This window comes from Rhinolophus ferrumequinum, chromosome 19, assembly GCF_004115265.2.
Source record: "Rhinolophus ferrumequinum isolate MPI-CBG mRhiFer1 chromosome 19, mRhiFer1_v1.p, whole genome shotgun sequence".
In the NCBI taxonomy this organism is placed as follows: domain Eukaryota; kingdom Metazoa; phylum Chordata; class Mammalia; order Chiroptera; family Rhinolophidae; genus Rhinolophus; species Rhinolophus ferrumequinum.
Genome location: NC_046302.1, coordinates 49,054,977 through 49,343,334, shown reverse-complemented (window position 1 = coordinate 49,343,334; position 288,358 = coordinate 49,054,977). Strand labels below are relative to the sequence as shown.

Below are 288,358 nucleotides of genomic sequence, written 5' to 3'. Positions count from 1 at the left end.
AATATGACTTCACTTACATGTGGAATCTAAAAAACAAAATAAACAAACAAAGAAAACAGAAACAAACTCATACATACATAGAGTACTTTGAGGATTGCCAGATGGGATGGGTGGAAAAGGAGAAGGGATAAAGAAGCACAAATTGGTAGTTACAAAATAGTCGTGGGGACATAAAGTGCAGCATTAATGAATATAGTCAATAATGTTAAAATTATGTATGGTATTCAGATGGGTACTGGATTTATCAGGGTGGTCACTTTGTAAGTTATATAAATACCCAATCACTGTGTTGTACACCTGAAACTAATATTGTATGCCAAGTATAATTGAAAAATAAAAAAATAATTAAGAAAAAAGTTAATCTAGAGTTGCTATTAAATGAAAAGATAGGATCTATTGAGTACAAGGCATGTTCATGTCTTTTTCCAACCTTACTGCCTTCATTAAGTGCGGTGGTCTTGAGCACGGTTAGAAATAGGACACGTACCCTGAGAGTTATGGGCAAAAACTCCACCCTGGAATGGAAACAGGAAAACCTGCTTTTCAATCCAAATGGATAAAACTACCACCTGGTATGTTAATTGCTTCATTACCCCAGAGTGAGTTTGTGAAAATTTGTGCCAGATACCAGTTAAGCTTTTGTAGAGCATTCTATGCTCATCTTAACAGTATTTATCCTTCTACCTTTACAGTGGTGAGCATGTTCCCATACACACAGTGGATATTCAATACATGTTTGATTTTAGAAGTGACACACACACAAAAACTCATTTCCAACTGTCATTATTTACATACAGAATTTTAAACCATAGCTATGAAATATTGCCAACATGGGAGAACCTTCATTTCCCTGGCCACGTGCTTCCATGGAGAGGGATGTCATCCTTTCTCTTTGTCATGTGGAATAGCTGTCTGATGGGTGACTTTAGGGAAAACTGAGTGTGTTTGGTCCAGCCCTTCCTGAGGTTTTCTCTTTCAGCTCTCCTTCACTTCTGAGAGGCCCATCAATTTCTTGATCTGTGCAGGGTATTAATCTGTAAGAGTTGATGATTCCAGGATTTCTCGAGAGGCTGGCAGGAGTACCTGAACCAGTGGTCAATTCTCTCTTGGAATCTTCAACTATAACTGTGGATGTGTCTATTTCTTCTGGCAGTTCTATCGGTTTTGTTGCGTATATTTTGAAACTCTGTTATTAGGTGCATAAATATTTAGGATTGCTTTATCCTCTTGAGAAATTTAGCCCTGGACTGTCGTGAAAAGACCTTCCTTATCCCTGGGCTTTAGGCAGTGAGGGAATCAATGTTTTTCCTTTGCCAGAGAAAATACATGCTAGGATTGCACTTCCTGATCCTGGTGTATTCAGTGCAACCAGTTCTGACCCTTAAAGCTACAAACAAAAGTGACATGCATCCCTTCCAGCCTGGAGCATTTAATTGCTGATGTGAGAAACTCCAAAGCTCCCTTTCCTTCTATCTGCTAAAGTTCTTCCACCAGCCTGGGTCCTGAGTAAGGAGACATGAGCTCTTAGCTGACTTGTGGTGGACATGTAGTGTAAGCTAAGAAGAAACATCCAGTGGTTTAAGCCTATCCTTTATTCACTGATATGGAGACACATACATAATCCTGAGGACATGCAGGCTAGAAGTCATAAGGATTGCTTACTTCTTCCTTTGTAAAAAGTCTTAATTCATGTGCTTCTATGTGACTTCTTAGTGGCAATAGAGTTTTGTTTTGTTTTGTTTTTAAAAACACTCCAGTTTTTGGTAATAGGGCATGTGTTTCATTTATTAACACTAAACAAAATTTATTAGGTAGTATTTTGATTTTTCTTTTAAGAAAAAATCTCTACCTCCTTTGAAACCTTTATTAGGTTATGTTTTTCTGTTCAAGGAACACATTGACTCTTCTACTTGCTCATAACAGAGGAAACCCTTTATGATAAGAGGGATGGGGGAAATCTAGATTCCTAATGAAAGCCAGCTTTCAAAGGATCCTGGTGTGTGCCTTTCAAGGGAAGGGCAAGGTTACCGAGGTTCTCTCAACAGTTTCCACTTCTTGCAGAAAACCCTTCCTCTAAGGATCAGATTATGTTTTAAATTTAATTTAAGGAAAAAAAAAGTGAGGTGCTGACATTGATCAGTTGTGAGGACCATATCAATTTAGGCAAATCTGCTATCATTGTAAGAAAGTCCTAAAGGAGAATGAGAAGAAGTGGGACAGAGGAATGAGTTGGCTTTTTTTTTTGGGGGGGGGGTAATGACAATGATGGTTTTATAATGTTTGAAGTCATACAAACATAGTTTTTATTAAATGGTGCTAAAAATGTATAAGAAAATGCATAAGAGTATTGGTATACTCTTGGCCCCCTACCCACACTCATCCTTTCTCCTGAGGCAACAACTTCCAATTCATATTCATATTATAAATAATATGCTTTTTAATAAATAGCATACTATATTCTATTGAGATCAACTTTACGTATTATGTACATTTCATTAATTATTTACAATATCATTAATTAAGGATATTGTTTCTTATGCATTTCAACTTATTTTCCCTCTTCTCTCTTTTCACTATAATGTTATATAAAACATTTTAGATAAAATCAATAGGAAGAATTTACGTTACTATCGAACTACATAGACATTTTTACTGTTAGATGTTATATAGTTATATTTCCTTTCTCATATAACTTTTTGTTTTTCTTGGAGTTATCACTTGCTTTGGTTTTTATTTGCCCAGTTTTCTACCTGCATATTGCCCTGTGTTTTCCACATGCTCCAACAGATATCACACATCTATTGAAAATTTTTCCAAATATTCAAGTGCAACTTCAAATATTACATAAATCCATGTCTACCCACTCTTCCCACACCCCGTAAAACTCTTTTGAATCTCGCCACCTTCTTATTCCAATCTGGACTGCTTGCTCCTTAGGCTGTGCATGTTTGTTTTCCTGGCACTGATTTTTTGCCCTTTTGTCCTGGGTCCTGTCTTCCTCTTTCTTGATTTATTTCATTCTCCTGGTGGAGCACATCTTCCAAGTAAGAGTGTACGGATAGTAAGTGTCTTTCTTTTACCCTTGCACACGACCAGTAATCAACTAGCAGGGCCAGCTTATTAGGTGTACACACTGAGCAGGCACATAGGGCCTCCCACTTAGAAGAGCATTGCACGTAGTTCAATGCTCTGTTATTGCCATCTTGAAATTCTTAATTTTTGAACAAGGATTCCCCACATTTTTTATTTTTCACTGGGCCTCTCAAGTTATGTAGCTGGTCCTGTTGGCTATATATATGTAAACCCAAGTTGAAATAATTTCCCCCTGATAATGTTGCTGTCATTGCACCACTGTCTTCTAGTATTTAGTGTTACCACTGAGAAGTCTGACGCCATTCTGGTTCCCGTTCTACTGTATTTGGCTCAATCTTTTTCTCTGTGGAAGCTCTTACAAGCCTCTCTTTATCTTAATGAACTGAAATTTCATGGTTGATTGGATTTTTGTGTTTTTTTTTTTGCTTGGTATACCTGATGTGGGCTCTTCCAATTTTGAGCTTTCGATCTCAAATATAAAGGAAATTTCCTATATGATTTTTTTTTATAGTTTTCTTCTTTCTCTTGTTTATGCTTCTCTGTATGAAACTCTTATTATTTAGATATTGGACTTTTTGGACTAATCTAATTTTATTATCTTTCTTGCTTATTGTTTATTGACTTGTTTTTGTTCTACTTTCTGGGATTTTTTTTTTTTAGCTTCATTTTCCAATGCTGCTATTAAATTTATTATTTCAGCCATCATATTTTAATAAACAATAGTCTCTCACTATTCTTTTTTTGTAGTTTTCTGTTCTTTATTATAGATGTACTGTTTTCTCTTATCTTTCATATAAATGATAGATTTTTCTTTGAAGCTTTCTCTGTTTCCTCTATGTTTCTTTGATATTCTTTGTTTCTTCCTATTGGTTTTTGCCTTTCTTATTACAGACTTTCTTCAAATTTCTGCTGATCTTTGGCATTCAGTTCATATTGAGGAGTAGTAATAAAAAAAGCTTTATTGGAGGGGGTGTGTGTGTGTCTGTGTGTATGTTCATTTTTGTTATTGGCAAGTAGACTATACATAAAATGATTTGACAGAGACTTGATTTTTTTCTTTGTGGAAACCCCAAATGACAGCATCCATAAGCCTTTTCTCTCTGGTACCTTGATTTCTCCAGAGAGCAAATCCTAAAGCATCCCTAGCTACAGGCATTGTGAGAGCAGGCAGAGAAAGAGAGAAATGGTATTTCACTATTTATTATCTAGACATTCATTGAATGTCCCTATTTTCAAAATCATGCCTCATATGTTGTCTCCATTGTGCTCAGTATTCCCCACTTCCGAGGTGATACTCTGATTCATTTTTTTCAGAGAATAACTCTGTAATCTCCTGTGGTGAGGGAAGGGGATGGACTGGGGGTACCCAAATGTGTCTTCTCACTAACCGGTGGGTCTTTAGCTCCAAGCAACTCCTCAGGCTTCCATGATGCCCTATACATTCAAGCCCTGAGTCTTTCCTGAGTTTTGCAGAGCACACTGACTTGTTTCTCATCATTGCCTCCTATCAGGGCAGGTGGATTTATGCTTTCTCTGTTTGGCTAAATGAGTTTCACACCTCTATCCATTTTTAATCTTCCCCAAATTGGTGACATCTACTATTGGCTTTCATCCCTGCTCCTGCTCTTTTTGTCCTTCTGACTTTATATCTTTCTTTTTATTCCTTTTCTTATATATTGATGGTATTTCAGGAGGAGACAGAGACACATTTTTTTTTTGGCCAGTCTACCACATTTAAATAGAATTCTTAACTAACCTTCTAGAGTCTTTCTAATACTCTAATTTTATGTCAAAATTGATGTTGGCAATGAAGTGGTATGGAGAGTATCCAAAAGTAGGGTAAAAAAAAAAATAAAGAGAGAAACAGCATGCTATTGTTTGACAAGGAATGTTCTTAGATATATAAATAGATTTTAATAGCAAGGACAGATGGGGGACTCTTTTATCTTTTGAAGGTTATTCAGCTTTACAGTTTTTGAAAAATCTAAGTATTCAAGTGTCGATGTAGGGGGAAAACTCATTCATTTGGGTGAGAGAAAAAGAGGAGAAAATATGTAGTGGAAAACACCTACTGAAAAATAGAGAACCTGAATTTGTCTGAACAGAACTTTCTACATTTGGAATTCTGTGTAAATTCATTTTAAAAATTATTCATAGAGGGGGGAAAAACTCTTTGTCAGTGATAACGGACAAAAACTTGACAGGGAAGAACAAAAGAAGAGTTAAAAATGAGAATTATGGACTAATGTCTTCAGTTTACTTTGAAATATATTTAAAATAAGAAGATTGCATAGAGGAATGGCTAGATGGATAGATATGTGATAAAGCAAGTAGAGTAAAATAGTACTAATATTATCTAGGTGATAAGTATATAAGTATGCACTAAAATTCTTTCAATTTTACTGTGTGTTTGAAATTTTTTGTAGTACAATGTTGGGGGGAAAATGAGGTTTGTGGTGATAAAGACAGAGACGAAGGAAATAATACTTCTAGACCTAGACCAGCAAAGCAAACCCAGAGAAGACACTGTCACTCAAATTTTCTTGAAGAAACATCTAGGTGTGAACTTTTAAAAAATTTTACCTCTAAAGACTGAAGTTGATGCTTCATTCTTATAGCTATAGGTATGCATAGTCTTACCCTTTTCTGGTACTTTCCCTTCAAACCTAAAATTAAGACAGGAGCTAAATTCAGCCCAAAAGTACAGGTTCCCAAACCATGGAGGAAATGATATTGAGTCTAAATGCCATAGTAGAAAGTCGATTTCCTGATGTGCTGATCAAGGAAAATGTGTTTTAAATCGTTCACTTTATCATCACATAAAGGCTAACTTTCTAGTTTCAGTTGGCAAGCTCTGATGACCAGAGCGTGGCACTAATGAAATGTAAGGTGTGTGGGCCAAATGGCCTTTAGCCTAAAGTAGTATAATTCTGACTTGATATCAGAATTATGGATCCAATCATCTCACAGGTCTGTTGCTTCATATAAAACCATTACCCAATCCACCCTGATCCTAGAGTTATCATTTGCAGCTGTGCCCTTTGTGACACAGGAGAACTGAGAGCAAGTCTATCTCAAACATACTTATCACCACTTTTGGGAAAAACAATTGACTTATCACCATGGGGAGATGTTTGATCGGATTAACCTTCTAGGTGTATGTGAGCTCATCCGGTAGCAAACCGTTTTCCTTTTAGAAGGAAAGTATTTTAATAAAATGCTTTAAAAGTTGACAGTATTATTGAAAGAGTTCAGAAATATTGCCACAGGATAAATTCTATACAAATAGAAATATTGAACGGACACGTTCCTGCACTGTATATATTCATCTATTCTCATGTTGAAAGCTGCTGCCGCTATTATTTGGGATGTTGTGTGTAAAGTGGCTTGACAATCAGCATTATCGTGTGCTGTACTCACAGGGCTGCAAGAGACCCTGTAACTGCCGGGCTGATGTTTTCACTAAGATGAGGCTCCTCATTAGAGAATAACTTCCCAAGGATCATCTGAACATGCTGATATCTGCCATCTCACATGGACAACTCTTTCATCTTTCCTGAATTTGTTTTCTTTCAGACTTCAGGAGCCCCAGTGAATTAAAAAAAAAGGAAAAAAAAGTTTGAGCATTCAAACATGGTGTTTTTTGAAGCATCTTGGTGGCTATTTTAACGGTTTATCAGAAGGAAATACCTCTGTGTTGGAATTTGAAGGAAGCTGGGTTACTTTAGTGCAATCCTTTTATTTTATAAATGAAGAAATGGAGCTCCAAGGGTGTATGTGACTTGTTTAGGATTGTGGAGTTTAAGAGCACAGGTACTGTATACCAGCTCTCTGGTCTCTGCTTGGCAGTCTCTCGTCACGGTGCTGCCTGGATTGGAAACTGGCTCTGCTGACTTGTTTGTCAATCATTTGGCAGAGCTTTCTAAGCCCAAATTTAAATTAGTTTTGTTCATACTTATTAGGAAAATAAAAAGCTTTCAGAAAGTAATGTCTACAATAATAAGACAAGCAACCTGATTAAAATTGGGCCAAAGTTTTAAACAGATGCTTCATAAAATAAAATATATGAGTAGTCAGTAAGTTCATGAGAAGATATTCATCATCATTAGTTAGCAGGGGAATGCAAATAAAAACCACATTGAGATACCACTACACAGCCACTGAAATGGCTTAAATTTAAAAAGACTGACATGACAAACACCAGGTTTTGGTGGGGATGTGGAACAAGTAGAATTTTCATACCTGCTGATGGGAAGATAAATGAGTACAATCATGAAACTTCTTGGCAGTTTTATATGAAGTTAGATATGCACTTGGGTAAAGCACATTCACCCAGGAGGTATGAAAGTACATGTACACGTAAAGGCTTGTACACAAATGATCATAAGTTTTATTTGTAATAGTCAAAAACTGAAAAGGATCCAAATGTCTACCGCTGATGAATAGATAATTAGCTTGCGGTATATCTATGCAAAGCTATGTCCACCTCCTAACCCCTGGTTCCTGTGAACATGACTGTGAGATAATGGGAAAAAATACATACTATTGGTCTCTTCCCCTGGTTCCTGGCGCAGAGCTCCTAAAACCTTTGTAATTTCCTAAGTGATAAGAGCGCTAGGAGCTTCTTTTGTTCTAATATTTGGTCTTTGATCCTGGTTCCTGACACTGAGCTCCTGAATCCCTTGGGATTTCCTGGGTGACAGGCGCGTCTTCTTGTTCTAAGGAGATGACTCCCGGTGGGCTCCTCGATCGGGGCTGGTCACCAGAAAGACCAAGGCATGATTAGTAGCCTGGGATTCTCAGCCTCCCCGCCTCCCCCATTCTCCAGAGAAGGGAGAGGGGCTGGAAATGGATTTAACGACCCATCATGCCTACGTGATGAAACCTCCATAAAAATCCCAAAAGTATGGGGTTCAGAGAGCTTCCGCGTTGGTGAGCAGTGGAGGTGAGGGGAGAGCCCTGCGCTCGGAGAGCATGGAAGCTCCGCCCCTTCCCTCACACCTGGCCTGCACAGCTCTTCTATATGGATGCTCATCCCTATCCTTTATCGTATCTGTGGGGACAGAGCCAGGAGTGCAGTTTCCAGGCTCTCGCCCTCACATGGAAAGGTGCTGGCTCAGGTAGTAAATGGCCATCAACTGTGATTGGATGGCCATTAGCTGTGGCTAGTTGGCCATTGGCTGTAACCAGTGAGCCACTGGCCACTAATATAACTGCCGTGGCTACGCTAGCAGAAAATGGGGGCTAGAAAGAAGATGGTGGCTGAGCTAGCAAGTGCAGATTGCAGTGAGCAAGTGGGGTTGGTTGGCAGAGAAGCAGATGGCTGGTTGCGGATCATGTGGCTCCTGCTTCCTGTGTCTCCAACCCAGCCGCCAGCAGAATATAGCGGTATGACTCCCCTATCTATGGCTCTGTGGGTGTTCCTTTTTGGCCTCAGCATCTCCTGTGTTCTTACGCGGGGAGTGGAACTAGAGACCTCGCCTGACACCCTTGCATGACAGTATCCTTTTATAATAAACTGGTAAGCAGTAAGTAACGGTGAGTTCTGTGAGCTGCTCTAGGAAATGAATCAAACCCAAGAAAGAGGGAAGCTTTGATTTATAGCTGATTGGTCAGAAGCACAGCTGACAACCTAAACTTGCAATGGATGTCAGCGCATGGGGAGGGAACAGTCTTGTAGGGCTGAACCCTTAACCTGTGTATCTGACACTATCTCCAGGTAGATAGTATGAAAATTGAGTTAAATTATACGACACCCAGCTGGTATGGCAGAAAATTACTTGGTGGGGGGGAATCCCACACATCTGCTGTCAGTGGGTTGTGAGTGTGGTAGTAATGTGAGAGTAAAGGACAAACGGGGAGAACTAGGTGTCCCCTACTCAGCGACCTTATTTGAAAATAGGGTCTTTGCAGATGTAATTAAGTTAAAGAACTCAAGATGATTTCACCTTGGACTTAGGGTGGGTCCTAAATCAAATGACTCATGTCCTTATAAGGAAAAGGACATAGACACAGGTACACAGGGAGGAAGGCATGTGAAGATGGAAGCAGAGATGGGAATGATGCTGTCATAAGCCAAGACACACCTGGACCCACCAGAAGCTGAAAGAGGCCATGAAGGATTCTCCCCTAGAGGCTTTGAAATGAGAGAGGTCCTTGATTTCAGACTTCTGATCTCCAGAAGTGTAAGAGAATAAACTTCTGTTATTTTAAGCCATTGTGGTAGTTTGTTACTGCAGGCTTAAGAAACCAATACACTCTATGATTCCATTTATACAAAGAAAACGCAAACTAACCTATAGTGACAGAAAGCAGATCAGTGATTGCCTGGGCCTAGGGTTGGAGGGAGGGATGCACTGCCAAGGGACCAAGGAATCTTTTGGGGATGATAGAATTGTTTGTATGTACATTGTGGTAGTGGTTTCACAGGTATATTTTAAAAGATTGCGTTTTATTGTACATAAATTATATCTCACCGAAGTTTATTTTTAAAAAGCAGCAGTTCCTGAGTCCAGATGATCTTTGGCAGTAGAGAAGACAGCTGTGGGAAGACCTTGTAGATACAAATTTTCCTCCATCGAACTTCTCTCTAGAGAAACCTCATGGTGTTACTGCCAGTTTGAGAATCGGACTGAACTTGTGTAGTAGTTACCTGGGCTTTGCATTCTCTGAGAATGGTAACTGGTCGTAAGGAAAGTGGTTTCCTTACATAATTCAGCTTTACATTTTCCATTTACTTTACCAAATTCAAAGCCAAGGTTGGAATATTTTTTAAACAAAGGAAAAAGAGCTATGAAGTTGTTCATATCAATTCCATCTGGTTCCCCCAAACAGATCAACACTGCCATTGTCTTACTTTGTGTATCTGTGTGTATTTGTGTGAGAATTTGCAACATTCCACTGAGGAAGAACATTTAGACTCCATTGGATAAGGTGGCCCTGCCTGTCATTCGGTACTTATAAATTTCTCAACAGGACCCTTCCTGCTACTCCAATACCCTCTGCCACTCACCGTGAACTATTTGCATTCTCCAAACCTACCAAAGTCTGTAACTCTGAAGTTTCCTGGTTCTAAGGTGGCAAGTTCACGGACTATACCTTGAGAAACAATGTCCTGGGGAGATATAAATGAGCACCCCCTATCTTTATTCTTAGGTTTTAGGAATTTCACCAGGAACTCTGTCTTGTTCCCATTAATCCCATCTGGAACTCAATGAGTCCTTTCAATCGGCTGACTCAAGTCTTTCTTCAGACACGAAGTTTTTTCTCTACTATTTGTTGAATTAATAACTCTCCTCTCTCTGTTTCTTCTTTTAGCTTCTACATCTCCTCTTCTTCACATGAAATGTCTCCTGGATCTGCCTTCATGTTTCTCTATTTTATCCTATGATTTCTCTCTTGTATTTTATCTGTGTGACAATGTATTTCTTCCAGGCCTCTGAGTTGGTTCTCGATTGTGACCATTCCCTTCTATAAATTGTCTATTAAATGACTAAATTAAAATTTTTAGTTCTTAAATGTAAATTAATATCACATGTTGTTTCGTTTCACAAAGTCTTTTTATGTCCTAATTAGATCTCTTTGAGGCCTCCTGTTTCTGTTCTATTGAAGTTCTCAGCTGATTCTTCCATCAGAGCTCTTTCAGTTGGAGCTGCCAGTTACAGCTGGTCACTTTTGTCCTTCTAAATCAGGGGTGTCAAAACTGCGGCCCGCGGGCCAACTGTGGTCCGCAATCCATTGTTAATTGGCCCGCAGCAAACTCCCAAAATATATTTAGTTTACTTAAGTAAACCAGGTGAGGCAATACGTACTTCACCTCGAGTGAGTGGCCCGGCTGTGTGTGTATTTTACCACATATGGCCCTTGGTGAAAAACGTTGAAAAAAGTTTGGACACCCCTGGTCTAAATACTCTCATCTTCCTTGGCCTGCTCAGGGCTCCTCTATCCTTGGAAATTGGGCCAGCTGTTAGGGTCTCACAGTGTGAACCCCACCCCCCCCACCTCTCTGGACTTCTGTTTAGAAGCTCTGATGTGGATTAAGGACACAATTACATGATAGTTGAGGTGTGGAGCAACTGGGGAAAGGACCAGAAGTTTACGGCTCTTGCTTCATTGTGGAGTGTCATCTTTTGGGTATCAGACTCTTTGAAATATATATGTCCCTTATTTTTCTTAATTCTATATCATATATATATATACTCAACACAATATATTGTACCTCTATCTCTATCTTTGTCCCCTTCTTTTCCTTAGTTCTGTGCTGGGCCTGGGACTCCCTCTACTTGGCAGCAGCCCTCTGTCCTAAAATTCCTCGTGGGCATGTCCAGGAAAAGGAGGCGTGCAGGATGAAGACATGCTTCAGCCTTCATCTGATCTAAGCACGAGGGCCTTTTGCTCACGCATAGTCCCAACCAGCTCATCAGGTCAGCGCCAGCTGAGGATTTGTGGCCAAAACCTTGTGTATGGATTGTTTGCATGTCACCTCTGCTCACATATCCTTCAAGAACTCATCGCTGCAGCTGGGCAGGATTCACAGCACGTGTAACCAATCCAAGCACAGACAACTCATCCGTTCAAAAGAACTCATCCTCTCCAACTTGCCTTTAGTCTTTTACTCAGCAAGCAATTCAAAGTACCTCTTTGGAAAGGGAAGCTCTCCAGTACCCAGCTCCTCGTTCTATAGCTCAGGTTCTCACCACAGAGGTCAGCAGTAGAATGAATAAAGAGGGGGTAAAATACTCTAGAGCTGTGCATCGTAAGAGGGCAGAGTGAGTCTGATTAAGTCCAGGTAAGAGTCAGCTCTCACTCAATCTCATTACATAGTTGAATGCAGCCTTGGTGAAGTGCCTCGTGCATGGCTGCAGTTGCTAATTGCTGACCTGATTTTTGCATGAGCCACAGTTCTGTTTCCACAATCTGACCCACCTGATCTATGCAGAAGCATGGAGGCTGAATCAGCAAGTACACAAGGAAAGCAGCAGGATCCTCTTCTGAGGTACGTGAAAGTTTTCACACCACAGTAAGATTTTTCGCAGTTTAATTACAGGAAATGTGTGCCAGCTCCTCAGTTCATCACCAGCTTACAGAAGGGACCTCTGAGTGTTAGCATCCTAAGGAGATGTCCTTTCTGCAGCCATACTTTCCTGGCTCAGCAGCTGCTTGGTTTACCTGGATCCCTGAGCTGTTGGGAACTGGCAGGTCCTGGAGAGATGAGTCATAACTATGCTGACTCAGATGGTGCCACAGACTCACCAATGAGAAGAGGAGAAGACAGTCTATCACTAATTAAAGTAAGTCTTTTTCTTGTTTACAGGAAGCCTTTCAAGATGCTTACACATGAAGGTTTTCTGTGAGCCGCACACTAGCCCCGTGAGGTGAGTAGGAAAGTAATAGTCTCGTTTCATAGATGAGAAAACTGAGGCACAGGGGTTCGCCTAAGCTCATGTAGTTTCTCAGAAGCAGCCCTGGGCATGTAATCCAAGTCTCTTGGTTCCTAGTGTCTTCCTCTTGGAGATCTGGCCAGTTGCTTAGGTCTGCTCGTGGATCCCTTCCTAATTTTCCCCTCTCTTTTAGATATGGAGGATTATTAATGAGTAGCACCAATGTGGAATGCTACAAAATTTCCTTCCCTAAAGGCACCGGGGGAATACAATTCCTTTTGTCTGTGACCACAAAGGCATAAGGGCTTGAAACCACTGTGAAGTAAGCCTGTGGGCCTGTTCTGCTTTGGGCCTCGTCACCTTCCTTTCCGAGGAGCATTCTGAGGTCAACCAAGCGTCTGACATGCTAGGATTCTCAAAGTCCAGGCTGGGCTTATATGGAAGGCATACAACCCTCCGCAAAACCTCTCTAGACCATTAATGCCTGTTCTAGCGATTACCTTCTAGATATTAGCATCCCTGGCATCAATCTCTGCAGTTCATCTTCTCCGGGTAGATGTTGGCTAATTGTTAGAATTTAGTTCTTGGCTTAACTCTAACAATGGGTTTTGTATAGATTGAAAAGTAGACTGAAACTCAGATTTCTCTTCTGACCTTTTTTAAGTCAAAGGGTGAAGTCCACAACATGTCGTCAGTGCTTCTGAATCTCTTCGGTCTTTTCTGTGGAACTATGACCATCCATGAAAAAAAAGCTTTTGCTTCTCCAGCTGCTGGCATCCAAGAGGCTGTCACTCCAGGCCTCCCAAGCAGCCTGATTTATATCTCTCCTTAAAAGGCAAACAAGCTGAGCGTGAATTCCTAGAGGGCTGAGATCGAGTTTTAATCAACACCGAATCTTCCTCGCTAGAGGTTGCCCACCTTGCCTAACTTGTGCACAGGTGAGCAGTGTGTCTTGTGGGCGTCACCCAACAGAGAGGGGAAGAGGCTCACAGGAACCTAGGGAACCACACTGAAGCCAGTGCACAGAACGGAGCCCATTCTCAAGCAGAGAAAAATGTATAGGTCAAATTATGGGGTTCTGGATGAAGGGGTGGAGTGGGGCCAACTTCACCTGGCACACTAGATGATGTTAAGTCACGTGGGGAGCCTTTAGTCACATGTGTAGATAACATGTAAGTCCTATAAGCAGTAAAGACTGACTAGAAGCCATATTTGTCAGAAGTTGGAACTTAATTGGTGTAACATGCTTCCAGTGACTCAGAGGTAACTTTGCAATGACAGTCTTCCATTTTCTCTACACCAGCCTGAGCCTTGTAAAGGTGATGCCTGACAACTCATGGCTTTAAGACAGGAGGTCTGTGCATGGACAGGAGTCTAAGCTCTAGACTTATCTCCATCGATATCTAGAGCGAGTCACTTCAATTTCTTGATTTTTCTCTTTCTTTTCCTGTAAAATACAAATATCTCTTAGAGCTCTAATCGTTTCCATTTCTGCTATTCCCCAAAGGATGAAATATGCTACTGCCTTACTCCAAGGTGTGACCTGTAGCTTTATATTTCAACTGGCAGTTTCTGGAGTGGATTGCACTGAAATTGTCAACTGTGTAGGGCCAAAAGGAGCTCTAAAAAAAAAAAAAATTGTCCTATGAATTTCTTCCTTGCCTTATATTTGAAAAAAAAAAAAAATGCTAGGGCAGAGATGACACTAAAAAAGAAATGCTCAGGAAAATTCACTGAACTTTTCCCCTTGGCTCTGTGCTTATTTTCATGTCTTACTGAGTTTCAATGTACAACCACGTTGTTAATGTTTTCTGTTTAGTAAACAGAACATCTGCAACCTCTGCTCCTGATGTTCTCAGTCAGCTTGGCTATTAGTTAACAGGGAACTAGTGTGAACTGCAGAACTCAAGGTCACTTTCACCGTTCTTTCATTAGCATTTCCATATAATTCAGTGTTAATGTTCTCTCTGAAACCACAGCTGCTTTAAATATATCATTGCTTTCTCCCTGGGGCTCAGGATAAATAATACAGCCCACACCATATTGAATCCTACGTTGGATTAGCACAATGGTTCATATTCGGTGAGCTGTGCTCTGGCACTCAAAGAGTGACGTTCCTTTATACCTTCAAAAATAATCCTCCAAGCACCGATAAATTAGTCACCAGTCACTGCTGGCTGCTGAATGGCCTACTTTGGCATCTTGACTTGAGAGCTGGCTGCAGGAGTCTTTTGTAACCGGGGCTTTCTTCTGAGCTTCAGTATGGCCTAGGCTGAACAGGGCAGTGCTGGTTCTGAATTCTACCCAAGAGGGACCTCTCCAGAGGAAAGAGGGAGCTGCTTGGGGCCCCGCCTATCAGTGGGGCTCTTGCTGCTCCCAGAGAGGATATTTTACAGTTATCCCCGTTTAGTTAATAACACTTGAAGAATGATGCACAAGAGATCGTGACCTCTGTAGCAGTTTGTTCTCCCCTTTCCAAACTTCCCCCCACCTCGATTCTCAGTTAGAAGTAGTTGTCACTTTTTTATTCACTATATATTTTTCCTCTGAAGTGTTTTTGTTAGATAATTTATTTTTATATTTTTCTTTTACATGAACCTGTTTGCAGTTTCAATCTATTGGTTAAAAACTCCAAAGAATTAGTAATAAGGGTTGAGTCCCTTTTCTAAGTCTTCCTTCATGTGATTTTTCCAGAGTCTTCAGGTTTCCATACCGGTCTACCAGGAGCAATTTATAAACAGTAGTACTTTCACTTTCTTTCCTTTCATGTAAGCAGGCACATTGTTGATTATTTTCCTTAAATAGAAAATATAGTATTACAGACAAAATTTTCAAGATCTACAAGGAAGAAATATGCTGGTGAGTTCAACTAATCCTTTGGGTAGAACGTGCAAATGGACATGACACAGGTTGTTAAAGAATATAAACAAAGCAAAATTCACAGCTCACCGGCTGCTGTGGATGGAGAGATTTGGGGGAAAGGGAGTAATGATGTGGCAACACAAGGAGTAAACAGAGGCGAAAGGTCTTGGACTGAGCAGGAAAGAATTACATATTAATGTAGCCTAGAACTTAAATTAGCTTTACCTAACCTTGGTTTCTTCCCTACTGCCAATGCAAAATTGCAAACAGCCAGTGAGAGTTTTTGGAGACTTTGATCCCTGATATGCAATCTAAAGATTGAAAGATTATAATTTCTCTCTAATTAAATCTCCTCTAACCTTGTATTGAGTACCTGCAAAGTGAGTAGGCAGGATTCAACCTGCTGTGTGTAGATTCCCAGGAAGGCAGGGAGAGACCTGTATGATCATGATTTGCAGCAAGAGTTACTGAACCAAGAGCTACATGTTTGTATAGTGGGAGAGACAGTGTCACACATATCATGTGCATTTTTTCCTGAGTTGCTGATGTTTACCTGAATACCCCTAAGAACGATTGCGATCTACCAAATTATGGGGAGCATCTGCATTGAAATGGACAGGTTGTTGTCAGAACCTACGTACTACAGCAATACTGCAAAGTAGGCAGCTGCAGGCACAAAATCATACTATGATTAAGGCCCCAGGTAGTGCATGGGTTCTCAGCATTTTCCCTTGCGGAGGAGGGACACAGTGTTCTTCATGTTCTCCCGTTTGTCTTCCCTTTGGTCTTCAGGACATTGTTTGCTAAATATTTTCTGATGTTAGGGAACTTAAAGCTCTTTTGTTCAACCTGCTCACTTTGAGGAAATGGAAGCTTCACAGGGTTAAATCACCTCCTCAAGGTCACACAGCTCATTAGTAGCAGAGAAACACTCTGCTACTCTTCTGCCAGCTAGAGTGCTTTATGTACTGGGTGAGTAATCCTCACTGACTGTGTTGCTTTCCTTGTATTCTTGCTGCAGTCCATGTGCTGCAAAGTGGAGATGAGGAAGAACTATTATTCTCCTCTGTGAAATATTTCTTTCCTGTGCAGAAAGAGGGAGTGAGCCTGGAGGAGTAGATGAAGCCGTCCTTCCCACAAGGGGGGTGATTTGAGCAGCACCAAAAATCACCACCTGCATTCATTTCTTAGAGTTGCCAGCACAAGTTCCTGCAAACTGGGTAGCCTAAAACAACAGAGAGTTATTCTCTCACAGTTCAGGAGGCTAGAAGTCGGAAATCAAAATGTCTGAAGGCTCTAGGGAGGAATCCTTCCTGGCCTCTTCCAGCTTCTGGTGGTTGCCTGCACTCCTTGGCGTTCCTTGGCTTGCAGCTCCATCACTCTAGTTTCTGCCTCCGTTGTCACATGGCCTCCTCCCTGTGTGTCTCTGTGTGTACTTTTCTGTCTCTTAGAGAGACAATCGCACTGGAGTTAGAGCCCACTTGAATCCAGTATGATATAATTTCAATCCTCACTTTGAGTACACCTGCAAAGACCCTATTTCCAAGTGAGGTTACATCTTGAGGTTTTGGGTGGACATGAATTTTTCAACTCACTACATCATTCAACCCACTGCACCCACTACATCATTTGTTCAGAAATAACAGCGAATAACTGGACACTCAATCTAAAGTATTATATGAAAACGAGGAAATAATGTTTTTCTATTTATGAAACCTTGTGATGGTCTATTGCAAATCTGAAATTCTGAAGTTAAAACACCCTAGCAAAAGGCTAGAAGGTAATATTAAGCACTCAATAAAGTTTTAGGGGAATAATATATTTTTAGAGTGTTTTTCTGTGCCAGCCATTGCATTCAGTGATTTATTTGGACTATTTTATTGAATCCTTTCAAAGTCCCCGTGAGGCCTGTACCATCATGGTCCCCACTTCACAAGTGAGGAAACTGAGGCCCAGCAGGACTGAGCATGCTGACCAGGATTACATTGCTGAGTGCTTAGTCTCTGTACTTCCTGCAGGACTCCACACCTCTGTGTGTCTCCCTGTAACCTACAAAGAAGAGGAGCTAGGACCACTGGATGCTGAAAATATCCGTAGTGGGGATTCCAGATCTGATGCAGCTGACGACTCAGGATGAAGATATTGAGGTAAGAACTGATCTTGGGAGGCAGACTGCTTGAGTTCAATGCCCCCCTCCTCATCAATCACTTAATAGCTGCGTGGATTTGTTTCTTCTTACTGCTATTACAAATCACCAGAAACTTAGTGGCTTGACACAACACAAATGTATTATCTTAGAGTTCTGGAGTTCTAAAATGAAGTGTCAGCAAAGCTACATTTCTTCTGGAAGCTCTAAAAGAGAATCTGTTCCTTGCCTTTTCCAGCTCCTGGGGTCCACCTGCATTCCCTGGCTTGCGGCCCCTTCCTCCCATCACTCCACACTCTGCTTCCATTGGCACCCTGGTCCTCCTGCCTCCCCCTCATGAGAACCCTTCTGATTCCATCAGACCCACCTGAATAAGCCAGGATCATCTTATCTCAAGAGCCTTAAGTGAACCACATTGGCAAACTCTCTTTACCGTGAAGGTAACACTTCACAGATTCTGGAGATTAGAACATGGACATCTTTGGGGGAGCATTATTCTGTCCACCATACTATGTTATCAGGGGTTCATTTCTTAACCTCCTTAACTCTCACTTTCCTGCTCTAGAAAATGGGCAAATAATTCTACCTCATATATTGAGCCATTGTGAGAATCAAAGGAGACTGTGATGACTGTGTTTCCTGGAAAAGCAAAGGTAGCTGCTCTTCTTATCTGTATTGGTTAAGACATGAGCCAGGAGCTGTTGTCATGGACTAAGGTGACAGAATGGCCTTGGAATCTGGAGGAGATGAGTGTGGGGTTGATGGTCTCCACCCAGGACTGAAGTGCATTACAGGGGCCCCCATTGTGCAAGTAAGCAAAGCAATAGCAAGTGAGGTGCAACCACCTGGACCTGGAGAATTGGGACTTGGGAAAACATAGGGCTTTCCAACTCTACTCTACAATAAGACCGTTTCCTCTCATGCCTAAAAGCTGTCTGGAGAGTCTATGAAAAGTTGAATGGAGCATCCATGCTGAGAGACTCCTTTGTGGAGTTCCCCCAAGAGGTTGGGAATAGCCACATGCAGGCCTAGAGGACAGTGTGGGGCCTGCCAGCCTCCTAGTAATGCTCCAGGTTGTGGTTTTCCCTTTGGGGCTGTTAGAAGCCTGATAACCCTGAGTCTGATTTCTCTCACAAGTCTCTGACTCCTGTGGTTGAAGCAGAAATAAGCTCTGGGTACATGGTCTCCACTGAACCAAAGGGCCTGCAGTAGAACAGGACCCACCAGCTAATTTACTTCAGTATAGAAATAGACTCAGCACTAACAGGATGTGCCCACCCTCACATCCCCTCCCATCGTCACCATCATCCTTGTGCAGTTCCCTTTACCTGTAAGTGACATGGGTAGGGTGATTTATGGAGGGGAAACTTCAGTCTCAAATTCTTACCTATCTCTCCATTTCCCCACCATGGGCTCCTGTGGGTTAAGACTTCCGGTCTCTGGGAGAGCCTCACTAAAATGCAAATACCCTTGGCAGAATAACACTATTAGGCTCTGTGGGAAACTTTAAAGATCATTTCTTTCAATATCACTGGTTCACAGATGAGGAAGTGTGAGGAGCTGGGACCAACTATGAGGTTAGAGGAGACATTCTCCATACAAGACCACCCTGCACTTCTGACACCAACTGCAAGGTCGGGGGGTTCCTAAACTGCCCTCAGATTCAATAATTTGCTAGAAAGACTCACAGAACTCATTTAAAGCTATTATACTGATGGTTGTGGTTTATTACAGGGAAGGAAAGGATACAGATCAGTGACAAAGGTCAAAGGAAGAGACACATAGGACAGAGCCCAGGAGGGTTTCAAATCTAAAGCTTCTGTTTTTCTCTTCCTATGGAGTCAGGACACATCATAGTGTGTTGCTAACCAGGGAAGCTTACCCAAATCTTGAGGTTCAGAGTTTTTATTGGGGCTCCATTACATGGGCATGACTGACTGATAGCCCCTGTGCTGGGTCTCAGCGTCCAGTCTCCAGCCGCTCTGGGTGTGACCTAAAGCCTCCAGCCTAAATCATGTCATTGGTCTTTCTGGCATGGCCAGCTCCCGCTCTAAACAAAATCACTCCTGTAGGGATTACCTCCTAGAAGCCAAGGGCAAAGTCCAGACTTCTTTTGGGCAATGTTACAGTCTATGCTTGTTAAATTCTAAATTGTTCTGAGGAGTTGAATGACCGTACCAAGGTCACGTGGCTCAGCAAAAATGTTTGAATTATTAAAACTCAGTGATTCTTCATAGTCTTTAATGATCGGTACTGAATATGAAGCAATATAGCATAATGGTTAAGAGTCTGGATTCTGGAATCAGACCACAGGGTCAGGCTACAGCTCTGCCATTTAGTACAGTGTGACCTTGGGTAAGTTCCCACACTCTTTGTGACTTAGTTTCCTTATTTATAAAAATGGGGCTAATAATAAAACTCTAACTCACAGAGTCAATATTTGTAAAACACTTAAAACAGTATCTAGCACGTTATGTCTTCAATAATCTTAGTTTTTAATATCATTACACAGAAAAAACAATGTAAATAAATCAGAAAGCAAAATTCATCCATAGTCCTTTCCCCTTTCTCTTCCCATCTAATTGATCGCTGAGATGTTTCCAAACCTATTCTATTCATAAACAACCACAAGCAAATGGTATTGCACATTGTCTAATTTCATTTTTACCTAAGATTTTCATCAACAATTTATTATTTTTAAATGAATAAGAACTTTTGAAATCATGTAAATGTTGAATGAATGTGGAAAAGCTAAGCAACAAAATGGCTACATTGTTTTGGTTACACAAGCATTAATCAATCATGTGAGTAGCTGAAAGCCACCTGGGTTAGAGAGACTGAAAAACTCCCTTTGATTTGTGTAAAATCACAATAACAAATGTTTGTCCTGCTCCAGCTCTATGATTCTTTCATCACGTAAGAGAATAGTATTTTGTCAGGAAACACTGCTTTCCTAGTGTCAAAGAAGAAAAATAACCTTGTGGAAATCTCTGCTCACTTCAGTGTCAAATTTCCAGTTTTCTGATTGTGAAGCAACAGAATATTGTTTTTAGCTATTATGCCTAGAACTGATAAGAGTTGTGTTTAAAAAAAAAATGTGTTCAATTAAGGGAAAATTTGATCAAGTTCCTACCATGTGCCAAGCATTGGGTGATCAAACTGAGGGAAACAAAGTCAAGGAAGACATCATATTGGGTGTCTGAAGTCCCCCAGCCTAGCAGGACTCAGAAATGTGCGGGGCATGGATGTTCACCTCCGGGATACAGAGCTGCCTCAGAAGAACCATCTAGTTTTGACTGGGCTACGTACAAGTGGGGATACTTGAGTTTGCCTCTAATGATTTCTGGGGGCACGCTGGTGAGGGAGGGCACCTATTCTGTGTAAGATAAAACCATGGGACCACGTGGGTATCAGAGTTTGGTTATAGCAAGAAAGGATCACTGAGTCAAGGATGGCATGACATGTGATCACCAACCAAGGAAAGGGACCCTGTCGTAAGAGTTTTCCTTCTCACTTAAGTGAGAGCAATGAGTGTATGCCTCTTTGGATAGGGGTGGGAGCAGGGAGTGGAAGTGTCCTGGAACATTATACTCTGACAAAAACGATTCTTTCCTATCCCTCCATTTTGAGTAGAGAGCTAATTGCATAAGCTAATATCCGGCATTTATAAAAGTACTTCTTCCCTTTCAAGAGAGTTTTAGGATCATCAGTAACATTTGAACTCAAAGCAACCTTATGGGAAAGGGGGGGAAGGGTGACATTAAACCCAGTTTGGACAGTGGGGCCCAGAGTGGCGGTGTGAGCTGATAAGGCCACGCTGGGGACGAATCCTGATTTCCCTCTTTTCTACCTTCGTACTCTTACTTTCATCTCAGCTTTCTGGATTTTTTTCTTTTTAACAGGCAAGAGTCTTTAAGTTGCAAGTCACGCTAGTACCATTTACATTTTAAGAGGCTTAAAGTTTTAATTTTCTTTTCCATTTCATTGGAATATTTAGAAAGTTGACCTGCTTTTATTACACCACATTCTGAACATATCCTACCACTTTGATCCTAACCCCTGCAGAGCCTGGGCAGGGCTGGACTTCCAGGGGCTTGGTAAAGATAGTGAGAGGTCCAGGCAGTTAAGAATGTTCCATCAAACAGAAGTGGGCCAAAGCCCTCACCTTGAGAGACCCCAGATGAATGAATTTGGATTACTGGATTCCAACAGTCCAAGGGCTCAAGGTTTACCTAACGTGCCCTCTGCAGCTTAAGACGTTTTCTAGCTTCTGTCCCCCAAAGCATTATCAGAGGGCAATGACCTCCCCTGACCTCAGACTGCTGAGCTGCATTAGGCTGTATGTCACCACATGCCATGGCTGACACGAGGGTGTCTGCCAAATTTCCATCTGACTGCCGTCCTCATTAGAGTTCGGAGGAACAGTTAGAGGCTCCATTCAAATTTCCTAACTTATTTTGGTTTTACCCTTAAGCAACTGCTTCATTGGCTTATTTCCCTTAAGACCAAACATTTTCCTGTGGTGGGAGCAAAGGAAATGAATAGCTTCTGGAACATAGAACAACTGGGCAGGGATTTTTGGAAGGAAGTCTCCCTTTTCTAAGGTTCTTCTTGGAAGGGAATCTTCGCTATTATCACCTCAGTGGGCCTGATTCCTGCATCCTAAACACTGTCTGAACTTAACCTCTGCTGCCTTCCAAGTCTGTCCATTAAAGGGGTGAAAAGCAAATCAGCAACAAACTGACATTTAAAAGAAGTGAAATCTCGGCAGGTAGGTTAGCGCTCACAAGTTCAGGTAAAAATAGTGCACTGTCCCTGAGAAAGCTCAAAAACACCCACGTCCAGAGCATGTGGCTGTTTCTCAGTGGCAATTTCTTTGTCCTCTCCATCAAATTCTTTCCTCTTGAGTTTATAAGCATTAGGAATGTGCACAAAAGGAATTTTTATCTGTGAATTGTGATGACATTCCTTCATTGAAGTGTTCTCTTGAGAAGTGTTCTCTTTAACCAGTTAAAGAGAGTCTATAGAATTTCTGTTTCAAGTAAAAATACTTGGTTTTTGGGGTGGCCAGTTAGCTCAGTTGGTTAGAGCGTGGTACTGGTAGCACCAAGGTTGCTGGTTTGATCCCCGCAAGGGCCACTGTGAGCTGTGCCATCTTTAAAAAAAAAACAAACAAAAAAAAACAGTTGTTTTTCAATTTTCCTGCATCCCTTGACAACTGGTTACATATTGTCTCCTCTCTTAGAAAAATCGTTATCTTGGTGGTGAATTCTAGGAACTTTTCATCCCTGCCTCTTCCTTTCTCCCTTTCATGTCAACCATGCTCATTAATTTATTCAAATATTCAACACATATTGTTGACTCCCTTCACATCTTATATATTCTGCCACGTGCTGGGTACGTAGTGGTAACCCCAGGACATTGTTCCTACCTCCATAGAATTTATAGTCTCGAAGCAGAGACAAGTACTTGAAAATGTTTATATAGACAGAAACACATGTGTATGTTGTATGGATACACATACATGCATATAGATGCACATATACATATATGCTCACAAACTACAAATTGGGATCAATTATATGAAGGAAAGGAAATAAGAGACCTCCTTGAAATTGGGGTGGCTGAGAATGGCCTTCCTAAAGAAGTGACTTGGGGGCTAAGACCTGAGGATGGGTAGGGCCTGGAAAGTAGGAAAAAAGAATTCCAGGGGAGGGAAGTGGCTATGTGAAGGCCCTCAGAGGGAGTGGCCTGTTTGAGAAACTGAAGGAAGTCCAGGGTGACTGACAGGAGTGAGCAGGAGCCACATGGTCCTGCAAGGACTCGGGAGTTGTACTAATTGAAGAGTTAAAGCAGGGCAGTGAGAGGAGCTGGGGGTTCAAAGGACCATTCTGCCTGTGCAGTGGAGAATTGATTTGAGGGAACCAAGAGAGGAGAAGGGTTTGCTATAAAAATGGAGCAATGGAGGGAGGAGGGTTCTAGAAGCATTCGAGTTCTAGTTTGTTGGGGAAATTGACAGGACCTGTTGATACACTGGATATGGGAAACACAGAGAAGGAGGTATAAAAAAATGACTCTTTCCCCTCTTACTTATGCCCCGACTGCTTAGTGAATTTCACTTCAGATGACCTTTCTCCTATGACTGTGCAACTTGTCTCATTTCCAGGCAGAAATAAGCTGAGCTAGTTTTTCCACTCTGCTCTGGGACCTTGACTGGGAGAGGCAAATCAACTCCACAGGAGGTTTCTCTGGCAGAATAAATACCTGGAGGGGGTTTTTAAACTCCAGATTTTATACAACCAGGGAAATAGTTTGGAAGTGACTAAAGCTACACTCTGTAATAGTGATTCTTTATAGGTTTTACATTATATGTGATGGATGATTAGAAATATAAAAGGAGTTCTGGTATAAATATCAATTCCTCTTCATTAAGCAATTGGCATAAACTCTTAATTAATGTCAGCAAGAGAACAGTTCTGGACTGGAAATTGTTTTCTCCTCCAGGTCTAGGGATATTTTTGTCTGTTTGATTGGTTGCACCATATTGACCTGCCCCAGGATATCTGGGTAGGAATGTTCATTTCTTGGTTTTAGACCTCGTAGGAGTGACTCCTTTCTCTTTGCTTCTGCAAGTATGTCAAGTGCACTGTGAATAATGTGTCTTTGCCGGCTCACTTCCACGGGAGGCTTTCTTTCTCTTCAAAATGATTTTAAAATTTCATGGTATGTTTTGTTAGTAAATCATCATAATTAACAACAAATATAATAGCTTTACATATTGAATGCCAAGAACCTACGCTTAGGGCGTTTTAGACATACTCTCATGAAGTGGGTGTCACTGTCTGTCCTTCATCCAAAGTCATGGTCGGGCGAGTGGTGGAGGTGGGATCTGAATCCAGGTGGGACTGGATTCAACGCAGGAGCCCTTGGCCACCCGCCTCAGATGGCTAAGGGAGGCTCCCGGCAACTTGGTAACCTGAGTCCTCTGGGCTGTGGCTCTCCGTGGTGACCACTCTGTGGCATGATCGCTGATCGCTGATCACCACGTGCTTTGACAAGGGGAGGGACATTCCTACCACCGGCGGAGGAAAAAGCAACTTCCTCCCAGGCACCTCAGCTGGATTGAATCACTTCCAGTTCTAACATTCTGTGGGTGACTACACGTCCTCCTTGATTTCCTTTTCCTTTTCAGTTTTCCTCAGTGACATTAAAATAGGAATCCTGTTCTCCCACTTTGTCATTCCCTCTCCAAGGACGATTGAGTCATTATGGCTGATAAAAGGGGCAGTGATTATATATTAAAAGTTTTATATATTAAACTTTTTTTAGACAGTTTTATATATTAAAAGAAAAAAATCTGTTCTGGACTTGGTTCTGCCATGTGATCATTGTTTTTTAATTTGTAATTATGGATATTATCTTAGATGAACCATCAACTGCTTCTTCAGTGGCTGGTACAAAGATAAGTAATCCGTTAGTCGGTGTTGAATCCTAACTAAGGGAGGGGGTAAGCATTCATTCACTCACCAAATATGTATTGAGGGCCCTGTGTCCCCAGCCCTGTGCCAGGAGCTGATATGCAAAGATGACGCTGAGGTTAGAACATCCCAACTCAGCCAACTTGAATTCGAATCTTCTCTACACCACTACATTCATTGTGAAGCTTGGAAATTTTCTCAACAATTAGGGCAAATCAAAGACCTATGTCATAGGATTGCTAGGAGGCTTGAACGGGAACGCATACGAGGCCCGTAGCACAGAGCCTGACACAGTGTAAGCGCTCAGTAAGTGTGTCCTTTATTACTATGGGAAGGAAAACAAGGGGAGATGCACTACACCCCCAATATAATTTATTTCAACAAGCACACGTGTATATGCGCACACACATTTGTACATGGGAGATAGGGATTTTTAATGCTAGGGAGAAGAAGGGTGAATATTTGGTCTAAAATTACTTTTATGAAACGAAACAGTACATCTTCTATATAACACAAACTGCGGGAAGTAAAACTTAGCAATGTTTTTGATGTTGGGGATATGCAGAAGCGAGCCGGCGTCCTCAGAGGGGAAGCAGGAGAGGGGAGCAGGTGGCAGAAGAATTTCTGGAGACTAAAATTTTAGTTTGTCAGAAGGGATGACTGGGTAACGAATAAGCGAACTTGAGCCAAAGGCTCTGTTTCCCTGGTATGGGAATCTAAGAAGAAAGGTAGATGCAGTTTCAATGTAAATTTAAAAAAAAAAATTTTAATTGGGGAATATTGGGGAACAATGTGTTTCTCCAGGGCCCATCAGCTCCAAGTCGTTGTCCTTCAATCTAGCTGTGGGGGGTGCAGTTCAGCTCTAAGTCCAGTTGCCATTTTCAATCTTTAGTTGTTTGCAATCTTTAGTTGCAGGGGGCGCAGCCCACCATCCCTTCTGGGAATTGAACTGACAACCTTGTTGTTGAGAGCTTGCGCTCTAACCAACTGAGCCATCCGGCCGCCCACTCTGGCAGGTCAACAGCAGCTCGTTGTCTTCAATCTAGTTGCAGAGGGCACAGTTCACGGGCCCATGTGGGAATTGAACCCACAACCCTGTTGTTCAGAGCTCATGCTCTAACCAACTGAGCCACCCAGCCGCCTCTCGATGTAAATTTAGACAATGTGGCAGCCAGGCATTAACTAGAGTTTCAGAGTGCAGACAGATATGGCCCAGTGATTTGTGGACAGAGAAGCGGGCTGGACAGGGTCAGGCCTGGGACCTGCTGCCGTGGCAGTGATACTGCTTGGTGCCAGCCCAGCGGCTGGTGTCAGGCTGAGGTTTGCCATGGAGTCCAGGACAGAGAGGCTGAAGGATACAAGTGTGGGCCAGAGTCCTGGTAGCACTTAGCATGGGGTGAGTGGGTGGGCCTGCCCCCAGAGGTCAGGTCGTTCCAACAGGCAGGCAGAGCATGACAGCAGAAAATGTGGAGGTACTCAAAGTCCAGCCAGACTGGCATCAGCAGGGAGCAGGGTCCTGATCTCTGGGCTTGGGCTCAGAGAAGGGGACTGACCAGAGCGAGACGGGTCTTGTTTACGGACCTTGAATTCCAGCTCCTCTGAAACTCAGGTCTATGTGGCAGGTTTCAGGGCGCAGAACCTATCACAGACACCTCAAAGCACCCCAACACCTCTGTTTAACTGCTTCCTAGACTGAAGGGAGGACTGAGCTGCAAGCAAGGGCCAGATGTTACTTGCTCTGAGGAATGGAGAGAGAGGAGCAGACGCTGAGAAACCCAGAATTCCTTCCAGAATCGGCACAAACCACTGCTACTCTCTTCTCATCTTCCTGTTTTCTAGTTATATTTAGTTACTACTAGTACATCATATTGCTTTACCTAGTAAAATCCAAAAAAATCTAATAGATGCTATTAAAACTATATCCTGCACCTACTAACCATATGCTCTGAAATGTCCAGGGCAGCCCCAAGCTGCAATTGACTTTATTGTTTTCAATACATGGAAGTCCTAAAACCAACTTTATTTTTAAAAGTAATTTTTAATATGTTCTTTCCTGTGAATCGGCAAATTAAAGACAATCCTTTGCGCTTCACATTTTCTACTTTTTGGTTTGGAAAGCAGTTTCTGTATTGGAGAGTCTTCCAAAAGAGTACTGTTGTTGGGTTGGGAAAGTGGTCACATGGGGGACATGTTTTCCTAATGAAAAATGCATTCCAACTTTGAAAACAGCCACACAGGAAGTTCCTTCCAGGCAAGATCTCTTTGGAATACACCATAGTGCTATGCACAGAAGCTTCTATAAAATGGTGCTCAATAGATAAATGTGACTGAGAAGCTGGAAGACTTTTAGAGCAATGCTTCCCCAAAACCGAAGACACTGAGTTCAGGCTACATTATCTCTGAAATCAAAACAGGACCAACCCTGCCAAGGCGGAGCGACTAGCCATAGATGTTTGGCCTTGCATGCTTATCCAGTTTCAGTCTCTCCCTTTCTTTGAACAGCATCCCGTTTTGAGAGTGTGGGGGAGGAACAAACTTTCCTCCACCCTCAAGGTTCTTCTGGCTGGGCTAACAATCAAACAGACATGACACAGATCAGCAAGAGAAAATAACCAAATTTAGTACATACACAGGTATAGGAACTCCACGTACAGGAGAGAGTCAGAGACCCCGCATGCACGAGAGGTTGAGAGCTAGAAAGAGAACGTGGGTATACAAGACAGTCTGAGCTAAGGATGAGGTCAGGTACCTTGGAGGCTTCAAAGGGTCATTGCAGGATGATACGAAGCGTAGAGGGTTAGTAAATAGAAGTTTGCTTTGCTCTAAAGATAGTTCAAAAGAGGTTATCTCTGATAATCTCTTACGGGCAATGACCCTAATTCAAGTTCTTCTGGGTAGTTAAAGGAGGAACAGAAGTTTCTCTTGAGCCAGCAGCTAAACTTGCCTTTAGCTCAAAAACAATCTACATACCACAGAGGTACATCTTGGGGTGACTCATTCTGAACCCCTATAAGAGGGCAGTTTCCCCTTAATATCTTCAAATACTGGGGTTGCCAAAAAATGTATACAAATTTGGTCAATGGTGCTCGAGCAGTCGTTTGCCGTAATCAGAAGTGTCTGGACCCTGATGGGAACCACTCTGAGTACCTCTTGTCATTGCAGAAGTCAAATGTGACTTGTATTCATCTTTTGTTTTTGGTATATGTTGAGTACTATAATTTTAATGTTTTTTTTCTTTCCTTAACATGTGTGTACACGTTTTTGGCACCCTGTGTATTTTCCCAGCCACACCTCCATGAGGGGGAAGTGTCAGCTACTGAAATGTGACCAAGTCAATTTATCATCCTCACTTGTCTCTCAGCCCCCAGAATCTCCTCTCTCCCCATATTCTCCATATAGTGAATGTCCCAACCATCGCCCCGGGTGTCCAAGTCAGACATCATAAGTCATCCTGCTGCAAGGAAAAATGTGCGCTTCTGTGGAAAACTATGCATTGTCTAGAGGACTCCATGATGAGTACTCTGATTTCATGGGGACTGTCGTACAGCTCTGTAAGATATATGTAACTGGTAAAATGCAAAACAATGCTTAGCTACAGGTGTGCAAATTCCATTCTGTCTTTTTAGAGGTTCAGTTGAATTCTCTCCCCCACTATGGAAGAAGCTAGCTGTGCTTCCTTTTGCACATTCATTGCAATAGGCCTCATCTATAAATGTGTCTTTTTTCAATTTTCCCTCGAACCAGTTATAACATCTGCCTGATTCCTCCTTTACAAGTAAAATAAAATCTTCAATATGTGTTCGTTTTATATCTTTATGAATCCTGATGGCACCTTTTTCCTTTTTTGGAAATTCTTTCAACACTGCCTTTTTTTTTCATTCGTAGCTTCTCCTCCTTCATTTTGTTCACTCGGTTCTCTCTCTTTAAATGTCCTCCTAATTAGTCTCTTTCCCTGCAACCCCACTGAGGCTCTCCCAGTTCAGTCACTGTCATTTTTCACATACGGGTCGATAACTGCAACAGGCTTCTAACCGATACCCCATCTCCAACACAGAGCCTGCACCCCTCCCCACCTTCTGCTCTACACACTGTCGCTCCTAAAACTGCAAGGCCCATGCTATCCCTTTCCTGCTTAGAACTCCTCAAAGGCTTTGCATCACCTTAGACCGGGGTGTCCAAACTTTTTTCAACGTTTTTCACCAAGGACCATATGCGGTAAAATACACAGACAGCTGGGCCACTCACTCGAGGTGAAGTACGTATTGCCTCACCTGGTTTATTTAAATAAACTAAATATATTTTTGGAATTTGCTGCGGGCCAATTAACAATGGATCATGGGCCGCAGTTGGCCCGCGGGGCCGCAGTGTGGACACTGCTGCCTTAGACCATTGGCCATGTTAAGAAGTTGGGCCTTTAAGATACATTGTGAGCTGGGCCTTCTCATAGCTCTCTCACTCTCTTTCCTGAAGGCTGATCACAGTTTCTTTTAATACCTTTTAATGCCTTACTGACTTCTGGGCCTTCTCTTGTGCTTTTTCCTGTCTGCCTGTCTTCCGCATCCACCTTCACTGGGCTAGTTCCTGGCTACCTATTATGTCTCAGCTTAGATGTGTAAGGGAGGAAAAAAATCTTTTCCCCCTCTACCCTCCTCGGTTCAATGTCTAGGGCCTGCAAATCAAACTGGGAAAAAAAAAAAAAAAAGAGAGAGAGAGAGAGATTAACAAGAGAAAAACAATTTTAATTACATATACTTTGCCTGGGAGTTTTACAAAGAACATGGGGCTCAAGGAAACAGCCAGATGATTGAGGCTTATATACCATCTTAGACTAAACAAAGGAAAAGAGGTTTTGGGCTGCTGGCTGGGAAGGCAAGTTAGGCAGAGAGGAGGGGAGGACATGTATGGCAAATAAGGACTGTCTCGTGATGCACATAAGAGTTTCTCCAATGACGGACTGTCTCCAGAGAGCTCTCTCCTGGTACATAGACGTCTTTACGAATGGAAATTTTCTTTATACATGTAAATTTCCCTTTACAAAAGGGGAAATAAATAGTACTTTATTTTTAGCAGTTGGGGGAGGTAAAGAGCTTTTTCTACATCTACTGGTTCTCAATTACCTTTAGTTCAAAATAAGCCATATGCTTCCCGGAGTCATATTCTGGTACGGAGTATTCAGATGTCACTTTCAATGGAAGCTTTGTGCATTGTCTCCCCTGTTCTTTCTCTGTGATAGAGTATCTGACACTGTGGGGCTACACTCTTTATCCCCTAGAAGCCTGTAATCTCCTTGGTGACATGGATGATCTTCTTAACTCTCGCAGCTGCTAGGCCCAGTGCAATAAATACCCCAATAAGCATTCACTAGAGGCATATGACTTGGGGCCTGGGGTTTGAGTGTGGCCCAGGAATGTGGTAGTAAGACTTTTTCTACTGGGATTTTGCAATCATCATTAAATTGTAGAGCTGGACAGCATCCAGAGGTCATCCTCCAATCTTACCTTTTAAACAGAGAGTTTAATCTAAGTCCTTGGAGCACACAGCGGGTATTGCAGCTTGACGCTGAAGGTAGAACTAAAGTGGCCTGAGTTCTAGAGTCTTGCTACTCTAAGTGTGGTCTGTGGGACCAGCAGCATTGATATTCCCTGGGAGCTAGTTAGAAATGCAGAATCCCAGGCCCCACTTCAGACTTCCTGAGTCAGAATCTGCATTTCAATAAGATGCCCGGTAATTTGAATGCACAGTAGGGTTTGAGAAGCACTGTCTGAGGGTTCCACATTTACCAGTGATGTTAGCCGAATTACTTAACCACGCAGACACATCTACAGCTATAAAGTGAGGTTCTTACTTTATACACCTAAGAGGACTGTTGTGGAGATTAAAAGAGTTAATATACACAAAGCTTAGAATAATGGCATTTAGTAAGACCTTGACAAATATTAGCTCTTAGTAATATGACACAGACCCAAGAGTAAGACAAGTCGTTGGGTGTTAGACACATGTCTGAAGAACCAGTGTGCAGATAGGTGCATTCTTGTGAGCCAAAGCTTGAAAATTCACTTTGGAGATTTATTTTGAGGAGTTCATTTTACTAACCTGTGATCTCTTACTTAGTAAAGATTTGTCTATTTGTGTCATCTTCAAACAAAGATTGATGACTACAGCAGGTCATCTGGCCTTTTTGTGACTTGTTCTATATGTAAGTCTATAATCTTGTGCATTTCTTTCTGATTGCTCTCAGTTGATGCCTCCTGGTTTTGCTTGCCTTGGCTTTGTCTCTCTTCCCTCTCTGTTTCCTCTCTCTTGCTTCTCTGTCCCCAATATTGCCCCCTCCGTGCCCCCACCCATCTCACCAGATAGTCATGTGTCCCACTGGGCCTTCCATTTCTGGTCTTTTCCTTGTGAACTGAGATGAAAGCCTTCAGACTAGTACAGGCTACCTCAGTAGTGAGGAGAAGCCAGACCAGACTTGAGTGGGAGTTTTCTGCCCCCTTATGCTTTTGCTTTCACCAGACTGTTCTGCAGCGTGGCTCTGAGTGTAGACACAAGCTGAACTTGAATCACAATGAAGTCACATTGACCTCTGCAGCTGAATGGAAGTGTGAAGCCCTAGACTCTTCTACAAGCGTTTACCAAACCTCCTCATAATGTCCGTCGCTGAGCTAGATCTGGGAATACAGCGATGAATGTCCCAGATCATGCCTTTGCAGCGCTTGCTCCGATATCTGTGGGCTTATGTGATGATCCAAGAAGCCTAGAACAGGTCATTGGATGGAAAGTTCTCTGCTATAAAATAACGTGGAGAAACTGGTGACCCCACCACTTAATCTCTTGATATGTATCATTCCTTTTGACTAACTTCATGTATGATAAGTCTATCACCTACTTATCTATTTGCCATTATTGGGAAGAGAAAACTTTTTCTCTGCTGTTCTAGGTTTTCTGGCTGGTCTAATAATCAAATTAGCATAAGCCAGATTAACAGGAGAAAAAAAAACAATTTAATTGTGCATATTATGGGGGCTGCACAGAGACAGTGAGACCCCAGGACAATTCGGGCAGTGAAGATTTATATGCTATTTTGAGCTAAAGAATGGAATAGAGGCCTGGAGCGTCAAAGGGGCGGAGGGTAATTCACAGGATATGTTCTGAGAAATGTGTTGTTCAGTGATTTCATCATTGTGCAAACATCATAGAGCGTGCTTATCTAAGCCTAGATGCTATGGCCTGCTGTACGCCTAGGCTATGTGCTATAGCCTATTGCTCTCAGGTTACAAGCCTGTACAGCATGTCACTGTACTATACTGAATAGGTGATTGTAACTCAGTGGTATTTGTGTATCTAAACATGGAAAAGGAATAGTAAAAATATGGTATAAAATATTTTTAAAATGATACACCTGTATACAGCACGACCGGGAATGGAGCTTGCAGGACTGGAAGTTGCTCTGGGTGAGTCAGTGAGTGAATGGTGAGTGAACAGGAAGGCCCAGGACACTTGTGTGCTCTACTGTAGACTTTATAAGCACTGTCCCCAAAGCCCTGCCCCTGCTTCCTTCCGATAGGGTCAGAAATAGAACATGGAAGCTGTCAAGACTGCTCCCTGAACAGAGATGTAGGCTGGATTGATTGGAAATATGGAGGAGAAACTGGCTGGGTAAGGCAGGAATCACCACGCCTCCTGAATGTCAGCAGGGAGTGAAAGGTGGCCTGAGGTCCAGCAGGAATACGAGTAAGAAATCAAGGTGATGAGATAAAGGAGCATAGGGGATTGTCATGGCAATGTGGTTTGGGCTGTCGCATGTTGGAGCAGTGGTCAGATTAAGGAACTTGGTGGTATTCATATAAAAAGAGGATATTTAGCATGGAGAGGGTGTAGAACTGAAGACTCAATATTTTGACTTTGGTTATTTGTTTTTGGTTTTATTGACTCTATCTGGCACAAAGGGCTTTCTCATTGAACTAATGGGAGAAAAAACTTATCTATGCTTTACATCCTTACAACCTGGAAATATTTCCAAAGTACAGGGACAGGCTGGCTCCACAGCACCACAGAGAGCTCTCACTAAAGGGCAGTGGCACTTCATACTTGTTACTGTAGCTCCTGGGGACCTGTGTGCTTGTACAGGATCTTAGGTCCGTAACAAAGAATTTATGGCAATGTACTGTGAAGACCATCGAGCTAGACCTGGGAGGGCTGTGGCGCCCTCTGAGTATGAAGGGCTGGGTGTGTATGGGGGGCTTCTCAGTGCTGAAACATCAGTGCCTGACTGGCTGGCTTGTAATCTGTGCACTCAAATGGAAGTGCTGTGAGTGAGAGGAAATCTATTGCCAAGCCCCGCAGATATTGCTCTCGTTAGAGAAAAAAATTCCTCCTAAACACATACCCTTCCATTTCTTACAAGAAATTCAGCTCCATTATAATCTGCCATACAGATAGGTCTTTTGGGTAAGAAGTTATTTCTCTTTCTGGGCCAGGCCCCGTCTCTAAATTATTTGGGTACTTAAGGGAGTACCCAAGAGAAGGGAGTACCCTTTTCTTGATTCTGCTGAGTCTTAATTGCCTTCAGGTCAAAATAATCTGCATGCAAAAGTGGCACGTTTTGGAGAGGCTCGTTCTAAACCCCTTCACCTATCTATCTTCATAATTTTTTTTTTACATCAATGAAATTATTATCATGTATATCTTATCCCGCAATTTGATTTTTTCATTTAACAATATATCGCAGGCATTCTTCAAGTCAGTATTTATGATGACACTCCATTCTTCTTATGGGTCACTGAATATTGGTTGAATGGACGTACCATAATGGATTTGATGACCCTCCTTGTACGTGTATGAGTGTGTGCTTATGTATACAAGCATTACCTTAGCACAAGTTTCCAGATGTGGGCTTATTAGGTCACTAGGTGCATAGGTTAAAGTTTAAAAGACATTGCAAAAATGCCTCCCAAAAAACTTCTGTACCAATTTATATGCCTATTAACAGTATATAAAAGGCCCAGTTTTCCCCACACACTTAAACTCTTTTTTTAAATCAGTATGAGAAGAAAAACGTTATATTTTAGATGTTTATTTCTTTAATAGGTTGACTATTTTCCCACATATTATTTTGCCATTTATATTTCTTCTATGAATTCTCTGTACCTACACCCCCAACTTTTTTCCCCTGTTTTTTGTTTGTTTTTTTTTTGTTTTTTTACTATTTGGGTATCTCTTAGGTTTTTACAAAGCCTTTGAATAGTAAGGCCACTGACCTAAAGTCTGGTACATGATACAATATCTTTTCCCAGTCTATCTTTTGTATTTTGATTTGATTTTGTTTGCCTTGTACTTGTTGCTTTTTGTTGTTGAAGCTTTTCAAACATTATTATATATTCTACACATTTTCCTTTATGGCTTCTGAATTTCAGGTCTTGTTTGTGAAGTCTCCCTCCCCACCCCAAGATTATCAAGCCTAATACAGAACCTTAAATTTCATGTATATAAGGATGGTTTAGTTTGGTTCAGTAGTAATATTTTATTTAAGAAATACAGCCACCAAGTGACTTGAATTAATAGGCAATCCATACTTTTTAAAATATTGAAAGACATCCTCTAAAAAGAGGTTTATTTATCAAAACATGTACATTAGATTGAGTTCTCCAGATTTGCAATAGGTCTGAAGTATTCTCATTCATGTCATTTGATCTTTTTCAAGAGAGAGAACTTAAAAAAAAATAATCTTTTAAAATCTTAATTTGCAAAGGGTATATAGATGGAGTCTTCTTGATTTTCTTGGTGTGAAGTAGCTATGGAGCTTCTTTATGTGGGCTTCTGTGTCTGTCACATCCCCACAGCACATCTAGTGTAGGGTTTGTCTAGTGAGTGTGCTCAAACGTGTGGCCTGGAAAGCCAGGTGCTGTGTGTTCAGGGACTCTCAGGGAAGGTACGGTGAGATGCAATGAGATGGCACAGTTTAGGGAAGTAAAAATTAATGATGGATGGAACTGGCTCATTTTAGAAACCACATCCTGGACAGAATCAAACTCCTCAGTGCCTGCTTCTGCTGCTCCAGCCCTGCCCCTGGCAGAAGCTGCCTTCTGCCAGCCTGCCTAAACTTTCCCCTCAATGTCGTCCAGCTTTGGCAACAAAAGTGCCTTTTTAAAGCAAAGACCTTTTGAATATTTCATGGCTTTCTTTCTTGAATATTCTAAAGGGTTTGAAGGAACCCAATGAGAGAATAGAGTTTCAGAAGACCTAACATGGCCTGCTGCATCCATCCACCATCCATCCATCCATCCATCCATCCATCCATCCATCCATCCATCCATTATCATCCATCCATTCATCTATCCATCTATGCATCCATATACCCATACATACCACACAATAATACCATTTTGCTAGAACACGTACAAACAAAAAGATACACATTAAACAGATTAGAATGACTATGCAGGGAAATGAATGACATTTGGAGATAAAGAGAATAAATAAAGCAACGGTGGGCCATCAAGAGGACAAAGATGAAAATGTGCCATGAAATGAGGAACATAACTAACTGAAACCTTTACACATAAGTCCAAGACAGTTAAAATGAAAGGGAAGGCAGAGAAAACCCATTTTTAAGCCGTGACTCGTTTCTGGCCCTGCCCTGTCCTCCCCTACAACGCCTGCTGCCATTTGGAAGACTAGTTTGTCTTCCTTTCCCCTTAGGATTCCTCCCCACTGCACCCTCCCTTTGCCCCCAACAAAGAAGTCCACGTTGGGGGGGATGTGGAGGTGGGTAAGTCTGGTGGCCAAAAGAAGAGATGACAGGAATGAAGCAGCCTTGTAGCTTTTCTCTCCTTCCCACCATCAGCCAGCTCTATGGCCTTGGGCCTCAGCTTCCTCTTCAGGAAAGCACAGGAATTCATCTTTTCCATGGTCACCTTCTCTGAAATTCAACCTCCATTTGATCAACTCTCCCCAGGCCGGCCAGACGCCCAGGCCCCCGAGCACTGCTGCCCAGTTAGTGAGCTGCTGATGGGAACCACTCTCATTTGCAGGTGGAAAGAGTGGACAGGTTGTCCTTTAAAAGGTGACGTCAATTGGTCTAAAACCCAGGCAAGAAACCAAGGGAGGTTAATTTTTCTCAGGAAGCTGCCACTTAGACAGCTTCTACCTTCTCTTTGGCATTTCAGCATGTCCAATGCCAGCTGAGACCAGTTGGCAAAGAAAGAGGGAATTTATCAAAGGAAGTTGTCAACTTTTAAAACTCCAAACAAAACTCAGAGAAGGTTGAGCTGAAGTTTGCAGGCTGGGAAGAGCAGAGTGAAAGGCCTGTTTGTTTTCACTCAATTCAAATACTTGGCTTCTTTTAAGCAAATACGACTAATGGCACTCGCCAGAAATCTGCTTTAACAGCACATGCATGTGAGACTCAGCCGAAGGGCTGTACTGGTACGCTGACAACTCTTCTAAGAGCAATTTCCCTCATCAGGATGTGTGAGAGAAGTCTGTTCTCCATCATTTATATTACAGCGGGTACGCTTACCATACTGTTTCACTTAGGAAATAAGGAGCTGGCAGTCCTTTAATTAAACAACTTGGATTGTTCGTGGGGGGTGACTATTGCACGTGGAACTCACAGAGGAGCCTCTCCCCGGCGCAGGGGGCTCAGCAGTGTGGCCTGTAGAGTTTACCAGTTTGAACCTGCAAAGCCCCTCAACTCCAGAGTGACCTCAGTGAAAGGCCACGTGCTCTGCAGAAAAGGAATTCAGAGATTAGAGACACAGTTTCTCATGGAAATCTCCAGGTGACAAATGCCCCTTGGGAGGGCACCCCTTTTTCTTTCTTCATCAGCACTCAGATTCTGAATAACAAACAAGCAATGTTAGCATGAAGGGAAAATAAATCAATTAAGAAACTCAAACTCCATTTCCCAATTTACTTCAGTAAATATATCAGCACTTGTTGGTTTTTCTGCCATTTCCTAAATGGCAGAAAAACAAACAAAACAAAACAAAAAGCAGGAAAAAAGTGAAAAAAATGTATCATTTGGGGGAAATAAACCTATTACATATGTGTTGGTTTTAACTAACCTCATTTAACAGTCATCAATGCTACCGGAAAACATAAAAGATTCATATATAGTAGCACATTTAAGCGAGAATATAACAAAAATTACCATTTGTTTACAGTGACCTGACATGAATCCTACATATGCTGATACATGAGGGGTTGACCTAAGAACTGTGTTGGCTGGAATATTCACCAATTGAGATCCACAATTTTTTCCCCCTTCTTCCACCTCCTCCCCCCACCCTCTGGTGCAAGCCGTTGTTTCTCAGTCTAGTTGTGTAGGACACAGTTCCCTGGCCTATGCTGGTGTTATGAGCCTTGCGCTCCCCCCAGCTGAGGCAGTCGGTCACCTGTCGTTGTTAAGTCAGCCGCTCACAGCAGCTCACAGCAGCTCTTGTCAGCTGCCGGCCGCTCACACTGGCTGCCGGCCACTCACACTGGCTGCCAGCCACTCATGGCAGCACATGATAGCCCGTGGCAGCTCACAGCAGCCCACGGCAGCTCACGCCAACCTCCGGCTGTTCACAGCAGCCCAGCTCCAGGGAGAGCTGTCGTTCACAATCTTATCTATAGAGGGCGCAGCTCACTGGCCCATATCAGAATCAAACCAGAGACCTTGGCATCAGGAGCATGGCACTCCAACAACCTGAACCACCGGGCCGGCCCAAGACCCAACAATTTTTAGGAAGTGTAAGAAGTCCTGCAGACACAGCAGCCTTTAGAGAGACTTTAAACAGCATTCCACAAGCCAGCAGAATGGCTGTGCAACCTGGGTTGAGGTGCAAAGAACCAAGTATGGCAGACTGCCAGAAGTGTGTACACACACACACACACACACACACACACACATCCTGCACACTTGGCATAGCTAAGCAGTAGTGTGTTCACCTCAGTGAAACTCTCTCAGTATTACGAATGATTTCTCCATGAAAACTGTGTAGGGGAGAAAAAAATTTTCCCTTCTACCTTTCTAGGTTCTTTGGCTTGTCTAATAATTAACACAACACAGATTAACGTGAGAAAAATAAATTACATGCATACAGAGACCCCACAAAGATAATGAGACCCTAGGGTAAGTCCAGCAGTTGAGGCTTCTATACCATCCTGAGATAAGGAAAGGGATAAGGGCCCAGGGCTTCAAAGGGGAGAAGGGTAATTCACAGGATGATAAGAAAAGCCAATGTTTAATAATTAGATGTTTGTCCCGCCGTATAGATAGGTCATTCACATAAAGTTATTTTATCTCTGGACATAGATCTTTTTCTAGACCAAGTTACCTATCTAAATTCTTGTAGGCAGGCAAGGGAGAGAGAAAGTTTTTCTTGAGTCTTTCTTGATTGTCTTCAACTTAAAATTATCCACATGCTAAAGTGACACATTTTAGGGAGGCTCGTTCTGAACCCCTTCAATAGTGCTGGGTATCACTAGGAGAGGGCCCAAAACTGCTTAAGTGGGATCAAACAAATGGTCCGGGGTCATATGCTCTTCTGAACACAGGTCCCAGAGGCTGTTATAGTAACTCCCTGAAGAAAAGGGAGGAAAGTCTATGGTTTTGTTTGGGAGGGGGATGCATCATTTGTGTCCCTCTAGGAAATGCATGGTGTTCATTAGCATATTCCCATGTTGGAAGTCCTGGAGCAAAAAAAAAAAAAAAAAAAAAAAAAAAAAAAAACTGATGTAACTGAGATGCTCTATAAGATGGTCTTCCAGGAAATAGCAGTTTGCAAAATGCTCTTGGGGGGTTCGGACATGGGAGGGTTTCCTGGGTTTGAGAAAGTGACCACTCTGTTAAGAATGGCCAGGTAAGCACCCCAAAAGAACCTGGCCCTCCCACTCCTTCCCATCTAGCTGAGGAAGCTGAACAGGAGAAAGCTCTCATGCAGTGTGGAGTCCTAGGAGACAGAATCACTTGCAGAATGATTCCTTAGTAATGGTCTTGAGACAATAGGCACCTGGAGGAGTTGCAACTTCCACTCTTTGTTCAGCCCTGACCAGGGTTCTTCCCACAAGTTTAAGGCAGGAAATTTTGTCTGAAGACAAGGAAAGGGCATGTTTGAGGTCCTTGCAGGGTGGCCAGCTCTCCTAGGTTTGTCCAGGGCTCTCCCAGTTTTAGCACTGAAGATCTCCTGTCTCAAGACTCCCCTCGGTCCTGGGCAAACCTGGACATTTGGTCACCTTAACTCTCTTGGGAAAAGCAAAGCAGGCACCTAATCTAGTTTTAAAAAGAAAATAACTAGAGGTTCGCTACAGGGGTTGTAAAAGATTGCCTTTATCTTTGTAATTCCCTGCTCTGCTTATTTTTGTTACCTCTTATCTGTTTCCTGGTAGTAAATCTCTTATAAAGAAAATGGACTGTAGTTTGCTCCGGGCTGGGCAGGGTGTGGTAGCTGGGACACCCGCCCACACTCTGCAGCTGCTCCGATAGAGGAAACCTCTAAGGCTAGAGTGACAGATGGCAGCTTTATGCAAGAAAGGAATGTGGGCTACATCCTGGGACCAGTGGAAAGGAAGCACAAGGTGATGAAGGAGCAGGGCTGTAAGTGGCCTGAGGGTGGAGAGCCTTCCCAGGGCTGCCCAGCCAGCCCTCTCAGGTGGGGCTCCAGCATCAATGGCCCTTCGCTCCTCCCTCCACATCAGACCTTCTTCTCCCATTAATCCCTTGCTTTGCCTCATGATGAGAAAGGAGCAAGGACCTGGGCCAAAACTTTAAAATTTGTCATGAGCTCTGCACTTATTTTTCTTCCTTCCTCCTCCCTTCTTCTCTCCTCCCCTCCTTCTTTCCCTCCCCGCATCTTTCCTTCCCTGCTCCTTTCCCTCCCCCCTCCCTCCCATGCCCTCTCCTCCTCTCCCCTCCCTTTCCTTTCTTTGCTTTCCATCATTTTTCTTTTCTTTTTAGGGATGAATTTTGAGCCCCATCACCTTAAAGCCCAAGTGCTACTACTGCCCCCTTGTGTTTCATAGATGGAAGAACTCAGTGCCAGGCTGTTCACACACTTGGGAAGAACTAAAGACCTTTGGAAGCTTTGTATGGAGCTGACAGGCTGTTGATTAAACATGTTGGGAAAGGACACACATGCCAAGTGGAATGACGTTTCAGAAGGCGTGGCGTGACTGGCATCTGAGAAGCCATACCACTCTGGCTAACGGAGGAATGCCCTAAGAGAGAACACCTCGATCTTGTCTAGACACAATGGGCGCGTGCAGGTCTTTGTCTCAGCTCTCGGCTCAACACACACAGAGCAGGACTGTGTCTGTTTTCTACATAGTGAACTTTTAGTGCTGAGCGTTACCTGGCCCGTATTTATTGGGATATATCTGGGAGTCAGAGTCATATCATAATTACATGCGTATAATAATTATATATGCCCATACAATAGTTATTACATTTTACTATATGCTAGGAACTATTCTAAGCACTTTATTATTTTATGTATTTAACACAAACACCTTATAAATTATTACCCCTGTTTTACAAACGGGAAAACAAAGGCACAGGATAGGCAACTCGCCCAAAGTACGTGGCAGAGCCAGGACTTGAATGCAGGCTGGTTCCAGAATGCTTTTATGGAACCTGACATTCCATGCCTCCCTTCTAGACACATCTATATTTCATCAGAGCACAAGAATATCTGCTGTTAGCACAATAAAATGCGCGTTTTAAACTAGAAACATGATACATTATGGTATCATTTTTTTTGAGTATTTGAGTACTCAAAAGGATTCCAGGATTCCTTAATATTCTTAACTACTAAATTCCCTCATCAAACAGAGTGGACATATATGGCAAAGGGAAAAGTTTGGAAAAGTATTCATGTGCATTTCCCTTTTGTCTTTCTGAGTACCAAGCTTTGGCCTGCTGGGCCCTAAGCTGTCATTTGCCTTGGGACAAGGGAGGGAAGTGTACGGGCCTGCAAGATTCACCATATTGCAGTGTGAGTTCAGGGAGAGAGGAGAGAGCACTGGGGAGATAGCATTTTTCCAGTTTGTCCCACTTTCCACTCCCCTCTCCTTTTCAACATGGTAAGGCCAATCCTGGACAACCCAGCCCATGTAGTTCTCCTGCCGGGGAAGGTAGACATGATATGAAAGCAAGATTGATTGCCAGATGCTGGAAGGGGGGAAGCCTGATTTGTTCAGCCCCAGGGAATTGTGAAGAGGTCTGTAGAGGGAGGCAGGCACCCAAGAGTATGTTTGTATGCCTAGATTCTTGCCTCATTTGGCATTGGCTCAAGTAAGGAGAGAGAAAAGCCAAGGGCAAAGGAAGGATGCTGTCAAACCAATATGCTCATTAGGATCCTGAAAATCTCTCTGGATCATTTCTCAGACCTGCCCAGCTCAACCGAGGACACAGCTGTGCCCATTACAGCAGAGAGGAAGGCCTGGGGATGAACTCTCCCTGGCTGCCTGGGATGCCACATGGCAGGATGTTCAGCTGAGAGCCTTGGGCCTTCTTCACGCCTGGTAAGGTAAAGGGACATTCAAGCTGAGGCTGGAATTGGTGGAGGTGTGTAAGCACAGAGGATCCCCAGAATAGCAGCTATCTGAAGGAAGTGCCAGACGCTCAGGGTCTATAGCAATGCATGAGGGTTTAGTGAGTTTGGGTGTGTGTATGTGGGGGGAGAGGGGTGTGAGCCAGAACATACTATCAGAGCGGTACCTAAACCAGGAAAGACCAGATTGGAATTTACACTAGTTGCAGAATTCACTGGAGAATATTAGCAGAGCCAGAAGTCATACATGTCTTCCCGCAAATGTCTTGGCATTGTCTATGGGGGAGAAGCTGGGGCAAGTTGCAGCTAACTGAGAGCTGAGCATCTTTATCCCAGACTTATTGGACACTTCCTAAAGCACTGTTTGCATGATCAGATTGGATTTAGTTTTAAACCGGTTTGGACCTTTAGTGAAACTTTTTTAAATCATAAAAATCACGGGAGGGATGCCAGATTACTTTGGAAAAAAAATAAAGAACTTTCCCTTTATATGTGGGTTAAAGTTTACAACCCTAATACAAGGTATACACCCAGACAAATATATCAGGAGTCATGCCTGTATTAATTCTTTTGTTGTTCACTCTGAGTTGTGGCTTTGCTGTCTCAATTATTTGCTTTGCTGCTGTCCACTGCTTCATGAAGGCAGTCGCTGTCTGTACTAACGAGAGAAGCTGCGTTAAGGGGCCACTGGATCAACAGAAGAATAAGTCAACTAATGTCAATACCATTTGGCATAAAGATTATTTTGAGCTAAAGACAATTGAGAACCAGGTAAAGAAAAAGTTCTTTACCATCTTCTTCTGCCTAAAAAGAAAGTATAAATTTCTCCTTTTGTAAAGGAAATTTATAATTTAAAGGTGCTTCCAGCAAGAGACCTACTCTTAGAGACAACTCTTATCATCTGAGAGACTCTTATCAGCATACCAAAATATCCCTTATTTGTCATATATTTTCTTCCTTTCCCGCCCCTTCCATAACTTCCCCTTCTAGAAGCCGAAACCGCCTTTCCTAAGATGGTATATAAGCCTCAATCATCTGGCTGCCTCCTAGAGTCCGATTTTTTTGGGACTCTAATTAATTTTTTTGGACTCTAATTAGTTTTTTTCTCTTGTCAGTCCATCTTTTGTCAATGATTTGTGGGCCCAGCCCATGAAAAAGGTTTTTCCTCACCTGTGCCCCATCTCTCAGGCCCTGGCAACCGCTAATCTACTTTCTGTCTGTACAGATTTGCCTATTCTGGTCTTTTGACCTAAATGGAATCATATGATGTGTGGCCTTTTCTGTTTGGCTTCTTTTACTTAGCATAGTGTTTTCCAGGTTCATCCATGTTGTAGCTTCGTTCCTTTTTTGGCTGAATAGTATTCCATTGTATGGATAGACCACATTTATTTATCCATCCCTCCATCAATGAACATTTGGGCTGTTTTCACTTTGGCCAATTATGAATAATGCTGCTATGAACATTTGGTGTACAAGTTTTTGTGTGGAAATATGCTTTTACTTCTCTCGAGTATGTACCTAGATGTGGAAATGCTAGATCATTTGGATACTCTGTTTTATTTTTTAGGAACCACCAAACCCTTTTCCCAGTGACTGTTCCGTTTTACATTCTCACTAGTAGTATATGAAGCTCTCTCATGTTCTCAAATCCTTGTCAGTACTCATTACCATCCTGCTTTTTGACAATAGCCACCCTAGTGGATATGAGCAGTATCCGTTGTGTCAAATATCTTTTAAAGGTTTGTCATAACTAACCTTTTGGGTAGTTTGCAGACATTTCTGTGAGGCTCTTATATTTTTAGCATTGTTTCGTCCTCCTTTTCTTTCTTTTAGCTTTGTAGTTTACTGCTATTATACCTTTCATGGCTCTAAAATAAACACTGGTATTTAGACGTTTTTTAAGAAAGTGACTAATCACACGACTCTATACATGGGGTAATTTTCATGGCTTCATATATGGAGTTAGTTATCTTTGAAAGCGAAAAACTAAAGTTCTCTCTCTAGGGGCAGGGGGTGATTTTTGTGAACTGTCACACTCCATATGCAGATGTGTGTCCAAACCTTACTGTGTTATTAACTTTATTTTTTAATTGAACTTTTACCCTTCACATGCCGAGGGGCAGGTTATATAGCTGGTTCTGAGTTAATTACAACTGCCATTACTTTTTATTTGCAGTGCCTAGGAAAACTCTAAAACAGCACGTTAAGTCCCATTTGCAGTGGGGCCATGACTCAATTAATGTTTTTGAATAATAGGCAATAGTAATTAAGGTCATGGCAATCGCAGCAGCAGCATTTTGTGGTTGTCTGGCTTCAGCAAAGGCTATTTCGCAACACATCTCCAGGGAGGGGGTTGAAAGGAGACAGAATATAACAGGTGGAGGTTCTTTCTTTCACATCTCTTGCAAACCGGGAATGGACATTCTTGAGCATATCTTAATAATTCTTCAGCATCAGTTTATCAACCTCCATTTCAGAAGCTCAAAATTCAGTGCAAAGCTCATAGGTCCTACAAGGTAATGTTTTCAGTCCAGTTAACAATGGCTATGAAAAGCCAGGCTCCTGAGACTGAAAGCCATATGCAAGCATTAATGTGTACCGGGCATACAGGGGGAAATTAATAGCCCTTTCAAATTGGCTTTGCAAAGCCAAGCCTATAAAATTCCTTCCAGTTCAAGAGTGAATGTGCCCTTCTTAAGCATAAGAAGATTAAGCCACAGTGTGGTCTTGTGACTCAGGTGTGATTCCTCCAAGAGGGGTCCTGGTGAGACATCTCGTTCTCATTTTAGATTTTAGCTGCTCATATCACCATCTTTCCAGAATTGCCAGTACTTCGACGGTATGGGCCCATCATATTTTATAGTGGTGTTAGAAAATCTCTTTAGGGAATAAAGAAAAATATAATCTAAAGGAAGAGACCTGGTGAGTGTTAGGCTCAAGACGGGCTACAAGAAAGGCCTGGATCAGTGCTGAGTGCTGTTAAAATGGACATCAAACCATCCTTGAAAGTGAGGTTACTGGAGGGAGAGGCTAGGTTTGAAGAGCGACTGGCTGAGTCTGAGGGTCATCTTCTTTCTCCCGTACCTCTACCCGCTCACAGTTCTTGTCAGCCAGAAGCCCAGACCTTGACTGACCTTGGGGCAATACAGTGGTTGAGCTAAGCCTGCTTCTCGCGCCATCTGTGGCTACGTTCTCTCTAGTTTGCAAAGATTCTGTTTGGAATCACAAGGCCAGTGAAAAGCCTTTGTGTCTCCTCAAAATTCATAGGTTGAAATCCTGACCCCCAAAGATGAGGTGGGGGTTTTTGGGGGGTGTTTAAGTCATGAGGGTAGAGCCTTCATGAATGGGATTAGTGCCCTTAGAAAAGAGGATCCATAGAGCTCGCTAGCCTCTTCCACCCTGTGAGGACACGTGCGGAAGGCCCTGGCTCTGACCCAGGAAGGAGGCCTGTAGCAGAGCATGACATGCTGGCACCTTGATCTGGGACTTCCCAGCCAAGATGGCATTTGATGCCATCTCCAACTATCTTGCCCGAGTGCCCATACTTCAAACCCCACTTCATCAAGCCTTCCTGACCTCCTTCTTAATCCCTATAGCACTCCTGGGGATTAAGCATTGGGTAGTCTTTGTCCATTGAGGCTGCTATAATAAAATATCACAGACAATGGTGGCTTCAACAACAGAAGTTTACTGCCTCCCAGTTCTGGAGACTAGAAGTCTCAGCTCAAGGTGCCCGCAGGGTGGTTTCTGGCGAGACCTCTCTTTCTGGCTTGCAGATGGCCACCTCCTCACTGTGTGTTCACATGGCCTTTCCTCTGTGCTTGTGTGTGGGTAGAGGGAGGGGGAGAAGAGAGATAGCTGGCATTTCTCCTTCTTATAGAGATTAGGGCCCCAACTTTATGACCTCATTTAACCCTAATTACCTCTCTAAAGTTCCTTTCTCCAAATACAGTCACATTGGGGGTTAGGGCTTCAATGTATGGATTTTGAGGGTAATAATTCAGTTCATAACCACAAATAACCCAATCTAAAGGGTCAACCAGCTTTGATTGCTTCAGAAACAGCCTTTGCTTTCTAAAATTTTTCTAATTGTTTCCAGTTGGCCCTAACCATTATTTTATAGGCCCTAAATCATTGAAGGAGGGCAGAGGTGGGTCTTACCTTGGTGGTCCTCTGTATTTTATGGAAACACAATATGGTGGGAGAATTCCTCTACCATCTCTGCTTTTATTGAGCACAGGGCTTAAAGTTTAACATCATCACTGAAGAAAAGGCCTCTGAATTACTTTGATTGGTCATCCTTATCATAAGTTTTTTGAGCATGTACCCCTGACATTTATTCATTCATTTATAAATTACACACATATACTATAGTTCTGCTATATTAATTGTAAAATATGCATAAAATATGCAAAAATAAATAAAATAAAAATTTAAGGTAAAGATAAAAATAACTGGAAGCAAATTTATGTAATTACTTCCTATACTTTACTCTGGAGACCACTGTCCTAGGGTCAGGATGTGCTAGGGACAAAAAACAATGAATTTGAAACCACTAACTTTAGATCCTGATTCTCCACTTATCCATTGTATTATCTCCTCTGAGTTGCTGAGTTTCAGCAAAATAAAAGACCCAGGAATCCCCAGGTAGCTCTAATAGGTTGATTCCTGGCAGAGCTTTGGCTGTTTGGGGAGCAAATAGTTTTGATGAATATACAAAGAATATTGTGCTTTCCAATGGAGGGAGGCAGGAAGCGGAAAAAGAAGAGCTGGGAGTTACACACTATAAGAAGAGGGCACGGGTTTTGATTTTTATCTTTAAAACGCCTTAGTTAGCATTCAAAGCCAAAACTTGCCCTTTAGTTATGAAAATTTCACAGTAGCTCCTTGTTGTCACTGACATAGGACTGTTAGAAAGGGAAAGTTAAATTTTATTTACTTGCAAATGAATCCAGTCTCCAGTGAATTGAGGATGCAAACCCAGTTTGTGGTCTAGTCATTTAGAGGTGAATTAAAACACCATCCCTAGGGTAATAGGGTTTCACCTCTGAAGAGCCCTCTATGAAGAAAGGAAAAAAGCCTGGGCTTCCAGAGAGAAACATCTATTATTATGCTAATATGCCCTGTGCTGGCGAGAGCATTTAGTTCTCAGCTATGGTTTCCCTTTTGTCACATTATAGATGCTTGTGGCTGTATCACAGGGAAGAACCCAGGCAGGTTCTTACTCGGAACTCTTTAAGAATAATTAAAAACAAAAAGAAGAGTAAAATCACAAATCTTATACAGATATAAAAATGAACAAATGCTAAAGACTTCATTTAACTCCAACTGTTGAGGTGTTACAACCAGTTCAATGGCAAAGTAAAAAAAAAAAAAACAAAACAAGGCAGCAACCTATGGAGTACAGGAATGTTGAAATGAATGTGCAAAATCACCCCAACCTAGCTTTTACATTAAGAGAGGGAAGTCAATAGAACGTCTAGGACTAGGACAGAATTTACTTGTCTATAGCTAAAAATTATTTTTTCATTGATATCAGTTATATATAATTCATATGGTTGTCAAATAGCTTCCATGCAATCGTGTAACTCAGAGAGAAGTCCTCTAAAGTTGAGACAATGCATGGTTTTCCACAGAAGCACAAATGTGTCCCTATTGCTTAACTCTGGGGGTCGATGTGAATGGTGCCAACTGGGGTTGTGCCGCACAGGAGCTTCTGGGCCCATTTCATATTTCCAGTCCCTGTTTTCCCCTCCTGTCCTACCCTTGGTGTCAATTGCAGCTCCCAAGCAGAACACCCACACAAAAAGACATTGTCAAAAAAGTCTAGAGGCTTTGGCTAGGAAGAAATGAAAAAGAGTTATTCAAGGGCCTTAAAGTTTGCATACTGGAAACAGGCAAAAACACAGAAGTGTTCCAAAGACGAAAGAAAAGTTTAGAGTTCTTTCAGTAAAAATACTGTGTTCTTGAGAATTATCAGTCCTGCATTTTTAGCCCTAGAAGTGAGTGGTCCAGGATATTTACAGTCAGATGTCAGGTGGTCTGGGTGATGGTACCAGCTGATGGGTACGAGGAGGTCTGGACATGTCTAGTGGTCAGGATAATGGATGTCAGGTGAATATCAGGTGGTCTGGATATGTGAATCCTGCAGGGGGTAATCAGAGGTTATCTGGAGGTCCAGATATATATCCAGACTTTGATGAAGTACTGGAAAGTTCAAAAAGTTTAAGTTCCCAGACTAGTTAGAACAAGAATACAATTGTTTCCTTATGCCTCAACCTACTTGATTTTAGTAAATTAGAAGCCTGACTATACTGACTTTCTTTTATTTCTTCACTCTATTCTTCAGCATGTATAATATTTTTACTTCTCTTAGTTCCCACTACCTCTGTGATACCTGGAGAGAGACTGGAGAAGGAGAACGATGTATGTCATGCTTTCTCTGTTTCTATTGATGACCTCATCTTCTTTCAGAGTGCTGTAATGAGGCTGAGCAAGGAAGAGGAAAGTATTGTGCAGGTTTCAAATTGGGTATCCATCTGTGATGTGCCTACAGAATTCCAGGGGCCTTGGATGGAAACCATCTCCAAATCTTGTGCTTTTGCACTACCCTGTCCAGCTGAAGTGGAGAGGTGGGGTAAAGAGAGTGTCTTGTGGAGAGAGCAGAAGGAAAGGTCCAGGAGTAAAATGAAGGGCTTTTAGGGTGGTGTTCCTCCCCAGAGAATGCTGAGTATCTTTGAAGTCATGCCAACCAAGATACTATATAAACTTGGGAAAAACAATAGACCAGAAAAATCATGTTCTCTGGACCCATCCATGCCTTCATAATTTTATTCAGGTAGTCTGCTTTTCCCATGCAAGTTAAATTTCAAAACCAAAAGAACAAAGAGAAAAACTTCTACCTTAGCAGAAGAAAGATGGATGGGAGGTGGGTCTATTGCGATCTTGGTCAAACGATCAGGCCTGGAATTGAGACAGAGCTGTTGAGACTTCTAGCTGAGATCCAAGAGATGCATATAGTAGCCTCCAACTAATAGAATTAAAATTCAGAGCCTCATTGAAAGGATTAAATCTTCCAGTGATCAGCTTGGGAGGTATTTTATTTACCTTATCTTAAGTAGGAACTGTTTTCTTGGTAGTATTTCATTCAGTTCAGTCTTCGTTAATTGAACTCCTGCTGTGTCATTGTGGACTTGACATAGTGCAATGGACTAGGATTGGAGTATGGAGGAAATAACCCACAAACATCAATAAAATATGACTCTTGCACTTTAGCAGCTTATCAGTAAATGAGTTTGGTTGTTTTTTTGTTTTTTTAATGTGGAGGCTCCAAGGGGTCTCTTGGAGGCCTAGACTCCAGAATTCACACAGTATCAGCTTTCTCACATTTAGTTGATCCAAAAATAATCACAAGACCTGTACAGTTGATGGGAGGAGTAGCAATGCTGTTATGGATACAAGGACCAGAAAGAACCCAAGCGGCACTCAGAGAGTTAGGAGAGTCAGCTTTATTACGCCGGCGGACTCAGCCGGATCCTTCCCAAAAGGCTGAGCCCCTAGCAAGGTTTTGAGCAGATTTTTATGGGTTGGGGACTTCCTTGAGTTGGGAAAGGGGTAGGTGTCGTCTGGTGATTGGCTCGGGGTGTGGCTTGGAGGGGGCTACGTGGAAGTGGGCTGGGGCTCAGGCTGGGGACTTGTCTCTCCACTCCGGCCACCATTTTAGGTCAGTTCCACGTGGCAAAAAACCATCTTAGGTCAGTTTCTCCATCAATGCCACATTGCAAACTGGACTTGCATACTGGGCTGGAAGAAATTTGTGGCCACTAAAGAATTTACCACACATTCATACCTTAGATCTAGTATACCGATATGAGATGTGATAAAACAATACAGTGAATGTTTAAATTAAAAAAAATTGATTACACTAAAAGACATATTGCCATTAATCCCCCTCTAAATATTCTCCCTCGCTTCAAACACACTTATCCCATTATTCTTGCCACTTTCTGAAGCAGTTCTGGAAGTCCTCTTTTGTGAGTGTCTTTGGCTGTGCTGTCGTGGCTGCTCGTTATCCTGAATCATTTTGACTTTGGGAAGAGCCAGAAGTTGCACGGTGCCAGATTCAGTGAATAAGGTGCATGGGGACACACTGTAATGTTTTTATTTGATAGCAATTGCCATACCAGAAGCAATGTGTGACATGGAGCATTGTCATGATGGAGGATGAAACCATTTGCCCATTTATGTTAATGTGTTGTTCATGATCCATGATTTACCCCACTTTAAAACACACCTTCTCTCAACCATAGCTCACACCCAACTGACTGCACCAAACAAGTTGAAACTTGTCACACACTGTTACTAAGGTTCGATGCGCCACTTCTTGTATTGAAGATCCCTGCCTTTCTGTTGGATGGCACTCGGCAGCATTCACCGTATCTTTTGATTGCTCTTCATGTTGTATAGCCTATGAGCAGAGGATTTTCTGTTGTAATAGGGTTGTGTCTCAGAGTTGTCATCATTTCAATCATCATCAATATCATCATCAGGCAATTTAAAAAAATCTCTGAAAACATAGTAGAAGTTACCCTTTTGTCAGGGAAATATACCTTTATAAAGTAAATCTCCATTTTTAGGGGTTATCTTCCTCTTCTGTATCAGTAAGAGAAGGATGGCTCTAAATCACAAGAGAATCTTATCAATGAAGGTGGCTTTGATAAAAATCTAAATAACAAACCTCACCCTTGTTTACCATGCTATTCCTGGCAACCTGTCCATACTGGCTTCCCCATGACCACACCTTTCTTATTTTGTCTTTAGCTGAAGATAGTATTTAAACTGGAATTCTAAGCCACCTCTCTGAGTTACTCATTTTATCTGGGTATCTCCTATGTATACATGAGTTATACATGTTATTAAACTTCTATTTGTTTTTCTCTTGTTAATCTGTCTTTTGTTATAGTGGCCCCAGCTGAGAATGAAGAAAAATAGAAGGGAAATTATTTTCCTCCCCTACATGTCAACAGCTTTGCTAGGATTTATGTAGCCTCCAAGCTAGTCCAAACTCAGACTAGATAATTTTCTCATATGACAATGCTTTAGGCTGACCAATTGTCTGAGTTGGGCAAAGGACTTAAGGTGCTGCGTGTTCTGGTCCCAGCTCTCTTGATATGGATAGAAAATTCTATCTCACACGGCTGATTCAAATTCAAACACTAGATCTCCTTAGGGTTCATTAAAATCGGTTGTTTTTGAGCATTATCTATTCAGCATTTTGTCTGTTCAAAACTTCAGCTTAAGAGGAACTCTCTCAATCACACAAATCTTGATTCTTTCAACAGATTAATCTCACTGTTTTTGTATTTTGCTAAGAAGGCAGCTAGATTCCCTTGCTTTTGTGCAATAAAGCATAAGATTTTTCCTATCAGTCTTAGAGCAAATCAAAAGAAAAATTATAGTGAGAACAAATATCTGAGAACTCATCTAATAATTTTGGGGATAGAAATTGCTCAGAGAAAAGGGATTCCAATCAACAAAACTGATTTTCTAGGGAAAATTGTTAGTATTTTCGCCCTTCTTGATTTCAGCTTGGTGTTTTCAGGATAGATTGAATGCATGCCACAGGGAGCATGATTCTATCTAATGCCAAGTCTTGTTGGGAACAGAAAATAAAATCAGGTACTAAAACGGTGTCAGTACCTTAATGGCTAAGAAATGAATAAGTTCTTCTGGTACCATGTCTTCTTCATCTTTATGCCCATTGAAGTGACAAACCAAGTCACGTACATATGGTAGATGATTGATAAAGGGTTTCCTGAGCTGAGTTATTGAAGACAGGTGAGTCTTGGGATTAATCTTTTTGGATGACTGTCAAGGACATCCATGATTCTTTTTTTGGGAATGTGTGTTCATTCTTATTTTTAACGGTATTCCTGAAGTTTTGTACATGGTTATTTATTCAACATCCAAGGACATGGCTCATTTGCCTTCTGCTTTATTTAAATTAGACTTAAGGAAAGCTTGCTCAGCTTACTCCATTATTAATAAATAATATACATATTCAGAAGATACAGACATACTGGGGAGGGAGAAGGCTAGTTCAAACCAGGCAGGTGTCTAATATCTTTGTGTGTACCAAGTACTGCAAACACTTTGCATTAGCAAGTTGTGCAGTGAACTTTATCGCCCTGTCTTGAAGTAATGGAATGGCCAGACTAGTGACTGGCTGTTTCTATGTCTCATATCAAGTTTTTTTCCCCATTAAAGTTATGGCTAGTAAACAACTGTGCTTCCTACAAACCTGGAAACAGCACTTGCAATGGTCATGCTTGAGTGAAGTTTGTAGCCACATAAAGTGGGTAATGCAGACTGAAACGTGGTGGTCACTTCTCCACTCGAGATTTATTTTCATTGTTTTTAAGTGAGAAAACAGATGTAAAGATTTCTCAGACAAATATGGTTTCTTGGAAATACAAGTAATTGCTGCCATTGGTGTGCTCTGGGAGGGCAACGATAGTTGCTGGAATAGATCATGAGCTGGCATTACATTTCTAGGCTGGAGTGCTGGCCTTTATCGGAAACTCCAAGGAAAAGGTGACAGAAGTTGACTAAGGCTGCAAAAGAACTAACTGCTAAGACTTTCACCTTCACATATAAATTTTAGGGCCTTTAATAATGTGAAATGATCTGTGTGCATTAAAATTTCACATTACACGTTGGCTGGCTGTTAAACACCCAGGCAACTAAAGATAAAGGGATGAAAAACACAATTTATTTCTTTGTACTTTATAAGTTAATTTGAGCCATAGAAAATGCTGCAATTTACTTGGAAGATCATTTTTTGTGACTCTATTCCATGCCTTGATTTTATATGCATTAAATGAGTGTACAGTTATCAAAAATGAATCCCAAGTTTGTAGCTCTTGTTTGTTTTCCTTTTTCCAAGACTCCTTCCATTCAGAGGAAAATGGGCAAGACACAGAGAACCCTACTGTGGAGGTGGGAAAATCAGGGCTCCTGTGAAAGAGAGTGCGTGGAGAGAGGGAAGATCCTGAAATTATCAGTGCCAGCAGAAAGTGGGGGTGGAATACAAAAGGATGAGAAAGCTTGATCAGGTGTGAGGCCAGGCTACTTGGGTTTTTGTCCCAATTTTTCTTGATCCTGGATGTAGCAAGGGAAGGACATTTTTTCTTAAGCTTTCCCTCAAGGATTATGGGACAAATTTCCAAAATCTCCATCACATTTATCTCTGCACTTGAAATCCGTCCTTTGGATTTGCCTGTGGACAGGGAGGGTAACTTGGAAGAGTCTGTAATAATCCATGGCCAACGTGAATTTAAGTATTTCTGACAGGGAAACAGATGTATTTAATTTGCTCTTAGATAGATGGGAGAAGATGGAAAGAAAATCCCATATAGTGCAGGATGCATATATAAAAAATTGTATTTGAAGCAGGAGGCAATTCCCAAGAGAAGCAAAACCCAGTTAGACTTTTGTGCATCTGTTTGATTTTCTAACATTTATGAAGATTCTTTTAGAAAGGAGTAGGTAATTATTTAACTAATTCAGCATCATCAGAGAAAATATAATAACAACAACAACTAACATTTAACCGGTGCTAATATGGGCCTAAGATGTTAACTCTTGAGTCCTCTACACAAACTTATAAATCCAGAAGGTGTGAATAGAAACCAAAATATCAGGAAGCTGAGCAGCTGTTTTCTTCAATTTGTTTTATCTGGAAATTTGGGAGAATCCTTTTCCAAAATTCTAAAAACTTATAGCTTTTTAAAAAGAGGTCCTAGCAAAGTCCAAATGGCGCTCCTCCTTATAAACACCATAAAACACGGCACTTAATACATTATCCGATGTAGTGAACCTGGCAAAGTTTTACTAATGTGCCAGAACACTTACCCGTCAGCCCTTAATTACTAATCACATCCCCTCTGGGTTCATATCATCCTGAAGGCAACTTACTCTGCCTCTTTCTTGTCCTTACCTGCTCTCCTTATTCTCCACCAATTTTTTCACCTCTTGCATACAAAGAGATGAAGGGCAAATGGGGTGGGACCAGAAAGAGGCAAGAAGAAGGAGAAGGAGAAGACTCCACCAGGGCAAAAGTGAGAACATCAGACGTGTTTGGCATTTATCAGAAATCTGCATGGTCAAGCAATCACCTGTAAGGAGAGCCTGAGCTGCATGCAGGATGACTTTGGGGACCTCCAAGTATGAGGTTGATTTGTGTATCAGTTTCTTATTGCTACTGTAAAAAGCCACCACAAACTTAGAGGCTTAAAACAACACAAATTTATTGTTTTACAGTTCTTGAGGTCAGAAGTGTGCAACAAATCTTATAGAACTAAAATCAAGACGTTGGTTGGTTACTTCTAGAGGCTCCAGGACAGAATTTGTTCCTTGCCTCTTTCTTCTAGATGCTACAATCACTCCAAATCTGCTGCCATCCTCATTACTTTCTTCTTCTTCTGTGGTGAAATTATCCTCTGCCTCCCCTCTTATAAGGACACATTGCATTCAGTGCTCATATGGATAATCCAAATAATGTCCCCATCTCAAGATCCTTTACTTAATCTTTTGCCATAAAAGGTAGCATTCACAGGTTCCAGGGCTTAGGATCTAGATATCTTTGGGGGTCTTGATTCAGCCTAGCATTGTTTCATTAACAAAGATACCTGATGAGCCATCATGTACAGTTGCTTTAAGAGAGGAGGGTCTAGAGGTCCCTCTTGGAGAAGAGTGGTAGTAATATGCCCTTTTTTCCTAGGGAAAACCTGATCAACTCTGAGGATCAGCTCCTGAGCTTTTCACTAAATCGATTTAATTCTGCCTCTGGAGTTACCTGAGCCAAGAGTAACCGTCTTTCATTATGGTCTGAAGTGCGAATATGTTTCCAAAGTACTGTTGGGGAGGAAAGACTTTTCCTCTACCCTCTTAGGTTTAGTGCTTGAGGGCCTGCAAATTAATCTGACAAAAGAAATTAGCAGGAGGAAAAAAAATAGATTTAATTACATATATGTACATGGGTATTTCCAGAGAAATGTGACTGAAGGAGGTGTTAGAATTTGGGGTTTATCTGCCATATTAACAGGGGATGGGGAAAGGCAGAGGGGCACATTTGGGAGAACAAATGACTTCTTGGGGGTTGGCTGGGATAAAGGGAACTTATGGAAAAATAAATGACTTTTTGGAAGGATAAATGAGTCCTTAGAAGAATGTATGGAAGATAGGATACTTTTGTGGCAATGTCTTTTTGGGTGTGGTGCCAACTTCTCCTCTCCAAGAAGAGGAGATTAGAGTTACTCTGGGGAGGGGATTTATGACAGTTGACTTCTTTTGAAAGGCTCTGCTTTTAGGCAGATAAAGATTTCAGGAATTCAAATGCCTTCAGCTCAAAATAATTTTTATGCCCCAGTGGCTCCTTCCTGACCCCTTCAGTACCTGGAGGTCTGCGGGATTTGATCCAGCTTAAAGCTCTTCCCTTTTGAGTCTTCTGCATATACCATATATATGTTCCTTATTAGTATATATTTATGTTATGTGGACAGAATAAGCACATATTTTTGGGACAGCGTATCAGTAGGACTGTTCTTTTAGAATGAGAAAGATGTATAGCAAATCAGGTCAAAGAGGAGGAAAACCAGGGCAGAGGACAGACTGTCCTGGGACTGAGTCTGTACTGTAATCCACCCTCTACTGTTAGAGGAAGGGCCTCTGTGGAGAAAAGCGTGTCCCGAGCCTGTGGGCCCTGGCTCTGTCTTCCTCGCCTGGATTCCGTTGCTGTCTTTAAGTCCTCAGGCACTGGTGAGCTCGCCAGTGTGTCCTACTTTAGTCTCCCTGCTCTGTGTCCTGGGTCACCTCCAAAATGTCCTTACTTGGGCTTGTACATCTGATCAGCTCCCCTTGTATGCACTAGTGGAATTTTGGGCTAAATTGCTCTACTGTTTAAAAGTGCATACCCTTAGTTACATAGTTCTCACGTGCAAACTTTCATAATGTAATTTAATCATCTTAGGAAAATCTTGCCACCTTGTTTGGGAAGTGAGCAGGGAGTCCCCAGAGAGCCTTCCAGGAAAAGGGAGGTGGCTTGGTCCCCAGGCTCATCATTCACTGAAACATCCTTTCTGTCTCCCCTGCAGATGGGCCAGGGTGTCCTTCAGACTGGAAATAGGATGTCAGTGGGTGGCCCCCAAGAAGGCACAGACTTTGAAGCAGGAAAGAGACAGAGCAATGTAGGAGGAATCTAGCTAGGGGCGCTTCTGGGGTCACGGCCGCAGTAGCACCGGAAGTGAAGACTAATTTCTTCATGCCGCCAGTCCTAGCCCAGTACTTTCACCAGCCACATTCTAAATGGCAGGATATTCTTGCTGCCTCTTTTACTTTCAGCTCTTGACAGATAACTTTCATCACCACCAACGTTTATTGAAACGTATCCACTCATCAGCTCTTAAAAAGCACCATCTTCTCAGTCCCTGCCACCTTAAAAGCATCTAATGCCACTTTTTCCTTCTTTGAGATTGCTAATTCTTACGGGTTGAATTGTGTCCCCCCAAAAGATATGTGAAGTCCTAACCCTCAGTACCTGTGAATGTGACCTTATTTAAAAATAGGGTCATTGCCGATGTAATCCAACTAAGATGAGATCATTAGGTTGGGTCCTAATCCAATATGACTAGTGTCCTTATACAACAAAGAGACAGAGACACACAGGGAGAAGAAGGTCATGTGACAGTGGAGGCAGAGATTGGAGTGATGTCCCTGCAAGGCAAGGATTGCTGGTAAGCACCGGATAAGAAAGGATTCTCCTATGGGTTTTAGAAGGAGCATGGCCTTGCTGACACCGTGATTTTGGACTTCTAGCCCCAGAACTGTGAAACAATAAATTTCTTGTTTCAAGTCATCCAGTTTATGGCATTTTGTTATGGCAGCCCTAGGAAATTAATACACGAATCTTAAATGTATTATAATTCCGCAGGGCCCTGGTTCTCTATCCCCCTCTCTGACAATTTCTAATTCCTTTTCGGGCTCCTCTTCCTCCCCATGGTCCCTAATGCTAAGCGTTGAGCAGGATTTTGTACTTTACTTGCGGTTCTCTATTTACCCATTTGGTCCTCTCACTCATTTCTAAGCTTCAGCCTTTACTTCAACACAAATGGAATGAATTTCAAAATTGAACTCCTGAGCATGTCTAACAGCTTTATTTTCTGTAGAATATGTTCAGCCTGGATGTTGTACCACCATCTTGAACTAACTGTGTCTAAAACTAAACTAATTTCTGATGACCTCCACCCCACTCCCAGCCTCCTTCTCATTCATCTGGCTTCCTCATCTGCCCAGAGCTCAGTGACCCTGTTGGTTTAGTCATCCACGTCTGAAATCTCGTATAGTCTTGTTTTGAGTCTGTTTTCTCCTCATCTTTAACTGGTGGCCAGGTCCTACTGAGTCTACTTTTTGTCTCACATCCCTTCTAATTTCTGTCACCAGTCTGACCACACATCTGGACCACAGCCCATATTTTCTGCCCTGTCTTATCACTCACTACTGTTTCTTTGTACACCTCTTGAACTGGGCTTCAGCAAGCACTGTAACCTTGTTTTAATAGAACCAAGCGGGCAGGGGAATTTCCAGCCTCTTGGTCAGGGAGCTACTTGATTCCAGAGACCAGGGGCAAGACAGAGCCTGCAGCCTGCATCAAAGAATATGAGGGTACAAGGGGAAAAAATGAAAGCAAAAGATGGGAGAGCACAGCTGGTTCTGGTCACTGACCATTTCCAACAGGTCTGTGCCCTTGGATTTGGTCTAATCCATGACTCTGACCCTTATTTCATCCTTTGCTTCCCTGGTATCCCTACTACCCCTATCTTGACCTCCACTTCCCATCCTGAGCACTGGGGTTGGGGTGGGGAATCCTGCCAGCAAAAAGACTCCTTTATACCAATAGAGAAGCTACAGAGAGAACAAGATTTATTTTTGAGTATGCATATCAGATTATATGCATACCGGCAATCTGTGAGAAATGACTACCTGCACAGAATTTCATGCAAATTTATATAGTAAAGTAGAAGAAAGAACAACTAAAACGTCTCTTATCTCCTCCAGAGACAAAAGAAGGGACCTTGTGTTAGTCTCTTCTACTCCTCTGGAGAGACTCCTGAGTTAATTTCAGAAGAATGTGTTTGCAATTCCAAGGGTCAGAAGGTTTGCAACCTTACATTGTAAAATCAAAAGATCAAACCTATTATTGGAGCTATTGTGTTTTCAGGAGACACCTCAAGGAGAGGGCTGGGGAGGCAGACACCTACCTCCACTTTATTAAACAAAGAAAATGTCACCACTTACCCTTGCAGCAATGAATTCTTGCCTATTCAGTACACTCTGTTCAACAGAACTGCATCATCTTCTAACAGCACACCTGCAGCCCGAATCAGCCCACGTGAGAGAGAGTGCTTCAGGCTCAGTGAGGGCACCCATCCTTGTCCTACGGGTAACCTAGACGCCATAGAATTGTCCTAGAGCTGGCTGTATATTAGAATCACCTAGGGAGTTTTAAAATTGGAATGCCTGAGCCCCTCTCCCAAATATTCAGATTAGTTCATCTTGGGTGGGTTGAAGTCATTTTTTAAAAGCTCCCCAGAGGGTCCTATTGCGCATCCAGGTTGAAACCTGGGCTCTATCGAAAAGGATTAGTGCCAGAACCTGAGAAGTGCTTCCTGGTCTCCCTGTTAAATAAATTCTTTCCTTGGCTCAAATCAAAATTCTTCCTCTAGGAAAGTCCATCAGAAGCGTCTGTTAAAGTTCAGAACTTTGGCTGATTGGTGTGTCACCCTGTGGACTCTAAGCTGGTTGTCAGTCTTTGGTCAATTCCTAAAGCCTCTTCAGGACTGTTAACAGGCAGTTACTATGATGAATTTAGAGTTTTGATGCCCTGAATCTGTTCTGGGGGAATTTCCTCCTTAAATACAATAATAAGTCTGGGGTTGCAGAACCACCACAGCTCAGAAATTCATTTTATTTCCTTTGGTTTCATAGGGGAGGGATTTTTTTTTTTCCTTCTACCTGTTGAAATAGGCCCAAGATGGAGCCACTCCTGCCAGGAATGTCACGTCAGCAAACCAAGACTTAGATAACCTTCGTGTCCTTATAAATGTTCTTCTGGACCAGAAAAGCAGTATATTCAGTTAGCCAATCCCCAAACGCCAAGTCTGTTCATGCCATTTTTTGGACTCCCTGTTCGCCTGACTCAGCTACCCTGATCCAAATAAGAAGACCACTAGGCAACCAATCAGCTGAAAAAAAGCTAAATAACTTCCGCACTTACCCCATAACAACCTTTCAGTCTGCTAGCAACTTGGAAATCATTGCTCCTGTAATCTTGAGGTTCCTGGCTTGCAGGTTGAAATCTTTGCAATAAATTCATCTTTCTTCTTTGACTTGCTCAGTGTGCAGGGTTCAGTTTCTGACATACCCTTCTAGGTTCTCAACTGGGGCTTTATAACAAAAGGCAAATTAACACAAGTAGAAGTTTATTAACATGTGTTTTATGCAAGTAACACATGGGAGTACCAGATATGAGTAACCCAAAGGGGTGGTTAGAACTTGGGTTTGTCAGTGGAAGAATGTCCAAACTTGTAGAGAAATTTTATGAGTTTATTTGAGCCAAACAGAGGACACACCTGGAAGCAAAATTGCCTCCCAGAATGACAGTTTAGAGTTTCTTTCATGCATTTGGAATTAAGCAGGGAACATAAGGGTATATTATGCAAGTAGGAGAAAGGTGATTAGATTACAGGATAGTTAATAAGATTTATGTGCTCCTTTGAGGATGGTTACGCCTGTGAGGGGTCTGAAAAAAGAGGATTACTCTGGCTTTTCAAAGCTGTGTTAACCTAGATGCACAGAAACAATGGACAGGGCGGGCTTAAGGCAAAGATAAACCTTTTACTAAAAGGTTATATGCCTGGATGTGACTCCCCACCATGACCTGCCCAGTTAGGAATATAGGATCAGATCACCCTGAGAGGTTGCTTTCCCTCATTGGACTTGTCAGTTTTATTACAGAACCCCCTTTTCATTCACAGGTTAAAGTACCAACAAAGGAAAAGGGGTTTGGGGGCTTCTGGGTTGGGAGGTAAATTATGGAAAATGGCCAGGAAAGAATGATGAAAAGATCAGTGTTGTTCTACAGGTTTAAGTCAGTTCCTTCTCCATTGATGAGTCTTTGTGATTACGAGTCATCCTTCTTTTCCTGATATAAAGGGGGAGACACTCTTATAAATGGAGGCTATATATATATATATATATATATATATATATATATACACACACACATGTAAATTTTCCTTCCAAAAGGGAATTATGTCTTCAGGGATTCTCTTGTATCTACTGAGTCTTAAATAATCAACTCAAAATAATCCTTGTGCCAGGGGTGGCTGGTTAGCTCAGTTGGTTAGAGTGTGGTACTAGTAGCACCAGGGTTGCCAGTTCGATCCCCACATGGGCCACTGTGGGCTGCACCCTCCTTAACAAAAACAAATAATAATCCTGGTGCCAAAGACACATATTTTGCAGTGACATATCCTATAGTTAGTACTCTTTTTGTATCTGCACATACTGACTGCTTCCACCAGAACCACTTTTAGTTTTTGAACTGGTATCTTCTGCCACTTCAAAATTTTTTTGAACTTTTATAATCGCTATATGTGGGGAAGTTAGAAACTTTCCTTTACTCTCAAGATTCTCTTGGGTGGTCTAATAATCAAACAGACATGAGACAGATTAACAAGAATAAATAATTAAATTTAATTGCATACATACATAGGGGAACTCCACATACGTGACAGAGTCAGAGACCCCCACATGCAGGAGAGGTTGAAAGATAGAAAGGGAACGTGGGTATATAAAACATTCTGAGCTAGGGATGAGGTAAAATGCTTTGGGGGCTTCAAAGTGTCATTGCACAATGATGAGAAAAGCAGATGTTTAATACTTAGAAGTTTGCCCTACATATAGGTCAAAAAAGATTATCTGTGATAATCTCTTACTATGGGCAAAGCCCCTAATTCAAGTTCTTGTAGGTAGTTGTGTAGTTGTGTGTGTGTGTGTGTGTGTGTGTGTGTGTGTGTGTGTGTGTGTGTTGGGGGAGCACAGGTGTTTCTCTTAAGCCTGCAGTCATTTTTGCATTGCCTTAGCTCAAAACAATCAGCATACCACTGAGGTATATCTTGGGGTAACTCATTCTGCATCCCTACAGATACATACTTTTTTATTTTGTGGAAACTAGTTGCTTAATCTTCAGTCATTCAGGCTTTAAAACATTTTTTTTTTTTATCCTTCAAATATTTGTTTTCAGGCAAAAGTAAGTTGAAGGATACCAGAATATGACACCTCAAAACACCTCTTTTGGCATATACACTATGTTGAGTTAGAGGCCATTAAGAATCAGTAGTTGCAGGGAAAGTTCTAAAAACAAAGCACAAGTTGTCCTTTATAAATGAAGTTTACATTTATAAACAAATTTTCATTTGTAAAGGTTTCCTCCTGCCCATACAAGGAAAATTGTAACTCTCATCAATGGAGAAGGCACCTACTTAAATCTGCATAACAAACTTTACAAAACTCCTTTCCCATACTTTTACTTGTCACCCTCCCATAGCTTGCCCCACCCACCCCCTTCCAGAAGCTGCAAAGCCCCTCTTCTTTGTTTAGCCTAAGAGGGTATGTAAACTGCAATTATCTGGCCACTTCCTTGAGTCTTATTTCTTTGTGAAAATCCCATGCATACACGCTTAATTAAATCTGTCCTTTTTTTCTCTTGTTAATCTGTCTTTTATCATTTGATTAGAAGGCCTCAGCCAAAGAACTGAAGATGGATAGAGAGAAAAAGAGTTTTTTCTCCCCTACAAAGCCTCCAAAGCCACTTGGTTCTTTCATCTCTTCATCTCTCCCCGTTCTGTCTTGCACACCAGACTGCCAGCCAGTGAACCAGGAGCTGAAGAGCAGCTGGGATTCTCTAGTTAAAAAGTTGCTCAGCGTGAGAAGGGGATATGAAGAGGCAGGGAATCACGCCCATCAGGAGACAGGAGCTCTCTCACCCAGACTTCCTGGGAAATGAAGGAGAGATAACAGGCAGCTCACATTTGCAGCCGACCAGCCTGGGTAGTACCCGTCCTGGGGCCGGAGGCTAGAGGATTTGGGTGGCCTGTCTGCTCTTTGAGGGCAACCTTGGGAAGCTAAAGAAATCAAGTCAAGGCCTTAGGCCCTTTGCAGAGTTGCTTCTTCGTGACTCTGGTAATACACATTCAGTTGCTGATTTAAAAATCTGATTATGTGACACTAAAAATGTCACAATTATCTTCCTTTGATAGTGGCTTCATGTGGGGTGACTCATGTCAGCCTGTGACAGAGATGACAGGAAGGCTCTTTGTCATTGCTTTTGAAATAAAAATGGATAAATCTAAACGCACCACCTATTTATTTCTTCAAGGAATGTAATGGATTATTTTATTTTATTTTTTTAATGTAAACTGGATGTGTTGGTATTAAGAACCATTCAGCTATGTTCTTTGCTAAGGCAAATAAATGCATGTTGCCATTGCTTTTGTTTTTGTCAGAATATTTTAGATTTAGATTTCTCACCCCAGAGGAAGAGGGACGTGTGTACAGGTACATTTGGCAAAATTGTTTTGCAAATTTAGATGGAGCACTTCTGAACATGGCAAAGTTTTCTTTTTGTTATGGATTGGGAAGACTCTTTTCAAGCTTGGGCATAACCCCTACTTGCCAAATGAAAATACGAACAGGCAAATAAATAAACCCATTTTTTTTTTTTTGAAAGTTAAAAACAATAGGAAGGCCAGAAGCAATCTAATTTCAGTAATATTTTCAATAAATTGATGGGCTGTGTTTGTGGCAGCAGACACTTGGAAAAGACTGAGCTGACAGATGGGCACAAATAAAGCCACAGGAAAACTGGGAAGGATGATAAATATTATCTGCAGGCCATTTTTATCTCCCTTGTTAATTAACCACCTTGCTCTTCATACGACAGCTAAGCTTATTTTTCTTTTTACTCTGAAATTCTTGCATGTCATGTTGTTTCCTTCCAAACTTTCTTATATATTCTTCCTGGTTTTTTTTTCTTTCTTTCCCAAATTGGCTTCAATTTTCAATTCTGTGTTCTCTTCCACTTTTCCTACAGTGAGGTTTTTGCAGGGGAGAAAGCAAGGACATTTCCTTTTACCTCTTGTCAGCTTCCTAACAATTTTCTTGCTATTAATGTCTAACAACTTTCCAGCCCCAGGGAATACAAATTCCCTTCCTTTTCTATAAATTGTTGTGTCTGTTCTTGCTGCCCATCACTAAAAATACAACACGGCATTATTGATCTCTCTCTCCGTCTCTGTTTTTGCCCCTTAGAAAAATTTTACAAATGAATTGGTTCTGCCCTGTATCTTGTAATGGGTTATATTTTCTGATGTCCAGTTTGGCAGGCTGGTAGTGTCATTTAGTTGAAAGAACATGGGCTTTGGAAACAAACTGTCCTTGGTTCATATTCTGTTTTTGTCTTTTACAAACTCGATGACCTTGAGTAAATTTTCGAATCCCTCTGAGCCAGTGCCTTTATTCCAAGAATGAGTCCTCGCACCCTAGTGTGTTGATGAGTCTCAGAGAAATGTGGTCTCTATATCACCCAGCACCTCCTTTCCTTCTCTGATAGCAGAATGCCAGATGGAGATGGCCAGTCAAAGCAGCTTTGGACCAGTCATGAATTTACCTTCGGCAGAATTTAATGCCTTCTTTTTCTGCCACAGAGAAAGCACAGTTGTGGAATCAAATGAAACTTTTCTGTCTTTCAACAAGCTTTAATTGAACCCGATTCTCCAAATGGGCTCTTGTCTGGCCAGAAGAGACTGGGTTTGCGGTCACATTGTACAACAGGCATCTGGTATACCTCCCCTGGCATTCTTGCTCTCCTCTTTATTTACAGCTCTCAGGGGACTGTGGGGAAGGCAAGAGGGAAAAGGAGATGATGCTGGGATTCCCCTTTCTATGCAGCAGCCCAGGAGTAGTGGAAGGTGAAAGAGCTATAATGAAACTCACTGAGGATTTGTCTAATTTGAATAATTCATAGCTCAGCTATTTATCGTCTTCTTGGAGAAGAGTTCCCTGACCCTAGGATCAAAAGTGATCCCCCCAGTCACTCTCTAATCATTGAAAAGGTTCAGAACAAGCATCCCCATATGTGCCGCTTTTGTAAGCAGACTATTTCAGCCTTAAGGCAAACAGCAAACTCAAAAAAGCTTTTATCCCTCCCTTAATTATATAAAGAAGTTAGATAGGGGGCCTGGCCCAGAAAAAGAGATAATTTTTTATCTGAATGACCTATCTGTATGGCAGGACAAACATTTAACTACTAAACATTTGCTCTTCCTATTGTCCTGTGAATTACCCGCTTCCTCTTTGAAGCCCCAGGTCCCTATCCTACTCCTTAGCTCAGAATAGCCTATAAGCCTCAACTTACCCTTTGGTCTCATTGTCTTTATGGAACCACCCGTACATACATATTTAAATTGGTTTTCTCCTGTTAATCTGTTTCATGTTAACATAATTATTAGATCAGCTAGAAGAACCTAGAAGAGTAGAGGAAAATTTTTTCCTCCCCAGCATCATTATTCTGCGATAGCATCATAACACTATCTGAAATTACTTGCTAATTTATATGATCAATTGTTTACGTTTTTTGTTTGTTTCTACCACTGAAATATAAACTCTGTGACAGCTAGAAACTTATTCTCTGTTATAGCCTCATTGCTTAGAGCAGTGTATGACAAAACTAGGTCCTCAATAAGTGCTTGTTACATAAATAATTAAGCTACAGATCTTGCTAATGTTGGAAATTACCCTGGCATCTATCAATGAAAGAATGTAGCAAAAGATCTGGTTTAGGTTGGGTTCAACTAATCGTAACTGGCTCATTTATGTGTCTGCAGGTAAAGTGGGTATGGTAGGACAGGTTGTTTTATTAGATTCTAACTTAGTTTAGAATAGTAAACTCGTCCTAGTTTAGCACAGTAATATACCCAACAGTGACATGGTTCTTCCTTAGGAAGAACCAGGCAGCAGTTAAAAATGGTTTTATTTAGTTCATGGAGCAGTAATTGACACAAATGATCATTTCTCCCTTTTAAAACACGTCTTTAGCTTGTCTTCTAGAATACTATTCTCTCTTGACCCTAAACCAACTTCACCAGCACTCCATTTCAATACCTACTGTTGGTTCTTTATTTCCCCAACCTGAATCTCTTCCAGTCAGTCTCTATCAACATTTATTTTCTAAATGATTCATCTAATACATGACCTCAGTTACCTTTCTATGTTGATAACCCTTAAATCTACATCTTCAGCCCAGATCTTTGAATTCCATACATGCATTTCCAATGGCCCATGTGATATCTCCATTTGGACACTGAGGTTGACTGATTAATAGCCACACCCTAGGTCACGTGACTTTACATTTTCTCTCACTGAAGACGCAAGGTCTACTCTTCCTCTTACCTTGCTGAATCTGGGCTTAGCTATGTCACCTGCTTTATCAATAGGATGTGGCAGAATTCATGGTGTGCGAGTTCCTCGCCTACTCCTGAAGAGTGTGTGTGCATTACCATTTACTGCCTCGTGTGCTTCTGCCACTGCCATGAGAAGTGCAAGGCCAGGCTAACCCTCTGGTCTCAAGAAGAAGACGAGAGACTTAGACCAGAGCTTCCCTGCTAAGGGGTCTCAGGAAAGCCAGACTAGAGCAGATTACCTGTAAACTAGAACAGTTTGCCTGTAAACAGGTAACTTGCAGACAGGTAATGAGTGTACCCAGCCGAGCTTAGTTGAGTGCAGCCTAAAGCAGTGGACTCTCATTAGTCCCCAGCACCATAATACATATTTATGGCTTTAAGCCATTGAGGTTCTTTTAAAAACATTAATTTAGATTCAGTATGAGTATAAATTGCATACATTAAAGGGTATACTTCAGTGAGTTTTGATTGTGTATATACTGGTGATCTAAAACACTTGGCATTGTCGATCTTTTTAATTTTAGCCATTCTAATAGGTAGATATGGTTATCTCGTAGTTTTAATTTCATTTTCCTTATGACTAATAATGTTGAAAATCTTTTCATGTGCTTAGCAGCCATTTATTTTCTTTTGTGAATGTCAATTCAAATTGTTTGCCCTTTTCAAAATTGTGTGATATGTCTTCATATCTTTGACTTATAAGTGTTCCTTATATATTTTAGATACAAGCTCTTTATTAGATGTATGTTTTGTGAATATAAAAAATAAAGGCACAAATAAAAGGAAGGAAAAAAGTACATTATAATTTTAGAAAGTTTATTTCTTAGTAATGGAATAAAGAATTCTTTGCATTTTTCTCAGTGTTCTTTGGAATTTTTTTACATTTTCTATAAGTTTATTTTAAAATAATCTAGTACATTTTCAGTTCTAGTGGTACCTCCATTTTTGCTCTTCCGTTTAAGAAAGAATATGTTTTATCAAACCACACAAGTCTCCTTGGACCTAGATTGGCGTGCTTCCCTCTGTTGAGACTGGCTGCAATGAGTTCATTTGCTACTTATAACCACTCACAGGGAGGAGCATGGCGGACGTTAGCACCATCTCTCACAAAGCTTGGGCTCAGAGCGAGGGACTTAATCCCCCTCGGTTGGGCAGCAGTAACCAATCCAGGACTAATGCAGGGACCAATTTCTCCACCTAAAATACATACCCCTTTTCAGAGTGTGGGAGGAGGAAGGTGCTGAGGGTAAATATAGATTTTGAGTAATTTTTATCTTCTGGAGAAGTTGAACCCTGTAATTCCTGCCTTGTAGACATGATGTGAGCTGAAATCCTCCTTCCTAGCTGATGGTGGGTCTCTTCCATCTTCTGTACCTGTCTGTCCATTGACCACCATGGGCTTTAATGAAACACTCCATTCCCAGTTTACCTCCTGGGGAAGCCCTATGGAGCATGTAAATGTGAAAATATCAATGTAAACATTCCAATAAAATCTTAATTCAAAGATTAAAATGTCAATCCTGCCACACTAAAATACAATTGTCAAGAATCTTGCAATTTCAAAATGATAGGCAGAATGAATGTTGCAAACCTTGTTTATCCTTTTATAATATGACTTGCCACTTAAACTAGTAAACAGAAATACCAACCTAGCTTTGCACAATCCTCTAAGCCATATTGTTGTTTATATGCAGGGAACTGCTGCAAGTAATTTTTTTTTTACTTTTACACTATTATTTCAACATTCACTGTTGTTATTATGTAAAATATTTTTACAACCCAATAACAGTGTCATTCAAGTACAATAGTTCTCCCTTATCAGTGGTTTTGCTTTTCCGAAGTTTCACTGACTCATGGTTAACCATGGTCTGAAAATATGAAATGGAAAATTCCAGAAAAAAACAACTCATGTGTTTTAAATGGTGTGTCATTCTGAGTAATGTGATGAAATCTCTCACTGTCCTGCTCTGTCCTGCCCAGTACATGAACCGTCCCTTTGACCAGCCTCTCCATGTTGTAGACGCTTCCCTCTGTCTGTTAGTCAGTCACTTGGGAGCCATCTGGGTTATCAGATTGACTATTGGAGGACCACAATGCTTGTGTTCAAGTCACCCTTATTTTACTTAATAATGGCCCCAAAGCACAAGAATAGTGATGCTGGCAATTTGGATATGGCAAAGAGAAGCCATAAAATATTTCTTTTAAGTGAAAAGGCACGTATGTATGTACAGGAAAAAACACAGTACATATAGGGTTTGGTACCACCTTCAGTTTCAAGCATTCACTGGGGGTCTTAGAATGTAACCCCCTGCAGATAAGGGGAATTACCGTATTCATTAAATAGCAGTGCACGTGCTCACGCTGAGAAATGCACTCCCAAATCAACAGCTTTTGGAAAGAAGTTGTATGTGATAAGATGCCGAGAAGAAGGGCAAATAGCCACGATGAAACACGGACTAGTTAATATGTGAAATATTAGCTATAACGCTGGAAACAGGAAAAGTAGCTTTAAAGCAAAACTATAGTGCAACTTGTAAATGTGGTCTGAGAATACATGTCTTATTTTATATTTATTCCCTCGAGATAATAATCATTCTTGAATTATGCAAGTTCAATTTACACAAGATAATGTAAGATATATCCTGTGTATAAAATAAGACCTCCCTACGTTTTTATAACCAGAAATAATCCAACTTAAAAAAAAAAAATTCAGTGCTGCTTGGCACTTAACTAAACAAGTTCCAGGTTGTCTTTTTAATAGAAAAACTGCATTTTTAGATCATATAATCCATCAGCTTGAATTGCTTAGAAAGTGCTTAGCAAAGCCCCATGTGCAAATAGGTGTAAAGAAAATGTTTTTTGGTGATAAGAATCAGGTAGTTAATGTTTCCCAAGCAATTTGCTCAGACAGGTGAAGGCTAAATTTCCTTGAAATGTTCAGGAGAATGCACAGTTATTAATCTAATTCAGCTTCTTATTAGTGCAAAACTCACTGCAATGTTGCAGTGTAATGGTCAGCTGTCAAGATGATTTATGCCATTTATTATTTTCAAAAGGAGGGATGTTTTGCATTTCTTTTTCCTTCCATGTGATAACCTCAGCAGAATGAAATCCCATTTCTAGTTTCCACACTGCAATAAAAACAGGTTTGGCTTTTCAAGTTCAGCCATGCGATTTGTGTGTGTAGTTTCAATTTGTGATGTGTCAGCTGATGAACAGCTGATGTAATAACAGTTAAGAACCTGTGCTACGCAGGAATGGCTGAAATGATAGTTCCGTAGATCAATAGAATCACCTGCTTTTACCAAGGATATAAATTATTTTGCCACATGGTTGCGAAAAGGTGAGGGTGTTTTAGATCAATGACGCAAACCTACGTTGTCTTTGGAGAGACGGACTACGCCACCTTAGTCCATCAATCAAATCAGCTTTAATTAAATCTAATTTAATGGACTATTGTCTAATAAAAAGAACATGTAAATCATAGTTGAAGTACACAGGGCTTTTCTTTTTCCCACTGATGGCTAATCCACTAAAAAGAAAGCAGTGTCTCAGTGGCCTGCAGACCCTCCCAGCTGTTGAATTTCTGAGAGTGGCTTCCTTTCTGATCTTGTTCCAGTCTTCCCCTTTTAGTGTAAGAAAAGGAAGCTGCAGGCCATAGCCAAGAACCAAATTGATTTTTGATTAGATTTTTCAATGTTTAAAAGTAGAGGTCATCAAGAAACTCCTTCCCTTTCCCTGTTCCCTTTCACACAACCATAGCTTCTTTTAAAATTCTGGTAAAATATAAAAATAGCATAAAACTTGCCATTTTAGACATTTTTAAAGTGTACCGCTTAATAGCATTAATTACAACCACAGTGTCTGTTGTACAACCATGAGCACGAGCGATTTTCAAAACATTTTCATCCTCCCAAATAGAAACTCTGTGCCCCTCCAACAACACCTCTCCATCGTCTCTGCCTCTAGCCCTGATAATCTCAAATCTACTTTCTGTCTCTATGAATTTGCCTATTCAAAAGATTTCATAGAAGTGAAATCACACTATGTTTATCCTCTTGTGTCTGGCTTATTTCACTGCGCATGATCGTTTCAAGGTTCATCCCTGTTGTAGCAGGTGTCAGAATGTCCTTCCTTTTTAGGCTGAATCACATTCCATTATATGTGTATACCACATTTTGTGTATCCTTTCATCTGTTGATGGACACTTGAGCTCTGCAGCTTTTGGCGAGTCACCCAACCGTATCTTGACAGATACTAACCTTTCGTCTGAAATGCACGTCCTTTCCCTTTCATCTGTTAGTCGTTGGCTTGAATGGTGCCTCCTAGAAGGAGCCTTGCAGTACTCTGGGCCAAGTTAGATCCCGCTTCACCTGTCTTTGTGGATCTTTCTAAACCTCTGTTGTGGTGTGTTTTACACTGCCTTGTAATTGTGCTTAAAAGTTCATCTTTCCCATTGGAGGAAGAATTCATCAAAGCACTGGCATGTCTATCTCTCTTTTGTGATTTTACCACCAGCCCTACAGAGAGTGGATGTGAATTCAGGGTGTGTGGGATAAGTCGAGCCAACCTGGAGCTGCGTGTTCCTCCTGAGAGAAGCCTCCTGCCCCCACATGAATGACAAATGTAGACCAAGTGACCTGTTCTGCTCTTTTTCCTCATTATTCCCAGGACTGGCCATACCATGAGGCCTTTTGGGGTCTCACTGTGACAAATTCCTGGGGTTTTCGGAATTCAGGAGTAGAATTTACAAGGTGAATTTGCAATAAGGGAAGGAAGAAGAAGAAGGGAAGACATTAATAACACCCCCAAGTATGGTGGTGGGACAGTGAATCCTGAACACTCAAGGATCCTAAAGAGGCTGATGTCAGAACAGGCCATGCTCACCAGCCTGGACAGGCTTCACAGGTGGAGTGGAAAGGTGGTGGAATAGGACAGGCTAAGCTGCTGGTGACAGTCTGATCAGGCATAAAGGAAATGTGGCAGGGCAGCCAGCTGTCCAGTAAAGTCACATTCCCTTCCATAGCAGAGTCGCTGAGAGGTGTCTGCCCAGCCAGAGTCTGCATTGCCAAGCAATCCCTGTATCCAAATGGGACCACAGGACTACTTCTCACCAATGGAATGCAAGTGGAAGTGATGATGTCACCTCTACACAGAGATGAGTGTCTTCTACATCCACTCTCTTTCCCTGTTCTACTTGCTTTGAAGAACATCAAGGTCTAGAGAATGATGGGTGTGTAAGATAGAAAGAGCCTGAGTCTCTGAATCAATGTATGTGGAAATATGGGCTCCAAGCGGCCAGTCTGCTTTTGGTGTCAGGGAATATAAGGGGCTTGGTCAAGCGGAAGTATCGGTGCGTGGGGGAGACTGGTGGGAGGACTGATGCGCTGGCTCAGACTGGGGAGGCTTGTGAGAGCTTGCTGAGGACCTCAGACTTGACCCTGCACCTGGGGCTAATGACGAGTTTACCCAAGTACGAGGTCTGACAATTCAGTCCGCGAACTTGTTGCACCGATGTTGCTAACCTTTTTTTTTGATATCAGAGGGAATATTCATTATGAATTTGTACCAACTGGACAAACAGTTAACCAAGTTTACTATTTGGAAGTGCTGAAAAGGCTGCGTAAACAAGTTAGACGACGTGAGCTTTTCGCCAACAATTCATGACAATGCACCAGCTCACACGCACTGTCTGTGAGGGAGTTTTTAGCCAGTAAACAAGTAACTGTATTGGAACACCCTCCCTACTCACCCGATCTGGCCCCCAATGACTTCTTTATTTACCTGAAGATAAAGGAAATATTGAAAGGAAGATATTTTGATGACTCTCAGGACATCAAGGGTAATATGATGACAGCTCTGATGGCCATTCCAGAAAAAGAGTTCCAAAACTGCTTTGAAGGGTGGACGAGGCACTGGCATTGGTGCAAAGCTTCTCAGGGGGAGTTCTTCGAAGGTGACCGTAGTGATATTCAGCAATGCGGTGTGTAGCACTTTTTCTAGGATGAGTTCACAAACTTAATTGTCTGATCTAGTATTTTAATTTTTCAGGGCTGCTGCAACAAAGCACAGACTGGGTACCTTAAACAACAGAAATTTATTTCCTTACAATTCTGAAGGCTAGAAATCTGAGATCCAGGTGTCAGCAGGGTTGGTTCCTCTGAGGCCTCTCTCCTAGGCTTGCAGACGGCCGTCTTCTCCCTATGTCCTCACATGGTCTGCCCTCTGCGTGTGGCTGTGTCCTAATGTCGTCTTATAAGGGCACTGGCCACATTGGATTAGGGCCCATCTGAATGACCTGATTTTTACTTAATCACCACTTTAAAGACTATCTCCAAACATAGTCACCTTCTGAGGTACTGGCGGTTAGACCTTCGACGTATGAATGTTGGGGATACGTGATTCAGCCCACAACACCAGGATGTAGAGTGATTGTTGCCATCATGAAAATGCAAATCATGTTTCCCTTCCACGAGTTTGTTATCTATTTCAGAATAATTTCCATCCTCAACTCACATGTATCCTCACCTCATGCCAAAGGCACAACACGGGCTGAGCAGAGCGTCCAGTTCAGAGGGCTCTGTCAGGATGTAGGCATGAGGGGCTGGCCTGGGAAGCAAGTGATGCTGGGAAAAGACCAATTACGCAATCCTCCGTTTTCGTAGGCTTTGGTATACGCCATCAACCCAGTGTGTAGTAGAGCTCTGGGGATGTCCTCCACTTGCCTTCTCTTTGTGTACATACTCATTATAGTCTTCTCCTATGTTGGCTGGTAGAAACGCCCATTGGAGCCCCAAGACACTAATAGAACATGTTATTTTGGAAAATGTATACTTTGGAAAACATCCAGAGATGTATATAATTTCGTAAAGTTATAGGTTCAAAGGAAATCCAGCCAAAAAGCCTAAACATTTTATTATGATAATAAAAACAAATTGCATACAAAAGTACAGCAAATGCCCAGGTCTCAGTGTTTGCTCTCACTGTGTCCCTGGAAACTATGTTGTAAAGCAGATTATTGTGGAAGGCAGGGTCAACCTTAAATGATTTGAAGGTTACATGCTTGTGTCACAGGATTTAAGGACCAGAGTAAGAATATACAATTTATGTAAAAAACCACAATATCTATAAGTCTTTATAATCATATGAATAGTAAAATTGTGTTCAAGGTCATAAAACAGACATAAACGTACTGGGTATGTTGATGGTAAAATAGACACTGTAATATATTATAGACTATAACTACATTAAAGATATAACTTTACTATATCATAAATTTGACTCATTTCTAATATGCTAGCTGTATGAAACATACAATTAACATTAAATTTGTTTGACTTATAATTTTGAGTTGCCTTTGAAATGTGCTTTGGATAACCTATGTCTCAAAATTTCTCAACAACACTCTGAAGGGCAGGTTGAACAGCCATTTTTGGTTTTTCTGCAGAGGTATCTCTTGCAGTTAACCAAGGAGGTATTACTCCTCAGGGTTACTCTCAAAGCTGGAATCATTCTTTTTATTGCAGCATCTCCACATATTTAAAGACAGGCCGTATGAATTGTGTGGACTTTGAGGTTAGCGGTCTGTTGAGTCTGTTCCTCTTGTTCATCTCTGTTGCCTCTCTGTCTGACTTCCAACATCAGCTGTCATTCAAGTGTCAGTTTTTGATTGCCCCAAACCGCACCCCATTCCCAAAGGCTCCTCCCCACACTGCATTTTGTGGGGTGGGGGTGGGGGGCACAGTGGGTGAGAGGCAGGGTCCTCCTCCTGCCACAGAGCCTCAAGTTGGGAGAGCTCCCTCCCTGCCCCTTGGCAGCCAGCGTGAGGGAAAGGCCTCAGCTCTGCTAGGCTGACCCTCTAAGTCCAGGGCTGAATCTCCAGGGAGTGACGCGAAGACACAGGGTCTGCTGATAAACAAGTCCTCTGGTGTTCGGAATCCGTGTCCCCTTGGCCTTGAGTGTCAGTAGAGGCCCTGTCCTAGGGTCATTCTTGCCGCTGCCCAGCCTCCCTGGGTTCCTGACCATTGTCCAAGTCCAGTTGTTCAGCCATCCCGCTGAGCCTGTGTGCCACCTGGCATCCTTCCGATGACTGTCCTTGTGCTTAGGTGAGCGCAGCTGGCTTCTGTGCCTTGCAGCTCTCTGTTGTACCAGGAGCGTTGGAAGGTGCAGCCTGTTATGGGCAGTGGCTTACATTCGCATGGGCAGTGGAGCCGGTGAATGACGCTGAGATGCTAACCTGTGATTCTCGGGTGTTTCCTTTTCACACGTGGCTGCCATTCTTGGTGCAGTAACTTTGGGTATTTTTAATGAAAGCATCCTCATATTCTAATTTGTCAGCAGACCTGAGGTCAAAGGTCCTTCGTATGAGTTCTTCCAGGCCAATAGCTTGCTTCTCTCCCCCCTCCCTCTCTCTCTTTCTCTCTCCCTCTCTCCCTCTCCCCCTCTCTTCTTCTCCCCCTCTCCTTCACCCCCACCCCTACCACTCACCTATTGGTTACTACTAATTTATTACTATGTGGCTAAATCAGCTGGTTCAACATTGCTATTGGCACCAGTAGACATTCGAACATTTAGGCCTGGGTATTTGGATTCAGGCCACCTATCTAGAACTCTCTTCTCTTTTTTTGCTGAGCTTCTCATCCTGAACTGCCTTTTTACTGCTGGCATCTGGCCTCAGCTGGAGAACTCTGAATGTAGTACACCAGTTCGAATTTTAACAAGAAAGGGTAGAGGTCTCTATTTCCTTCCTCCCAAGAGGCCCTGTGCTCCTTGGGCAAACCTGCCACCCTCACCCTACCTGAGGAGGTGCGGTACCGGTACCGGATTGACATTTAAGTTGCTAAAGGGCCACTCTGGGGACTTGTGTAGAACAAAGAGGTCAGCTCCGAAGCTGTAGAATGCAAGGTCTTCCAGTGACACCAGGAGCGGTTCCTTTGACACAACGACACAAATGTAACTGAGAATCTTGAACGTGAGCCTTAACTCACCTGGAGGTTTTGGTCCCTGCCTGCGTCACTGCTGGTCATGGGGGGCCCCATGTGGAAAGAGGCAGGTCCTATTTGTCCTTAGAAATCCTGTACTCAGCACACAGCACCTGCTTACCCACATCTTTTGGGAATGGATTCTTCCTTTCATTGTCTACAACCAGGAAGTGAATTCCCTTAGTTATCATCAAATCAAAAAAATCTACCTAAGGTGTTCACAGGTTTGGGTCTTTGGCTCTATCATTCTTGCAAAGTTCATCAGGGTTGAAATTATATAAAACAGAATATGTTTATTAATTTATAATGTGTCATTCCCTAGTGTACCTGTCTGAAAATGGCACTCTCTTCCTGGGTATTTCCCAGGAAACTAAATTCAGATGAGAACACCACTGGGTGAATGTATAATTAGACTCCAAAGGGAGTTGTATGTTCCTAACGAGTATTTCTAACAAGCTATGGAAGCTTAACAGAAATACCTTTTTTCTCTCTAGGGAGAAAGAGTATTTCTGTTCTGTGATTGTCTGAGAGAAAATAGCACAGCAGCTGAAGCTTGATTTGGGGGCTTCCAGCCTTTATGTTGCATGTGTTTACTTTTTTTTTCAATGCCCTGTCCTCCCCTGAATTCAGAAAGCCTTTACAGCTCACAGCAGTGTCAGATAATGGCTATTTTTACCTTGGTATAAATTCAAATCTACGTATTCCCTTTCCAAGGCATTTAAAAATTTGACGCTCACCTCAAAATGTGAATCCCAAACGAAATGCTGTTTCCTACAGAAGGAAAGCTGAGGATGAGGAATTGTGGGGGGAAGTGTTTCTTAGTCAGAAGGCAATTCGTAAGTGTCACTGACACCATCCCATATGAGTAGACTCCTACCCTGTCTCTGAGTAAGATTCTGTTTCTGCTTTAAAGATCCACAACTGTCTGTATGGAGTTACGTAACTGCTGGGTGTGTTTTCTAGCAGAGACACAGACATTGTTCTATAGCTATGTTTTTCTAAATGCCATGAGGACATCATTCACTCATCTTTGCCTCTTGATTCTTCAATTTCCTAAGTACATTTCCTGCCAGTACATTATACATTTACGTATTTAGTGTTTCTCTCTCTCTCTCTCTCTCTCTCTCTCTCTCTCTCTCTCTCTCTCTCTCTCTCTCTCTCTCTCGCATGTTAACTTCTCCAGGGCAGGGGCTTTTTGTTCATCTCTGACTCTTAGATCAGTCCTGACCATACTAGGTGTTTAGTAAATAGTTGTTAAAAAGTGAATGAATTGATGACTGTGTTAATCCCAGGATCAGAGGTTGTTTCTCCTGGATTCTTTTTGTTAGCTGAGCCTATTCTTTCCTTTGTTTTCCTCTTCCTCCTTTTCTTTCTTATGTTTTTTCCTAAAATGAACACTTATTGAGGATTTCAAACCCTGGAATGGAAAAGGTTCATTCTGGAATGTTTTTTTATGGTCCCATAGTGTTATCCATGAATGAGAATCTTCTTTCCCAGATGCTGGTCTTTTTTGCTGGTGGGTTCTTCGTGTCTTAGAATCTACAACTCTTAGTTCATTGATTATACCGTTGCTCTTTCCATCCAGCTTGAAGGATGACAATAGTGAAAAGACTTAGTTCGTGAAGATAGCAGTTGTCTGGGTCTGATTCTCTTTTGCAGCCCCAGTGTCTGGCACACCAAAGGCATTTGGTAAATATTTGTCGAATGAGTGGATGTGAATGAATGTCTAGGAAAGGCACGTTAGGGTTGGAATGCATGGAAAAGCCAAATGCCTACCAAACTCATTTTTTAAATGTTATAGATAAATTTTATTTCTTCTCCCTAATTCAAGATCCTTTTCTACTGTCCTTACTTAGACAGAAGGGAAATGAGAACAAATGTACCAAATTATTGTTTTATAGCTGATCATTAATTATCATTTATCCAAAATATAAGAACTGTAACTTCGCATCAAAATTACTATCATTATAGCAAATCAGGAAATGTGCTTATAATGATAACTTTGCTTTCCCCCTAAGTTTATTAATTTTAAAATAACCGATATACATTCATATGTTAATTCTTCTAATAAAAGATATATCCAAGGAAAAGTCCTGTGTTTCAAGGTCTAGATATAACCACAATTCCAGGTTTCTTGTGTAGTGTCCTAGTTCATTTCTACATAACAGATATTTAGTTGTTCTTTTTAAAATATATGAATCGTAACATACAATACTCATTGTTCTTCATCTTGCTCTTTTTATTTAACGTACAATTTAGAGATTATTTCATTTTACTGCGCAGTGAGCTGTCTTATTTCTTTAACACCTGGGAATTATTTTATTGTCTATATCTATGATATGTGTCTATTGATACATATTTAATTTGTTTCTAATTATTGCGGTTACAAATAACATCATTTTATACATGCACACGTATTACTGTAGCATAAAGTTCTAGAAGGGAATGGCTGGGTCAAAGGGTATATGCATTTGTAATTTTGACAGATAATGCCAAATTGCTTTTCTTGAAAGTTGTACCATTTCTACCCTTACCTGTAATGTCTTCAGTAATAATTCTCATTATTGGTATGAATGTTGCTGTTTTCTTATTCTTCTCCAAAAGTGTCTTATTAAACTTTTTGATAACTTGCCAACCTTTTGAGTGGAAAAACAATCTCATTGTCATTTTAACTTTTGTTTCTCTCTCTATGAGGGAGGTTGAACATTTCTTCAGAGGTTTAAGATTCATTTGTATTTCCTTTGCTGGAAACTGTTCTTATCCTTCCCCCATTTCCATTAGGTTCTTTTTCTAGTATTGTTCATTTTTTAGACTTTTTATATGTTCAAAAAAATTGGTGAAAGTTACTGTTGCTGACAGAGCTCGACTAGGGTTAAGGCTGCTGGAAAATATTGTATCAAATTATTCTTTAAGTACTTAAAATTCACATGTCATTTTACTGTTTCTAAAAATGAAGATGCATTTAGAAACATACCTATAATAATAGATTGTTTAAACAGTATTTCACAAATACAGTTAATGCCAGTGCCTAAACATGCAATTCACACATATTGAGAGCTTGAGGAGATCTTAGATTATCTACTCTCTCAGTTTATAGGTAATAAACTAAGGGCAAGAAAACTTGGTCCTTTGGCAACAACTAACAATTAGCCAGGTTCGAACTGGTTTGCACCTTAAAAAATGTATTGGCTCACTTAAAAGGAAACCCAGAGTCAGTACAGGCTTCAGGGCTGGCTGATCCAACCAGTTCAACAGCATCATCAGAGACCCGGGTTATTTCCCACCAAAGGGCAGTTGCCAGTAGTAATCCAGGGCTACCGCTTCCTTATTCTCCACCAACAGCAGAGAGAAAATGCTGCTTCTATAAAGTCTCTCAGAAGCCTGAAGCAAACCTACTGGAAGTCCACAACAAACCTCTTCTCATATCTCATTGGCCCAGAGTAAGTCATATGACCCTCCCTGAGCCAATCATTGGCAAAGAGATGGCTCACCCTCAGACCAATCAGGACTACCCCTGAAGCTGGGGGTCAGGTCAGCGTCCAGTGAGGAGGGTGGGCTACTGGGAAGGTCTCGGTAAGCAAACCTGGGTAAGCAAAATCAGAAGTCCGTGCTATGTGTAATACGTAAAATAGCATTAAGGAGGGTTTCTTCATGTTTTAACTTAGGTAGCATAAAAAATAAAATAGATTCAGTTGAAATCTGTATCAGTCAGGGTTCTCCAGAGAAACAGAACAAAAACACACATACAAAGAGAATTATTTTAAGAAAGTGTCTTTATTGTAGGGCCTGGGAGGTCTCAAATCTGTGGGGCAGACCAACGTGCTGGAAACACAGGTAGGAGTTGATGATGCAGTCTTGAGATAGGATTCCTTCTCCAGTAAACTAAGTGTTTGTTCGTAAGGCCTTCAACTGATTGGATGAGGCCCACCCACATCGTCAAGGGTAATAATCCCTTTTACTCAAAGGCAACTGATTATAAACCTTAATCACAGCTACAAAATGCCTTCATGGCAGCATCTGGACGGGGCTTTCTCTGAACCAGTCTCTGGCTGATAAACCACTCATATGATGATGATGATGGTGGTGGTGGTGGTGGTGATGATGGTGATAATCCACTCATTTGACGGCGCCTAGGAACATATACAGTACATTTTAGGCATGTGCCTTGACAAGTATTCTGTAACAAATTATGGGATGTTAGGTCAAGCATCTCTTGGATAATTTGATATCTATTTTGGATGTTATATGTAGTTATCAGAGTGCTTGAAACATCTTTTCCATAATCTGAGCTTCTTCTTCCTTTATGAGAAGTGGACAACTTTAGTATGTTGGTAATTTTGGTTTCTACGTGCTGTGATAGTCCCTGTTCATCTTAAAGTTTAGGAAAGTTTAGGCTGTTTCTACCCCAAAAGCCACTCCAATCTAGTGGCTAACCCCAAATTGTGGACTTAGTTATTCTTAGGAGGCAAAAACAAACAAACAAACAAGACAGTCTCCGTTAATTCTGAGAGGGAGTTTTAAGTAAAAGGCTACTGATTGGCTGTCAGCGTTTCATCCTGCCTTATCGTAAAATCTTTCTGATTCATTGGAGACAATAGTGCAGGGTGGTGGTGGATGGGAATGTTTACACGAGGGTGTGGAAAGAACAAAGGGACTGGGGAGCAGCCAAATTAGTGCAATTTAGGAATTCTTGCCTGGTGCAGAGCCAGCACGAAGAATTTCCTTCCTTCAGGTATTTTAACAATTAATTGTTAAAGCAAACATAAATGAAAGGTGACCGATTTCCTTCTCTGGTTGTGTCTCAGATCTGGAAGCCCTTTTGTCTCCTTTATTGGGCCTCCATCACACTGGATGTCCCTGGGAAGGGACAGTGTCCTGCTATGTCAGTTGGTTACCACCCTATTTTAAACCTGGGATGGGGAAACCCCTCTGCTAGGGCTGGAGATACTGTTTCCACCTCCTGATGAATCTGTCTCTCTGATAGACAGTCTTCCAATAGCTCCCTGGGCATCTTGTAGAGATTATTGTCCTCATAGCGTACCTGCTTGATGGGAGAGTAATTGTTTTTGAATATCTCTCCTGGCTCAATTAAAAAAAAAAAGATAAAATGTTGAAAGTTGGACATGCCTATGACCCTGTCTTCCAGGTCCCCCAGCTGTTCGGGCAGTGCTTCCAGGCTGCAGGTATTGGAGACACAACCCACCTCAGACACTCGCCGCTGGGAGGCTGGGCTGAGCTGGCTGCAACGAGACCGGCGGAGGAGAAGAAGCGCCCTCCTGTGGCCGAAAGTAAGACTGCCCGCAGAGAGAGGGGCGCGGAGGAAATGTTTTCACTGCAAGTATCCTCGCTCTCAGGTATAAACAAAGCAAACCCGACCTTCAGCCTCTGCTGCTCTATCATCTTGACTTTGCCTTTCTCAAAGGGGAGAATGATGGACGCTGGGGAAGGAAAAGAAGAGCTAAGGATTTTTCTTGTTTCAGCTTTTAAGCACTGCCACCCATCACTTGCCTCCCCCCCAGCTCCCTGGCTGACCCAAACCTTTTCTGGACCACCCCCTACCCCACGCCACACCACCCACCCTATTTGGCCTCCTTGCTTATTGTGAGCCTGATTTCATTTTACCTTCCAGTGAAATAAGTGGTTCATTTGTCTGCCTTCTCCGCCAGATTGTATTTCCTAGAGGACGCGGGTCACTTCCTGGTTATTCTCTGCATCCTGCCTCGCATATTCCATACAGTATGTGCTGAAAATAGGCTCATAGTACATTGAACAGCAGAAAGGAACGTCTTGGTCATCCGGGAAGCGTCCTGTATAATTGTCTGCTTGCCGTTTAGGATGATCGTTGGGAGCCAAGAGCAGCAGGCCATTGTAAATGTTGGTTCTATCAACTCCCTCAATTGACTGAGATTTCACAACATGGCCTAGCTCACGTGGTTTCACTTGAAGCATTCCTTTGTCTTCGGGATAACTCAATGAATTAGACGGGGTAGGTGTTACCGTTTTCATTTTTGTAAATCCGGAAAGTGTTTAGAAAGTGCAGGGGACTTGCCCAAGGTGCCTGGACGGGGAGTGACGGCTTGCACTCTGTTCCTCTTGTCTCTTTGCCCAGCGCCCTGACGTCTCTCCGTCCAACCTGAGTACCTAAATGACCCACCTACTTGCCCAGGGTCTTCAGGGAGCTGAGGTAGCTATTTTCTTCGATGAAGTTTGGTCCCATCCCCAGCTGGCTGGTGACTCACTGAGCAAATGACATCAGGCAAGTCATTAACCTGTACCTACATCTCAGTTCCTTCATCCTGAAAATAAAGATGACAGTAGGTGCCAGCTGCCTCGAATGGTGTTGTGAAGATTAATGAGACGATGCAAGGAAGTGCCCTGAGCTCCTGGGGATGAAAGACTTAGCAGAAGCACAAAGTCTAATTGTAATTTCTTAACAGTTTCAAAAGAGCCTCTGGGAAGGCTAGTTCTTGCTTCTAAATTTGGAGAGGAAACCTGCGTGGGACAGGCGCGTTTCTCTCTCCTGGCAGTCCCAGCGGCTCCCGTCTCCTTCTGACGCCGGTCTTAATGGCTCTGCTCTGATGCAGCAGCCCTCGGTCTGCTCTCAGGTCTCATCCACAATGGAGGGAGAGCCCGCCAAAGGGCTCAGGGCACTGGTCCCCTCCTTCACACTCAGAGGGAAGAGCAGGGGTGGCCCATTTTGGACAGGCATCCGATGGGGATCTACCCATTTTAGGGAACTTGGGAGCAGTCCCTGATCTAAAGGCAGGAATGTGGTTTAGGTCAACAGGAATGGAAGAAGTCTGCTGGGACCTTTCAGGAAAGGCTTTTCCTCCCTGGTAAGAGGAAGGTCCAGAAGAAAGCCTGTCGTAGTCCTGTCCTCAGCATCCTGCCTCTGCGTGCCGTATTTGATCTGCTCCTGGGAGCTACTGTTGCCATCTTGCAACCTGAAAATTGCAGCAACGTTGGCTCTGACACCGCCGAGTCACCGAGGCACCACAGGAGTCATTGTTTGTGAGAAAACGAAATCTTTGCTTAGGCCACTGTTAGTACATGCTCTGTGACTCAGAAACAGAGACTCGTTACTGACATACGGCCATGTACGTCACGGTGTGGCTGTAGCTATGCAATCTCTAACCTGAGATATTATTACTGTCGAGGTTTTGGAACACTGGATTTTATGCACAAAATCTTTGGCTTTGCTCATTGTCGCTCCTGCTTTGATTTCCTCCTGGCCACTCTCTCCCCTCATCAAACAATCTGTCCTGTACACAGGAATAGAATCAGTGCTAGCGCTGGCTCCCAACAGTAAGGAGACGAGTTTGGTCTTTGCTGTTGCCCATTGCTCAGCTTCCTCATGCAGATATCCAGAGCTCTCAGGGTCCCTGCCTCTCTACCCTGTTTCTCACCCCGGTCAGTGCTGCCAGGGCCAGACACCCTTCTTTCATGTAAAACCCTCTCCTTCATGTCCTGCTTCTTCAGAGCCCTCACTGGTGATTGCTTAATGTATTATCTTCGCGGATGGCTCTGGCATTTTCACATAGTGGGGAATTGTGCACAATTCTGGGCACTGTTGTGAAGGAGCCAGCTAAGTTACTGTCCCACTGCCCTTTTCTCTTCTGTCCTCTACTCATACAATGTTTCAAGTAACTCGTACCTTCTCGTTGTTCAGCTGGGTACCATTCTTAATTCTAAGGGACTCAGCTGTCTCCTTTCTGAAATGAGGATAACAGTGTTTAGTCTGATCAGAGACGGAGGATTCTATGCTCCACTCTCTGATTCCTCTCTGGCTCTGTATACTATGCTACCCAGGCACCGTCAGAGTCCTTTCTTCCTGTTTTACAAAAATTGTCCTCACTTTGGTACCCTGATCGATGCTGCAGTGGATAAAAGTGTCTCGATGAAGAGGATTTATCTCCTTTGGGTTATCTGAATTTTCAGAGAGCATCTATGGGAGAAGTGCTGAGAAGTTTGAGACCCTTTCTGGAACCCAGTGTGGACAGTCAGCTACTCTACCTGGGTGACCAGTCCACTCCTAAAATGAGCACCATCTAGCTTTCAGTTGATTTTCTCTCGTTTCAGATTTGCTGTGATTAGGGTGCTCAGAATTAGCCTAGGCCTTCCACATTGAATGATTAGTGGTGGAAAGGAAATAAGAAGATGAACTGCTTGTCTCAGAAAGCCACAGAACTTGAAAAGCAAGTGGAGATTTCCTTGTTTCCCTATTCTGGCTGACTCGCTGTGTTTGCTTCCATGTGTTAGGTAGATCCCCTAGGGTTCTTGGTTTTTGCTGGGTAATCTTTTGTAGTATGTGTCCTTTATATTTGACTTGCACCACTTCCCTATTCTTCTGTGTGTGTGCTCCAAAGGTGACCCTTCTGTTGTGTCTATTGTCCTGTTAGAGTTGAACTTTAATTGCTTTTGGCTTGTCAGTAGGTGGGATTGACTCCTAGGCTGACGAGTTGTGAGACTTGACTCTGCCCACAGTGGATGATCTGCTGCGTGAGGGTTGACCGCTCAAATGAGGCTTCGCCCCTATGGGCTCTTGTGCCTGTAGGCAAGTGGAAATTTCCTACCCACCTCTCGGGAAGGGGTCTGTCTTCCTGAGACCTGTAGGAAGTCAGCAGATACCTTGAAATGTTTAATGGAATGATAAAGCAGCTGAGCTAATTAAAACATCCCCCAAATACCACAAATTGGGAAGAATCATCGTGAAAAAGATGCTTCCAGGATGATTGTTTGCCTGTAAGGATGAGATTTTAAATGACAAAGTTGACTGGAGAACCTCCCAGGTATTAAGTCGTTTAGGAGAAGACATTAAGAGGGTTTTCTCTGTGTGTGAGACTGAAATCTGTGTGGTGGTTAGCATTTCAATACAGTGAAACTTAGTTGTCCCGGGGACTGAAATGTGCTGGTTCTCAGGTAATTAGAACTCCTTCCCAAGCCCAAATGAGAAATTGGCTTTGCCTTAGGCTTGGAAAGAGAGTCAAGTATATATGGAAGCCAATAGACGTCATACTCGTGAGCCAACTCATTAAGATGAATAACACATGAATAAACAGCATTTCTGTGGAGGGATGTTGTATGTATACACAGTCATTGATGGCATGGCTGTATGCACAGGAGTCTCCCTTTTCCAGATGAACATTTACTTTTGACTCTGAAGACTTAGGTTTCTTGTCGTACCCGCAGTGATTAATGATGTCCGGGTCCTTCAAACACGCCAAGACTGGCTCTGGTGACGGCTGTTCCTTTGCTTGCCCTGAGGTAATCATGGACGGGAATGGCATTAATAGACCATGGAAGAGCTGGCACCCCTATATGGATGGACTAATTTAGAGTGGCTACAAAGGAACCCAGTTTCTTGTTTGGTAAATGGCCATGAAGTGAGCCGATACTAAAACACACTTAGTGATCCACTTGTCCTAAACCACTGTTTTGTATGTGATGACAGGTGCAGAAAGAATGGGAGGAATATCCAACGTTTGTTCTATGATATTCTTAACAAATATTTTGGAGGCCCTGCTGTGGGCCAGGTAGTGTGCTCAGCTCTGAGAAGGTTTGGGCAGAGGTGAGATTAAAAGATGAACAAGACCTTGCTTCTGATTTTGATGGAGTTTATTTGGAGAAAGAAGAGCTTAGGTCCCATACCCTATTTTACTCACTTCAGGAGGAGACCTAGAAATCATTAAGTTTTAAAATGCAGGGATGTTCAGGACCATCATGTAAAGACTCATTGTAAAAATGCCAAACTGGCTGAGGTGTGGTAGAAAATGCAGGTAAAAGTCACTGTATTTGTTTCCTAGTGCTGCTGTAACAAAGTGCCCACAACTGAGTGGCAAAAAAAAAACCAACAACAAAAAAGAAAAACATAAAAAACAACACAGAAATTTATTCTCCTAGTTCTGGAGACCAGAAGTCCAAAGTCAAAGTATCAGTGGGGTTGATTCCTTCTTGGGGGCTCAGAGAGAACATCTATTCATGCTTATCTTCTAGCTTCTGGGGGTTGCCGGCTTCGTTGGTGTTCCTTGGCTTGCAGTTGCATAACTCCAATCTGCATCCATCGTCATGTGGCCTTATTCCTGTGTGCCTCTCCATTCGTGCCACTTTATGTCTGTAATCTCAGAAGTGTGTGCCATTTAATTTTGAGGAGAAATGGAAGAAGGTGAATTGGTCTCGTTATGTAAAAAACAAAACTGGGAAAAGCGTACTTTTTAAATTAGTTTTAGGTGCACAAAACAATGTAATAGTTAGACATTTATCATTTATATCCCTCACACTGTGTCAACCCCCGCCCCCCACCCACTACCCCTCTGACATCGCGCACAGCCGTTACATTTCCACTGTCTACAGTCATAATGCTGTATTCCACTTCTTGTAACTATATACATAGTATATAAACTTGTAGTTGACATTCATTATTGTTCAGCTTCAGCTTCAGGTGTACAGTGCAGTGATCAGGCATCTACATCTTCCCTGAGGTGGTCTCCCTAACAAGACAGGTGTCCATCGGATACCTTACAAAATCTTTACAACGTTATTGATTACATTCCCAAAATTGACTTTTGTATCCCCATGGCAATCTTGTGGTTACTGACTGTGCTTTCTAACCCCCTCACCATCCCCCTTATTCCCACCTGCCCTCCTATCTAGCAACCCTCAGTTTTTCCTCTATGTCTCTGAAACTATTTCTGATTAGTTCATTCATTTATTCTTTGCTTTAGATTCCACATATAAGTGAGATCATATGGTATTTGTCTTTCTCTGTCTGACTTATGAAAAGCGTATTTTTGATGAAGCATCAGTAGTCATCATTCTATTCATCCCAGTTGGTTAGTTTCTCTCCTTAAGGGAAGTTCGTTTTTGTTGTATTAGTCAGGGTAGGCTAAATTATACTGCAGTAATAAGTAACCCCAGCATCTCAGGGGCTTAACACTACAAAGTTGATGTCTGTTGCGTGTCAGCTCTCATTTCTATCCCAGGTTACGAGCCAGCAGGAGGACCCTACTCACTGTAGACACTCAGAGACCTAAGCAGACAGAGGTGCCATCTTGGTACAGACTTTAAAGATCACTGCAGCAGGGGCGGGGACTTGGCCAGTCCTGCATTGGCTGTTAAGGCTCCTGCTGCGGTCTAATTAGCTCCATGCAGTCACAGAGGCAGGTCTAACTATAACAAGCTGGAGAAGAGCAGTCCTACTATGCACACGAGAGGAAGAGAACCGGCACATTTGTGAACGGCTGCAATGTCTCCCATATGGAGACGAGGATTTCTTCAGCTCCAGAGTTACTACACGTGGACCTCACAATTCTTTTCAGTTTGAGAGGGAGAATTCTGCCATGCAGCATGGAACTTTGGCCAAACAACTGAATACAATGCTGAACAAACTCTTAGAACATGGTTATGTGTGATAATGCTATTTATAAGCAAAGACTTAGAGAAGGACAAAGGATATATGGTCATCCTTTGAATAGTCTTATGATTGGTATTTACTAATTTAGGTTCCCCAGTGTGCTAGTTAATATAGAGAGTATAAACATAATCTATCTACTTAAGCTTGCTGTTTATCTAGTTTATTCAGTTAGGCCTTATTGGAAAACTTGGCCAAGGAGAGTTTAGTACAATGGATGTGACTGTCATTTAGATGGTCACATTCCTGCCGTGTTGGCATTTTTTAATCTAGTCTATCTTTGGCTAGAAGGAGCCTTTAGAGTCTTCTTCTATTTTGTGAGTTCCTATTTCTGCAACCTCAAGTGTCTTTGTGTTTTTCTCTGTGAGATAAAATGGGAGGGTCCCATTATTTTCTTTTCCTTCATAGGCAAGTATTTCGCCAGGAGGGAAACAAACCAATTAAGGTGATGCTAAAGGATGATCCCTAATCAAGTTCTATTTTCAGGGAACCTCAGTACTTACTAATGCACTCTAACCGTGAGAGTGGCACTGAGAGGAGAAGAGGAGAAATAAGCACTAGCCTCCATTTTAGTAAGCCTAAAACTTTGTTTTGTTTTTTCATCAAAATAAAGGGATTGCACTCGAGCAATTTCTACTTGTGCTATTATACATCTGCAACAAAAGAACAACTTTGAATAACGAATAGTCTACCTTCACAGTAGGAAATGTTGCTATGGCGAGGCTCTCCATAATGGTGTACTTAATAATTAGAAATATGAGCAGGAATTGACCTTCCAAGTTGGATATATGATTTTTCACTTTACCTGCTCGCTGTCACAGTGGGTGCTGTCACAGAGACTGTGCCCAAAAGCCCCGATAAAGACTTCTCTGCCAAGTCCCATAAATCGGTTTTCTGAGTGTCCCTGCAGTGTACATGGCATATGCTTAGATTTATGTGGGCGTCTGGATGTGGTAAGTGGCCTCGAGTTTACAGAGAATTTCTACCCAGTTTGGAGGTAAGGGGCACATTGTAAATATGGCAGCATGCCAGTGTCTTCCGGAAATAGCCTCCTGATCCTTTGAGAGGAGATTAACGTGGGTTATGTAAGGTCTCTGATAATGAAATTCTAGCCAGTGACACCTAGTTTCACAAGATCCTTGCACATATAGTGAAATTAGGGTTTTCGGACAGAAGACTGGCACTTTGAAAACACGATTACTCAGTATGTCTTGGATGGCTCATGTCAGCTGTCCTCACTAGGTTTTACTACCCACTGTGAAGGCCAGCTTTGAACCTCCAGGGCTTAAGGTGTGGAAGGGATGTCAACACTGAATGAATGGTTCAGAATGTGTACAGAGCTCTGTGTATGTTATGATTTCCAGAGGAGCCAGTGGCCCTAACATCTGAGGTGAGCATTTCGCATACAGCTCTGTCTTTTGCTGGTTTTAGGTCTGTGCTTTGCATGTTTCAACGTGTGTGAAATGGTTGGCATGAAGGTGCCTAGCGGTGTCTGCCCATGGTAGGTGGTGCATAGTTGGCAGTTTCCTCCTCCTTTCCCTTTCCTACAGCCTGTAGCTCAGCAGCAGCGGCGTCAGCCTGGAGTGTGCGGTCAGGCCCTGTGTTCCCTCTTAGGTGTAATTAACATTCATCCTCAGCTAACACCCCTCATTTGAGAATCTCATCCCGCACCATCATGCAGTCCAACAGTCAAGTCCCAAAAAGTCATTGGCAAATTTAAAAATGTAGAAAATGTAGGTTGATGAGGCTAATCCTGGTAGTAAGTACCAGGTCAGACAGTTAGTGCCTCTCAGTAGGCCAGGGAAGAATAGCAATTAGAATAAGGGAATTTCACTGCACAGGGGCCTGGCAGGGAGACACAGAGACTGTGTCAAGTTCCTGGGGCAGCCAGGGAACGTCAAGTACAAGAGACAAAAGGTCTCTTGTTCTTTGAAGGTTAATTCACCTACGGAAAGGGGGACTTCACTGGCATGGTACCTCCACTCCATGTGGCAGCAGAGTGTCAGGCACCTCTCTGAATATGGTCCTTTTGCTGTGGTGCCTTAGGACCAATGACTTAGTGTTGTTTTCAGCAAGCACACACCTTTCTCCATTCTCGGTACCCTCCCTGCACCGCCCACAGCAATGGGGTCATATGAATGGAAGTGTCTCTTCTCAGCCATCTGGTGATTCATTCTTCCCTACCCCCTGCCTGGAGCTGTGAGAGCTGCTCACAGCCTGCCAAGTCAGCTGGAGAGGACTGTTGCTGCCTGCCACCTGCCAGACAACAGGGCATCTTCCGAGGCCCTCTCCATACACTCAAAACATGTGAAATGGCTGAGTCAAAATAAAATAAAGAATCCCCCAAAAATGAATACATTAATTAGTTAGTAAATTAATTAATCAATTAATTAGTAAATGGGTGTGTGTATTGTAGATCCAGCCAAACTGACAGCCATATAAAGGATTCATAGGTTTTTTTTTTTAATGTTAAAATAGATCTTTAAAACTGGACTGTGTAAGGTTTGTATTGGTTTCCTAGGATTGCCATAGCAAATTACCACAAAGTGGGTGGTTTAAAGCAACAGAAATTTATTTTCTCACAATGCTGGAGACTAGAAGTCTGAAATCAAGATGCGGGCAGAGTTCTTTCTAGAGGCTTTGAGGGAGGATTTGTTTCAGGCCTCTTTCCCAGCTTCCGGTGGTTGCCAGCCATCCTTGATGCTCCTTGGCTTATAAATGCATCACTTTAATCTCTGCCTCATTGCCACATGGCGTTCTCCCTGTGTGTCTCTGTTTTTGTGTCCAGATTTCTCTCTTCTTATAAGGACACCGATCATTGGATTAGGATCCACGCTAATCCACTATGATCTCGTCTCAATTTGATTACATTTAAAAAGACCCTATTTCCACCTAAGGTTACATTCACAGATACTACGGTTAGGACCTGAATATATCTTTTTGGAAGACACAATTCAACTCACAACAAGGCTCAAAGGTGAAAAAAAGGATCACCTTTTCCAATGAATGGTACTAGAACATTGGCTATCCATATGCCAAAGAAAAAGAAAAAGAAAGGAAAAGGAGCCTCAATTCATAACTAATAATTTGCAAAAATGAATGAATAAATAAATAATAACAATAATAACAATAATAATAACAAAAGCCTTAAAATGTATTATAGATCTAAATGTAAAATTTAAAATCATAAAGGTTTTAGAAGAAAACGTGGAAGAAAATCTTTGTGACCTTGAATTGGCAAAAATTTCTTAGAAATGATACCAAAAGGAGAATCTCTGAGAGAACAAATTGATGAATTGGATTTCATCAAAATAAAAAACTCCTACCTTCAAAATACACTGTTAAGAGAATGAAAAGACAAATCAGAGGCTGGGAGAAAATTTTTGCAAAGCACATACCCGATGAAGGACTTATATCTAGAAAATGAAAATAAAACTCAAAATTCAAAAATAAGAATACAAGAAACTCAATTAAAAATGGGCAAATACATCTGGATAGTCCACTAAAGAAGATATATTGATAGAAAATATGCACATGAAAAGATGCTCAACATTAGTCATCATTAGGGTATTACAAAGTACAAGCACATTGAAACACTGTAACACTCATATTGTAATGACTAAAATGAAAAAAAAAAAACCACAACAAAACTGACCATACCAAGGATCAGTGAGATATGAAGGGAATGGAACTCTCATGTAGTGCTGGTGGGAATGTAAAATGGTGAAAATTCTTTGGAAAACAGTTTGGCAGTTGACAAGACAACACGCATTTCTACCATGTGATTACAGCCATTTCACTCATAAGTATTTACCCAAGAGGAAACAAAATATATGTCCACACAAAGACTCATACATAAATGTTCATAGCAGCTTAACTTATCATAGCCCAAAGCTGCAAACAACCCAAATGTTCAACAACATATGAATTGCCATGGACTGAATTGTATCTCCCTCAAATTCTTATGTTGAAGACCTAACCCTCAAAATGACTGTATTTGGAGTAAGAAAGTAATTAAGGTTACATGAAGTCATATGTGTGGGGCCCTAACATGATAGGATTTGTGTCTTTATAAGAAGAGGTACTAGAAAGCTCACTTGCTCTCTTCCCCTGTGAGAACACACCAAGAAGGCAGCTATCTACAAACCAGGAAGAGGGTCCTCATCAGAACCTTGACCGTGCTGGCACCCTGATCTTGGACCCCCAGCCTCCAGAACTGTGAGAAAATCTCTGTTGTTTAGGCCACCCAGTATATGGTATTTTGTTACCGCAGCCCAAGCAGACAAACAGATGAATGAATATACAAATTGTAGCATATCTATACGATGGAATACTACTGAGCAACAAAAGTCATGAACTATTGATACACACAATGACATGGATGAATCTCAAGATAATGCTGAGTGAAAGAAGCCAGATATCCATCACCTGTACAAAAAATATGCACTGTATGATTTCATTTATATAAAACCCTAGAAAATGCAAATTAATCTGTAGGAAGCACATCCGTGGTTGCTTGGAGTTGGGGGGTGGGCAAGCAGGGATAGGAGGGAGGTGTTACAAAGGGGTACAAGAAAACTTTTGGGGGTGACAGATACAGTCACTATTTTGATTGTGGTGATGAATTCATGGCTCTGTACATATGTCAAAACATTCAATTGTATACTTTAAATATGTGTGGTTAATTGTTAATTATACTTCAATAAAAATATATGCCTTTTTTATGTCAGATATTTTACTAGATATTTTCATGAAATATTCATTTACTTCTCAAAGTACTGGGTGATAGGGATAAAACTGAATTTCAGGGAATAATAATAGACCTATAAAACGAGAACGTATTCTGTAGAGAGGAGGCGTAGCAGAGAGAAAGGAAATGGTGAATGGACCAAAAGTGTTTCCTGGAATAAAGGCAGGAGGCAGGGCAGAAAAAAGGGACAGATGGTGACGCTGATTGTATTTTCCAACAATGGGCACATTATTTCTTACAATGTAGCTCTGACACTCTTCCCATCGAGAAGTGGAGTAATATTAAAAGTAAGTTTGTCATATTAAAGACAAGTTTCCTTATCTTTAATATGGTGAGGCTTGTGACCACTGTGGAAGTAAGGTTATAAGGTTATATGACTTGTGAAGTTATAAAAGGTGATTCAGCTTCTTCCTGGTTTTCTTGTGAGGTTTATTCCTGGAACCCAGCTCCCATGATGTGAGGAAGCCCGAGCAGCCATGAGGAGGTCTTGTTGACAGTTCCATCTGAGGCCTTCATGATAGCCAGCGTCAGCCACCAGACCTATGAGTGAGCAAGGCTTTGGATGAGTCAGCTAAGGTTCTGACTTCAGGGCGCAGAGAGGTGTCACTGAGGTATCCTTCCTGCATTTTCAACCCACAGAATCTGTGAGCACAATAAAATGGTTGTCCTTTTACACCACTAAGTTTGAAGTGACTTTTTATGTAGCAATGGTAACAAAACAGGTAATAGGGAGAAAGAGGAAGAAATAGAAATAATAAAAGAAAAGCAAGGATCCAGGCTCTTGAAAAATTAAAGCTTTATAGGTAGTTTTACTGGCTTTTGGGAGTGAATATTCTTGGTGAAGTGGTCTAAGGTTTTCTGGGATGAGACGTAGCTCTTGTCATCATGGGTACCAGGAAGGTGACTACAGTAACTAAAGTACTAAAATGGAAGTAGAAACCCACTCATCATCAGTCACCTGACAGTCCTTATAAAACCAAGAGTGTGGTCCAGATTTGCCAGCTTCCTGTCCCAGGAAGAAAGACTTAAGAAACATTGTGTTTTGGGTTAATGTTGTGGTTAACTGCACATACTATAAATTAATACTCCTGGTTTTTGCACAAGATGAATCACAAGCGACAGACACGCGTATGTCTTTTTAGTAGATCACTTTCAAAAAAGGATTCCTTGATCTAATTTTGTCCACTCCCTTTATCAGAATCTTGATCCTTAGAATCAAGCAGATGTTTCCCAAATCCAAGTTTTTATCCATACAAATATCTTGAAAATTCCTTAACTATTATGGAACTGACAAATAAATTTGAGAATGAGTCCATCTGCAAAAAGAACTACTTGTAAAGTACATCCTATTATTTATATAATCCCAGCACTGTAAAGAACGTACTGTGAATTCTGACATCAAGGTCTAGTTCTGGGTCATGAATGAACTAGTAACTACCCTTAATCAATGTGCCTGCACTGATTTTGGCTTGTCTGAATTTTGTTTTCAGGATTTATAGATTCTTTGTGTGAACCATTCCGATTTGCCTTTGTTATCTGCCATGTTGGGATAGTCTGCTTTTCTGATTCAGAAAATTCATTGCTAATTTTTATCTTTGCTTGGTTCTTGTTCAGAATACAGTTTCAGACAGAGTCTTAATCGATTTCTGCAGATGCTCCTGTTTCCCTCCAACACGTAGATTATAGACTAGCTGCTTTACCTGTTAACAAAGAAATGGCTGAATGATTTTACAGCTCTCTTGCCTAACCTGATCATGCTCTCTTCATTCTGTCTGGTGGGGATGGTGTTTTCAGAGGGTCTGGCATTTGTGGTAAACTGTGGCAATGCAAAAGGAATTTAAAACTCATTTGGAGGGAAGTGTCTCCTTCAGCTCAGAATATGAGCTAAAATGGATCTCCTATTCTGTGTTTCTCTCACACTTCCTGTATCACACCATTAGATATCCTCCCAGGGACCAGAAGCTCCAGGTGGTTCTGTTTAATCACTTCATGCCCAGCATCCTGGGTACTACACTTGCAGGATGTGGGGCGTGATAACCCCTGTGGTTAGGATAACAGCTGTTTCTAGTTTTTAACACATGCAACACAAGAGAAATAGTCACAAAATTATCCTCAGACCTAGTGACAGAATGTAATAGGGGTTAATCTGCCCATATTCAAATAACTTATTTTTTTAGAGCCTAATTTGGACTCACGTGCATGCTTTTTCTTTGCTAAGTTTATTTATTTTTACATCACACCTTACCCTTAAAGAGGATGTGTCAGAGCTGCTAAACGCTGAAGATGAGAATTTGCCTGGCTGTCAGTGTAAAAGGCATGAAGCACGTCCTCCTGGCTCCCAGACGCTCATCACCCTTCTCACATATTTCTGCCAAATTGTTTGTATTGGAAAAGAGATTCATAACACCACTCTATGGATGTGGTGGGTCCCAGTGCAAGTGGGCTGATAATCTAAACTTTGTATGTTTGAGAGAGAGAGAGAGAGAGAGAGAGAGAGAGAGAGAGAGAGAGAGAGAGAGAGAGAGAGAGAGAGAGAGAGAGAGACAGAGACAGAGACAGAGAGAGAGACACTCTACACCAGGAGTTCTCAAAGTGTGGTCCCTACACCAGCAGCATGAGTATCACCCAGAAACTTGTTAGAAATGCAAATGGCCCCAGATCAACTGAATTAAAAACTCGGTGGGGAAGGCCCAACAAGCTATTGTTTAACAAGTGTTCCAGGTGATTCTGACACACATTAACATTTGAGAATCACTGCTATAACCAAGACACGCAGAAAACTGTTTCGTTCACAATTTGTCCCCCACAAGTTGTAAGGACAATTGTGTAAAATATCTTTCAGAATAGGATGCCAAGAAAGAGATCCCTTTCATCATGTACCCATTATGCACTTATTAAGCACCTACCATATGCAAAGGGCTATGTTAGCTACTGTGGGGAAAGGAAAGATGAGTAAAATATGGTCCCAGCCTTCTGTGAACTCATCCAGTGTTGATGAGCTGTACATGTTTGGTATGTATTTATACATAGTTGTTTGTACATACTCTTTGATTTACCCATGGAACAGAGATGAAAGTAGCACAGTGGCCTTCCTCCTTGGTGGCTATGTGTAAAAACTTCTCACAAAGTGAAAAACATGGGCAAAATTCACCACTATATCAGTGATGTTCTCAAACCATCTTTTGGTCTTTTCAGAGATGGGGGAATAAAGAACGTTCCTGAAAAGCTTAACAGTTTGAACCATAGCGTTCATCTGCTCAGTGACTGAAAGGGAATGCACAGCCTCATCCTTCTTTGCTGTTGGCTTTGCCTTATGAATCAGCCCTAGTCCCAAGAACCTGAGGCTGGGTTAGGATCACCAAACCATCTTTTAGCTGCTCAGCAATTAAACAAATTAGCAACAGACATTCCCTTCTATTTCACTTTTATTAAAAGAAGTGCTAAGGTACTGAGATGCAGTACATCATATTTATTACCAAAATTATTAACAAATATACAAAACTTATACATGTAATTTTCTTACATCCATTTATTCTCTATAATACTGATTTTTTTTTTCAAGTAGGTTATCTACAGTATGTAAACATCCCTTGGATTGACCTCACACAGATTAGGAAAGCCCTCTAACCCATGCTTGTATCAGATACTTCTTTTTATTTGGCTTTCATTTGTAGCATCTAATCTTCACATTTGGCACATGGAAGAGACATCTACAGTGCAAAAGAGGCAGATTTTCTGGTTTTGTTCTGAACGATTTTGCTGGGGCACAGTGAAAGAGCTGAGAGAACAAGAGCACTCTGACTCGATGCAGTTGGATTTGTAATGCCAACAACTCTTGGTTCAGCCATTAAACTTGAGCGCAAAGTCAGTGCCTCTTCCTTCTCCCACCCCACCCACCCCATGCAAGGCCCATTTGCCTTAACCTTGTCTCAAGAGGGTTAAAAGAAATTCCATCCATCCTGGGACAGCAATTCACCGTGTAACATTTTTTTTCAGTGTTCTTTTAGTGTGGGTTGGTTTGTGTGGTTTGACGAGTCAGCAAAACTCTTAATTGGAGAATAACATAAAATAAAAGGGATGTGAGAGTAGAACTTTCTGTCTGCTTTCATTAGCCACCTTTGTATTTCAGATCAGAGCCTCTTTGTGGTGGAAAAGTGACAGAGGCCTTGGTGAAAGGCAAAGCAAAGGGACGCTTCCCATACTTAACCTTGGACTCCCAGCCTTTGAATACAGTGTCACAAAAATTAAACAGAAAAAAAAGTAAAAGAGATGATTGACGACTCTGCCCCCTTCTTGTGTTTCCTTTTATTTACTTAATCGAACCAAGTAGTAAAGCTGATCCAGAGAGAGAGCTCTCTTTCTTTGCCTGCTCACCCCACTCTCACTCTCCAGCCCAGTATTGCTCGGATGGTTGGTGGCACCTCATCCGCGAAGCATCCGCCTGGAACGTCTGGGTTTGGACGCGCACCTGCCTCCCGGCTTCCGTCACCACAGGGGCGCTGGCCCCTCCGCCGCCCCGTAGAGCTCGGCCAGCTTCCGGAAGCGGGGCCCCCAGTCCGTCAGAAAGTCGAAGCTCTGCTCCGAGTCTGACGTGGCGGACTGCAGGGAGCTCAGCGAGCCGGCTACCGAGCCGTCCCCCTCGAACATGTAGGTCTGGAGGGAGTCGAAGGGCGGGGCCCACAGGTCCATGTCGGCCTCGTAGAGCTTGGCCAGCACGTAGCTGTGGACCGTGCTGCTCACGGCGCATGTCTGAGGCACGTAGCGCGAGAGGCTCTCAATTTCCGGCAGCATGTCCTGCCGCGACTTGGGCGCGCCTGCCACCTGCGCCTCCCGCGGGTTCCACATGGCCGCGATGTCAAAGGCCTCGGTGTCCTCCTCGCCGCCGCCCTCGTCGTCGTAGCGGACGATGTTCTCGTGGATGTTCTCCTCGTCGTCGATGATGTACGGCTGTTTCCGGTGTCGCCTCATGGACAAAATGAGCAGCACCAGCACTGCCAGAGAAAGAGGACGGGACATTTACCGAGGAGATCCGATGTGGGCGCCACGACGCGACACGTTCTTACTAACCACAGGTATGGCGCGAGTTTCTGAGTGGTGAGCTCAGAGACAGCATCAGTGTATTTTAAACCCCGGGGTCTACCTGCCGCGTCCTCACTCATTCCGCCCTCTTGGAGTGAGTGTTTGTAGGCAAAGGAAGCCCTATATTGTCTCCAGTGGGTTCACTTAGAGGAAGGTGCATATAAGGTCTCTGTGCATCGACTAGATGCTTTGAAATCGAGTGGGTGCCAACACCCAACCACCCAATGTCAAATCCCGTTAACAAAGCACTGGGGCCTGCAGTGGAGTCTATGCTAAGGAGAAGATGATGGCTTCTGGCCATTGAAGGATGAGCATACATTCTCTTATTAGACTGTGGCAATCTCATTATGTAAGGGGTGTCCTGCTTTCTTACATTAAAAAAATGTAAGATTTTTTACATGTAAAAACATAGTGTTCTACTCTGTAAATACATATTAATGCATATGCATATAGACTCATACGTTAAGTATCAGCCAACGGCTTAGTCTTTCAATACCTCCTCCAGAAGATAAGAGAGCGTACGCGACCACTGTTGTCGAATAAACTCAATTCATCAGAAAAGCCTTTCTTTAGTTAGAGGGATGGTTGTGACTTTCTGGGTCCAATGATGTTCATGGAAAGGAGGGAATGAGCAGTGACATTTTATGTAATTCCTTGTTATCAAAGAAACGCCACGTTGTTAGATGTGCCCTTGCAGGTTTGGATCAAATTTTATCCCAACAAACGTATTTTTTTTTTTTCTAGAATGTGTTCACTGAGGCTTAAAGGAGAGGTAGAGATAATCCCATTGAACTATTTATCTGTGCCTGAAAATGTTTTCCAGGAAGTGTGTTGGGGTTTTAGCTGTAGAATTGCTATCGATTATTTTTCTGGTGTGCGTTGTTTCAGCTGGTGAACAGTGATAACTTGACAATGCTGCAAAATAAGACCCCAGTTTATCCATGGGGGAAAAAAAAGAGTATAGTCATATGCCCAGTAAGATAGTGGACAGACTTAAAAAACTCATCATAGTGACTTTTAAAATTTGAATGTAGTGTGTGCTTTTTGTAAATTGCAATTAATGATGGTGATACCTAATATTTTCCCAAATAGCCTTGGTGACAAAACGCACACACAGGAAACAATGATATACTCTTGTCTATTTCCTCTATGTTTAAAAATATGGCTCATGGATTGCAGGACTGGGATTTCAGGGCAGTGGACTAACAGGCTTCTAAGGAAGTGGAGGCTTGAGCTGGGTGTCAGAGGCTGGGGTGTGATTGGATGGACGCAGGTTGGCGAAAAGGGGTTGTAAGTGAACATGCTATGTTTGTGGGGTTCAGTAAACAGTTGCTAAACTCAGATATTTTTTAGGCACTGTGCTAATCCGTGGGGAAACATTGAATATGATTTCTGCTCTTAGAAGCTTGCAGTCCAGGGAGATTATAGACACTGATGATCAGTACAAGTCAGGCAGTGAAAAGACTGTCCATCGTAGGGTTACAAGTGTTTTGAAGAGAATGCAGGGGCAGGGCTAGTTAATCTTCCTAGGGGCTTGGAAAAACCTTCACACAGGTGACCCGGGAGTGGTATTTTAGAAAATGCCAGGAAGCAAAATGGAAAAGTCTTTGGGTATCTGCTGGGAGGAATTCTGATGGTGATGAATTAGGCAGTTCCTGGTCCATCTCTTGAACAATAAAGATTGCTACATATCTTATTTTTTTAGGTAATCTGATTTAAATAACAAGTATTGCAAAATCAAATTTGGGGGAAAAATGGTTGTAGTCTTGTCTTTCAACTATTTAGCTGGAAGGCTTGCCTAAGAGAAGAGAATCGGTTTTAGGGCTGTTTATTCATTAGGTACTATAGGCACAGCGTATAGGGCCTGTGAGATTCTCTAGGAACTAGATACATACTAGAGATGTGAAAAAAATATCCTGCAAAATCAAAATGAATCTGTTTATTTAGTTGTCCACAAAATGTATTTTGATAAATCACCTGCAATTTAATCTTACTTAGTTTTATGAATCATCTTTAATGCGGGATATGCATTCTTAGAAGTAAAAGTTCCTCAAACTAGGAGGATTTTATGACCACTCTGTTCTGTTTAGCTTCTGAAAACTATTTATTCTGTATGATTCAAAAGACAAGACATAACGGGTTTGGGAGGCACGAGATAAATTGTCCCTTGCACACCGTTTCTACCTTGAGAGCCTCTCTGTGCCAGTCTCTTTAAGTCAGTCTTTCTTTAATGATGGCACCTCTACTTTTAGTGGCTGGGGGAACATTTTCCAAAGATAGAACTAAGGACATCCTGGAAATTTCTGCTCAGAGCAAGTTTCATCAAAGGTCTCCTGCAGGTTACCCTGTTGTGTACTCAAGGACTCCCAATGCCACCTTATGGACACTCAGGGAATTACAGGAAGGTTTTATTTGTCAGTACTGCCAAGGACCAGGAACAGCGATTCCCTGGGATCCTGGGATCCAAGGACTCAGAAAGGTTACTTATTTATATTCTCTCTCCCTGTAGCACAGAACTAAAACAAAATTAAACCACATATTGTATTTAAAATTGTCCTTTTTGAGAAGCATATTTATAGACCCACCTACAATTCAATTCAATTCAATCAAACACTTTGCAGTCAGGACCTTTTCTCTCTTTGGTCTGACTAAGTCTCTTGGTGTTGAGGTAAACCTGGAATCAAGGGGGTATGTGACTATCTGCATGTCTTCTAATTTAAATCCCTTGTGCTTTACTCTTTTCTCATAGAATGCCAGGACATCTTTCATATTAAATAATTACTCTCTACTAAGTCCGCTTTTCTCTAAGCAAAATGTGTATGCTGTGCATGAATTCAATCAGAAGAGTTGGGGTATATGTGCAAATATTTTCTTGGTTTCAAGAGATGGTTTAGGTGTTTTATTTCTTGTTTTTGAGTGTAGAGTTCAAAAAGAATGACACGATTGGCCTTATGTACAAGGGAGCGGGTGACTTGAGATGAGGGAGAAAGGATCCCATACTCCACTAGTGCTCTCCCACTGGCCTGTCAACAGATTTTTAAATTTCACCACCAGAGGGAAAGGCCACCTGCTCTTTGTTAGATGGCCACAGTGCCGAGGAAGGGAGCTGATGCCCCAAACAGCTTATTTTCTAGATAACCATGTGGTTTCACTTCGTCACTTCTTTCAGATCTCTGCTCAAAAGTCTTATCAGTGAGGGCTTTCTTGACCACCCTGTTTAAAATGGCACCTGCCCGTCTCTTGTGTCCTCAGGAGACGCTGTCCCTCTCCCTTCTCTGTAACACCACCTCCAGAATCTGGGATGAGCATGTCAGAGATGGGCCGTGACGCTCAGGTACCGGGATGCAGTGTAGGGCCTGCCTGCATTCAGTCCTGGCTCTGTCTGTGACATTTGGCCGTGGGCCTGTCACTGCCTCTTTGTGATTTAGCTGGTATTTATCTGAAATGAAGGGGTTAGACGAGGTGAAGATCATCATATCCTGACAATGTCCCAAATTGTCATTTTGGTTCTGTGATGTCAATGTGAACTGCTTTGTTCTGAAGTCAGCGCTGTGAAGGCCGGGGCATGTCTGTTTTGTTAATCCCAGCACCTAGAATGGTGCCCTGGGTCATATTAGACGCTTGATAAATAAATCCCTTGCCCCTAGGAAAGGACTGTCTCCAATATCTTTGCTTTTTTCTCAGCCTTATTCTACCACCTTTTTAATCAGCACAGTGTGGAAAAACAGTGCTGAACAGCTGTGTTAGGGTAATAATGGACTGAGAGCGAAGTCAGACCCCCGGAGAGGAAGGGAGCCGCTCACTCACCCAGGAGGACAAAGGTGCAGGCCAGGATGGCGATGAGGGCGCCCCTGCTCAGACTGACCGGGAGCATGTAGGCCTCGGGACTGCAGGACAGGACGTGGCCGCTGTCGTCACAGCTGCACACCTGGATTGTCAGCGTGCCCGTGCTGCTCAGCGCCGGCTGCCCGTTGTCCGATATCAGGATGGGCAGGTAGAAGACACTCTGCTCCTGCTGCCGGAAGCCAGACCTCCTTGTTAGGACCCGGGCAGTGTTATCTGAAGAAGACAGGGATTCCAGGATTGAAGCAGGGAAGAGGACACACGAAAGGGAAGGAGAAAATGGAAGAACCAGCAACTGAATTAGTCTGCTGGATTGAGGAGAGCAAGGGGGTGGGCCAGGCTGTGGGAAGGAGAGAGAAGGAGAGTCGAACGTTCCGGCAGCTTTCAGCCACAGCCACTGTCAGGTTTGCCTGGATCAGCATTTGGATGCAGAAGCCAAGATTTTTGCTTGCTTCTAGGCAAAACCCTGAGGCCTAGGAGAGAAACCCTTTTTGAGATTATTTCTTACCCTTTGTGACATAAAATGCCCAGGGCGAACTGTCAGACTTCAGATCTAACTGAAATGTCCCTGGGAAAGCTTGACAGAAATGAACAATCGCCAGGGACTTGTGGTCCCTGTTTGTTCCAGCTCAGCAGCTTTGCAAGGCTTGGTGCTGCTTTGTGCCTCCAGGAAAAGAAAGCTCCTCAGCAGGAGCCCGCCAGGCTGTGGCACATTACTTATTTTTGCCACTTTGGCTGGAATTCACCTCTTGTGCTCTTTTCTTTTATGCCTCTGAAATGCAGTCACCAGTTCCTCCTGTGACTTTCTGAAGAACCTGCTCATTTAGCAGAAGCTTATTTGAAATCCCCTGATCATGTGACATACCCTGTTATTTCCCCTCCTTGGTGGTCTAAGTTGAAGCAGTTAATATGAATTTTGGGAACATTCATTCCTGATCAGCAGTACCTATGAGTTTGTTTTTCTTTTTCTTCCAGTTTTAAATGGGATTAGGGAAATTATTTGATGCGTTTCTACAAAGGTGGTGTGTAGTGTGTATGTGTGTTTATACTATATTTGCCTAATGTAATGTTTTGGGATCTTTTAATTTTTTAATCTTACGTTCTCAAGTTTCCTTGAGGTGGTTTGAATGATAAATCATGTATATTGTTTTGCAAAGCTCAGATCATTTTCAGCAGAGGAAAACTTTGAGACCTGTGGTAGGACATACAAGCAGTGACTGGCAAAGCTAATATCAACATGGATGTGTGTCACAGGGAAGAGTCTAGAACTTAACAAAAAACTCTGAGAGCCTAGCCAGAGTAAACATTATTAATATCAACATCAGTATTTCTGATTCTCCTTCTCTGCTTGGACATAAGAAAGGATTATATTTTTTTACTCGTTTGAATTTGGGCGTGTCTATATGATTTGCTTTAGATGATGAAAAATGAGCAAAAGTCATCCATGTCACTTCCAGGCAAAAACACGTAATAGCTGGTATGTGCTTCTGCGTGCTCTTGCCTTGGTGTGGTGTTATGAAAGAATGTTTGAGATGGAGATCCAGGCAGCCTGGGATATTAAGCTACACATGGACATGGACCCAGGTTGGCTTTATGTGCGAAGAAAATTAATTTTGGTTACGTTAAGCCACTGAGATTTTGGTGTCATTTGTTCCTGCAGCATAACCTGGCCTGTTCTGACTAGTATATTACCTCTTAATTGGGGTTTCTACCTTCTCTCCCTGCTTTTTCGTGGTAGCAGTTGTTCATTGAATACTTATGTGCCAGGTAATTCGACTTTACATGCGGTATCTCATTTAACCTTCACAACAATTTGGAGAGAGAGTGATGACCTCACCCTTTTACAGTAAGAGTTAAGGCCGAGAGAGATGATATAATTTGTTCCAAGTCACTAATTTAGTAGCAGAGCTGGGATTTGAACTCTGGTCTCTCTGACTGCAAATTTACACTCCTTCCATTGTGCTCTGTAGCTGCTGATTTAGTTTAGTAACATTAACTGTGGAAAATTATTCAGTTAATTTCAATGTCTTCCTGCTTTGGTACAGGCCTTTCCTCTTATTTCCTTCTCAGTGGAGAAAGATAGCAATTGGTTGGCAACTTGAGGATTATATTCATATTTCCGTCTACCATACCATACAACCTACACACTTTTCTGTTTTCCAGATTTAAAAGCTAAGTACTGTTAACTCTACTTCACAGTGTTCATTTGGTCTTTTCAGAAACCAAGTTTTTTCGAAACAGAAATCTTTTTTATTTTTCAGTTTAATTGAGGCTAGATCATAAGACTTTTAGAAAGCTTGACCGGAGCTGAATTCTATAAGCGTGTTACATGATGCCTACTACACATCATATGTTTCTTGATCTCAGAATTACTTAAGATTAAAGAAAAATATCAGAGTATCACATTTCTGAGTCAGTCTTGGAAGGGGTCTGGCATATAGTAACCCCTTGTAGAATTTTTGTTGAATATCATAACTCGGGCTTTAGCAACCCATTTAGGAAAAGTATTTGTTTCTAATGTGACACAAAAGTGTTTGTGTGTGTGTGTGTGTGTGTGTGTGTGTGTCTAAAACATGACCCAACACCCAACTTTAGTCCCAATGTTAATGTTTATTCACTCTCTGATTTTGGGCCATTTGCTTTTTCCCCCTTATCTACCAAATGAGATAATGAGAATCAGAGGGGTTAATAACTTCCTTAAAGCCTTATAGTACTATAATAAACATCAAATAGAGCAAGCGTTTGAAACTGTGAAGTGCCATATACACATACAATAATTTTCATAATGCTTTGGGGATTAAAAAAAAAAGGTAAGGAACGCTTAATTTGAAATCGTGCTCTGTTGTGTTCATAAAAGGATGTCATGTTGTGGTCATGGCAATTGGGGGCTTGACAGTAGATCTGCCGTATCAGATAGTAGTCATTTTTTTAATGAGCCTCAAGTAAAGGATACTCAATGGGATAAATTGTGAAAAAATTAAGAGTTTATTTTTTTTTTATTGAAGATGTGCTGATTCCCATTTTGGAAAACCTTTTGAGAGATGAATCATTCCTTTTTATAGTCATCATGTTCCAGTGGCCCATCTTTTTAAGGTATTGGCTCCAGGAATTGGTACCCAAAATCATCTTTAAGAAATGACAGCATTTTGCTGCATATTCTTGCTGTATTGATTCTGCCAAATACCAGTGTGAAGGAATAGAGTGACACAGCAGAAAATTTGAAAACAGCATAATGTGTTATTTCTTTCCCCAGGTTTTCCATTGTAAAACCAATCCTGAGGGGGCTGAAACCACTTTTTGCAGGAAGTTTCCCTGTAAGGCAGATAAATGAACAGTTCAAAATTTGACCCAATGAAAAAATCTGAATATTTAATTGTAGTAGTTCTATTATAATTTGTACTACCCTCCTTTCTGGAATTATCATAGTGATTTTATGATAACATGCAGAAAGTTAAAGGGTTGACTTGGAAGAATGCTTTCCTTTTAGGAGAACACAGGTTTGATATTCTCAACTTTTAATCGGAGATTGTCACGTGGGGTGGAATTAATAGTTTAAGTCTCAAATAGTGGATGTTTGAGACTAAGACCGGGCATGCCTAATCATGACTTTTTGTTATCCTATGTTTAGATTGTTGTAAATGCCAATTACTGTTTTAGAACTAGAAAAAAAATGAGCCTCCTCCAGCCCAGAGACGTGATGACCTCCCTCATCAAGGTCAGACAGCTAGTTGGCAGCAGAGTTAGAGACAGGTTCACTTGACGGATTTAAATTATTTTTTCACTTGTTCTGATCTTTCTTTGAGAATTATCTGGCTAGAGCTCAGAAGTTTCTGTTTTTCCCATCTGTGCGCAATGGAGAGTGTACTAGATCTATAAAATCCTTAGCTGATCTGGTGCTTATTGGAGAAGAGTGTCTAGAATTCCATTTCTGCAGAACTGTAGTGGGGACCACTTTCTGGAATAGGGAAGCCCCGGCTGTGTCTTTCTAAACCATTCTAAAGTAATAACGTTTCAGTGCCCAAACTACTCTTTGCGATCCCGTATTTGCCCTTTGCCTGTGCCTCTGTTTCATTCTGGGAGCCTTTTCGCTGTTTCCCGCTTTGATCCTTGCTTAGATATGTTCCCTCAGGTCTATATCTGGTTCAGTTTCTGTGATCCTTCTCAGATTCTTCCCATCGTCGCAGAACATGCTAACATGGCTGCTGTCCGTGGGGATGAAGGAGCCTTTTGTCCTGTGTGCCTCACAGTGTCCGGGGCAGAGTCAGCACTCAGACGTTGTGAACGGACTGAGTGAAAGTTTCAGAATCAGCAGAGGACATTCGTAGTCTTTGATGTTCTGAAACCAGACTCAGCACTAATGTCTTACCTGCTGTTAAAGAGCAGGCGGCCTTTGACAGGGTGGCGTGCTGTAACCCCGAGTAGCCAGCCCAAGCCGTGGAAAAGCATCGGTAGCCAGCTATCCCCCTGATTACCTTGGTTGTCCCTTACGGTGAAGTTGGGGTTGTTGGCTGCCTCAGGAGCCAAGCTGTAGTAGACGTGCTGACCGTGGTGTGGGTCGTCCTCGTCCACTGCGCTCACGGTCTGGATCAGCTGAGGGAGGGACAGCAAATCAGGTGAGTTGAGCCAACAGAAGCAGCTTCAGGGCCCAAAGCCCGACATCCAATAGCAGGTTATTTTATCTGAGGAGAAGGATATCCTGAAACTTAAGCTTCACGCCATCACACAAGTCAGGGTTTAGCTTTGGTTTCTTGGTACCTAAACACCTCAGATGTTAGACCTCGACATAACATTCTCACACCAGGCCGGCCATTTTCCGACAGTCTAAATAGAAAACTTGGAGTAAATGAACTGGGGGATGCTACAGGGTCCTGCTTGTCTCCCCATTTGTCATCCTTCCACTGCATCTCAGTAACCCCACTTTGGGGTTACTAGTTCACGGTCAAATTGTTACCTTTGAGAGGTCCTACGTAAGAATGACCAGTACCTAGAAGGGAAATAAACAGACACATAAACATTGGCTGTGTCAGGTTAATGGAAAATAGACGTGAGGAAACGGGTCACTATTTGTTGGCAGGAAGGGAGAGCTAGACAAGAAGACCCCCAGGATGGGATGTATAGAGCAGATTAGAGTCAGAAGCAAAGCTTGGGGCCGAGGAGAGGGAGAAGTGGCCTGGCGTCCTCTGTAGCTCTTTGGCCAAAACTGCCCTTTCCACAGTGCTTTTCAAAGTAGTAAGTTGCCTCATGGTTACGAAGCCCATGATGAAAACGCTACCAAAAAAGCAGTGTGAAATACACAGATGAACCATCTGCAGGCTGACTGGGGAGGGCCGGGGGTAATATAGGAAAAGCATTGAGTGGGGTCTGCTTCCTGTGTGTTTGCTTCTCCATCAACCAATAGCTCAGCCTCCTCCCACCCTGTGTGGGCCTGGCCCTGTAGACACAGCATTCCCGCTGTTTAAAAGCAACTGTGTGTCTGCCAGGGTAGAAACTGGGACATCAGAGGTCAGCTGGGGCGTCCAGGTGGGCTTGCTTAGTCCTTATTTCTTCATCTGTAAGTCGAGGGAGGTAATACGACCCTCGCAGTATCCTGGAGATGAAATGACCAAGTGGGAAGCTCCAGCAGGGGGCCTTCTGGTCGACTCTCTGCTGCTCAGCTCCCCCTTCAGTGAAGGACTGGATGCCCCAGCCTTCACCTGTCGGTCTCTTCAGGAGTTGCCTCAGTGGCCGAGAGCCACCCACCTACAGTCACCACAGCCTTCCAGGGAAACCCACATCCAGTGACTGATGCAATAATGGTACCCAGGCGTGGCCATCCCATCTCAGCTCTGGAGAAGTCTAGTTCTAGCGCAGTGAGAAGTCCCCCAAGGCTGTCCTTGGGTCTGCACTGCAGTGGGACTTCTCCTTTTGCCCAGCACTGCAAACGTCCTTCCGTTCCACAGGCATTGGCCCCAAGGGCACCCCAATGAGCACCTTAGACTACAGCTCCATCTCAGAACATGCCCCCTGGAGAACCCACCTGGCCTCTGTTGAGTCAAAAAGTTGGGGGAATGCTGCTGTAATCAAGGAGAGGGGTCAGGAAGCCACGGAGGGTGACCTTCCCCATAGTCTAGCCTGGCGTCAGTGCTGCTCATACCTGAGGGTCACCCTACTGCCCCATCCCTGCCAAGACAAATCCTGAACCTTCCATTTTGCCTGTGGTGCCAAAGGTATAAGGATGTCTTTCTTGAAGCACGTTATACAAGTAAACAGGTGATTACGTTCAACTTGGCAAACACAGTTGGAAGATCATTTCTGAGCATCCGACCTCTGAAATCGTATATGTGTTGGTGAGGTGGGGCCTGAGGTCGGCCTGAGGAGTAGGACTGAGGGGTGCAGGGCTTTACAGACGAGTGAGCAAAGACCCTGTCTGGCTGAATGAGGCGGGAGCATCGCGGCCCGCTCGCCTGTCAGGTCAGATTTCATCCTCGGCCTCACTTGCCACAGCCGTTTTCTGTTTAGCAGTTTTCATTCTGCCCTCAGCCTTCACCAAGTATGTCGTCTGATTTTTTTATGGGCTTCCTTCATGGCTGTTCACGAGTGTCCAACAAGTCTAACCCGTGGAAGCCTGATTGTTTATAAACCAGACGTTCCTACTGAGCTGCGTGCTTCTGAAAATCTTTAAAACATGTCCCAGAGCCAAAATCAAAGGGTAGGATTTTTAGTGTCTTGGGCTAATGATGACACATATGACAGACTTGTGGCTCATGACTTAAATTTTAAGTCGCAGATAAACTGTGCTTCAAAGGACTGTATAATGGACCATTAAAAGATGTATTTAGAGAGACAGAAATGGGAGATGTATTTGTGTGCTCCAGAAACAGGAACAGTGGTTAAAGTACCATTGAGCTATCAGAATGCAAGTTCTATTCTGAAGCCCTTTAAGAAAGGAAATGTTTAATTTTGGGGGAGAGAGAGAGTTTGGTTTATATTATAGATAAAAATTAGCCTCTTTCATATTGTCATAGAAAGTATATATTTGTCATATTATAACACAGTCTTACATAATACAAAACAAAATTTTATGTATTACATATAATATAAATTGTCATAATATAAAATAAAAATTATTAAAATAAAGGCCCAATGCCTTCACTCAAAACTCAGATACCTTGGTATAGTAACTATTGCTATATTTGCAACCTATCTGCTAGTCTGTGTCACACACAGACATATTTTACATAACTGCAAGCATGTACATGTAGTTTTATAGCTCCTTTCTTTACTTAACAATAACACGGATCATTTCTTATGCAATAAAGTCTTCATTGTAACTTTTATTAGCTGTGCAATATTCCAGGTATTACTGGACTAGAAATTCAATAGATGTGGAAGTAGAATTATCCTAGACTTGTTGAAAAGATTTTTTAGGGGTGTACAATTCTTGGTACCGAGTGTCAAGAATCAGTGGATGAGATAATTTAGATCAAAATCACTACAGGACACATTTTTTTTCCTCCTGGGGGTTGGGAATCACTTTTTGACCTGACCTACTGTAACGGTACAGATGTGTTGAGTCAATCTTGGGTGAGTTCAGGAAGGTAATACAAGTTGAGATTGTACAGACTCAGTCTCTCTGAGCAGCAGGATGCTGGAGGTGATGTTGCAGGTGAGTGAGAAGTGAAAGCAAAAGCTGCATCGCAGGTGGGAGGCCTGAATTGCCGAAGCACGAGTCTTTGCCATGTAGATATGCATGTCACAAACTCGTACCTTTCACATTAAAAACGATTCTGACCCATTTGCACTGCCTTCCTCCCCCGCAACCAGCATCCATAGGACCACAGAATGTACTCTGGGGAATAACTTAGGGCTGTTAGGGAATCTTTTGGGTTATAGGTAGAGGAGGAAAGCGTCTTACAAAAGCAGGAGCCAAAGGGGGGAGTAACCTATAACCAGGTATGGGAGGGTGGGTGCAGGGTGGGTGACTGCCCGAAATGTGCATTAATATATGGCCACTCCAAGTGGGGTTCTGGATGGTTCTCAGTTACAGCACTTAGAGTTTCATCAACTAAATATTCATTTAGGTTTAAAAACAGACTTTACAAAATATGCAAATATATTCCTGAAGATTATGGAACTAAAGTTATTTCAAATAAGTAGAAATTTGTTCTTTCAGATTCCTTTCCTCTCCAAACTTCCCTGACATTAGCAGCACTAAGAAAATGGGTGTTTTGATTGAGGGAGGAGAGGGGACAGGTAATTCTAGGTAACGAAGTGTCCTGAGAAGCAGGCAGGAAGTCCTTCAACAAGGTACCTGTTGCCAGAAGTTAAGAAAGGGAAGTGGGAAGATATGAAAAATATACTGTCCCTACTGTAAATATTTTCATGGAGTAGTGCTGAAATGAGGAAAAGTGAAGATACTTCTTTCTTCTGATCGCCATGGTCTCTTCCAGGGCCCAGAGCACATGTTACGATGATTGGTTCTATGCAGTTCAGTCACAAGGTGAGTACATACCTGACTAAAGGCTGGCCCGTGAATCAGACCATCAGCAAAACATTCTTTAGATCACAAAATGTAATAGCAAATGTAATAGCAAAATGTAGTGGCAGATTTGATTATTGGTAATAGTCATTTTCCACATGTTTGGGGTTAACCAAGGTGTGTGCCTCGTAGGCCGCCTTACCTGTCCTGATTTGGCATTCTCACAGACAAAAGCTTCATAGAATCTGGGGAACTCTGGAGCATTGTCATTCACATCTAAGACTTTGATTGTGACAGAAACACTTCCAACCTGGGAAGGATTGTCTAAAGAGCACAAAGAAAACCAAAGGTGAGGGTTCAGTAGTGCAAGAAAGCCGGTCTTTGCTGGTCCGGTGTTTACCTCGTCAGTCAGGTTTTTAAAGGAGTAGATAAAGTACTTGGAAATGACAACACGAGTGTAGGATGCATACGTTGCCTAGTAACAGTGTGGCAGAACACGGAAGCCTGGACAGAAGGACGTGGATGTCTGAGAGTGTGTGTGGTAGCAGGAGGATGAGGGGAAGGGCCAGACTCCAGGGGGTGCACGTATCACTAACTGAATCTTTAAAAAGCGGTTTCTAACCTCTCATTGGCTCATACTTAAGGTTCTAGAATTAAAGGAGGTCAGTTCTGTATTCTGGGCATGGAAATAGCCTATTTGTAACCGGAGGCAGACTGTGTGTCATTGCTTGGCTTTTTTACTGTGAAATAATCAGTTCTTTGAATTATATTTCAGAAGGTTTCAAGTTATTCACAAGAATGCAGATAATACTGCACATTTATTTCTGCTTAGGGACTAAGGGGATATTACAGGATCAAACACACACCGAATCCATATCTTTGGCTAGGGCAGGACAAGTTACTCATAGTCACCCATCAGGAAATGTCTTTTCAGTCCGTCATTTGCTTGGCATTGCCACACAAAGACAATTTCACAGCCCCATTGGTTCCCCTCCTGTCTTTTTCTGTTTTGGTCACCACCCCAAGAAGACAAAGTAGAAATTATAAGACAGAAGTTATTCTTAGTGAATAATTTTTTTTTATAACTTTACTGTTTAAACTAGGATCCTTTTTTTTCCCCCTTAGTGAATAATTTTATTAAATCTCAAAATGCCTTGTTCTTCTGATTCATTTTTTTCTTTCTCAAAAGTATTTATGCTCTACTGTGTTTTCCCCTTAAATATTTCTATTGCTTGGTTACCAAAAATTTTTAAGAATTGTAACAGTGGTACTTGTTTATAGAAGGAATAATGAAAATTCCAGAAAACATGAGGATAAGTATGATCCACAGTCCAAGTAGACATATCCGTTATGTGACACATGCAGTGTTACATATGTGTCCAAAAATGTGGAGATACACACACACTGCAGTACGCAAAATTAAAAAAATGGGATTCTAAACTTAATAGTTTATGGCAGGAATATCTTGTGTCAATTAAATATGCTTTGAAAGCATGGGTATTAATATCTATATATGATAGCCTCATTTTACTGTATGGTTGTACTATAATTTATTTAGTCAAACTCCTATTATTAGACATTTAGGTAATTCCCGTTTTCCCACTATTAAAATAACACTGCAGTAGACATTTTGGTATATAAATATTTGGTATATAAATATTCATAAATAAAATAGATATATAAATATCTATGACTATTTCTTTAAGATAATTATTAAAAGTGGAATTCTTGAGAAAAAGTATGAATGTTTTAGAGAATCTTAATGTAAAAGATTAATTGCCAAATAGCCCTCCTGAGTAGCTGTACATACATCTGCTAATATATTAGGGTCTGCCACGTCACTGAATCTTTACTATCAGTAGGTATTATGAAACATTGAATGCAGTAGTAAATAATCTGATTTTTGTTAAGTTCATAATAAACATGCTAATCTTAATTTTATTACTTTTCCATTCCATTTTTGAGTTTTTGTTAATAAATCTGTATTTTACTTTAAGATGTCTCAAACTCTTGTGTGTATGTATGTGTGTAAAAAGGGTCGTATGTTATAAATGCTTCCTTTCATCCAGTAATAATATTTTATACTATTCGTGCATTCCCAAGCTTGTTAAAGATTGAAACCCTCTTAGATTTCTTAGGAACTGTCCATTTTCCTCATATAGAAGACTAGCTCCTTGGTTTAAGGATGCTTTTTTTTTTTTTTTTTTTTTTTTTTTTACTGCTTTTGCATGTTGGTTTGTTTTTTATCTAGCACAGGACTAGCTGTATAGGAAATGCTCAACAAGTATTTGAACTAAATGTATTCACTCACTTGTATGAACTATGATTTCTGTTTCTTCCTGTAAAAAATACAATTCTAGTTTTAACAAGCTCTAGAAACTTCTATTTTCTACAGTGCTTGTATTTTGTCACTATACAGACCAGTTGCATTACTTACTCATTTCCATAGCAAGGACAGTGATGTTATGCCACGAAAACTCTTCCCGGTCAAGGGGTCTTGCAGTCATTAGGGCACCTGTTGTAATGTCAACATAGAAGAATCTTCCAGGGTCACTGCTTCTGTCAATGGAATATCTGCAGAAAACAGATGAAATGCATTGTTTCATTTGGAGAAACATGCTACAGCACATTACATGGGAGAACTGAGGGTATATCAGGAGAAACATCTCTACTAGTTTTGAGTTATGGACACCGGGAAGACTGAGTTTGCTGTTTTATCATGTCTAACACCACCCCCCCCAAAAGGAGAAGAAAAAAAAACCTCTAAAAACCAACAACAAACTATTATTGCTTTAATTTCCTGATTAATAAAATAAAACAGGGTGCTAAAAGCCTTAGGGCAGTTTTAAGCTATTTAAAGATCAGTTTCAGCTATTTAAAGCTTAAAACTGTCCAAAGCTTTTGGGACACTCTCAGTATCAACCCCTCCACATCTTTATTCAAAATGAAATTTATTCACATAAGTTCTGAAATGCTAAATTGGTATTGGAAAATGTATAGTTCGGTGATTCTAGTCCCGTAACCAGGATCAACTATTGAGAAGAAAAGATGTGCATCAGGTCCTTTGTAAATGTGCTAATGACCCACCTTTTGGCAAACACAATAATGTATTTACTAGCTGGAGAATCCCTGTCTGTGGAATGTTTTCAGCAGGATGGACCAGATCTGTCTAAGTGGCTTGTTGTAAATAAGACTGGAATTTATGAATTAACGGGACACAGCTTGCTGGAAAATGTCATGTGAGCTGTGTAATTGACTATGAAAAGCTGTGTCATAACTGAAACAGCTTCTTCTGTTCAGGCAGTGCAATGAACAGCAACATCCATTGCTTACTTTCATGGTGCATGTGGACCAACATGCATCCTCCCATAGGCTTAGAAGGATATTCACAAGTACCTGTGTATGCGGGGTTCAGACCTCTCCAAGGAGAGCTTGACTTATATTTTGCTGTTGTTTGCATCCTTTGTGTCGTCGTTTACCTTGGTACTGGGTGAGATCTAAGATTCTGTTGAATCTGATTTGGCCATCGACCCTTTTTTTATCTCACCTGTATTATCTCACCTGGTCCCTATCTTGGGAGATTCAGTAAGTGTGGAGGGAGGCTCAGGCATCTGTATGTTTAAAACCCCTCATAAGGGATTTTGACACATAGCCGTGATTGAGAGCTGTCCTTGAGAACCTGATGGAGTCCTTGGGAATGGCCGGTAAATATAATTGCTGCCATTTATTGAATATTAGGCACTTTATAGCTTTTTAAATTCTTACAGTGTCTCTAGGAGGTAGGTCTTATCTCAGTTACCAGAAGAGGAAACTAAGATTTAGAGAAGCTAGTAATTTGCAGAGGTAAGATTTGAAAAAATACACACACACACACTGATGTATTGGGTTCAAAATTCTATTTAAAGTTGCCAGCAATTACAGTCTATATATTAAAGTTGTTGGAACTGGGAAACTGCCATTTTGATGAGAGTAAGCAGTTTCTTTAGTGCATTGGTTTTCAAACTTCAGGTTAGTGAAATCAATATGGTGGGTTATGACTAGTATTGACAGAAAATGAATAGAATAGAATGTATGCATGCCAGACTATTCCCTGCAGTAAGGGTAAATAAATATTGATGGTAAAACTTTTGTTTCAAATATATGTAAATATATATATATGTATATAGTATATACATATGTATTACTTGGTAAAATGTTTTTTTTCGGATATGTATTTTTCCTGCCATGATTCAGGATGTCTGTTCAGAGAGTTAGGAATTAAAAGGAAAGGTGGCCACTAAGGGTTAGAGAAGTTGGAATCATTTCAGTTATAACTCTCCAAGAGTTGGGAAATTTAAGGAAGCAAATTAATGTCTCTGTGCTGTGACCCTATTTAATGAACACTCACTGTAGTTAGGCACTGCTCTTCACCTTACTTATACTGACTCACTTAATCCTCACAATAATCCTCTGAGGAAGGTACTATTATCACCCCATTTTACAGGTGAGAAAACAGTGATGGGGAGGTAAGTCTCTTGCCTGAGATCTCACAGCTGGAATCAAGTGTAGGCAGTTGGGTTTCAGGCTCCTGCTCCTAACCACCAGGCCATGCTGCCTTACTGCACATGGAATGCATGAGATTGTTTAAGGAAACAAAACCTTATCTCTTCATGAAGATAGATTAAGCCATGATAGCAAACAGTTGACATTTTAATAAAGAACAAGCATATGCCTGCAAAGTTCATTGAAAATTAACTGGGTCATTTTTTTTCTAGGTTTAATTAGTAATTTAGTTTTAAAGTTTACTGGCAATTTTAAGACTTGATTTGTCTTGGGGAAAAGATACTGGTTGGCTCATGACAGTCTTTTCTTTCAGCTCTCCACACGTGAGTAACGCCAGCCATTTGGCCTGCAGAGCCCTCGCCCTGATGGCAGCTCTCCATGCGGGAGGCATAACGCCGAGGGAGAGGCAGCCTGTGATGAACCAGCTTTGTGCACTCAAACTTACAGTGCCATAGCAAATGTCACAGATGGTATGGGTGATGGAGTGATAGAAATAACTAACTGAAAGGGCCCATGACAGCACTGCCTGGTGACAGGCCGAGAGGAAGCACTGAGAGCCTGCCTCAGGGAAGCCTCCCTCATCAAGTGCAGTCCCTTTCCGATTTCCCACTAATCGCATTCATAACTCGGAATGGGACACTGGGCCAATTTTCAGGAGGCAGGAGAACAAATTAAAGGTGTAGCTACAGATGGAAAATGAGGGAATTGGGACACACTAGTGAATTATGTAGGTGGTTTTCCTTTCTCTAACCATAATATTCTCACCTACTATGGACAGAGGAGGCATAACATAAACATACAAAACTCCCTTCAGCAAACAGTAGCTGTTCTTTGGGCTCCCTGCTTATTTGCCTGGCTCAGGACATTCTCTGAATTTGGGAGCAATTTAGAGGTAGGGCCTTATGGGCAGACACGCTAAATCTGCACACACACACACACACACACACATACACACACACTAGGACGGCACAGGAGGGCAGGCTGTTTTCACACAGCAGAAGCGTATTTCAGCTGCCAAATGGTTCAGTTTCGTGCTTGCCAGAAATTCCTTGAGCATTTATTAAAAATTTAGGAGATTCAAACACTGTTTTTCATATATATATACACATATATGTATATATGTATGAACACTTTTTATATATATATAAAAACTGAGTCTGGAGACTTGGTTTTGGGATTTACTGGTAAATGATGACCAGTTTACACGTATATGCCTGAACACATCATAAACTTCCTAGAAAGGAGATTATAAAAGTCCTAATAATCTTTTAAAAAGTTAAGTGACTGTTTATAACATTTTAACTTTAGGTGATATGTTGGTTTTGGGGTGACTTAATATGTATTTTCTTTTTAGGAATATAAATCTCATTTATTTGTAATAAAAATGCAGAAGATGAATTAGATAACCAAGTAGCATATAGCGTATAAAGGAAATAGCTTCTGTAGGAAAAATAAGGATAAAGTGAGCAATTTGGGGAAAGATAACATAGGAAAGTAATTTCCCAAATGGGTTTATTATGATAGCCAGAGATTTGACTTTTATGTGCTTTTTCCCTCTACTTGGGTCCAGGGACCATTCTTTGTTCCTGGGGAACGATACAGAGTCAGGGACCATATATCTAGCACTATGAATTCTGCTCCTTTGCAACTGAAATGCAGAGGGAGAATTTTCCCAGTCCTGATATGTGGAATTCTGCTGTCACTGTGCCTGAACCCTTGTCTGTTACCTCCAGGCCTATGGCTGTTGCTTTGTTCTTGCCAGTTTCAGTCTCAGGACCTACAGTCTTGGGCCCGAATAAGCCCGGCAGACCCTGCTCTGTGCCTCTGGCCTGTTCACTCTTGGATTCCCCCATTGGGATCCATCAGAACAGGCAGGCATTCCATACACATCTCTCTGACCGTACCGGCCAGCGGGTGGTTTCAGCGGCCCATCTCTGAAGCGCCATTCTCTGTTAGCCAAACAGGATTCCTTCCTTGGATCTAGGCCTCCTGGTGTTTCTCTTTCCTTCTAGCTATGTCTTGAGATAACAACTTTAGTCCTGAATATTGCACATTCACTCTGGGTGTGTGTGTGTGTGTGTGTGTGTGTGTGTGTGTTCGTTCTGACTGCATTCAGTCTCTTTTGCTTGTCATTTAGTAATGTGACTCCTAACAAAACCATGTTTCCAGTGCTTCCCACGTAGGAGTCCAGAGTCAGAATTTGGAAAGAAGATGTGGAAATAGCCACTGAGTGTTCTAATTGACTCTTTAGAAATGACACCTGATTTTCTCAAGCTTAGGAAGCAGATTTCCCCCAGTATAGTTATTCTCAGGAGAGAACCATCTTCGTTAAACTGCAAAAGCCCATTTTCATTACATACAAAATAGCACCAGGTGTGGGAAGTAGCTGACAGAAAAGGCATTCCATAAACTGGGGTGTATTTACAATGTGTTGCCTGCACTAAAGCCCCAGATTTATTTGTGTGGCTTTCAACAATTAATGTGACAGATGGCCTCAAACAGCCTTGGAATCCTGACCTTTTGTGACAAGCTTCAGTGGCTTGGCAATTGCTCTGGAAGGTTGGTGTGTCAGCCTGTCCACCACCTGTTTGCAGTTTGGGTCCAGGGTTGATGGGAAATGGCCATGACTGTAAGAGCAGCTCTCGTCCCCTGTCTTGAGGGGGAAGCATCTTGGTTGGAATCTTTAAGTTCAAGACACACTTTGGAGAGACGGATACGTGGGCTGGCCGTACAAAGCCCTGTCGGGCCGGTCTCCATGGCATCGAAGCCATTGACAACAAGAGTAGTTTCTATGTTCTTTCTATGGTATATGATAGAAATAGCTATTGTATATGTTATTTTCCCCCCTTTTTCAAGGTAAAAAAGTTCATCAAATTGAAAGAATGTGCAGTGATCACCTTTGTATTCGCCACTAAGAGTCTACAATTTTTAATGTTTTCACATCTGTGTATCTGTCTATGCTTTATCTGAATTGCTGGTGTTCAATGGGGGGGGGTAATTTTGTACCCCACCCCTCTCTCAGGGACATTGGCAATATATGGGGACATTTTAGATTGTTACAACTTGGGGTGCCCCTGGAATTTAGTGATTTGAGGCCAGAGATGGCTGATAAACAGTGTACAAAGCACAGGACAGCCCCTACAATAAAGAATTATCCACCCCAAAGTGTCAGTAGAGCCCGAGTTGAGAACAAAGGGGTGTGAGTGTCGCTGAACCAATTGACAGTGAGCTGTAGACCTAATGATACTTCACTTCTAAATAACATGAAAAGGCCATTTTATGTAAATAGAAAATATTGAAGAAGTAGGAGGGTCTCCAGAGATGGAAGAAGCAAAGGGAAAAAGTGCTAGAAAATTAGATATAAGGGAAGGGACGATTCCAGGACATAAGGCAAAAGCGAAATCCATGGGAAAACCTGATTGAGTTGTTGGTCACGTCTGGGTCCTTGGCAGAAATCATCTGTATGGTTGTTCCGATGGCCACGTCTTCAGGCACCTCCACGAAGTAAAAGCCAGGTTCAAACACAGGAGGCTCATCCACGTCCCCCACGCTGATGTGTACCGTGGTTGTGTCCTGGAACGGGCCCAGATTCAGAAAGCGCATCTCCAGGTGAGGATTGGCTCCCTCGACTTTCAAGGTGTAGCTTTTCTTGCTTTCAAAACTCAGGGGCTGAAAAGTAATGGCAGGAAAACTGATTAGCCAGGAGTATACCGTGTTTTCCTGAAAATAAGACAGGGTCTTATATTAAGTTTTTACTCCAAAAGACGCATTAGGGCTTATGTTCAGGGGATATCATGCTAGGGCTTATTTTCCGGTAAAGGCTTATTTTTTGGGAAACACGGTACATGTCAAGGTTCTAATGGAGGGTCGGCATTGATGGTTGGTGGGTAGATTCCCCGACTCATTAAAATCGTAGAAAATAAGCAACGGGGAAAATAAGGGGAATGAATTTTCCTTTTGTTCTGTGGTTCTTGGTCTTAATGTCAGTTTCAACAACTTGGGTAAAGGAGATAAGGAAGGTGCTAGATGCTTCAGAGATAATGAGGGAAACCAGTTTGCTGATTAACAAAGCCACTGTACGGTGGATGTGGCTGATTTTAACGTGTGTACTCTTTAATCAGCATGGTTAATCAACATGGGCTTTACAGATGTTTGTTCATTTGAAAAGATGTCATAATAATTAAGAGAGAGTTCAAGTTCTGTTTCAGAATATCCATATGACTGAGGCCTAGGCATTTTTGTTTTCTTCCTTTAAAAAAATTCTTGAGTATGAAGCCAATAGTGATTTTTTTCCCACCTCACATGGGTTCTTAGGGCACTGTGCCAGATTAATGTTTGAGTATTTAGTTTATCATATACGAACTCTTAAAAAAATCTGTTTTAGAAATGTGATCCAATGCCTCATTTAAGTTGAAGAAACAAACCCAGAGAGTTCAAAGACTGGACTAAGCTAACATGGTTACATAGTGTCAGAGTAGAAATGCTGGTTGGATTTTTTAAATTCCTTATTCAGACCTCATCCACAAAATAAAATTCTGTGTCATAAAATCTGATTTTTTTTTTTTTTTTTTTTTGTGTGTGTGTTTTTTTTTTAATCCCTATCTTTAGAATGTTTTGTGTCAAAATGAACACAGCACTTCAGGGCAGAAAGTGAACTCGAATTCTATCTCTTAAAATTATTTTTTTACTGACAAAAATGTTTAAATATTTTAAAACAATTACCTCAGAACATCATCAATAATAATAAAAATATGGAAGGTCAGTCCTATACAATAATTATAAAGGACAGCAAAGTAGTTACTGAAGCTTAAAAGTGACCTCTGAACTTGGTGATGACCAGTTTTTGTGCTAAATACTCAAGGTTTTTTTCATAAAATATGCTGAACTAAGCACATTTTATGTTAGAAAGAGGCCTGTGTCCATTTAAGCAACTTCTTTACTTTTGAGAAACAGTGGTAGTTGGTTTAAGTAAGTTTATTTTCAAATTTTAACACAAAGTTTTTTGTTTTGTTGCTGTTGTTAGGTTCCTACGTGTTCTGTATTTACTTAGCACCATATATTCTATTTCTTGTTTCATGCAGTCCACTGCTCTCATTGGAACCAAGCAGCCATTTCCTTCAGCCTGTCTGCCTCTCTAGTTCTTAGTCAAAAGGCAAAGTTTTCATAATAGGGACATCTGCCACTCAGATTATGATATATTTAAAGGAATAGTTTTATCCATTTATTTCATTTATACTTGCTCCGTGAATCTAGATATTTATCTTTCCTAGTAAATTATATTCTCTTAAAATTTTTTCCTTAAAATATGGGAAACCCAAAGTGGGCACTGTTGTTAATGTTAGGTTTGAGGTAGGTAAAGTTTGTTTTTCTCTTAATTCTAAGTAATTTTTCTAATTTGGTGTGAATTTTGTATTTGTTCTTAAGATTTAATTTACGTACATTAAAATTCATCTTTTTTGGGTGAAGTTTTGCAGATTGTGACAAATGTAAACAGTCATGTTCCCACCATGATAAGGTGTATGAGTAAAACAGTTCCGATACCCCTGCCTCATGCTCCTTTGTGGTAAAACCCGCCCTGCTGGCAACCACTGATCTGTGCTCTGTTCCTGTTGCAAGAATGTCTTATAAGTGGAATCATTCAGTATATACTCCTGTGAGTCTGGTTTCTTTCACTTAGCATGATTCATCCATGTTGTTGTGTGAATGAGTTGTTTGTTCCTGTATATTGCCAAGAGGTATTCCATTGTATGGATGTACCACAGTTGGTTTATCCATTCTCCACTAGAGGTACATTTGGGTTGTTTCCAATATCGGACAGTTTTGAATAAATCCCCATATGAACATTGGCCTACAGGTTTTCGTGTGATCATAGATTTTCATTTTACCCGGGTAAATATTAATACTGGGAGTGGGATTGCAAGATTGTATGGTTAAGTGTACTTTTACTGTATAAGAAACTTCTGAAACAGTTTTCGCAGTGACTGTACCTTTTTACTCTCCCGCCGGGAGCATGTGAGAGTTCCAGTTGCCCCACGTCTTTGTCAGCATTTGGTCAGTGTTTTTGATTTTAGTATCTTTAGTGTATGCAAAGTGATACCTTGTGTTTTCTGATTTGCATTTCCTTAATGGCTAATGATGTTGAGCATTTTTATAGATCTTTTGGAAGAGTTCTTTATATATTCTGTAGTTAAGTCTTTTATCAGACATGTGATTTGCAAATATTTTCTCACAATCTGTTATTTGCCTTTTTATCCTTTTAATAATGTCTTTTGAAGAGAAGAAACTCTTAATTTTGATGAAGTCTTATTTATAATTTTTTCTTTGTAGATTGGGATTTAGCTATCATACCTAAGAAATCTTTGCCTAATTAGGTTCACAAAGATTTTCTCCTGTGTTTCTTTTTAGAAATTTTATAGTTTTAGATTTTTACATTTAGGAATGTGATCCATTTTGAGTTTATTTTTGTAAGGGATGAATTAAAGTTTTTTTAAATACGGATATACAGTCGTTTCAGTACCATCTGTTGAAGAGATTAAAGTGAGTTTTAAATTGTTGTTAAAATTTCTTTTAAAATAAGTTACCTAGTGATCATTACGTCATTTAAGGTTGTTGTCTCGCTCATTTCAATAATTTTATTATTTAAAATTGAAAGAAAACATTGTCCTACTACCCTATGCTTTAAATTGCCCACAAAAAATGTGAATTTGATTTTTCTCTTTCCAAAAGTTTTTGTACTTAACATCAAAAAATTGTTTATTTTCATATTTACAATACTAAATCAAAGAGTAGCAATGTCTGAGAACTCAAGTTCCAAATTCAAGAAATTTCCTAGAGTTGGAGCACACATAAATGAAATGCCATTATAATCTTGATAATTGAGTCATGAAAAAATTATGGCACAAAATAGTAATTCAGCTAGTTCCCCTCAGCAGAATTAATTAGTCCCTCCTCTGTTCCCATAGCACTCTGTCATAATTCAATTATGGCTCTTCTCATTTTGTATTACAAATACGTGTTTCTATGTTGGTCTCTCAAAGGCAAAGATTATGACTTAGTCAGATTTTTATTCCCCGGTGCGTAGCGAGGGCCTAAAACACAAAAGGCAGCAGAAAATGTTGTTACATTGAATAGTGAAAAACAGTTTTTCAGTTTATTAACAAGTATTGGTCTAAGATGTACATTTTTTCATATTTTGATATTTTGGAAATAGGATTGCTTCTCCAATTGATGGAGCCTTCAGGCTCAATGGGAGACAGAATGCAATTGTCTCTGTGTAAGTCAGACCTGGTGAAAGCTATTCACATTGTACTTTAGTTGAGTTCTGTACATTGTTGGTACCACGTGTTGAACTTTTTTGCCTCCTAAAATGTCTCACAAACGATATTATGATTTAATACTGAAACAAAAGTTGTGCAGGCAGAATGGCATGGAAACAACAGCAGGGAGTAATTGTGATGTTAGTGAAGCAATATGGCTGTGTTTCCAAGAACTGTCTCAAAAAGTAAGCTAAGGAATAAGCAAGCATTGTATCATTTAAATGGCAAGAGTTCTTTTTTTTTTTTTTTTAAGTGGGTATATAAAACAACGATGGGTTTTCCATTTCATGGGCATCTTAGATTTGATGAAATACAGACGTTTTGTTCTTTGTGGCCTGCCTAAGCGGAGAAGAGACTTCAGAACAATTGCTGACTGTATGATGGAAGACATGTTCAAAACTGGAGAATGGCATAATGGCATGCTCATAGAATAAAGAACATTCTGAAAAATACATATTTCAAGTTACCTTTCAAGCATTTAAGAGACTGAAAATCAATTGATTGATTACTTAAAAGCCAAAAAGACGCAAGGTACTGGGTAGTAATCAGTATGGTTTTATGAAGTCCCAATTCTATCAATTCAACTTAATTTCTCTTTTTGAAAAAGTATGTGCTTTTTAGATGAATAATAGGCCTTAGGGAAATAAATCAAAAGCAGAACTTTTGTGTCCATTTTATATGACATTAGTAATGACAAAGTAGGAAAATGGGTGTGGATCAGGCATCTGAATAAATGTTATTCCCAAGGTATAGACTGAGCAGCAGTCAATAGCCTCTAAAGTATTTATTACATTCGATTTGTCCATCTACCCAACTTATGGACCTCTTTCTTAATTCCATTTTCTGTCACCTCATAAGTTCAGAAGAGAAATCCAAATGACCTTGGCAAAATTGATGTCTGTTTTGATTACACATGGATATCGTTTTTGTAATGACAATGAAAGACAATGTTCTGTCTTGTGAGGATTAATCTTTTCTCCAGGAAAGGAAGCTGGAGAAATGACATTTTGAGGTTCCTTTCATATACAAAATTGTACTTGTTAATATTTTTTTAAATGAATGGCTTATAATAAGGCCTAAGCTATATTCTAATAATTTGACAGAAACTAATATTATTTAGAATTATCTTATATGTTAAGATATAAAATAAAATTTCAAATATATTGAGAATCCCAAAAGCTCTTTTTCTGATTGCTTAATTTTTTAAAGAGAATTTTTGCATTAAAGAATCAGCAGTTATCTAAAACTCTGACTATTTAACTTGTATGCAGTTATCTGTCAGGATAAGCAACGTATTAAGTGCTAATTTGAGGCATACCATGTAATAAGGGAATGTTCTTTACTCCTATGTCATACACCAAATTGGTATTATATCTAGTCCCCTTTTATAATTCTAGCATGTGTTATTCTCAAAGAATGAGAATAAAATAAACTGCAAATTACATCCAGATTTATTTGATGATTCAGAAGTTATTCTCAGCATTTTGCACTGTTTTGAGGTCATTGTGTGGTGTTATAAAGATGGTGGAATGCTGGATATATATGTTCTTTAGCTGTATTTGATGCACCTTAAATAAATACAGGACAAACACGACTCTTCTCCTCTACAGGAGCGTTAATTCAACTCTATGGGACAGCATAGGATAAAGTTATTAAACACATTAACTTGTGCCACATTCTAAGTTATGAGTTTATTGCTTTTGTCAAGGTCCTCCGTGTTCCTAAAGTCTGTGGTTCATTTTCAGCGTTCTTACATGACCTCCAGCAGTGTTTGTTGCAGGTGATCATTCCCTTCTCTGGGAAAGTTTCTTCATGCCTTCCATGACACCACTCCTTTGATTTTCCTCCTTCCTCCCTGGTCTCTCTTTCTCAGTCTCCTCACTTGTCCCTGCCCTCTCCTTGACCCCGGTACTGCAGGGCTCTTTTCACTGTCTTCTCCATCTATGCTCAGTCCCTTGGAATATCATCCTGTTTTATTTGCTTTAAGTACCATCTATATGCTTATGACTCTCAAATTTATATTTCCAGCCCAGAACTCTTCTCCATACTTCTGTAACCAACAGCTACTACACATTTCCACTTGGGAGTCTAATAGACGTTGCTAATGTACTATGTCCAGAACTTAATTCTAATATTTGCCACCCTCTACCAGATTCTCTAGTTGTAGACTTTCCCATTTCAGTTAATGGCAACTCTGTTCTTGTTGCCAAGTTGACTCCTCTATTTCTTTCTTATCCTCATCTAATCTGTTAAGAAATCCTGTTGGCTCTACCTTCAAAATATATCCAGATTCTGACAGCTTCTCACCACCGCCATTCTTACTATGCTAGTCCAAGCTGTTGTATTCTCCTACCTGTATTGTTTCAGTAGCCTTTTAGCTGGTTTCTCTGTTCCCATCCTCGCCCCCTTATGGTCTTTTCTCAACGGAACCTAGAGTAATTATTTTATAATGAAAGTCCAGTCACGTCACACATTTGTTTCTGACTTTATTCCGTGTAAAGCCCAAAGCCCTTACTTCAGTCTGTAAAGTCTTATACAGTCTGGCCCCCTTGTTACTTTTCTGAGTGTTTTCATCTCCTATTAGTCTTCCCCTCCACTCAGTCTTACCAACCCCCTTGTTGTTCTTGAAACAAACCAGACAGAGGCCCATCTCAGAGCCTTTTGCTGGTTTTTCCTTTGCTTGGAACACTTCCCTTAATATCTTCATGGCCCTTCCCTCGTCTCCAGGGCTGCCACACATAGTTCTCACTGAAAGTCATTTATTGGTCACCTCCTAGGTTGTTCATTGTCAAGCTCCCAACTCACTGCTGTAGCTCTGTCCCTTTATATAAGTCTTTGTATAAATGTGACTTCTCTGGGAGGCCAATCCCAACCACCCAATTTCAATTTGAAGTCATGTAGTCTCTTCTGATACCACTTTTGTTCTGTTTTACCCTTTCCCCCATACATAGCACTTAACACTTTCTAATATATTACTTTATTCACTTGCCATTTTTTATTGTCTTCTTCTCCTTACTAGAATGTAAGCTCCTTAAGGGCAGAGATTTTTGGCTACTTTATTTACTCTCTTCATTAAATGCCTAGAATAACATAGGTAGATACTCAACAAATATTTGTTGAATAAAGAATTTAAGATATCTTGGGTTTTTAAATGTATTTAAAATAGAAAAGAAGGAAGATTAAATTGATGAGGTTTTGAATTAATGTTATTTACTCAGATATATATTTACTAGGATGTTAAAACTTTAATTTTCAAAAAAGTTTAATTTCCATGTCCATTCACATGTGCTTTATGCCACAAAAAGACTCGATAGCTTACATTCAGAAAACTTGGTAATTTATCATGAAGCAAAGGAGTCTCAAGTGATACCGTCACTCAGCAGTTACATTTGATAAAGCCTTCCACACCTAATTAGCATCTGTGGATCTTCAAGTAGCAATTAAAAAAAATCCCTGCCTGTTATTTATTGTTTCCTAAGTAATATGATAGGTCGCTTTATTGTTATTTATGGTATATGAAGGTAAAAAATGAATATTATTCAAGTGCAAATAGTAAGTCATTAACTAGGGAATTCATTAAGATATAATAGTTTTTCAAGTAGCTAAGTAATAAGCTAGGAGAAATGACATATTTGCAGTATATGTTTGTCATGACCTTTTACCCTCTCAGTAAAGTGCTGACACAGCCCATATTTACATGTAAGCAACACGAGTAAGAGTCGTTTGTTTTTTAAACAGTAGGAAAGAGCATTGTGAGAAGGTTTGAAGCGATAACTGTCACTAGTACAACAGCCCTCAGGGCGTCTCCTGTTCGTGCGGAGCCTCACGAGAGCGGTTCGGAAGGGGAGTCGGGTACCTTCCGCACGGTGATAATGCCCACTTGGAAGCTGGGGTCCGTGTTGATGTCGAAGGCGTCCGCGCCGTCCCCGTCCACGATGCTGTACTGCATCTCCGCGTTGACGCCCTCGTCCAGGTCCTTGGCGAACACTCTGCCCACGGTGGAGCTCACCGGAGCCGACTCCAGCACGCTCATCTGGTAGTGTTCTGGGAAGAAAGGTCAGAACATGCGCCCTGCTCATCTGCCACGGTGCAAAAGGCCCGGTCAGCATGCTGTGCAAAACATCCTTCTCCGGGTTCAACAATTACAACCGGGGCTTTACAGAGGAAAACTGAGATCTGAGAGGCTGAGCCAGGGGCGTTAGGTCATAGCCTGTACGGGACGTTTGGTAAGGAGGGACCCAAACAGCTTGACCGGCATCCTAAGAGTGGGACAGGGCGAAAGCAGAAATATTCCTTATCTCAATGAATCTACCTTCAAAGTGGCAGGAAGTACCTTGGTTTCCAATCTTTCAGTCCTTCCTAATGAGCTATTTCCCCAAATGTTAACTTCGTTTGAGAAAGATGGAAAAAAAAACCATTGTGGTCACAAAATACCTATTTATTCTGTTCACATTTCAAATGCCCCCCTTTCCTTTGTGGCCTGGCCAGTATTCTGAGTGTCCATCTCTGCGACCACCTGCTCACATTTGATGGTGACCAGTGACTTAGAAAGGAGGAACCGCCATGGAGAGCAGCCCACCGGCTCCGTGTGCTGGTCTGTCAGCGTGTCCTTGCTCCTGGGACGGCCCACTGATGGCCTCTTCATGGACGGATGTCTGATGTCCTCTTGTTCCAGAATGGAATACCCCCAAAATTCTCACATATGAAGACCTTGTAATGTTCTCCTTCTCAATATCCTGAATTCACAATGAAATTTGGTTCATTTTCATCACCAGAGAATTATATCTTCACTTACTTACCTTCTCTGGGGATCAACTTTTTGACATTCTTCATTATCTTGTCAATCGTAATGTGACTGACTAAATAACAAAGAAAATCACACAATCACATTTTGAATATGTATGCGGTCTCTTTTATTCTAATGTGCACTGGAAGCTCCAAGGTAGCCTGGGATGTGAGGGCTTGATTTCACAAAGATTTGGGGAGGCGGACAGCACCCAGCCAGCTCTCAGCACCCTCGCTTGCACAGAAGAAGAAATGATGCCAGTATGAGCCAGGAAATTGCTGACGTCTGTACTAAGCTGCAGGCGTTTGGATTTCATGATCTCTTTCTGTTGCCTTCCAAAGTTGATGGATTAGACTTTGCTATTGCAGAACTTTTGGGAAAAACAAACCAGTATCTGCCTACAGTTTTCTCCACAGCAGGAAAGCTGTGTGTTCTGTGTTTAAACAAACATACATTCAATTTCTACATGTAATGCATTATATTAGAAATAAATAGCCCGAGGTTTTAATATTCTATTATATTTGGTTCAGTTAAAGGTGACTGAGCTTGTTCAACATAAAATAGTAGGTATGTCATTTTTGTCAAAATCCCATAATCAGTTATGGTAATATTTGTGAAAAAAGGAGGAAAATGGAATTCTTAGAATGAAGAATCAGAAGATTAATAATGTAGAAAAATTTATCTAAGGTAGGTTTATGGACTAGTAAGATCATTTAAACTTAGTTTTAGCAAATAGGTGGGGAAATACTTGATGGTGGGATAAAGAAGATATTTTTAACAGTCCAAAAATAATGACTGTTTTATAGGAAGCAAAAATAACGTGTGAAAAATGCTTGGAGATTACTTTTATACGTTTCCGGTTTGTCTTCCGTGCAAACATATTCCACGATTCCACTCTTTCCTCGATTCTGCATTACTTAGAAGAGGTGACAATTCAGATGTGTGGTTTAGAATGGTGTTAGATGTTGGCTTGTGGGGCAGGACTAACACCCCGTTATCATTGCATTGTGTTCTGCTATTGTGAAGCTGCCATGTTTGGGGTGATAGGACTTTCTGACAGTATGTTGAAATATACATACCTATGAGCAGTGTAATAATTTTGTTCTTCTGCTCTTTCCGCCTTCACCAGAGATAACTGTCTAGTGTCACATTACAAAAGCCAAATAGGGTACTCAAGGGTGTTTAAGAATCTGCAGCCTACAGTGGGCACGATGTGAGCTATTCGTGAAGTAATAAAGGTAGAGCCCACAGGGTCAGCAAAGCGGTTTGGAAACCAGTAGGATTTTACAAACCGTTCTTGACGCACTACCATTCTGTACTGTGGAACCAATGAAGTTAGTAACCTACTTGCTTGCACCACTTGTGAAATGCGTGTCTGGTATCCTGCCTGTTTCATGAAATCTCATGGAGACTTTGCGTAGACCAGTTGTATGTAAGTATTTGAGCTCTCTTGCTATATTTACATGGATAAAATAGGTAGTTACTTGGTCTGGCTGACTTGAAATGTAGCTGTTCAGCTGATAGCCAGGTTTGATTCCCTGTTTTTAGTTTAGTTGGTTTTCTTTTTTTAAGCCTTATTTCCCTGGTTAAGCCTTTCACCTGGAATTGTGTCTGCCTTCTCTCACTTCTCCAACTGCTCCCTTTAGGCATCTGCTTCGTAAATTCATGTCTCCATTCCTGGGCTCCATTCCACAGTCATAGCTCTGTATTTCCACCTTTCTTCAGGACATTTCACCTGATTGTCCTGCGGTAACTTCATATTCAAATCTGAATTTGTCTTCCTCATTGCCTGGCACTAGTTCCATTATGCCTCCGCTATTTCTGTCAGTAGTGCGTCTTCTCCCTGCCACCCAGACTGGAAACGTCGGTGGCACCCCCTGCCTGGGTTCCCTTAGCCAAAACTTCAAGAGGCATAAATCCATGTTTTCTTATTTGTCTCACTCCACTCGTCCTGCCATTTTCTTAAGTACTTTTTAGTTCAAATCTGGACTACTCTCAAAGAAAGCCTCCTAAGGGACTCCTGGCTTCTTGTCTCCAGCCCTACGTGGCTATTGGCTTAGGCTTTCTGTCTAGCTTTTGCTCAAAAGCTTTTTGTGACTTCCATTAGGCATACACATTTGAAACACTAAATATCGGGTCTTCATTTTAGGGGTCTTTAAACATAAAATTACATTTGCAACTTTATTTCCATATATATATTTCTTACATTCGGGTTTCTACTCGAATGAGCTCTAGGGGAGCAGGGATGTCATTTGTTTTGTGCACTGCTCTATATCACATACCTAGAGTGGTGCCTGAAATAAATAATTTTTGAATGAATGAATGGCTTCCCCTTGCTGGACTGTTCTCCTTTCTGTCTACTTAAATCCTTTATATTCGTCAGCCTCCTGTTGAAGTCTCATACTGTTATGAAGCCCTCATTCATCTTAGTTTATCGTGAAGGTTTCATTCTGCGCTAACCAAGTGGCACAGTGCATGCCGCTCCTTGGTTAACTTTTGAGGAGTATAGAAGATGTACTCCCCAAGTGGATTTTAAGCTTCACAGGGGCCGGGACTGGGTTTCAAGCATCCTGCGTCCCTCCGTCATGCCCAGTGCCCTTACAGAGCAGGTGCATTAATTGGTTAAGGTGGCCATATAGGTCACTGCTTTGATTTCGTTTCCATGCATGCATTCTCAACGGGCAATATCGCCCCCTAGGGGGCAAAAGTTGGTTCTTGTTGGGGGAGAGGTGAAAAACATCTTAGCTGTTATAAAATGGTTTGTGGCTCTAAAGTTGAACATTTCCCAACAACATCTTATTCCTTAATATTTAATTCTGTGAAGGGGGGTAGAGCATGGCGATTAGGAAAGAAAGTCTAAAAGGGCTCCATAGCGAGGCGATGATGAAAACCGTGAGAAACACTGGTGTGGTGCTGCTAGCTGGGACCGGGAGGGGACATGGTAATATGAGAGCTGCGTGATGAATGCAGGAAAGGACTCATGAATGACTGAACTTAGAGAGGAACTCCGAGCTTTCTCGGTGTCTCCCGCTGGCCTGAGACCTGTCCCCTCCCCGGTGAGATACTCACTCTGGGGAAAGCGCGGTGGGTTGTCGTTGACGTCGGAGAGAGTGATGTTGACCGTCGTGGTCCCCGCCAAACCCCCCAGCTGCCCGCCCATGTCTTTGGCTTGGATGATGACCTCGTAGTACTCTTTGGCTTCTCGGTCCATGTTCATGAGTGCTGTCCTGATGACACCTAGAGGGTAGAGACGACTTGGTTTTTCAAAATAGAAACACAAGTCCGGTTCTTAAGATTGGGTTCTAGGTTTCCCCTGGCGCACTGTCACTGTACAGAGTCGAGATGCAGGCCATCTCTATTTGATTAAACTTGAGGTCAGAATCCCAGCTTCAGAACTGAGCTGTATTTCAACAAATGGTGAATAAATACAGTTCCAGTGGGAAGAGCTCCAAGGGCTGATTTCCTCTGGCAGCATAACTGAGAGCGAACAGGAGGTGGCAGCAGTGGTTCTCTAACGGAGTTGCGGAGAGCAGTCGTCAGCTGCTCTACCTCACTCTGGGTGGTGCGCACACAATGCAATATACAGATGATGTAGTAGAGAATTGTACGCTTGAAAACTGTATAATTTTGTTAACCAATGTCACCCAATACATTTAATGACAAATTAATTTTAAAAAAGAAGAAAACGGGCTTAGGGCCAGAAAACAAAGCTTCATCTGTCTGCAAATCTGGGATGTTAGACCAGTTCTCTGTCAGCTCTTTGTTTCTTCAGCCCCTGGAGCCCTTGTAGCACAAATGACTCTTCTTTAGGCAACTCACTCCTACTCTGCTTTTTCCTGCTTCCCCCATACCTGTAGGCAGGGTTGGAATTCTGATTTGATTTCCTTTTTGATATATATTCATTTGGTTTTGTTAGGCTCTGCTTATCTCTGTGCCTCACTGAATCCCATGAGCTATAGGACATGAGAGACGCTCTGTAAGTTGTTTATTTTGAACATGCATAAGGGATGAACTTCCGCAGACAGTACGTGGCTCATCGCAGTGTGGTGATGCCGGTTCACTCGGGTCTAATGCAAAATCCGGTGAAATGCGTTTGATCCTACCAAGGATATGCGGTAATGTTTTATCTCCCTTTTAACCCTTCCACTTAGAAAAACTGACTTCTATACGCTCTAGGCAAAGATTAAAGACTTACTTACTGCAAGTTTACAACATGACCTTTGGCTAAATAGACGTTTTGCCTGCAAAAGGAAGGCATTGGGAACCACAAACCTGTCCCCAGTTTACTCCTCTAATGTATGTACTGCATTACAATAACAACATTCTGAAGTGAACTGTGCAGCATCTTCTTTTTTTGAATGCCCTATGGGCACAGCAATAACTATCTTTTCATTTTTTTGACCTTAACATTAAAGACACCCCCTGGGAGCTGTCAAAATAATGTACGCCTCTGAGGATATATAAAGGACACATCACCCTCTTCATGTCTGTATTTTTCCTCCCTGCGGCACCCTCTTCTCCTCCCCCCATTTGTAGAATTGTTAAAGTTACTGTTTTATAGAAGTTCCTAACTGAAATCTTTTTTCTTTCCTCCCAGTAATTTACACTCCCTCACTTTTTGCTTTTATGATATAATTTTCTGAATGCCTGGTTCCCCTTAGGACTTCTGGGAAAAAAATTATCAGGTTGCTAATAGAAACGCATTTTTTCTCTTTCAGATAGATAGGTGACTTTGAGCACTCACCACTGACTTTCTCTCTGTGGCTGGAAGTTTCTAGTTAACAAGGAACTCAAGTTCCTTGTTAATTACCCTTAGGTCCTCAGTTTTCCTGTACATAAAATGGGAATAACAATACTTGCATATATTTCACGAGTTCACAAGAATGTTCCGAGGTTCAAATATGGTAATGTGTATGAGAAAGTGTTTTGAAAGGGAGAAAGCCTGGCACAAGCACAAGACAATATTAATATAATCATCACTCTGCCTAGCACAGAAGTATTAAAGGGAACTCTTCAGAGGTTAAACCTAAATTCTGGTGAAAGCTCTTAGGTAAAACTGAAAACAAAACAAAATACGAAAAACAAAACCAGGCCCCGCTGATGTGCCCTTTTCTGCCACATTGCTCTTTCCCCATCCAGTTCTCTGTGCTGCCCTTTTGTTAGAGCTTCCCACTCAGCACCTGCCTTTTGTGGGGGCGGGGGGCACACTCCAGGCTCTGTGCTCTTTCCCCCTCCTCAAAGCCTGTCTGCCCCAGCATCCATTCATTCTGGCCTTTTCCTCTGCTTAGTGCAAGCTGGTTCAGTGGGAAGAACATCAGAGCACAGGTGGGGGGCATATCTACAGGTTACACTTTGTTAGGTCTCAGTTCCCAATGTCCTTGGCTGTTAAGCGAATGGTGATGGACTAGGTGATTCCCCTAAGGCTCTTTCTAGTTTCAAAATCAATGCTCCTAGTTGTATAGTGAGTCCAGGTTCCAGTGTCAGTCCTCTCATGCCTTCTTGGAGTTATAAAAGACTCAGTCCCTGGGAATTAATACAACCATAGGATTTTTTGAAGGCTAATGAGAAGTTACGTGGTGTAGGCAGGCCTTTTGGCCTCTCCATCCAGACCGTGTTCACTGTCTACGCAGCACTGCTTTTTTTCCACCAGAGCAGTGCTAGTTTGCTCCCTTAATCCCAGGCTGTATAACAATCTGGTTAAGACACTCCCTGGAGAGTCCTTGAAAAGGAGTTGGGTCTGCAATCATAGTTACAAATTATTAGGGAATAAAGCAAACACCCCTGACTTGACTGTTGTATCAAATACCTGTTTTGGAGTCCACAGAAAAATATGGCTGGCCCTGGAGAATGCTGTATACTACCCGGGCACTGTTGCCGTAGGTTGGGTCATCGGCATCTGTGGCTGTCACCTGGATAACAGAGGTCCCTGAGAAAGAGAGATGGTGGACACTTGTTCACCTTGAATTGCTAAAGGCTGGATGCAGTCCTAAATGGGCAATCTTAAAGCATTTGCAAATGTTAGGTTTGCTTCCTTGGGACGGCTCCTTTCTAGGTCAAGCTTCCATAACTCCTGTCTTGTACCTCTTTAGTGGGGATGGGAGTTATTTATATTTTGAATTCTTAATAACTAGTAAGGACAGCACAGCCCTTTGACTCTTCATTGCTCTTTTGGTTATACCCAAATGCTTCTTCCTAGGATACATACGTCCTCCCTCCCTCCCTCCCTCCCTCCTTTCCTCTCTCCCTCCCTCCCTCCCTCCCTCCTTCCCCCCCCTCTCGTTTTTAAAGAACTAGAACTGAATAACAACAGTAGGCTCATTATTAATATTATTTTTACTATGGTTGATTTCAGTGTTTAAGTCCTCTCCTGCCTAAGGATTTGGCTGTCACTTTTGGTTCAGTTTTATAAAGGAGATGCGTGTTTAGACAGGAGGATCTTCTATAGAAGAATCACTCTTTGTATGAATCAGTGAATCTGCCCCTTACCCACTGGTGACATTTCTGGCACGGTGGCAACATAAGGTCCGTCCAGGAACTTGGGTTCATTGTCGTTGATGTCTTGGATCTTAATGATGAACTCTGACTCCGGCTCCATCGGCCTGCCTGTCCTCCTGTCCAGGGCCTGCGCCCTCAGAGTGTACTGGGCCCTTTCTTCTCGGTCGAGCCTCTGAATGGCGTGGATGTCTCCGGTGGTGTCGTCGATCGTAAACACGATGCCGGCACCTTCTCCTGAGAGGATGTATTTGATGGACCCGTCCCCCCTGTCCATGTCTGAATGGAGCTAAGGGAATAAAGCAGCGAAATCTCATTATGGATGTGAACAGATGTGAGAAAAAAACTGATTCTCAGTTTGGTCCTAACTTATGACCGCCTTTCAAACAGGAATAATTTTTTTTTTCATGCAAACGTTTAAAATGCTTGTCTAAAAAGAACTAATATTCATTGACCATGACTGTAAAAAAGCCAATATAGGTTGATGAATAAGTAAAGTTTTTCCACATCACATTTCGTATCCTGAACGTACTACCTTTATTTATTTATTTTTAAAGTTCCTCTTCGTCAGAAGTATAGAAATCAGGAATTCTGGAAAGTGTAGATCCCCAACCTGAGAATAGGAGCAAGTCTCATAAGAAGGAACCCAGCCTTTCCATTGAATTTTTAAAAAATATACAAGCCTAGATATTTTAAAGTAATAAAATGTTGATGTAAATTAAGTTTTGGAGTTTCAAAAACTTTTTCGCAATTTTAAGTTGGCTGAAAAGTTGATGAAATAATTAACAAATAGGCTATGGCTACTGTACTGGAAATGCTAACTGACTTCTGGGGCTCTGGCAACGCTCTGATTCTGTGGTCCCAGTAGGATTATGCTTCTTTATGTTTCAAGTGTCAAAATGGAGTTTAACTACTGGTTATTTTTCTTTGCCTCAGTGTCTCTCTCCTTTCGGAGGGATCAGTTCCTGGACTCGTAGCTGTCTCACTCAAGCCTACATGTGGATGGTTCCATTAGGGACATGCTTTTAGCTGCTCATCCCAACTATATTTCTTTCCAAATTACTTTGTAATGACTCTTGAAAGGAGTTCAGAGTCACTATTTTCATATTAAACGCCGAGAAATAAATGTCTGCATTGCTAACTATAGACAATGTATATAGGTGGCAAGAACCCTGGAATTTTGTGCTATGTATAGATAAGTCTCTCTAAAGGGGGAACAACAAATGAGTTACATTTGTTAGTCAGGTCCATTTACTTCGTTGTTGCTGGGATCATCAGTACTTTGCATAGTTCAGCTATGAAGTTCATGAGATTTAGTTTATATAAAACAGATAGCCAGTGTTAGGCTCAGGCCAGAGAGGCAGATATATCTGGCCCGAACACTATGTCAGTTTGAAATTGAGTGCCCTTGACAAATTAACGTTTATAACTCTCAAATTTCTCATAAATGTAGAGAACAATATTAATACTTATTTGAAGGGTTGTTGGGATCATTAGAGATTAATGTATGTAAAGCATCTAGCACAGTTTCCCATAATAGGAATGTTATAAATGGCACCGATTAAAATGATGAGATACACACATAGAGAAAAGGATATTAACATGCCCGCTCTTCTCTGCTCCCTTCAAACCTTCAGGAGTGTCGCAGAGAAGGCAGAGACGTCCTCTTGGCTTTTACTTAGGTACAGCCCAGAAGTAAAGCCTCAAAAGGTTGCCTGAAACATTGCTGGGACAGTGCTATTCTGAGGATTACATGGCACAGTCACCAAGAAGACACCTGAAAATGTATCCACAACAGCCTCAGACGAGGGTGGATTTGGAGGTTGTGGCTGGTTTTGAGCTCATCTCAAATCGACTCACGGCCAGACCACGCAGGGCCCGGCTTTGCCGCCTAGAAGAATTCAGCTGTGTCTTATCTCGGGAAGGGAAATGACAAAATTGACCGAAAAAATAGCTGTGGATTTTTTTTTTCTACTTAAAGAATTCTATTTAGAATATGAAGTGCTCACATTTCCTCATTCCATATACAGTAGTAGTATTATTTTTTTGCAATCCAGATCTTTTATTTATGCAGTTTAAAAAACAGAGATGCCCACCTCTTACTGTGTAGAATAAAGTAGCCATTTTAGTCAGAACTGGCCACAAAGAAATGAAAATCCATTCCATGTGGAACTGTGTTCCCAGACAGTGGAATTAGGAGGAGCACGACAGGGATCTCAGGAAATTTTAATTAAAAAGTAGATATCTACATATGTGTGCATATGTTTATATATATGCATATATAAATATGCATATAAATATAGACACATGTAACTTTAAGGCATGTGTCATAGAACTTTCATTTAGAATGAAATAGGTTAATTTAGGGCATGGCAGATTAGGGGAAAAAGAAAGAACAGAAGCTGACATCAAGAAGGAACCTAGGACTGTTTTGAGATGTTCTATTTGTCACCTAAAAAGTTTTGTCCTATGAACTGTAACAGCGCTTAGCCTACTTACGGTCATTATAGTCTGAGTTTACATGCCTGCTCATGGAGAGAGCTGAATAATTGACTGGAGTTAGGTAAACACCTTTGGTCCCGTGGAGAAGGTTCTGGTGCCTTCGGAGTCATCGGCTGGCTGATGTCGGTAGAGTGGGCGAACCTCAGATCTGTTGCCTTTGTTTTCCTCTAATACAGATGAATTGGAAGAATTGGAAGGACTGTCTACACCGAGTGTCTGGAAGTCAGGAACCATGTTGCTTTCATCCTCATGGGGGTCCTCACATGCAATAAAGGCTCTAAAGTGTTTTTTGAAAGAATGGTGGAGGGTGTGGGATTAGGGTTGAAGCTTTTTGTGAAATCATTTTACCTTTGTTTGAAAAGAGCTAGCAAGCATCTTTTAAGTAGCTTCTGAGTGTGTGTTTGCAAGTACATCTGTACAAGAAAGAGGGAGGGGAAGGAGAGGAGTGAGGGAGGGAGCGAGCGGACATGCACAGAGAAGCCGAGCGCCTCTCCTGAGCGGGCCGAGTACCGGCTACGAGAGGGCCCAGGAGCTGCTCACAGAGAGCTGGTTTCTGTGCGATAGAATAGCATCAGCTCAGGATCCAGTCAGGGAACCCAGCCTACACCAGTCATTTTAGCAGAGCAAAGGGAACCCCACAGAAGGGGAGGGAGGGGAACTCCAGGACACAGCTGTGCCCCTCTGGCTGAGGTTGGGGCTCTTGGAACCTACATGTTTGGAGGAGGCTGGGCCTGGAACCTCGGAGGAGGAAGTGCTGCCCCCTGGGGCGAGGGGTCAGGAGCTTAGCACCCCTCTCCCCCAGAACTGAGAGTTCTGAGAAGGGGTGCCATCCAGTGGTGCTGGTACTTCTGAGGGAGTGTGACGAGCCTGGTGCTGGGAGTGTGGAAAGAACCCAGAAACTGGAATCAACTGCTGGCCTGGAAAATGGCACAAGTCTCTTCCTCCTCCTCCTGCCTCTGGTGGCTCTCCCTCTAGAACATTTTATGGTCAAACCCACTGGGGAGCTGGTTGGAAAAGGAGAAACTGCGGCTCGCTGAGTCCCAGCCCCGGCAGCACAGAGCAGAGCACAGGAAGGTGAATACAGAGCTGAGAGACACTGCTTCGTAACCAGCACACTGATGCCTGGTTAGCAGGAGCGTTCACCAGTCACTCAGCAAATTGGCACTGTAATAAAAGTGTTTTATATTTATCCATATTTAATTCAGCGAACACTGAGCATGAGGTCTTTGGAGGAAGCTGAGGGGCTTCTAGAGTGGAGTTGGCAGCACATAGTTATGTACACCTGGGGGAAACATTCCCCCCCAATCTCCTAGGCAGAGTAAGACAGGTGGATATCCTACTTATCCTAATAATTCTTTAGTCTACAAGGTATTCAGCCAAAGGAGTACTGCATGATGGGAAGTACATGCAGATAATGAAAAATCTCAGTTGATTTGGGATTTTAAAAGCAAGGGTGAGTTTCAGTTGTTTGTCATCTGTCATCTCATATAGTTCCAGGAATGCGGTCTGTGGCTAGGCAGCTTCCTGTCGTGTTGACCTCAGATCGCGCACAGCCCAGGCCCGCTGCATCCTGGCTTTGCGTATGTCAGTATAATCTAGCTTTCACTGACACTGCCTGTCCCTGGAAAGCCCAGTGTGGATTTTGTAAGGCCATACCAATTACAGCTGATAATTGTTGCCTTACTCCTTTCTGAAATAAGCAAATACGCAGGCAGGCTCTGTAAACAGACATCTTCCACAGCTCCAGGTGACAAGCTGAATGCCCGCGGGGTAAGGAGAATAAAAGGTGGATGAATTCTGTTTCAAAAGAAAGTAAAGGGGTAAAGTACCTGAGTACGTGAATGTGTAGTTGTCTATTCATGCGGAGGTAGCACACCTAATGCAGTTTAAAACCTTCCACTGGTTGCTGGTGTGTGGGCTGCAGATCCCTGTAGGGACGCACGGGGTGTCGGGGTGACTAGGAAAGGCAGAGCGCTACTCGTGAGTCCTAGAAGGTGCTGCACAGCTGAGAACCGCCCACAGCAGGACGCAGTCAGGCTGGGTCAGGTTCCCGGTCCCACCCCATCACCACTGATGCTTCCGTGGACCTCTCAGGGCTAAGTCCAAAGTCGTGGCCACGTGCATGCAGCGCAGCGTGAAGGAACGCCGATCGCTTCAGGGGTGGCTTTCACTGCATATTTTGATGTGACCTTTTCCTGTTACGTTTTATGTAACTTTGGGCCATGAACATAACATAACCTCTCAGCCTGAAGGTGGTGAATTACGCTTGTCTGCATTGTTATGTGAATGCAGCTGACCTAGCACTGTGGTAGCCCAGTGAGATCTGAGGCGCCCTTGTCTTTCTGCATTTTCATGTGTCCAGCTCTGTGCAGGGGTCTCAGGGTTGCGGAGGTGCAGGGAAGGCTAGGAGTGGCGTCTCAGTTTTTCCCCTTGGGAGAAGGGAAGGGAGCTCTAAGTTGTACATGCATACAAAGCAATCACTGAATACCAATGTATTTTCTGAAACTTATTTTAGCAGTAGCCATGTACATCTAGTTGGAAAACAAGTTTTACAAAATGGCAAGTAGCTAGAAGTCTTCGGAATTCTGAATAGACAGAAGATGTGTTCATGATGGAATGGCTTTAAGCTGGGGCCCTGAAGATTCTGAATGTGATTGAACAGAGAGGTGGTGACTGCATGTCTCGTGCAGGGCAGTAGCGTGGACATATGTCTGGGGTCAGGACAAACGTGGTATGTGTGTCACGGCCAGTAAGGAGACCCAGCTTAGCTGGAATCAGGACTCGAGTTGAGAAATTGTAGAGGAGGACTCGGTAAGGGAGGAAAAGTTGTTTTCTTAAAGTTCTTGAATTATATGCTAAGAGGTCTGATAAGCACTGAAGAGCTACGGTACTTTCTTAATCAGAGGAGGAACACGATGGAAAGGGTGCTTCCCCGAGATAAATGTCCTGAGTCCTGGGGGCAGAGATGGGATGAGTATGTACAGGGAGGGAGGCAGCCCCTGCTTAGTTAATCTAACCACGAAGAACAAAGGGACCAGAGAAATGACAGAGCCTGGAGAAGATGAGGTGAATCTGAGAGAAAGTGGCAAGGGGATATTGACAGGCTATCGTGGCTGATTGTGGATGAAGAAAGGAGAGACGGGGAGGGAGATGTCAAGGAAAGTTGCTACTGCTACTATTACTGCTGCTATTACTACTATTACTACAGGGTAACGATTATTAAGGTCTTTCTGTGGACCTGGTACTGTGCTGAGTGCTTTACATGTGTTAGCTTGTTTAATTCTTACTACACCATGAGGTATTCATTCATTTATTCATTCATTTTTTGGAGCATCTTCTGTGTGATAGGTGCTATGTGAGGCCTTGGGGATAAAATGGAAGCAATGTCCTTGCCCTCATTGAGCTTGTAGTCTAGTCTGGGGCTTCAGACAACACACATGTAAATAAACCAATAAATTATATGTTGTAGGTTGTGATTAGAACTGTGAAAAAAAAAATAACGGTAATGAGAGAGGATAACAAAGGCCTACCTTAGAGAACAGTCAAGAAAGACCTAGATCCAAATGAGGATGCAGCCATGAGAGAAGCCAGGGGAAGGGCATTTCATTATGAGAGAACAATAAGGCAAAGCTTGGCAAGTTGTGGGAACTGACACAAGGCTGTGTCCCTGAAGCAGGAGAGAGAGGAAACAAAGCAGCATGGGAGGTGGTGGGAGGCCCGGATGCGGCCTTGTCAGGAGAACGGCCTTGTGAGCTGCTGCGGTGGGGGAGTCTGGAAGCTTCCAAGTACACTGGGAAGACGTCGAAGGATGTAAGCAGACTGACGTGGTCTGACTCACATTTTAATAGATCATGTGTGGAGAACAGTTTGGAAGGAAGTATGGGTAGAAGTGAGGGAATTTGGAATCTGGGTATTTGCACAGGTGAGAGATAATGGTAGGAGTGGAGATGAGAGAAGTGAAGCATTTGGGACTGATTTTGGCATAGGACTAACAGAATCTGCAGGTGGCGAGAACGTCGGGGGCAAGAGAAAGTGAAGGATGGTCCCAGGTCTCTCTGGTTTTAGGATGTGGGTGATGGCAGTGCTGATACAGAGAAGATGGGGGCAGTGTTGGTTTGGGAGGAACAAGAATTCCTTACTGGATGCACTCCATGTGGGGGGCAGTTGGGTCATAAATGGGGACCTGTCACAGAGGCAGTAGGGTTATGAGTCTGAAGCCCAGATGAGTGGTTTCAGCCAGAGATGGAGGTTTTGGATTCATTGGATTAGAGGTGGAGTTTAAAACCATAGGGTGGTGAATCCACCAGGGAATGAGTGTGCGTAGAGAAGAAGCCCAGGGCAGAGCTTACAAGACCAACTGTGATTGGGGTCCGGTGGAGGGAGAGGACCAGCAAAGAGGCTGAGAGGAAAGAGGAAAGAGGATTGTGAAGGTCATGAAGCTGAGAGAGGGCGCAGTTGGGAGGGAGGGACTGGCCGCAATGTCCAAGGCCACCTTTGGGTGGTTCCGTGAAACGAAACCATTGGTTTTGGTAGTGGGGAACCCTTAGGAGCACTGGAAAAACACAGCTTTAGAGCAATGGTAGGGACAGAAATTATAACGGGGTTAAGAAGGAGGTGGGAGTTGAAAGAGTTTATGTAGACAACTCTTGAGAAGTTGTAGTGGTCTTATTATACCCACTTGACATTTGAGGAAACAGAGGCTATTGGGACTTGGTGATCGATCGAAGTCGCTCCAGAAGCAATTGGCAGAGGGTTTGGAACCCACAAGTGTTCAACTCTGAAACCCATACTTTTAGTCTCTGTGCTAAGCAAGTGTCTAAGTTATCATTTGAATGAATTATTTATTTTCTAAGTAGTTCCTTGTTTCCCATTTTTTCTCCCTTGGTTGCTTTCATAAAGTGGTGCTCTGATTAACAACCAAATAAAGTAAACATAGAAAGCCTGGATTAAAAATGAAATGATAGATAAATCAAGGGGATTCGAGTATAGAGTTTATAAATGTATTCATTGATTGTCTCCAGCTATCCTAAAGTGCATGCTAGGATCTTCTGAAATGAAGAATGTTTTATTCTTTTTTTTGTTTTTCTCCATTAAATTTGGGCCTCAGGCAATACCTGTAGAAATGCTTTGGGGGGAAAAAAAGCAAAAAGCCCCTTGCTTCCCCCTTTGTATTCCCATTTCTTTCTTTCTCATCCTGTCGTTTCCAAGGCTGCTGCTACCTCTTCTGGGACTTCAGTGGCTCTGGTGGGGCCCAGGTTTTCCCTCCAAAATCCAATTCCTTGTTTTCCCCTGCTCAGAACAGAAGCATGAACAAGGAGAGAAATCATTCCTTTCTGACTGGTTTTCTGACAGCAAAAATTAGACTCACCTCGCTGTCAAGTAGCATACCACTAGTTACAGTTGTTCTCTAGGTGAGCCCTCCTATCCAATTCATTGTCATAGTCAATTTCAGTATTCAGTGTCCTGATAATTTATCTTTCTCTTTGGCATTTCTTACCTTGCCGACATACAAAGGATCCGTTCCAGTGTACTCTTCCAGAACAAAAAACTGGTTCCAAACCCAGCTCCTCTTTGTCCGCGAGTGTGACAGTGGCTTGTCTGACAGGAGCGCTTCTAATCTGCCTGGTGGTGTAGGTGTGCCCGAGAGAACGGTTGTCACAAGGTCCATCAGTCCCCAGAAGTACAAGGACATGGCAAGTCCAAGCCAGCTCTTTGCATTGCTCATTCTACCAGAAGTCCACGTGGGATTGCCAGGTTTTCAGAAAGTGAAGTATAGGGTGAAGCCACTGAATCTTGAGTATTTTACAAATAATAATAATAAAAAAAAGTGATGCAGTTTATTGGATACTTATGCTTCCCAAATGAGGTCCTGATTCCAGTCAATCTGCTTGAAGTTGACTTCCTGTCAAGTTAAGGAAAACACAGAGTAATGATGTCAAAGTTTTTCCTGTGGGCTTTTAGCAAGTTTTCAAGAAATGTCAGTAAATATTCAGTTTTCTACTCAACAAATGAAAGAGTCTGATATGTTACTGCTTTAGAACTGTTTGAGTAATAAATAATATTTTGATAAAAAGAGGACAGTTTTTCTTTCTATAATCAATTCCAAACCTTTGGATATGGATTTGAGTGGGAATAAAACTAATGAATAAATTTCTCCTCATTGGAAATGTAGCTGGAGGGTTATGCTGTATTATTGATTGGCTGGAACTAATAGTGTGCTCTTTGAAATATTTATGGTCAGACAGCCTCCTAAACTCTTAAAAATGGCATTCATTTCCAAAATTTACAGCTAATAACTAATATTTTCATTAACCCAACTGCTTTTCTTGGCTCGTTAAAAAACCAAAAGCAGAATCTAACTATCTTTGTTTGCTACTCACAATTATCTTGTGTCTGTCCCATTATTAATAATGTTAGGAATCTTGGACTTCATTTGTAAGCAGCCATGGATCACTTCTGACTGTAATCATTCTCGGAGCTCACGGTGGAATCGAGCTCCACACGCGTGGCTCTGAGGAATTGATGGGGGCTGCGAATGTGACCTTTCTAGGATTTGAATGGTCAGTTAATCATTCGATCGTTCACAGGAGACTGTAGAGTGCTGTTCGTCACGTGCCGCTGTGGGCATGCTAAGAGAGTCTAGTCAACACGTTTTTTTTCCTGATCTGAAAGACTCATTTAGGCAAAGGGGTGTTGACTTCTACCCCAGGGACCCCTGTTCATCGGTCAAACAACTTTTGTTCTATGAAGTCAGGTTAGTGGGTGACCTCACTCCTGTGCTGTGACCTCATCAACCTTTTCTCCGGCTGGGTTTAATGAGGTGGCATAGCACTTAAGCCACTCTGTCAAAAACAACCAAAATACCTTCTGTGGGCTTAATATTTTCAGTGCTAATGTGGAGAACTGCTGTCATCTTCTTAGAACATGTGTGTATTTGGGGCTTTCAGGGCCATGCAACTAAATGGTGCTCCGTTTCTACAGGTGGTTTCACATGCAGCATTGATGCCAGCTCATTACCACCTTCCACCTGTCACCATCAGCACGAAAAAGCCGAGGGAGACTCTAGAATTTCTGTACCAGAATGGGAGGCTGTGCCTCTGAGTTCTAGCTCTAAAGGCAGGTTGATTGTTAAGTAAAAGTAAGCCAAGTGCACCTTCCTTCGGGTGACGTGTTTGTTAATACAGAACACTGGCATACGAGAAGGTAGGTTACCAGGTGTTAGCGGTCCTCTCTCTCTTTGCACCAGTAGACAGAAACGCAGCTCGTGCCTTTCTGATCTCTATCTAAGGGGAGACGGTCTGGAAGAAGGAACCTTAACCCAGAGATGAGTTAATGAAAACGATTGGTGAGAAATGGCTATGCTGTTGTAGGGATCTAGAAGATGGACCAGAGGGCTTTACCAAAAATAAAGCTATTGCCAGAATACTGTGATTGGTAACCGCCAAGGGAATATTCCGTATGTGGTGAGACACAAACCTATCTGTCATTTCCCCAGAGCACCAGACTAAGAATCAGTCACACTGGCTCCTGGTTCTGTCCTCATTACCTCTGACTTGTTCACGTCGATGAACTTTTGTTCCACTTCTGTTAAGTAGGGAACAATAGTTCTTCTCCCATCTACCCGACAGGACAGCCGTGAGGATGCTTGGGGATGAGACAGGCGGAAGTGCTCTGTAAATGAGTACGGTGCCAGCTGATATTTGAACAGCCACATAAGGAGACCTGGGTCGTGTGTAAAACGTAGGAAGCTGAGCCTGAGCATATTTTCTGGGCATTTTTGGACGACAATTCTGAAAGGGCTTCGTGTGTGTGTGTGTGTGTGTGTGTGTGTATAATTTCACAGATCTCTACATCTGTGACAAGTACTGTTGGGCAATAGAGTCTGGCCCAGCCTTATTCTGTAATAAGCAAACATTGTTTCTCCATATGAGGAAATTGAACAAAGGACCAGCTATTAGAAAACTTTATAGAACATAGAAAATTCTTTTTTGGGGTTTCATTTATTAAAGATAGAACTCAATATATGTACTCTAATATATTTCCTTGAATGTCTGTGTTTCATATTGTACATTTTGCCCAAGAATTATTTTCTCTGGCTAATTTTAGCATCTTGCTTTGGATTTGAAGTATGCAGATGCATGTGTGTGGGTGGGGTGTGCAGATGTCCCTATCTTGCTTCTAGTGGCTAAATTTTATGAACAGAATGAGAGTTGAGAGAATTTTGAGGGATTTCAAATACTGTCCCTTATAGTCTTCCATCTCTTACAAACTGGACACTCATTCTTGCCAGCTGAAACCCCCATATTTACTTCTAAGTGTGATCTGAAGAGCTCAAGAAAAAAAGGCAGTTTGGGAATCTTTGTGATGAGTATTTTGTAGGCAGATTGGTTGCTTTCATCTCTCTCTCAGGCCCACTTTGACCGCATGAACTCTAGTGCAAAGCCCTCACGTTCTTCCCTTTCATTGAACACATACAGAAGTGGCTTCTGGATGTTTAGGAGTGTGGAGTCCTTGGCGATCCTGTGAAAGCTCTGGTGACCCATGTGCCCCTCTTACAGACCTGAAGACCTGCATCCCGTAGTGCCTGTCAACTTTCTGTGTTAAATGACTTCGTAGTGACAGTTGATGAAAAACACTTTATGCCTGCTTTCTTGTGGCACAGTGCATGAAAAATACTTCCTGCCCAACTTTTTAGAAAGTAAAATCTTGGGTATACAATGTTATATTGTTCTTTTCACAATCAGAGCTGTTTTTATACAAGTGAAGGGAAAATCAGTTCTCTCAGAAATATTAACCAGTTTGCAATTATCATAAATACGGTTCTCATATTCATGTTTTTCCCTGTGGGATAAGAATAGCAATGATGTGTTTGAAGGTGGGCTAATTTCTGTTGTTCTTAGAAAGGAAGAGGCTCATGTATGTGTATTTGTATATACAGATCTATTTTGAAGACCACATACCCCACACAAAGACCACATTAGTGGAAATTGACTTCTGTGTTAAATGAGTCTTTTCCCCCATCCTGCCTAAAGAAAGCAAATAGCTTGGTAATGAACACAGTAGGAAGAAATTAAAGTTGTACATAAACTGTGCTCTCAGTGAATTGTTTATTTTGTTACTTGAATTCGTTGTGATATTTAAAATGTAGGTGGAAGGATGGTTACTTCGTTCTTTGTAAAATGAACTGGGCTTTTATGGTCTCCCTCTGATTTCTTTCTTCGTGATTTCCATTTTCCTGAGCTTTTCATGGTTAATGGCAGTACAACTCAGTGAGCTCAAACGACATCTGTGTAGGAGCAGAAGGTTGGTTGCCTCTGCCAGTGACTCCCTATGAAGGAGGGGCTATTAATTTTCTCGCGCGGCCTCCTGCCGTGACAGAGGTAAACGTAGACACTGGTGTCGTGGTTTCAGGCAGCTAAACTCCGTAAGCTGTCACCTTTATTTACAGAAAGAGCCTCCCAAGTGCACTTAAGAAGAAAGAGGAAACTTTGTGAAGATCCTGGCTGTTACCGTGAAACATGACAGTGGACTGTGAGATGCATCAACAGTGAATTGGAACACGACTCAGCGTCGATGTTATCCCACCTCTCCAGCAAGAGTCTCTCTCGAGAAATACAAACACATTTCCTTAGGAGCCAGAATTCTTCAGTACAGAGTACAGAACCCATAGAGAACAACACAGGTGGTGTGGGTATAAATTGGAGTGAACAATTCATAGCATGACGATACCTTTGAATATGTACCGTTCACACACAGCAAGATTCCCATTGTGGAATTCCATAGGAAAATATCTCCAGTGTTTTTGTAAAACTTGCAACATCCCTGAATCTGGATGTGTTTGTTTGGGCTACTGATCAAAGCCTACCACAAGGGATCTGTTTTGGAAAGGGTGTATAGTATGGCTTTCTATGCTGAAAGATGAGACAGTTCTCTGTTTTCATTTACTACAGACTTTCCGTATCATGACTAGAAGCTCCATCTCTGTTCTGTGGCCATCAGCTCACCAGCCTACTCAAAGCCATCTGTCTATGGAGGTGACCAGTGCTCAGCAGAGCCAGAAGAGGTTATCCAGGTACCAGATTTCCTACATTTGGGTTATGCTGTCACTTTTCCTCCCCTGCCCCACACCTCACCTGCCTGGTGACAATTGCCTTCCACCCCCAAAATTCACATCTCTGAAAGGGATATATCTTAAAATCAGTGTGCACATTTAACGTGGTCAGATTTCCTTCCCCCACCCCTCAAAGAAGCTGTAAAATAAATGTGTGACTGGAATTGAGGAATTAGGGTATTATCTTCTTGTTTTAATTGAACAGAAGAAAAACAAAGAATACTTAATTTCAATGGAGATTTCTTAGACAAGGTGGTTGTCACTTTTGCTTATTCTAATTTTGCTTATTTATATTCCTGTGAATTCCAAGCTCCTCAGAAACTGTGGAAATCCTGAGCCTGAAGGTTCACCTCTTAACAGTGCTCCTTAAGCTATTATTAAACTCTGAAATCTTCCCTTTCTTAGCACTCCTTTTTGTTCTCCTTTTCCTTCCCACAACCAAACTGGCTTATGAGAGGGGGTGCTGTTTTTGAGATTCAAAAATGGAACTGTGGGTTTGAGTGGTTGGAGGGAGGTAAGAGGGTGGTTTAATTGAAGAGTTTGGGAACAATATCTGGTATTATATAAGCGTAGAGGGGGGTGTGTGTGTCCACGTGTGGGTGAGAGGAGTAGAACAAAACATTGGAAGAAAGCTTGAATTATGTAATTAAGAGCTGGCTTAGAAAAACCTGATTGGTCCCACAATAAAACCTGCTGTGTGTGTCCTGTATATACGCTGACCCTCTAGCTATAAATTCCCTAGCTTGTGTCACAAATAAAGGAATTTCCACTTCAGAAATCCTTTCTCTAGAGTTCACGCCCAATTCCTCTCTGCTTTTCATTCTCATTATAATCAATTTTTCCAGTTGAGGGTACCCAGTCTTTCTTTCCATATCCTCCAAGAATGGGAAATAGATTCTTGCTGATCCTTTCACACACAGTATCTAGTAAATGTTTTAATCCTAAAGGAGTCAGGAAGTTTTTGACCTACTTTATCCTTCTTCCTGTTTTCTCTTTTAATCAAGCAAATGAGACTGCAGTTCAGTCCATGGACAGTTTCTATGTACAGGTAGTTAGATAAGAATGATGAATTTTGATTTTTCGGAGTTGCCTTACATGCTCACTAATTTCTAATCTTATGTGATATTTATATGACATTTTAATTGCATTAAATTTGTGCTTCATTTCAAAAAAGCATGTCCTTTAAATGTAATTTTTTGGCTAAAGTTTTTAATGAGAACTTGCAAATAATTGCTACTCAGTGTTTTCTCTTACCACGTTGCCTTTGTACAGAAATGTAGGAAGGCGGGACAATTCTGTAGTATTTGGACCATGAAGATTAACCCATAGGAAGAAGAGCTTTTGGCAAACATTTGCTATCTAAAATCAAGACTTAATGTCTTAATTTGGTAAATATTTGAGTATTAGCTATGTTTAACTTAAAAGTGGTTTGTGAAGCCAAACAAAATTGAGTTTCAGTTTTAGCCCTACCACTTCTTGTCTGTGCAGTCTTGAGCAAGAGATGTAATTGTTTCAGTCTGTCATCTACAAACTGGAGGTAATTATAGACTCTCACAGGCTGTCAGAATTAAGTGAGGAAATAGATATGAAGCTCTTAGCACGGTATTTGGCAGGTGGTGAAAGCCTTGTGTTCGGAAAGTTATAGGTGATTAATTGGTGTTAGTTCCTTTTCTCGCCTTCAAGGATCTTACAGTTTACTGGCAGTGGTACTACCATTAATACTAGTAGTAGAAATAGCAGTAGGAGTAGGCGTTGGCATATGTACCCTTGCTAGCAGTGCTGGTAGTGCTGTAGCAGTGCGGGAGTAACAAGTAATTGCTACTTAGCATGGAGTGCTTACTCTGTGCCAGGCTGTGTGAAGGAATTTACATTTACATTGTCATTTAATCTTTACAAGAGGTCTATGAAAGGTATTCATTTCCCATTTCACAAAGAAATGGACTAATGGTAGTATGCTGGAATGGGCTCCTCCAGCTCTCCTGAGAGACGATTTGCGCATCTCTGCCCAAGTCCTTGAAATTGGCAGTGGTGTGAATATTTACACCACAGCAATTGGCAAACGTTACATAACAAGTAAGTGGATGAACTGGGATTGTTCCCCAGGAGTGACTCTGCAGCATGTGCTTCGCACATGACTGAGTGTAACACGGATCTCTTTGTGATATGGGTGCAGATGCAGGTGCAAAGGGCCTGTCTGGCTTCATCCCGGAGAGTGATGAGATGATGCAGAAAATACAGGCCTCAACGGCTAGGAGCTTTGAATACTGCTGTCCTGAAGTGTTTTGAATGTATTCAGTTGTTCACCGCGAGCAGTTAAGGTGTCTGAGCATGTGGACACACCTGGTAGTGTGGCTGGACAGGAGTGCGGTGGGGGGTGGGGGTGGGGGTGGGGAGAATCAGCTGAGAGTCACACTGGTGAGGAGAACTTACCAGGGCTCCTGGGGGTGGAAAGATTGCTGAGATGTCTGAAGTCTTTCGAGAAAGCAGAGTCTCCAACATTTGCAAACTGAATAGCTATAAAGGAAGGTGAGTGTGGGTTGGGGAGGAAAGGTGAAACAATGACAAGGAAACTTCTGTGCCTAGGTTACTGCAGGAAGTTGGGAGGAGGCAGTAAATTGTGAGGCAATAAATTCGCTTTTAGACTTAGGGATAAAAAATTCATCCTTCTGTGCCTGATTATTAAAAGAGGCAAGGCAGGAACTTTCCTTCTCTTTTTAGTCCAAAACTTCAAAGGAGCTTTGGGCATAAAGAATGTGAGTTCCTTCCTCTCCCTTACAGCGATTCTCCCCGCCCTGAGCACACACACTGAATCCAGGCTCGCTGGCTGATGCTGGCTGACGCTGGCTGATGCTGGCTGACCAGGGCTGACCGGGGCTGACTTGGGGAAATTGATCTGATCTTCACTCAGCTAGCGACTGTTTGACCTCAGATACTGTTCCTTTTACCCAGCCCCGGCCTCACCTTGGAGCCTGGGGTATTTTGTCTTTCATTCTAGTAATGTATAAGGAATGTACACAGAGCAGACACTGGGTAGATAATCTGTTCAAGGAAAAGAAAACTCCTGGTAAAACAAAACAAAACAAAAATCTCATTGATACTTATTCTGTTAAAGGAAAAATAGAAACTTATCTTCTAATACAGGCTTTCAAAAAAAAAATCTCTTTTTTGGAGAATGGCGCCTAATTTGGAATCAGAACATCTTGGTTTAAGACTATTTCCAGTTCTGCCACTCGATGTGTGACACTGGGCATTTGCTTAACCTTTCTGAGCCTCAACTGTGCAGATAATAATCTCCTTTACAGGATTATCATTGGTTATCATGACCTAATACTACAGATTAAGTTCTGCTTTATTTTTACTTCCTATGTGTTTCCCTTTTCCTCTCTCTTCTCAAAGCGTTTTTTGCATTTCCTGCCATGGTTCTTCATTATTCAGTTCTAATTGTTGTCTCTTTCCCAAGATGTACGCTCCTTGAAGACACAAATAGTGTGTTTTGTCTATGTATCCTTGATACCTAGTGCACTGTTTGTCACATACTTAGTACTTAGTAAATAGTAAATGAGTGCCAATGTATTTGTAAACTGTAAAAACGTCATTTAACAGGTTGATATTGTTATATAATACTTTCTGCTTTTAAGCTTTTACTTTGATTGAATTAATATTTTTCCATACTGAAATACTTTTTCTTACCAGCAACATATTAAGAGGCAAGGATAATCAAACAGCATAAAGGCAACAAAAGTCAAGAAAGCAGTGAGTCTTTACAAATGATATTTTTGTTCTTGGATAGCAAATATGATAAACCCTTACATGGCAGAAGGGCTCCGGATCTCGGTGAGAGATGCTTGGAAACCTTACGAGGGAGTTAGGGTTTGAAAAATTACGGTGGCCTAAAATTATGTGATTTTTTTTTTTAGTTGTTCAGTTAAAGGGATATGATTTGGAAGTTACCTCTGGTGGTTTAGCTTTTTATCTCCTTAATTGGGGGAAGGAGGCTGATATGAAAAGATCTTTTTTTCTCTAATTCTTTTCAAGATAACCGCCATCTGTTCCTTTGATAATCTCCTTTCTTGAACTTGGATCCTTTTTATGAGTTCAATCCTTACCATATGACTATATTTACATATCCTTTAAAATTTTTTTTTATTTTATCATATTTCAATGATAGTTTAGCTATGTATATAAGTCTATGATGAAAATTGCTCCACTGTCTTCTGGAAGCCAGTATTGCTATTGAGAAATTAATTCGATGTATTTTAGCGAAATGATAGAGCAAAGTAAGAAAAAGATAATGGGGATTTAACATAGGAGAGTGGCAATGAGAAGCCCCGGAATAAACTTGTATACCAGGCTTGACTGCAGAAGTCAGGCTAGGGGAGGCAGGGTTCCTCTCCACCCCCCAAGGAAACTGATATTAGAATGTTTGAGAAATTCTTGCAATATTTGGAAAAATTATTGGTAGGCATGAGACAGTTCTTTCTGAGCATTTGAAAATAAACAAAACAGTGACATACATAGAGAAGAGGAGAAAGAAAAAGACTAAGGAATCGTTAACACAGAAAAAATATGTTCCAGAGAAAAGGAATTAAAATCTTAATGTACAACTTTGCTTGATAGTAAGTAACATTCATTCATAAGGTAAACATTGACTATTCTTTTAGTGATAATTGAAATATAACTATGTTGAGAAGGTGAGTGGGCGAGAATATGTTTAGAGAGAACTAGATCCTCAACTATCCTGCTAGGAAGTCAACGGCTAATGTCTAGAACAGATATTTCAAGAAGTATCTGTGTAAGCAGATTACTTAGAAATACATTGGCAAATACTTGAAGAAACAGCTTCTGGGATTGCCTTCAGCGATTAGATTTTGGGGTTGCAGCAAGGGATTGGGTTTTCTTTTATTATGTCTTCCAGTACCATGTTTTGTTTATTTTTGACCAATGCTAATATTTTACTTTCAATAAAGTTAAAACTGATTAAACATTCACAAGAACATTTTAAAATAAACGAAAAATTGAAATAGAACAGAAAGCCTCCAATAAGACCTAATGAGTATATTTTATATTTTGGGGGACTCTTTTTCTTTTTAACTGTTAAATATTTCTGAGATCCGAATGGACCTTACAACAATCAATATTATTAAGTCCTTATATTATTAGCACTTAATGTATTAGTGCTTCTTCTCCCCACTCCTCAACCAAAACTTGCAATCATTTTCTTTCTGGTGTCTTTTAAGTGTGGTTTCATAGGATCAAGGAAGTGGAAAACTTTTAGTATAGGGTTTTTCAAAACTCTACTCTTCTAGGTGCTAGAAGTTCTGCAGCCCTTTCAAGGTAAAATTCTTAGACTCTGCTCTCCTCTTATTTCCCCCTTTCTTTATTACTGTTTTCCCCCTTTTAAGATCCACCTTAATCTGTGTTATATATTTGGCAAGGCAGACTTCAGTAAGTTGTTAAGTGTGGGTGGCAAAAGGCGATGTTCCTGTTCTTTACCATCCACCTCCATTCTTTAATCATTGAGAGTCAAATGGAAAAAGTTAAACCATGCAAATTAGTAGAACACATAGAAAAATAAAATAAATACTAAGGGAAGATGTAGATGAATATTAATTGTATAGTACTGGGTTGAAGAAGCCTTCCCAAAGTTTTATCAAAGGTAGTGAAGGAAAATGTTGATAGATTGAGCTAAATGATTACTAAAAATTATTATATTTTTACATATAACAATTAGGCAACATTCATAAGAAATCAGTCTCATTATTCTTAACATACTATGGTATCTTTTTGTTCATTGTTAAAAAGCATGATCATTCCAACAGAAAATGATCAAATGATAATAAGAGAAATTCATAAAAGAAATAAAATTACCTATGATATACGATAATCATTTTACTTTCACAATTAGCTGAAGAATACAAGCTATTTCTAACCTATTAAATTGCAGAACATTAAAAAGGAAGCTAACATGAGAATGTAGGGAACAGGACATTCTCATATACTTCAGATAGGAGTGTAGGTTGACAAGAGCTTTCTTGAAAGCAATTTTGCAATGTGTGGCATGCCTTTAAAATACGTAATTCGTCTTAAGAAATAATTATGGTATATACTTTATTTGATTTAAATGTATTTATAGTTATTGTAGTATTCCTATTTTTTAACTTTACAAAGCTGTTTGTTGCACAGAATTTAAACTGCTCATTTCATCAGATAAAAAACTAGAGGTGTACAACGGCTTACATTTTTAAAATAGATCATCCGTTTTATTCCCCTCGTTTCATAAAAACAGTGTAAATACAAGCAATTTGTACATCTTGCTGGTGAATTGACATAATGCTCTAGTTCCCAGATCTTTTGATTTCCTCATCCTCTCCAGTTAGTCTGTTCTGTTTTGACCACTGGATTCTTATTGTAGCAAAAAACTAGACTAATCCAGATTTCCAGCAATAGATGATTTGAAAAATTATGATATACCCATGCAAAGGAATAGCATGCAACTCTCTCTTTGAAGGAGGATCAAGAATTGATTTTAACACCATTCTCAAAAGGCCATTTATTATCACCTCCTTCACTCATTGTTGCCACACAGCCTTCAGTTGGAGAAACAGAGAATTTAGCCACTTCAGAAAGTGGGAAATCTATAATCATCTCAAAATGAACTAACACAGTGAGTTATGTTACGTTAGAATGAGCTGATCCTAGACTGGTGTTGTCCATTATCTATACATCCCAGTTACCTTTTATAGGAGGTGGTTGTAGAAGACAGCCTAGAAGTCTGAGACGCAGTATTTTCTCTCCGGGTACTGCTGTCTTGGATCTCCCCCCACAGGTCATGCCCAGCCATATGCACACGACAAGGATGGTTTTGTGATCAATAGAAGGCAGCGGCAACCTGCCTCCAATATGTCGTAGTGATGCAGTTGTGGGGCTGGGACTGCTTAAATGTTCTCATGTTTCTGGACTGTTTTTATTCCCTCATGGTTCTTCAGTAGTGTTCTCTAGCTCAGTAACTGGAACCACCTTTTAAGCAAGTGTATGTGGTGGTCTTAACTGGACCCTGAACAGAGTCCCCCTCCCCCCTACAAGTCTCGTCCAATTAGCCTCTGGTAGAATTATTGCCCGTATACTTCTTTCTTTTCTCTTTGGAGGAGTTCTGCCATGTTAACGAGGGATTTATGAAAAAAGATTCCCAAATAACCCAAGACAAACTGGTCCAAAACTAAGTCCTTCCAGGCAACGTGGAGCTGTCCTGGGTCCCAGAAGGGACCAGTGGCTAACCAGGGGTGAGTACTGTTCTTAGTCCAGGATCTTTTCGTCACTTTGGGCTCCTCCAAATCCAGTCAGTTTTGGTGTCAAGCTCACCAGCGAGACAGGCCTGGATCAAGGGGCACAAATGTCCCACTCATTGAGCGATGGGAGTCCCATCCGCCACACCTCCACCATTTGAACTTGTCATGGCACATTTGGGCACTAATTCCTGTTTTCTGCTAGCTATTGACATGAAACAAATTACCTCAAAATGTAGAGGCTCAGAACAGCAATTATTAGTTTCTGTGGGTTAGGAATTTGGATGTGTATTGCCTGGGTGGCTCTGGAGTGGGGTTTTTCAGGCAGTTGCAGTCAGACTGGGACGGGGGGGCTGCTGGGACAGCTCTGTCCCTTTGCATGGTCTCATTGTATCCTTTATGTATGATTTCTGTGGGGACTAATTTGGGCTTCCTCATAGCATGGTGGCCTCCATGAGGGCAGCTGGACTGCACACGTGGTCAGGGCTCCAGCGTGAGTGTTCCTGTTCTCGAACTAGAAGCTACATAACCTTTTATAACTTAGCCCAGAATCTCCTCAACTTCACTTTTGCCACATTCAGTTGGTTGCGAGCCACTCACAAGTTCACACACACAAGGGGAAAGGAATTAGACTCTGCCTGTTGATGGGCAGTGGCTGGGCTCCAGGAGAGCCTGTGCAGTGGGAGATACTATTGTGGCTATCTTTAGTCTGCCAGACACGGGCTATCAACCAAGCCATCCGGGGCAGCTGAGTTCACTGTGGAAGGATTTGTGTAATCTCAGAGTAACAAAGGACCAATACCTGTCAGGGATGAAAAGGCAAGTTTTTGTGTTTAGAAAAGGGATGAGAGAAATCGTTCTTCTTTGGTTTAAAAAGACACAGAACAAGTTCTTTCCGAATGGCCTAATTTCCGTTTATGTTGTGACAGAGATGGTGTATCTAAAGGAGGGAGTTCTATATAAGCTACACATACAAAACTTTTGATTACGCCTAATTGGCACAACGAATGAGAAAATACAGTTCTATCTGTTCAGTACTGAGTGACTAGAGAATTGTTATCAATGGATCACTTTCAACTTTAGTGCAGTAAGCGATATTTTATAGGAATAAGTTCTGTATCAAGTGTTTAATATTCATTCATAATTTTATGATCACAAGAAAGCAATGATCACAAAGCATTGAGATTTTAACAAAGTGGAACAAATTAAAGTGATGGTGATAAAGGGTGTGGCTTGGCTTTAGATACATGGCTCTTCGGAGAAGTATTAGAATATAAACAGAGCAATAAAATAAGAGCTACTAGTATCTGGAAATGAGAACTCACTGAACAAATTTAAGATTGGTGGGTCATAGTGGACATCATTTCCTTCCCGTTTGACTCCTCATCTTTTTCTTTGTTGGGTCTCTTGCTCTGCCTACTCTAGCCTGGGGAATAAATGGCACTGCTAGCCATCATACAAGTAGAAACCCAGAAGTCACTGTAAGATTCCTTCTGTCCCACACCCCCGTATCTGGTTACTTAAACCTGTCCAATTCTACCAATTCTACCTTCCAGGTCTTTCTCGAATTTCTCTTTGCCCTCCATTCCTCCTGCCCTTGGCATAGTTCCAGTGTTTTAAATTTCATACCTTTACCACTGCAGCAGCTTCCTAACTGGTGTTCCTGTTCTAACCTGTTTTCTTTTTATCAGCCAGACGGATCTTATCTTATCAGGCCACTCACCTGCTAAAAGGTCTTTAATGGCTCCTCATTTCTTAGCTGATAAAATCTGAACTCCTTGACAAGGCACTTAGGGACCTACACAATCTGGCTCCTACTTACCATTTTAGCCTTATCTCCTGTCTCTGGCTCTCTCACATTTTTTTTTTTTGGTTCATCAAAATAAACCAGAGACCCTATGTTTTAACATCTTCATGCTTTTCTTCAGGCACGAATGCCTTTCCCAGGCTCTTTGTTTAGCAGTCTCTTTCTCATGAAGCACTTCTTAGTTACCAGGACTGCATTCTGTGTCCCATGCCACTCTGTCCATTAGGCCAGCATAGCCACATGGTCTGTTTCCCCACTAGTCTGGGAATTCTCTGATTGTGGCCACTGTATCTTTAGAATTAGCACAGTGTCAGCACCAAGCAGGCATTTCATAAAATTTGGAATAGAATTACAAATAAATTAACTAAAAAGTGAACAATGATTCAGCCATATCACATTCTCATTCCAAGTGAATCGTGACACTTGTGTGGCAATAGTAACAGAGTGGATTCTAAGGACTCGCCAAGTGGGACGGGGCCCTCACCAGAGCTTTGTCAGTTTCTGAGGCCTACCGCCCACAAGGGGTTGCGGGGTGAGGGTGGAAGCTTGGAACAGGTACAGAAGAGTCCAGAGCGCCCTATAGATGCAACCTACAGTGGCTGAGGAAAGGAATCGTGTAGGCTAGAAGACGAAAGTCAAGGTGCAGCTTAATGATGACAAGTTTCAACAGTTTATCTTCCCCGAAGACGGACATCTCCTCGGTCCTGGGGGCAGGAGCAGGGCCTCAGTCTGTAGCAGAGGAGGCTTAAGCAAAGATGGCTTTTCTGACAGGGAAGTTTATAAAGTGGGACAGGTTGCTTATGGAGATGAAGAAATCCTGTGCCCTGTTTTGGGCCAGGGAAGAAGCTAGAGCAGGAGACAGTCTGCAGGGGAGGAAGTTTCCCACTGACTTCAGTGTAGGTCTGCCAAAGGCGGGGGATGGAACCAGAGGGGCTTCAGGTCTTTTAAAAATCCTGTGAATCCATGAGATTCTCAAATGCTGACTTCACATAGTAAGCGTTTACAACATTTCACTCATTTTTGCCCAGGAAAAATGCTGAATTTACAAGCATACAGTGAAAAGACTTAGTGGTCTGTCTCTAAAGTGCAATCAATTGATGATGCTTGCTTCTGGCTGTTTCTACTTTTACTTGCTGTAAAGTATCAGTAAAAGAAGAAAAAAAATTAAAGTGGCCTGCTGATTGATCTCAGGTAAGTAACACTTGCGGCAATATGGATTGTGAGCTCTGCTGTCTGGAAAAACTGTGTGCCCGCCTTGCTTTTATGCTGGCACTTTCCCCCATTTCTGGGATTTAAATACCATATAGCAGTGCCGTAAAGATGTTTAAATGTTACCGTGGAAACTGCATTAGCAGTTAAAATTCCTGTATATTTCTTTTCTATGTTGGTAAAGGAATTGGGTTTCTTTGGAATGGAAAGTGCTCTCATCTATCTTTTTCAAAATTTAATTTACTATTTCTTTCTACTATAATCCCTTTCATCTTTCCTATACAGTAAAGACTCATTAAAAGAAACCCATATAAACTCCACAAGTTCTTGTTCTTACACTGTAAGGCTAAGAATAGCTTAACGGGAACCAGTCCACACACTTTAATTATATTGAGGAAGAAGATTTTGCAAATGTTTCTCTTCAAAGTATTAAAAGTAAATGAAGGTTAAAGAAGGAAGTTAAAGAGAAAGCCTTTTTAATGGAAAATACATTCTGATAAATCAAACTGATTCCAATCTTAATAGTCAATTTAAATAATGGAATTGGTTAATAGCATCAAATTAGGATTAAAGAGAGGGATAAAAATCTATTTCCACAAGTTGTTTCAAAACAAGGTATTGACTGGCTGCCATATTATATCAGTCTGATTATACTGTACATAATAAAGCATGCCTTCTGATAAAATCCTGCTGGGAGATGAGTATAATCAGATGCCTTTGATATTATTTGAATGAAAGCTGCTTTGGATTCCAAAGAATCAAAGAGAAAAATCTTTAGCTCCTGCAATCCATCTTAATCCACTGTGGAGGCTGGTGTTCTGTACACATCCCATCCTAATCTACTCCTGAATGTAAGCACATGCTAACTGGTTGGGATTTCAGGTTGCTCTTTTCAGAAGCCATGAACAGAAATTGATTTTGTTTAGTAACCATGTTCCACCCCGACTGTTCATTTCTAAGCTTATCACAAATCAAGTCAAGATAAAGATTTTCTGTTGGCAGGAATTTTAGTGGACACTGGTGACTACAATTAAACAGCTATCCAGTAACAATTTAAAATGACTAACTTAGCTACTAGCTTTGTTTGGCTCCCAGAGGAACTAAGTCGACACGATAATTTCCCAAGACACAATCATTTCTCTATGTCATTGATCAATTTTAAACCAGATTTTGTGAGGATATGTCATAGAAATAACAGACGACATGAAAAGTTTTGTAACTTACTTTTCTCCTCCTTCCATGGAGAGAACTAGTTTTGCATTTTCCTGAGCTTGTCACTTGGTTGTGGTGTTCACTTCGTGCTGCCAGCTCCCACTGTCAGAACAATTTAGAGGGGTATTCCTCCCTTTGCCAGTTTGAAATTGGTCTTTAAATTATAATCAGCTCTAAAAGAGGCCGTTGGATGTAGGGAATTTAGTCCAGTAACTTTGAGGGGAGAAGTCTGCACCCGGCTAAGGCTTTTCTTCCCACTCTGCCAGTGCCATGGGGTCAGAATGCAACTCTTGGCGGAGATAAGACCCAGCTAGCCACCAAGTTGCTGATGCAACCTAAAGCTACTTGGGAAGGGAGTGAGAACAAAAGGCATCGCTTATGTTAGGTGATTAGCGGCGAATGCTGTATGAGGGTGGGAGGGAGCCTGGCGTATACAAGGAAGGGGGCTGCCAGTGGCCCTTGTGCTGAGCTGGGGAAGGACAAAGAATGCTGTCCCTGAACAGTTGAGGCCCTGGGGGATTTCTTAACAGGATCAAACGGCAAAGGACTATTAGCAGTGTGGTACAGTGGGAGCCGAAGTTTTTTGGACATGTTGGCCTTACAGACAGCTGAAAATATTTAGTGGCAAATACCTATCAGCTACTTATGTATTTCAGAAACAAAAGTGAATGGGAAGGCTAACAAATTGCACGTCTTTTTCACTTACCATTGCTTAGTGTTTCCAGTAAGTAAATGCAGTATCTCAGCTGAGCTGCTCTTTCAAATTATTGTTAATTAAATAATACTCCCTAAGAAATCTGTCATTACTGGCAGCCAGGAATGGGTTTGTTGAGTTTGCCTGAGGCTCCAACAAACAGGCTCTTAATTGCCATAAGAGGTAATGTGATTGGGGATTGTAGTTCACTTTTCCCAACAATTTTACAGTATATTTCATATCTTAAACTTCCTTTTGGTTTCTATGTCTGGAGTTCCACAATGCTAGAGGGATCATTTTCTAATGATTCATCCATTGAATTAGCCATTCTTCATAATGGAAAAAAAAGATGCATGTTATCGAATCTGTAATTTCCCCTCTATTTCCATTATGACTAAAGAGAAGCAACTAATAACAGATTTTAAAATTAACTTAATTTTCCCTGTTAATTTCATTACTTATCCTTTGGAATAAGTGACTTTTGCTGGGAGAAATGATTTCTGCTATGTCTTGGACGTGACTCTGACATTATTTCTTGTCAACTTTTTCCTGGTAGACGAGACTGCTGGATGGGTAGAACAATTATCTTTACATATAGTTGAAAGGGTGTGTGTGTGTTGCGGGAAGATGAGGGCATTTGGCCCTAGAGAGGAATGTGTGCCATGGCCTAGAATTTAAAGTGACCTTATCTTCAATATTTTCCTTTTGTTCATGAGCAGAGAATAAGGACAAATATTTAAAAAAAATCTCTTTTTTCCCCCAGTGCTATAAAAGCCTCCATATGCCATTTCAAAAAAAGAAGTGTTACTTCAGCCTTTTCTTAAATGACCTCTTTTTCATCGTAATGTAATATATTTTCTCACCTTTTGACTGGTACTTTGGTTTTTTTTGTTTTATAAAGTTACGTACTTGTTTCAGAGAAATTACACTTTAGAATGCATCTCAGTAGTATTTCATCCTAACAGTTTCACTTGTTTGAATTAATGTGCAGCTGTACCTTAGAGAAGGAGTGGGGCGGGGAGAGAGAGAGAGAGAGAGAGAGAGAGAGAGAGAGAGAGAGAGAGAGAGAGAGATATCATAGAAAAGAGAGGCTCATATAATCCTCTAGCCTAACTTTCATCATTTTCACATTTCAGTATCATTATAGTAACCTTTATCTGTAATAAAAGCATAATTTAGCTGGCTAGTACTAAAACACATATATCCACATTGTATCAGTGATGTGCTGTCCTGTGGTTGAAATAGTTTCCTTTTGTCTTCACCAAGTTCATGTTTTGTTTTCTGTTGTTACTTGATAAGCCTTCATTCTCCTTTCCATCTCCCCCACCCCCCAAGATTCTTGTCTTTTTCCCATTAAGATGTGAATGGGCAGGCATCTCGGCCAATATGTCTATACATGGCTGAATACACTTGGAGAAAAGCAGGGGCTCCTTTTGTCTGGACTCTAGATGGCTGCATATCATTCCACACCAATGGGCAGGGCCTCCCTCACAGTTGGAACTTTGCAATAATTGCCAGAACAAATTGAGCTCAGGCTTATCGGTTCCTTTCCTTTTTCAGTTGGAAAATGGAGGGAATGGGAGAACAAGGCCATTGTTGACCAATGACAATACAGCGTAGAAATAGATTGGATACAGCCAGTGCCCACTCATGTTGTAGACAACAGTCATGGGACATACTGTGTACAGGGATGATAAGATGTGACCCCACCATCATAAGCTCACGGAGCCTTGTTTTCCACACACCCCCTGGGCATTTCAGTATTTACCGTCTGCGTGTACAACAGTCAGCAGAGGAAGAGTGGAACTCACACACAGCCAGCCAGCAAAGATGAGCACACACATGGATGCGACTAACTGGTGCTTGGCTTTTTTCTTGTTTGTTTGTTTGTTTATGTTTGGTGGAAAGCTGCAGAGGCAGCACTTGTTGTTTTCACCAGGAAGCAATAGAAAAATAGTCTTTGGTAAGAAAGCTGAATACCGGGGAAAGAAACTCATTTGAAAACCAATTATGTTTTTTTCCTACACAATTTTTTTTTCTTTTTATCAGAATCTCTATGAATCATTGACATACTGCATAGATGATATCTGCAGTGTATTTAGATTCCTTTCTGTATTTGAGATCTCTGTGTGTGTGTGTGTGTGTCTACATGTTTTTATTCATTCAGTATTTCCACATGTATGTAGGTAGCTGGAAACTGTAATGTACATACATAAATGTAAATGCAGACAGATACAGTAGCAGAGGTGATTCTCTCATATATATAATTTTCTCATATATACGTATATATATATATATGTATACAAAATTATATATATATATGTATATATATATATATATATATATATACACACACGTATATGTACAATTTTTTCCATACTCCATAGGTTGATTTTAAGTCTACAGAATACCACAGGCTCACTTCCAGAAATCCTTTCACCTTAATGACAGACGTATTGGGCTGGAGCATTACATGTACAACCAAGGCTGTGTCCTGTCTTGTCACTACAGGATGGTTGGAAGGCAGGGCCCTCAACAAATTGGGCAGCCAGCCTGGTGTGAGAACTGCTGAAGCAGTCAGACCACCTGTCCATGTGACATCCCAGCCTATATATTTTTAATAGTGCTGTTTAAATAAGCACGCGTGTGTGTGTGTGTGTGTGTGTGTGTGTGTGTGAATTCTCATTCAGTAAGGCTTCAGCTTCGCTCAGCTGCTTCCAGAGCAACTGGAGGTAGAGAGACAAGGCACTTCAGCCCTCCGAATGGCTTCCCATCTGCCCTCTGCTTCGCCTGGAAATAACCAGCCAGACCAACGGTTTTTGCTTTGTTTGGCTTTTTTCCTGAAGTGAAGCAGAGGCTGACAAGAAACAAACGTGGCATTTCCTTTTGAAAATTCAATTCTGAAATTGGCTTCATCTTTCCAGAATCACAGTGCTATTGCAGTTCCTTCCCAGTTTTGTGAATATCATAAACAGTTGGCATACAAAGCTCCAAATTTGGATGCAATTCCCACATTGGGTTTTTGAGATTTTTGTTGAGGGGAGGAGTGTTTGGTTTTTGGTGATCACAAAGGGATGTGCTGTAGTGGGATGAATGGAAATGGTTTCTTTTGAACAGAAAGGGACAAGGAAAATGGGGGAACAAATTAATAATAAAGGACACATTTGCTAGTCTTTAATTAACAATTTTAAAGGAGACACAGCAAAATGTGAAGTCATGCAAATGTGGCTTCTTGAGGAACTTCATTAGCATCACCCACAAGCTATAGTTGACAATAAATGGCCCCTGGGACCCCCATAGGTCATGGCCGTGGCCAGCTCACTGGAATTGAAATGACATTTACTGTAAGGCGAGTCCCCTGGACACAATGTATGAAGTATGGCTCATAGTACATTATCTAAGCCAGTTGCACTGTAGTGATTTGAAATTGGAAGACTGTTAATGGAGCAAGAGGGCAAATAAAGACACTAGAGGAATAGAGTCTACTAAAGGTCTCATAGCAGAGAGAAATCAAATTCGCGTATGCTTAAATGAGAGATAAGAAAAGAACATTTCTTAGAAGATAGTTACCAATGTTATTCAGCACTGTGCCCTCCCACTCCCCCAGCAAACACACACACACACACACACACACACACATACACACATGCGCACACATACGATACTCGCATGCATACACAACACACACCCCTGCACGTAGAAATGAAAAGAGATTTCCTTCACTCATAACATCCTTAGCGTACACTGGTGTCTTGAATCTTTAGGGGATATAAGGAAAAAGAGCCGTTTTGGGTGAAATAAGAATTTGAGTATCCTGGCTACCAAGACTGTCGTTTCTGTTCTGCATGCGTGCAATAAAAAGACGAGCTATACAATTTCAACCTGATTTCACACTGAACTTGTGATGAGATCAGGGCTGCTCTCACAGACACAGTGAGGCCCATTGACTCGGCAGGGAGCGCTGTCACCAAGATGGGCCGTGCGGCGTTATCTACGGAATCACGTTCTCCAGTGGGTGTATCTTGCCATGCCGTGCAGCTGGATTGCCTGGCTCCTAATCTGCTTCACCATTTACAGGTTGTGTGAACTTGGGCAAGCACTAAACCTCATTCTGCTTCCCTTTCCCCATCTGCGAAATGGGGCTGATAGTAACTCGTTCATAAATCTCCTGCCTTAATCAGTATATGGGAAGCACTGGTACCTGGGCTTTGGCCCTTAGTCCGTGTTCCATAAATACTGGCTGTTAGTGCTGGTGAGAGAAACACCACAGGCCGTGGGATCAGGCAGAATCTGGTTGAGATTTGACTTCTGGGCGTTTTGTTTTGGCAAATTATTTAATCTTTCTGAAGCTCAGAGAGTTTTTCCAATCCACAGAGTTGCAGGATTGCTCTAAGGATGAAATCATCTCATGTATGCAACATGAAAAACATAGTGTGTGGAATGTAACAGGTGCTGAGTGAAAGTTTAACTCCCTCCAAAAGGAAGAGAAAAAACACTGCTATGGTGCAAACTATAATATTAGCCTTTTCTTGTAACTGGCTCTTTTCCTTCCATTCTTTTGTGGGGGCAGTACTTCTTAGCCTGGGGTTTCCCATCAGTTATTGGCCAGCAGTGGCGATTTCCCTAAAGCTACTGAAGTTGCAAAGCTGTATTTGGTGGATAGTGGGAAACGGAGCTTCCCAACATAGTGGGAAGCTTGTTAGTAATGGGAAGTAAAATTCTCCCTGGCTTGTCAGAAGGACACTTTTCTTGACATATTTAGGGGGGAGGGAAACATACTGAAACATGCTTCTTCATTTTGACTATGTGGAAATTGTCAGGTTCTCAAGAGGAGGGAAAGAAAAACTGTGCCACACAGGTCTCTCCAAATATAGAACTGTATAGTCTAATGAAATAATTTGCCCATGATTTTGATGACCGAATCTAACTGGGGATATCTTAGCAACATATCTGCCTGATGGCAGAATCACCATTATGTATGTATCCTCTTACTAGAAACTGCCCAGATACCTTTTGGGGTGCCTGTGCAGCATATCCCTGCCTTGTCTAAGAATTGCTCCCTCCTCCATAGGATAGGCTCCTCCAGCCTTGTTTGTAATAAAGGACTCTGTCCCTCCCCAGGCCAAAGCTGTGTGGAACAGGGATGGGTGCTTGAGTCAAGCTGGGCCCAGCACTTTCTGGGAATGGGGCCTTAGGATGTGCAGGGATGGCTGGGGTGCTGTCTGCAGACGCAGCTCAGAGGACGTCTGGCCGAGAAGAGACACACAGGGAGCAATAGCAGAGGCAGAGCGAAGGCTCTTTTTCCCGTTCCCGTCGCCCAGGAAGCTGAACTGAACCCCTGCCCTCAGACTCTGTGAGGTTCCTCTGTACCTGTAGCCATTCCTCGTTTGTCTTAAAACCAGTTGAGGGAATTTTGGTTCCCTCAGATCAAAACTTTACTGGCAGGCGTTGTATCTATTTCATGGAGAACTCGTCTCACGTTGTGGACCCAGGGAAAAATAATTTCAAGATTTTCGTAGAGTTATCCTCTCTCCTGATCTCTAGATTGTTTTGAACACATTTATTAATAAGGTGAATTGCAGGAGGTAGAGTCATAACAAGAATGGCCTCGGAAGAAATGGTGGTGACATCATGAGCTGTGTATTCCATAACTTTGCATGACTAGAACATCATGTCATGGAAAGATTTATGAAGACTAATTTTTAAGGAAATTCACTGTGATAAGTGAAATAGTAAGTTTCTATTATAAATGTTAGAAACTAAGTTGGAACACTTGTGAGAAAAGGAAGGGGGAATTCTTCCTTTTTTTTTTTTGTAAAAAGGTGGGTAGAGGATTATTCCCAGAATTTATCTATTGTAAATCTTATATTTGTATTTATTTTAAAAAATACTGGGTTGCTTTTCAAACAGTGAAAAGAAGTTGTTTGCTTCGCCTAAGGAATCTTTCATTGAGCTTTATATTATTTAGGGTATGGGTACACTTGCTTCCCAGGGCAGGTCCTCGTATCTGGGAGGGTGACTACGGTTCTCTGTAAAATTAGCATGAGGATAGTTTTATTGACTTTGCACTCTCAAATATCCCCCTTCCATCTATTTTCTGGATCCTTTGATCTATTATGTTCAACCTTCATATTTCACTGTAATATTATTGTTTGAAATAAGGTATTAAAACTCACCTGGCTTGATAACAAAATTCCAGACCATTACTCTTTTCTGAAAGTTAAGAATCTTTTATTTCCAAAATTTGAAAGTTTAAAAATATTTTGGAGATCAAATATCAACTCATTCTTGCAAACCTGGTAATTTTAACCAACTCCTGGATTCTTACTGACATATCTGCTTCATTTTATTCACTGTGATGGGAAATGTGTACGTTACTAGCAAAAGGTCCACAGTTAGAAGATGGAAATGGGACCAGTCTTTGTAAGAAGTGGCAGTTGTAACAATCAGGTGCAAAGTTATGGTAGCGAGAGGCCAGGGGCCTGGAGGAGGGCTAGAGCTAATAGATGGTGCTGCTCTTTGCTTTCCATGCCTTACCTGTTAGTAGTTACAGGAGCGCACATGTGGAAAGTAGTGAGTGCCAGTGCTTGTTGACTGTGAACCTATTTTCAAACAATTACAAAAAATATAAGGGGATGTTCTTGGGCCACCAGGCCAAGTCGTTTATTTCTGGTGAGCTCTGTGATGAGCATATTTAAAATACTCGGTAGGATTTACTTGGGAGTTGGAGTTGTTTGCAGTTACAAGGCAATTTGAAATCATTGATTCCATTTGTGGATATTGTCATTTCCGGCAGTTAGTTATGAATCAAGATTAGTGTTACACCGTGCTAGGTACTGTTGAGGGTTTTCTAAATATGTTCAATGGCTCCATAGATTTTCTTTTTTTCTTTTGTAAGAATAATTCCCATCCAGAACATGATGGAGGGTTCTAGCTGGTTTCACCACAACCTCCACCTCAGCTTGAGCTCAGCGCTTGGTTCACTAATGTCTGCATTCAAGTTTGAGAGGCTGTTTTTCTCTGATGCTGCGGTGTCCTTCTAGCCTCAGATTTTGATGAATGGGTGTGGTTTGTTTCAGTTTCCCTGTGTCAGCAAGTCACAGCCCACATTCACCTGCAGTCGGTGTTTTGGTCGGGGGTTCTGTAGTTCTGACAGGCAGTGGTCAGCTCCCATCGCATACTCCTCCCTGGCTGCTGTCCCCAGACTGCTGTGGTGGAACAGCATATTAATCAAAGCATCCAGAAACAGATGGAAGGCGATCTTCCTGGAGATGGCCTGGCTTTCCTAGCAGTGTAATGAGGGCGGTGGGAGGGAGCGCGGTGTGTGTGGAAGTAGAAGGCTGCAGGCGGGTGAGGGGTGCAGGACAGGAGGGGCAGTGAGGAAAGTGACTTTCACATTGCAGGAAGGTGTTGGACTTCTTTTCTTCTTCTCAGATGTTCTCTTGGATTTTTTTTTTTTTGAAAGTTAGGAATAGATGACCATGCTGCATAAGCAGAAAAACTCTGAGCTTACATAAAGCGTATAATGATATTATCAATAAAATTTTAAAAACAAAATTACCATAGTGGTACATGTTTAATTACATGCACACTTCTTACTGTGCTCTGTGGTAATAACGGCAAGCGAATCAAACAAACAGTGAAGCTGGCGTTACTTTTAATAAGGAAGGAAGGGATATTTATTGAATCTCTAATGTCTGCTGGGCTCCGTGCTGGGCGCTTTACATGTGTTATCTCATTTAATGTGTAGCTAAACACGGCATTTCCAGGGTCCAGTGTGGGTGGAGGGTGGTGAATTGCCCTTCCAGGCCCTTCAGAAAATGCAGGATTCCTTTTTCTTTAACCGGGCACACGTTTTCCCGGTGGTCCGGGGACCTTTGCCCTCTCCCCAGTTTGGGAGTTTGGACTTCTGGGCCCCGTCCGGCATCTTAGCCCCAGATGGACAAATGGAGGACACAGCATTTCCCCTCCATATCTGATTACCTCCTTCACTCAGGGCTGGGAGGTGACGTTGCAATCTGTGCTCCAGCTTCCAGAGGGGATGTATGTTTGAGAATAAGGAAGCAGAACCTGACCATGCCTCCTTTGAGCTTGAGGAAACGTGAGTAGGAAACCCGCTGTGGTCCCAGGAACAGCCTCACCAAAGGAAGGAAGAAGGCCAAGTGTGTGCTTGAAGGGGAGGCCCCGCCCCCACCCTTCACACCCCCGCCCCCACCCTTCACACCTTTGCAACCTGTGTATTGACAGAGCCTGACATTTGCTATTTAATGTGACCTTTTTATCTTTTGGGGTTAGGGAATTCTTGGAAAGTCTGATAACAATCTTGACTCTGCTCCCCAGAAAAATGTACACTTCAAGTGAAGACTGCTTGATTTAGAGATTCACACGAACTGCTAAGGAAAACGTCTGGGAGGAAGGGAGGGTATGAAGGGGAGTGGATCAGCCATTTGTTCTTTAGTGGGATCATCGTATTCATTTGCTCACCTGAGATGTGCTTCAGGCCACGGGAGCCGATATGAGGAAGCAAGTAGTATTGGTAAGAGATCATTGCTAGTGTGAGAGCGTGTGGGGGAAGGGAGGCTATGGGCAGATGGTGGGCATTACAGTGAAGTCCTTGGACGCCGGGCAGGCAGGATGCACAGCTTTGTGACACTGCGTGTGGCCCGAGACTGCTGCATGGGCACCACGGAGGGGAGAGGGGGGCTTGTGAGAATGCAGGCTGGCAGACCCACCCTAGACGTACTGAATCAGAATCTGCGTTTTAACACGATCCCGCATTCACGGTTGAGAAGCGTGAGTGTATCTTGAGGACACTAGCATAGGAGTGGGAGCTGCGGTGGACAGGAGAGGACACCAGCAAGCAGGGGGCGCTGCTGAGGCGGGCACCCGTGAGGTGGCCACAGTGCCAGAGGAGTAGCAAGGGCCCAGACAGCAGGGGGATGACAACGGGAAGGACCCCTGAAGTCCTACTCTAGGAGAAGTTGGGAAAATTTAAGTCTGGGAAGAAAGCGACATATTTAAATACAGGCACAGAATTGTAACAACAGAAAGAAGATGTTTACTACAATATGTTACATCTCGAATGGCACATGACTTATTGCAAATTATGTTTTCTAAGTAGTCAGCTGGTACCACAGAATTGCCACGTGAAATTCCTTATGGAGTGAATGACTTTAGACAGACTTCTGTCCCTTCCCCTGATGAGTCTTTTGACCGTATCATAACTTTGTTTTCTTAAACCCTGTGCCACCCAGGCAGGTGAGTTACTTGAAAAATCTCAAGGATCTTAAGTCATTCGTTCCTACCACTGGTGCAGCCATCACTGACATGCCCTGGATGCCCTTTTCTCTTTTCTAAGAATCATTATCAAATACTTGCTGCACACATTACTCGTAACTCAGCAACTTTGCTTGATTTCTAATTCTTTTCTTTTGTGAAGGCGAGTGAAAATAAATTGTAATTTTTGGAGCAGAGAGAGAGAATCATACTATTATTTTGGTGAAGTTACAGGCTATATTGTGTCACTGAGAAAATGCTAAGCCTTGTGTTATGGGTTGAATCGTGTCTCCCTTCAAAAACTATGTTGAAGTCCTAACCCCAGGCACATGTGAATGTGGCCTCATGTGGAAATTGGTCTTTGCAGACGTCATCAAGTGGCGATCAGGCCATGAGGCTGGGCCCTTAGTCCAATATGGCTGATGTCATCATAAGAAGAAAAGAGAGAAAGAGAGGGAAGTGGTCATGAGAAGGTGGAGGTTGGAGTGATGCTGCCACAAAGCCTAAGAGCTCCTCGGGCTCTCAGAAGCTGGAGAAGTTTAGGAAGGACTGCACCACACACACTGCTGGGAGGGAGCGTGGCCCTGCCAGCGTCTTGGTTTTGGACTTTTAGCTTCCAGACCTGTGAGACAATACATTTTTGATGTTTTAAGCCACCCAGTTTATGGTACTTTGTTATGGCTGCCTAGGAAACTAATATATCATGCTTAACTATTTTTTCTATAGTTAGTAATCATTTTGACCCAATTTGAATGAGCTCATTAGTTTTGTCAATTCCTGCTTGAGATGGGATAGTCATTATAGTCATTAAAGAAACTGAAACATTTTCCCCACACTAAGTACAAATCTCCTACTTGTATAGGCAGGCCACTTGTATAATTTTTATATAATCAATTTATCTGTCCATCCATCCATCCTGTGGTTCAAATTTACCTTCTCACAAAATGTCAAAGTTTGTATTTTTTTTAAATTAAAACATTTATTTGTATTAGTGAAAAAATATAAAAAACAATGCCATACAGTTCTTTAGCACTTATTACCTGAGATATTCTAAATAAGATTCTGATTCAAAAATATTGAAAGATGTGTTTACTCTTAAATCAATAAATTATTTGAAAATAAATGAAAAGTATTTAACTATCATCTGGCATTAGCAGCTACTGGTGTCTAGGATATCTACTTAGTGAAAAAAATGGCAAAAACATGAGGAAAACACAAATGGCTAAGAAAAAGGAAACTGCAAAATTGCTTATGCAGTAAATACACCGTATGGTCAAGGGATGTCAAAAATCTCAAACTCATTTTGAGATCAGAGTCAGTCTGACCCTACAAATTACCTTCAGGCCAGAATGGTGGATCTGCCACATGAGACCCATGGTGTCGGTCCGGAGTGTGAGGTCCAGGACTGGGAAATTGCCCGGGGGCACAGTTCTGAGACCCGACAGCCTTTGCAGTGGTGGTTGCCTGTTTCTGTTATGACCCCCGGTACTGCGTGAGGTTTCTGTGACTCACTCATCCACTTAAATCAGGTATGTTTTGGATCCTACTTCACCTCCCACTGTTTTTCATTTGCCTGAGTGAGATTTCGCATAAAGTATGTTGTTTTGAACTCAATGCCCGGAAGACTAGTTACAAAGCAAACGAACCCAGAGGAGCTTATTCCAAGATGGCTCTGAGATGTGGATATCATTGCAGAATTATATCAAGGTCACTTGTATTTTTTCCTAAACAGTTTCTTGACTTTAAAATGCCTTTGGACTCTCCAGCTCAAAATTCTAATCCCTTTCAGTGAGCTCAGTTTCTATGTAAAACTTGCTTCCCGCCTGCCAAATTGAAAGCATCTGGATGGAATACTGAATTTAGGTCATTTTTTTTTTTCAATGTGTGTTTCTGTAGAAGAAGAAAAAATCAACAGCATCATGCAGAGAGGAGGGTAAAATAGTTCCAACAAGAGCTTTTTGTTTTAAGTTGGAATTAAGTGTGTGACTCTCTCCCTCTTCCCTGTCTCTACCTCCCAGGCCACCAGATATCAGTGGGTGGTTTGAATTTTTAGAGTTACAGCTTTTTGCTTTCTATTAGGTTGGTGCAAAAGTAATTGCAGTTTTTGCAATTATTTTTAACCTTTTAAACCGCAAGTAGTTTTGCACCAACCTAATATTATATCTACAGCATCGTTCTCTGCAAAGAGTGGTTAGTATTCCTAGTTCGTTCCTGAGGTTAATCAGGTGGACGTGCCCATCTTCCCAGTGGAGAGTCGACAGTGTATGGGAATCCTTTGAGGGTCTGTTAACGTGCAGATTTTATTAGGTCAGCCTGGGGTGGGGCCTGAGCCTTTGCATTTCTAAAAATGTCACAGGTGTTGTAAACAGCTGTTATTTGGTGGACCACATCTGGAGTAATAAGGGTTGGCCCACTTTGGGCCTGTCTAGCTTTAGGCCTGTTTTCTTGGTTGAATCTCTCTCCTAACACCTGTCCGTTTCTGGGCTTGGTTTGTTGAATGCATTTAAAACTTAGCTTTGAGCAGTCTCTCCCACACATGAATGTAATTCCACAGTTAACCCTTTCTCCTTCATTCTGATTTTCTCCCCACTAAATGCACTAAATGAAAGTTCAAAAATCAGTGCATACGGAAACTTGTCATTACAGAGAAAACATTTTTAACTGAGTGGAGTGAGGGAAAGCAAAGACAGTTGTGTACCTGGAAAGATGTGTCATCAAAGAATTCAGAATATAATTTTACCAGAGGTGGTAGAGTTTCATCAGTATTTACTTAACACTAAGGTAAGTAAAGGTTGGAATGATAGCAGATTGAGGCATATTTAATTTTCAGCTTTCCAAGTGCTCTAAATAAAAGAAAGTATGATAACATGACTGAAGCTTTTATATCCATAGCAGCACTTAAGCCTGATAGACATAATGTTCCACTTAGGAGCTATCATGGTACAATTAACAAGGTGGTATTAAAAAGAAGTTTCTTAAAACACTTAAAGTTGTAAAGCTGTTCAGAAATAGATCTGTGCTTCTCGAGAAAATACAAACAAGGACTGGAGTCATTTTAGTGGATAATAAAGGAAATCAACAAGTCCTATTCTAGCTCCCTGTGGATGAGATTTAGCATCAAATCTATGCTACATTATGCACTTAATATAAAGTATGTTTAAATTTGGAAGATTAAACCTGCCATCACCTTCCTATACACCAAACAGGAATCCTGGGCTAATTTGCTTTCATTAATTCACAGACCATTGTAGGGCTGACTTCTCTCAGACGCCATGGACAATCTATTCATGTTAAGTCACTGCATATGGATGGGCCCTTTAGCTTCTGTTCAAATCCCGAAGGAATCTTAGGTTGCACACATTATGAGCCTTTCAGGCTGATTCTCCAACTCAGAAGGATGCTCTATTGATGTACGTAGAATCAAAGCGGTTTGTGGAGAACACTTGCTTGCGTATCATCTGGCAGAGCTCAGACCCAGCTGCTTTGCTCTGAAAGGGAGGTGGCTGTGGTGAGCCTCATGTGGGAAGTTGCTTTCCAAGATGTGTCTTTAACTGGCTACTCTCCTGATCTTCTGTCCCCCGAATATTAAGGAATGGGACTAGTACATTATGATTGAGGGCTAATTAAATCATCAACAACTTGAAGTGTTTTGGAGTTCTTTATTAGGAAATGGGTGTTTAGAATATTTCACTGTTTCCCTAACTAGGCAAAACCCTATTCTCAGAGAGAGTAAATACTAGGTGATCTATTGGTTCAATGTTATAATCACAGTAAACTGAACGGGGATGGAGGGCCAAAGGGAAGAGGGTGTAGAGAATGAGAAGGCAACCACATCGCGGGTCCCGCACCAGCAACAAGGCAGACAGGAGGGAAGAGAAACAGACCTGGAGAGAAGACAGAGAAGCAGAGGAAATACAGAATAGAAAGACATGCTGTCGCGTGTGTTTAAACACTTGTGCTGTGCTCTGTGGGTTTTCTTTAAAAGTGTTTGAAGGAAGGCTAGTTCCTTTGCTCGTAGAAAGAGCTGACTGAGGACCCAGGTTGTTCATTGGAGAATCTGCATTTAAAAAATAGATATTAATACAACATACAGCCAAGAGGCAGCAGTAGTGAGATTGACCCGGAAATGGCAGTGGATTGCCGTGGCAGTGGAGGCTCCGGGCCTGACTGGATGCACAAGGGGAAGGGGGGAGCAAAGAGGCTGGAGAAGTCTCAGCTTCCTCTGTTTTCAGTGTTGGTTTGACTCTAGACAGCTCTCAGTTCCCACCCAAATAGCTAAGATCTTGCCACATATGTTGTATAGCCTATATTCTCCATTTCTTTTATAACAGTTCCAAAGAAGAAAAAACAAAGCCCAAGCACATTCCCCTCCGGTCATATTTGATCTTCCACCAAGTCTGTAAAGTAATGGGACAGGCATTAATACTGATGCCATCTGCTCAGATGGCGTATGAGGAAACTAAGACGGGATGAATTGCTCGGGGAAAATGACCCCATTTGGAAGGAGAAGTAGTGATTCATATTGATGGTGGCTGAGCATGGAGTGTTCTCTGCCACTGTGATACTTTGGGCAAATAAGTTAACCTCTCTCTGCCTTGATTTCCTCATATGTTCAATGAGGATTATACGAATACCTGACTTTCAGTGTTGTTGAAATGAGATAGTACAGCAAGCACTTAGAACAATGTCTGCAAAACCCTTTAAGGGCTAACTAAATGCTGGCGATTATTATTGTAATCATTACTGGAGACTGCCATTCAGAGCTGATGTTCTGGGTTCACAGCCACAGCTCATAGCAAGAAACTGTGGTTAGGCAACCACTGGGGCATCAGTGCTTAATCAGAGGTCACCACCTCTTTGCAGATTCTGGGAATGCTTCAAAAAACAAGACTGATGCTCTACAGTGGAAGAAAGAACAGAATTTCAGGCAGAACAAGGGTCTGTTTAGGAGAATTTCTGGAAGAAGATCTACTGGAAATGGCTTCATTAATCAAGATTTTTCTTTCTTTTTTTTTTTTTTTTTTTTTTTTTAAAGATAATCTGTTTCCGGAGGAGGACAGGAGAAGCCAGCGTGGACTTCATTAAAAGAAAAAAAAGACTGAATAGAACCAACATTCTCTGGAGCTCAGAGGACTCTCTATTATTCAGTCACTATTATTTCCTTTCCATGTTCATCCTTCATGTTGACCCGAAACCAACCCACCGATGAAGCTGGGCGTTCCGAAAGAGGAAAGGGACCTGGGTGGTATGTGGGTAATACTCTGGAGAACGAGGAAACTAGATGTGCACCTTACTGAGTTTCTCTAATCTGTACTCACTGGCTGAGAGGTCATGACGATTCTTTTCCCTCTTGAGGAAAAAAAAAGGAGCAAAGTAATTAGCCACTAGAAGAAAAATAGATTTTCTGAAAGATTATCAAGGAACTCAGGGTCGCAAATATCAAATAAAGAATGTTTATCAGTTGTTCTCTTTCCAAAGTCACTATAAAACCTGTACAACTCCCCTCCACCAACCCAAACAATCAAATACACTGTGAAATTGTAAAAAAAAAAAAAAAATCTGTTCCCCTTGCAAAATGTCTCCCATGCAAACCTATGTTCTTGTGGCTAAAACTTATCTTGTTCTCAAAACCTCTTCTTCCAAACTTTTTTTTGAAAAATAGTTATGTAATTATATAGTTCTGTTTAACCATGAATAGCTTTTATTTTTTAAACTTGACATCAACTCTATTAAAATAGATTAGAAGTCTTTAAAGCATTGGCAGAGATGTGGTTTGCAGGTGTTAACTGCCAAACATGAGAAGTGCGTCATCTAGTGGTATTGTGCAGGAACAACAGATAAAGACAATTACAGGTCTGGGAAAACTTTGGAGAGGCAGTTAGCAAATTCCGTGCAGAGCACAGAATCCCAGGTCGTGTTTTGTATTTGATAACCTGAAAGAGGGAAAGAAAACATTTGAGCCTATTGCCATCAAATGTACTAACACTTATTATCTGGCAGTCACTTGGATTGCACACCCAACTAGGAGCAAATAGGAAGAATGGGGCCACCCAAGCTGTAGGATAGAGGATTGAGGTTAGCCATTTACTGTGGAATGGGACCACTCCATGCTGTGAGCTTTTTAAATGATAGGGTTATCGGAGTTCATTTTTTAGAACTCTGTAGGGTAAATTCTATAGTGAAGAGGGATGCAGAATTTAACTTACATACCTCTGTTAAAACATTTTTCAGTAATTTATTAAAAACTCTTTCTGAAAGGGATGCTCATCCTGGAGATAACGGTACAATTTATGTACCAAATGTTAATTTGAGATAAAAATTAAAGGGTCATCTTTTCGATGCCATTTAGCACAGAATTATATGGTGGTAGTTCCTTCTGTTAAATTAATGTTATTTTTTCTTGCTTGTCTAACTCAAGTTCTCATAATATCTTTGCATTCCCACATTTGGGAAATAATTGTATGCTTGTAGAACCTCTTAGAAGATGATAATGTGGCCAAAAGAATATTATTAAGAGAATAATATGACCTTACAGTGGTTTAATAATGAGCCATATTAAAGAAACCCAAAAAATGGAATAAATTACTCAAAAGCTGTGCCATTTTAAGATTATGTAAGTATGCATATTCACATTTAAAAAGAAGAGTTGACCTCTTTCCCAAAACATAATTTCATTAATGGCTCCAGAATCTTTATCTTGCAAGCTATCCTATTAAAACTTTTACCCATCAATCACACGTTTTAATTAACTGCAGACTTTATTTAGATTTCCCCAGTTTTTCCACTGTTTTCTATTCCGGGATTCTATTCAGTATCCCACATTGCATTTAATTGTTGTGTCTCTTTTGTCTCCTTTAATCTGTGACAGTTTCCTGAGCTTTCCTTTTTTTCATGATATTAACACGTTTGAAGTACTGGTTAGGTGTTTTTTAGAAGGCCTATTGGTTTAGGTTTGTGTGAAATTTTTTCCAGATGATTTAAGTTAGCTTATAATAAAAGCATAGGTAAAATATGAGATCCAAATAATGTGATTGGCAAATGGTCCTGATTCTCTTGTTTTTAGAAGGAGGTGGCTGAGGGCAGACATTTTTTATCTTTTGAGGAGGTAAGGTAGGCAATGACTCTTTCTTTCAGTTGAAACTGTCTCATTTCAGTGTACAATGCATGTTTTCGTTTCAATAATCATTCTCTTTCCTACATGTCTAATAAATGAAAACACATTTTTCTTCCTCCCTCTTCATTATATAAACAGGTAATGGAAGGCTGACAAAAAAATGCTGTTTTGCATTAATCTTGCAATTCACAACTACACATTTTATGTAATAGAACTTTTCGGATTTCCACTTACTCTGTTAAGGTGGGGTTTTATTATAGTTATTAAAATAAAAGACATAGCCAACAGAGTGGGAGAAAGATTTTACAAACCACAGATTTTGACAAAGGACTAGTATTTAGAATACATAAAGAACTCTCAAAACAAAAGTACAAAAAGCAAACAATCGAATTAGAACATGGGTAAAAGACATGAAGACATTTCACCAAAGAAGATACAGAGATGGCAAATAAGCACATAAAAATGTTCAGCATCATTAGCCATTCGAGAAATGCAAATTAAAGCTGCAATGTGATTGTACTGTAGACCAACCAGAATGGCCAAAGTGAAAAATTGTGGCAACACTGAAAGGCTGGCAAAAATGTGGAGAAACTGGATTACTCATGTAAAATGGTTCAACTATTTTGGTAAATAGTTTGGCAGTTACTTGGTAAATAGTTTGGCAATACCTAAATATCCAACTACTGTACTATCCAGCAATCGCACTCCTGGGCATTTCTCCCAGAGAAATGAAGACTTATGTCCACACGAAAACCCGCACATGAATGTTTATAGTAATGTTATTCATAATAGCCCCAAACTGGAAAGAACTAAGATGTCCTTCAATGTGTACATGGTTAAACAGATTGGTTAAACATCCACACCATAGAATACTACTCAGCAACCAAGAGAACCACTGATATGTGCAATAACCTGGGTGAATCTCCAGAGAATTGTGCTATTGTGCTGAGTGAAGAAAGCCAGTTCAAAAAGCTTACACACTGTATGAGTCCATTAATATAGCATTCTTGAAATGCCCCAATTCTAACTGGTGGTAAAACGTGTGATAAATAATAATTAAACAATTGTAAAAATCCCACATGTAAAGCATGTAAAAATACACACTATTATAAATAAATGTAATTCCATGTAGTCAATTAATGTTCTCAGAAAGCTTTTCTTGATTTTTTTTTCTAACTTTAAATGTGTAGTCAATATTTAGCCATGACTTGACAAATGGAGTTGCATCTGAGTCTGCTAACTCTTTTCCCAATTAATTGTCATGAAATCTGACATGTGGCTTATTGTTAAACTTCTTCTAACCCTCATATGAATTATTAATTATACTAAAGACTCTTTCAGCTTCAGCACTAAATCAAGCCCCGATTTATAGCACTTGCTGATTTCTGTGGTGTAAATATCCCCACCATGACCAACATAAAGTCACTAAACGTGGAGTTGGGAAGAGATGTGGGGGAGCACGCCACTCTCCAGATATGAGAGTCATTATTCAAGATCATAGATAATAGTAAAGTTTAGTGAAATGATTAGGAAGTAATGCATTTTGAGCATTTATCATCTTTATTTTAAATAGACTTTATTTAATTGTAAGTTTGCATAATTTTTTAATAATGGCTGCATTTTACAACTGGTTCTCAGAATTTCTGAAAATTCGGCAGTTGGCTTTTATGAATCGTTGGGCTCTTCTACAAATCCCTGTCCTTAAGACAGATCCACAAGGGAAAAGATTTGAAGCTATCTGAAATACTGAAACCATAAACAAAATGAAAAAATAAGATGCACATAACAGAAGATGGATTAATTGCCTTTTTGGAAGGCAGCTTAGCAATACATATCAGAACATAAGATTTACCAATTCTTTGACCACGCCATTTCACTTTCATTCATCCATTTAGTTAAGCAAATTTATTGGGAACATGTTATGTGCCAGGAACTTCTAAGCATTGATTTTAGAAGCATACAAAGATATATGAGGTAGGAGATTTGCTACCATGTATTTATGGTAACAAAATATTGAAAAAACATTAATGTTCATCAACAAGGGATTGGTTAAGTAAATGGTGGTTCATTGATTTAACAGAATACGATGTAAACATTAAGAATGAAGCTATGATCCATGATACCCATCTTTATTGTAATGGAAATATGTCCCTCGCACATTTAAAGAGCGAAGTCAGCAGGGTTTAAAAATGTATATGGTATGATTACATTTTATAAAAACAATTTATCTTTATACATGCCCATGTATGTATAGAAAAAGTCTGGAAGGATATGTACAAGTTACTAGAAGCAAACCTTTCTATTCTGAATGAACGTTTTTATAATGAACATGTATTACGTCTAAAATTACAAATAACAATAAAGCTCTTTCAGGTAAAAATTGCTGTGGTAAATTCATCTCATAGATAAAACTTGTTCTAGAAAAGGCTTTAGACTGGGAACTGAAAGTCTTGTTTTGCGTTCATAATACCATTCTCTCCAGTTGGGTATCTATTTTGAAAATTCCCATAATAAAAGGGAAACATTTTTTTAAAAAGAGGGAGGGTTGAATTTCAGCCTCATTTCTCTGTTCGTGACCTTGCTTGAGATAATTATCCACTCTGCGCCTCATTTTCCTTATCCGAGAGGCAGGATAGTTTTAATCACTGCTTTCAACTTTGTAAAGATTTTATAGGGTATCCGATGGACGCTTGTCCCATTAGGGAGACCACCTCAGGGAAGATGTAGATGCCTGATCACACCTGAAGCTGAATTTGAACAATAATGAATGTCAACTACAATTTTTTCATACATACGTATGGTTACAAGAAGCGGAGTACAGCATTAGGAATAGAGACAGTGGAAATGTAATAGCTGTGTGTGATGTCAGAGGGGTAGTGGATGGGGGAGGGGGGTTGTCACTGTGTGAGGGACATAAATGATAAACGTCTAACTTAAACAAACAACAAAAAACTTAGTGGTGACTTTGAACCAACTGCTTAGATGTCCTGTTGTTCAGTTTCTCTCTCTGGGAGGTGATGGTATTGATGGCGACACAGTAGTACCTGCCTCATAGACGTGTGATTTTCCGTTATTCTGATCTGCAAAATGGAGTGACGATGACCACGGCTAGGAGGAGGCGAACATACGCCTTGAAGCTTTTTTGTGGGGATTAAATTAAATACTTGACCCCTAATAAGTACCCTCCAGATGATAGTTGCCTCTGCACTGGAAGTAATACAACAAAAACACAACCTGAGGAAGTTTTCTTTGAGAGAATAGCCAACATTATCTTAGATCACATCTAGAAAACAGAACATTGAATGCAAGCTCTTGATTTTGATTCACAGAATTTTCCTTCTCAATTATCCAATATAGTTTCCCATTTTGAAATCTGGACTGTCTATTAAACAACACAAATATTTCTATATTTTATTTCCATAAATCTCTATTGGGTCATCGTAATTCTTTATTATTCCATTACCTCTTTAGCAATTTGTACTGCCTTACTTGGTATTCTCTGTAAATGGAGGTGATACAGTTACACTGCTGTAAGTAATTTAAAGCGCCACACTCCCTACTACCTATCTGTTTGTATGGTGTATTATTCTGTGTGCGTGGCCATTGGACGCCAACGCACTGCCTGGTCTTTAATGCAGAGCCGCTAACCATGTGAGGATCAGAACTGATGTATATAGTAATGACATATTTTAATTGAACACATAACAGCAAGGGAAGGCTGAGTGACAGATTGTATTTAGTTACAAATAAGGGAAGAACTCATTGTTTAGGAGTGGTCCAGCCATAGGTGAGGAGCAAAGGTTTTTATTCCTTCCCTGACAGAATAAATTTATCTCCTTAAATGTCACCTTTATGTTCTCTACTTAGCATCAGGAAGGCTGCATTCTGTATTTCAATTTTATGTGGACAAGACATTAATTTTAAGTGAAAGACATTGTTCTGTGCTGGAATTAAATGAGGTCATTATTGGTTTGAGTGGTAAAGGTGGGGGGTGGGAGGTTCAGGCTCATGTTTGGCTTTAATGAGAAAAGTGCTACGTGAATATAGTTCGTTTGACATTTTTTTTAGCACGAAAACAAAATATCAATGGGGTGATGGACTTGAAAGCCATCCGTAGCCTCTGTAAGTACATGGAGTCAGGCTGTACAGCTGATATCATCAGAAACAGAATGCTGTGTAAGAATATATCAGTCCTTTCTCAGTGATGAGATTAATATGACCCCTTAGAGTTCGTTTCAGATAGAGGAACTCAAAGAGCTTTAAATTCTGCTGTTGAGAAAGAGACCACCTCAGAGGTCAACTAGTTTAAACCCAAGTTTAATCATTTGAGCTGTAACATCTGTCCATTTCTTAAATACCTCCAGAAAGATTTAGCCACTCCTCCTGATGTGTAAATGTCATCAAATTGGCAGGAAAGAAAGCTGGTCATTAGAACAGAATGAATATTTCAAACAACCTTAACTCGTTCCATATCTGAGAGAAAACTAAATGAGATTTTACTCAGATAAGACCAAGAAGACCTAGTTAGGGATAGTTCAGGTGATTGTAGAAGCTAATTATAGAAGCTAATTGGAGAAGGCTGATTATAGGAGCTTATTGTAGAAGCTAATTAGAATTAAATAGTGCCTCGTTCTCATGCCTGCAATAGCCCCACTTCCTGAAAGGGGAGTTCATACAGTTTTCACTGTCTCACTTCCTATTCACTCCGCAGCCTAGTGATATCTGGCTATTCCTTCTCTAATCAATGGAAATGGCGTTTGAAACTCACCCACGGTGTTCTTGCCCAGGCGGTGGACATCTCTCAGCCTTGTACTATTTGACCTCCTGTTGTATTTGAGAGAGGAGGAAGTATGCTCAAATTCATGACCTCCTTTTAGTCCCTTAGATGGTGTGATGGGGCAGAGTTGCGCTCTCTGTAGCTTCCCCTCTGAATCAAGGGAGGCTGAATTGTCCTCAACACATCTCTGGTCTTTTTTCCCTGTTTTTTTGTTTTGGTTGTTTGTTTTGCTTTGTTTTGACATTTACTGAGCATTAGGCCAAGCATTGTGTTCTGTGCTTCACATGTATTATCGGATTTAAGGCCCTGCAGTATTGGTAGAAGGGAGGCAGTTTCACCTTCATCTCACAGCTGAGAAAACGGAAGTGCACAGAGGTCTGTACTTGCGCAGGGTTATGGAGCTAGTAAGCGGTGGAGCTGGGATTTCAGCCAGGTCGAGAGGAACCGAGGATGGCAAAGGGAAGTGCTCCCGTGGGAGGGAATCGGCTGGTCAGGACCTGTGTTACAGAGGCAGGGATGAAGTGTAAGTTGGGGTGGTCGAATGTTCCTGGGGCGAGCAGGTTGGGAGTGAAAGAGTAGGCCTAGATACCTGTGAGCACGTAGAACGGCTGCAGAGTAGCCGTGCGGGGGACAGTTACCAAAATCCTGATGCGAACTTAGAATGACACTTCTCTTCCCAAAGAAAATCGTTGGTTTAGCTCATCATGTGTACAATGACTAATTAAATGTCTGTTCACCCGACAGGACACGGACTTTGCTCACCTCTTTCATTGCTGTAACATCAACTCGTAATACAAAGGCAATTCATGAATATGTTTTGAATGTGACAAACCCCTTTCCTCTCGAAATTCTCCGACATCCGTGAAACCACACTTTCTACGTTTTCCTCCCAAATCACTGGCTGCTCCTCACCTATCGCTTTGTGTGTTCTACTTTCCCTTGGACCTCCTGGGTGTTTTTCAAGAATCTGGCCTTACCATACGTGTTGGTCTTCTCTGGTTATGCTTTAGGGGTCGTAAGTTCCTCCCAGAGGCCTGAGCTATGCGGTGTCTATCCTTCATCATATGCTCGCACTCCGTTCTGCTTTTACGACTGACCTTCCTGTCAGTTTGTTCTGGGCTGTTCTGTTCAACCAAAGTGAAGGGAGGCTTAGGGCAGACTTAGCCCAGGATACAGAAAAGGGAAAAGCTTAAAGACATAAAAGCACTCCCAATTTACTGTGTTGAACCAGCTCAGTGATGAGATTGGGAGAGGAGAGTGGAGGAAAGATGAATATGCATATGCTCTTTCATGCGTAGCAGTCACAGCTTCTGTCTGTCGGGGACCATTTTCCCAGGAACCTGGGGAGCCTGGCTCTATAGACCTGAAGGTAAATCAGTGAGGGGTAAGAGGGTGTCTCTGAGGGCCAGCCTGCGCAGCATTGCTAACCGCTTAGAGATAAATTACTGTGAACTTTCCCGAGAGGGGGTCTATCAAAGTACTGCTTTAGAAAGGGCCTTTTGGTTTTCTAATGGTTCAACGACTTTCTTGTTACAAATATTCTCATTTCACTGCTCCCTCTAATCCTCACAAATTTTACAAAGTGGTGTTTGATCTGACTCCTCTGAAAGCATACGGTAGTCTCTAATTTTAGTCAGATTTCATGTTGCTGTTTTTTTATCAGTTTAAAGCCTTGACTGTGTTTAACTTGTGCCATATGAAGTATACTAATTGAAATGGAAAAATTATAAGTGTTTGTGATGCCTAAGACTTGATTTTGGGACAACCTCATTTAGCCAGACTTCAAGAAAGTTCTGGAAAACCACTGTGATATTGTAAGACAGATGCCCTGCCTGGCAAATCCCCATGACTAGCACTTTACTTGGAATTTTCTGAGTTTTGTGTGCATTTTATTTGTTTTTATTTACTTACTTTCTGTAAAATATTGTAAGATTTTATGGCTCCTCGACTGAGAGGAATGGGAGGAGAGCTGGGATCATCTTTTCTTCCATCTAAAGCCAAATGAATTTATTTAGAGTTTTAAGCAAGACATGGTAGGTGGGAGAATGCAAATACAATACAGATTATAAAATGGTGACCCTAACTGGAAGTGGCTTGGCAGAGAATGTGGAATCGTGTGCATGAAGACTTCAAAATCACACTGTAATCAATCTGGATCATATACTTTGTGGAAATGAAAAGTAAAGCAGTTTCACTAAATGTAAAATATTCTATAGTATATACAGAATAAAGGAATGTTGACAAGACACACAATAAAGGAGTAATCAGAGTTGGGTCCTGTAAAATACTTAGAGGAAGGGAGCTTTGAAAAAGGCATTGGGTTCCATTGCTATCAGCATGACTGGATTTTATGGGCACAAAAACCATTCAGTGTTTCTTTGCCTACTATCTTCAGTGTAATTTATTGAACACCTTCTGTGTACAAAGTTCATATTTGTCGTTTGCTTGGTTCACCTCATAAAAAGAACAGACAATACCTGGATGAGCTCCAGCTCTTAATTTGGTTCTTTCTTAAGCTCTACCTTTTCCTGTGTCCATACCCTTTGCAATGTGACTGCAGCTCCGCCCATCAACCTGATTTGATTAGCAGAATGCAGCAGAATGACAGTGGCCTCAAACAGAAGTTTGGAGCTTATGCCTCAGGACCTTGTGTGTTTCCTTCCTCCTTCCTCTCCCCCGCCACCCCCGCTACCCCACAACTCAGCCTGATAATGCGAACAAGCCTAGTCCGCTGGAGGATGAGACACTTTGTGGGGTGCTGCTGAGAAAGCCCATCTGCCCCAGCCAAGCTTCCAGATACACTGAAGAGTCGAGCTAAGGTCAGAAAATGTTCCTAGCCGGCTTGAGGCTGACTGCAGAGACATGAGTAAGCTTCTCTGAGCCTAGCTGAGGCCAGAACTGTCCAGCTGATTTTAAGCTGTAAGTTCGTGTTGTTTTGTTACACCGCTGGTACAGGGGGAGTGTATCAGTCAGCTGTGTGTGGCTGCAATAAAACTATAACAACTCCCAACTCTTAGTGCTTTATACTATTTATTTTTCTGTTTTCTTTCCGTCATAGATCCAAGGTTGGCTGCTCCAGGCTGAGGGTAGGGTTTAGGACTGCTCCGTGTGTCTCTCCCTCTGGGATCAGGTCGTGGTTTTTTCGCGACAGAAGGTGGAAACATAAGAGTCAAGCTAAATTATGTAAGCAGATTTAGTCTTTGTTCACGTCACCTTCACTGACATGCTATTGGGTAAAGGAAGTCATGTGACCAAGCCGAAAGTCAGTGTGGCAAGGTAGAGTTTACTGACATTAGAGGCCTTGGAAAGTCACATGACAAAGGGAATGAATGATGTTTGCCGTTTGCAGGAAAGAAATAAAGAATTGGGAACAATAATTAGCCACAGAGAAAACTATTCAGAAGGCAAAATGGGGAAAGTGTTTTCTGAAATACTTCTTGAAACTGGTTAATGCGATAATTTGCCCCAGAAAAAGCCAAAAGAGACTGTTAAAGACCTGTAGCAGTTAATATGCTGGTACTATGAATGTGGAATGCATTTTTCCTGGAACATGTTATTTGTTTGGAATAGGAGAGTGCTAAGAGTATTTTCACTTTTTTGGTCAGCTCCCCTGTCAATTCCTCTTTATGCTCATTACATTTGAGTATTATGTGGTATTTCTCCTCTTGGTTTTACGGTCCTCTTTTTTCTCTTGGTTTTATAACTTTATCTACCACTCTTCTAGTGAGGTTTCCTTAGGTTTACAGTATTGTTAAAACAGGAAACTAAGTTTCTTCTATTCTGAGAAATGGTAGCGTCAGCAAAAAGTCACATATGCAAGTGTAGGCTAATATGCAGTCTAAAATGTTTTTTAATTTGAACTGTAAAGTGAGTTGAAATAGTTAAACAAGAAAATAAATTCATTTTATTATAGAAGTGCAGGACTCTACCATTGACATAACAGTCTACACAGAAGCATTCTCTAAACACCTTATTGTATGTGAGATGTCACACTCTTCTCTATCTGCAAGTCTTAGAATCTAGACATGGCTTTTTGGGGTTTACTGTGAACTTTGCTTTTTTCATTGATTGGTGTTCTCGTGAATACGACCACTTTATGAGATAGGAAGTATGACAGTCACAAAAATCATTCTTCTTTGTTAAAAATGAATATATACCAGCATCTCAATATCTATAACCATGTATCAGAAAAATTGATTTGAAGTAGCATATTGAAAGAAAATGAAGTGCTATACGTATTTTTGACCGGTTTGCCCAAAGGACTTGTCCTCTGAAGGTGACCTCTGTCTGCCTGTGTTCCTGAATCGAATGTGCTGGGCCTCTCCTGGGAGAAGCACGTGTGCTGGGGAGAGAGAGTCAGGGCCCACTTCAGAGTTATTCCCTGTCTTCTCTGAATCAGCTCCTCTCTTCTTCCCATCACCATCCACACACCTGAGCATAGATGAGGCTAGGGAAGCAATCCGTTTTGTGCCTTGGGAGCAATCAATGTCAGAGGAATCAAGGGGAAAGAAAGCAAGAGAGGCAGGCAGAAATGCAGTAAAGGATAGAGAGCTGGTGTGGAGCCCAGTGCACAGAAATAGGTGGAAACACAGAGATAAGCAGGTTTGACTATAGAAGAGGTGGAAACCTGCCAGCCAAGCTGAAAGGTACCTGTTGCGATACCACTGATCCTACTTTCTTGCTTCAGAATATCTAGTCTTGGTCACCCACACACTTCTCTCTACTTCCCAAGTCCTCTGTGCTTGGTTGGCGCATATATCCCCCAAGTTAGGCAATTCTTCCTTGAGATTCTCTGTGTTTAATGTTTAATCCAATCCAACCTGAAAACAGTGTGAATAATGTGAATAGAGAATTCAGTGAGGGGGGAAAAGAGTAGTAGAAAGAAACTCTGCACTGAATATTTTTGTGGAAGCAAAGAATACTGGAGCTGGAAAGGAACCTAGACACATACTACCCAACCTCTCATTTTGTAGATGAAGCTGACATCCGGAGAAGGAAAGTGACTTGCTCAAGGTAATGTGAATGCTGGTGCCAGCATTTGAACGCAGGCCCCTGCCCCCTGGGCTAGTGCTGTTACCCATTGATCCATTTAACAATGATTTTTGTGCAAGGAAGAATCAGGGAAATGTTGCAGTCACTTTCTATGGCGTCAGTGGGGTTAACGGATCCTTTCAACGAGCAGTCATTTTAGTGTGTCTGTTCAGCCCTTCATTTAACAGTATTTAATGTCTATTGTAAGTTCTGTATGTCATACAGTAAGCACGCAGGGCCAATAACATTTTATGCATTCTCATCAAGAGTGAAATTGTAAGGGCCATAAATGGCCTGATGGAAGAGGATGATGAGCTGGCAGCTCATAGGTCAGGGTCACTCTGCTGAAATTGCCGAGTGACTGTGGACATGAATTCTTTCTGTCTGACAGGCCCACAGCGAGCCACCTGCCAACTGGGCCAAATGTATAAAGACACCGACCACTGATGATGTTGTTCTGGTCAAAGGATGGTGGTAGCAATGGAATGTTTGCCCTTGCTGCATGTTAATTTTTACTGTTTGCACAAATGGAGTGTTAATAGTAACCGTCGAACCCGTACAAAGTGCAGGACGCTGTACTAAGTACTTTTGATTCATGCATTCGTTCATTTCTGTTCATTCATTGATTCATTCATTCTTTCAGTCATTCAGCCATTATTTAGTGAGTGCCTACTATCTGCCAGGCCATGGTCTATTTCATTTTTATTCCTCACGATAACTTTGGGATGTAGGTACACATGGTTTTCCTTCACTTACAGCGAAGGTAACAGACTTAGAGAAGTTAAGTAAAATGTCCCAAGTGGTGCAGCTTTGTAGTGGGTAAGTCAGGATCGAAACCCTCAGTCCGAGCTTTTAACTCCTCGGTGTACAGTCTCCCCTGCCGTCGGGAAGTCTCTAGACATACCACCAAACAGGGAAAGCAGATTCTGCTTTGCTTAGCCAAGGCTCATCTTGGATGTGAATAGAGTTAGTAGTTACTGTGTGGTACAAATCGTAATTCTTGGGAGAACGCCATGCCTCAGTAGTTTCCACTTAATGCCACAGTGCTTCGATCTCACGAGTAGAAAGCTTTCTTTTGGATTATGACACTGATGACTTTCCCGTGTAAATACAGCACCTATCCTCAGTTCAGACTTTCTCCTCAATGTAAAGCTGCTTTTCCAGAAGCTTTCTAGATGTCCCATGGGCATCTCAAATTCAAGGTGTGTATAACTGAGCTTAATCCTTGGGAAATGTAAAGCAAAAAGGTAATGAGACAGGTACACTTCACACCCACTAGGATGGCTACAATAAAAAGACAGGCAGTAACAAGTGTTGGTGAGGGTATGGAGAGATTGGACCCCTCCCATATTGCCGGTGGGAATGGAAAGGTACAGCCACTTTGGAAAAGAGAATGGCATTTCCTCAGAAGAGTAAACAAAGTGGTCATGTAAGCCAACGATTTCACTCCTGGGTATATTCTCAAGAGAGTTTAAAAGAGGGCCACGCAAAAACTTGTACATGAATGCTCACATCTTAATAGCCAAAAGGTGGAAAGAACCCAGATGTTGGTCAGCTGATGATTGGAAAAACAAAATGTGGTCTATCCTTAAAAGGAATGTTATTCAGCAATAAGGAGTGAAGTACTGATATGTGCTAGAAAATGGGTGAACCTTGAAAACATTACGGCACGTGAAAGAAGCCAGTTACAAAAGACCATATGTTATATGAGGTCATTTCTATAAAATCTCCAGAATAGGCAAATCTACAGATACAGAAGGTAGATTAGTGGTTGCTTAGGGCTGGTAGAGGAGGTGTGTGAAAATGCGGCGTGTAGGCTGACGTGGACAGGATTTCTTTTGGGGGGCTTTAAAATGTTCTAAAACCGACTGTGGTGATGATGGCACAACTCTATGAATATAGTAAACCATTGAATTGTACACTTTAAATGGGTGAGTTACATGGTATGTGAATTGGATCTCAGTAAAACTGTTATATATACCGGGGGTGCCAAAAAAGGTATACACATGACTTGTATTCATCTTTTGTTATCGGTATATATTGGGTATTACAATTTTAATAGTTTTTCCCTTTCTTAAAATGTGTATCCATTTTTTTGGCACCCTCTGTATTTTTAAAAACTGAGCTTGTCCCACCATTTCCTCTTTCTAGGATAATGGCATCCCTGTGTGCCCTGGCTGTCCTGCATGTTCTTTGCAAGGGCCAGCTTCCTATTCATGTCTGTCTACCTGCATTCAGCATCATGCCTGGCCCATATTACGCCCTCTTTACTATGTGAATTTCTCCATGCCAAGGAGAACCTGGACAGGATGAGAAATGGGCGCATTGCAAAGAGGGACAAGAGAAGGAACAGGGTATAACGGAAGGTTCCGAGGGCATCCGAGGGCAGCCTGCCTACGTTTTGTCTGTGGCTGGCCTGTGTGTAGTATACAGTGGCACCATGAGGGGCAGTATAATATCACAGACAGAATGTCAGCTTAGCTCAAGGTCACCGAGAGAGTAAATGATGAAGCCAGGCTGTGAACCCAGCGGGGTAATTTGCATAATTATCCTTGAGTCTCAGTTTCCTGATCTGTAGAGAAAGGATAGTCATACTTACTTCGAGGAATTGTGAAAATATGAGAATGTACATAAAGTTGTCTGTAATACAGTGAAAATGCTTTGCTATTGTTGTTTTTATGCTATTATTTTAACTTTTAGTCCTGTCCCTACACACTAGGACAGTAAAGGGTAAGCATGGGAACTACTGTTTTCTCTCAGTCCTTGCCTTGGTAACCTAAGAGACAGTATCCTGAAAGAACAGTGCCATTGAATAAACATCGGAATAAATTCAATTACGGTTCACTGTGTGAATCAAAGTGTCCGCTCACATCACGATTCTAATTTGTGTTGCATTAATGCTTTTCGTCAGTTTTAGCTCAGTAATTGGTGAGCTGCAGGAGGGAAATTGCATGACACATGCAGACTTAGAAAGAGGGTCTGGTTCTGGGTGCCTGGCCTGGGTCCTGGCCACTGCTCCAGGTTCAGGTACCACAGCGGAGAACAGTGGTTAAGAGAGGGGCTTTCATGTCACTGCCACCTGTTAGCTGTGTGGCCTCTTGGTAGGTGATGTAAGAGGACTGGAGTCCTCTTGGTAGGGCTCCAGTCCTCAGTTTTCCTGTCTGTAAGAGTTAGGTCATCATAACAGCTCCCTTATCAGTGTCTGAGGTCAACGTGGAAAACAATTATTACAGTGTCTGGTGCTTAGTAGGCCCTTCACAAACGTGCTTTATGCTGAAAGCTATTTTGAAGACACTTGCTCCACATAACCTGTAAACCAAATACAGCGTTCCATACCACATTTCGTAGCAATTCACCATCCCTTCCAGTCAGTTCAACAGTTATTTACCATGGCCTCTTATCCCAGAGACAGTGCTAGCTGTCTCTATTGGGGACTTCTCCTAACAAAAGAAATGGACCAGTTAACTGACAAGATTTATATCATCAAGCGTCCTTTAACTTGATTCATAAAGAAAGATCATGTCTTTTTTTAACACAGAATGCTACATGAAAATATAATCAGAAACATACAGATCACATATGAAATACATCAAGTGTCGTGGTGGAAAGGGCTATTACTGCTGTAATGTTGGAGCTGTAAGAGAGTACATACACAGCTGTGTGTCCCCAAATAATTAGCTCTCCCAGACTTTTTCTCCAGGGGAAATCAAGTCAAATACTGAGGAACTCAAAAGCTTCTCTTTGTGTTGTATTGATTCTACCCCCTGAATTTGTTTTAAAGGTTCTGTTTTCTAGGAGTAAACAGAAATTATACTTTCTAGTTTTTTTGGTTTCTTATTTCTCATACAAAAGCCAGTACAAGCCAAACCCCCGCTCTTAACCCAAACAACAACAGCAATGAGAACGAACAAGCAGGAGTCCCCCAAATAGAACAGCAAGCCCCAGAAAAGGCAATTGCTCAAACAGAATTACGAAAACACCACCTTAAATTCATACTTCGGTGATCAGTACTGTGTTTAACTAAGGTTGTTCCTTGGAGCTCATTGAGCCTCTTACAGCCCCAGTTCCTGATGGCGAATGGCTTTGAGGAGCTGCTGCTCCTGAGAACAAGGGGCTGCCAAAGACATCAGTCTTCATGTGTGAGACTGAAATGAGAGAGTCGTGATAATTCACGGGGAAATCAATGATAATCCTCAAGGAGTTTCTAAAGTGGTGGTAATCTATGATGTCCGTTAATTATTTTTTAATATTTTTCCTCATTATGTTTCAACATAAAAATGCAATACAGAGGAATAAATGCCAAAAGTGATAATACAGATCTATATTTAATCACAAAGAGTTCTGTGCTTTGTTGAGCAAAACACCAGCTACCAAATTTGGAATGTTGGCATGATCTCATGTTTGACAAAACATGTATTATCAATAACACCTACCATTTATTGAGCACTTACTCAATTTTTGGCACAGTGCTAATTGGTTTACGTATATTACCTTGTTTAATTGTGACACAAATAATAACATGGTATTAATAATAATGGTATTAATAATAACATGGTATAATAATAAATAATATATCATTTATCTCCATTTTACAGATGTGAAACTGAGGCTTGTAGAGGTTAAGTAACTTGTTCAAGGTCACATAGCTAGTATGTGTGAGAGCCAGGAAGCTCTTGCCTGCAACAGTGCTTTGCGCATTGGTACACTGCCCCTAACAGATACAGAGAAAGAAACATAAAAATGTTCGTAATTGTTATCTGGGGGTGGTGGAACTTTTTTCTTTTAGTTTGTCTATAGTTTCTGTTTTTCTTCAATGAAATTATTTGCATAATAGGTAAAGGGGGGAAATAGATTGAACCATTAAACAACTTCCCCTTACCAAAGCAGGAGAAGGAGGTGGAAGAACAAAGAAGAAGGCAAAGTAAAACAAAAGAAGGAAGGAAGGAAGGAAAAGAGAAGGGAAGGGAAAAAAGGTAAGGTAAGGTGAGGGGAAGGAAGGTGTTGGGGGGAGAAGAGGGGAGGAGAGGGAAGGAAAGGAAAGGAGAAGGGAGGAAAGAAGGGAGAGAGAGGGCAGGCTGTCTTCCTCTGGTGTGTGTACACAGCTCTGTACCATCATGTTTCCTCTTGTTGGTGGCATGAACTGTTAGTACTGAACCAAGTTGTAATTATACTGAAGACCATATCTTCTACAAAGTATAGTCATTTAGCAAAACGTTTTAAGTCTTTTGGCAGAAGACTATTAGGTATGAAAAAACTTACGCTGTTTACTTAAGAAGGAAGGTACTAGCCGTGGAAAGGGACATAGTAAGGATTAGCAGCTGGAGTGGTAGTGCAGCTGTGTGGGAGAGAGGACACATAAAAACCATGAGGGCAGCAACGGGACATCGTAGGGTGACCATATAATTTATCTTTCTAAATTAAAGGGGTTTATATTAATCATTAGCTGAGACAGCAGACATAAATTAGGAGTGTCCCTGACAAACTGCAAAGTTTGATCAGCCTAGAGAAGCCAGATAAATCAGAAGAATAAAGAAGGCTACAAAAACCAGATAACGGACATAAATATAAAATACAAAGACAAACTTAAAAGAAAGTCTAACCTCATTAGTAATCAAAGACATTTAAATTAAAATGACAAATATTTCCTTTCACTTTTCAAAGTGGCAAAATTCATTTTAAAAAATAATAGAGCTACCAGGAACTTTCTAGGACAGAAAAAAAAATTAATAAGTTTTTATTTTAGAATAATTCTAGATTTACAGAAAAGTTGTGAGAATATCACAAAGAATTCCCATATACCCCTCACTCAGTTTCCCCTTACATTACTATGCTGTATTTGTCACAACTAATGAACCAATATTGATACATTATTGTTGACCGAAGTCCATACTTTACTTGGGTGTCCTTAGTTTTGACCTAAGGATGTCCTTTGTCTGTCCTAGGATTCCATGCCGGCTGTCACATTACATTTAATCACCATGACATCGCCTTAGTTTCTTAGACGTCACTGTTTTTGAGCTGGACAGTTTTGAGGAGCACTGGTCAGGTGTTTTGTAGAATATCCTTCTATCTGGGTTTGTGTGATGTTTTCCTCATGGTTAGACAGGGTAACATTATGGGTGTCCTTTTGGGAAGAAGACCACAGAGGTGAAGGAACATTCTCATCACATCGTATCCAGGACACATACTGCCCACATGGCTTATCCCTGTTGATGTCAACCTTGGTCACCTGCAGTATTGTCAGCTTTCTCCCCTTTCCGTACTGTATTCTTTGGAAGAAAGTTACTATGCAGCCCACATTTAAGGAAGGAGGAGTTATGCCCCACCTCCTTGAGGGTGGAGCATCTACGTAAAGTATTTGGAATTCTCTTGCACGCAGAGTTGTTTCTTCTCCCTCATTTAATTATTTAATTATTAATTTATATCAGTATGGACTTACGGATATTTATCTTATACTTTGGGCTATAATCTAATACTATATACCAGGGGTGGCAAAAAAAATGTATACACATAACTTGTATTCATCTTTTGTTATCGGTATATATTGAGTATTACAATTTTAATACAGTTTTTTTCCTTTCTTAAAATGTGTATATATATTTTTTGGCACCCTCTGTATATATTTTTGTTGTTCAGATCCTTCCAGCTTTGGCCGTTGGGAGCTCTTTGGCCCTCTGACAGATTTCTTACTTTCTGGCACTATAAGATGCTTTAGGCACATCTTCTGTGTTTCATGCCCCAGACCCAGAATCCGCCATTTTTTAAAGGAACCTTTGTTCCTTTTACTGGAGAATGGTATTTGGGACCATAATCTGGGCCCTAGGGGTGCCTGTTGCTACTCGGTTGTTGTTTCTTCGAGGCCCTCTTGGGGGACAGAGCTAGGAAACATATGTGTATATGCTAACTCATTTGCACCTATGTATCTGTAATTATTTGTCTATATCCACTTATCCTATTAATGTAAATGTAAGTTCATATTTATTTCTCTGGTTCTCATTCAGTACCACATGATCCATTCTAGCTTCTCACCTTGCTTATCTGTAACCTCTGATTCCAACAGTGAGAAACTTCTACCATTCACCCGCCATCTATTTCCTATATCATAGTACTCAGTTTTGGTGAGTGGAAAATTGTCACTGTTGGTGGGAGTGTTGGTACAACCTTTGTGGAAGACAGGTAGGCAAAATGTGTAAAGAGTCTTAAAAGTATCAGCTAGACGGGTCAAACAGCCGAGTCTCCAGTCAAAGGGGCCGAAGGTGTGGAAAGTGGGAGCAGAGTTCCCAGGTGGGAGGAGGGCGACAGAAGTGCGAGGCAGCGCTTAGACTCAAACTTGGCTACGTTTAGCCTCTCCTGTGCTCAGGCGAGGGCCAACATTCTGATCAAACTGTGCCTGGGGACCTGTAGCCAATGGAAATGGGGGAATAAAACATTTGCTAGGTGAATGCAGCAAGTTCAGTTCTTTATCAGACATGTTTTCATGACATTTTCTGAGAGATTTGTTCATGGTTTACCTCTGCAATCAAACTGAGTGATAGTTGTTGAGAACTCATTTTATACCCATCACTATCAAAAGAAAAAAAAGATATGCTCCTAGTCTCAGAGAGTTTACAATTTACATATTGTGAAATGTATGCCTGTAAGCACACCAATCTGCAAAACAACTCAGGCGTTTTTCCTAAAAGGAAGCGATGGAGGGAGGGAGGGAGAAAGGGAGGAAGAGAAAGAGGAAGGAGGTGTAGAGGGAGGGAGGGAAGGAAGAAAGGGGGTACCTCGGAGTAAGGGGGCAATAATTGGGAGACCTACTGTCGTTCCTGAGCCCTGTTAGGAGCCCTGTGCTGTCAGGACACCTGTGTGGGTCACACCTGAAGTTACAGCTTCCTCACAATTCCATATATGATCTGTGACACAAAACAGGAGCCGAAGTGTAAGCATTCTATAGTCTTTTGTTCAAAATATCAGCAACAAAGGAATATAAGTCTGTTGAAGAGAGAGAAGTGTAACTATAATTCCAAATAAGAAATAATAATTGTAAACCATCTCTCTTTATCTGAGAAAGGATTAGTGAAGAATTACTTCTCCAAATGAACTCCGCAAAGCTTCTCTCTGCTCTTGATTTTGATTGGCATGTTGCTGAGACATTGCTAGAATTGTCGGGATGGTTTAACACTTCTGTGCTGGAGAGAATCGGGAGGAGAGGCTGCCCAGGTGTGCAGGAGAGCAGAGGAGGGACAAGCGCCCTGCACTTCTTTAAGGTGGTTTGGAAAAGATGAGGCGAATTTAGAAAAAGCTGAAAAATTTAAATTAAGTTGTGGCTGCATTTAAAAACCAGGGTTTCCCTTCAGAGCAGAAGTCATAGGAGATGTTGAGTTGACTTGCTATTTATTCAAATAACAAACATAATAATTGTGATTTTTTTGGAGGTTATAAACAATTGAAAAGGCAGAAGATACAAAAAAGAACCCCACATCTTATTTGAAAGCCAAGTTGTAGGTAATTAGAACAATTGAGAGGAAATACAACTCTAAGGTACATGCAGTATCCTGCAAAATTCCCAAACGTAGTCGCAAAATCAACACCCAGTGCAGTGCACTGTGTTTGGTGGGAGATTGATGGGGAAACAGAAGTCAAAAGACATACTCATATGAATTAGCATTTTAAAAATCCAATACATTATGATTTTCAAAAAAATGTCCCTTTTTTGCCTGTGTGTAGCAAACAGGTCGTGACCTTGTGGTTTTGTGCGTACCCTGGGACCTCCCAGAGATCCGGATAAAACCCCCACCATCACGTGGGAATTCCCTGATAAAACTCTGCGCTGCCTGCATTGAGCTATGTCACTGGTGAAAGCTTATTGTGGACGGGAATCACTGTGTCGGAAACAAGTGGTGATCATTAAAGAGAAGGGGCGGGGCCTTGCTCTTGAGCCGTAGGTATATTCACAGGTTTTCTAGCGTCAGCCTGTATCAGGCAATCCTGCAGGATTGGTGAGTAGGCCCATTATGGGTCTGTTTTACTGGGAAGAACTAAGGGACCTGGGATGATTTCATTTCAGACATGCACATCTCAGCGAGCCATTGGCTAGTGTCTAAGAGCTGCGGTGATTTTATGCAGCCATTGCTGTGCACCCAGCTGCAGCTCTGTGAACTGAGGCTCGAAGTCTGTGTGAGGGAAAGGAGGAAGCACCTGGGAGAAGTCAGAGCTAGGAGAGCAGAGACACTGAGATGCCAGGCGTCAGCACTGATGGGTTCTCCTACCATGATGAGAAGTGAACTCCTGACCCTATCGCAGGACCATCGTTACCGGGTGCAGGAGACTAGTGACCACCGGTGGCTGAGCTGTTGCTTACCTACATGCAGTACAGGGAACATCACCACAATGAACCAGAGGGATGTGGGAAAACGGCTCATGATGTCCCATGGGTGTCAAGAGGAGCCGTGATGGAGTAACCTGAGACACTACCTTCTGGGTCCACCCAGACTTCTTTGGTGGTAACATCAGGGTCAGGGGGTCAGCGTTGCCGTAGCATCAGGAAGGACAAAGCCCACTTCATGCCCCTACTTGCCTGGACATTCCATTTTTATGCCACCTGACACCTCTCCACCCTAACAAAGCTGGTAGAAAGGATGGCTTGGGAAACAGGTTTCATTCCTTTTGTTCCTTGCAAGGGGCTGAAGGGAGAGAGGAAAGAACATCTCTTCTATTTACTCTTATGGCTTTCAATGCCATCAGCCATGGTGGCAATCTTGTAGCATCTGATCTATGTTTCTGTCCTTCCTTCTAGAATCTGAGTTTGTGCAGGGCGCTGTTTCTTTATCCTTCTGTCCTTGATACTCGATACAACACCAGAAATATAGCAGGTGCCCAACAGATGCTTGTAAAGGAATGGGAGCTATCTAACCTACCGTGGGCACTGTGGTAGGTGCTTTATTTAGGTTCAATTTTAACCTTGGAATCAAGTTTTTGTAGGGAAGGGGGAGACCTGGAGAGCTTTTTAAAATTTGCTCTTCAGAACCACAGAGCTCGAGTTCAGAGCTCATTAGTTTAGCACACGGTGAGGTGGGGACCAGTGCTAGTCCGGGAACTGTATCCATCTGCTGTAGAAACTTTTATAGTAATTTGACATGGCAGGGACATCCAGTCCTGTGCTCATGTTTCTAGTACTTCATATTTGGAAATGAAAGAAACAAAAAGGTCTGTCTTTTTGTTCATCTCAAATGAAAAAGACATGCAAAGTTCAGTTCTCTGCCTTTTCAGAGAGGCGGTGTGGCATAACGGTTGGGCACGTGGGTCCTGGAGCTAGGCTGCCCAAATGGGAATCCTGGTCCCACAGCTTTCTAGGCGGGTGACCCTGGGCAAATCACTTAACCTCTATCTCTCAGTTTTCTCTTCTGTCAAGTGGGTTGTGATGAAGACACCCTTGTTAGTGCCTACCTATCAGGTTGTTGTGAGGCTAGCCTGAGTGGACACATGTAAAGCAGTTAGATCCCGGCCTGCCACATGGGAAATGTTATAGTTATTGGCCATGATTATTTTTGCAGATGAAAAACAGACTCAGAGAAGTGAAGCGAGTTGCTTGAGGTTCCGTGGTGACTCAAAGGGAGCTCTAGTTTCCCACACATCTCAACAGATGCTTCTTTCCGTTTCCTCTCTCTGTCCCAAATCACGCTCCACCAACAGTAACATTCTCTTAATTCTTGCGTGCTCTCTTCTCACTGGGCTCTGACCTCTGATGTGCTCTGTGCCCCCTTCACACTGTTTATTCTTCAAACGTGTTTCAGTCATTGTGGTCTCCGCCAGGTCTCTGCCTACCTGACCACGGACCAAACCATTGCCCTCCCACGTTCGGGGGCTTTATTCCCTGCTGGAGTCCTCGCAGAGCTCAGCAGGCCTAACTGGTATCCTGACGGGGCACAGAGACTCTGCTGCTTACCAGAGCAGTGGGGACGTGTCTCAGGAACACTGCAGCAGAGATGAGCAGTGACTGCAAATGTTTGTGAAAATGATGACTGACTTTCCTGCAAAGAAAAGGACTCACACAATATGCTGCTGATACAGGCCATTAAGTCAGCCCTCGTGGGACAAGCTGTCACGAAAGAACCGTGGGAGACGATGGGCAAGGTGTTGCAATTCTCCTCAGATTCTGCCTGATTTCCTGGTAAGACTGGAGATAGCCTTACTTCTGTTTTGTCATAAAACAAATCAAGCAAATGAAAATAAATAAATAAAAAGCCTGCCCCCTTGCCTGTTCATTAGGCCTATTAAAATATTCTACATGTCGAGAAGATAACGAACACTATTTTCCTCATACAATTCTCCTCCTACCCCAAAACTTTGAAAAATCATTTTCAAACTCTTTCTAAATTTTATGTCCCAGGACATCTTGTATGCAATACTTTGTTTCTTAAAAAAACCATTTCATGACGGCTTATTGTGTGCTGGGTCTTTTTCTGAGAGCTTTTTGTATGTCAGCTCATTTCATTCTCAGTCACCCGGGGAGCTAGGTTCTCTGTATCCCCATGTTAAGAGGGGGCTTAACAACGAGAATGATGCAGTGAGTGGGGGGCGAACATGCCCTAGGCAGGTGTCTGCTGGGGTCACCTGCTCACCACCGTCTGAGGAGCAGCGAGGGAGGCACTGGCTGCCCCTCGGCCCCTGGCCCTCTGCTGTCCCTTACGCCCCTCTTCCTTGTTTTCTGTGTCCTTCCGAGCTGCTTTTGATCTGACAGTACAGGACTGTACTTTTTACTCTGTGGGGCAATGACAGGGTTGGCACTGGGAGTCCCCCCCACTTCCTGTCCATCTTCCTCTGCTTGACAACAAATCTGAATAATAGCGTTGGTGTAAATACAGACCCTACAGCCCGACATAACCACCTCTAGGACTTTGGCTCTGCACTCAGAAATACAAGCCTCACTTTGTCTTGCATTTTCAGTAAGATGTTTTTCAGAGGGAAGGAGGGAGGGAAAGGGAAAGAAGGAGAGAAAGGGCTGTTGAGTAATGGGAGATATTTCAGAAATTTTGCAATATAATTATTAACCCTACCACTGATTGACTTTTTCATTGCTTGTTAAACAATTGGGGTGAGACTATTGAGGAATTCCCCAAAATGGTTTGCAGTCAAGGGCCAGATTCTTGTATCACTTTTTTATTCTTTCTTTTTTTTTTTTTTTTACCGTTGGAAAGCAAAAATACTGAAGGACGACGAAGAAATGTAGGCATATCTCGTTTTATTGCACTTTGCTTTATTATGCTTCACAAATGTGTTTTTTACGGATTGAAGGCAAGACCCTCAACCAGCAAAAAGATTATGGCTCACTTTACTGCAGTACTCGCTTTATTGCGGTGGTCTGGAACTGAACCTGCAATATCTGAGGTCTGCCCGTATGTGACTTAAAATTATATAAGCAGAAGGTAGGTTCTTATATCAGGTTGGATTCCAGTATATTTCCAGTGATACTAAGAAGGCTACTTCAAAGCAAACGTCAAAAATATGCATTCTGGGAAATGTTTTCTTCGCAGACTCCATGGACTAATCTTAAATCAATGCTATTTGACATTAAATAAAATTAATATATACAAAAGTCTAGATGGATGAAACCGCAGTAATCACTGTATATTTTATAGGCTTCCATAGTGTGACGGATACTGTACTGATTGGGGAGCGTCTCTTCCCTGTCCTAGAGCAAATCAAGTCTACTTTAGACACAAATAATAATCAGTGCTAATACTGCCATGTTGCTCAATGCCCAGAGAGATGAGATTTTAAAAATTTCAGTTGGCCTCCCGTTTAGTAAATGCTGTTTTCTTCAGGGTCTTTAGCACACTGCGCGTAAACATGGCTTGAAAGACCCTGGCAGTCACTCGAGTTTGCACTGGATACAGTTCTGGAAGTTGTCTCGCCCACCGGTTTTTGGTATAGGAGTGTAGGAAGACTAGGCTAAAAGGGGTATGTGTGCCTGAGAACAGGAGAAAGGTAGAATAATTACAAACTTTTAAATGTTGAAATCTTGAAAATGATATCATCATCTCTGTACGTATGTTGCGTCCTTTAATTCATTTTAGTACTTTAGGAAACAATGAAGCACTGTCAGGTTGAAAGAATTTAAGGTAGCATTTGGAAATGAAATATAGGCAGCCTATTTTCTGGCATTTGGAAGCAAAATACAGACGACTTATATAAGAAAAAGGATGTGTAGAAGTTCAGATTTATAGAACTAGATCATGAAGCCTAGAATTGAGGAATTTTACGGAGAGGTGCCTAAGAAGGAGCAGGGCCTGGGGAGTCTGAAACACATCGTGATTTAAACAGTGGCTCTTAATGGCTAGATGTCATAATGCGGCATAGGTGTATTCAAATGAAAAAGAAGTTTCTGGAGAGAATCAGTGTGGACTTAGGAGATCTTTAAACTTGTGATGTCATATTCAGGGGAGTGAGGGTAGAGGGAAGGCAGTCCTTGGTCCTCGTGGAGGAAGCAGAGATCACTGACGGACAGATTCATGGGATTGTCTGCCACAGCAGATGGGGGGATTCTCCACACCAAGGAAGGAGTCCTCAGTCACACTTAGAGAGGTTCAAGGTGAAAGCGGATCCAGGCTGTCACCAACACTGAGTGCCCTGATGGAGACTCCCTTGGCAGGGCTGACAAGAGGGGCCCTGAGGGGAAAGGGGCCCGTCCCCAAACCATCCTCCCTGTGTTCTGAATACCTCCTCCCTCTGCTCCTTTGATGCAGACCTGAGCCTGTTGACCACATGTTTCATGGTCCACTCCTTACAGGATTCGCTCATTCCTACTTCTCCCAGTGGATGAAGCCATTAACACCTTCCATGTTTGATGATTTAGTTTTAACAGCTGCCCAGCCTACTAACCTTGGGCTTACTCACATGTTTTCCAAAGTAAAAACATGATTGTCAATTTCATAATTTTGCTTAAGCTGGAACCTGTGGGTAACCATTGTGTGTAGTAGGTAATGCTGATTGTGAAGTTGGATAAAAGGAAAGACCAAGAAGCAATAAAACTAGAGGATAATTAGAAAGTTGTGTTTTCAGTTGGTCGGTAAGCCAGTTGCCTATCCACAAGAGTTATCCTAAGTTACAAAATTAACAATTGAATTTTTTCCCCCTCTCTTTTTTCCTGTTACTTCAGGGAAAGTTAACTTGCCTAGTAGAAGTGAAAGAAGAATTGCAAATGTTTTAAATTTACAGAAAATATTTCTTCCTTTGCTAATTGATAATGTTTACAGACTCAGGACAATAAATAAGCAAAAGTAAAAGAAAACACATTGCTCTCTGTGCAAAAGAGATTTTCCATCTGAACATAGTCAGAAGCAAACATTATAATTGTCGGAACATATTTGCCCCCTGTTGCATAGAGTAAGTTTATGTGAAATAGATGGCTCATGGGGAGTTTTACTTATGAATTTTAGCGCCTTTCACTCTTACTAGTTCTATTTCTAAAGTATGGCCATTTATATAAACATATTCAAATATATTCAGATATTGGATATGTAAATCTATAACTATAGCTTTATGTATTTACCATATATTTATATAAATAGAACATTGAACAAATATATATTTTTGTTCTTCTCTATAATGTATGCTATGAATAATTTCCATTAAATCTCATGTAATCAAAAGCTCACAGCATGATGATCTTTGTTAGAATCCTGGCTCCCATGCTGAGTAATAATATTTCTCTGAGATGTAAAAATAGTTTGAGTTTTTTTTTAAAAAGTAATTTGCAGTTATAACTATGTAGTACTCTTCTAATAACAGCTTCTCTCAAAAACACAGAGAAAGAGTCCACAGAAATGCCTAGCTAACTGGGAAGCAATCAGAGAAATTCTCATTAATTTGGCTATTTTTTTTTCACTTGTAGAAACATTTTTTTCCCCAGTAAAACACGAATTTTTAATTCCACAAATAATATCAAGGCAGAGGAGGACGAGGTGGAGAGACAAAAAGAGAACTTGAAAAGCCAGAAAGTAGCTTATAAAGAACCAGTAGTTTTCTTTTTGACTGGAAGCTGCCACTTGCTTTCCCTGCAGCTGTATCAGACGTGCTCAAAAGAATATTCTTGAAAGAGAAATGAAATATGTGTTTAATTATGTCTTTAAGCTTCTGTAGGAAACACTTTTCTGTCCCATGGAGCTAAAGGACTACTTGTGTTAATTTAACATTGCACTTCATGAATGTTTTCTTTTTTGTGTTACCCTCCTGATTAACACCATGAATGCAAGGACTTAAACCCATATTAATCCCAAATCAATATGCTGCTTTTGTTATTTTGGATATTAAGCACAGTTAGCGTGGTAGTATATAGAATGTTGAAAAGTGCCTTGGAGAATGAGCTCATTTTATGATGTGGACTCTATTGAAAATGGAATTTGTGACTATTCAGATGAAAACTACTATTTTTTCAAACTCATCGACACTAAACAAACCAAACTCAATTTTTCCAGTGTAATTCTTACTTCTATTGTATCATGTGCCCCTTTGAAGAAGCAACACTTGTGATGGTTTGTATTTGCGAGAGACCCACAAATCCAAGAACAGAGCTGGGCATGTTTATAGGACGACATGAGGAAGCAGTGAAATATTTAAGGTTGATTACCGTAGACTCAGAGATTTAGATCCTGGGCTTCTCTTTTGGGATGTAAAAGTAGAAGTTAAGACTCTGGTGATAATAGTGAATTGGCAAAGATAATAAGATACAATATTATGAATTTCATTAAGTGAAATTTATCTTTACGTTCAATGGATTAGATAGATTACACTACTTTTTAATGTTTTGAGTTTGCTGCAGTGTTCTTGCTCGCCTCTTTTTTTCTTGCTCTGTTTCGTTCATTTACAAAAATGATTCTTGAATGTTTTCCTAGACACCATTTCACTACTCTTATTATTGATCAAATCATGCCAAACGTAATCACTAATTACCTATTTAAGTTTGGAAACATCAAGTAACACCCCTGACCCTTTGTTTTTTATAGTGGGTACAGTTTTAGAATGGATTATTCAACAGGAACTTTTGAACACTCAGTAAGGGACATAGGGGTGACTTGGAGCCAGCATGAGCCTTGGTGTCCCTCACTGGACCACAGGCTGCGCCAGGGAGGCAGCTTTCTGTTGTGTGCGCCATTGTCATTCCAGCCCTGGGATAGCACCTCTCACCTAGAACACTCAGTAAATCTTCTGAAAGAATAAACAAATCAGGGCAATGCCAACTGATATCAGTTCCTAGTTTGATGTTTAGGTTATTAATTCGGTGGACTACAGGATACAGTGCATGAAGTATACCTGGATTTACATGATATCTTTTGGGGGAAGACAAGTATGTGTTAGGTCGCAGCTTAGTTCAGGGCCTGGCCCACAGTGGTCACTCAAAATATGTGTTTGAAAAAAAAAAAAGCCTCTGTAAAGCAGCTCTCTGGTATGTTGTTGGGCTCTTACTTAATTCGTTTCCATTGGAATGAATGAAGACATTCATAAATTAGGTGACAGCAGACTTACAGTTCACAAAGAGCTCAGTGGGCCGATGGAATAGATAGAAAGTAAAAAGATGAAATATTAAAAGAATAAGGCAAATGCTCAGCACCTAGGTTCCAAAAGTATAAAAAATGTAGGCTGGCAAAGATGTGATTTTCCAGTAGTTAAAAATATAATGTGTATCAGACTGGAGATGTAGTTGATTGCAAACTCGATGTGAATCAACAATAATGTGATGTGACTACTAAGATATACCTGTGATTTGGGGCTGCATCGATAAATGATGGCCCTTGGGTCTGTGGTTCATCGAATCTCTGACATTGTATGCATGTTACACATATCTGGGCTTTAGTTTTTATTTTTTTAGGACAAAGGGTTTATACCTTTTGTTCTTAATGGGAGCAGTGACTCACAAAATATTAAAATCTACCAGTTCAGCAGAAGGTAGGTAACAGTCCTTTTTTGTACACAGATCAGGTCAAAGTACACTTGTACCACTATAATTAGTTCTTGGAAATACATTTTAAGAGAGATGATGATAAATCGAAGAGCTCCAGGAGGCACGCTGGGATAGTGACAGGTCTGAAAAGCATGACCCATAAAGGTAGGATTGAAGGAACTGGAGGGCGAGGCTTGAAAACAGAGATTTTAGATTATTGCATATGACTTCCAAAAATTAAATGGTTGTTTCAGATTAGGAAAAGATGCGCTTAGTAATAGTATCTAGTACTAGTGAAAATGTGAGGAAATAGAAAGTTTTGTAATCTGTTAGTGGCTGTGAAGTGATACGGTTATGTTGCATGGCAAATTGGAATGATCGATTTTTTAAAATGTGCATTTATTTGTAGGTAATTTAGAGAAATTTGGTGTGTTAGTGCATAGGCACACAGGTACACGTAAGGAGAAATTTACAAGGGTAATTACTCCAGCAGTTTTATTAATTGCCCCGAATTGGAAATATCCTAAAGGTTTATCATAGTTAGGTTGTATCTTTGATACAATTATGGTATACCATGCAGCAATTAAAAATGAAAGAGGCAGATTTATGGGTTTTGACATGCAAAATATCAAGATTTATTAAGTGAGAAAAAGCATGTTAAATGTAACATGGATGTATTATAATTTATGAAAAAACCCACAAAATGATACAAATCATTCCTTATGTGCATAAAGAAATGAAGATCCAGAATAATTCATAATAAACAGAAAATAATAGTCCCTTTTATAGGATTTTAGGGAGGGTCAAAGGGGCTCTTTATTTGTATAAATTGTAATTTTTATATAAAATGTATTCAAGTCGTTTTTGAAATAAGAATTCTTGAGTAAGTGGAAGTTATAAATAAATAAAAGTGAAGAAATAAAATTTTAGAAGATTTATACATGGAAAAATTGTTACATTTCTTTTTCTGTATAGTTCCAGAGAGGAAACAGGGTATGTTGTATTAGAGTGCTTATTTTATTTCTCTATAAGGAAGCATTTCTTAGGATTAGAACTGTTTTAAAATGGAATTGGTTGCTAATTATTTGCTCCATCGTCTTTGGAAGGGTTGAAACGGAGCTTAGATACCTGGCTTCCAAAAGCTGTGTTAAAAAGAATCATCCTATTCAATGGGAAAGATTGTTTCTAAAATAATTTTCAGTTTCTTGAGTTTATGACGACCCTATGGCTAGCTAGCTGATGTCTAAGTGCGTTTTTAGGTATGAATTCTACAATTCTGTTGGAAGTCCTGGACTTAGCAACCAGTCTTTTGTGTCTCTGCATCCTCAGTTCACCTCTATGATCTCATCTCCTTTCATGATTTCTTCACTTCAGCCCAACCTTTCGCAAGTAACAGAAGAAGGGAGTAATGGATATTGGGTAGGTAACCGATACTTTATCAGCAATCGAAAACAGATGGTAACCACAACACGTACAAGAAAAACAAGATTATTTAATTAAACTACAGGTATATACTTTTGATAACTGAAGTTTGAGGCCCAAAAGCTTCTCTCACTTGGCTAAAAAGGGAAAATAGAAAATACTAGAAAAATGTTAACGATTTTCTCCTTGATCCCAATCGAAAGCACTGAAACAAGCAATAACTATCCCCCCCCCAACATGATTTGTTAATTCAGTGATTCAGTATTATTTCATGCCATATGTATGTAGCACTTAAAATCACCTTCTGAATGACCAGTGGTGTACCTCCCACACTTTGGGAAAGGTTTACAAATAATTTACAGATGAATAAAGAGATAATGAAAATTAAAAAAAATAATAAATTAAAAAGAATTCTTACCTCCTTTTCTCTGGCAATCATGTATGTTGATCAAATTAAAACTCAAATTGCCTTTAGTAGAATGCTTACATTAACAAAAGGTTTCATTCTTACTTGTGCCCTTATTTTGGATGTTCTACATGTTTTTGGACAGAATTGCTATTATAAAAATATAGTACTATGTGACTATGTTCATATAAGAATAGATATATAGAACATATAGAACCAGCATATAGATATGGAATGTAGAACCTTAAATCACTCATTCTGACACTTATATACAATGGAGCCCATATCAATTTGAGCACACTGTATTATATTTTAAATTAATCCCTCTCTATATATCTATAAGTAATATCTAATTAAGCTAGCAATTGATTAAGTGCCCTAATTCCCATAATTCTTTTGGAGCTGCTGTTTTGTACCAGGCCAGGGTCGTAGGAGACTACTATATATATGAGTATGGCTGAAATAAATTGATTTTGCTGAGTAGCTTCCTTGTGCTTCTCCAGTTTCTGAGTCAAGCTGCGCATAATGAGATTCTGAGTTCTTCTTACACTTGAATATTCAGTATCCAAGACCCACTGGAGTCCGAACTTGGCATCTGTTCCATCCTTGTCTGGTTTCCCACTGGTTTAATTTCATCCCACACTATCCATATTACCATCCACCCCTACCTTAATAATATTTTAGTTTCTGGAATTTGATGGAGTAGCCGTGAAGTCCACAAGAAGACTCATTTATAAGAATTCAAATAAAGGTAATTTTGATTAAGACCAGGAGGCATGAGAACACAGAGCAGAATGAGAGATTAAACCATGTCCACATCAAAATTAAGTTTCTCTTGATCTGCTGAGGTTTATTATGAGCAAGTTTCCTGATAAGCTAGTTTTCTTAAGCATGCTGCATTATACTCAGATGTATGGAGTTTGCATAATGAATTGTGACACAGGGAACGTGTTTATATGTTCCCTTGAAATTTCTTTTCTATTTGTATGGTTAATGTTACTGGTCACATTTCTAAGTAGTCTGGTTTTTCCTAGGAAATTGAAATGCTATTGTGCTCTATTAATTGCACGAATTTTTCCTGAAATTAAAAAAAAAGAAAGAAAAGAAAACATTTCCGCCAATGGCTTCCTTTTAGAACACCTACAGAGGATTATAAGAATCTTATTGTAGTGCATTGTATCGATGTCAACGGAACTGTGTGTTTTCACCCTGGTGTGATGTCACACAATGCAGTGCATCTTCCTGAGCCAACTCACTGGAATAAAAGACCCATTCAGAGAGAAACCTTCGGATGGTCACAGTTTTTAGCAGTTTTTATGCATGGCCACCCAAGCTGATAACTTAAAATTTTTCTTACAATGCATTATAGTCTCTTCCATTACAGCTGAGCTTTCATATTGAAAAAGTGAATATTTCTATATATGGCAGCTGAAACATGGATTCATCCTTTGGTTAAAAAATAAAAAATAAACATGTTTTTGGAACGATTGTGTCCAAAGCCAGGGTTACAGACATTTCATTCATTCCACTTCCAAAACTCCTGGTGTGAAGATTGACGGCAGAAAGTTAGACTTCACAGATTCCCGCCAATTGCACCTCCCCAAACAGCGATTAATGGAAGTGAGTGTGGATGGCCTTACAGACGCTTTGGAGATGAAATTCAAACACTTTGTATTTGATGCATGAAATGAACAGAAAGCATTTCATTTTAGGTAGTTGGGATTTGGGAGAAAGAAAATAAAGAACTCTGCCTTAATTCAGGAATTCTTCTGCCTCTCCCAATGCTTCATTTTGTTGTTTAAATTTTTATTTCCCTAACTACAGAAATCAATTGTGATTATTAAAGAACTTGGAAAATACAAATAAAAAGAATAAATTAGACTACCTTGGGACATCCTTTCTTACTCCACCAGTGATGTTCATTGTTAATATATTGGTGTGGGTATGTTGCAGAAATAGGTCATACTGAACGTATGAAATTAAAACCTCATTCTAATCAGTATACCATGAACCTTTCCCTATTTAAATAAATAATCTACAGCATCATTTTTAATGACTGTATTTAATTACAGATTTACACCCCCAACAACAGTGTGAATTCCCATTTGCTACACCCTATTGAGCATTATAAATAACAGTTTTACTACTCTTATAGGCAAAGGTGCACATATAACTTAATTTTTCATGCCTTAATTTAAAAAATTAGCCATCTTTTCAGTGTTTATTATGTATTTTATGTATTTCGATTTCAGTGAATCATTTTCTCTTTGAATCATTTGTGTATTTTTACTAAATTATATCTTTTTCATTGATTTATAGAAACTTTTAACCCTTTGTTTTTTTATCTATATGGCAAATGTGTTCTTTCAATCATTTATCTTTTAGTTTTATTTGTGTTTTCTTTTGCCATACAATTATTATTTTTTTTATGAGTTTGTTTCTGTTTTGTTTATTTTGTTCTTTAGATTCCACACACAAGCTAAATCACATCGCATCTGTCTTTCTCCATCTGACATACTCCACCCAGCACAGTATCCTCCAGGTCCATCCACGTCGCGGCAGATGGCAAGAACCCATTCCCTTCCATGGCTGAGCGATATTCTGTTGTGTATATATACCACCTCCTCTTTGTCCATTCTTCCATCGACAGACACCCAGGATGCCTCCACGTCTTGGCCATTGTAAACAATACTGCAGTGAACATAGGACGCACACATCCTCTCAAAGTAGTGTTTTCAGTTTCTTTGGATAAATACCCAAAAGTGGGATTACTGTGTCCTTCTTTGTTTTCTTGTTATAGTCTTTGTTTTAAAGTCTATTTTGTATGGTATAAGTATTGCTACCCCAGATTTTTTTTGGTTTTCTTTTGAATTTTGTTTTAAAACAATCTGAAGTGATTCTCTTGTAGGCAGCATGTGGAACGGTTTTGTTTTCTTATCCATTCAGCCCTCATATTTTTTTTGATTGGAACATTTAATTCATTTACATTGAAAGTACTTTTTGATAGGTATGTAGCTATTGGCATTTTATTATTCATAATTTTGATCTTTATTTTTTTTTTCCATCTTAAAGAAGTCCCTTTGACATTCCTTGTAATACTGGTTTGTTGGTAATGAACTTCTTTAGCTTTTTCTTGTCTGGGAAGTTCCTTATCTGTTCTTTGATTTTAAATGGTAGTCTTGCTGGGTAGAGTAATCTTGATTGTAGGTCCTTGCTTTTCATCATATTGAATATTTTGTGCCAATTCCTTCTGGCCTTCAGAGTGTCTGTTAAGAAATCAGCTGACAATATTATGGGGGCTCCCTTATAAGTTACTAGTTGCCATTCTCTTGCTGCTTCTAGGATTCTCTCTTTGTCTTTAACCTTTGCTATGTTAATTATAATGTGCCTAGGTGTGGGCCTGTTGGGTTCATCCTGTGTGAGATCTTTTGTGCTTCCTGGCTTTTATGTCTATTTCCTTTACCAGGTTAGGAAAGTTTTCAGTCATTATTTCTTCAAATAGGTTCTCAATCTCTTGCTCTCTCTCTTCTCCTTCTGGTTCCCCTATAATATGAATGTTGTTATGCTTGATATTATCCCAGAGGCTCTTAAACTATCCTCATTTTATTGGAGTCTTTTCTTTTTTGCTGTTCTGATTGATTGGGTGTTTTCTGCTATCTTGCCTTCCAGATTGCTGATTCGATCCTCAGCTTCATCTAGTCTGCTGGTGATTCCTTCTAGTGCATTCCTCATTTCAGGTACTATATTCTTCCCTCTGACTGGTTCTTTTTTATGGTTTCTGTGTCCTTTTTATTAATGCTTTTGTCTCTTTGTTGAAGTTCTCACTAAGTCTCTTGAGCATCCTTATAACCATTGTTTGGAACTCTGTCTCTGGCAGGTTGCTTGCCTCCATTTTGTTTAGTTCTTTTTCTGAAGTTTTCTTCTGTTCTTTCATTTGGGATGTATTTCTTTGTTTCCTCATTTTGGATACCTCTCTGTGTTTGTTTCTATGTATTAGTTAGATCTGCTGTGTCTCCTAGTCTTAGCTGGGTGGCCTTATGTAGTAGATGCCCTGTCGGGCCCTGGCACAGTCTCCCTGGTCACCTGCTCCAGTTGCTCCAGGAGTGTCCCTTATGTTGGTTGTGTGTGCCCTCCTGTTATAGTTGAGCCTTGATTGCTATTAGCATGTCAGTGGATGGCATTGGCCCTCAAGCTGATTGGCTGTTGGGTTTGGCCAAGTCCACAAGCTTATGGGTTGTTGTGCGGGGGTCTTATCCCACTGAGTGGGATTCACCTCAGTGGGCTCTGGTGGCTGTTGAGAGCACCCTTTGTGTGTGTTGCTTGTGGGGCTAATTGGGTGGTTCTCTGCCCACCCAAGTATGTTGGTTCTGGGGCCTCTTGGGAGGAGCTCCAGTGCAGGCTCAGGTCACCCGTTGCCTGTGACTTGCTGGGGACTACCTGGTAGGAGCTACAAAGTGATCCACAGTAATTTGCTGCCTGAGCTAAACCTGGAGGCTCATGGGAGTGGCTACACTCTGAACTGAGGATGGCTGTCACCAATACTGGGCCTGGGGTATCTCCACAAAAAGCCAGGACACCCCAAGGCCCGCTGCCACCTGCTGGCTCCTTTAAGGTTCATCCACTGATAAAGTCTCGTGTGGTACGTGGGTTGGGTGAGACAGGGTCTCAGAGAGTCACTAGAGTGGGAAGAGTTGTAGTCACCAGGTTAATATAGACTCTGATTTGGTGCCAGTGCTGAGCCTGGAGCAACTCAGCAAAAGTCTCAGAGCACACTGAGGCTGGTTACCGTCCACCTGGGGCCTGTGAACTCCCACAGTTTTCTAAGAAAGAGTGCAATGTGGGCGGGGCTGGCTGCTCCGGGAGAAAGTGCCTCCGGGAGAGTTGGGTGGGGTGGGGTCCTGGTGAATCAGCAGTGGAGCTCACTAGACCAATCAAATTCAGATTTGGCTGGAGGGGAAGGGCTCAACACAGGAAAAATGGAACCTGCCTGCTGACTGCTCGCTCAGATTCCTCACAGGGATAATGGCGACTGTCCTTTAGCCTTTGTCCTAAAGCCACACACCTCAGTCTGCCCCATATGTCTCTGACACACCCTGAGTCACTGTCCCTCTCCTGGAGTCCAAGGTGAGTGCCTGTGAGCGAGTGAGTTGGTGCGTGAGCCATTTAAGAGGACACCTGGGTTTCCCACAGCCTTTTGTCCCACTCATGGTTGGAATCCCCACTGTTTTTCACAGCCACATGTTGTGGGGCTCCTCTTCCCGGCACCAGTACTCTGGGCTGGGGAGCCTGCTGGGGGCTTGGGTTTTTCCCTCCTCCTGGGGGGAACTTCCACAGCTGAGTAATCCTCCTGATTCTCACTCACCACATGCAGGTGTGGGGCCTGTTTTTCTCCATCCCTCTTACCAGTCTCGACGTGGCTTCTTCTTTATGTCCTTTGTTATAAAGCTTCTGTTCAGCCAGACTTCAGCTGGTTCTCCAGGTTGATTGTTCTATAATTTAATTATAACTTTAATGTGTTTACGGAAAGAAGCACACACAGTGTTTGTTTACTTTGCCATCTTGGATCTCCCTGCCACACAATTATTTTTAATAGTAGTCCAAATTTTAATAATTTTCTTTATGACTTCTCAGTTTTATGCCCTTGCTCAGAAAGGTCATGAAATAATTTTCTAGTTTTCTTCTAAGGCTTTTTTGCTTAGATGTGTAATCTATTTGAAATTAGTTTTTGCTTAATGCTATGAGGAGAGGAAGGGGGTCTAACTTTATTCTTTTCCCAGAGAATTTCCAATCATCTCCAACCATTTCTTTTCAATACCATCTTTTGTCACTCATTTCAAATATCAAATTAATATCTATCAAATGGTCATATTTATTGCAGTTTCTTTCTGTACTCTGTTATTTGTTCAAATAATATACTGTTTTAATTATTATAGCCTTATAATGTGTCTTGCATCTGGAAGGAAGAAAAAGACATTACTTGCTTCCTCAAGTGAAATTATTGGGTCAAATTGTATGCATGGTTTGAAGGTTCCAGGAAGGCTGTACCAGTTTACACTCTCACAGACAGTTTATGCGAATGCTTACTTCACTTCACCTTACTAGTACTTATACATGGGTATTTCATATACTTTATATATAGTTTTAAGTTGTCCACTTAATAGATGAAAAATATTCTCTGATAAACTTGATTGTATGTACCTTTGATTATGGTAAGGCTGACCCCATTTTTTCATACAGTTATTCATTTTTGCAATGCTTTTTAAATATTTCAGTTCAGTTTAACATGCTCGTATTAGGGGATATGTATGTTCAGTAACAGCTCATGCCTTGACTAAGGAGAACATAATGGTTGATCCAGGAGCAGGACGATTCTGAAACCAAGAGCTAAGGAACTTCCTACCAGTAGGAGACCAGAATAATAGCAGCCAACCTTTATTCAGCTCTGTTCTAAAAGTTTTATGTTCTTTGGTTTATTAAATCCCCTCAGCACCGTTATGAGGGAGCCATTATGTCAACCTCCACTTTCCAATGAAAAATGCGGGCTCAAGGAGGGACACAATTTGCCCAAAGTCCACATAGCTAGTAAGTGGCTGGACCAGGCTGTGAATCCAGGTAGTGTGACTTCTGAGTCCAAATGCTTCCACAGAGGGTCTCCTGAGTCTGCTGTCCTTTACCCAGGATGGCCATGGACACACGCTGAGGGAGTCTGCCTCAGGGCCAGGCCAGCAAAGACAAAAACAGTTGTCTGTTTTAAAAGTCAGGCTCTTATAGTGTTTGGAAAAGTGGGGGTGAGAATGCTGCCTCGGAAGCACTGGGGAGACCTCACTTCTTCACAGTGAGAACTCTGAGGAAGACCTGCATTGTTTTTGATGACAGAATCCTGTCTCAATGAACACATTTCTAAGCACGCATTTCAAAACGCTCAAAATGCTATGGAGGTATGGTAAGTTTCTTGTGAAAAGTAACATTCTCAGTCTCTGTAAAAAGGCATCTTTATCTGGAAAGGGGCAGGTTGTAATTACTTATTTTTTAAAAAAATGCAGAGTAGTATGTTACTGCTTTATCTGACTTAATTGTGCTACTTTGAAGTTGTAATGTGGCAGATGAAGAGCTGATACTAGAATTATAAATGTCAGTTCTGTCATTTTTCTTGCTAGTATTGTCGTAAGCCTGCACTTGTCAATTTTATGAAGTTTCGTTAAAACTAGGTAAGTCCACCTGGTGCAGTATGACTCTAAATAAAAAACAGGTGGTGATTTTCTTTTGGCTTCTACAGTTGGCTAAATTAAGAGAACCAAAATGTTCATATAGGGTTCTAGTTACCTGTTTACTACTTACTGTTTGCTATCTCAGGTTTAGGAGTACTTCAGGGGGCGTGTGGAGGGAAAAAAAATGAATTCCAAACTAAATATTGGTAAGAAACAAGTCTTACAAGTGTACGTTGTGCTTCGTATATGGGTCTGGTGTTTGAAGTGTCTGTAGCCACCTCTATGAGGAATAACATTTGAGTAATATACTGATCATTTGAGCATTGATCTATGTCCTCTGCTCATTCGCAGAGAGCTGGATTTTATGAGCTGACATTTTAGAGGAGAGGTTGGAACTACATAGCATCTTGGCTAAAACCGTGTGTCTCCCTTAGTTCTTTGTGAACAAGTGGCATGCCCCAACAATTACGCACGTCCAAGTCCTGGAAGTGATCCCTGTCCTTCACTTCTTACTCTCAGTACCTCTCCAAATACTGTCAATTCCATCTCAAAAATGCACCTCGAGTCCTAATTTCCTCCATCTTTGCTGTCACCATCTTCAAACTATTATCCGTCACCGTGGATTTTTTTCATTAGCCTCCTACCTGGCCCCACCACTTTGAATTCTTCCCCCCTCCCCATCGATTTATTTCTCAGTAGCTTAAATGGTATTTTAAAAAATATTAAAATTAAAATATTTTAAGTTTGAAATAATATTAGACCTATAGAAAAGTTGCAGAAATAGTACAGAGAGTTCGCATATATCCTTCCTCCAGCTTCCCCTAATGTACATCTTACATAACCAGTTATGGAAACTAGAAAATTAACCTTGATGTAATACTGTTAACTAAGGTAAAAGACCTTATTTTTTCCATTTTTTTCACCATTTTTTCCCACTTATGTTTCTGGCCCAGTATCCAATCCAAAATCCAACATTATGTTTAGTTGTCAAATCTCTTTAGTCTCCTAAAGTTTGTGATGGGTCCTCACTCTTTCTTTGTCTTTTATGACCTTGACATTTTTTAAAAGTACTGGTCAGTTCTTTTGTAGAATGCTCAGTTTAGGTTTTTCTGTAGTTTTCTACAATTAGATTGAGGTTATGTATTTTATTTTTGGCAAGAATTATTACAAAATGATGTAATGCCCTTCTCAGTACATAGTATTGGGGGTGTTAGTAAAGATACACATTAGATCATGTTACAAAACTTCAGTGAGTTTCCATTTCTCTGAGTAAAATACAAACTCTTCTAAGACCCTTCAGAATCTAGTCTCTTGTGTACTTTAATTCATGCTTCTTGTAAGGGCGAATACGAATGAAAACTAAGAGCCTCTATTCTCCTTGTTGAAAACAAGGGAAGAAAGAGAATTGTCCCATTCCCTATTCTTAGAGCATTTACTTTAGGAAACTTGTAAGTTCTCTCCCTGTCTCTTTGAAATGTATGCATATCTTTCTAAAGCTAAATAGACTCTTGCCAGCTTTAGGACTCAGGAATGTTTTTCTCAAAATCTACCTAGGAACCATCTCTTTGAAATGTCAGCATCAAGGAAGACAGAGCTCGGCTGGCCCGGTGGTTCAGGCGGTTGGAGCTCTGTGCTCCTAACTCCGAAGGCTGCCGGTTCGATTACCACATGGGCCAGTGGGCTCTCAACCACAAGGTTGCCGGTTCAACTCCTCGAGTCCTGCAAGGGATGGTGGGCTCTTCCCCCTGCAACTAAGACTGAACACAGCACCTTGAGCTGAGCTGCCTCCCGGATGGCTCAGTTGGTTGGAGCGTGTCCTCTCAACCACAAGGTTGCCGGTTGGACTCCTGCAAGGGATGGTGGGCTGCGCCCCCTACAACTAGAAACAGCAAGTGGATCTGTTGATCCAAGCTGAGCTGCGCCCTCCACAACTAAGACTGAAAGGACAACAACTGGAAGCTGAACGGCACCCTCTACAACTAAGATTGAAAGGACAACCACTTGACTTGGAAAAAAGTCCTGGAAGTACATACTGTTCCCCAATAAAGTCCTGTTCCCCTTCCCCAATACAATCTTTAAAAAAAAAAACAAAAAACAGAAAAAAGGAAGACAGAGTCCCAGTCACCCGGTGTCTGTGGGAGGGTAGGAGCCTAACTTCAGTGGGTGCCTCACTCCAAGTTAAAAAACTGCCTCTTGTCATAAAGAGAAGTTTGTTTTTCTTTTGGATACAGCCAATTAGGCAACACAGATGGTCACCCCAACTAAGAAGTAAATTTAGGAAGAACTGTTTGTGACAAATGGTGCTGTCAAGTCCTCTTAGCTGACTAGTTATTGTTTATTTTGAAAACAGGGTTGTATCTGCTCGGCTATATAAAAGGGTGGGTGCCTTTCAGTCTTTGTAATCTCTTAGCGGATTGCCTGGAATGAGTATCACATCTGGCTGAATGCTTATTCAATAATAAAATTGTTTTGTTTCCCTCCTATGTTTGTGAAGAGGTTTTCTGGACTGGGAGAAGATTTTGTTTTTAATTATATTTTCCCAACGCTCTACTCCATTGACTCACTATGGCTTTCTTTCATGTCTTGAGAAACACCAAGCTGTTACTTGCTGTAACCAGCCTCTGCCTGAAATTCTCCAACTTCCTCCATCTCTTTAGATAAGCGATTCTTCAGGACTCAGCTCAGGTAAAATCTCCCTAAAGAGGCCCTTCTTGACCATCCTGTCTAAGGAAGCCACTCTTTGAGGGACTCTTTATCACATCATCCTATTTCAATCTTGCAGAGTACTTAACACAGTCTATAATTATTATATTTATTGATTGACTTTTTTTAAAAAAAAATAGTGTGTTCCCTCCATTGGAGTATCAATTCCAGGAGGAAGAGACTCCTCCAACTCCAACTCATCTGTTTTGTTCACAGATGAATCTCCCATTAGGAACAGTGCCTGGTACCTAATAGGTGCTCAATAAATATTTGTGGAATGTGCAAATGAATGAATGAATAAGATAGGCATGACCAACTGGTTAAGTTAGTTATACGTCTAATGTAACTAGTAGTATGATGAAGATGTTCATAAACGTCTGCTTTTATTACATTTCTTTTCGACTTGGCATTCTTCACAAACTAGTTTGAGCAGTGTTTGTATTTAATGAACATATACAATCATTATATAGAGGAAGCAGTACACGAATGTAATACACGAATACACCGCCATACTTGAATAAAAATAAGTCCAAATGCTTGTTTTGCAAACATTTCAGGAAACCTTTCATGTTAATTCTGGATGCATCTGGGCCATTTCAACTGTAGCATTGACTCACTGACCAGTGTGAAGATCAGTTAGTCCTGAAGAAAGAACAGGGGACGAATGCCAAAGGGAAGAAGTGGGGATTCACATCACTTAGCATATCTACTAGGAATCTTCACATAGAGGAAGCCTTAGGGGTTATGCGGACATCTGAAGGAAGGCTTAAAACAGTGTTCCTCAATCTTGAGCAAGTACTGGAGGGTCTGTTTAACACAGGTTGCTGGGCCCCACCCCCTTAGGTTTCTGATTTGGTAGGCCCGGGGTGGGGTCCAAGAATTTGCATTTCCAACAGTTTTCCAAGTGCTGCTGCTGCTGACCCAGGATCGCTCGCAGTGCTGCTTTAAAGTGTTGCATGACTAGAAGAAGCGGATGGAGTTTGTTTATAACAATATTTTGGGAGTAGACAATGCTTTTTTCTTAAAATTCAACAAATGTTACATTTTTTTTTAATTACCAGAAGAAGGGTCTTTTTTTTTTTTTTTTTGGATGTTCCCCATCTCAGGCCCCACCTGGGCAGTGATAAACTGGAATTTCAATACAGCTGTCTGACTCAAGGATTAGGCCTCTTTTCACTATCCTGCTTCTCAACCTGAGAAAATTCAAACATTTTAATTTAAGACTATTGACACCTTGGGATGCTGTTATAAGACGAAAGTGGAAATTACTCATTACGTTGAGGTGAGCCTGATCTGACACAGAGGCTGGATAAAATAAAATAAAAAAGTGCTAAGGTGAAGTAAAGTGTCTAGTGGGCACTGTTACCCAACAAAGACGGCAGACTTGCTTACCAAGAGCATGGGGGTATTTTAAAGTTAACTCTAGCAGAGCATTCCTTTTTGATATCATTTTCTATGAGTCTGAGTAATTTTTCTAAGTTGCAAATTCAAATTCCTTTTTTTTTTGTCTAATTGCTTACATGATTCAATGAATTCTCTATCACGAGACACTGAGACCAAAGTGTTTCTGCTTAGAATCCCAGAAATGCATGGATCACCTTGAAGCTCTCTGAGAAACTAATAACACGAAGCAAATGACTGAGTTCGCCATGGTTTCCCTTTCTCTAAGCCACAGTCAATGGCCAGTAGGAGGCATTGACATCCAGTGCACAACTGACACTATTTCTAAGGTCTTGCTATTTTAGCCTTGCGTTGCACTGTTCATCCTGGGATCACAGAAGTGGTTGTTCAGATTTACACCATATTAGTCTCATTAACACTGAGATGGGTAAAAATAAAGGATTGAGGAGAAGTATTTATTTCACAAGGGTAGGGACTCTAATATCCAGAAAGCTGCATCAATTTGCAGATGTTCTAGATTCGGCTGAACTGCTTCAGAATGCAGGATAACATGGATTTACTCTGCCGACAACTAAGGGTAACTTTCTGATGCAAAAAATGTTCAAGTTTCAATACTGAAACATAAAACACCCCAGCCTAGGGGACAGATTCTTTTCGCATCAGTTTCTTCATTGGCTTAGATTCCTCCATCACCTGAGTTACTTCTTTAGTATAAGACATAAATAGAATTTGCTAAAAGGTACCCTGATCATACTCTTCCCAGGCCAGGTACTCCTCCCAGTATCTGGAATCCTATTTACTGTTCACAGTTAAACGTTATCCTTAGATCACTAGAATACTGTCAAGCAGGTTATTCATACGATGTTTCATTTACAATCGGAGCAGTTTAGGCCGTGAGAAAGTCTGGCTTAGAAAGAGGATGACATTAAGAAATCAAGGGATATAGTTCATGAGATATTTTTGTCAGCTGATGTCCATTTTTTTTCCTTGAATATGTGTTTGTTTTGTTTGTTTGTTTGTTTTAATCTCAAGAAGTTAGTTTTTTCCTGTGTGCTGGCAGGGTAACAGTAGGTCGTCGTGCATTCAGAAGCACTTCAGCAAATCTTATCAGAGCATTTGCTGAGGTTCCAGCTGTAGCAGGCTGAGCAGAAATCCCTCCAGCGTGGCAATCCTACTTGATTCCCCACAGGCCTGGAGATCCCTTTGGTGTCTGCCTTCAAAAAGTTCCTTCAGCATCAGAAGCTTTATACTTCCCTAGCACCTGGCTGTCAGATCCAGCCGGGGGTTGTGATTTAACTGGTTCAGCTCTTCTTGGAAAGCAAGGTGAAGGAGAATGTTTCTTTTCAAAGGCTGTCAAGGGGAAATGGGAGAGAAGGCATGTCTAGAACCTCATCTTCCATTGACTGCACCTTAGACAAACTAACCTTTGTTCAATATTCTCTCAACATTTGATAAGCCAACCTATTCTCCTTAATTAAAATGTCGGCAGGCAGTTTTCATGTGACTTGATGCCAAAGATTTGGTATAATCTTTCTTTTTATGATTTCCCATTTTGCATAGTGAAACAATCATTTCGTAAGTCCTTCTGAAGGAGAGTCTCTGTAGACGACAATTTTATCTCCTTCATAATCTTTTTGGATCTCTGCAAATTTCTGCAGAACAAAAAAATACATTGTCCAAATATGCTCTTTTAATGTATTAATTAAAAATATGGTTGTATAAGGCATTTTCAAGAAATTGATTTGAAATAAATGTTACTGTGGCATAAGCATTAGTTTGCAGCATTAGGAAAAATGAACAGACAAAATCAACATTATTTATAGACTTACCAGCTACCTATTACTGTAGAATCTGAGTCAGGAATATTTTTAAATATGTAGACCTATGTCCCCACATCTACATTTAACCCTTGGTTGTCCACTGTCTCAGTGACTTTACCTTGTTTCCCTGTTGTCCTAAATATAAGCTGATATTTTAAAAACTGATCAGTGATGTACAAACACCAAAAAAAAAACCCCACAAAAAACAAAAAACTGGTCACTGATGTAACAAAATCAAACAGTGCCTATAACTCACAAGGAACTCAGTAAATGTGAGTTCCCTCAGCCCATCCTACATCTCTCTTCTCCTTTTTTGGCGTTTTCTTTTCTCCCCTCTCTTCAGTCAATGGATAGGTTGGGAATAAAAAGGCGATGGGATTGGAATAAGCTTATTAGAATGCTGTGCAGCATGTCATACATTGAGTATTGGCAGATGAGTGTCAACATAGGTAAAATGAGTACAAGATAGATTAGTGACTCTTCTCATTTCAAGACAGCTTTCTCTGTTAGTATGGATACTGGAGACGCAGCTGCATGGGTGGCAGAGTCTGATATGCCAGAGTAGGAGATAGTCCAGGGACAGCGAGCTCCTCAACGGCGATCAAATGTTCTGAGCCCAGGAAAGCCAGTCCCTCCACTCTTAGGATATGTCCAAATGGCTGCTACTTCCTCCTCCCATGACTCAGGCCCTGGTTACCTGGGCTTCCAAACTGTGATCATGATCGTTCAGTCTTCATTTACTCAAGCCATACTGAAGGTCATTGAGAGATCAAAGACTGATCCCAGGTTGCCCCTTGATTCTCAGCTCAGATTTATTCACCAAGCTAGGTTTAAACAGTTGGGACCTTGTCCTGGCTGAAAACAGACAACATCGCTTTTATCATATGCTCCAAGGTAAATAATTTGTTCTTTACTCACTATCATTGGAAACCTCTAGACAAGAACATCTGGTCCCTGTGAATGGAATCTTAAAAATAAATTTGTGTTGGTATTAGAGTGATGCGTGTACTTGAATCTGGCAGAAGCACTTGAGAAACTCATTGAAGGGAAGAGAGAAAGATATTGTGTTCCCTTTGCTTTTTTGGAATTAAAGGAATTACATTGTAGGATTTCCTTCAAATCTAGGTTTCTACCCTTACTCTATATCCCTTTGGTCATTTTCACTTGCACATATTCTGAGTTCTATGGCACATATCATAAAAGAGAGTCCAGATTTTGCCTTTAAATCTTTCACAAGTTAATTGAAGAAAAGAAGGCATTTTCAGATGATCTCACTAACCGTATCTCCTGCCACGTTAAACAATGTCTACTTCACTTTGTACTGTCTGGACTCGACAGTCCATAAAGAGTTACTGTTCATTAGCAGGCTGGAGGGTCCCCAGATCTTCTTTGGTGGGGAGTATGATGTCACACTTTCCCTCTTCTGATAGAATTTGCAAAGCGGCTGAGACCACAGGTCGCGGAGAGGGACGTGCAGGAGGAAGCAGCCCTACTGTCCCCTTCCTTGGTAACAGTCACAGTACAGCAACACATTCAGCTCCCAGGATAAAAGCAGGTGTTTTGATTTAATTAAGACCAACAAAGACTTTTCTGTTCTCACCAGGCTTGTATTTTTAGACACTACGGTAAGGAGGAAGAGAACATATCCCGTTCTGAGCATAAAAATAAAGATTCAACATGAACTGCATAATTAAGAACGGAAAGGGGGAAAATGCAATTCAATTAAAACCGACAGAGTAATACATGGAATCAATGGCTATATTTGGTGTTTAATGATGATATTGTTTTCATTTCATTATACATGAGTCATAACCAGCTTTGCCTTAGTTTAATTGTGTTCCTTACAGAGTAAACTGAAGTATGCAATTTGCAGTAGCCTCATCAATTTAAATGAGGCTTATTTAAGATTATCATAAATTGATCTTTGAGACTGAAACCAAATTTTTTCCATTCCAATATATCAGTTTACTGGAATGATGAACACTTTTAGGCAGGGTAGAGAGAGGCATCGGTGGGGGAGATGAGCAGTGTGCAAAAGATAAAGTCTGATTTCCACCAAAAGAAGTAATGGTAGTAAGTATGTTTTCCAGCAGAGAAAATGATATGGCAATACATTTTTGATCCAGTGAGCTGAACAAAACACGATGAAGTTTTAGGCTGGAGAAGAAATGCTAGATTGAGCTGCCTATATAAAATGAATCATGATATGGGCACAAAATCAAGTGTAACAGGGAGATAGCCTTTCTACATGTGGATTTATAGCCATAGAGATTTTAAAATTAGGACATGGGACCTAAGGAAAGTGGAAAAGAGAGGTGTTAGAAGCTGGGTTACTTGAGAATGTCATGGAATTCGTGGTGCAGTATAGGACATTTTGCTGTTAGGTGCATTAATCACAGAAGACTTTTCAGATGTTCTACTCAAAAGGGTAGAACACCACTGCCAGTGCTCTGTGAATCCAGCTGAGGACCTGCCATGAATCAGCAGTGAACTCTGAATGATTGTAGGGTCAGGATCTGACAAGTTGGTTGTAGTGAAATGTGTCTATCTTATGTCTTTATACCATTAGTTGTGTAAATAAAAGTTTCATATTCCCCATGCTTGACTCAATTTCAAACATGCTGTATAAACAGATTAATGCACTCTTACTTACCCATGACAGCCCTGTTCCCCTCAAAAGCAGATAATGGATGAGGTCTGGGGAAATAGTATATCTTTCCCTCATCAGGGAGTCAGGAGGACCATCGTGTCCTCCTTGGCTGATGGGTGCTGGCCACCCAGGGCATACTGTGTAGTCTGGATCTTCCCATAGTAAGCACAGCCTTCTAACTCATTTCTAGTTTCTAATATGAGAATAATGTTCTTTTTGACGTGGTGGTAGACCAGCTCCCTATGCCGGTCATTCCTTGAGAGTGACTTGGAATGGACAGAGGGAAAGCAAAGCAAAGAGAAAAGCTCACAGGCAGGAGCATTAAGGCCCACAGAGCAAGCAGCACGAGAACGCCATGCTGTGTAGATAATCTTAAATTCATTGTAATGACTCATCTTTAAGGATCATTTTTGCATCTTCTTACATTTTTTTGCTTTTCCTTTCCTTTTTTTGTTTTGTTTTCTATTTGGACATTGAAAAAATGTCAACGTGAAGATCAGCAGAAAGGTTTGCAGATACTTTTGTGGACTATCCCTTGAGTCAAATACATGACTTAAGTTTTGATCTATATAACCTAGTGTATAGGTAAATTGTATCTATAGAAACATTAATTTTATACATACATAAATAATTTTAAGCGGATCAGAATTAAATTGCTATTACTCTTTTCAAGTTCTAGGATTATTGGCAAAATTACACAGCTTTCATAGGATGATTAAAAACAAGTGATGTCATTTGTAAGGCAGTTGAAACTATGAAACTAAAGTAAGTAAGACACGTCCTTTGTATCATTTGTATATTAACTGTGACAAACATTGACCCATTTAGACTTTCTTTTTCTAATAGCTAAAAACAGCACTATTCAATTGCTAGACAGCTACACAGGCTTAGAGATATAGTTGCTATGGAACGATAAACTATGCTGTCGTTTTTTAGGATTTAAGCAAATTACCTTGATCTTGTTGTACTTTGGTTCAGCTGGCACAGCAAGTTAGTCACAGATGTAAGACTGTTTGTATTTTTAAACTTGTAGTATGAATAGTTTGTAGTATATAGTTTGAACCTGTATATATGTATGTATGTACCGTGTTTCCCCAAAAATAAGACTGGGTCTTATGTTAAGGTTTGCTCCAAAAGATATATTAGGGCTTATGTTCAGGGGATGTCATCCTGAAAAGTCATGCTTGGGCTTATTTTCCGGTTAGGTCTTATTTTCGGGGAAACACGGTATGTATTCATTCATTCATTCTTTTATTAATTTCCACATTCAATAAATATGTTTTGAGCATCTCATATGAGTTATTAGGCATTGTAACAAGTGTCAGGTACTTTGTCTGATAAACATTTGAGAGCACTTATTATATGCCAGGCATTGACTCATTTGATTATCATAAAAACTCTATAAGGTATGGTTCTCTCATTATACATATGAGGAAACAGTCACAGAGAGGTTGATTAACTTGCCCAAGGTCTCACAGCTAGTGACAGAGCTGAGATTAGAGCCCAGGCAGGCTAGCTCCCAAGTCCATGCTCCTAATCCCAAAAGAGATATAATCTCTGCTCTTCTAGAATTTATCCTCCATAGGGGATGCAGACAACAAACAGGTAAACGAAGGAGAAACAAGAACTGTTGAGTTGTGAGAGGGCTATGAAGGAAACAAACAGAGATGGAAGATAATACGTGGCAGCATAGAGTGATCAGGGAAGGTTTTGTTGAGGTGACATTTATACTGAGGCTGGAAGGGTGAGAAGGAGCCAGTCAAGTAGAGGGCCGAGAGAATCTCTAGGCCAAGGGAAGGTCAAGTGCTCAAGGACCTCAGTAGGGCTCAGGGAGCGCAAACAGGGAGTCACGTGCTTGTTGCCTCAGGAAGGTGTGGGCCTGAACAGGACTCCACACAGTAACTGGAAGAAACGTTATGAGACAGAGGAAACTATTCTCCCAGATGAGAAAAAGATTTCTTGGAATATGGGGAGTACGGATGGGAATGGGAAAGCATAAGGAGGGGAAGTAGGAGGGCGGAGATGCCATCTCAGGGGCGTGTGGGGACAGAGCCCCAGAGAGCACTTTCCAGGCACTCGGCCTCACGTGGAAAGCTGCTGGCTAGGGTAGTAGATGGCCGTCGGCTCTGACTAGTTGGCCATCAGTTGTAACAAGTGAGCCATTGGTCACTGATATAACTGCCACGGCTGAGCGAGCAAGCGCAGATTGCAGTTAGCAAGGGGTTGGTTGGTGGGTTGGTTGGCAGAGAAGCAGACGGCAGATTGCAGTTAGTAAGGGGTTGGTTGGTTGGCAGAGAAGCGCGAATTGTGACTATCAAGGGGGTGGGGGGGGTTTGTTGGCAGAGAAGCAGACAGGCGGATTGTGGCTCCTGCTTCCTGTATCTCCAACCCAGCCGCCAGTGAGAATATAGTGTGGTCTGACTCCCCTACCTATGGCTCCGTGGGTGTTCCTGTTTGGCCTCACCATATCCTGCATTCTTGTGCAGGGAGCGGGACCAGAGACCCTGCATGACAGGGAGTGACCTACCACCAAGAAACTCGAAGATGCTGAGACCAGGGGCTGTCTGTTTCCTATGTCCTTGGTAGATGGCCACAGAAGCAACAATAGGCTTCCTTACCACAGGAACTAGCAGTGTGTTAGAGCTAGGCAAATGGGGTCATGGATGGCTTCACAGAGACCCTGGTGCCCCAGCATGGCACCAAAGCCAAGCAGTCCATGGGTCCCCAGGAATATAAATAGTGGAGAGAACAGCCAGCCTTGAAGGGCTCATGCAGACAGCCCTAGGGTTGTCAAGGGAAGACTGTGAACAAATGGCGAACACACTCAGCAACGCCTCGCTACTGTGGAAGTTCTCCCCACTCCCCAGAAAGTGAGGCCAACCCCAGAAATGTGGAGTTGCCAAGTGCTGGGGACTGTCTACTATCCCACAGTATGGAGGCTCAGAATGGAGGTGGAATAATGGAAAACAAAGGTAGTTTCTCACACATTTGGGTTTGTGGAGTGAGCCTCCTATTTGCTTCCTGTGGAGGCATCTTCCAGGTTTGGTAAAAATTCACCTGCAGCAGATATCCACCCTGTGGGCTGATTACAAACCCCGAGATTAACGCCACATCATTTGGAGGCAATCCACGGGAGAACTGCGAGCAGAAATGCAGTCAACTCATAGAAGTCGATGTTGATCTTAGAAATATCAGTGGACTGTGATGAGACTGAGTTTGAAAAAGTACAAGAATGTTTTAAACCTTCTGGGCAGATAAAAAAAAAGGTGGTCTTTAGAAGATAAGGCGAGTAGGTAAAACTACCCTTAGAGGTTTTTAAAAAGTTATTTTACAGTTTTAGTAAATTAAGTTACTGATTTTTGAAAGGATACCTAGAAAAGTGGAGTTCTGAAAATGACTCTTCTGGCTTCTAACTTGGACTGTGATTTTTCTAGTTATTCTTTGAGGAAAAGAAAGGGCGATGTTAGCCATACCAGCTGAAGTGAGAGCACTGTTCTTTAGCCTTTCTAAGAATTGACTGTCAAGGTGAAAGTGAATTGAATAGCCCCTCAGTCCTGCTTCTAATTTGCCAGTGATGCACCCTTCCAAGTGCACGTGTACACACACACACACACACACACACACACACACACGAGTGCAGATACTATGCCTGGGGAGAGGGTGGGAAACCAGAGAACACTATAAGGCTGGTGCATAGTTGCAGAGGTGGGTGGTTTGTAAGACTGTTGGGAAAGTATCTGTTTTTTTGTTTGTTTGTTTTTAATTTTGCTTTGCTTTTACAAAAAGAAAGGAACATTTTGTTGTGGAATATCCATAAATAAATCACACATCTTGCAATGAAGACATGCAAGGTGTTCTGGGGGGCAGGTCTCAGGAAAGAGCCTGAGAGTGGAAGTTAGGCTTGGAGTGTGCCCATGTGCTGCTTGAAACAGACATCCATTATCAGGATTAATGATGGTGAGTAGGGGTGACTGGGAATCCGCAGCCGGAGACAGCTGCTCACACACCCAGTTATGTGAGAGTCAACAGAGCCAAGCCCATTAGTGGATTTAAAAGGAAAAACCTTGCTGTTATATGGGTAACTAACAGAAGGGAGGGACCTATTTAAAAAGGTTAAGCCCACTGTGCCAGTGTAAATGGTTTTATAATTTTCTCTAGCATTGTTCACCTGGTTGAGTACTGGCCTGGAGAGGAAGAATGCTAGAGGCAAATGAAGACAGGAGGGGGTTGATAAATACTGAGAATGGCATCACTGGATAGGAAGTCATGGGAGGTAGGAGGATTTTTATGGTGAGAGCTCCTGAACAAGTAAGCAGGACAGATTGGAGGTTGTGAGGAGAGGGTGGGGTCTCTTTGATTTCAGAAGTTGGAGGTAGTTCAGATTTTAAAGTTGATGAGGTGGGAATGTGATGGGGGTGGGGCATGAATGGCTCTGACGATGTAAAGGAGAAGGTCATCAGGAGTAAGGAGATCAAGGAATTAAAAGTCCAGAGTTGGGATGCGTCATCAGCATGAATGTAGAAGGGACCAAGAAAGAAGACGGTCATTAAGGTAGAGATGAAGATGATAACTCAGACCTAAAAACTGATAAATGATAGCTAATATTTATTCAGTGTTTACCGAGTACCTAGCACTGTTCTAAGAGCTTTATATATTATCATTACTCCCAGGCTATAGATAAGGAAAATGGGGCTCACAATGATTGATGAACTTGCCTCAGTGACATTGCTAGTGTGAGAGCTGGTTCTCAGACCCAGGCAGCCTGGCCCCAGCACCTCTGTTCTAAACCGCCTTACTCTGCTGCATCGGTGAATGGTGTAATCATGTCATGGACCAGGAGGCTAGTGGGTATAGTGTGACCTTTAAAGAAGCAGGAGGATTTGCAAGAGAAAGAGGCAGAAGTAATCCTGGACAACTCAAACTCTTGGCCTTGAGGCCTGCGGGGTATAAATGACACAATGGCCTCCACTTAGGATGGTTGCAGGTTCTAGACAGCACAGTTTTCCATTAAGGCAAGGAGACGGAAGGAGCACTCTAAGAAAAGGTAAAGCATATTGGAACGTCCAAGGTGCAATGGAGGGTCAGCCAGTAGGCAGGGTGAGGGCGGTGGTCAGATGCACAGACCGTATGGAGATGAGGATATTGGTGATAACGGCCAAGAGATCTGGGACTTCTGGCAGCCACTGTGGGAAACACCTGTGGAGGTCCTGAGGGGTTTGTGTCAGTAACTGCCAGTGAGTGTCCTCATTTGCTTGGGCTGTGGTAACATGGAACCATAACCTGGGTGGCTTAACCAACACATATATCATCTCACAGTTCTGGAGGCTGGAAATTAAGGATCAAAGTGTCGGCAGGGCTGGTTCCTTCTGAGGGCTGTGAGTGAGAGTCTGTCCCATGCCTGTCCCCTAGCTTCTGGGGGTTTGCTGGCCATCTTGGGTGTTTCTTGGTGTGTAGAAATATCACCCTGGTATCTGTCTTCATTTTCACATGGTGTTCTCTCTCTCTCTCTCTCTCTCTCTCTCTCTCTCTCTGTCTCTCTGTGTGTCTGTGTACAAATTTCCCCTTTTTATGAGGATCCCAGTCGTGCTGGGTTAGGGCCCACCCTATTCCAATATGACCTCATCTTAACTAATTACATCTTCAACGACCCCGTTTCCAAGTAAGTTCACGTCCTGAGAATTTCAGCATATGAGTTTGAGGGGTACACGATTCTACCCATAGCAGTGGATGTCAGGAGCACTGCTCATTCCTGGCCACTCCCATTTAATTTAATATCTGTCCTGAGCACCCGAGCACTGAAGACACTTCGCTAGGGATAGCCGGGGACATACAGGCAAATGAGACGACATCCCTGGTTTCAAGGACCTGGACTGGAGGAGGTAGAGGGAGTAGATCGAGTGTGAAGAACTCAGATAACTAAGGTGCAAGTAGGATCTGATGAAGGCTATATGTGAGATGCATGCAGACCGTGACAAATTTAAAGATCATTTGAGGAGGGGAGTGGGTCCTTGGAGCTAAATTGGCTTTTTTTTTTTTTTTAATTAAACAGGCAAGGAATTTTATTTCCAGAAAGGTCAAATGATCTGCTGAAGGTCTACCAACCGTAAGTGTACTCTTTGAATTACACTATGTATATAAACACACTTGCAGACCTAGTTTCTACCATGTCAAATGTCTTTGAAATGTAAAGTGATTTTTATGTAACTGGGCAGGAAAAAGATTACCTGAGCTTGTGAACACACTGGAAAATAATGTTTAAAAGAAGTCAAAGACGTTTATATGTAGAACAAAGTGACTGAGCTGTTGACTAAATATTGACTATAAATCTTCAACCACCCACTATCCACAGGTGCCAATCTGCCTACAGTTATGCACAATTTAAATAATATGCATTTGATGCCAACATACACAGTATTTCTTGAATCCTTTAAAAGTAAAACCATATGATATCTTTCATCTAGGTGAAAAATGGGCTGGGCTCTTCACATAGACCTGGATTCTTTACTTCATTGACAGATTAACGTTGCTTATACGGTTTCAGATTTAAAATACAGTTTCAGATTTTAAAAATACAATGTTGAACTGGGAACCGTGGAACAACATGTGATAACTGTGGGGAGCAAAGTGTCCTGAGTTTCATACGTGGTTATGGGTGGATTTGGTGGGCATTGTGGTATATGGTGTAGGAAGCCTAGAAAAGAGAGAAGATGAAGAGGAAATTAGTCTTTCCCTTTTGCGTTTACAGTGAAATTTCCCCAAGAAAGGGTAACTATCTTAGGGCCATGGAAAGAGGGAGAGAGAAGTAGAAATTGTGAATCATGGATGCAACATAGAATTTCTGACTTACTGTATGGAAACGGAAAATAGAACTAGCTTTGTTGTTGATAGCATGTAGGAAATCAGGACTTTAGGTTGGAAATAGGTCTGATTCTTAGTGTGAGAATTTCTGAGGTCCGGTGAACTTGACCCAGACAGTGATCCCACCACTGGAAATGAATCTGCCGTCTTGCTTGTGGCAGTGAGGAACAATAGCCAGACAGCGCACCATTGGTCCTCTGACTTGGGAAGGACAAGCAGTAGGAAAAACACTTGTTACTGTCTTGAAAGAGATTCTTTTTTAGAGTAGTTTTAGGTTCAAAGCAAACTTGAGCAGAAAGTTCAGATATTTGCCAAATACCCCCTGCCCCCACACATGCATAGCCCCTCCCCCACTGTCCCCATCCCCAACCGGAGTGGTATGTTTGTTACAGGTGATGAACCTTGACACATCATTATCACCCAAAGTTCATAGTTTAAGATTCAATCTTGGTGTCGTTCGTTGTATGGGGTTCACCCTGGATTTTATACATTGTATGGATAAATGTATAATGACATGTATCCGCTATTATTGTGACATACGGAGTAGTTTTACTGCTCTAAAAATCCTGTGTGCTCTGCCTATTCATCTCTCCCTCCCCCACCAACTCTTGACAACCACTCTCTTTTTACTATCTCCATAGTTTTGCCTTTTCCAGAATGTCATGTAGTTGGAATCATACGGTGTGTAGCCTTGTCAGACTGGCTTCTTTCACTTAGTGATATGCATTTAAGTTTCTTTAATGTCTTTTCATGGCTTGAAAGCTCATTTCTTTTTAGCACTGAATAATATCTCATTGTCTGGATGTATCCTAATTTATTTATCCATTCACCTACTGACAGACATTGTGGTTGCTTCCAAGGTTTGGCAATTATGAATACAGCTGCTATAACATGTGTGTGCAGGTTTCTGTGTGGACCAAACTTTTCAAGTCTCTTGGTAAATACTAAGGAAGGCAATCGATAGATCATATGATAGCAGTATATTTAGTTTTGTAAGAAACCACCAAACTCCTCCAGAGTGGCCGCACCGTTTTGCATTGTCACTAGTAGTGAATGGGGGAGTTCCTCTTGCTCCACACCCTGGCCAGCATTTGGTGGTATTTTGGTGTTGTGGATTTGTGCCATTCTAACTTGGGTCATTCAATGAGTGGTAACTCATTGTTTTAATTTGTATTTCCCTGATAACATATGATATGGAGCATCTTTTCATGTTTATTTGCCTTCTGTATATCATCTTTGGTGAGGTATCTTGTTTACTACTTTTATGGTTCAAAATCTGTGATGGATGTACACATTTTTTATTATAATAATCAAGAAGTTATTTTAACTCTTGCTATTTTTATTGATTTTCAAGTAACAGAGTGCTGAATCCTTATTCTTTCCTTTCCTTTGACCCTCCCTTCCTTCACTCATAAGATATTTCAGTGCCTCATGTGTCAGTCTCTAAATTGTGTTTAATACGTATCAGTGGTATAATAACGATGACGAAAACAGACATGGTCCTTCTTTTCAGCTTGTGGAGGGAGATGGATCATAATGATATAATCCACAAATATATAATTGCAAATTGTGGGAAGGTCATCAAGGTAAAAGAAAGAGCCATGAGAGTATATAAAGAGGATGGCAGTCTAGGGAGTTGTGTCTGTGCCGAGTGCTGGAACAAGCATAATGTGGCGATGGAGGTGTGGGGTGGGCTGAAAGGGACCAAGGTTGGGTGGTCTGGGGGAACAGAACTGAAAGAAGGCCACTGTGGTTGGGGTACCTAGAGCAAGCAGGAGACAGCTGGAGGAGCAAGCAGGGACCAGAGCCGGCAACGAGGTGTACACTTTTTCAGGGAGGAGTAAGATGATCAGATGTTAGCATTCTATCAGTACCCCCATAGCTACAGGAGGGAATTCGCCAAGAGGAAGCTGGGGGCCAAGAAAGAGAGTGTGTTAGCCTGTGCCCGAGGAAAGATGGAGGTGAAAGATGGGATTGATTCAAGAAATTTAGGAGGTAGAATAGTTTTGTAATCTGCTTTTTCTAGTTGACATATAGTGGATATCTTTCAAAAGTGTAGCGGATATATTTCAAAAATGTAGGTCCACATAATTAGGTCTCCATAGTAGTTCCTTGTACAGATCGATTATGACATATTCAATAATTCTTGTACAGATCGATTATGACATATTGATGGACTTTTTTTTCAATTATAAATGACTCTGCAGAGAACGCCCTTTATATATTAATTGTCTGGTTATTCCCTTAATGGATATTGTACATTTCATGCCAAACTAAGTCCCAGGAACTGTGTATCAGTGTATCTGTCATCATAGTGTATAAGAATTCAGTGCCATCCCCTTGCCAAACTAGTGCATTGTCAATACTTGTAATCTTAGCTGGCTGAGATAATAGGTAAAGGAAATTTAACATGTTAAGTTGCGTTGTTTTGACTGCTAATGAGACTGGCTATCTTTTCACTTGTGTACTGAACATTTACATCTTGTCCTTTGCCCATTTATCTATTGGGATGTTTTTTCCCTGTAGATTTAACATCACTCTTTTGTAACCCTTTATCGTATGTATAAAGCAGACACGTTTGCTAGTTTTTTTGTTTGCCGTTTAATCTCATTGACACGGTTTTCTAGTTTATTTTGCTTTGTTTTTGCCATCTATATTTTTTCACTGTTAAGTTGTTGAGTCTGTCATTAGTCACTGTTTTTCTTTATGGTTCTAGCTTTGTTGAGATACTTAATTAAGGCCTTTCTCACTCCAAAGCTATAAATTTTTTTTCCCCAGTACTTTTCTGAATTTATTTGGAATTTGGTATGAGGAGTAAGGAAGGGTTTCTTATTTAGCAAATACCTAGGCAGCTGTCCCAGAACCTTTTATTGAATAACCATTATATCCTTCCCTGACTTGAAATGCTTTTTTATTTATAAAATCCTCAAATATATTTGAACTCAATTATGAACTCTGTATTCTGTTCAGATTTCATCGTAATGTCAGATTCATGCTGTTTTAATTGTTATTTTGCAACACAATTTTTATATCTGGTAGTACAGTTTTGCCGATTTTATACTTTGTCAAATTTTCGTAATTAGTTTAAAATACCTGTTCTTCAGAATAGATTTTAGAATGCTTTTGCCAAGTTATACAAAAATGTCCTATTGTGATTTTGGTAGGGATTAAATTATATTTATAGATTAACTTTAGCATTATGGGTCATTACAAAAAAATTTTCAAATAGTGGTAGAAATAATTTAATTTGGGATTAAATAAAATTTAGCATATATTGGACCCATCCTTCAGAAATATATGAGCAGTTGGCAAGCTCTACATATGTAATTCACTAACTCATTATTGGTTCTAGATGATTTATTCATACAGCAAATATTTACTTAGTTACGCACATGTCAGGCGCAGTTCCAAGTGCTGGGGATACAGCAGTGAATGGACGGTGTCCTGTTTCTCACGTTCTCGAGGGGAGAGACAATGGAGCTTGCCTTGTCTCAGATGCGCGTGGGGGCACGGGGGAAAGCCACAGGAGCTGTGACAACTCTCTCCAAAAATACTTACTTTGAAATGAAGAAAGGAAACTGGGTGGCAGTTGGTCTTGGGGACAAAGAAGGTTTTGCTTTAATATGGGAGACACTAGAGCATATTTTTATGCTGCAAAATGACCTACACAGAAGAGGAAGGAGGTACCTGCAAGTCCCAATTCTTTGATGGTTAAGAGTAGGGGGAATGTACTTAATGGATGTTAGCTTTTGACAAAAGGAACACGAGGGAATTCAGTGAGGTGGGCCCAGGTACAAGGAAATTAGTGTTTATTTCACTACTGAAATTAAAGAGGTGCTTTTGGATGGGCAGTAATTATAATACTCTGCCTCTTATTCATCCATTCCAGCAAGAAATGGACTGTTTTATCCTACTGTCAAGCTTGGGTGTTATAACTTCTTTGTTTGGAACTGCATTTTGTACAGTGTTGAAACCAGTGCTTAGAACCACGTCTGGGCATATATCTGACACTTATTATTTACTGAGTAAATACACAGATTAGTGAATGAGCTACAGTTTTATATTGCTGACCAGAATGTTCATTACTGCACAACTGATATTGTATCTCCTATATAAACTTGCACTGATTCTTAGTATTTCCATGTCAGTATGTAATACTTATTTAACTAGTCCATGTGGTATAGCAGAAAAGGCATTGGACTCAGAAACAGAGGTTTGCATTTAACTATCTACCTAGCCACTTTATAGCTGGGGGAGTTCTTTGACTTATCTGGGTTTTACTTTTCTTCTTGTAAAATGAGGCCATTGGAATAGATCAGTGGTTTTGAATCCTTTTAAACCATTGGGCATTTTCTTCCAATGGAAGCTTTTCTGGAGCGCGGTATGTAAAGCAGATAATCGAGGACTCCTCAGGTGAAGATGGGATGTGGAAGAGCAGGCTGTCCGTTCGGCAGCAGCATCCTGCATCCTGTTTTGACTCTCCCTCCATCTTGTTGTTTGGTGCCTCTGAATTGGGCTTCTTGGAGCAAAGTCTAGAAACCTAATAAGATCATTTCTAAGGGTTGTAACAATTGCAGAACTGAGGACATGCGAATCCTGATGTGATTTTAATAATCCTGTCAAGTAAGAAATATACAGTATTACTATGTCTGTTTCCCGGATGGGGAAGCTGAGATTCAGAGTTTGTCGTTTGCTGCAATCTCATGGCTAGTAATCGGAGGAACTCGGATTAGAGCTCAGTTTTCCGTTCCTTGTCCGAGCGGTCCTTTAGTCACTACCAAATGATTTCCCCTAATTGACTTTGTGTTGTTTCGTTGGAGTCGCTGGTTAAACTATCTGAGGTGATTTCTGTTAGAAACGCCTACTGTATACTTATGTTACGCTGCTCATCCTCACATATGTCATAAAAGCACTTAAATATATTTTCCTACACTTGAACTAGCTAAGTTACAGAACGTTGAATCGAATTGCTAAGAAATAATGAGCTGTAAGGAACCATTGTAACTTCTCAACAGAAACGGCTAAAATGTAAGTCAAAGGAATTGACTGAACACTTCAATCTGTTTAATTTTGAAATCAGTTTCACTTTTAAAATAATCTTCATATTGAGATAGATAAAGCATATAGCTTTATTTAATGGGGGAACATATTTAAAAAATTAAATTTGAACCAAATGCATATTAAGGAATTCAAACTTAATCAAGATTAAACATTGGGTTGGAAGAGGGTGACAGTTGGTGTGGCCACATCAAATAAGGGCTGTCACCTCAGGTTAACTGCCCTTCTCTGAGCATGTTCTGGGCTTCCATGTCTGAGTGCCCTCATTCTGGCCTCTCCCTTGGAATGTTCTGGATCAGATAGAAACATTGCTTATCCTTCAAGACTCCTTTCGTTGGCTGTTTCCCTGTGAGGCTCCCTCAACCTTGTAGCTTCTCCTCCTTCTTGGAAAGAAGTAATCTTCTCCCTCCCCTCGGGGCTCCCCGAGAACTTTGCCCTGTGAATGTATAACTCTTTATACAGTCCTATTGCTAGCTGTAAAACTCTGTCCTCCTTTCCAGGTTTTCATTTCTGCAAGGGCAGAAAATATTACACATTTTAAAGCACTATATACTCAACGAGAGAAAATTTGGGAAAATGCAGAAAAATTAAAATGAAAAAGAATCATTTCATTGATCCATTCCCCTGATGCAGTCAATGTTTAGAATCTGAAATAATTTATTCTAATGTTTTCCCCATCGTGGATAAATAAATGTGGAGCTCAGTTGGGAAGACATTGTTGACACATGTGACAGTTTCATCAGTACATGGAAGAATGCATTGCTTACACTTCAAGCACGAACCTTGGAAGTTGTTTACTTGGCTTCCCACTCCTCATTCCCTGCTTCTTTCGGCAGGACTGACAGTCTGTGCTCCAGTAAGGACCAGACTCCAGATGAGCGGGAGGCGTGCTCGCTGTGGGACCACACGGTGGTCATGGGCATTCGTTTACTCGAATGAACATCAGCAGTGTGATGGGAGCAGTTTGCTTTGTGAAAGCTGAATAGAAGGAGGGATGACAATACCTCACTAATACTGGAGCTTCTTGCTGACAAAAACTGAGATCGTTTCAAATTTTCCACCTACAGGATACCATTAGTTGAGACCCTCTTGTTTTTCTAACATTTTTTTTAGAAGTATAAAAGTTATTCAGGTTCCCGGTAGAGACTTTGGAAAATGCAGAGATGTGTGAAGATGTAAATCAAAATCCACCATACACCTTTCACACATAAATTACTACTGCCAACATTGTGGTGTATTTAATTTCCGTCTTTGTTCTGTTAGTATATAGAAACCTGATTGGGATCGTATAACATATAGTCTATAATATAATGAAAATATCCTTTTTCATTTAATTTTGGATATCTGTATGTTGATACAGATAATTTTTAAGTTAATTGAATATTCAAACAACATTTTAGGAGTTAGCTTCATATTCTGTGACAAGGATGAACTAAAATTAACCATTCCTCTATTGTTCAATAGTTAGGCTGGTTCCAATTTTTCCAAGTCAGATGTAACATTTCAAAGGATATCTTTCTATATAAATTATTGTCCAAATTTCTAATTATTTCCTTAGGATACATAGTATATATAAATTATTTGAACAAAGGTATGAAATATCTAAGAGCCTTTATATTTATCAATAAATTTCTGTCCAGAGAAGTTAGGGACATTGCCCTTAAACAAGTAATTGTTCAAGTACATTTAAAAAAATATTGAATATTATATTTGAAATATTTGCTACTTTGATAAATATAAAGGTATGTCATTTAAAAAAATTACACTCTTTCAATTACTAAAAAAGTTGATATTTGTTTTCACGTACTTGTCTACTTATGTTTTCTCTATAAATCGTTGATGTCTTTTATGTGGGATCTTAGTGTTGTTAAGCATCAAATTCTTGTTTGCCATTAATATGATATTGCCTGTTGGCCTAAGGTAGATAGTTTATCAGATCAAGACTGTTGCCTTATATTCCTCTTTCACTAGGTATAAGTAGTATATTATGATGAATTAAAGCCCAAGTTTAGAAATAAGGTCTTCGGCAAACTCTGCAGCATCTCTGAGCCTTAATTTGGAAATGGAGTTGTATGATGCCATCTGCTGGAGGGGACTGATGAGATGGGCAAAGGAGATAATGTATCTAAACCATAACATAGGGCCTGGCTGCTAGGAGGTGTTCAATCAATTTTAGCTATTATTTTTACTGTTCTTAGGAATAAAAGGGAATTTTGTGAAATTCCTTTTTAATGTCTACCGAGCAAATCATATCGAATTTACCCTTTGTCTACTAATAGAGTCTTATACTAGTGGGGTAAAGTACTTGGCTGTGGTGGAATGTGTTTATATGTGCTCTCAAATTCTATTTGCTCTTTGTTTTTTTTTTTGGTTTTTTAAGGGTAGATGTTAATATGGGTCTTTTAACAATACTTCAGCTAGAAATTACCACCTTAAGCAGTTGATCATTTGGAATTAAGCCCTAAATGCTGAGAGAATCCTGAAGATTCTGGAAGAAAATAGGATCAGTATCTCAATGATTTACTTGTCAGATATTTATTTAGTGCTCACAACTGCAGTTGAAGGACCATGTCAGGCAATGTTCTCGGCCACAAAGGCCTAGTCACCCTTTTGTCCAGATTTTCTAAGATTTATGGGGCGTCATTAAATGAGAAAAGATGGTACACATGAGAGAGCACACTGACTCTTAACTTTAGTTTTCTTGGCAGAGGGCTGGCATTTCTGGCCACCTTCAGAAGATTTATTTCAAAGCTTGAAATATTGAAGACTATATTAACTTACTGTCAAAATTAGACGGCATTAGGACCATTACTCAATATAACTCTAAGTTTCTTTCTCCTGATGAGATACGATGAAAAAGTTAATGAATGATGATGATAAATGATTTTAATCTGCTTTTGGATTGAAAATTAAGTGCAGCATTTTCTGAGTGATTTACTATTAAAAAAACAATCTCTAAAATGGAGATACCTACTAGCTAGAGACAATATAGGGACAAAAATTTAGTAAGCAGTTTTCACCCATTCTTTATAAAAATGCAAGAACCACTGCCCCTACTTCTCTTGATTAAGGCAATAGGATTTTGTTTTGTGGTTTCTTTTCAGAAAAGAGAAGAGATGCCTCTGTGACAGATTTGTGTGCGAGGTAGGGAGCCTGGTTCCGAGATCTGGCAATCTCACAAACCCCAAGGCTGAGGTCTTTCCGTCACTTAGAAACATCTGAATCATGTCCAGGTCCTTTCCACCCTGGAGCTTCCACTTAGGCTCTGCCCTCCCAGGGTCCTGCTTAGGAACTCCTTTCAAAAGCCCCTGTCTTTCTCCCTGTCTCTCTTTTCAATTCTGAAGGCATGGCGGGGGGTGGGGGTAGGGGTGGGACAGAATTCTTGTAATGTACCCAAAATAACATCCCCTTAAAAATTCTGAACTGAGATGCAATATCTCATTTTCCTGTTGCTCTCAGTGGGATTCTAGATAAGTAAATATTTCAGATACCTAAACATTTCCACCATAAGCACCAGACCTTTTTAAGAATGGAACAGTTTTGATTGAACTAATTCTCCACTTCTTACTGAAGATACAGGGCATAATATCTGACGATTCAGCCTTTGCAATCAGCACTGTAGAAGATGCCATGTTGCAGGAATGATGGCGGGCGCTCCTGTGGTCGCTCACAGTGGGTCAGGGCCTTACAGCACTGTCTTACTTACTTCTACACATAGTTACATGCATCTCTATGACATAGATACAATGATTGTCTCCATGTGATACAGAGGAAACTGAGGCAGGGAGAGGTTGAGAAACTTGTCTGAGACCATCAGCTAGCTAGCAGAAGAGCTGGGGTTCAAACCCATGCATCAGGGTTCAGAATCTGCACCCATAAGCACCACGTGACGCTATTTCTCTGTACCTCTCACGGTGGATCCCTCCCAGCTCGTCCAGGCTCTTTGCTCTGCTTTTGTGCATTTTGAGTTCTTATGTCTATATGTTAAGGTGACTCCTTAAGCTTCCCTGCTGTCACCTACTATTTCTGTCCGCTGTCACTCTTCAGTTTGTGGCTGTTCATTGGATATGGGCTTGGAAAACCAGAATAAAATAGCTTATTAGAATCGTGTGTTGCCAATGAGTACGAACCTAGGCTGCTCTTGTAGAGAAAACTGTATGAGCATTAGTAGGTGAGACATTGGATTAAAAAAAAAAAAAAATCTCTGCAATAGGAAGGAAGAAAATTTTCCGATAAGGAAGAAAATCCAATATTTTGTAAGTGCCTAGTAATAAGAGCAACAATGATAGCAGTTATTTGTTGAGAATGCGCTGTTTCTACACTAGATACTTAACCTCTGTTACCTCATTTCCAGCCCTTGACAGCTCCCTAAGTGGGGATTCTACTCCCCGTGTTAATAGAGTAAGGAAGTAGGGCTCTGAGAGGTTAAGAGATTTGACCAATTTTCACTCAGGTATTAAGCCACAACTCAGCTCCATGAATTCCTGCCTCCAAAGCCCTGGCTTCCCTCACTCTACTCTTTTGCCCTAAGTATTACTCTATTTTCTTTAGCAAACATTATTTCTACCTAAATAATCTTGTTTATTGTAAGCTTAACTACTACGGTATATTTTGAAGTATTTTGACTGTAGACTTAGGGAACAAAATGGTCTGAGGCTTTATGTTAGGAACAGTTTAAGACATTTTTGAAGGGTTGTTTTCAACATGACGCAGTGATAGATGTAATTCTAATAGCGAGGAGGTGATGGATTGGGGGTGATGGATGTGTCTGAATCCAGAAGTCCCACAAGGCACTTTGGCGGGGACACATGAGACGTGGATTAGGGCAAGGAAGCGGGAATGATGAGCAAGAGACGAAGCCGGAGACACTGTCGATATGGAATGAACAGAGGTTATGACCGTATTGGGGGATGGTGATGAAGGAAGGGTCAGGAATGCAGTTCTCAGTTTATTCTGAATTGGTGAAAGAGAGCTTACAGTGCTCTGAGATGTGGAATATAAAAGATGGAATGGTTTTTCAGGGGGAAGTTAAGTCTTATTTTAAATATTTGTGTGCGATGAGCTTGTGGGACATCCAGGAAGAAGTATTCAGCAGACATCTGAAAACGAGGGTCTGATATCTGATTAAGTTCACAGAGATTCCACAGGTTTCTGATGAGCTACTTGAATGATGTGTTTGATGAAGGTGGATTGCCATGTGTATCAAACATTTTTTTGGATTGCTTTTCCAGCATTCATTCTTCCCTTTGTCATTCTTGAAATCACTCAGCTTTTCCTTTAGAGAACTCCTTTTGCCCATTCTCAGCTGAGCTGTGAACGGGACTAATATACCCTCTGCTCAGTAGGTAAGCCTTGAGGACTGAAGCACGTCATGACATCCATCTCCTGACTCCTCAGGACTGATTTTTATCAGTTAGGATGCTTTGGGCAGCAAGTAATAGGGTGTCTGAGTAAAAGTGTCATAAGAAGCCAGAGGTTATTCCTCCTGCCCCCAGCAAGGTCTCTGGAAGAAGGCGGCTCCAAGGGTTTTTCCATCACTCAGCTAAGTCTGGATGATGGATTAGCCTCTCTAAGAGTCTCATGTTCACAAGATGGCTGCCACAGTTCCAGATACCATGTCCTTATACAACAATATCCGAAGATGGGCAGAGGGAGCAGAGCTGTCTACCTAAATTTCTTTCTATTATTAAAGAAGAAAACCTTTTCCACAGAACTCCAGCAGCCTTCTCTAAAAGCTCGATGGAGCAGAATTGCCTATGTCCTAAGCCAGTCACTGGAGAAAGATGTAGTATTACCATGATGGACTTTGTTCAGTTATAATTCCTTATTAAAACTGATGAAGTGGCCCTCTTCCCTGAGCCCATTGCTGCTCTGTACTTAAAATCAAAGTTCGATTATCAAGGAGGAAGGGGGAGGGGATGGTTATTGGATAGACAACACCCAGAGACTCTTGCAGTGGGCCTGTGACTCCGTAAGACGTAAGCAGACCTTTGCAGGGGGATGCTCCCTGTAATCCACCTGCTTGCTCTTCCAAGAGACCCACACACACTCTTCCCACAGACCCTGTGACATGTGGCTGTGATTTCTAAACTGGCTGCAACCAGTGTTGCTTCTCTGAGGGGAGTGCGCTGAGGATGGAGACAGCCCAAGGAGCAGGGCGTACTCGTGAGAATCACATGAAATGTAGCAGGAGCCTTGATTATACGGTGACTTCTGGATCAAACTGGACCTGAAGCTGGTTAGAGCTCGGGGAGCCCAGTTATAAAAGAAATGTCATTCTCTACTGTTATTTAAGCCGTGTTAGGCTGGATTTTCTGTTACTTGCAGTACAAAGAACTTTTATAGTGAGAGGGCGGGGAATTTGGGCAACAAGCCCTCCTTCTCTTTTCTGTCTTAATGAGGAGACCTAACCTTATTTCCGGTTAAATAGTGTTGAACATGATTGCTGAATTTCTAATATGCTTTTAATTTTTGTAGCAAAGTAATTTTATTTTCTCTGGACAGCTAGAGTGATGCCTCTATTTGAAGATGGCAGTGAAGATAGCAATATTGTAACTTTGAAGTTCTGTAACAAGTACAAATCAACAGATCCCTCCAACACCTTCTATGCCTATGAACAAGGCAGCACTGTTTTTCATTTTCTTCTCTGCCCTAACAGTTCTTTCCGACGGTACTCAAAGTAAGATGCCCTAACAGAGATTAAATGAGGCATTCACAGCACATACTTTTAATTCCATGACCTGTTCCTGTTAGGTCTGAGAAATACGGCCTTACTTATGAACACAAATGTCAGTGTGTCTCTTAACCTCTTATTTCAGCTCCCAGACCTCTTAGAATGACTGGTAATTTGGTGATATTTTGTTTCCTTCTTTCTTTAAAGAGTAATTTAGTTTAAGGTAAACAAATAGGTGAGCAAAGAGCGCTTTAAGTCTGCTTCTTCAAAATGAGCAATGGCCCTGTCCTCAGGGGCTGTCAGATTTACGTCCTAAGATGAACAATAATTGCATTAATAACTTTAAGGGCTAATTAGCATTTTATAGTAAACACATTGTTCATCACACTAAAGGGAGGGATGGCTGTATTCTTTCTGCAGAATAATTGCTTTTCAAAATCAAACGCCATTTATCTTCCTTCAGGAACACGTGCCACCTACTGACCAAGAAATACTTCCGTGCTGATTCTTCCCGAGCCAAGTCTCGTTCATTCTTAAAAAACAAATTGCAGACATTCAAACAGAGAAATACGATTTAACTTTAGTTTCTACTTGTGTAAACCAAAAAGAAAAAAATAAATAAATAAATAAATAAATAAAACCCCGAGCAATACCTTGTCATCTATTCCTCACATACTTCACGTTTTCCATCACTTTTCATACTTAATTTTGCTGAGGTATTTATGGTCTCACTTGGAGACCACACTCCCCTTTTTCCTTTCCTCAGTCCAGTGTGATGAGGGAAATTGCCATGGTTGCTTCTTTATTGCATCAAGTCCTGGAAATACACTTTGATTTCACTTTAGATTTTTCAAGTTCAAAGCTAACTGTGGCTAAATCCAAGCCCTTTTTCATCGGGATCTCGACCCTCCTCCCCAGAAGCCACCTGTAGGGGCTTCTCTCTGCCTGCAGCCACTTCCAAGTACTTCCCTTAACCCCCAGTAGCAGCAACTCCAAATCGACAGCCCTGTCAGAACAAATGATGTCCAAGAAACATCCACTGGTCTGCCAGCATCACCCCTCCTGACAAGGATGCCCTGCTGGTATGAGCTGTGAGCCGACAGTCCTGACAAGCACTTTGCTCGCGGCCTCGTCCAGCCGCAGATGGAGAGCAGACATGTGGCCTAGAGTCTGATGGCGAACGATTCCTGACATCATGGTCCAAATGAAATCATCCCAGGCACACCCACCTGCTTTCTCCCTCTTAGCAGCCTTCTCCTCGGTCATGGTTATCTCATTTAAGCAGGAACCTTGGTGAGTCAGCACACGGCATTGGAATACTCCTAACAATCACTATTTTAGGCACAAAGACACCCGAGGGGGGAGACCAGTCTCCCTCGTAGGCCAGGTTTCCCCTCTGATATTTCCTTAGCTACTTAATGCACACTGAAACTTTGGTATCTTTGGGATTCATACTGGGAACTGTCTTACAGTGCTGAAATCTATCAGTTAATAATAGACATTCTATCTCTTTGGTCCTAGAGAACATTTCGTAGGTCTTTCCTTATTCTTACTAAGCTTTATGCTGGGAGCCTGAAGAGTAGAAAGAGGAAAGTGGCTAAGTTTAAGATATACACTATCTTAAAACCACAGAAACCAATGAAATACTATGAAGGGATTTTTCAGGCTTGGTGTCCTTGACGAAGCCATTAAAACTTCAACATTACAGTTTCCCAAAGAGCCTTACAAAAATTTTAAGGGAGCATAATGATGCTTCACGTCTGCTAGAATTATGTATGCCCAGCACAAATTAAGTAGAAATTGCTTGATTATTAGGCTTATCTGATCAATTAAAATAGCCAATTGGAATAAAAGAAATTCCCTCTTAAGCCGTAATTATCTGAACTGATTGTCTGTTACACTATCTGAATCATTATCATTTTTATATATCATTTCAAGAGATAGACAGTCTAAAAGCCTGAAAATTATTTTATAAGGGAAGAAAACCTAATTGTGGGTATTAGTCTTAAATTTTTTATTTTACATCATATTTATATAGCTATCTCAGAAAGCATTTAATACTATGGGAAAACTACTGAGGAGAAAAAGAGGCCACCATCCAAATTTATCACAAGATCTTCTTAAATTGCTCCATGTTCTTTCTCTCTAAGACTGACTATTTGGAGTATATATTCTATTCCTGGTAAGTAGCCCTGAGTGTCTCATATTCGTTCTGCTTGGAGTACGGTTGTTTCCTTAAAATATATCCCAAGTCACACCTAAGTTGAAGTGCCAAATGCCAGTCCTTTAGAAATTAAGAAGAAAAAAAAAGAAAGAAAAAAAGCAGAACTGTTTTCCTCATTATTCACCTGATATTTTTTGTCAGACTTGATCTAATTCAGATCTCTTACTAAAGAGAATAAGCACAGTCACCAGCCATGACGGTTAATTTTATGTGTTAACTTGACTGGGCTGCCAGATGCCCAGATACGTGGTTAAACATTATTCTGGGTGTGTCTGAGAGGGTGTTTCTGGGTGAGGTGCACATTGGAATCACAGGCTGAGTAAAGCGGATTGCCTCTCCCATCGTGGGCGGCCTCCAGTGCACTGAGGATCTGAATAGAACAAAACTGAGTAAGGCGGAATTCACTGCTCTCTGCCAGTGTGTCTCCGAGTTGGTCCACGGGCCTCACGCCTTCAGACTTGAACTCAGACTGGAGCTTACACCACTGTTTCTCCTGCATCTCCAGTCTGCCAGCTACAGATCTGGGACTTCTCCGCCTCCACCATCACATTAGCCAGTTTCTTATTTTATCTAGGTCCAATGGTTCTGTTTCTCTGGAGAACCCTGAATAACACATCAGCTAACCCAAGTCAACATGATTTTGAAAATGAAACTATTTCATAATCCTCTTGTGTTAAGATTGAATTTTGAATACTCATAAAAGTATTTAATCTGATCCTGGTAGAATATACCAGTAGCCTGCATACATACCTATTCCTAACCATTATCTCTCTAATTGCTGATCTTTCGGGGTCTGTTACACCCCGAAATAGCTCACACGTTATACACACAACCTTGTGAATAAGTTCAAACTACACCTCCAAGGAGATATTTGAGAAACGTATATATGCTAAACTTACCTTACTCATAGAGAAACTATCTACAGAATAACTTTTCTTACCAATGAAGTTCCAGGCTTAAGGTTTTTACCATGTTTATTTTCTCTCCTTATTTTCATTTTCTCTCTCTGTCTCTCTTTGTCTCTGTGTCTCTTATACACACTGTATGCATTTTAATAATAATGAATTAGAACAGCAAATCACAAATCCAATAAAAGGTACCTTCTTTTTGAAGGAAAGATCAGATTACAAAACTATTTTAAAAAGAATCAATACCTAAGAAGCTATATCCATTTGTGTTTCATATTTAATGCTAGAAATCTATCTCCTGGAGAATACCAACACTACTACTGGTAGTTTGAGGAAAAGTGACTTTCTGATGTAAAAACAGTAGCTAGATGAGGATATTTCATAGCCAAATGTAAACCCAAACCCAGAAAAATATACATGTAAAAATTCAACATAGCTTAGATAGCCACAATTCCTTTTCTTTAGAATGGAAGTGGTTGGTTTATAAAAGGGCTGTCTTAAGAGAGCTGAGTTGTGTTGCCTCGTATCTCTTATCCAGTTGCCCAGAAAAATCAGGACAAGGAGCAAACTGCTATGTAGGTCTATGTATTCCTGTGATGTGTGAACAGGATCTCCTGGAATAGTCTTGGAGGTGAGCTGATTTCACACCTCGTGACTGGCCGACAGAGAATCTTGGTGGCCCTACTCTATTTCAGGGATGAGGGCACATGTCATTGGGCTATTATGAAGCTTCTTTTAAAAATATTTGCCAGCTAGAACTGCATTCCATAACTTCATTTTATGTATATAAAAAAAAATTTTGTTAATGTATGATCCTTGGTATTCAGGTCAAAAAACAAAAATATGTTTATGTGCGTTGTATGGTTCCCTATATGATCAAATGAATCATATTTTCAGCAGATACTTTTCCTAAGTCAACAGGTGATTATTCCTAGTTCCTCTGGGTCTGATTTGAGGCCAGATGGCTTGCTGGTTGAAAAAAATAGAGGTTATAGAGTTAGAGGAAGTATTTATTGGTTTATGACCAATTTGTATATTACTTGATTTACATTTACTTATAAGTATTTGTTAATAAATCATACAGCGTTTATCCTATACTATGGATTTTAGTCATTCTCAACCATTTAATGTTTTTGCTGTTTTTATAAAGGCCAACATTAAAATAGCCTCTCTTAGTATTATGGAAGACACCTGAATTGAGTGGGAAAAACTGATAAATAACATAATAAGATGTACCCAGAGCGGACAGACCAGGAAAGTAGCGCCGTCTACAAAATGCATAAGACCCATGTCTTTCAGTTGGGCTTGCTCTGTGTAGCCAGGTCCCTAGTGACCACAGTCTGAAACTGTGAGGACTTGATTAAACCTTTAAGAGATAATTAGAAGCCAAAGTATTCAAGTCCACAAGAATTGAAAATGTCTGCAAGTATTTAGAATGGTTTAAACAGAAAATTTTGCATGTGTTTGAAAAAGGGTGGGTAGATAATGTTGTGTAAAATGCTAATTGATCTCTTCTTAGTGTTTTGAAAAGCGAATGCAAGCAGAATATAAAAAGGATTCCTTCAACAAGGAGTTCAATTTATTGACATCCTAATATACACTAATGTGCGTCTATATTTCTTTTTATAAATAGTAATGATTTCAATTACAGTTTCTTTTCAAAGGACTAGACCTAAAGTTTTATGGTTTTGATTTTTGGCTTTTTTTTTAGATTGAAAAATCATCTTTTAAAGAATTACATGAATTTCCCTTCATTTGGAACACATGTCTTTTATTTTTGGAAGATCCACTATGGTGGATATTGTTAGATATGCAGATATAAGGTGAATACCTATCAATATCTACCCTTTACTCACAGGATGTTTTGACAGCGAGACTAGTCAGTAAAGATGCTTCACAATGAGGTGTTAAGAGTTGTGTTAAATAATGGAGATTGGTTGTATGAGTTATGAAAAATTTACCCCACCATACACATACACTTTAAATTTAAATAAAAATCCTCAATACTTGAAATTTATGATTTGGTCTAGTTACGATTATGAGTTAAGACAGGACTCAGATAGAAGAGCACACCTGATTTTCTTGTCACTTCATCTTAGAGAAAAGATTGTGGCAGAGAGTGGAAGACAATTCAGATGTTGGGGACATTGTACTGACAGACGTGGACTTGTGATGTCTGGGCCATGGTGTCACGTCAGTCCCTAGTCTTTGAGGACATGCTTTCCCTTGAGGGGAATGGATGTCTGGGAAGAAGGTTAATCTCTCCAGACATGGCGTAAGATGTGAATGGACCTTGGATTGGGAAGAACAACTTCCTCCACGTCTGTTGAAGGTTCAGTTGGTCCCAGATACCAAGGCAAGGAGGAGGGTGGTGATTCCCTAGAAATTGGTGGTTCTGGTTCCAGCAGGTCTGGGGCCATGGGCTTCAGAAGGAGCTATTCTAGTAGCAGTCGTCACTTATGTTTTGTGTTATAGTTTTTTCCATCATCCCGTAGCCTTTACTAAAGGCTTGGTTTCATATAGATTGTGGGGGATCAGAGTCTGTCCTATGCTTTGGAAAGAGCAGCCAGGAGAAAAGTAGTCAACAACTGAAAGTCATGGTGGCAGCAGTCACCATGGAAGGTCAGCAGAAGGGCACTTCCTGTGGGGGAACAGAAGCCCCCAAGAACTTACTAGGGAGCTCTTGAGGGCAGTGGCCTGGGAGGTGGTAGGAGAATCTGATGTAACTAACTTCTGGCAGTTAGGTGAAGGAATCTCACGAAACAGTCATTAGATATAAAATAAACATAATCTTTTTGGGTCAGGAATATATAGGATTTATGCACAATAAAAGTCTATTGGAGAGAATTAAAAGACAAAGCAAAACAACAAAACAAAAATTAAAGTACTAAAACCCCAAAGCAGAGTTAAATTGAGTTGGGGCGAGATTAAAAAAAACACAAAGTACAATCTTGCCTTAGAATTACATTATATCAGTGACAAGGGATTGGTGACATGGATTTGGTCATGGGATTATGGCGGACAGAGCTCAGAAGGTTTCACTGGATATATTGGGGGATGTCTAAATCAGGTTCGGCCAACTTTTTCTGTAAAGAGTCAGATAGTATGTACTTTCGGCTTTGCGGGCCAGTTAGTCTGTCAAAACTATTCAGCTCTGCATTTATAGCACAAAAGCAGCCAGAGACAAGCTATAAACAAGTAAGTATAGCTGAGTTGCAATAAAACTTTATTTATGGACACTGAAATTTGAATTTCACAATATTTTAATGTCACAGATTAGTCTTCCTTTTTTCTCAAATATTTAAAAATGCAAAAATCATTCTTAAGTTTGTGGGCTTTGCACAAACAAGGAGTGAGCCGTAGTTTGTGGACCTGTGGTCTACATCAGAGGTTCTTGTTGGGGCATATAGTGTCCCTTAGGGAGCATTTGGGAAATTTTAGGAGATATTTTTTGTCTTCTAGTGAAGTCTTTCTTGAGCATTTACATATTGAAATACGTGCCGTTTCATTCTAAGACATTTTCCTTTCCATGTAGGCATTATCAAATTAGAAATGAGTTGAACATTTGAACAGATCAACAGACACAGAAAATGTTTTAGCATGGGTGGTCCGTGCAACAAAGCAAAACAAAATCTGGGACATGGAAATCATGGGAAAAAGAGATCCTGAAAAATTTCTAGAGAGCTAGGAAAGACAAATGGAAATTAATAGTGTAATACCCTTTATTTCAAATTTTAAAATGAGTGCAACATGTTTGTTAGTTCCCTTTATTTAGTGTGCACTACTTATACCCACACAGATAATTTAGTGCGTGAAAAGTAGAGGGGCTTTTATGGATCCTTTCTTCACTATGACCTCAACTTCATTTTTCCTACAGTAATAGTTTCTCAACTTATAATTTTACTCTCACAGGGTTTTTTAAGAACATGACCTTCAAGTCTGAGGAGGGAATGACTGCGATTGAAATATTGTTCTTGAAGTCAGTACAGCTCCGAGTAGCCAAGCTATTTACAGGTAGCACTCGTCTGCGGGAACCGTCTGAAGACATGCTGACTTGCAATAGTGTGTATTCCTGTTCCGTAATGAAAGAAGGGAAACCATTTGGAAAATGTAAGGCCAATAATCATATTTGTCACAAATTTAGCTGTAGGATATAAAAAGTCATTGCTTTCCAGCTCCTAACGAGCTATTTTCTTTTGGCCATTTATTAGCCTTTCCTGAGACTAAGCCCTCTGGGCAGCTGTCAATCATTAGTGTGTAATGACACATAGGGCACGGGTATTTTTGGAAAGAAAATACCTCATTTTTCTCTTTAGTTCTATTAAAAAGAAGGTGTTTTTTTTCCCTCCTTATATCCAGGGAAAGGTATAGTTTATATTCACGCATATAAATGGATTACAAAATATATGTGACCTCATTTCCCTTAGTCTGGTCTCCTCAGCTCAGTAAATGCCATGTTCCCGTAATATGGATAGCAACCCCAAAGAAGGTTATAGCCATCACTATACAACACCTATAACAAGACAGGCACCATTTCATTATCACCAGTTAGTATTTTTTTCAGTAGGAAACGAAAACTAAAACAAGCCAAGCAGCACTAATGAAGAAATATTGCCTTGATGCTCAATCCCATCGGTTACAATGGAAAGCACTTTGATTAATGAGAAGGACACAAATATAGCAGGTTAATTGCAGTTTACTAATTCTTTTTTTTTTCAAAGCTAGAAAATACAAATGAAAGAAAATACAATCTCTCAATGAACATTTCTTGTTCTTAAAGTTCATTCTTAATCCAGAAAATTTGATCTGAGGTCATAGCTCTATCAATAAAGAGTTGTATTAAAGGGCGCTTTCGTTGTTCAAAAGATTTTATTACCCATCAGTAATTATTGCTGGAACTATCAGCTTTGTCTAATTTTTTTTCTAGTTGGAGAAAATTCCACTGTTAATGTTAAAAAGAATGTCCTGATTATGGTTTTCAAGTTGAAAATTGATCTGTCATTGAATAATCATACTTTTTCAAACAGATACTTTTGATGTTGATCTATTATTGGAGTGGCTACTATTGCAAAGCAAAAGTTAATCCTGGAAAAGTAACATGGTGATCATGTAACATATTATGAAAATTATCCTACCTTCAGTAGAGATTCAATTTACTAGGTACATCTAAAGCATAGATGTACCCACTGTTAAACAGTCTGAATCAATAACTAAATCAGTTACCACCGAAATCCGTTTTGGAAAAGGGACCGGCCAGGCAACAAGCACTGTGTAAACTTCAGAGCACCCTTGAAACAAGATACTCGAGATGAGAGACTTCGTGTTGTTTTATTCCCTTAGCACAAAGGACTTACTAGGAAGATCCGGTGGACAAAACAACAGATCAAGCACCCCATAACATTTTCACTGTCCTGCTGAGAGCAAAATTCCTGTGTAATGCAAATTCACCAATAAGAGACAACTCTTGGAAATGAAAATTTAAACATAGGCTATGTATGCCTTTGAAAAATATGTTACCTACGAGTAACATAAAACTACGAGGCTCAGCATATAATCATTAACATATGAGCTGGATATTTTTAAAGAGAATACTTCAATTGAAAGTCTATTATGTGTAGAGTTAGGTACTCCCATTAAAAATATATCCTGTAACTAAAGAGATTGGAAATCCATATAGTCTATTTTCTTCTGATTCGGGCAAGCAGCATGGAGGAGAATATGAGCTGTGCAGTCAGATCGGCCTGAGTTCAAATTCCAGTTCTGCCCCGACAAGTTGTTTGAGTTAGCGTACGTCATACCACTTCTCTGAGCCTCAGTTCCCACATTTTAAAATACTACCTACCTACCGTGTAGCATTGTCATTTGAAATGTATGTATCGATCCTGTGCATAGTAAGCCTACATTATAAGTGGTGCTGCTTTACTTTTCCCTCTTGTTCTTTTGTTTGAACCCAAACCCCAAATTACAGATTCTAAAGAACTATTTGTATTTTATGACTTACTTTCAGTAAAGTTATTATTTATTAGAAATTAGGTTTTTAAATTATTAAATGTGAGGCACAGCTTTTCTGTGGGACTACAATGGGAAAACGTGATTTACGACACTCCCAAATAATTTGGAACTTATTGTTTTCTGGAAAAGAACTAGTTCCTATTTTATTTTTTCCAGGATGGCTTTATGTTGGTTATAAATTTTACTTCCTTTTTGTCATTAGAGAAAATGTTTGCCTTCCCAGAAGAATGTTTTCAGAAGTAATGTTTTTTAAATAGTGTACTTATACCTTAAATGCAGTTGGTTACTAATTTGTTATTAATAAATCTGATATTTAATATTAACACAGTATTTTAAAAAATATTATCTCGTATTTAGATATAATAGTATTAACATAAAACATCAAGTAGTCTTCCAGGATTTTTGGCTATGTCCACATATATTTAAATTTTAAATTATTTAAAAAATATACTACATCTATCTTTCTAATTCCTGGAATTATCTGTTTAACCCTAAAATGTAGTTTGCCCCAATTTACATTTACCGGTTGCTTCACCTCTCATGGAAAGAGCAGTTCTTTCTAATAGTCACCATTTATCAATTATTTAAACTATCTGAGGCATGAACATACAGCAAGTGTGCCAGATTTCCTACTAAATTCTTGACACTAAATAAAAAAGAAAGTACAACACGTGAGAAAGGTGGGTAGAAAAATTACACCCTCCGCCCCCCAAAGACGTCCCCATCCTTACCCTGTGAACTGTGAATGTGTTGTTATAACGCACAGTGGGGTTAAGGAAGCAGATGGAGTCAGGTTGTTAAGGACATTACCCTGCACCATCTAGGGAGGCCCGGTGGAATCACAGGGGTTGCATTGTGCCCCCTCCAAAAAAAAATTCATATGTTGAAGTCCTAACCCTTTACATCAACATGTGACCTTATTTGGAAAGAGGGCCTTTGCAGAGGTAATCACATTAGAATAAGGTTTTTAAAATGGGCCCTAATCAAATCTGACTACTGTCTTTATACGAAGAGGGAATTTGGACACAGACAGGTGTCGAGGGAAGATGAGAGACACAGGGAGACGGCAGTCATCCATCCACAAGCTGAGGAGAGAGACGGGGCTGATCTCTCCCTCACAGCCCTCAGAGGAACAGACTCTGCCAACACCCTGCTGTGGGACCTTTGGCCTCCAGAACTGGGAGACAATTATTTCTGTGTTTAGGAAACCGGTCTGTGGTGCTTTGTTCTGGAAGCTCTAGCAAACTAATTTAACTCCTTTAAGTGTGGAAGAAGGAGGCAGAAGAGGCATAGAAGGATTCAGTGTGAGAAAGACTAGACCTGCCACTGCTGACTTTGAAGATGGAAGGGGCCATGAGCCAAGATTGCAGGCAGCCTCCAGAAGCTGGAAAAGGCCAGGAAACAGATTCTCCCCTAGAACTTCCAGAAAGGAATGAATGCAGCTCTGCCAACAGCTTGATTGTGGGCCAGTGAAACCCATTTTGGATTTCTGAACTATAGGTCTGTAAGCTAATAAATGTGTGTTGTTCTGAGCCACTAAGTAGTAATATGTTACAGCAACCATAGAAACCCTATACAGTGAGTGAGTTGAATTTCTCTTGGGTATGAAATCTGATTTCCTTAGGATTCTGCTTGGCTTCCTTTTGTTCTGGTTTTCTCTCTTGTGAGTTCAAAGCTTTTGGGCTCATTTTCCCCCGTCTGCTATTTTAGAGAACATGTAAAACATTCTTAAAGGAACTTGTCATACTGCTTCTCTTCTCACTTTCTTAAGAATTACAAACTCTTTTAGGATGTCCCCTTGCTCTACATAACAGGAAATGTTAAAAACGTGTACCTTTTCTAAAAAGGCTGGAGAAGCCCTTTATACTAAGGCATACAATAGACGGATTTTCTTTTTCCTCTCTTGTCTGTAACGACTTTTCAATCCTGGATGTACCTCTTAAGTTACACCACAGATGACTACTCATATACTAAGAATTAGGAATTGATTTTGCCTGTTTGAGTCCTAATATATTCATTCTGTATTCCCACAAGACTCTATAATTCCAAAGATTTTTCACAGTAATTTAGCATTGTATAAAGTAACAGTTAATAGACAATTTTTAGGTGAAATACAGCTGTGCAAGAAGAAATTTTGGTATACCCTCTCCACTTTGTTTCACTATTGGAAATGAAATTAGCAAAAGGAATTATGAAAAGTTGTGTGTGTGTGTGTGTTGTACGTGTGCAGCAACATTATAAATCTTTAAGTAGTGCTCAGATTTTTCTAGAATAAGCTGTGTAACAAATGTTATCAAATAATTAAGGCGTGCCCAAATCAGAGATGCTGTCTACTTACTATAAACTAATCTTACATTAAAAAAATTAAGAAGTGCAAATCCCATTATTTTTGTAACTTATGTCACCTGTTATTCTTTAAAATATTAAATACCTATTAATGAAAAACCAGAAGAATTTATGGGCATGTCCAGTTATTTAATGTATATCTTAGAGAAATAATGCCACATTCATATTCTAAACATCACATTTTTTTGATGACATTACTAATACACTTTAATAAAGTCTAAGGAAATTTAAAATGGTCAAAAGAAAGCCATGGAGGAAGCAGAAGCCCCTTCCTTCCAACTTTAAAAAGCACCCTCAGTATTTGTAGTGCTTACCACACATACTGTACTAATGATATTGGTTTAGATTCCTTGCTTCACACCAACTGGCACAATGTGGGTTTATTTTTCTCTGGCCCCTGACATTTACAGAAGAAATTAATAATATCTAGGAAAAGAGAATTCAGGAGGCCAGCCTTAGAAGCAAGTGAAATTTGAGAATTTAGTATCACAGATTAATTGATAAAGATTTCACAATAGCCTATATTGATGAATGACCACCATGAGGATCAAATTAAATAATGCGCATGAATAGTGTAAGAGGCTTAAAATGTGCAATGTTACCAGTAGTGTTATCTTTTTTTAAGTTATAAATATAACAATAAAATGAATATTTCTCCCCAAAATTTTTACCTAAGGAGTTTTAAATACTTTAAAATTTTAAACACGTAAATCCTGGAAGGTCAATTCCATTTTGTAAGAAGACTGAAGACTCGTGATATCTAGTGGGGGGCCAAGCATTGTGTCTCACTGAAATGTGACTTTTACTATTTGAAGTTGATAGAATCCACAGGTTCCATGAAAATATTACCTGCTAAGGGACTCGATTTCCAGGAATCTGTAAACTTGCTAGAGCTACAAGCGTTTTAGGTTTGGAAAATGTAATATCGCAACTATACAATCAATGACCTCATCCCTCTGATACATATTTGAGAACCAAAAGATAAATTTAAAAAAGCCGGGGGTAGGGGTTGTTGCATTTCTGAGCTGTCAGGAGAGAGTTCACACAATTCTTTCATTAGAGCTTATAGTTTTACTCACTGGACCCTTTTTACTCCTGGGACTACCACTGGGAATGTATTTCTATGCCAAGTTATCTGGAAAAAAAAGTGTGGTGGTCTGTTTTCCCTGCAGATTAGAAATAGCTAGATCTCCAAAACTTGGAATAAGGATTGAAAACCCACAGCGTCTGGGACCAGTTAGCATAGAGGCAGCAGTCCTGCAATCCTGAGTAGAACCAGAAGGAATCTGTGTTCCAGTAACGGATAGTAACGGATAATCGTAACGGATACCCTGACTCTTCACTGACAGCGGCTCTTTGAAGGCTCTGCAGTGGCCGTGGTGAGGGCACCGCTGACTCATTGCACAGAGGTCACTGATCACCTCCGCTGTGCAAAGCACAGGTGGATGAAACACACTTCCTGCTCCCGATGCGTGCATGTGTTATCTACTGGGGCGGCAGACAGATGTGAAAAGAAGGAATTTCTAGAGAGGAGGTTGTATGCCCTGAGAATGGAGACAAAATACTCTGGAAGCACAGGCTTTTTCTAGTTCAGAAAATGGGATTTCTAGCCAAAGTAAAATAATGAAAATAGTTTAGATGCCTAAAGATTAAAGATAGAAAACCTCAACTCTAGGCTTAGCTGTTTACAATGACTCGTTCCCCAAGCATTCCTGTAGCCATAGCTTTATCATGTTTTTGTTTTTATTTTATATTGTTTTGCCTAATAGATAATGTGTCTCAAATATAATTGAAGATGTTTTAATTTAAATTAATTGTGGAGATGGTCATTGTTAGGATGAAATGTTCAGTGCTAAGCCACTGGAACACAATCTCACTACACTGAAGGATCTCAGCAGCACTGCATTGTATGCAAGTGAGCTTTACTAATACTTTGTTCTCCTTCTTCTGTCTATTTTTTTTTAAAAAAGCAACAACAATATAAAGAATCACCCAGGGGAGGAGTCATTTCATTTGGGTCATGAAGTTATACGCCATAGAAGGCCGATTCCTCCTCTGTAATCTAGCAACGCTGATGTAATAAAAGGCTGTTACTACCTATCATCCCGTGCGATCAATTCCTTGACTCTTGTTTTAAGTAAGATAAAATAAAATTTTGGGCCGGCCCGGTGGCTCAGGCGGTTGGAGCTCCATGCTCCTAACTCCGAAGGCTGCCAGTTCGATTCCCACATGGGCCAGTGGGCTCTCAACCACAAGGTTGGCAGTTCGAGTCCTTGACTCCAGCAAGGGATGGTGGGCTCCGTCCCCTGCAACTAAGATTGAACAGGGCACCTTGAGCTGAGTTGCTGATGAGCTCCCAGATTGCTCAGTTGGTTGGAGCGCGTCCTCTCAACCACAAGGTTGCTAGTTCGACTCCCATCCAAGGGATGGTGGGCTGCGCCCCATGCAACTAGCAACGGCAACTGGACCTGGAGCTGAGCTGCGCCCTCCACAACTAAGACTGAAAGGACAGCAACTTGAAGCTGAACGGCACCCTCCACAACTAAGATTGAAAGGACAACAACTTGACTTGGAAAAAAAGTCCTGGAAGTACACACTGTTCCCCAATAAAGTCCTGTTCCCCTTCCCCAATAAAAAAATCTTTAAAAAAATGGAAATTTCTTAAAAAAATAAACAAATAAATAAAATTTTATAGACCTTCTTCAGAAATCCACAATAAGTCATTATTCTCTCTGACATGTAGCAAAAGCCCAGAAAATAAGCACCCCTTGAAGCCACTTGAATATATAAGATTTACACTCTTCAGTGAAAAAGAGTTCATTTAAAAAGAGTTCAAATGTATTAAAGCTTGCCTTTTCATCTGTTAATTAAAACAATATCACGCGCTCATTAAAGGAAGGCTTTGTTTTAATTTTTCAGCTGTCTCATATTCATCTTTTCTTAGTCTTAGTTCTTCTTGAGAAATTCTCTCTCCCCCTTATACATTAGCTACAATGGAAAGGATGGTATATACACAGTATGCTTGTCACATTATTATTTGATGGAGGGTGGAGTTCCTTAGGAGAATTTTGGGATTGCACAGAAAGTACACTGCCCAGTAAAGAGACTCACCCCAGGCTTCTGTAAGCAGCCTCTCAACGTGCCTGGAAGCCCTGCTCCATCTTACAATCACTACTGCTTTACCTTCATCCCACGTGGCTCTTGGGAGATTTTAAGTATGTTCTTTTTTTATCACCCAAGCTAGGTTGTAAACTCCCCAAAGACAGGGCCAAATATCTTCTTTATGTTTTCTTCCCAATTCAAGCACAGATCTGGGAACTTCAGGGGAGCAGGATAAACACTCATTAATTAATCCTAAAAGATGCATGCGCTCTTTCATTTCTGTCCCCTGCATCGTGAAGATGGTAAGAACAGGACACAGGACTTCTCCAGGGCAGTTAAATCTTCGAAGTCTCTTGTCTCAAAGGCTTTGCCTTCTGCGAAGGTCACTGAACTATGATTTTACTCCTAAAACACTTTCATCATTATCCTGAGAAACTCGGAATAAATAAATGACATGTTTACATATATAATGTAGACCTTTATATTTGAGCAAAGACCACTCGTGCTGGTACCTCAGTTACTTCAAATCGTAGCTATGCTCACTCTCATGCTTCCCTTCCTTCTCTTTTTATCTGCATCGTGCATGTTTAATTTACTTACTTTTTATATTTATTATCTATGTCTGTCTCCACTGAGTGTAAACTACAAGAGGCTGGGATTTTTGTTTGTTTGTATTATTAACAACTTCGTGCCCAGTAGGCATTCAGTAAATACGTGTTGAATAAATTAATGAGAGGCAGTATTTACAAGTGGAAAGGACCGTGGGCCCAGAGACCTAACACCTATCTAGTCTCGGCTGTTGATAAATAATACTTATATTTTTAAGCCTCTGGTTTTTTTTTACTTCTATATAATAGGAGGAGAGGTGTGTGAGTTATGAATTCTTAATGCATCAGCTGACATTAAAATGATCCATAAACAGAAAATAATTTTAAAATATTACATTGAACCATGCCTTAGAAAATTTTAAAAATATTTCTTCCTAATGTTGGTAGATTTTTCTGAAATTTCATTTTTTTAAGTGATAGTTTTGAGTCATGGTAGGAGAGAGGAAACCTTTCTTGGAGTAAGGGGCTCTGGGCCCTGCTCCTAAGGCTGCCTCGGACTTGCTATGTGACCTTTGGATAATTCGCTAACCTCTCTAGAGATGAATTTCTTCTTCTGTAACATGGAGATTAGTAATTAGCAAGGTTGCTTTCAAGAGAATGCTACCAAGGGAATGTTTGAAAAACATAAATCTCTGTGCAACTGTAAATTAATATTGTAATTATTGCAGTTCTAAGGATTATCGTAGATCAAGACATCAAACCATCTGTGCTGAGAGATTGGCTTGTTTTATTTTCTAATCTGTTATGTTCTGATGCTTTTATAAAATACAATAAAAGTGACCTGACAGAAAAACAAAATGGAAAAAAAAAGACACTGCAAGCCCAAATTTAAAATTTGTTTTTAGATTCAATAGACAAAAATATTTCTCTGTCAAATTGCTATAAATGCTGATGAACGCGTACTTGCAATTGCTACATTTACCTGGTCAGGGAATGGCTCTAACTGGCACTTATGTGACCTGTGATTCTTCTCCTGGTTTGATTACTATACCCAGTGAGTGACTGATCAGACAGGTGTATTTTTTTAATTATTATTTTCTGTTCTTAGCTCAATATCCCTGTGTATATACCTATTTCAAGAGGCCAATTGACTTAGATGATAAAATTCATAAACAAAAATCAAGTAGTGAACCAACAGAAAAGTAGAAATAAAGGCACCGATAGAAAATAAACCTTATAGAAAGACAATTTATCCCCTTGTTTTAAAATGTCATTCAAGTGTACAGCTGTGACAACACTGTAATCTGTTAGATGTGGCGTGGGGGACGTCCTTGAGTGCACACCTTTACCTTCTCCTCCTTCGCTCCTTCTCCAAGCTTCTGGAACTAGCACCTTGCAGCATGCTTTTAACTGAGAGGAGAGGTAACCATGAAGCAATGGGGAAAGAGAGTGGAATTTGCTTTTGCAAACTAATTGAAATACTTGGAGTCACCATGCAGGGCTTGTTAGTGACAGCCAGAGAAATAGTCTGTCTGAATGCTAATCAAATCGTCCATCTAATGACCCAGTGCCGCGGACCCAGGTGGAGACTGAGCATGCGCACTCGCTTGAAAATTCTGCGGCAGAAGCCATGGCGGCTTCTCCATCGCTCACACGAGTGTGGCAAACGTGGTGTGATTTCTGCAAATTACAGCTGACCCATAAGAGAAAGTTTGGGTGTAGAAACACATTCATGGTTTAGATGGCAATTTAAGGAAATGGTCTCCCCCCATTTACTCCCTGTGCCCAGCCTGGGGCAAGCAGACGTGGAACAGTGTTGGGTCCTTTTGCCTGGCTGTGCGTTGGCCCTCGCTGTTCCTTCTTCCTGTAACGTTCCCCGTTAGGCCCCAGGTAAATTCTTATTTATTCTTCTAGTGCCATCTCCCCTCTGAGGCTTGACTCAGTGCCACCAGGCAGAGCATGTAGGCACCTGTCTTCACAGTGCTGGGCAAAGCCTAGGTGCTCAGTAAATCTCAGCCCGACCCTCCCCTGCCACCTGCCCCGCACCACCCCGTCACACACTTACCACTGGGGGTGGTGGCTGCTCGTACATCATTCAAGAGACTAGCACTTCTAGGCCAGGGTTTGTTTCTTTCAGTTTGTATTCCCTCTGTAAATGTTAGAGAATAAAACCATTCGTTCGTTCATTCATTCATTCATTCACTCATTCAGTTATTCATTCATACATGCATGCTTTTTCTTTCTCTTTCTTCCTCCCTGTATTCAGCAATCTCATATCTATTATTGTCAATTTTGGACAATGACATAATTGTCAAGGCCTGACCCATGCCCCTCCCTTTTGTCCATTTAAATAGTTTGGGGCATCTTTTCTCCAAGTGTCGCCTACAGATCATCTCCATCGAAACCACCTGAGGAGTTTGCTGAATGCAGGTTCCCAGGTTCTGCATCCCATCTATCAAATAACCAGTCTTAGTTTAGCACTATTTTTACTTCTTAGTTGAGCAATATTTTTACTCCTACGTCACCCAGATAATCTATGCTGCCACCTTTATTCCGTGAAAGTAGAGTGAAAAGGAAAAATGATCGCATTTTCAACAAGCTCTCCGGCGATCCTTGCACACCCTAAAACTTGACAGCCACTCTTTCTTTGGGGCATTGATAACGATTATTCCACAAGAGGCAGGAAGAGTTTATCTTGCTCCAGGGGCAGCTGCCTGTGTCTGCTGCCTTTCTGTGCACAGGGATGGAGACAACGCTTGATGCTAAGCCCAGGGCATTGGCAGGGACACCCTGCAGTCGGGGCTGCCAGAAAATAGCTGTAATGACGGATGGTGCATGATCACCAGTGACTAGAACTCAAGGCCAGTAAGGTCAGGTTTGGTTAACCTGTAAGGAGCAGCCTTTGTTTTCATGAATGTTTAACTCTCCTTTAGAAAGAAACCTCAGGGATGGACAATTGGATGATTTCTTTTAATGTACCATGCATGCCTCGGGCTTCTCAGGGAGGACATGTCTTGGTTAAGCACTATTTTTACTTCTACTTTACCCAGATAATGCGTGCTCCTCATTCAGGGAAGTTAGAGTGAAGTGAAAAATGAAAGTATTCGTTCATGCCCATGAGGGAAAGGGTAAAAGGTTTCTAAGCTTGGTACATTTCTTCCTCTCTTTTCCTTTCTTTCTTCCTTCCTTCCTTCCCTCCTTCCTTCCTTCCTTTCTCTCTCTCTCTCACTTTCTCTCTCTCTCTCTCTCTCTCTCTCTCTCTCTCTCTCTCTCTCTCTCTCCCTACTCTTTCTTTCTCCCCTCCCACCATGTCTCCTAGTTTTTTGTCCCAGCAGTGGGACAAATGAATATAAGGAAAAACATCTCTGCAAAAAAGAAAAATCTGTAGAAGCTTTGAGCCATAATAAATGTTAAATCATTGGGATAAGGAAAATTGAGCCCCTCTGTAGTATTCTGCAGAATGTATCATGGAGGGATGCAAAAAGGAGGTGGAACAGGAAAGTTACATCAAGTTCATTTACTATATACACCAAGTTTAAATCAGGAACAAAAATCAGACAGTCAAAAATATTTGTATTCAAAGACTTAGAGATTTGTCTAATAATAGAATGTGAAATATTGAATATGCTTTGTTTATTTCATAAGGGATCTAGAGATATGTGTGAAGAGGTGTTTATTGTATATTCTTGGACTTTAAGAAAGAAGGGTGCAAGACCTATTTTGCATAATAGTCTCTAGAATACAGAAAGTCACTCAGAAAATGTGAAAAAAATTATTCATGGCACAAATAGTTATAATATTTAAAATTAGAGGCTTATAAATGATGCAGGACTCCAATGCATATACCAAACAATTAGAAATCATTTCCTCAAGTACATTTGATGACCAAGAAAGTCATGTTTACAATGGCCAACTAAGCAATACAGAAATTTAAGAAAACATGAAATGTAATGAAAAGTTCAAATAGAATCAAGCACTATTAAGCTATCACTCATTTCATTGTCAAAGATGAGTGAATAAGCATGCAGTGAAGAGAAGCGTTAAAAATTGAGGATAGGTCAGGAAAACGATTTATCCACTCCATAAGTCCCAATCCTGCTATTAACTCAGCACCTGCCCCGCTCTAGGAACTGTTCATGGCCCTGATGAGGCAGAGAAAATCAGGGAAACCTTGTTAGTATGAGGTTATGTTCTAATGCAGGTAGACAGTGAGCCCATCAACAGAAACAATAAGATATTTCAAATATCAAGATGTTAGAGGGAGACTGGAGATGGGATGGAGGCGATGACAGAGGGATCAGATAAAGCTGTCTGTTGGAGTGGACGTCTGTGCCGAGGTCTGAATAATGTGAAGGCGTGATCCATGCAGCCATCTGAAAGAAAGTTCAGGCAAAGGGAACCATAAGCGCTAAGAGGAAGAGATGGGAATAAGGAAGGAGTGTTTGAGGGACAGAGAGGCTAGGATGGCTGAAGCATGGAGAATGGAGCAGTGCGGTTAGGAAGTGAAGACCACAAACTCGATTTTCTCATGCTGCTGTAGCCTTGTGCTGAACGGTGAGATGATAACTACTAGGTGGAGATTTGGGGAAAATTATTCTTTTCCTGATTAGAAGTCACAGACTCAGCTGGCATGCAGTCCTTTCAGCTTTTGCTGTTTCTCTTCCTTACTGCTTGGAATACAGACACGATGCCTGGAGCTAGAGCAGCCATATTGCATCTATGAGGACAAAAGCCACACGCTCAGGAGGGCAGAGCAGGAGGCCAGAGAGAATTGGTTCCTTAGCGACTGTGTTGAGCAGCTGTACCAGCCTTCAGCCTTGAGACTGTTACATGGGACAAAAATAATAAGCCTTTTACTTGGTTAAGAGTAAAGTGCTTACATCTCTTGCTTTGAGTGTTACGTTGTTTATGCTATGATAGTGGGGTTTCTAACTCATGCCGCTGGAAGTGTAAGTGGTCAGGAGACAGATCATATCGGGTTTATTTGCCACAGTAAAGATTTTTGCATTTTATTCTCATTGCAAGAGGAAGCCTTTAGAGGGTTTTAAGCAAAAGAGTGATATAATCGAGTTTATTCTTGGAGAGTATTCTGTCTGTTGTATGTAAACTAGACAGCAGAGAGGCAAGACCGACGTGGAGAGAACAGTCAGAAGGCTGTTGCAAGAGATGATGTTCCTTCCATTTGTTTCATGACAAATATTTTGGTATAGTTACAACTTCTAAAATTCGATATTGTAATAGTACTATTAGCTGGGCTGTTTGACAGGTTCCTACATGTCTGGGATATACGATTAGGGAATACTCTTTGTAGCAAATACTTAAAGGACTTATCGGCACTACAGAGGTACTGGGGTGTCTCCTTTGAGCTTGCAGATGTTTCAATGAGGAGAGTTAATTAGTGGTTTTGTACTCTGTCTCCCGCCTGATCTAGTTCATCCTCACCGTTGTAAATCTCCCTCCACCTTATCTTTTTTCTCGTTTTTGTTTTCCTCACTAGGGATCATTAAAACATTAGCCAGAGCTGTCTGCCAAACTAACTGAAGGCCACCTGCCTTAAGAATTATCCTAATGAGGGACTTGGAAAATTGATCAAATTGGGTTTCTTAACTGCCTGTGAATTGCTACTATATTAGCTTGGGAATGAAAATAAGGACAGAAATAAAATGATAACACATGTTTAACTCACAAATAATAGATTAGAAAGTTGTTTTTCCCTATTTATCTAGGCTGCAGAGAAAATAAGTATTTTCTTGAGCAATAATATAATCTTCATTTTAGTATTGTTATAGGTCAATAGAAGCAAGATTTTGTTGAAGTAATATTTCACTTATAAACACCTCATTGTAAGTATTTGATTTCAAGTTTAAGGAAAAATAATCTATGTGACGAAAACATGAAAGAAAAATAAGTGGAAGACTTACGTGGAATAATATTATGTAGTACCCTAAAAAATGTCTTAAAAGTAGAAAAGATGGATTGTATACACTTACTATACATTGTGGAGATCCAAAAAATAAGTGACAACTCCAAAAAATTTTTATTTTAATTATAAATGAGAACTATATTTTCCACGGGTACAAGAAGCCTTAAGTATTTACTTCTAAACTTAGATGTAGCATTACAGAATTTTAAACCTTGAGAATTCTTGGGTTCAAGTCTGTCCGTGTAGACTTTGAGGGGTGGGGCCACTGTTTACTTCTGCCGGGTCACTCAGGAGTCAAGAATTGTTTCCTGAATGAAGGAGGAAACAAGTGTGGAGATGGAGAAGGGCTTGACCAAGGTGTGGGGGTTGGCTAGACGTGGAACCAGAACTTGGTTCCTTCCCCCAGGATCGTCTCATATTATTCTTTCATCTCTTCCCTTCAGTCTTACGTTATGGCCTTTATTTGACTTTCAGCAACATTAATTTATGGGACTTTTTGTCCAATTTTTGCCCCAATTTTTTTCATATTTTTCTATATAAAATCCATGAAAACAGACCTCCACATAAATCTCTATTTCATTTTACTTTTATGTGGATTTGGCAGGGCTTCATCACCTTTTCCATTTTTAAAGCATCCACACTTGTTTTTGTCTTTCCTTTTTTAAAACACAGGGCACGGTGTTCTATGGATTAGGATTTGACCAGGATTTTGCCGTAGGTGAAAGGCAAGTAATAGTTAATGACTGCTCTAAACTGAAGATTTCCTCCAAACTGACACTTTTAAAGAAAGTAATACATGTTGAATAACTTTCCAAGCAAAATTGCTACATATGTTCTTTTCTTTTGTTTGAATCTTAAAATGGAGCCTCAAGTCTTTGTTAGCCGGTCCCATACAAGGCTGTTCTCGGTGAATGTCTGGACTCCTCATATAACAATGAGGAAAATACTCTATCCAAATCCTGTACATTCATTTATCCTGCTCCAATTTATCTAGTGTATATATGTTTTATTTTCATTTGTATTATGTTTTCTTCTTTTTCTGAAAAAGGATTCTGTGTTGGTTTAATTGTTGAATGCTGGAAACGGGCAGATGATTTGGGCTTAAGATACTTCATTCCTCGTGATAGCCTCATGAATTCAGTGGAGTCGTAGGGTCCACGACTGGATGAAACTTAGTCGACACTCGAGCAGACTTTTGAACACTCGCGCAGTTTTCCCCTTGAGGATGTCCTTTGTGACGGGGCCGCAGTCCTGGGTGTGATCGTGGGTGGGACAGGGCCCGTCCGTCCTGCGCAGCCTCAGGCTGCCCCACTCAGTGTCTCAGCATCATTTCTAGAGCATTCTACTTCACTCTACAACGTGTCCTGGATCGGATGGCAAATTATATCGCCACCCTATATATAGACAATGTTTTTATCAACAACTAATGTGAAGTCAGACGAGGTACTTAGAAAGGTGTATGTAGGTCACTCACGCCTAGGATAGGACAACTCAAAACAGGCCAGAATTAAAGCGTAAAGCTCTTGATAAGCTGGACAGACAGCTAAAAATAGAAAAGATAAAATGTACTAGGGTTTACTGGGGCGTGGGGGGTGGTGGTGGATTACCTTTAGATCTCCCAAAGTAATTACGTGCGGTATGAGGGAAGTCTAGCTTAAAAGCTGTTCATTCACAAAAGACGTGGGGATTCTCATTAACCAGAAGCCTGCATGCTATGTGCCAACAGTGCGATGCGGCTAATTGCACAGTGGGGCAGCTGCTGCTGCTGCTGTAGTAGGGTCTAGACCTGCGCTCTCCAAAGCGCTGCCTGCAGCGACGGAATGGTCCCTGTCTGTGTTATCCGGGGAGGTAGTCACCAGCCACATGCGACGAATGAGCCCTGGAAATGCAGCTAGTGAGACTCATGAGCCGAGGTTTACTTTTATTTCACTTTCATTCATGTGCGCTTAAAATGGAATAGCCACATGTGGCTAGTAGTTACAGTATTGGACAGTGTGGGTTCAAGAAATCTCAGTGGGCGCTGGGGTTGGCCAACTGGGGCAATCCTGATCGACGGGCATTTGATAGGTTGTGAGCATTTAATTCAACTGAACAAAATTGTACTGAACATTCCACTACGTACAAAGCACTATGGTAGACACGATAGGGTATTCCAAAGCAAGTAAGGCTGTCTGTGCAAGTACAGATCTCATAATGTCCTATTGAAACCAACGGGCACACAGTTAAATAAATCATTAGTGCTGGTATTGCAATATAAAGTCCATTTTATAAGAATCTAGGGGATGGAGAAGTGACTACCGATCTGTGGCTTTGAGAAGGTTTGGTGAAGGAGATGGGCCTTGGAGAGTAGTCACACTTAAGATAGAAATCAGCACTTAGATGAAAAGAAGGTCCAGGGTGAGAAAATTATAAGAATGGAGAGAAGGGTATGTAGGTATGTGTGTTGTACACGAGAGAATATTGTGGGGGGAGAAAGAGAAAGCTTGTTTGGAAGCAGATGGTGGAGAAGCTAATGCCAGCCTAAAATCTTTGGGCTTTGTTCTCTCGGCAGTTAAGTGAATGTTTCTAAGTTGGGAATTGATGTAGCAGACCCGTCTTTTGCAGGGGCGCACATCATGGGGGTGATTGGAAGTGAGGGAGCAACTGCTAGTCAGGCAACCATGGAGGAGAAGCTACTAGCGCGGAGGCAAACGGGGAGACCATGCTGCCTTCTTTACATATTTGAAGAGCTATTACAACAAAAGGAATGGAAATTATTTTACGCAGCACTAGAGGAAACAAAAGAGGGTTGCAAATGTATGAAGACAGATTTTGGATCAATAAAATGAGTACATTTTATGAATGAGAGGTTCCACAGATGGAACAGATACCTTACGAAATGGTGAGGAAGCCTTCAACCACCCACGGATTTTGTTCTGGGATGTTACAGGGAAGAGTCCAAGTGGTTTCCAGATTTTGAGATTTCAAGGACTGGTCAAAACAGAGTTGCTAACTTTAAATTTTGCCAAGTAAGAATATGAAACACCTCCACCCTAATCATCTAGTATTACCAGGATTTAATATAAAAGAGAAGGTCACTGCAACACCCCTCTGCCCTGCAAATAGGAAGAACACAATTTTAAAATAAAGAATGGCCCATTCTCAACTAAAGATAGCGGCCGCCCTGATTTCACCCCTTCACCCCTCTCCTCCCACAATGTGTGCTGTGTCTTTGAGAACTTCGACCTCCCTTTTCTCCTCTGTAGCCATGCCAATACTAATAAGCAGTAATTAGTGTTTGTTTAACTCTGAGAGGCAGCTAATGTGATCCTGCAGCTCAGGTCATTATTCTTTCTCATATTTAGATTGGGAAAATTATCATTGTTGAAACAGTATTTTGATAAACTTCCAGAAATTTGACAGAACAGTTACAGAAGCGAGATGGTGGTCTAGGTACATGCAGAATGGTGTCATAATTAGTACAAGTGTCATTTATAAAGCCTCCAGAAACAGTAAAAAGAGATGTACCAGACACAAATAGTTACCATAGAGGGCAAGACTTTCCATTTCTTTCTTATCATAAATAGTGAAACTTCACTGATGCATATTTTATCACAGCCCTCTTGCCTTACATGATCTGAAGTTTCTGAGCGAATCCCCAGGGACCACAGGTACGGATACAGATAATCAAGAATTCCTTTTATGCGCCTCTCAACACCAGCACAGCTCAGATTGAAATTAGCATCTTTTACAACGAAATACCGGTACTGTTACAAACAGACATGACAGCTGGAGAGAGGGGCCTGTTTATCTAGCTATTTTTCACATCCTCAGTTCATTATGGTTTATTGAGATGTGCACTGTATATTCCTGAATGAAGAGGTGTTGAGTTTTTGCACAGTGATTATCATTTGAATGGAGTCATCTGCTCAATAGAGAAGGGTTGGGGGTGATGCAGGTCAAAGATAAAAAAAAAAAAATCACCCTAATAAGCATGTACTTGAAACTATAACCATTTATTCTCTTAAAACATGTTTTAATAAGATAGCTTTTCTCTTTTGCATGGTTTGAAAAATTACTTTCCATTGTAAAACCATTTTGAGAGGAACTGCTACTCAACATGCATCCAGTACCTACGGTGTCACAGGAACTGTGCTAGATGCTTCTACGTGTTATCTCAGGACGTCAATCTTGTGACGTAGGAAATAGGAATATATTTTAAAGAAAGATGTGAAGTTACTTGGCCAAAGTCACACAGCTTGTACATAGATTTAGGCAAACCTGCTGCTTTTTAAACTACCTCACAGCATCTAAGTTTTAAAAAAAATTTGATTTTGCAGTGAGTTTTTTGTTTGATAGAGGTGATACAGAGGCAAACTACACACAGTCCTTATCTTCTTCTGGTATATGTAGTCAGCATTTATTGTGTGTCCTATGTGCTAGAGAAGGTGCAAAATGCTTTATATAGATAATCAAATGTAATTCTTTTGAGATCATCATTATAACTCCCACTTTTCAAATGAGTGAACTTAGAGTGTGTAACTTGTCCAGGAATTTAAGTAACTTGCTCAGGAAGAATCAGGAACAGTGATTTGAAGCCAGACTCCAGCGTCTGGTAGCCAAGCCTCCAACCAGTGCTATAGCAGCCAGTCATCAGACGGGGAGAGTGACAGCCACATCCATAGAGAGTGGGATGGGTTAGAGACAGTGGTTCCCAGTGTGTAACCCTGCGACCAGCAGCATCAGCTGTACCCAGATTGTCTGACTCCTGAGGAAATGCACGTAACCATTCATTATACAGTACAGCTGTGTTAGATCTCCTGGCCTTTGTTGGGGAGTTTGCATTTCACGTTATACCTAAAATGGAATTGCTGAGAATTATTTGGTGCTCTCCCATCCCCATTCCTCATCCCCAATGCCACTGAACCAGATGAGTTCACCTAAGCACCAAGAGGCTTTTTGGTGCTTAGAGAGGAAAAAATTGGGAGCTCTATCAGAGACTGACTGGATGCCAATTTCCTCTTCCTGGGCTCACAGGAAGACTACATTTCCCAGACTTCCTTGCCGTTAGTTTGGGGTCATATGGTAGGGTTCTGTTCAAGGAAAGCCTGTTGGAAGTGATATACACCATTTTCATTACTAACTATACAACATTCTGAAAGATCCTCCACACTTTTCATCATTGCTCCTCTGCCCACTTTGAGTTAAGCTTTCTGCCCCTAGGGGAGGGAGAGCCACAAGATGTCTCAGCCTGAATTTCTGGGACACTGTTTAGAGGAAAAATACTCAGAAGGACCACCTGACATGAATCTTAACTGTGATGTAAGCAAGACATAGACTATCATTGTGTTAAACCACTGACATTTGGTGTTTTTCATATAGCCGTTAGCAGATCTTACCCTACATACCGTTTACAGTAATGACCTTGAGCCCTCACTGGCACCCTTTCTCTTGCCAATGCACAACAAGCTCCAGTCATGCACCTATGGTCCTTTGGATTGAAGAAGGAATCGTGCACATCCACCTCCATCTGCATAACTACCTGACTATCAACTCAGGACCCCTGGGATTCAGTCCTAGAACCAAGGGGCTAATTGAAGAGAGTACAGTCTTGTTAGAAAGTTAAGTGTTGTGGTAGGAGAAGAGAATGGAGGCTTAGATACCACCAATAAGTTTATGCTAGGAATTTAAACAAAAATGACAAGGGCCAGAGCATAGCAGCAGAATGGAGAGAAAAACCTAGATGCTTTGGATATTTATGAAGACTAGACAGCAGTAGACATTGCTAACCAACGTGAAATGCAGTGCCATTTATGCAACACAGAAGCACTCTGGCAGGGAGAAGGGGGAGGGTGGGGGCACGCCACTGGCACAGTGCCAGCGAGAACAATGGCAAGGGGTCCTCAGCACTGGGAAGGTCACTTAAACTCGGGATTCAAACAGCACTTAGGGATTCCTTAGAGCCTCCGTCAATCTAAATGTGACAAATACATTAACTAATAAGCTTTATTGGTTGCAATGTCATTGCTACGGACTGAATATCTGTGTCCCCCGTAAATCACCATGTTGAAGCCCTGACCTCCATTGTGACTGTATTTGGAATAAGGAAGTAATTAAGGTTAAATGAGGTCACAATTTTGGGGCCCTGATCCGATAGGATTAATGTCTCTAAAAGAAGAGACACCAGATCGCTCCCTCTTCTTTCCTCCCCTCCCATCCCCTCCTCTGCATTTCATGTTATACCTAAAATGGAATTGCTGAGAATTATTTGGTGCTCTCCTACCCCCATTCCCCATCCCCAATGCCACTGAACCAGATGAGTTCACCTAAGCACCAAGATGCTTGTTGGTAGAGAAGAAAAAATTGGGAGCTGTGTCAGAGACTGACCAGATGCCAATGAGAGTCCAATTTCCTCTTCCTGGGCACACAGGAAGACTACATTTCCCAAACTCCCTTGCTGTTAGTTTGGGGTCATATGGTAGGGTTTTCTGGTCAAGGAAAGCTCCCCTCCTCTTCTCTTTCTCTCTCTCTCTCTCCCCTTCCCCTCCCTCCCTGACCCTCCCTCCCCCCCCCCACACACACATACACAGAAGAAGTAATGTGAGTGCACTTTGAGAACGAGGCTGTATCAACCCAAGGGGAGACACTTACTAGGCACTGATGCTATTGGCACCTTGATCGTGGACTTCCAGTCTCCAGAACTGAGAGAAATGAATTTCTGTTGTTTTAGCCACCCAGCCTGTGCTATTTGTTACAGCAGCCTGAGCAGACTGATACACCACCTTTGCCCTGATTCTTTCTAGTCATACATTTAAGTCTTAAGCTCATTTTAGCTTGTGGAGATATAAACTACATTGTGGCAAGCTATAATGTGAGATTGATCAAAACATCAAATTTTTATATTATTCTTCCCTTATCACATGCATGTGGCAATTTAGGAATTTTTATATAGCACTTTGGCCTAATTTGGGATATCGCTGCATTTGGTGTTTAGTCTTGGTTTGGAGAGATATGGCTTGAATGAATATGTTCTGGTTCTCAGTGCAGAACTTCTACGTGCCGAATCTGTAGATATCCATGGAAAAATAATTGTTACTGTACTGTGTAGGCGTGAATCTCTAAAAAGCACATGCTAGCGACTATGTAAAGGGCATAGTTCTTTACATGGCAAACACAGAGTGGAGTCATTATGGGATCTGTAGGAAACATTCATTAAGGACTCAAATTCCTTCCAAAATACCATATTCCCTGGAGGTCTCATATTCATACATCTCACCCTGGGAAGACACATTCAGAGAACGACTGTGCTTTGGGTTCAACTTGTAAATGAGTATTTCAAACTGCTAACAGTTAATGAATTTCTCTAGTTTTCCCCTGGAAAGTGCCATTCTCCAGGACCTAAATCCACCTGTTCATGTGGATTTGGGTTGGATTTGTTAGGAGTAGGCAGATGGCAAAAGTCAAACAGAAGATTTTTCAGCTGGTAAGGCACAGAGAACAGATTTGCCAAAATGGCGCCTGGTGCCTGGAATTCCAAGATGGAGACCATGGTTCATTGTTCTGGTAATTTCTGATGTTCTCACAGCTATTCCTAAAGAGTACTTATTTCAACCCCCACAGTTTTCAACCTTTAAGGCACAGCCCACATGCCGTTTAAAAATAAGCTTACATTCCCCAACATATCACAAAGCGACACTTAGTTTCCCAGGAGTAAACATGAAATGTCATTATTCATATTTTTAAAAAGCTGAACACTTGTTCTTTTCTACATAGTTCTGCCTTACCTCTCCCTCCCAACACCCTTCCTAACTCTGTTTTCCTCTCTCAGCTCTAGCTGTGCTCTCTGACCCTCCACCTGCCACCTTTGCAGCCGCCTGTCCCAGCACAACCGTGACCAGCTGGAGTTCCCACCTTTTTGTGTCTGTGTAGAGCAGATCACAAGCTGATGGGGACGTGACTTAGAACAGCCCCAGCATTGAGCTGACACAGCAGAATGTTTGGGGGACGTCACAAAGCACCAGGCCATTGGTGTCAGTGAGCCCCCACCATTCAGGGTGGGGAACTCTGTATCTTAGAAAAGGAGCACACCCCGTTTCTGCTTTGAAGAAGTCAGTTGGGGGGGTGAGAAAATACCCACCTGAGACAACCACCACCACTGGTGCAACACCATCTAATTTAAGGAAGAACATCAGAGTCTTGGGGGTGGACTGAGAAATCTCTGGCTAATTGTTTGAGGTCTCATGCAGGAAGAGACATTTTGAGCTGTCTTTTGGAGACAAAAAAAGAATCAGAGATAGTTTGAAAGAAATGTGGCTTCCTGAAGAGGTGTGAGTGACATAAGCAAGACTGTGGCAGAAACAGTTCCTAAGAGTGAGAGTAAGAAAAGTGACGTTTTTGGCACAGAAAGTCCATACTTTTATTTACAAACATTTGTTGAGACCTAAAATGTTCCAGTGGGCCAAAGAAATAATATGAAATCAATTGTAGCCAGAAGGGCTGTTGGCAGATGGCACTGAAAACATGAAGTAGCACATGCAAAACTGATTTGCAAAGACAGGGCTCTGTACACCAGGGGCACCTCTATTGCTGTAGTTATCAACTAACGAAGCTATATTGGGTTCTTTAGATGCATAGAACACTGGAGGGGGGACACTTAATAACTGGAGAAAACTACATCATGAATTTTAAGAAAACATTAGCGAAATGTCCATCTGAAAAGGAAGAAGAGTGTTGTTTATGAATTTCTCAAAGTCTATAAAGAGCTCCATAGGGACTTTCCTGTCCTAAATTATATTGAGAAAACTCTAGCTTATCCTGGAAGGAAGCCATGTGAGAAAAGGGTAGAGAGGAGAGAAGACATAATGTGGCTGTTCCAAGGAAAATCATTATTTCAAGTTTATTGACAGCATCTCATCTCCTTAATTATAGCTTTGTTGACAGTTATTCACATTGCACGCATAGAATCCTTTTGAACGAATTCATATCCCAATTTGCCTTGGGACCAGAGAAATGCTTAAGAAAGATGATATTTTTGTTTGTGTGTTTTTGATAGTGGTAAACAGTCTGGGGGCTGTTAGACCTGGGGCCAAACGTTCCTGGGTTAACCTTCTCAGCATCTCCTCCCAATCTTTGCCCCCCTCCCCCATGCATTTATAAAATCATAGGTGCTCTAAGGAACAGAAAGCAAGAATGCAACCAGTGAACCAGCAGAAAATAAGCCCAGCTCTGCTCTGATGAGTATGGCCCATCAGCGCCCCAGGATAAGTAGGGAGAGCTAAGCTAAGAGAGGAGAGGGAACGAGGAATTGTCAAGCATGGGCATCTGGACTTCACTTATGAGACTCGCTTATCTTTTTAAAAGCGGAATGAATTGCTCGATCCCTGGGCTTACCTGTCTTCAAATCAAAGGCCATTGACAATTTCAGATAATCCCAACTTCTTTCGTTCTCTCAATTAGTTTAGATAATGATCATTGAATTAAACTATCAGTTAACCTCATCTACCTAGATTTTTTTGTGTGTGAAAACCAAAGAGAAAATATATGTGTCAAACTTGTATTTTATTTTAGTATTTTTGTGTTCCTTGAAAAATTCTACTTATACTCATAAATAAAGCATACTTGTCAGAAGCTATGCTTTTCAATTTTTTAAAAAAACATTTTTTTTCTGGGCTTCTTCCATAAATTGTTTATTGTTCAATATGGCTTTGACTTTTTAGTGCAGTTACTTACTTTTGATGCCTTCAATTTGGCTTAAATATTTCTTTTACGCAGCACCAAGGGTATGAAAGGTTTCCTTTTATCTCAAAGATGCAAGAGGTGTATTTGGTATCTTTCTTAGGACATAAATAATGTTGGGGTTGGGATGGAGAAGGGAAGGTGACAGATTTCTTTGCTTAAAGGCTGCATATCATCATGAAACGAGCTTTTAATAATGACAGACTTCCTCTCTCCCCTTAAAATAAATAAGGCCATGCCTTAGCGGTCATTCTTTTTCACCTTTATACATCACTTCCTCCTGCTCCAGTTACTCAAATCCCGTAGCCAGTGACTTCTAAAGGTGCCATCACGTAAGGCCAGCTACGTGCTCAGAACTATGAGCGAGGGTAGAGATAGGTCCTGTATGGCTTTTGACACACACCGACTCAAAGAAGTCCTGGGTGAAGGTACTGGCCACAGCACTTGCCTGTACATTCCTCAGTTCTCATAGATGTTTCTATCTCAGGTCAGTTCCTAATTTATTCTGTCCGAATCCCCGGAATAACCTGTCAGATTCTACCTCCTGGGTAGCTCACGTATGATGGAAGAGTGCCTTCGTGGTTTCACACTCGATGCTTCTTGGAGTTAGATGTTTCCCGTGACATGTTCATTTAGGAGATGTTCTTGATGTAGAATGTTTCCATAAAGTATATCGAGAACACTTTTTATAAAGGTTTCCTGTATGGACTAATGTAAAACCATAGGAAGAAACCTGTGAATAACACAGCAGTGTGCTGATTTCCATCCCACGTCATAAGGTCATATAAACGCTCTTCCCGCCAGTTTGACACGGCACAGTGGTGCCCCGATGAGTCAATGTTATGGGAAGAGGCTCAGCAAGGGAGTTATTTTAGACAGGTGCTGGGGCGGGCTGTGAACATACAGCAAGCACGAGACTGTGTCTTTAGCAGTAGACGGCCCGGATCCCAATAAACGACAGATGAAGAACAGGCGTTTGGGCGAAGCCTCTGCCTTTTGGCAACACATTGTGCCACAGAGACCTAGCTGCCTGCATAAGATGCCATTTTAAATCCTGTGGTAAGTGTTTGGGCCCCTCCTGCCATGCCTGGATGCTTTCCAATGAGGATAAACATGGAATTATGGGCTTCAGGAAGCGTTGGAAGTACATGTAAGGACCAGGGCAGTGTTAAGTTTGGAAAGCAAATGCTGCCCTGTGTTTTCAGTCTTTTGCTGATTATTGGCTGGAATGGTGGGCATGAAGCAGCACTGCTTAAGATAAGACGTCACTAGATTAAATCTGCAAAGCTTAAGTGATCTTCCATTAAATCAGAGTGACAAATAGGCTGAATCCCCTGCTCTCTGGCAGAATGGTTTAGAGCTTTTCAGTGTCTTTTTGGCAATGAAGTAATAAAAGGCCGACAAAGGAGTTTTAACAGTCAGTTTGGTTTTATGAAATATCCAACAACTTGACCATAAAGCAGAAGATAATCCAACAAGATAATCCTGATTGGAAGAGAGCACAGTCTCTAATGATATAATTGTCTGAACAACTCGACCATTAGAATTTCCTGAATTTGTGGAAATGAAAATTACCACTCTTGCTTTCACGCTGGCCCTTTCAGCCTCAAGGCCTGGGTTCTAGTTCCCTCGTTTACAGGAGTGTCTGAGATTTCAGTATCAATCTTTCTTCTACAGACTTAAAAAAAAACTCTAAAAAATTTACTTAAAGTCAACTCATAGCAATTTGCACTATTTGAAGGGAGCAACATCATGAATAATAGAAAACTGCAAATAGTTTTTAAAATGATGTATTTTAATATTTGGAAGATGGTTTAGGTATCTGCACTTAGAGAGCTCTGTGTCTCAAACTCTAGAAATTGTCAACATTCCAAACAGAATAGCATATCCCTGCAGACAGGATGCGATGGTAGTACTTGTGAAATGGACTTTGGAACTTTAGACCGCCTCAGCTTCAAATAATAAGGCTGGAAGTCCTAGCTGTGTGATCTTGGACAAGTTACTTAACTTCTCTGTGACTCCGTTTCCTCAGTTACAAAATTGCATGGGGTTCTTCTCAGGAATAGATGGGATAATGCTGATGAAGTGCTGTACACAGTGGTTAGCACATAGGAAGTGATTCTTATTCCATATGGCATACAGTGAGATTCTCTCCTGCTTATTCTATTTTATTTACCCCTATGACTCTGAATATGTGGATTAGAGAAAATACAGATTGTGCTTTTATTAACAGAATTACAGAGAGTAATTTACAAGGTCAGTAACAGCCTATAAAGAAGTCACGTACACTGGGGACTAGAAAGCACCCAGGAGAACCCTGATAATTTCCCCTTCTGTCTGGGCTTAGATTCCCACAGGCCAGTCATCCACGTGCTCCCCTCTGAAGACTGGGAGCTCACTCCTCCCTGGGGGAGCCTGCTCCAATGTAGGATAATCCATCACCAGGAAGCTCATTATTAGCGCTGGGATAAAATTTGCTTCTCTGTAGCTTCCAGTTCTCCACAGTAGTGCAGAATACATTTAATTTCTGTTTTACCTAAAGATATTCCAGATGAGTATTGTGGTCCCTCTAAGTCTTTTCTATGTCAGGTCTGCCATTTTGAACAGCTTCAACCATTTCTGTCTTCTGGCATGTTTTTGAGCCCCTCATAGGCCAGTGGCTATTGCTTCAGACACCACTCTGGTGCAGCACATAGTGGACAGGACATCTCGGGTGCGCCCTGACCGAGACAAAGCAAAGCCAGGACCAGCTCATCCCTGGAGAGAGTGGGTATCAAGCGGTCTGAGTCTGAGCCCCAGCTTTGCCTCTGCTCGGCTGAGAGAGGCCTGGGGCACACCCCTCAGCCGCCATGTGGTTTGTTGTTTTCACTGGCACGTGTTTGTGTTCAAGTTCATCTTGTTAGATCTAGCCCATCTTATCAGCCTTTTTCATCCTATTTCCTCACCTCGTGTATTTTTACCCCGCTTGGTGTCATTACATTTATAAACGTGATTGGCATACTATTATGTGCACATCCATGCCACTGCTTAAAGCACAATGTAGTACATGTCAAGTCCAGACAGAGGCCTACGACCATGTTGAAAACCTGTGCTAGGTTTAACCATAATGTCATTTACTGATGAGGGAGAATTGATTGAGCACCGGCTGTGTGCTGGGCCCAGTGTCGGATTCAGTGACACAAAGATGAGCAAGAGTCCCCATCGCTCTCCTCCTGGAACCCAGATCTAGTGCACAATCTAGTAATTGGCATTTGGGGCAATTTAAACTGCGGTTTACAAATTTTCAACCATTATATAGTCTTTTTCGGCACAAATGTATAATCATAGCAATCTCTTAATCACCCTGTTTGAGCCCCAAAGGAAACTAGTAGGAAAAGACCTGATATTAACGAAGGCATGTGGACTTAATAATTTTTTTCTCCCGAAGTTTTGTCATATGTATAATATAATAATATATATTTACAAATTATCTATAGTGTGGCTCACATAACAGGAGAATTAATCTATCTTATTATTTGAAAGATGGATGACCAATCTTTAATTTGAAAATGTGTGCTTTGATAAGCAGTACATGGAGGTTAAACTTTGCTCCATAGCAGTGGTTCTTGGTCAGGGTAATTTGCTCCCCAGGAGACATGTGATGATGTCTGGAGACATTTTTGGTGACCATAGCTGAGAGGATGCTGCTGGCACCTCGTGGGCAGAGACCAGGGATGTTGCTAAATGTCCTGCAATGCACAGGACAGCTCCTTTCTCACTCCTCCAATAAAGAATTAAGAGTTATCTGGCCCCAAATGTCTCAGTAGTGCCGAGGCTAAGAACCCCTGCTGTAGGAGAGGCAGTGTGACTGCATAGTAGGGCTACAAATATGGGAGCTGGAGAGGCCTGGGTGTGAAATCCGCCCATGGTGACCACTTCACCCTGGGCCTCAGTTTCCCCCTCTGCGACCTGAAGATGATAAAGACACTGACTTCATACAGAGGATGAATGAGGTCACGCGTGTGAAGCACTCAGCGCGTGTCTGGCACAGAGGCAGGACTACATGATGGTTATTTTCATTGCTTTGTTTGCCTTCTTTCTGAATGCTGCACATTTTAATCGACACAAGCGAACTAGGTAGATGTATCCAAAGAGATGGACAGCGCTCCTGTATCATGAAGAAATCTGCTATTTTCCTGTGTTTAAAGAATACCCCTCAGCAATTCCATCTCCACATGTTCCTCAGCCCCGGGAATCGGAGGATATCTTCTGTGCTTAGCTGCCTGAAGTTTTCCACTGAGATGCTGAACTGCTAAATGGATTAATTCTGTAATGAGTACTTGAGGATTTTATTTCCAAATACAAGCATGCCTCAGATTTTTAGACTTAAATAAATGTTGTCAGAATTATGGAGATGAGAACATGGGGCTAAGCTAGATACAACTGTAACACTTCAAAACTACAGTGTTAACAGAGATGTATTTTGATTGCTAGGTACTATTTGCTTTCAATACAATTTATAGTGATAACAATGAAAGCACACAAAATGTTACTAGATATGTACTTATAAGAGGAGCAGCCTTGGGAATTCTCGCCAGTTTGTGCCAAGTATGGGCACAGATTTAGATTCTTACTTAATATCTAAAAAAAAGAGCTTACAAGACATGCTTTCACATGTGGCTTGTTCTTTCAGTGGTATGAGGATTGTGCCTTTGCAAATTCATATTGTAGATGAGGTGTTGGGTGCACGGCATCAAGGGGTATGAAAAAGAGAGATGGGAACTCGTATTGTTTCTTGTATTAGAAAGTGAAGATACGGGAAACCAAGAGGCTGTGTGGGTGGGCATAGAGACAACTGTAATGTCCCAATGGTTTTCCCCCAGACCTTAAAGGAGGTAAGTAGGTGATACTGCCCATTGCATGTCTCGTTGAAAACATTTGCTTAGAAAAAAGTCTTAGATGCGAAGATCGAGTGTTCACTTCCGTCTGTTTTGATACTCTTATCAGTGCTAATAACCTTTCAAATTAAAACACATGTATTTAGTCGTCTTTAGAAATTATTACCAGATGAAATTTCTTCAGCCAATTTCTAGTTACATTGGTAAGTGAAACTACTTCTGTTAGTTTAAAAACAAATGATGTTAAGTTCATCGATTATTCCTCATATCTACAAATTAACCCAAATTAGGACTTGATAAAGGTTCAAAGCTATTGACTTTATAAAATGTAACAAAGTGGAAACGAATACGATATAAAATGTGTATTACTCCTTCAGGAAAATATTCTGTATACAATAGCTTTAGCCACTGACTTTATAAAGACTTATGCTCAGGTGCACACTTAAAATGTCTATCCATCAATTTGAATAAGCTGTTATTTAATCAACTGTGTTTTGATTATTGCTGGAAAGTGGACACCAATGTTTGGTTCCATCCAGAGACATCAGCTAGAGAACAAGAATGCGGCCTCGCACATCCTTCTATGCTATGTTGGCTGTGACCAGCCTAACTCTAACGCCAGTGGACAACTCTCTCTGGGAACAAGGTGTAACTGAATCTTCATGCTAATTCTATTCTGCTTTTCTCTTGACTGCTAGCTCCCAATTATGCCAATACATGTACTGTTCCTAGCAAAACACTAAGACCACGTTGTTTGTTCAACTAAGGTCAGAACTAAAAGAAACTAAACAGGCTGATGATGTACCTATAGACATTTCAGTTCCTGAGGAGCACCTGGTTACCATTTTGGAGGAAGGTCCACATAGCTTATTTCAGTTGTAAATCATCAGGTCAAGGACCAGGTAAGTGTAAGTGTTTTGGCCGCAAGTAATTTCCACGTGAGGTATTAAGGATTGGGGTTTCTGCCCAGTTGGCCAAATGTCAAACAACTTCTATGACAACCAGATGTAGCCATTGCCATGGAATGCAAGTATTATTTTATTAATTACCCTTTAATTAGTTGATACAGCAGAGAACTTGCAGCTGTTTTGTCATAATTGGTCTAACATTCGTACTTCAAAGGTGGAAATCTGTATGACAACTTGTGAATAATAACCATTTGGTGAAATACCATCTTCATTATGAAGAGATACTGTGCATTTTAAACCACTTACATGCACATAAACATACTCGCTATTTAGGTAAAACTCCAAAAAAAAAAAAGTCTTTAAAGTTTTCCCACTTTCTTACCTCCCTCATGCCCACACGAGATTATTGCCAATAATTATTACTATCTCGTCAGGCATATATCGTCAGTTTAGAGAGAATTTCAAGTGACAAAGACCATTCAAGTATTTGACTTAAAATATAAATTCATCTCATTTGGAAATTCCATCAATTCAATTTTGTTTTCTTTATAAAAAAAATCAAATCAACACCTATTTCTTGAGAATTTCTTATGTGTAAGATTCTAGCGAGGAACTGTAGAACTATAAAGAAATATATCTCTTCCATGTAAGATACCCCTTTACTCTTAACACGGTTATGGCATTCTAACCTTTGGATTAGATTGTGAAACATTCCTAGAAATAGCAGAGACACCCCCATTTCAGGCAACGCTGGGCATTTCTTTAACGTTTGTACTTTTCATGGTGTTTTACATGACCAGCTCTTACTGCTTCGGAAGGAAAAATGAGTGATACCGTTCTAACTCTACTTTGCATATTTTTAAAAGATCCACAGTTTATAGCTTTCCTTACGCCTTTATTGTAGTTACTCACTGATGAATTTCCATACCAAATGTTCTCTCTTTTATGATTCTTTAAACTTAAAAAATATTACGTATACCTTGAGGGGAATTGGATCATTTCCCTTTTGCATTGCGTTTGAGTTATACTTTGAGTTGAATATTCTGAGGATTCTAAAATTAAGTTAATCCATATGTAATTAGGAACGTTCTTAACTAGACAGTCCTGGTTAGCGGGAGATTGGCAGATGATTCTGAAAAACTATCTAGCAAACCATGAATAGCAACTAAATGATAAAAGGCTAAATTTCTCTTGAAAATGGGTTGTTGCCATAATTTAATGTAGCAATATGATTTTCTATTTTTAATTGCTGGAGACAGTTTTATAAAGTAGAATTTTGTCTTCTGAAAGCTAGAGTTTCATAATTTTGTACCACTTACACTTTTCATTACTTCAGTAAGTATTCTGCCCATGCCATCCCTTTTGATTCATGGTGAATAAAAGAAACGAAAGATTAGTGAAGATGCTTTTGTACCTCTTAAACACATTGAGACAAAATGAGTATCTTGGAGAAACAAAGTATTTCTCTTTATGGGACTTTATGACCTTAGGTCATTTAGTATGCCTTTAAAAAAAAAAAAATAACATAGTGCTTTTATTCCCAGAACAATTCTACTTAACACTGACACTTAAAAATGTTCCTGTTTAAATTCAAATAATGAAAACTTGCTCCATATTCCAGGTCAATATGCGGATTCAGGGAGGGTTCGAACAGAATGAATACAGGGTTCTTCCTTTCCCCCGCCCCAGACACCACGTACTCGGTGCTTTGTATAGTTCCTTAGTCATTTCTTCATTTGCACAAGTCATTTCAGCAAGAATTTACGACAGTGCCATCTTTTAGTAAAAAATAATAAGCTACAGTTTACTGCCTACAATAACTAGAGATGCTTTGCTGTTAAAATCACCTTTATCACTTAAAATACATTTTTCTTTTGTCTCTAAATTCATATGACAGTATAGGGAGGCTGTTTCTGCAATTAAATGTGAAAGAAGAATCACAAGGCAATTTGTGAAAATAATGAAAGGTTAAAAATGGAATATTTACTTCTTCAACCTTATATGCCTGTGAAAAAAAGTGTTGGAGAAATGCAAAAATCAGGTGCTTTGCGTATAGTTTGACTTGACACTGAGGTTTAATTAATTAATATTGGGATTTCACAAATCATACTATAGTTTCCCATGCTGTTTTAGAAGATGAGAAATTTTGTCCATATCTAGGGTAGAACTTGGAGGAGAAAAATGGGTCTCAGGTCTCCCCTGAGAATATAGAATGCTTTTTTTTTTTTTTTTGAAAACTACCAGGATTTTCCAAAGTACCATCAAAGCGAAACAAGTGAAGATAAAAGTGATGTGTTACTTTTCTGTTTTTCCCTTGCTCTTATTTTTGCTGCTCTGCACTACTGATTACAACACCACCAGATCAGAATGAACAATTAACTGTCTAATTATTCTAGTCACACCAGCCCACAATGAAATCTTTATTCCGTGTTTACAGCAATCTTTGGCAGAGGCTGTCTTGCTGTTTCTAAACTAAGAAGAACTGCCCTTTGGCTCTTCTCTGCATCAGCTGCCTTGGTTTCAGCCTTGGATGCCAATAATCAGACTTCTTTTTCTTCCAAAGTGGACATTTTTTTTTTTAGGGTGAAAAGACCTATTCTCATCACTCCCCCATATATTCTGACTGATTTATGTTCTAGCCACTGCAGCTCTTCCTTCCGTATCTCTTTACATTTTTCCTCTCTCCATAGAACACCACCAGGCAAACCCCTATTCTAAGTCCAAAACTGTAAAAAATACTTAACCGAACAGTACTCACTACTATGAGGGAAAGAAGAATACAACTACTGGTTGATGGGTAGAGAGAAGTCAAGAAAATCCCTCCTGCTTTTCCAAACTGCTTATTTTCTAGCTCAAAAGGCAGTCAATAACTTCTCCGCCAGGGGAACACATATTCACTTTTCAGTGGCTTTCTTGATTACTTCCAACTATTTACTTAAATTCGCCAACAGCTGCACGTCTTTGAGAAGCTTCAGAACTTGGGGAATATTTACAAATATAGAAGGGGCTAGGAGAGTACGTCTGAATCTCTTTGAAATGGCCAGGGAAAACTATTGCCCTGTATAGACAGGGGTAGCCAAGTTAACACCAATCCAAAGATAAGACGAAGGCAATGCCTTTACCAAAGGGGAGAGGGAAAAATACCTTGGCTGGTCCTTTCTGAACCATCTGATCGAGTCCCCTTCCTGCATCAGAGTAGACAACAGCCAACGCTGGGTCCCATTGCCTTACACTGCTCAACTGTTTTCCTCCAAAAGATTTTCCTGCTTTGCAGGGATGATGGCCTCTTTCTTCCCATTCCAGTCCCCAAACCCTATGTGACGGTTCCCCTAACATCCCTCTGATCCTGCCTCTCAGCCCCCACACTTACTGCGGCCACATTGCCTTTCCTGTGAGAACTGGGTCATAAAATTTTACAGGGAGAAAGGTAGCAGGGGGCGTTTCAGTAGTAGAAACTCTATGATTAAATTCCCGGGCAACGCTCCCCAAATGAAAGATAATTTTTCTACAAATATGCACAAGCATGTCAAGAATGCTAAGTCATTTTTATGTTTGTACTTTCCTTTTCCATTTTAATTTTACGCTGCCACATGGCACACATACTAAAAATGTATCTCCTTAACCTGCCATGCAGCAAACTTTTCACAAAACAGTGAAAACGCCTATTTTATAAGCTGTCCTTTCCCAGGATGTTCAAAGCACTTTTTTGGCTACAAAATTAGATCGTCTCAGACAACCGTTCTGTTAGAAAGACATGGCTACTTGTGCATTGGCAAGTAGGGAAAATCGGCGCTGGCAAGGAAAGGTCACACCAAAGTCAGTGGTGACAGCCTAAGTAGACTCCGAGAGCTTGCTTCCAATTTATATTACTTCCCGCTTGCTCTTCATTTGTCTCTCCTTTTTTTTTTTTCTGGCATGAAGGAATGTGGCCAGCAAGGAGGCTTGACTTCATCTCCTACACTGGCTTAACTCTGACAGGCTGTTCTCCCACACTCTTGCCCTATTTTCTGCGTCATCCGCTGGCCAACCTGTGCCCCGGAGGAGCTCTGACTGGGGGCCAAGCCAAGACCAGGCAACCGCAGGTGCCCTTGTGGCTGCCTCCGGTGTTGGGAACTGAAGCCTGCCCCCGCCGGGTAACATGGCCCGTGGGACTGCAAGGGGCACAGGAAGAGAAAAGAATTAATTTCCAGGTTGTTTAATACAAAAAAGGCTGGGCCAAATGCGAGGTTCAAGATTGGCAATGCCTCCACGGTTCCTGAGCCCCATGAGGCTGAGGAAGGCAATCCGGCAGAAATGGGCTCCTCATCCATGGCGTTGGTGCGAGCACGTGAACAGTTGCCACTTTTGTTTTTTTGTTTTTGTTTTTCCTGTGGTGAGGTAGACCCAATTCCTTAGCTGGCTCCCTGTCACAGCTCTAATTTGCTTTGGTTAAGAGATACATCAGAGACTAGAGGGGTCTAGGGACGTTTTATTTGGGGAGGGGCAGACTCAGTTTCCAGGACCCCTGTTAACAACCAGAAGACAAAATCCGTCCTGGCGTTCGTGCCAGTAACAACATCAACAGCATTAATAATAGTAACAGTAATGGCAATGGTAACGAAACAGTGAACTGTGAATCTACCAGCAGACCAACCCCCTAGTGCTCTGCTGCCAGCCCTCTTACTCCTTGCCTGGCCTCAGCAGAAAAAAGGCCCTGGCGCTGCCTCCGGGCTGCCCTCCAGGTTCCAGCCCCTCCTCCCCCGCCCCCAGGTGGATGGCCAGGCAGAGGTTCCTGTTTCAGCCTAAGTCCAGCTCACTGTCTCTCCTGTTGCTAAGGGCAGATTGGGACTCCACAGTGGCGTTTCCTTTACAAATCTGCAACTTTCACCCCATCTGACCCCCTCGCCACCCCCTCACCCTCATTCTCCTTCCACGGCAACTACGACGTGCAAAGCCCAAACAACCCGAGCGCAATCCAGCAATTCAGAGCTTTCCCTGGGAGAGCCAGGGCCCGGAGAGAGGAAATCCGGGGAGTTAGCGATGTCCGGCAGGTGGCGGAGAGACAAGTCACCACCACATTCTTCTCCCAGGCGGGAGCTCGGGTGGGGGTGCGGCGCTATGCGCCGACTGGAACCGGCCCGGTAGGCACCGGCACCTCCCCAGAGCCTGGGTCTCCGGTTCCCCTTCCCGGCGCGCATCCCCGCGCAAGAGACGCAGTCGGCCCTCTTCCATCCGTAGCCGGAGGGAGGCGCCACCGCTTGCGGGGCAAGCGAGGGCGAAGCCATGCCAAGCGCCCCGCAAGCCGCGCTTCTGCCCGGTCTCCAGCCCCTGGAGCGCGCAGCTCACGCTGCCAGCGCTCCGCATTCTCCACCAGCCCCGCTGCGCCCAGCTTCCCTCTCCCAGAGAGCAGCTCCCCAGCCCAGGCAGTCCCTTCACGTCCCCTTCCTCCCAAAGTCCGAGGAAGTCCAACTCCGACCAGTCCGCAGGCTGGTAGTTGGGGAGAGAGCGCGGCGCGGAGCGCAGCGCCTGGGGGTGACTTCCCGGAGAGAGCGGGCTCCAGGCGCCCTGCGCCAGATGCCGGGAACCCGAGGACAGACGCGCGGGGCCCCACCCGAGCTTTACCTGGCAGGCCCGGCGACTCTCCGGGGACGTTCGGTCCAGACTCCTCCGGGGCAGGCGTCCAGCTTACATCGCTGCCTCCCCCACGGGGCAGCCGGTGTCCCGTTGGGTCCCTTTGCTCCCGCTCACGGTGTTGCCCCCGCCCCCCACCCCCCTACCCCTTCTCTCAAAAGTGTCACAGCTTTTCTGCCTCCGGATCTTTTGCAAAGTCTCTGTGTGGTCACCCTGAGTTGGGTGGCAATGCCAGGCGCGCTCACCCTGCCAATGCCCTGCCCCGCCCTCCCGCGGCCCCCTGCGCTGGGCCCAGCCGGGGAGAAGCGCTGCCTCGTCGTGGTCACCGTCCCCTGAGCGCAGCGCGCGGTCCTCTTTCTGTCCCTCGCGCCTTCCCTAGCCCGAGTGGCTGCAGCCTGCCTGTACCGCGGGTCCTCATTCCCCTGCTCATGAATATTCTGACAGAGGCTAATGTCGGTGAAGTAAATTGAATTAGCCAATTGGTGCCAGGAATGTGCGCTCCTTCCTTCTGAGGAGCTGTCTGGAACCCCACCAGATGAAAGCAATTAGCGTCCAGTTGGCACCCTGTGGTTTAGAACAGTGAGGGGCAAAAACGGGTTAATTCTTTAAATGCAGTTTAGATACTGCATTTAAATGTTTAAACTCCTCTATTGGCTGAGAGAGTAAGGAAACGCTAAGAGGGAAAGAGAGGCAAGGGGATAGGTAGAATTAGGAGGGGCGTATTTACCCCGAACTCCCCTGAAGTTGAAGTGACTTATTCTGCCTAGATTATAGATTCTGGAAGAGGCAGTCAAGTTAATGAGAGCAGAAAGAGACAGGCTAACAGGATCAGAAAGGAGGTGGATATCAGCCGAGGTTTAACCTTGACCTTGAGGATGCAGAGGACACTCATCATTTTCAAGAGGAGGGGTGAGGCGAGATGGCAGAGGGAGAAGAAAACTTCGATCATCCATCTCCTTTTTAAGAATTTCTCCAAATGTTCAGATTCCTTCGTTTGTCATCATAGCCAAACTACAGAGTTTTAGGACTTTGGGTGAAGTAGGGATGGAGCAGAGGTACCTGAGAGGTCAGAAGTTTCAGAGGAGGAAGCTGAAGTGAAGAGAGCAGACCAGGTTACACAGCCCTTCACGAAGGCATTTCTGACTGGAGTCCAAGCTTCTTTGTTTTGGGGTCAAACAGACAAGGTCCATAGGAGGCACAGCCTCCCGTGTCCTTCCTCCGACCCCACAAGGCCAAGTTCTTCATGGTTACTGATTATAACTTGGCTTTAGCCAGTGGGTGGAGAGGGACCCTCGCTGCCCAGTTGTACACCCACATTTCCCTTTATAATCTTCACGTGCAGTGCTTTTAGGATTTCCTACCCCATCACTAATTTTCTAAATACAAAAAGTTATTTTGATTAAATTGCTTGGTTAATAAATGATCTACTTGTGCTTGTGGCCAAATGGTCTATGTGTATAAAACAACTGATAAAACAATATGTCTAAGTAACTGATAAAAATCCTCAAATGCGTGCCATAGAAATAAGTATCCTGGTTAAGGCAATTGTGCCACATTTTAATAGGTTTCACCAAAGCCTACAACTGGGACTCACAGTTGCAACAAAAATTATTAATATTAGAGCAGCTGATGTTTATTGGGAATTTGTAATGTGACAGACATGCATTGCAAGTCATCTCTAATCTTGCCAACTCCTGCTATATTCACATATGTTATCATTTCCCCATTTTAATAGATGAGGAAGGTAAGGCTCTGAAAGGTAAGTAGTGTGTCCAGGTCACCTAGCTCATAAGTGGTAGGGGTGAACTTTGACCCAAAGCAGCCTAATCAATATGCTAGAGCCTTCAGGTCACCGGCAACCTATACTGCTCCCTTATCTAAAAAGAGAACCAGTCTCTTAGTGTTTTGTTCAAGTGACTTACTTGTCCTTGAGGATTAATTTCTTATTGAAATTTAGAGGAAAAGAATGATTTTTTTAGGGGGATGGTATGATTAATTTTGTGTCCACGTGATTGGGTCAAAGGGTGCCTGCATATCTGGTCAAACATTATTGTGGGTGTTTCTCTGAGGGTGCTTCTGAATGAGGTTAACATTTACCTTGGTAGGCTAAAGCAGATTGCTCTTCCCAGTGTGGGTGGGCCTCATCTAATTAGTTGAAGGCCTGAAGAGCACCGAAAGGCCAGCCCTCCCCTGCCTTAGAGAAAATTCTCCTGCCTGATGCCTTGGAACTGGCCCAAAACCTACAGCACTGTAGTTTTGGACTTGTCAGCCTCAATAATTGCATGAGCCACTTCCTTATTCTGTACCTATCTCCTATTGGTTCTATTTCTCTGGAGAACCCTGACTAATACAGATAGATACATTCAGTAAATACTACTATTTGAGAATTTCCCATGAAAATCTGAATATTTTCATCACCCAACACATTGTCTGGTACATAGTATGTAGTAAATATACTTTTCCTATTTAAGATTTTTCAGACTTATTTATTATTAATAAGGGAACAATTTTATATATTTGACATCATCAAATTTAAATGACATTTTATCTTTGAAGAACTATAAAATGAACTATAATAGATTGGCTTAAAGAAAGATTTATAGATATCACACGAGGGGAGAAATTTTAGTATTACAACTTAAGGGATAAAAAATGGTCAGGTAAAATCTCTGAATTCAACAGTTGTTGAGTACCTACTAAATGCAAGGCACATTTCTATTGAAATATTTTCTACTGAAGTTCATGGTTAAATCACTTAAAACAGTTGAGGATTTGCCATATTTTATTCTCTGAAACTTTGAGTAGTTTAAAAACCCTTTGTAAAAAAGAGTATATAGTGTTTGATCCCTGTATTAAATATTTAAGACATTCCCATCACAGCCCCTCCCTTACAACGCTCTGCTGGATCCTTCTTTTATGGAGAATATCCTCTTAGGATTTAGAGGCAACATTTCACAGAAAAGTCTTCAAATGTTGGGATGTTTATATGTATGAATATGTTAACATGATTCAAGAGCCCATGAAACGTTATGAGGACCGGTGCTTTCCATATGTGCTCCAGAGTTTCAGCGGGCAGTGTGTGTGTGTGTGGGGGGGGTGGGGTGGGGTGGAGGGACCGGCAGAGTCTGAGTGGGGCACCTTCCTGGGTAGGTGTGTGGGGCAATCTTGGATAAGCCAGTCACCTCTGGAGCGAACCAAGTTAGCGCCTCTGTAAGTGCAAATAATAATGACCGTATTTACTGGGTGCTGTGCCACTACACGTTGCTCTCTCGTTCCACCCTCACGGAACCTAGGAGTCACATCGTTATCCATATTTAATTGATGGAGAATGGCAGGGTCATAGAGATTCAGTAACACGCAGAGCTTCTCCTAGGTACAGATAGAGCAGGGACTTCGATTCCGTGACAAAGTCACCTTCTCGGTGAAGCCATCTTTGACATCTCCCTCTACCCACCTCCACCCCCCACATGCACTTCTTTCTCTAGGAAAGACACAATCCTGTCCTTTGTGCTGCCCTGGGATTTCTCAGATGCATAAAGAAATAATTAGAACACAATGTGTTGTCTCTACCACTAACCAGACACAACCTAAAGTGAGGAACCTATCTTACTCATTTTTGTCTCCCCAAATTTAGCTTAGTTGGAGGCACTCAGAAAGCCCACCAACACCAATTCTACAGTTTCAAAAATGTGTCCCTTTACTGGGCTACTAGGATTAAATGAAGTACTTGGCAGGCACTTTGGAAATTTGGAAACACCGTGTAATGATATTATTATTATTATTATTGTTATTACTGTTCAAAAGTAGATTTAGAAATAACTATAATAATTTTCACCTTGACCTCTGGCTGATAAATTCTATGAGTGAGAAAGCAGTTTGATAGTTTTTATGTCAGCTACTGTTATTTAGGACATGGATGGATAACACTTGCTCAAATAATAATCATCTGGTTAATAGTAATACTAAACTGGGCCATTAAGCAAGAAGGTATTAGTCTGAGAAAGGTGAGTGAGTGAGTGAGTGTGTGTGTGTGCGCGTGTGTGTGTATGCAATCTTCCTGCACTTTAAGATTGTTTCCTGTGGATGGGCAGCGTCAGCTGCTAGTGTAGCTGTGTTTCTCTAGGAAGAGATCTGCTTTTGTCCTATGGGATGATCTTTATTAAGAGCTCCCAAGGTCACAGAGTGAACCTGTGGCAGAGCTGGAGCTTCTGACCCTTGTTCAAAGCTAATTTCGCTGCCTCACACTGACCCTGACTGGCGTCTCCTGCCCATGCAATGTGGTTTATGGTTTTACAATTGAGACGAGCGATTAACAGCTCAATACCTCGTTATAATTAGTCTCCTGAGTCAGCTAATACACTTGTAATGCAGTTTCGTGATCTAGATTATTCAGTACTGTCCATTTGAGATATTTTTGGATTTGTAATGATAATTATTTAGTAGAACTGATGACAATGACACACTGTAAACACTTTGTGGCTTCGTAGCCTGTCTTTACCATAAATATTCATAATGGAAGAGTTGTTTTGGTCAAAAATATATGCACACACATTCACAAAAGTGGGACTTCCTGTTGATCTCTAGATTCTTTGTTTTCTATGGCATTGATGTACAAGTCAGCTTTTATTAAGGTCGTTTGTAGTTCTGTTACCTTGCTTTTGTTTTTGTGTAACGTGTACATTCATTCTGTCCTTTGAATCTGTGGGTTGATCAGTGCCTTTCAGGCATTCTCAGAAGAAATTAGTTCCCTTACTGTTGATGTCTGTGAATTTCCGTCTATTTTACTGTGTTTGTGAATATAGTACAGAAAAATGCTCCCCACCCCTGAAACCTCCAAAAGGAACTAGCCGTAGAAACATTCGGTTCTTGTGACAAATTCTGGAAGTTGACGCTGCTGATCGAGTCAGTTGAATCTGACAAACTTGAATACACTGCCCTTGCTACAGGCTATGCTATGTGGTTATTGTAGGTGTTTCAAAGAGAAATAAAGGCAGTGACTGCTCTCAAGGGGTTTATAATCTGCAAGACAGGCCTTCACATTTAGCAAAGTAAAGGATCCAAGGCAGCAATGGATCGTCTCTATGAAAGGATTAAAAGTGAAGTGCTGTGGGAGCCCTGAGCAGACAGAGATTATTTCCAGCGGAGAAGGGACAGGAGAATGTTCTGTGGAAGGAGTGATGGTTGGTCTGGGTTCTGGAGAATGGATTTTATTTGGATATGGGTGGAAGGGCAGAGTGACCATCAGGGGTCAGAGTCAGAGACCCGGGAAAGCACAGCATAATTTTGAGCAACTGATGTGATTGCAATCAGCCCCAATACACATGACATTCAAAGCAGACAACACTGGAAAGGGAGGGAGCCCACAGTGCCTTGGATACCAGGTAGAGAAGCATTTATGCTAATCCATAGGCAGTGAGCCAGGGAGTGACACAACCATAGCTGGGTTTATAGTTGAGTGTGGAACGTTTCAGAGGTGGGAGACCGAAGGGACGAGAAGCAGCTGGGAAACCTGCAGTAACTGAAGCGAGATGTGATAACAGCCTGAACCAGGAATGTGGCCCCAGGACCGGAGAGGGGGTGAGATAGAAAAGTATCAGTGTGTCAGCATTACACATTTCAAATGTTGTTTTCTGCTCGTTCTGGATGCTGCTGTTTCAACAACTCTCTCTGCCTCTGCCTCTATCTCTATCACACATGAACACACAAAAGTACACACACAGAGGTGCACACATGCACACAAACACACAGGCACACACAGATGCACACTTGCATATGTGCACACACGCACACTTGTACATGCAGTATGCACACAGTGCCAGACGTCCTGTTGGCACTAGTTTTCTGTGGAATGGCATAGAAAACAAAGGATGTAGGCATCAGAGAAAATTGCAAAGTACTGATCCTGCCTAGTAGTGGATTTGTGAGGCAAACTACAAAAATTCTCCTATGTGTCTTATTAATTGGCATTGGAAAAAAAAAAGGAGCATGTCTGGAGTTGAAGATGATTTCTGATTATAGAAATGATGGAGAAGATGAAAAAAATTGGTGAAGCTGATGGTGGGCACAGCTGGAAAACCTCATGGCTGGAACATACCTCCTCCGAGGTCTGAAAAACACTTCTCATGTGAGCTTCAGGACGTTTTATCCAGGTTTCCTTTTACTCATGGAGAAGGGGTGGTCGACAGAGTAATGGTTCCCCCAAAGATGTCTATGTATGAATCCCCAGAGCCTGTGACTATGTTAGGTTACAAGACAAAGGGGCATCCTGGGTGCTCATCAGCTGACGTTCTACTAGGGGGGTTACCTTGGATCGTCAGGGTGGGCTCAATAGAGCCACAAGAGTCCTTAAGAGTGGAAAAGGGAGACACGAAGCACAGGCAGAGTGATGTCCTGTGAGGACTCTACTGGCCATTTTTGGCTTTCAAGACGGCGGGAGGGGACGTGAGCCAAGGAATGAGAGTAGCCTCTGGGAACTGGAAAAGGCCAGGAAACATTCTCCCGGAGAGCCTCCAGAGGGGGTACACAGCTCTCCTCACACCTTGGTTTTTATCCCAATGACCTCCCAAACTATAAGATAATAAATTGGTGCTGTTTTAAGCCACTGAATTTGTGGTAGTCTCTTACAGAAGTAATAGAAAACTAATACAGAAGGATAACTAGCAGGCTTACTATTTTGGATTTTATTAGTAGTATATGTTAGGATACATAATATCCCAAACTACATGAGCTATGGTTGTGTGATGTCCCAGTTTCATCTATAGAAATACATTTTGTTATAAAATTCCAAATCTTGGTCTGAATATAATATACACAACTGCTTTAGTGGTGTGAAGGCAGAGTGTATGCTCTTTGATTATGTCACACTGTGTGCAACGAGGAGGCCGATGGTTTTAAATTAAGCTCCCTATGCTGTCCCTTAGCCAGTACTCCTACGTAGATAGGGCATCTCCAGAGTTGTGAAACACAGCATGAATGCACAAAAATCACAATGCGTGTTCATAACCTTATTGAGTCAGCCGTTTGTGCTGTACTGAAACAAAACAATCATTTCAGAATTTTTATAGTTCATTTTAAAGTGGCACATCTTTTGGAAGAATGTGTTTAAATAATTTCTTTTTTACTTGTATTATTGTTATTAGTGTTACAGATACCATGTGAGATGATTTAATAATTAAAAAATGATTAATAATATTAAATGTTGTATCTTCATATAAAAAAATGCAAGCTGTCAGTAACTGAGTAGGAATTTCTGTGTTTTAGCAACGTGAAGGTTTGGCCTATTATTTAGTTTTGATGCTTTATCACAGAATAGAGTAAATGACAGAAAAATGTTTGAAATATATTCACAGTTAAACTCCCAAGTACACTCAGCATGACACACATGCATAATGATCACTCCTTATTCATAACAAAACCTTTAAAAGCTGGGCAAGGTACACGTTACTTAAAAATACACTAATTCCTAAAATTAGCACGGACTATAAATTAATTTTTGAACCTGAATCTCTGGTAAGTGAGTCCTCGCAGATAGAATTGCTGCAGTTTTTGATATTCAACTATACCAAATGTTAAGAGAACATAAAGCAACCTAAAAATAAAGTATAAAATAGGATGACTAATTTTATGTAGAGAGGTTTTGCAGATGAAAGGAACTCAATTTGCAAGTTCCTTTGTAAGTAAAAACTATTTGTTATTCTTGACATTATTCTGAAATCCTTATGGCAACAACTAATTGCAAGAATCAGTTCTAAATATGCGTATTGATAACCTATTAAACGCAAGCTTGTAGATGATTTAGAGGATTAGTGCTGTATAACAGTGGAAAATTAATAGCCACTAATTACATATTTTTCTCTCATTGAAAAGCGTAAGAAAGCGAAAGCAGAGTCTAGGAGCTAAGGAGGCTGCCCCTTGAGTCTCACTGTCTGAGTTTGAATCTTGGCTCAGCTATTCGCCAGTGACCTTGAGCAAGTTATTTAATCTTGTGCCTGCATTTCCTCATCTGTAAAGTGGGTATAAATAGTACAACCTCCTTCGTAGGGTTTTTATAAGGATTAAATTAGATAATCCATGACAGTTGTATAGCACCTTCTGGCACATAGTAACATACATTAAAGGTTAGCCACCATTATTAATAAAAGAGTTATAAATATTCATGTGTTTCTATACTTTTTGATATCATCTTTGTCAGGAAAGGAGATTGAAGTATTGTCTTCAATATTATTTGTACTATTCTTAAAATAATAAAATCACAGAAATTTGGAATATATAAGGGATCTTAGAGACGGTCAAATCCAGCCCTCTAATTTTATTATTGAGAAAACAGGTACATATAGTGAGTCAAAGGAACTTGCCCAAAGTTACACCATTTTCCCTCTCCATGTGCATACATGGATTTGTGAACCAAATCAAATTTATAGAACCCATTAGTCCAATTCTTGCTCTTGCAGGGTGGGGGGAAGCTTTGTCAGTGTGGGGTACACAGAGTGTAGAGGGACAAAAGAATGGAAATTGGAATGTTTTTCACATAAAGGTGGGGGGCACTGAGCCATCCTATTGAGAATATTTGGAAAGCTCCCCCCCTTTTTTCTTATAGAAAAAGTGGTGGGGTTGTGAATTTATCTGTGTTTCTCTCTACTCACCTTAGACAAGTTCCTGCATTTTCTCATCTTAATCGGACATGTGATCAAACTACCTCCCAGGGTGGTCGGGAGCTCAAAACAGACTTAGCTGTGGGAGATGGACCGTTAAGAGGTTGCAGATGTTACTTCAATCACAAAAGTGGCCTGAGAAGTAGACAAAGGCAGTGAGAGATAGAGGTGGGTCTGATTTTTGCAGTCTCTTGGGGTCAGTCATCTGCATGAGCGCCTGTTGTGGAACAGCGGCTTTTGGAAATGACTTTTTAGCCTGGTTAGAATCCATTTCAGTGGGAGCTTGGAAGAGAAGAGACACAAAATGTGGAAGAGCTACGTGAGGGTGAGGATTAAGAAAACGAGAAGGGGAAAGGAAGGTCATGATTGCAGTCCTAGTGACGGCTTTGTCTAGTTTGCCTTTCATATAGTTTATAATTGGGAAGGAATAGAATAAATAAAGAAGTAAAGAAAAATCTAGGAAGTTTGTGGAAGAGAACGAGGGCACCATAAATGTGTCGTCAAAAGCACGTTTGTTGCGAGGATTCTTTTTACAGGGACGGGAACAGCTGTTCAACAAGAAATTACATGGCTGGGCACCCTGACTTTCAGTTCAATTAGGACATACCCAAGGGAAATATTTTTCAGTAAACCAAATTCTTCCCAGTAAGAGGTTTGAGATCAATAGAGAAAATGGATTTATTTTGGTGATCTTATAGGAGTAGAGGGGACAGCACTCTTAGAAGAAATTTGTTGAGATTTTACTTAGCATGTTTAAGATAAAAAATTCTCACTATTCTTTCCAGAAATAAAACATTGGGATTAAACAATGGGGACATCTTTTCGGGTATGGTGATATTTTTGGAAAAGAAGAACATATTTGGGGAGATAGAAGGATACCCCAGGGAAGATGCAGTGAAACCACATCCCAGGAATTTTTCTTCCAAAGATCAAAGGACTACGATTTGTATATGACCGAGCTGATGATGTTGACACCAACGATAAAGCTAGCATTTATTACTTGTTTCCTATAGTCCGGGGACAATACCTGATATTTGCATGCATTATATCATTTAAATTGCATGACCACAATTTAAGGTGGCTACTATCATTATCCCCACAGATGAGGACAGTGAGGCTTAGAGAGAGTAACTGGTTTACCAGAATCCAAAGACAAATGGATTATAGATGCACTTTAAGAAATTATTCCAGTAAATATGCTGCTGGCGGAAGTCTTTCAGGTGTGGAGAACACGGGCACAGCAATGATCTCTTTATGTAGATGGTGTAGAGTCTCTATGAGGAAGAACGGCGGATCATGCAAGCTGTCTGGAGGGCAGTCCGGAATGAACAGGAAAGGACAGAGCTGGTGCCATTTGCCCTTACCGGTGCAAGAGCGCCACCTAGAGGTAGAAGGTGAGATAGTATGAGGGGCCACAGAAAATGCGAGGGGAAAAAAAAAAGGTTGATGGGGAGGGAAGAGAGTAGTGAAGGGTAGCAAACACCACAGAGACGAGCCAGAAGAGCTGTCAACAACAGTGCATTACGAAGCTCCCGCTGAACAAATGAGATGAGAATCGATTGCCTCAGAAAGGACAGGGGGAAAAGTCAAGAGGGACCTTCAGCTGTCATGATCTGGAGAGACCCAAAACAACGAGAATGGTCAATTTATAGAATGTGGGACCCAGACCCCAGAGGTAAGACTAAAGGACAAGAGCAGTAGGATGTGCCACAGAGTAAACAGGAGAAGAGGGGGGAAGCGTTGGGATCTAAGAATAGTCCCCTTTGCCACGATCCTAAGGCAGGTGACTCGGGCGGGTAGGCAGCTTGTGAAGCTGGCTCATGGGGGGCAAAGGTGTGGACTGGGACAGGGGTCAGTCGGGGCTTTCCTGCATATTAGAAATTCGATGTGTGGTGTTACACTTGTCAACAGGGTTGAGGTTTGATTAGGGCTGGGCTGGTTAGGTTTGGGGTTAGAGTTAGGTCAATAATTGTTCTCAAGGTGTGTGAGGTGAAGTCTGGAATGGAAGTTACATGATAATGAACTTCAACCAAGGAAGAAAAAGGTCAGGTTTGTAAACTTATTGAATAAGGAATTGTATCATGGGGGGAAAAAAAGTGCTAGAATTGAAAATAAAGAGTGGATGATAGAGATGAACATTTAGTTAGTGTGAGGATATGGATTGAAGTAGCTTTCTCTCCCTCTTCCTCTGTCTCTCTGTACATACCTCCCACCCCAGTAATAATAATTAATGTCGACTGAGTGCTCCAAGAACTGTTTTAAGAGAGTTGTGTGCACTAACTCATGTATTCTTCCCAGCCGCCGTACAGGGGAAGCCATCAGTATCCTTCATAAGAATGAGGGCACCAGAGCTGCACAGAGAATAAGAGGTAAACAGGAATTCGAACCCAAGTCTTTTGGTTCCAGAGCCTATGCCCTTTACTACCACACTGCCCTGCTTCTCAGCGTGCACCTATGTACCTATTTACAGGCCAAAATATATTACCAAAGTGAGGAATGAGCCCTCAAAATCGACAGATGTGTGCATAACACAAAATATAAATTATGACTGCAAAGCAAGCAGGGGTCCTTTTGATCCTATCTGCCTTATTCTTGTTCTCGGCTGCATTTTCAGGGTGATTGTATTATCAATAGCTGCACAGCAAATTATCCCACACTTAGTGGCCTAAAAC

At 41.2% G+C, this 288,358-nt stretch overlaps 1 protein-coding gene across 6 annotated transcripts; it reads right to left on the bottom strand.

Annotated features, from left to right (window-relative positions):
- Positions 1-93,615: 93,615 nt before the first annotated feature.
- CDH20 (cadherin 20) lies at positions 93,616-277,425 on the bottom strand. 6 transcript variants are annotated; one of them, XM_033087786.1, is made up of 13 exons: positions 277,027-277,104; positions 140,773-140,870; positions 138,724-139,128; positions 130,719-131,013; positions 130,039-130,158; positions 127,302-127,469; positions 123,303-123,490; positions 115,546-115,799; positions 110,026-110,162; positions 107,791-107,912; positions 103,603-103,720; positions 99,095-99,346; positions 93,619-95,199 (listed from the first exon to the last, which is right to left on the bottom strand). In XM_033087786.1, the coding sequence occupies exons 3-13, from the start codon at positions 138,949-138,951 to the stop codon at positions 94,694-94,696; spliced, it is 2,388 nt and encodes a 795-aa protein (XP_032943677.1). In that variant the 5' UTR covers positions 138,952-139,128; positions 140,773-140,870; positions 277,027-277,104; the 3' UTR covers positions 93,619-94,693. The 6 variants fall into 6 exon arrangements, with proteins under 6 accessions (XP_032943676.1, XP_032943677.1, XP_032943678.1 ...); XM_033087787.1 differs by lacking the exon at positions 140,773-140,870 and adding an exon at positions 252,069-252,152 and having other exon boundaries at positions 277,027-277,075; XM_033087785.1 differs by lacking the exon at positions 140,773-140,870 and having other exon boundaries at positions 93,616-95,199; positions 277,027-277,425.
- Positions 277,426-288,358: the final 10,933 nt, after the last annotated feature.

Excerpts from the sequence above, each read along its gene's own strand:
- CDH20 (XM_033087785.1), bottom strand. The coding sequence starts at position 138,951 with ATGAGCAATGCAAAGAGCTGGCTTGGACTTGCCATGTCCTTGTACTTC. Across the intron at positions 130,159-130,718 it reads GCCAGAAATGTCACCAGTGG|GGACCTCTGTTATCCAGGTG; the intron begins GTAAGGGGCAGA and ends TCTCTTTCTCAG. Across the intron at positions 95,200-99,094 it reads CTGCACCTTTGTCCTCCTGG|TGCTGGTGCTGCTCATTTTG; the intron begins GTGAGTGAGCGG and ends TTTCTCTGGCAG.